The 285,220-nt window shown below is 50.1% G+C and overlaps 2 protein-coding genes across 4 annotated transcripts; one reads left to right on the top strand and one right to left on the bottom strand.

Annotated features, from left to right (window-relative positions):
* Positions 1-70,746: 70,746 nt before the first annotated feature.
* Positions 70,747-193,498, top strand: CPXM2 (carboxypeptidase X, M14 family member 2; the record flags this gene model as incomplete). Of its 2 annotated transcripts, XM_082721649.1 has the most annotated exons (14): positions 70,747-71,177; positions 81,217-81,315; positions 102,515-102,624; positions 121,545-121,684; positions 154,108-154,192; positions 155,156-155,306; positions 165,814-165,902; positions 171,988-172,111; positions 173,280-173,476; positions 174,466-174,645; positions 180,171-180,468; positions 184,771-184,910; positions 186,826-186,925; positions 192,155-193,498. In XM_082721649.1, 14 exons carry the CDS (start codon positions 70,871-70,873, stop codon positions 192,406-192,408), a joined length of 2,274 nt encoding a protein of 757 aa, XP_082577775.1. In that variant the 3' UTR covers positions 192,409-193,498. The 2 variants fall into 2 exon arrangements, with proteins under 2 accessions (XP_082577775.1, XP_082577776.1); XM_082721650.1 differs by lacking the exons at positions 70,747-71,177; positions 81,217-81,315 and adding an exon at positions 91,457-91,547.
* A 35,481-nt stretch (positions 193,499-228,979) lies between these two features.
* On the bottom strand, positions 228,980-261,807 carry GPR26 (G protein-coupled receptor 26). 2 transcript variants are annotated; one of them, XM_082714516.1, is made up of 4 exons: positions 261,087-261,807; positions 251,487-251,600; positions 237,147-237,419; positions 228,980-230,041 (listed from the first exon to the last, which is right to left on the bottom strand). In XM_082714516.1, exons 1-3 carry the CDS (start codon positions 261,752-261,754, stop codon positions 237,188-237,190), a joined length of 1,014 nt encoding a protein of 337 aa, XP_082570642.1. In that variant the 5' UTR covers positions 261,755-261,807; the 3' UTR covers positions 228,980-230,041; positions 237,147-237,187. The 2 variants fall into 2 exon arrangements, with proteins under 2 accessions (XP_082570642.1, XP_082570641.1); XM_082714515.1 differs by having other exon boundaries at positions 228,980-237,419.
* Between the last annotated feature and the right edge of the window lie 23,413 nt (positions 261,808-285,220).

Genomic DNA, 285,220 nt, shown 5'->3' with positions numbered 1-285,220 from the left:
TTAATTCCATGGGGATCAGAGGACTGACTTCCGGTGAATGATACGAATCTCTTAAAAGGCGTTGATGTTTGCTTTATGACTCAACATACAGTTCACTTTATTAAATGTGCACTTAAAAAGGTGTTTTCTGTCATTGTTGGATATGGTGTTAATTAGGTCAAGCGAATTATGCTGTTCAGACTTCTCTCCTTACTGCTTTTCTATGTCTGTTGAGAGGACTGTGCTAATGTCTGCTAATATGATTGTGGGCTTGTCTCTTCATCCTTTTTGTTTGGTGCTTTTCTGGCATAATTCGGTGTTATTATCTTTTGCTCTTATTTGAGTCTCTTGTAACTAATTTATAGTCAGGTTCTTAAAAATCTGATAGGACAATTTTAGTCTTACTTGGAGTCCATTTACATTTCATGTGATCATCAATATAGTGGGATTTTTTTAAAGCTACACTTTTACTATTTATTTTCCATTTGTTGTACCTATTTCACGTTGCTTTTCCACACCTTTGTTTTCATGTTTTCTTTAAGGGTTAATAGTTTTATCAGCATGTTTTCCCTGTATAAACTGGGTGCCAAACTATACTTTTATTTGTATTTTCATAATTGTTCTGGATATTACAATACATATTTCCTACTTATTACTGTCTAATACAATTTAAGATTTTATCTCTTCCACACAATGTGAAGATCTTAGTACACTGTATTTTCCCCACCATTTTCTGTTATTGTGAAGCATTTTAACCCTACCTATGTTTTAAATTAGAATGCTGTGCACACAGTGGGGGGCCCTGAAAGTTTCAGGGCAAAGGGTGGGGGTACAGGAAAAATGAGGAAAGGGAGCGCTTGGTCTGTTTCAGGGATGAGAAGACGCATAAACTACCCAGTTAGCCAGGAGGGTGGACAAAGCAGAATTCATCTGCCTCTACCCAGCACAATGACCTGGAGACAATGAACTGATGGGACCCTTCTAATTCCATAAAACACTGTGACTGGGCTGCTGGTTCAGAAGGCCACCACATTCCAGGGGACAGGGTAATGTCACAAATTAAAGTTGGAAGGTGGCAAGTCCCTGGCTTGTAACTTCAAGCACAGTGGTCTAATGCTAAACAAAAAATTCCAAAAGTTGTGCAGAAATCTTTTCCGTCACGAACAGTACCGTCCCTTCCAGCTGAGACAAAGCCACATGGCCTGGAGCACAGCCTGAGTGAGGAACAGGGGCTCACGGACTGAGCGCTCCAGCTTCTCCAAATGCATCAGCCAAAGGGCTGAAAACGAAAGGGGGCAGCAGCATCCGAGCAGGCGTGTGGCACTCGGGAGAAGCACAGTTGAGAACTTGCCAAAACCCAGCAAGGCGGCTTGGGGCCACGGCTGTGCTCCACCATCTGTGGTGACCTTGCCCTTCAAGGTGCTGAACTGGCAAGGTGTCAGAAGCTGCCCTGGAGCCCGGCTGGCCCCCAAATTAGGAATTTATAAGCAACTCTGGGTTTACAAGAATCAAAAGCATATTCCTGCCCCCTCCCCCACAGAGTATGTCAAGATCCAGAAACAGCCGCAAAAGGAGAGAAGGAACTAAACAAAACCTCTGGGGAGTGGCCGTCAGGGTGACTAGAGGTGGGGCTCTCCGCACCAGGGTGACCCACTGGGACTTCTCTTGTTTCAGTGCTGAAAGTCTTGCTTTCTGGAACCCAGCAACCCCTTGGTCCTGGTCTTCCCAGTTGGCCAGGTGGGCTGGAATTGCAGGGTACGCCGGAAGGGAAGGCCCAAATTCTGTCCCTCTGCTGAGTTCTACTCACTTGGGCTGTGGGGTTGCGGGGGGTGAGGCCTCCGTGCAGACCCCACAGTTGGGGTCCCTTACAGTGTCTGCGGGCCAGCCTGGTCCCTGAGAAGTACAGGAGAGAGAGGTCCCCTTCTTGTTGCCCACCGTTTCCAGTCTGACACCTGGAGGAAAATCTGTGTGGCCCCAAGTAATACATCCAGAGGGACAGGAATGTCATGGGAAGCATCCGTAAACACAGAGCAGGGGGAGAGGGGCTGGGGGTGTGCAGCCAAGACCCCTTCCTGGGTGCAGCTGATGGGGGGGGACCCCGGCACAGCCACTGCACAAGGCCAGCCGCCCCACCCCCACCACTTTGGCTCCAGTGTGCCTGCATGGTGGATGGACTGGGGGGTGGTGGGGAAGACCCCTTCCTCTTGACTGCCCCTCGCCCACCCTGCTCCCTACACTGGGAATTGGAAGACATTTGCTAAAAATATTAAAATACCATACAAATGATCTGACCATCTCTACTGCACAGAGAAGATGAAGAAGGATGCTGTCCCCCAAGCTGGACGCCCTCAGCGGGAAACGGACCTCAGGGCTCTAGGAAGCAGCCAGCGGGTACACGGTGGCCGGGACCTCCAGGGAGGAGCTGAGGAGCCCGGAGCCTCTTCCCTGGGGAGTGCTCTTCCCCGGCAAGTGGGACTCCTGGGCCCGTGCCTCCTTCCCTGCCTGGCCAGGGGTTTGCCGTGAGGCCAAAACACTGAAACTTGGCACCCAGAGGTTGATTTGCCTTGCCACTGCGCCTTGTGGTACTTGGCGGCATTTTTCAGCCTTTTCCTGACAACCTGCGAGCTCAAGCTCCCTGGGATTGGCTCAGGAATCAGGACTCAAGCAAAGCGCTCACTTTCCCCTTATATCCCTTTGGAATGGTCCTGCTGCTTACAAGGAAGTCTCAGAGTCACTCCTCTCACAAATCACATTCATAATCAATACTTAATATACTGCAGGACATTTAAAAAAGTACACAGAGCCAGGCAGAGTTGGTTTTCCAGGCTTCCCTGGGCTCCCTGCCTAGAACTCTCAGCCAGGAACGAATGGGGGAGGTGGGAGGAGGAGGAGAGTCAAACCCTCGGTGCGCGTGCACGTGCGTGTGTGGATGTCTTGCACTCTGCAAGGTGCAGGAAGGATGTTCCTTTCCTGTACGGTCCCCTGGAACAGCAGAGAGCATCTGGGCCCCTGGCCCCCGGGGTCATGGGGCCCAGAATCCCCTTTGGAGTGTGTGGGCAGAAGGGCAGCAGAAGGGCGGCACGGGGCCCAGGGCGGAAGAGTCCCCTTGGGGGGCTGGTCAGCAGCATTCAGATCCTGAATGCCCATCAGGGCCTGACGGTTCTAGGGTTGGGAGCGTCGCCCGAGCAAGATGAGTGTCTGTCCTCAAGGAGCTCAGGGCACCTCCTGGAGAGGCTGGACACCACAGAACCAGTCCAGGTCCTTTCCGGGCCGGTCTGGGAGACAGAAAGCAGGAGACAGCGTAGTGCGGGGGTGTGGGGGTGTGGCTGGCAGGGTGCCACCTGGACAGGAAGCCAGGGCAGGAATGGCATGGCAGGGGTGGCCATGCTGAGGGCACGAGAGGAGGCCAAGGAACCCGAGGCCTGCCCCCACCTCAGCTCTCTCCTCTGGTCGGACTGCTGGGCCGAGCTGAGACTGTCACATCCAGCAGCCTATCTGCCTTTACTGCTAGGAGGTGCGGGGAGCCTTCCCACGCCCGAACTTGTGGAGCTTCCCCAGCTCTGGACACCTGCTGCCCACCTGCCCCCGGCCAGGGGCCGTCCTGGGCTCGGCTCTCTCACTGCACTCTGTTGACTGGGACTCTGCACATCGTCCGTCCACTAAATCCACCCTCTGACCGCCCTCAGCGCCTCTCCATGGCTGCTCTGCAAAAGCTCACCTCCCCCTCCTCCTGGCGGGTGGCTGGACGGTGGTGTCTGCACCCTCAGCCCTCACCCTAGGCTCCTTGTGGGCAGCAGCCAGAAGAGGCATTCTGAGTGTGAGTTGGAGGGCGCCACTCTGCTCAAACCCTGGCCAGACGCCCTCCCCGGCTCAGATGGACGCCAAGTCGCTCCCAAGGCCCTACATGGCCTGCTCTCATCCTCTGTGACCTGGCTCCTGCCATGTCCCCTCGCTCCCTCGTCCCAGCCCCATGTGACCCTCTCCGTTCCTCAAACCTGCCTGCCCCCACCTTGGGATCTCGCACTGGGAAGCTCCTGCCTGGGACGCTCCCATCACCTGGCAAGGAAACCAGCCTGACCCTCGCGCTCTTCTTCTTTTTCTCATTGTGCGTTTCATCTTCTGTACAGTTATCATTTACACTTGAAGTTGGCTTATTGTTTTCTCATCTCCCCCTAAATAGCTCCAGGGACATAGGGAGCTCTGACGTTTTGCTCCGTGATAATCTCCTACTGCAAGTTCCCAGATCAGTGCCTGGCCCGTAGTTCAGGCTCCACAGATGCTGCTGGATGTTGGGTGAACTTGAGCCCTAGAAGACCACGGAAGGAACTTGAATTTTTTTCCTGGCCACTGCAATCGGCAGCGGGAGGGTTTAAGTAGAGGTGATGCGAGCTGATTTATGCTTTAGGAAGAAGCCCCCGCCCCCGGCCTGCCATGTGGAAGATGGGCTGGAGTGGAGGTGGGACACCCAGGAGCAGGCAGGGATTCTGGTCTCTTTCACTCCTGGGTACGTCCTAGAGCGGCGCCGTCCCCACAGGGCTTTCTGTCAGGGTGGAGATGTTCTGTACCCGTGCTGTCCGGGACGGTGGCCACAGGCTGGCCACCTGTGGCCACTGAGCACTGCAACCTGGCTCTCGTGTGATTGAGGAACTGGATTTTACATTTCACTTTATTTTAATTCATTGAAATTCAAATTAGGACATGTGGCTAGACGCTCTGTGTGAACACTGCAGTTCTAGAATCGTGGGTAAGGGCAGGAACAGGGCAGTTGTTGGAGGAGGCCACACTTGGGCTGCATTCGGGAGAGGGACCCGAGAGACTGGGATTTCGCTGGAGGGAGAGAGGCTTTGGCCTGAGCATCAGACAGGGAGTGCTTAGCAAGGGGGTGTGGATGGGAATGGCCCTCTGTTCTCTTGCACGGGTCTGGGGCGCAGGGAGAGGGCTGATCTGCATGGAGAAATGGGAGTCTTTAATCCAGAGGCAAAGCCCAGACTGCAGGGAGCGGGTAGGTCTGGAGCCGAGAGGCTGGTCCTCCCTGACTCCTGCCCCCGGGGTCTGGATCCCACTTGTTGCTCTTAGGGGGCGGGGGGCTGCGTTCCCAAGGTATGTGTGGCGTTACAGAGCTAATGCTTATCCTGCCGCCTGGGTGGTGGCTTGTCCCATGCATCCTTGTTGCCGTTGGTGGCCCACGGAGCAGAGCCCTGAGGCCTGGCTGAGGGAGAGCCGAGCCCGACTCCTTCCTACAAAATACTCCAGGAGAACAGCCGAGGAGAAGCCAGTCGGACCGGAGGCTGGGATTTCATTGGTGATTACGTTGGGGTCACGGAGAGACACACATCGGCTGGATTTCTAAGCCTCCGTCACTGTCCTGTGGGATCTGAGAGCATGTCTGTGGCAGCCGATGAGAGCTCGGAAGGGGTCTAAGCCGACCAACACCGTGAGATGAGCAGAGGGGGAAACACCTCATTAAAACACCGTTTTTGTCGTGCAACTCTCTTCAGTGCCTTCTTAAAAGTCGAGGGTTTCCGATAAGCTGAGTCAAATGTTGTAGGCATTTTGATCTTGAATGGTGAGTTCCAAGTGGCCTCTGGGCTCTGACCCATGGCGCGTATCACAAGGTCCCTTGTTAAGGCCCTTCTGGCAGCCAGCTGGCCCAGAGGCTCTAACTCTGAACACAGAGCAGCGCTCGACCTACTGCGTACGTGTGAATGGCCCCTGGTGTGTGGGGATGGGGTGACCTGGAGCCCAGCCCTTTAACCCCCAGCCCTCCGCACCCTCTCCCTGCCCCTGGCTGGGAACATACATGCTACTCACACATGTGCACTTCAAGCTGCGATTTCATTGACAAGCAGGAAATAAACTCACCGTTCTCAGTCCCCGTAAGGTGGTACAGGGACTCGCGGTACCTGTGACTGACTTGGCGAATTGTCGCTCCCAGGTTAGGAGCAGGAACCTGAAAGGGACACCCAAGTCCCCAAGTTCCCAAAATGTGGACTCCACTTTCCGGTCCCTCGACAGGCCCAGCAGAGGGCAGGCTGGCCCTGGGAATGCGCTGGAGGCCAGGACAACCGGGAGGCTCCTGCTTCCCAAGCAAGAGCCGGGAAGCCTAGATTCGTGCCTTCCTCCAAAGGCTCTCCTCCCTGCTGGGCCCTGCTGGGACCCAGGTTGCACCCCATCAGAGAGGAGATCTCTGGGAGTCCCAGCCAGGTCCCTCTCCCTTCCTACAGGGCCCTGCCCTGATCCATCAATAGGAATGTCCTGGTTCACATGTCTCCTGAGGCTTGGAGTCGGGGTCCTGAGAGAGTGCCGGCTCTCTCTCTCCTTCCTGCTGCTTTTTTAGGGCCAGCGCACTTGCTGCCAGCTCTGGGCCTATTGAGCTCACACAGCAACCCTGGGCCGCTCTGCGGCCTGCCTCAGCCACCCCCCTTCTTGCCTGGACAGCCTGGCAGAGAAGTGAGGAGCCTGCACACCAGACGGGCCTGGGCTCTCCCAGGCCGTGCGAAGTGACCTTGTTTTCTCATCTCTAAAATGGGACTCAACGGGTTATAGCGGAGAACTGCTGAGCAGAGTGTGTGTGAGACCATCTGAGCTAGAGAGATTCCTGATAGCTAAGAGGGGACAGATGAGATGATAAACACGATTTTCTTGTGCCGTGGAACGCTTTGTTTTTCCACTTGAAACTTTCAGTGACCTCAGTGTCCTGAGGCCGGTGTCCACGGCCAAGCAGGGGCGTCCACTCCCCCGTCAGAAACCTGCTTGCCGCTGGGCTCGGTCAGCCCGTGGATCTCTCGGCTTCTGCATCCCACGCCTCCTCGTGCTCTATTGTCTTTGAAAGAGACGTGAGACTGCAAAGCGCTGTGGAAGAAAGGGGGATTGAGTTTTCCTACTCTATCTCTGAAATCCTTAGAGGCTGAGTTTCAGGGCCAGCCTGGAGAAGTAAGGAAACCCTGAAATTCTGTATGGGTCTGGATCATTCCAGAAGCCCCCAGAGACACGCAGGACTGTAGAGACCTACCTCGAGCTGTAAAGCCTTCTCATGGCCCTCCCTGGTGGCCTGGGCACAGGTGGCAGACACTGTGGGACCGGAGGAGGCCAGGGCGGGGATGGGAGGGGGGCACGGGGCAGAGGACACAGCACGGTCCAGGGCACACTCATGTCCCCAGTTTGGGTCCCAGCACAGGAGACTGGGCCCTGCATGAGGCCCCCGTATCTGGCTGAACCCCAGTTCTGAGTTTGCTCCCCAGTATCCCAGGCCCCTGCCCCACCTCAGCCCATCCCGCAGGCCAGACCTTCTGACAAAGTCCATGGGGGTGATGGTGTCTCTTCTCTGCTTCTCTGCATGGGCTGGTTTTGCGGCCTCTCCCTGTGGTTTAGAGTGTGTGCGTTGTGTGAATTCCCGTACAGAAGCTTTTTGGGTTCATCATGTTCACTTTGTCAGATTTCCTCTGACTCATGTAGTCAGTTGAAATGTTAATTCTGAAAATATGGCCAGAGCCATATCGACAGAGCTGGAGTCGAGTTGGTCTGGCTCCTTCATAAACAAGGAGGAAAAGGGTCCAAGGAGTGACTTGCCCTGGGTCTCCAACCCTGGCAGAATGGGAGGGTGGGGCCTTGAATCGGGTCTCCTGAGCCCCTTCCTTGGTCCTCAGGGCTGTCTTCTGTGCCGTTGTTGGCTCCGCTTGTATGTCCAGCACTCATTTCCCAGCAAGTAGCGAAGCACTAGAATGATCCGTGAACTCAGGGGCCCCCAGCAGGAGCTCAGGCCTTCTTGGAAAGGAGTTCTGGAGAGGCAGCGTAGCCACTGTTTGCTGAGGGTGTGGGACAAGGGGAGGGGCGTGGAGCTCTTCCTTTCCTGCTTCAGTCATTCATTGAGTGGGGAACCCAGGGCCCCTGACCCCCCGGGGGGATGGGTGACATCGGGGCTCGGCTGTCACAGAGGCTTCCCTCGGACCGTTGCTGGTGGCCGGTGCGCTCGGATAGAGGGACCACATTGGCCCATGCAGGACAGGGGACCAGGAAAGCAGCTGTCATGGATGTGTCCAGGGTCCTTGCGCAGATCAGAGCCTTGGTTTCTCCATCTGCACCCAGAAGCGGGGGCAATTCTACAGTTTGTTTCACAGTGTTGTGAGGATTCCAGGGAGTCTCTGGGAACCTTTACCAGCAAGAACGGTCCAAGAGGAGCCAGCGATGAATTCATCACGACCCGAGCCCACAGATCCTAGGGGTTTGGTTGGTGACAGTGGGAATGAAAGAGCCATGTCACCCGTGTTGAAGTATCAGACAGGGACGCTGTTGGCCTGGGCGGCTGTCGGTAAGCGAACCCGACCTAAAGCCTGAGTCAGGGCACTTGATCGGAGAAAGTGAAGCTTGAGAAGAGTGGATGGCGGACGACTAGCTTTCCCCCAGGAAGGCAGCCACTTAAGCTCTAGCCAGTCAAACACATTTCCTTGTTTTGCTCCGGCACCTTCTCTATAAAACATCTCCCACGAACATGCCTCAGTTTATCTTTTTCCCCACTAAGCTTGTTGCCCAGTGTGCCACGGTCAGCCTCCTCCAGTCCCGGTGGTGACAGCAGGTCTCCGGGCAGAGGGGTGCCCAGGCAGGTGGCTCAGGGACTGAGGTTTTCAGCCCCAGGGGCACTACGCTTCCAGAACCTACTCTTGCTCAGGGGCAGCTATGGCTGGCAGCGGGAGGGGCCCCTCCCACACCAGCGACCCTTCGGCAGCATGATGGGTGGGAAGTGGACAGGCCTGCCCCTTCCTCCCAAAATGAGTGAGGCCATTGCTTGTCACCGAGGGTCTGCAGGTCTAGCCGGGGAGGGGAATGCAAGTTAAAGAGGGCGGAGGCTTCTAGGTTCAGGGTAAACCGAGCCGGGCCACTGCTGAGGCACGGGGACAACAGGCTCAGCAGCACGTGGAGGCTCTGTGTCGTGAGAACGTGGGGATTTGGGCACCAGGTGGGAGCAGTGGCTGGTAAACACCCACAGCCTTTAGAAGGAGGCTGGCGTTAATCTTGGAGATGCAGCGTGTGGAGGGCCCAGCGGCGACACGTGACCCCTACATCTCAACACTGCGTTTCCTTCTGTCTGTTCAATCCCAGCCATGGAACGTCCGAGCGCCTGATCGTGGGTGGCCAGCCTCCCTTAATAGCCATGGCGCAGGTGGCGCATGTGTGCGCGCGCGCACACGCACGTGTGTGTGTTTGTGTGTGTGCGTGCGCGTGCATTTTAGGTGGCGATGTTTCCCAGACTGGGTTTGGAGCTCGTGGGACTGTTCCAAGTTTAGAAAGCAAATGTGTGAAGGATGAAGGGGGCGCCGCCAGAAGGTGTGGGCTGGAGCCTCTCCGTGCCTCTTCTGGAAATTAAGGAAGAAGAGTTCTAGTCCAAGTCTAATGCCGCCAGCTGTGTGGTCCCGGAGAGGCACTTCCCTCCTGGGGCGGCCACTTTCCATCTGCTATTGTTCATCATGACCACGGCAAAGGCTCTCCCAGGTGTGTGCTTTGGGGTGAGGAGGGTCCCCCATCTTCTTGGGGGTTGGAAGACGGCAGGGGGGACTCGGAGACCCAGGCTTGTTCTTCCAGGAGCACAGAGTGAAGGCGCCTCAGGCTGCAGGCTCCTGCCTACCTGTCGTCCACCCACCCACGGTGCTCCAGAAAATTTTCATTTGACAGAAGGATTCAGCAGTTCCATATCACTTGGATGTCTTTGCATCCAGAGCTCGAACATTTCGATGATTCTGCAGCAAGCCCTCCTTCTAGGTTACCAGCCATGTTGGTTTGCCCAGAACTGAGGTTTCGATACTGAAACCAGGAATGTTCTAGATAAGCTAGTCCAATTGGCCACCCTATCATGTCCTTACTGAAGCAGCTCATCTTTTGGGGAGGGAAAGACAAACCATTTAGAAGGCCTCCTTGATGCCCAGGTGCCAAGAAAAATGGGATCAGTAACCCAATCCAGTAGTAACACTGGATAGAATGGGAGGGAAGCTCACCCCATCTGTTTCTGAAAAAGAAGCTTTTATTTTAACTTGCAAAACAGAGCGAAGGCAACCGGAGCCAGGGTTGGTGTGACTGATGGGAGCGGAGGGGAAGAAGGGACTTGGAAAAAAGGAGAAGAATTTCACACTGAATCTCTTAATCTGTTTTACAAAGAGACTCATAAAACCTTAATATAGCCCTGGGACTGTCATATTTATAGGCTCGGTCACATTCGCCAGCACAGCAACCAGTGCTTGGAGCGGTCTAGAGAACCTACAGCCATGCACTTGGGGGTGGGGTGCAGCCCAAAGCAGCAGAGCCCCCTCTGGGGAGGGTACGGAGGGACAGCAGACCCCACACGAGGAGGCTGAGCTATGACCTCTCCTGAGTTTCCGGGTCTCTTACTCTCGTCTAACAGCTTGATCATATGCCCAGCCCTGGCCCAGTCCTCAGGGAGGAAGTGGAGCCCAGGTCCCCGGAAAGCCTGGAGCATCTTACCCTCCTAGGTGAAGGGAAGCCGCCGTATCTGTAGCAGAGCGTGAATTCATTAGCATGGGGGACACACTTGAGCCGTGATGGAGAACGGCTGGAGGTAGCTGAAAAGGAATGGGGGTGGCCAGGGGGACAGGGAGGCTCCTGTGTCTTCCTGGGGAGGGGCCCCAGGCTGGGATCCACAGCATCTGGGAAAGCAGGAGGGAGGGTACTGCAGGGAGCAGACGCTGGGCAAGTGGCCGCGGGGGCGAGGGACGAGGTGCTGGGACAGCAGGAAGGGGCTGGCACTCAAAGTTAGGATGAGACGTGAACTCTACCCTCGTCCTGGCCTTGGGGACAAGAAAAAGAAAACCAAAGCAAAGCCTGTCATTCCAAAGAGCTTGCCGTCTAGACTCCACCTGGGGGAGATGAGCTCAGAAGCAGGTGTGGGAGCAGTGCATGCTGGGACCACGGGCCAGTCCCAGCCAGGGGTGGCAGGATGCTCTCAACAGAACTGAGACGAGTCATGGCCACGGGCGCACCTTCCAGATCCTGTTCTCCGCTCTTCCCTCTCTCCTCTTATCACTGTGCCAGGAATCTGGGAATTTTGATCTCTTGCATGCTTTAAAGAAGTAACTTCCCATCAGTGGTCTCTGCGGGGACAATGAAGAATCAAGCGTTTCCCGCTTGAAGGCAGCAGGTGAAAAACAGAGCAAATGTAATGAGTTTTTCATAAAGCTGAGTTTTTTCAACGTACAGGTGCACCCTCTGCACGGTGAGTGCGCTGTTCCTACCTCTGCTGCTGTTCGATGGACATTTGTTAGTGGGCTTGTGGCAACGGGACGGTGCTCTGCGGGTTCTTGCTCTGCTTTGTATTGTTTGTTTGTTTGTTTTAAGCTGGAAACCCAGAAATAGTCTCTGCTGATTCAACTTAAAAGTGATTTCAGATTCCTGAAGTCCTCAAGGCTGGGGACCCCTGATTGGACCCCCGACTCTCTCCCTGGTTAGAATATATATCTGTGTAACTTGAAAGTTTGATGTAGGGGCATTAGGCACCAAGAAGACAGAGGTGTCTAGACCATCGGGGACCAACACCTAACTGTGCTGTAGAGCACGCTGTGTCCACGGAGAAGGGACCAATAGCAGGCGAACCCCACAGCTTCCCTCCTGTCTCTTTGGCTCTGTCCCTTGGAAGATGTGTGCTACTGTGGTCATGGAGGGTGGGGGAAAATTGGGAGAGGGTTTGAGTGCTCCTATAAGATTAGAGCCTACGCAATTTTTGCGAAGTTCATGAGGGGTTGAAGCAGGTATGGGAAGGGCAGGCTGCGGGACAGCTACTGTCACAAGCTCCAAGGAGAACTCTGGCAGATTAGGAAGATGATAGCATCAATGTATACAATTCATAGAGGAGCTGGAAGAAATTGGAGATAAAAAGCAAAACGGGAAATAAGGGAGACATGTAGAAAGTTAGAAAATCAAATTAGAAACTCTAATAGCTACAGAAGAGAACCAGAAAGAGCACCCAAAGAAAATTATTAAAGAAATAATTCTTAAATTCATCTGCTAATGTGTCATCTTTAGCTGGGTGAAAGGTAAGCGTGTTAGAGCCAGAACAGAGCTCTGAGACCTCCCGCACCCCACTCCCTGCTTGTAGCACACTCCCTGCTCCCCAGACAGGCCTCCCATGTTGTCCTACGTCAGTGAAGTTCATGGTCATGGGCTTGGGAGATGGAGCCTGGGGGAGGAGGCAACACCTGGCTTGCCATTTGGTCACCTGGGACCCTCTGTGCAAAGCAGCAAACCCCTGAAAACTTGAGTTTGACCCAATCGTGCAAAACAAACCTGCATGAACAAAGAAGCAGACGTGACTGTGGAGATGATCTGTGTGGAAGGCAAAGGACCAGCGGGCGCTTCTGAAGAGGAGAACAAAAGGAACAGAACAGAAGAGACGCTCAAGGGACTGACCAGAAGCAAACTTTCCAGAAGGATTTGAATCTTTAAGTCAACGAAGTACATTGCATCTCAGGAAAGAAAAAATGGGCAGAGTGATGAGTGTGGAGACATAACCACGTTTAGCTACCGAGTACCATGATGGAGGCAGAATCCTATATAGAACAAAGCCAAACAGGGACGCCTGGGTGTCTCAGTTGGTTAAGCATCTGCCCTTGGCTCAGGTCATGATCCCAGGGGCCTGGAATCAAGTCCCTCATCAGGCTCCCTGCTCAGCAAGGAGTCTGCTCTGCTTCTCCCTCTGCCTGCATCTCCTACTGCTTGTGCTATCTCTCTCTGACAAATAAATAAAATCTTAAAAAAAAAAAAGAACAAAGCCAAACAAACTGTAACAAGACAAAAATCCCCCCATGACATCCCAGTGTCTGCGGATGGTGGCCAAAGTCTACAGAGTGTGGACAGCAGGGGAGTGTGACCCCGCATCCCTGGGACTCAAAAGGCAGCATCGGTGGACAGTTCTGAAAAGCTGTTTTATGAAGGAACCCTGAGAAATCAGACAGCAGATCTCAGAAACCAGGCACCCTCCTCCTAGAAGGGTTGATGGTGAGCATAGAGTCTGTTCTGTTCTGGAATTAAGAGACTCTATAACTCTTGGAATGAAGGTATAGGACAGGATGTTGGTGTCGCAGTGTGAGTAATGATTCCAGGAACCAAACTGGCGGGCTAGGAGGGCGAGAGGCAGTATTTCCCTCATCGTCCACAGCCGGAAGTCCAACTTGAACACACAGTCATCTCAAAATATAATAACCCCACGTTCTTATTATTTTTATACTCTTTCCCTCCCTTAACTTTGAAGAGATCTTTTGGTCCTTTTTATGTTGCTTGCATTTTTTTTTTTTTTAATGAGCATGATTTTTTAAAAAAGGTCATTATCCTGAAAACATTTCTTTTTGAGTTTTCTCTTTTCCATCTGGTTTGCTTCATTAAAAAAAAAAAAAAAAAAAAAAAAAGGAAAAAAAAGAAGAAGAAAGAATTTCCGTGCCTTTGAAAGGCAGCTGTCCTGATTCGACATCCCCAGGGCAAGGAAGGAGCTGAGAGCTGCAGGCCAGAGCTTGGGGAGGGTAGGTGCGGTCTCCCTGCTTCCTGCTGAGTGGCACCAGGCTGAGAGGCTCTGGGAGCCCCTGGCTCTTGGAGAAAGTGTCGGTAGCCAGTGGGGGCCTGAGGGGGTGCCCTGTGTTGGGTATGGGACTTGCTTTGTAGGGCAGAACCCTGGGATGTAGGCAAAGAATACGATTGCCCAAAGCCATTCTGGAAGGAGATTACTGGGGGCTCCCCGTCTCCCCGCCACCATCTCTGTCTCTGGGATTTGGGAGTCAGACTTTCCCAGAAGAGCAATCTTGCCTGCTGCTTTGTCTTTCTCCAGTTGTGAACTCTGCCCCCTCCCAAGCTGCAGCTCAAGCAGAGAGAAACTGGGTATTACGTGGTGGGGAGAGCACCATTCACGCATCCCTGAGTTTGTGCCCTGAGGGCCTCTCCCTGCAGGCTCATATGATGTCTGGGTACACAGAGGTGGTCTGACACTCTCAGGCCTCTTGGTGTCTCAGTCCAGTGTGAGCAGACCATGGGCGGAATGAGCCCAGAAGGCTCAGGGCCCTAAGGGCATTGGTGGGGGCCAGACTGTGTGCCAGGCACCACCCAAAAAGTGGGCACCATGTTGGTTCCAGGTTGGGAAGAGGGTTCTTCTTGGAGGAAGGTCTTCTCTGCTGGGCGTCAGGGGGTGACAGTGGAGTGGCTCCATTGAGGGGTCCTCCTGGCTCTTCTCTGGCAGAAGCTCCCCTCTCCTTTGATGCCCGTGTCTTCTGGCCTCCGGGCCTTGCTGATTGATCCAGCCTGGGTGCCCCTGACCTGTTTGGCCCAATCAGAACGAAATAGCCCCAGATCGCTTGCTTCAGATCCCAGCTCCTTGACTGCTGGGTTGGCTGAGCCGGCACCTGCTCTGTGCCTCTGCCTCTCAACAGGGAGGGGGGCCGAGCCCACCCACCATACCGGGTTGTGGGATCGTCCAGTGAGAAGCATGTGGCTCTGTGCCTGGTGCCTAGGAGGTGATGGCATTGACACACCCAGATGATGGAAGGTATCCCAGGTCTCCAAGGGCACAACTGGCCCTGGTTCTGGTCCTTCCAAAAGGCTGACTCTCCTCTCATTCTTGGAGTTCATAATCCAACCTGTGTTTTTATGACTGATTAATTCTCCTTCTTGCCAGCCTGGTAGTGATGGCGGCGGTGGTGGTGTTCTGTTTCTTGCAATGGCGTTCCAGAGAGGGGGACAGGGATGTGCCAATGGGACGGGCTAGGGGATGCCTCCCAGGGCCTGATGGGCTCACGCCATTCACCTGGAGCACAGAGCCTTGGAAGGGGCAACATCAGTGAAGCAGGAGGGTGACCTGGGACCAGGATATGAGGGATCTAGGCAGCAGCCAGGATGCTGAGTGGGGGCCTCAGCACATCATGGGTTCTCAACAGCAATTCGCTTTCACCTCCCCGCTGCCTGACGCCGGCGAGCCACGCGCCCCTTGCCATCCCCACCCCACCCCCCACCCGGGGGGGGGATGTGGTGGTTGAACTAGAGCCTCTCCAAGACCCCTTCCAGCCCAAGAAGCTGAGTTCTCTGGGCTACGTGATGTGATGCACTTTGTACATGCAATGTGCGAAATGTAATAATACAGCTTTTGCCGATGTAGGCACTCCCCCAGACCCCCGCGCCGTGCAACCCTCACATCCTCGGCTAGACAGGCACATCAAGGCTGGAGAGGTGCTTACCTGCCAAACAGTAAGTGGCCGAGATGCTTGTTCCTGGCTTTTCTGACTCCAGATCCCCTTGTGTTTAATCAGTACATTTTTCTGCGTATTGGTGACCTGTTTAAATAATGATTTTCCCCCCTTCTAACTGGGAGTAACAAAATACCTAAAGGGTATTTTGGGAAACTAGTCAGTGTACACAGAAAGGACAGTGGGCAGGGAAGGAAGGAATAAAGGGCCGTCAGGGAAGAGCTCTGCCAGAGCCGTTTTCCCTTAATTGAGAAAGTGTTTGGAAAATACTCACTTTCCTGCATAATGAAAGACTGTAGAAACCAGCTATTTTAAGGTACCCAAGCTAATGCATATGTGTGTGAGCACTGCGGCACAAGCCTGGGTTCTGTCTGCCTTCTCATTTGTTTTCTCCGGATGTGTCTGCATTTGATATACATAACAGAATGCCTCCATCGTGGTCTGTTTCTCCTTTAAAGAAAAAAAAAAAAAAGCCCAAGATTTAGAACCGCAGTATAGAACCAAAAGCTTTTAACTCATCAGCTTCATTAAAAAACAAAACGAAACAAAATAAAATAAAACAAGGCCCCTGGCTTCCTCAAAAAAAGATTTTGCGAAGGTCCCACAGGCTGCCTCCAACCCAATGGGTTGTTACCAATCATCCCACCGAGCCTCCATGGCCTCAGCTTCCAAGGAGGTATTTGCTCTGTGGACACAGAAGCAAAGCTTTAGAGAGAATCCAATTATCTGACCTTTTGTATCAAAGACCCATCTGGAGAATTTTAATCATTCTAGCAGAATGGAAGATTCCAGTGGCTCCGGGCTGATCTCTGTGACTGCATTTTAATCTCTGTGATTATGCAGTGTCATTATCTCTTTAGGTAAACAAGGATGCTCTTGGAGATGCTCACTGCCAGGGCATGTGGGCCAAGAGCCCTGTGGTCTTAGGAGGGGATATCGTGCCTCCAGCTGAGATGGGTTCTGTGTCGTATTTTAAGGGGTTAAATTGCATACATCCCCTTGGTTCCTTGGGCCCTGTCAGTATTGCTGAGTTTGTTGGCTCAGATCTTAGGCGGCACTGTCTCCCACTGGCAGTGGTACTGCGTGCTTTGACCCCCTCCCCAGGCATGTTCACTGGGCTGAATTAACAGGTGTCTTGCCATCCCTGGGGTGAGCAGGGGATGGTGGCCATGGTCCAGCAAAGGCCTGGAGGGAAAGGAGAGGTGTGGTGGGGAAGGGACGTGGTCAGGGAGTATTTCCAACAACGACCAGCTGTCTTTCCTCTGGTTCTCCAGTGCTTTAGGTTCGCCTAACCCAGGACCCTCTATTTGGCCTCATTTTCCCTCTGGCTTCTCTCAGCATTTTCCTCTTGGCCCTTCTCCATAGAACCATCTGTGACTCCACTACCGGTGCCACCAGGGACAGCCTGAACCTACTCTCACATCTCTCGACACTATGCTATCCTCAGGGAGCACACGGAACGGTCACCACCCAGTCACCCATGAGTGTCAGAGACAACAGCAGCCTTGGCGCCCCATGGGGCACAGAGGACTGAGTGTGGAGGACAGAGGCAGTCTTCTGGAGGACGTGATGTTGAACTGAACTTTGAACGGACAATGGGAAATACCTGGTGAGGAAGGGGGTGAGAGGAGTTCTGGTCAGAAGGAACAGTGCACAGAATGGTTTGGAAGCACACAATCCTACAACCGGGGATTCTAGTTAGACAAAAGGTGCCTGTCAAAGAGAGGCACAGGTGAGACCAGAGAGATTTGGGGGCCCGAAGACCTTCAAGATCTCTCGATGTTAGACTCAAGGCCACAGGGTATGGTTGTGTAGGTTGTGGACTGTTCTATTCGAGGAGCACCCCTAAACCTGTGCAGGGCACAATCAGAATAACAGAACAGGGTGATGCTCTACTAAGGGAAATGAGCTTTATTCTACTGGCAGTGGGAAGGTTTCAAAGGGTTGTGAGCAGGAGGGCTCGTGATGATAAATGTGGCTGTGGGTTGGCGTGGGTTGGCAGAGAAAGGAGGGGAGGCAGGAGAGCAGCTGGAGGTGATGGGGCTGCCCTAAGGCTGTGCTGGGGAGAAAGGTGAGGAAGATGTGTTGTGTGTTGGGGGAGAAGGGGTGCATTCTGCAGGGCTTGGAGCCGGACAGCATCAGTGCACTAAATACAGAAAATGCCCAAGCCATTATAAACACCTTCAATGAGTAACGACAGGCTTGTAAAATTAGCTTCCATTTGTCATTGCTTATGCCGGAGAAACTTTCCAGGATTTTTTTCTCCTCCACAGTTTCAGTGATGCTTGAAAAATTATTTTGCTCGTTGCAGATAATATGCACACCCAAAGGCATTTCATTATTTCACTCTCTCTTCCATGCTGAAGTTCAACACCTTTTCTCTCTCTCTTTTTTGGAGAGAGAGATAGAGAGAGGGTGCATGCATGTGCATATGGGTGGTGGGGTAGGGAGGGGGAGAGGGAGAGAGAGATTCCCAAGCAGACTCCACACTCGATGTGGAGCCTGATGCAGGGCTAGATCCCATGATCCTGAGATCATGACCTGGGCCAAAACCAAGAGTGGGGCCCTTAACTGACTGTGCCACCCAGGCACCCCAACACCTTCTCCCTTTTATGACTTAAAGAATGACCTTGACTCATCCAGCTCTCACACCACCTGAGTTCCAGATAAGTGGAAGAACCTGGAAGCCTGAGATGGAAAACCAGCAGTGCGTCCTGCCCCATGTCTGCACATGCTCCGTCTCCAGTCAGTGCTGGAGGCGATGTGGCCTCAGCCCTGGCTGCGCACCCCCAGCAGAGTTTGCTAAGGCTGATCCGACACCATGGCTCGGCCCCTTGCCCTCAACACTGAAAGACTGCAATATCCTCACCTCCTTTCTGCCCCCACCACTACCCTGAAAACAATCCATCCTGCTCTGTTGTGTCCCTGCCGTGCTCGGCGTCATAGAGAATCTGAGTTCCTCGAGGTAGAGGTGAGGCCGAGGGAGGAAGGATGAAGGGGAAGAGAGGACCCAGGGACACGTGGGGGAAGATGAGAGAGTTTCTGGGGGAAGAAAGAGCTCTGGTGGCGGCGTGGCCAGAGACCCAGAACCCGGTTCAGCGGGAACTCTGCACAAATTCGTGTGAGCCAGCAAACCCCACCCAAGTCGCTTTCCGACCAGGCCGTTCACTTCTTGCTCTCAGAACAGCCTGGGGCGGGGCGGGGCGGGGGTGTGTGTGGGGGGCACTCCTCCAGGGTCGCTCGGGGACCAGGGCCCCTCTGCCCCTCTCCGTCGTCGTCCGCATCCGCCAGCGGGAAGCGAGGGAGCCCAGAGTGGGCCACGCGTGGGGCTCTGACAGATCAGCCCTGGAAACGGCGCCCTCACTAACTTCCCTGCGGGATACTTTACCCACCACGAAAAGTGCCCGTTTCACGTGCACAATCAGCGCTTGTTAGTGACTTCAGGACGTTTTCATCGCCCCTCCCCCCGCAGGACTCCGTGCGCCCCTTTACCGATTCTGCTCCAGGGTCATTCCCAATTTACTTTTCATCTCTCCTGTTCGCCGAGTCTGAGCACATCCTGTGAGTAAAATCACACAACACGTGGTCTCTTGAGCCTGGCTTCTTTCCCTGAGCCACTGTGTTTGAGGTCGAGGTCCAGCCTGACATAGGTTGGGTCCGTCATTGGTTCCTTTTCAGTGCTGAGGAGTAGTCCCTTGTCTTTGCGGACGGTGCTACGTTCCTTTCTGCTCCCCTTCCATTGGCCAGAACTCAAGTCACATGGCCAAACCCAGGCGCAAGGGGTGTTGGGAAATGTAGTCCGCGTGCCCGAAGGAAGACAACCTGTTGTGAATGGATTTGGAGCACTGAGCACTCCCTCGATGCCTCCAGTGACCCCGTTAAAAACCTATACACATGCAAATGCCACACATGAGTGGTGTGTGTGTGTGTGTGTGTGTGTGTGTGTGCGCGCGCGCGCACGCAAGTCCAGGTCTCCGTGGGCTCCATGAGCAAGAACACAACGGTGTGCATGGGAGGAGGTGGGCGGGGACACAAACCATACCTTGAGGGCCAGAGGGCATCCTTGGGACCGGATCGTAATTCCTCCCCTGCTCTGCCAGACTGTGGACTTCCTCGGACCTTGGAGGAAGGGTCTTGCAGGTCTTAGCCAGCAATTCCAAGGCAGGGACACACGTGCGTCACAATTAATGGAATCCTTTCAAATGCACTTGAAACACTTCTTGGAAGGGACCTTGGCACGCAGGGTGTGTGTGGGGCGTGGGGTGGGGGGATGGTGGTGGTTCTGAAGACATCTCTTTTGTGCTTTTCCATTTCCATGGGGGCAGCTTCTTGTTGACTCTGCTTAGCTGCTGATGATTATACATCAGCCCCAGCCCAGAGTCCAGGCGCATAATTTTAGAAGGAATATCAACTCTTCTTAAACTTGGAATAGTCATCAAGGGGGAAATGGCTTTCAGAAGAAGCTATGTCTTTGTAGGGGAAGGAAAGAAATTGCACCCCTGGGCCCTTCCTGAATTGATGTTGCTGTTAGAAACTGGGGGGCGGGTAGGGGTGGGGGGGGGTGGGGAGGAAGCTACTGGAAGTGCAGCCTGAGAGTTATTTCAGGACATGTCTCACCCTGGCTCCCTTTGATTCCCAGCAATGTTTTTCCCTTAACAGTAATCATTTGGCCAGAACGGGGAGGCTAATTCCTTCATGGACCACGAAAGCTTTCCAGGCCAGAGAATTTCATCACCTTCCGTAACAGGCCCAGCTGCCCACGCTGACCTGCGGGTGGCCTGCTCCTCCGGTCCCTGAGTCCCTACACCTGCTCTGTGGAGCTCGCACACTGACACGGGAGCCAGGCATCTCAGTGACAGAAGTCCTGCCGTTTCTTCCCTTCCCAGGCGGGTTGTTGGAAATGTGGCAGAGATCCTGTTTTCCAGAGGGTGCGGGCTTGGGGCTTATAGAAAACCCTGCAAATCACTCTGAGGAGTCATCCGCAGATTTTCTGCCCATCCAGGAATTCTCGTCCTGCCACAAAGCGTCCATCTGAGGACAGTCAAGAGGAAGAGAGAGTGCAGTGGCGTTTTGCCAAAACTTTGCAGTCACTTCTTAGGAAAGCAGCTCCGTTTTCTCAAGTCCTGCAAAATGGCAATGTGGAATGTCTGCTTTTCATACCTGGTTCAGTCCCCTTATTTTAAGACCAGGAGAACAGGAATGAGTGAGTCTGTGTCAAAGCTGGAAGGAAAACCCCACAGATCTTGTTTCGTGCTTCAAGAGCCTACATCAGAACCCCGGTTTCCACTGCACATGAAGGAACAGATGGGCGGCCAGTATTTGGATAGACTGCTCTGTACCGGCGGCTGTTTTCAGCATGTTTCCTATGTTCTCCGGTAATCCCCCCAACCCACTAGGGGCACACTGTAGTTATCCTCTTTATATGGACCGAGGAAAACAGAATTGAGTACCTCTCTGGAGGTCACACAGCAGGCACGAAGGAGAGTCTGAATTTGAACCAGGTCTGCCTCATGCCTAAGCCTGGGTTCTTTGCCGCACACCATGGATGAAGGGTTCCTGACATTCTAACCCTACAGGGCTCCCATATCCTGTGCCAAGCTGTGGAGTGTTGCAGGATGGCCCCGGGTGGAAACAGCTGCAGGTGACTAAAATGAGGGGCTTTATTATTATTTTTTTAAGATTTATTTATTTTAGAGAACATGTGCGAGCCTGTGCAAGCAGGGAGAGGGGCAGAGGCAGAGGGAGAGAGAGAATCCTCAAGCTGACTCCCTGCTAAGCATAGAGACCAACATGGGGCCCCATCCCAGGAACCTGAGACCACACCTGAGCTGAAATCAAGAGTCAGCTATCCATTCACCATCTGATTCACCCTGGCACCCCATGGTGGGCTTCTTTAATCAGAATTTCACAAAGGATCTGCCCCAGCCCCAGCTCTGGAGTCAGAAACACTTTCATAGGGTCACTGAGGGCAGAGACCCTTCTCCTCCATGGAGCCGCTGGAGCTCAGTCTCCTCCTGCTCCCTCCAGGACCCAGGCAGGCTGTGTTTGTCGAGGTGGGTGGAGTAACCACAGTGAACAGCCCCACCTCGGCCTTGGCCCTGGACCTCCACTCGCTGGGGCTGTCAGCAATGTCTCGGCAACCTGGCCTCAGCCCATTGGCACACATGTGCCCTGACATACAGCCAGCGGTGACGTTTTTATGATCCTGCTTGTTATTTTTCTCTGCTCTCTGTGGATCTGAGATTCAGCCCAAGGGAGCGTCAGGCCTTCCGTGCAGCCCACTGGCCACCAGAAGATCTGCCTCTTGCTGATCGTTCTGGGAGGATGGTCGAGCCCACAGGGATCCCTGGAATCACGTCCTGATACGACTGTGATCGTTGTCACCATCATTTGTGACCATATGTCGCTCCACTTTCCAGGAACTCATGCATTCAAATGCTTTACTGTTAAAGAGATCATTTAATAAATGTTAACATCACGGGTCTCAGAGAAATATGAAGTGAATACAGGCAAGTTTAAGTCACCATTTCATGAGGAAACCAATAGTATGTCACCATCAGTTCGAAGGAAATGTCAAAGAACACACAAATACAGAGGCGATCTGGAATGCCGAAGTGGATGTAGAAAGAGATGCAAAACCGACCAGCATTCCCGGGACAATAGTCAATTGCATTCTTACAGACAAAACTCATTTGTACTTCTGGGGATAGGCACCATTTGTATTGTTCTACATTTTCTGTAACTTGCAGAGTAGTCACCTGGCTCAGACAATGAGAGGTGGAGACCCCTAGAAAATCAGATTACCCTGGCGGGGTGCATTAGGCAGAGCACGGTAACCCTTTCTCTCTAATTCAAATTCTTGCAAATTTCCCTGATGCCTTATAAGGGTCTACACACACGTCTGCTTGTGAGCCATCACAACCGCTGCTTCAAGGTTTGCATATTTGGGTTCCCTCATCCTTCTCTCAAATGACACTCAGGGAGGGTAAGCGGCCTGCCCAAGGAAAGGGCTCTTTCCCCCACGCACCCCCAAAGGCAGAGGAGGGTGAAGGACATCTGGGGACCTGCCTATTGTAGGTGCAAAAGTCTTCTTTATAGTGTACATGGATTTTGTGTTTTATTCCCTCATTTATCCATGTTGGGTTAAACAGTAAAGTGATGTTTTAAAATTACTCAGTTATGGGTTGGAGTATGACCTTGGAAAGATATGCTGGGGTCCTGACCCCTATTGGTATAGGAAAGATGTTAGGGTTTGAAGACAATGGCCAAGAAGGAATTCTTGAGACGCCTTTGGTGCCAACAAGTGGTTTTATTAAAGCATGGGGACAGGACCCGTGGGCAGAAAGTGCAGCGCTGGGGTCGTGAGGAGTGGCCTGTTATAAACTTTCAAGTTGGGAAGGGTTAGGGATAGCGTAGGTCTCTAAGGAATTTGGATGTAAGGTTTCAGGACTTTGAGGGGCCTAGCTGTTGTTGGGAAAATGTCATTTATTACCGTCTAATAAAATCTGAGTCATGAGACCCTTCAGATGTATTATGGTGGGTCATATGCTTGGGGGATGATTGCCAACATATATCTTGGGGGGGTAGTGAAAGGAAGTGTCCAGAGGAATTTCTATATGTTAAAGTAGACTTACAGGATCCTGGGGGTCAGGCTAAGATTATGTTTTGCCTTTGCAAAGTATTAACATCAAGACAGCAGAGGTCCTAGAGGAATGTTGCTCTGCCTGTTTCAAGAATTGTCAGCGGGCTGTAGGTAGTAAGGACATTTAATTTTTCTTTTTGCCTTTGTTTCCCACAACAAAACTCCCTCAGAATGTGATGTAATTTAAAATAAATTTTGATGGAGTCCTGCTGGAGTCGGGTGGGCCCTTGCAAATCTGACATGACTGGCATCCTTAGGATTAGGGGGCAGAAACACCGAGTCGCAGACAGGAGGGAAGAACCCCCTGCGACAGTGGGGGCAGGGATCTCAGAGGGCTCCCACTGCCAGCCACATGACACTGACAATTGCTAGCGACCGCCGGAGGCTGGAACAGGCAAGGAGATGCTTTTCCAGAGCCTCCCGAGGGAGCGGGGCTGCCGGCACCTCCGTACTAGACTCCTGTCCTCTGGATCTGGGACACAGGTCTGTCTGTCCTTTGAGTACCCCTAATTTGAGGGACTTTGTTATGGGAGCCCCGGGAGATGAGGCCCCCACTGTGGAGACCATAGATGCTTCTGGAAGAAGGGTGGGCTCTTCTGTCCCTTGGCTTCCAGCTCCATGGCGCACTCAGGTCCGGGAAAGACATGGGCTGCGGCTTCCCACCCCGCTTCCAGAAATCCTGTGTGGGCTTTAAAGCTGGAAGAGGAGAGAGAAAAGCTGCTGTACAAGTATTTCTTAGGTAGACGCGGAGGGATCCCCACGGACTTGGCAATGAGGGCACGCCCATGTGAATACCAGCCCCGCAGCCTCCAGATCAGAGATGCGCACAGCGGCCAGGGAGGGATCCCCGGGCTTGGAGGTCTTTCATGGGGCTGGTTCCTGGGAATCTCTGAGAAGGTCAGGAGGAGGGCTTGTATGTCAGCCACCAGCTGGTGTGAGAAGAGGCACCGAAGTGAGTGTAGGTGACACCTCCCAGGGAAGGAGGCAGACAGGTGGCACCAGGGCTGTGCTGTCCGTGTGAGCGGCACCGCAGGGAGCCTTATAGTCAGGACACTGGGAGGACGATGTCCCCAGTCAGCTCTGCCTGTCGGGGGGGAAGGCGTGCCGGTCAACCTGCAGCTCCGGTCTCAGTGTGTGTGGTGGAGAGTGGGTCCCGGCTCCCGGACCCCAGCCGGGCTTCCGGGGGGAGCACTGATCGTGCACACTGGAGCGTTCCGTCTCTGGGACAGGCGTTCTCGTGGACGGACGCTCTGGGCTTCCATGTTTACTCTCGTTTGCTTTTGTGCCAGTTGGAATGAGGCTGCCCATTCGGGCCGGATGAAGTCACATCCGGATGACCTCTCTATGGACTGGTGTCACACCTCCCCAGGTGCAGGTTCTTGGTGACTGTGCCCAGGCACTGGGCCCAGACACACATGTGCATGGTCTCATTTTTTAAATTTTTTTCTTAATTTTTAATTTTTTTATTTTTTATAAACATATAATGTATTTTTATCCCCAGGGGTACAGGTCTGTGAATCGCCAGGTTTACACACTTCACAGCACTTACCATAGCACATACCCTCCCCAATGTCCATAACCCCACCACCCTCTCCCAACCCCCCTCCCCCCAGCAACCCTCAGTTTGTTTTATGAAATTAAGAGTCTCTTATGGTTTGTCTCCCTCCCAATCCCATCTTGTTTCATTGATTCTTCTCCTACCCCCTTTACCCCCCCCCCCATGTTGCATCTCCACTTCCTCATATCAGGGAGATCATATGGTAGTTGTCTTTCTCTGATTGATTTATTTCGCTCGCGGTCTCCTCTTATCCCAACAATTCTGTATAACAGGGACAATGCCTTGCTCCTCCCCCATTTTAAGATGGAGAAATCAAGGCCAAGACAGATCAGTAACTTGCCCAAGACCACACATGGGTCATGGGCCAAGCAGGATAGGAAGCAGGTTTGACTCCAGCAGCGGAACCCTGGGACTTTGCCTCACGAAGAGCCGTCACATAACCCAGCAGGTCCAAGTCCACTGGGGTGCCCAGAGGGGAGACTTCCTGCCCCCGCCGGGCCTCTGCCTACAGGGACTTGCTCCGTGCTGCTGCATGGCTTTGGCTTGAATACATGGGTCCTGTTTCCAACCTTACCGGAGGCAGGCCCAGGTAGAAAACATCACCATGGTAACCCTTGTTTGGAGGGGCAGTAAGTTGCTTCTGGAAAACATGACACCCTGGTTCCCAGCACTCAGTGCTCTGCGGGTCTGCAGGGCGAGCTGAATTGGCATCGCTCACAGTTGGCTCAGTGGATATGCTTCTTAGCTCCCTGTCCACGACGCGGTATCCAGGAGACCAAGAGACGTGGTGTGTTTGCTCCTAGAGAAAAGGGAGCAGGGGAGCCGGGTGTGTCGTCTGCATTGGCTCCAGGCTGTCTGATGAGACGGGCTGGCAGCGCTGGTGCTCTGGCCGGGCTATGGGGACACGGGCTGGGCCCCACCTGTGTCCCTGATGAGGGTTGCCTCCCATTGTCACCACCTGTTCCATGTTGAAACCTGGCATGACCTCTCCCCCCCCCCAGTTTCCACTGGCCCTCGGCAGACAGAGAAGAGGGGTGCTGTGGATTGCTCGAAAGACGGCTACGGCCGACATTGCTTGTCTGCCAGCAGCAGTGATTCCCCTTTCTTGCTTTCTGGAAGCGTCTGTCATGATAACCACTTTCCCTGTTGCCAGATGCTCGTTCTCCCAGACCCCCTTGCAGCCCAGGTGGCCACGAGACAGAGGGCTGGCCCGTGAGATATGTGGGGACATCTCCTAGGAGCCTCTGAGGCAATTATTCTCTTCCTAGAGAAGGAAAAGACCCTAGACAAGAGTGCTGTTCGGCCTCCTGTCAAGTATCACTCATGCGAGGACAGGCCACTTGCAGCCATCTTGGGATCAGGAGGAGGAGAGCAGACGCAGCTTATGGACATGACTGGGCTGCAAACTGCCCTGCATCTTTCCGTTTCAGGCCTCTTGCTTGGTGACATAATGAGGTACTTTGTATGGTCTGAGACCTTGCTGCTCAAAGTGTGATCCTAGAGCAGCTTTGGGATGACTTGGGAGTGTGTTAGAGATACAGACGCGCAGGCCTGGCCCCAGACCTACTGAATCAGAATGTACTTTTAAAAAAGATCTCCAGGGGATTTGTGTGTACGTGAATGAGTGAGAAACACGGACCTCAGAGTTGGAGGGGGGGTGGCAGATCCCTTGAAAGAACTAAGATTTTTTGGGAGGTTAATTTTCTTGGTGATATTTTTGTGTTTATGACCCTTTCAGCTAGGAACAATGAAATCTTAACTCTATTAAAATGAAGACAAGGCATCCCTGCCCCCTCAGCACCTCCTCTCCATCCAGGTGCAGAAATGCAAGAGGGCGGGCCGGGCTCCCAGGTCCATGATTGATGGAGGTGGGCAAAGGGCCGCTTTGAACTTGGCTCGTTGCTCTCAGGGTTCCATCATCCCTCATCTTTTCTGAAGTCTGAGCTGTACATTTAGAAAGATTAAAATCTGCGTATTCAAAACAGAGCCCTGAGAAGTAAAAAGTGTTGCCTGAGGCTTTTTCTTTTAAAAAGCTTGTTTCTCTGCTCAGACAAGCAGTCAGGATGCTTGCAGGAAGAAAAACTTGGTGTGGACTTCAGCTTCAAGAAACAGTCAGGAGACTTTGTGGAAAAGTGGAGTTCCTCCGTAAGGAAGGGTATTTGGTTCCTGGAAGTACACATGGAGAGCTCAGGTCCCACGGGGTTTTTCTCCGCAACATCACGATTTTAATGTTTGATTTTGCCCTTGTAACAGGGCTCAATGCAGGAGAAGTGGACTGACTAATGCGGGGGGGATGGAGGGACCAAAAATTTGTAGAACATTAGAGGGGATGCTCAGTAGCATCATGAGAAGGGACGCATCTCAGCTTTCTAGTTCAGAGCCTTCCCCCGCCCCCACACCTCTCCCCTCCCCTCATTGCAGGGGGAGGTCGGAGGCCGTGAGAGAACGAGGACTTTCCAGAGTGTAAATTTGGGCCTAGAACCCAAGGCCATGTTAGCACTGCACCCCCCCACCACTACCCCATGCCTGAGTTACCAGAAGAGGAACTTGGGGGCCAGCTAGACACTCCTGCAATTTGTTTGGGAGGCCAAGGTCCAGAGAGGGGGCATTGCTGGTGCATCAAATTCGGAAGAGGTTCCAACTCTGCTCCTTCTAGCTGTCTTTGAGTCTCCATTCCCTCCTCCGGTTGAGATGACAAGAGATGTGATGTTCATAACCTACCCCACCCGCCTCCCAGGGAGGAGCCTCGGCGTATAGCACTTGCTGCCTGCTCTTCTGCTGGTGAATGAGGTGAAGGGTCCAGAAGTTGCAGAAGAAGCCAAGGGAAGGGAACTGATGAATTCTTGCAGAGGAAGAGAAAAGATCAGGTCGTGACCCAAGAGCCAAGGAGTGGGAGTATGAGGAGAAAGAGGAGGGAAACAGAACCCCTGCACTTGCCTGAGGCTCCCACACTGTAGGAAGCTGGTGTGCAGCCAAGAAGAGCCACAGACGTTTCTGGAATCTTCTGAGTAATCATCAGTTTCTGACCCATCTGCTCCTGTAGTTAGTAATGGATCTTCAGATGGTGGTAAGGCATAATGGTTCAGACCATATGCTCTGGAGTCAGGCAAATATGGCTTCAAGTTCTGGATGACTCCTCACTGCCTGGTCAATTTTAGAAAAGTTGATTAGCTGCCTTCGAGCCTTGGTTTCCTCATCTGTAAAATGGGGATGATAAAGCTGACCTCACAGTTTTGCTTTGAGGATTAAATGAAATCATAGGTATAAAGGACAGTGCCTAATCCTTGGTAAAAAATTCAGTAATCATTGATGATGCTGATGGTGGTGATGCTGATGATATTTGTTTCTCTGGCCAGATCTTTGCTCAGAGTATCTTCCTGGCCCTCTGCTCACCTCGACTCCTTTTTCTCCCAACTGCCTTCCAGGCCTGGACTGCCATGCCCAACACCAGCTTGAAAGTGTCTGGCATTTCACTTACCAGCCATAGTGGGAAGAGCAGTTAGGCCATGAGCTAGGGTGAGGGGATCCTTTCTCTCTCTGCAAGAGCTGTTGAAGCTGGCCATGGTCTCTTTCCTCAGTTTCTGGGCCTTTCTGACCAGGGCAGAGTTGTCCCAGCAGCCTCACCCCACCAGTGTGGGGCTTTGAGTGACAGATGCTCTTGAACCCTGAGCTCCCCAGGCTGAGCTGGAATGGGCAGATGCTGCCTGATCCCTGGAGCCTAGCCTGATGGTTCCCTCCTGGAAAGGCTTTTTTGGGGCATAGCCCCTCAGTTTCCTGTTCCTGACCAGAGGGCTGCTGCCTCTGCTTGAGGCCTCCTGGCAACTGGAAATGGCACCATTTCAAGTCTTTATTCATTTAGGATACAGCTCTCCCTGAGACAGGCCAGGCTGTAAGCCCGGCACATTAAACCTTTGTGAATTCTGGCCATTGTGTTCGTTCTCACTCTGATAGCTCACAGTTTCCAGGAAAGAGCACGCTCGGTGCATCAGGCCCGGTGACAGGTTGCTTGCCCTGTACCTGCCCCTGCCTTTAGAGAGAAAGAGACAGAGGACGAGAAGCTAAGTAACTGGCCGATAGCTGCTGGAACCTGGGCCCAGACGGGAAAACAGAGAGAATGGAACAACCGAGAACTTTCTAGCTGGATTGTGTCTGCCTCACAGTTTTGCCTCAAGTTTGGCTGCTGCTCCTAATTTCAGGTGGTGAGGTGCTCACCTCACTGCAGCCTGGCAGAACGTGGAGCCTCAGCATTGGGATCAAGGGGAACAGGAAGCCAGGCCCCCGTGACCCTGGGCGGACAGGAGGCACGGCTGCCATCCTCGTGCACAGAGTTAGGTTTACGCGGTAGATCCAGACACGGTGGGGGGCAGAGGATGGGCCCTGCCATCTTCTCACTCCACGTGGGTGGGGGCAGGCAGGGAGGAGAGAACCCAACGCTGTGTTCCTAGGACACACCTCCATAGGAGAAAGAAGAACCATGCCCCCTTTTTGTTTTCTGCAAGACGGTCCCGACTAGAAGCCAGGTGTGCTCTGGGTGGGTTGAATAGTGATCCTCCCAAAACTCATGTTCATCTGGAAACTGCAAATGATACTTTATCTGGAAATAGAGTCTTTGCATGTTTAATCAAGTCAAGATGAGGTCAGATTAGATTGGGTCGGGGGGACCCTGAATCCAGTATGCCTGGTGTCCTTCAAAGAGTGAGAGTCTCTGGCTCAGGGACACAGACACGCAGGGGAGAAGGTCAGCAGAGACAGAGGCGGAGACCAGAATGATTCATCTACGAGCCGAGGGATGCCGAGGATGGCCAGCCACCCCTGGAAGCTGGAAGAGGCAAGGAAGGGTCTTCCTCTAGAGTCTCCGGGGGGCGCAGGGCCCAGGTGACACTGTCATTTTGGACTTCTGGCCCCCAGAACCAGGAGAGAATACACGTCTCTTGTTTTCAGCCACCGGTCTGCGGTCGTTGGTAGCTGCAGCTCTGGGACACCCAACACAGTGCTCTTGTGTCGTGTCTTCCAGGGGACAGGAGCCCTGCTGGTGGTTTGCCAGCATGTTTCTTCTTTCCTCCTTTGCCAACAGATCGTTACGTTTGCTCAGTGTATTACCCCCGATCCCTGCTCCAACATGAGCAGAGTGAAGGTGACTTGCCCTGTCCCCAGAAGAGCCCCAGTTCCTCTGACTCAGGCCTGGGCCTGTCGCCCAGTGTCCCCGGCTGTGCCTGGATTTGGAGCCATGAGACAGGAGGGGAGTTGGTGGGGTGGGGGTGGGAGGGGGAGGGTTGGTTTCTGGGAAGAAAGATTTCCTCTCACTCAGGAAGGAGCCTCCAAGGAAGAAGACAGCCTCTTCCTCCTGCTCGCCTGGCATCTTGCTGAGGGTGTCACCGCCTTTCATGGCCTGCGACGTAGGTGGAGGGTAAGGGGGTCCCGAGGGGGAGGTGCCAGCACAGGCCAGGTTGGAGCTCCATGTTGTGAGACAGTGAATCATTATTGTTGAAGGCAGTTTGAGTTGGGGGTTTCTGTTTTGCTGCCCAAGGTGTCCTGACAGACCCCCAGGCCAGGATGCAGAGGAAGGCAGGTAAGAGCAGACCCTGTGGCCAAGTAGGGGAAAGAGAAATGGTGGTTAGGCCCGCGGCCCACACAGCTGCTGCCCAGATTTGGGTGTGCCTCCTTCTCTATCTCCTGAAGTACGAACTCAGTGACATCACTCTTTGGCTTCCTCCTTGATCCCTCTAACAGCACGTCCGTATGGAACCCCCCCCCCCCGCCCCAACCCTTGCAGAATCGGAGCATCTGGGATTTATTTAAGCCAAAGGCAACCAGCCTGGGGAGCCGGACATGAGGTGGTCCGTGTAGGACTGTTGCCACTTGATGCCACATGCTGTTGCTGTTGGAGACTGGCCCAGCTCGTCTGCCCCCATGACGTCCTCGCTGTCCGCTCCCTGCACAAGGCCACAGGCAAGGTGGCTGTGAATTTACACCTCCTTGGTCAGCTGTTGTGCTTGCTAATGTATGATTGCTGCACCAGACTGGTCTGGTCTTGAGAACTTCTTGTCTCTGCCATAGGTCTCAGCTCCAGGGGACACAGGCCACTATATTTTGGGGATGTGCTCGAGGGGTCCTGTTCTTAGAGCTCACAGTGCTTTATGGACCTACCCTTCCCATGCTGGCCCAGTGCCCTGTGCACCGCCTCCCTCCTGTGCATTCCTTACAGGGACACTTGGTATGTTTCGTCCATGCCATGCTAGGAAAGCACCTTCGCTGACTCCAGCTCTTTTTTTCCCATGATTTTTAAAATTTATTTATTTGAGAGAGAGAGCACAAGCAGGTGGGCGGGAGATGCAGAGGGAGAGAGGGAAGCAGAGCACAGAGCCCAAAATGGGGCTCCTTCCCAGGACCCTGGGATCGTGACCTGAACCCCAGGCAGATGCTTAACTCACTGAGACACCCAGACGCCCTTGATACCAACTCTTTCAGGTCCCCAGACCCAATTCCAGTGTGGGGTTCTCTCCAGAACACCAAACCATTCTCAGACACCAGCCAGGGTGGGGGGTGTCCAACAATGCAGCTCAGTTTTGGTGCTGTCCACCCAGAGGCGGCATCGGAGCCCATGGGCTAAGGGCTCAGTCCTACACAACTGCCCCCACCCCTCACTCCAGATACCAGGTGCAAGCCCCAGGCTCTTACCCGCGCCTCTACCCAACCAGTACAGATTGGAAGTTTCAACGATCTCCTTACGCTAGATTAATTTGCTAGAACGGATGAGGACTCAGGAAAACACTGACGCTTACCAGTCAATTAAAGGGTATAATAAAGGATGTAAATCAATAGCCAGAAGAAGGAATACATAAGATGAAGTCCTGAACACAGTCGTGGGGCTCTGGGCCTGGCTTGGCGGCATGAGGAAGCCTTCCAGTTCCCCAAGCAAGGAAGCTCTTTAAAGAAAAAGGGCCCAAAGCTGTCGTCTTGGGTTTTGATGGAGGCTTCTCTATGTGGTCATGATTGGCTAAGTCACTGGCTATTGGCCGATTCACACTCCAGCCCCCCTCCCCACTCCCCTCCCTGGAGGTGGGGGGCACTGTTCATTCCAAACCTTGAATCACATGGTTGGTCTCCTTCAACCAGCCCCACCCTTGGGTGGGGTCCAACAGCCACCTCCATTAATAAGAAATCACCAATTTCCCCTTTCTGGCTCAGAAGCGTTTTCAGGAACTGTGCATGACAACCAAACATAGCTGAGAAATAAGTATTTGGCCATCTGAGTGATCGCCCATGAATCAGTCTTGTCTCGGCATCTCTTTGTTTACCCGCACATTTCCCACCCTTGGAGCTCTGGGTCCAGGCATCAGAGTGCTCAGCCCTCCTGCCCCAGAGGCTCTTGGGTTCCTGGCCCATTGGTTCACTGTGTACCCGGAGCCTTGCATCAAGGAAGAGAAGCAAACTGAAGCAGAGTCTGTCTTAGCACTGTGGGGAATGAGGTCACGAGGAGCAGAGTGGGCGTCGGGGGAGCACCCAGGAAGATGGAGGCTCTGCACAAAGGTGCGCGTTGACTTGGCCACTGCGAAAGGCAGCTAGTTAGTTGCCCAGTCTTGCAGACTTTCTGGGTGTTCTAAGGAATGTATTTTGGAACTGGCCCACACAACAACGTGGGAGATACTCTTCTAGCACCTGCCCCGTGGGATTTTAACCAGCAAGTTGAGGGCCAGGACTTTCAGGTTAGCTGAGAGCCATCTGGAGGGTGGCCAAGAGCAGTGGGGTACCCCACCCACCCCCATCACAAGAGAATGCTTGGCCTCTTGACCTTGCATGGTGTCTGGACAATGCTCCGAACAAAGATGATGGGCTTCTCTGTGCCCACCATCTGTGCCTGGAGAGGTCACGGGCATGATCTTTCTGCAGTTTCACCAGTACCTGCCTAAGATGTACATGCTTTAATTTAACTGATACCCTGTTGCCCTGTTTAAAAACAAAACAAAAAAGCCACCTCAGACTTGTCTTCTGTATACAGTCCCTAATTCTCATTTTTCAACTTACCAGTGCAACAGAAGTAGTTCTCAGAGGTGCCTGCTGTACCCAGCATGGCCCACAGTTTGGGAACGCCGAGCTACTCCAACCCCCCACGGGGGGTGTCCTTCTGCAGAACTTGTCTTCTCTCCCATTTAATTGGTGGACAATGACTATCCTACTCCTTTTTAAAAAAAAGATTTTATTCATTTATTAGAGAGAGAGAGAGAGAGCATGCACACACAGGAGGAGGGGCAGAGGGAGAGAGACTCTCCGGCAGACTCCCTGCTGAGCACAGCGTGAGACAGGGATCTTGATGGCGCCACCCTGAGATCCTGACCTGAGCCACAATCAAGAGAGTTGGACGCTTAACTGACTGAGCTCCTCCAGGTATCCCCTATCTTACTTCTGTTTGCTTTGGATTAGGGTAGCTGGAGGTGTTGATAAGCGTGGTCATCCCTTTCTGGTGAAGCTCAGTTTACCGGTTAGGCAAGTGCTGCTGGGTGATGAGTTGGGGAGCTTGCCTTCCCCCTCCCACAACGATCCCAGAGACCCTTGGGTTGGACAGTTGCCCAGAAGAACCACAGAATACACCGAAAGCGATTACACTCATGGTTGTGGTTTATTATGGGGAAAGGACACAGATTAAAACCGGCCAAGGGAGGAGGATGTGGGGCAGAGTCCAGGACCGTTCCAGGCACAAAGATCGTCCGCATGTTCTCTCCCAGTGAAGTCGTGGGCTTTTCCTGGCAGCAACGGGAATAACGCACCAGAGTTTGCCGACCCGGGAAGCTCACCTGAGCCTTGGTGCCCAGTGCTTTTATAGGGTCCGGGAAAGGCATACTTGGATGGTTGCCCACCGCTGAGTTCAGTCCACCGTCTCTCTGGAGGCCGAGCTGATCATGCAGGGCTTGAAGACAGTGCCCACCATGAATCCCTGGGTCAGATTATCTGCTGTGGCCCAGGGCCTCCAGATAAACATACTTTTTTTTTTTTTTATTTCTTTTCAGCGTAACAGTATTCCTTGTTTTTGCACCACACCCAGTGCTCCATGCAATCCATGTCCTCTCTAATACCCACCACCTGGTTCCCCCAACCTCCCACCCCCCGCCCCTTCAAAACCCTCAGATTGTTTTTCAGAGTCCATAGTCTCTCATGGTTCATCTCCCCTTTTAATTTCCCTCAACTCCCTTCTCCTCTCTAACTCCCCATGTCCTCCATGCTATTTGTTATGCTCCATAAATAAGTGAAACCATATGATAATTGACTCTCTCTGCTTGACTTATTTCACTCAGCATAATCTCTTTCAGTCCCGTCCATGTTGCTACAAAAGTTGGGTATTCATCCTTTCTGATGGAGGCATAATACTCCATAGTGTACATGGACCACATATTCCTTATCCATTCATCTGTTGAAGGGCATCTTGGTTCTTTCCACAGTTTGGCAACCGTGGCCATTGCTGCTATAAACATTGGGGTAGAGATGGCCCTTCTTTTCACTACATCTGTATCTTTGGGGTAAATACCCAGTAGTGCAATGGCAGGGTCATAGAGAAGCTCTATTTTTAATTTCTTGAGGAATCTCCACACTGTTCTCCAAAGAGGCTGTACCAACTTGCATTCCCACCAACAGTGTAAGAGGGTTCCCCTTTCTCCACATCCCCTCCAACACATGTTGTTTTCTGTCTTGCTAATTTTGGCCATTCTAACTGGTGTAAGGTGATATCTCAATGTGGTTTTAATTTGAATCTCCTTGATGGCTAGTGATAATGAACATTTTTTCATGTGCTTAATAGCCATTTGTATGTCTTCATTGGAGAAGTGTCTGTTCATATCTTTTGCCCATTTTTTAATATGATTGTCTATTTTGTGTGTGTTGAGTTTGAGGAGTTCTTTATAGATCCTGGATATCAACCTTTTGTCTGTACTTTCATTTGCAAATATCTTCTCCCATTCTTTGGGTTGCCTCTCTGTTTTGTTGACTGTTTCCTTTGCTGTGCAGAAGCTTTTGATCTTGATGAAGTCCCAAAAGTTCATCTTCACTTTTATCAGGCAGGACAGTTTAAGGGTCTGGAGGTCACCTCCAAGGAGCCAAGGGCAAAGGCCAGATCTCTCCTCCGGCAAGGTTAATTCCTAAATACACAGCACCTGAGTCCACGCGAGACCACGAACATACACGTCTATGCACAGCCATCCAGGAATGCAAGTTCCATTAGTCTGGGGTTGTTCAAGGAGTCGTTTCCCAAAAAGTTCCCCTCGGCTCCCTTTCCCCTTTGTTAAGTAGCAAACAGATACCCCGAGGCTCTCCGCTATGACCCCCTCCTTCCCACTGGTGGCCAGTCCCTACCCTGCATTTTGGGGGCCCTCCTTGCCTGGTACCTTAGTCAGTGTGGGCTACTAAACAAAGTGCCACCCACGGGATGGCCTATGAGCAGCTGAAATTTATTTCGCACCGAGGTGGAGGCCGAGAGTCTGCAATCTGTCGGGTTCTGGCAAGCGTCCTCTCCTCGCATCCGCACAAAGGGAGGCAGGGAGCGGGCAGGCTGGTGGCTCTTACAAGGGTGCTCATCCCATTCACGGAGGCTCCACCATGACCTCACCAGGTCCACTTGACCTCCAAGGCCCCACCTCCTCGGACCATCACCCCGAGAGGGTTGGAGTTCGGTGGTGCTCAAACATTTGGCCCATAGCCACTGGGGGAGCCTCCATGGTCCGCGCTCTCTGTTGAGATTACCAAGGTCAAGTTGTCCTCACGGATATGGCTGGAGACTCAAGCCTGGGCCATAAACCAGGACATCGTGGCAAACCCAGTGTGGGTAAGTTCCTCCCCTGCCTGCGCTCAGATCTGCTGCTTTGGGGACACGGGATTTATGAGCTCATTACCCAGTGCTGGCGACTTCCTGGGCCGCCTGTGTTCTGCAGCTGTGAAAGGGCTATGATCACCAAACATTAAACTACCCAATTAAAATTAACACCAGGAAATGCCATTGCAAATTGTTTGGGGAGCTTTCTTCTAGTGACTTGTTGGATCCACTCTTTGAATGTCTTTTTTCCCTGCTTTTACCGTAACAGGGAAATTAAAAGCACATGGCAGCTCGCAGGCCTGTTTTGAATTTGCAGATCCCGGTTCCCCAGATGGAGGTTTGAGGGGCCAGTTAGCTCTCAGTTGTGTGCACTTTGAGGCCCCGATGGCAGTGGAAGGCCAGGTTGCCGGGTCAGCCGGCTCTGAGGCGTGAGCGCCAGGCGGCCAGTGTGGGGCCCAGCAAGACACACGCTCTCGTGCCTGCTCCGCCCAGCCGGTCCCTCCCTGTCCGAGGGAGGACCACGTTCCTCTGGAAGGCTTCAGGCCCAAGATAAACTAAAGTCTGAGCCACGGGGCTGCTGGAAGCCACAGAACCCAGTTTGTTCTTACTCTACAGACAGCGCTCTCCCTCCAGCCCCGACGGCGCGGCCTCTCATTGGGAAACTGATGGCAGGGCTGGGAGGCCAGCAAGAGGCTCCAGGGAGAGTCTGGGCTTCCCTTGCCAGTCCCCTATGTGAGCCTGGGTGCAGATTTTCCCAAGCAAGGCAGTCAGGCCATCAGGGTGTTTTGTGTTGAGCCGTCCTTTCCGTGTGTATCGTCTATGTGGGGGACAAGGGGCCAGCACACGTGTGTCCAGCCACTTCTGCAGGGGGTCGAGGCAAACCCAGGAGGCCCTGGACCTAGGGGAGTAGGACCTGGCGGTGGGGAATGTGTTTCTGATGCTTTGCCCCTTCCTGCAGATTATGGGCGGGGTATTGAAACGTGAGGGTGGGCTGGCTGGGGGCAGGCTATGTCTAGGGGCGTGATGTATACTCGCCCCACAGGGAGGGCTGCCTGCCTCCCTGTTGTCAAAGCAGAAGCTCGTGGGTGACAGGTCACGTGGAGGTAGCTGTTTTAAGATAAGGCCTATAGAAGGCCGAGGAACATTGCCCTCCATGAGCAGAGGCGGGGCTGAGAGCAGCCATGGCTAGGGCTTTGGCTAGAGCACCCACTTCAATGCGGGATCTAAAGGGAAGTGAAACATCTGGTGCAGGGGCAAAGGAGGCTTCCTCTAGGGTGACCTCCTGGCTTTCTTCCTCCTAGACCCATGGTCTGCTTGGTGCTCAGTGTCACTGATCTTTGCTCAGGTGCAGTTGCTATTCTACAATTTTTCTTTTGACAGGGACCCTGTAGACTACACCCCATAAAGCCACCAAGGGGGCCAACCAGGAAGGCCCTAGCTCCGTAAAGTTCAGCCAGCCTCGTTCCCTCCAGGGGATGATCTGCTGATGCCCCAGCCCATTGCCTTCTCAGAGCCCTCGCTGTGCCCATCCCAGTCACAGTCCAGCTTGCATTCTGAGGCATCACCTGTCCTGGGACTGCCTGCCTCTCCCCCATCACCCGTGATGGCTCCCTTTCTCAGGTCCTCTGACAAGGACCTCAAGGTGTCTTCTGGCTTCGAGTCTGCTGGCTTCTTGAGGATTCTTTGGCCCAGCCTCCTGTCCAACAGAGGGATCAGCTGCAGGCTGCCTGCGAGAGTGTCCCCTGTGCCACACAGAACCACCAGTGGCTTCCCAGGCACCCACAGGGGCAGCCACATATCCTAGTTACTACTGTAATGTAACCGACCAACCCGAACTTAGTGGCATATAGCATCTACCTTAAAAAAAAAATTAATTAATTTGACAGACAGAGATCACAAGTAGGCAGAGAGGTAGGCAGAGAGAGAGAAGGGGGGGAAGCAGGCTCCCCACTGATCAGAAAGCCCGATGCGAGACTTGATCCCAGGACCCGGGGATCATGACCTGAGCGGAAGGCAGAGGCTTTAACCCACTGAGCCAGCCAGGCGCCCCAGCATCTACCTTTTTATGCTTCCAGATTCTGTGGGTCAGGTGTCTGGAAAGAAGTCTATTGGGATGACTCATCTCTATTTTTGGATGTCTGAGAAGATTCAAAGTCTGTGATCCCTTGGGCAAGGTGCTTCACCTCTCTGTCCCTCAGTACCCCCACCCCATCAAGTGAAGGTGATATTAGTATTCATGGGATCACAGAGAGGAGTAAAGGAATTACTGCATGTAAGGGCTTAGAATTGGGTGTGACACGTGATAGGTGCTGTGTCAGCCTCTGCTGTTCTGACAATTTGTGAGAATCGGCTGATCCATTTCTCACAACAACTCTTCAAGGCAGATACTGTTAGCAGGCCCATTTTATGGATGAGGACATTGAGGCAGAGAGGGCATTTTGTCTGTCTAGTATCACTGGAGGATAGGGCACAGGAAGCTGCCAGGGAATGTTCCTCGAGGAGGCCTTATGGGAGATAAGCAGAGAGAAAGTGCTTCTTGTTAAGGGAGCAGCATATGCAAAGGCCCTGGGGTGAGCCAGAGGGCACCATGTGTGCAGTGTGGAGTATGGCCAAAATTGGAAATCAGGAGAGGGAAGTGATGACAATGAGCTGAGAAATTTGGCAGAGGTTAGCAGGGCCCGCTAGCCACACATGAGCATTTTCTGGGATCTTATTAGGTGCTCGACCTTGTACTTCATCTGAGAGGCTCTGTCGGTTAGGGTGCATTTGGCTGGGACTCAGGAAACCAGACCGGCAATGACTGAAGGCAGTAAAGGAAGTTTCTTCATGTCACAATATACCTGGAGCCATGCAGTACGGAACTGATGCAGCAGCTCAGAAGTCAATGGGGGTCTCCATTCTCTTCTCATCTTTTTGCTATGCCTTATAGTTTTAGTCCATAAGGTTGTAGTCCTCATGGTTTCAGTATAGCTGCTGCATCTCCAGACATCACATCATGCTCCAGGATCTCTCATGTTTGTGTGCACCCCACCCCAAGGCAAAGAATAAAGGGCAAAACCAAGAGGGAATCAGGCTAGCTGAGTCTATCTCCTTCCAGAAAGCTTTACAGTAAGCCAGGCCATGTTGTGGAACACGCAGCCTACTTGCAAGAGAATCAACCAAGGAAGGGGAATAATTTTATCAGGACCCACAGCCATTTTGTCTACTGCCCTGTACAAAAATGGTGTTCTCTAAGTTCTGAAGGAGAAGAGAATGGATGTTGGGGTGTTCAGGTAGAGGGAGAGAGAAGAACATGTGAGCAAATGATTCCAATAAAACCGGTCAGTGGATGATAGAGGTAAGCTGAGGTCCCTGGGGGCCCAAGGAGGGCTTCTCAGAGAAGGCAGTGTCTGGGTTAAATCTTAGGGACAGAAGGAGGGAGCAGAGACTGTAAGACCGGTCCTTGAAAGACGGGGTTAACGTGCCTAGGTCCTCACTGCTTCCCAGTGACTTACTTCAGCCAGTGGAACACTGCGAATGTGGCACAGGCACTGCTGACCTTGCCCTCTGGCCCTCCTGTGAACCACCATGGGAAGGGCAGATCCTGGGTAGCTTCTAAAGTGCTGACCTTGGGGTATATGACCTCCGAGACTCTTTTGGACCTGCAATTCTGCCACGCTTTCAAAGCATTATATGCACATATCGGTTACTGGGATTTCATTTCTATTTCTACTTCATTTCATTCCTATTTCTACTTTCAGTAGAAAGTATTTTCTTTCTAACATGTAGATCTTGGAGGCTAATTTTGATTGTATTAAGTTATTGCAACTTGTTATAAGTATATCTTTAAAATCCATAAATTTGGTTCACTACCACATCTCCGCTTTCCAGAACCAAGCCTTGACACATAGTAGGAGGTCAATAAGTATTTGATGAATGAATGAATGAATGAACAAATGAATCTTACAGTCTAGAGGAGGAGCTCACAGGTACACAAAAGATAAAAACCTTGTGGCAAGAGTGGGGGGTTGGAAGGCCAGTGTTGCAGGAGCCCGGAGCTCTACCTTGCAATACAAAGAGAGGGATTTGGGAGTTGCCAGTTTTTCTGGATGTACAGAACTTACAAATATAGGCATAGATTGCCAAGAGGATGTTTACGAATTAGAATGTTTTTGAAATTTATGCATTTCCATTAAATTCACTCTATTATGTGAAATGGCTGTTGAAGCCACTATTTCTCTCTATACGCTAATTAGCAATCAAAATGCCAATGTGTTTCGCAGATTTAACAAAGCCTGGCAACGATGATCTTTGATTCACTGGAAAAAAATTAATAAGCGTGTGGATGCTTTCTAATAATCTCCGCTACTTAATGAGCTCTGGAAACTCGCCGAAGAACTAGGCAAGGATTCAAGCCTGACTTCCTGGATTGTTTTAAAGTGGTACAATTTTTACATATTAGAGATTATGCTGAATTGAGAGAAATAGCCAAGGGGTAGGAAACCCCTCCCCCAATCACTTGTTGCTGAAACTTTATAGGTGAAGCGGTGGAAATAGCACCAGATCTGGGGCTAACTTGGTTCCTTTGGCCTCATCTTCCTCCCCGTCTCTGTGGCTGGTGGGCTTCTTAAGGTCAGCTGGAATTGCTGAATTATATAGAGCAAGTGCTCACTGTCATAGCTGAACGGACACATTAATGAATTGCTATGGGAACAGGAACCCCTAATCCTTAATAACATTTGTCAAATTCACAGAATGTATGCTTCACCTAGATTCATTTAAACATTTTGCCATATTTGATTGCTCTCTCTGTAGGACCGTATCTATATCTGTTTCCTGACTGTAAATATATACTGAACACACACACACACACACACACACACACATTTGGAAGTAAGTTCTAGTATGACATCTCACACCTAAATTCTATTTCTTTTGAGAACAAAGACCCTTTCTTGTATCAACCAATATTTTTGCTACACTAAAAATAATTATTTTTGCTATCTGATATTCAGTCTAAGTTCGTATTTCCTCAACCTGTCCTAAGAATGTGTTTCACGGGTATTAAAAAAAAAAAAACCAAAAACAGTCTCCAGTTCAGCCACACACGTTGCCTTTGGTGTTCTAGCCTCTCAGTCTTTTTAATTCAGAATGGTTTCTCCACTTTTTCTTTTTTCCACAACACGAGTTTTTTGGAGAATGCAGACCACTTACCTTCTAGAATGCCCCAAGTTTTCAATTTGTCTTTTTGTCTCCTTGTGGCTTTTGCATGTTCTTCTGTCCGCCACATTTACTTTGAGTTGGGAGGGAGAGCTAGAAACTTCATTAGATTTCTTGGGTGAAATACCGTGTTGTAGGGTGGCGGGCGGGGCGTGCGGCACTGTAGCTGTCGGCAGGCCCTGCAGTGCCAGGCTGAGCCACTGCCCGGGATCCCATCACTTGGTTAAGGGAGCAACCATGAGAGGTCTCCACATTAAAGCGACTCTTTTCTCTTTGTAGTTCGTCTTCTGTGGGATGACGAGCTGTCACCATGGGAATGTCTTGCTTCCCCCCTATTTTTCACCCATGTTTCCAGCCTGAGTTCCTTATTGCATTGGGTTTGCAAAATGGAGCTCTTTTTTCTCCCCTTTCGCTGAAGCTGGGGACATTCCATCGAGATTTCCCTCCTCCCCAGCCCTACCCACTGGGGAAAGTTCTCTCACTTCTCTGAGCCTCCTTCTCTTTGGGGAGGTTTATCTCTTTCTTTGGGGAGAATAATCTCAACTCTCAGCAATACTGTGGAGCTCTGTGAGGTCAAGTACAGTTTCTAAACTGCAAAGTTCTGTGGTCTCTGTGACCACCAGGGAGGTGGTCACAGAGGTGAGCTGACCTGGCCAGCTGCCGCCGGGCGAGGAGACTTGCACACGCAGCAGTAATGAGCGTGGTTTGAGTGGCTCAATGAGCACCGCGAGCGCAGGAGGACTAGGAGGAATATTCGGGTGGAGCAGCACTGAATTAACATGGTGTCATCTCCAGACAACATGGTATCACCTCCCCCGACAATGTTTTACCCTTTTTCAAATTAGAAAAACAAACCTTGAACTTGATATTTTTGGCCCTTATTCTTTTGGGCTCTGCCGGCCTCTGTGACCATTCTAGTTAAGACAAGTGGACACACCTCCAGCTCTTCCGAAATCACTACCCATGAAGTTTCTAAAATGTTCTAGTTGACTTTGCTCCCTGGGGGATATTTGGCAACATCTGGAGACTTTTTTTTTTTAAGATTTTATTTATTTATTTCAAGACAGAGATCACAAGTAGGCCGAGAAGCAGGCAGAGAGAGAGGAAGCAGGCTCCCGGCTGAGCAGAGAGCCTGATGCAGGACTCGATCCCAAGACCCTGGGATCCTGACCTGAGCTGAAGGCAGAGGCTTTAACCCACTGAGCCACCCAGGTGCCCCTGAAGATGTTTTTGGTCGTCAGCCCTGTGGGGGTGGGTGCTTCTGGCCTCCAGGGGCTACAGGCTAGGGGGGATGTGGGACATCCTACTGTGCAGAGGACCGCCCCAAACAATGGATAAAAGGATGCCCCCAAAGCTGACCGTGTTTAGCTTGAGAAATCTTTTTTTTTTTTTAATTTCATGGTTTGTCCATACAAAAGGGGCATTTTATTTATTTTTTTAAAATTTTTTCAATTTATTTATTTTCAGAAAAAGAGTATTCATTATTTTTTCACCATACCCAGTGTTCCATGCAAGCCGTGAGGGTATTATAGCTTGAGAAATCTTGAAATAGACAAGAGCCATTCTCAGTTCGAGGGGAAGAATGCAAAGGGCAGTGAAGGAAAGATGGGGTAGGGTGGGAGCCCGCCTTCTCTTGGCAGAAAAGCCCTGTACAAAAGGGAAGGCTTCCGCCAGCCAGCACACGCCACAAGCCTCAGACCTCAGTTTCCCTTCTTGGCTCCTGGAAGAGGTAGAAGACGGGTCTTGGTTTTCCTCCCCCAAGCCGGGAGCTGTAGGGGAATGGCCAACCTATGCTCTGCATGGCCACATCTCCAGGATTCTTCCCAGCTTCCTACATGCCTGTCTTTCTCTTCCTGATAAAGGCCCATCGGGGCACAGGAGGCTACCTCCAGGACCGCCCTGCACTCCCCTGAGTGACTCTGGTTTTGCCTCTGAGTGTCTCAGCTTGTCCCTGGTCTGGAGGCTGACCTCACGCCCCTCAGAGGGTTGTTTCCACCCAGTTGTCTCCAGAGGCTGGTGGCCTGCTCCTGGTCTCGTCTCCTGTGCCAGCATCTCTTAAGCTCTTAAACCCCCGTTGGCCATTTGTGGCTAGCTGGTTTTTGTTCTTTTGGGTTTTTTGTTTTGTTATGTTTTGCTTTGGGCTTTGTTCCTTTCAATGGATGATGCTATCAATTGTAGAGCAATGATCACCATTAGCATCCTGGAGACTCTTTTCCATAAAGACCTTGTTTCCCACATAAACACATAAACAGAATTCAGAATTTGGGGCAGGCTTTAATAATAATGATCAACGATACTGAACTCTAGGTTTTTGCTGGTTTGTTTGTTTGTTTGTTTTGATACCGGTTCTCTTAAATAACTAGAACCTCATGACAATGGGTGAAAGTTAAGTTTGCCATATTCTTCATGGGGTGGGCACTCTACCACACTCCTGCTTTCTAACAAGAAACTGATATGATAAGCATGTTATGTTTTTTTGTACCCAAACTGAGACAGGGACTTTGCCTTTTTTCCAAACTAACCAGTGATTTAGAAGGAATTATTTTAACATTATAATGATAGTTGATCACCTACTGAAATTTTGGGGAAAAAAAATAAATGAAGAGCAAAATTACCAATAGTTCTTTTTACCAAAAGAAGTCACTAATAACACTATTTTCCTCACATCCAGCCTCACTCTATGAAGAAGTACATTGCCGTCATGCTGTTGGACATAACTGTAATCATATGTTTTTTTTCAGTCTGTATCATGCGGTTTTAAAACATAAGGTCATAGGAACTTTAAAAGTTTTACCAACCCTTTATAAAATAATTCTGTAGTGTTCTGACTTACACAGTTTATTTTGTAATGTATCTACTGCCGGCAATAAATTCTCTTGGGTTTTATGTCTTTACTTCACTTTCATTCCTACACAATATTTGGGCTACATGGAGGATTCTGGCTTGATGTTTCTTGCTTTTAAGAACTTTAAAAATAATTCAACTGTCTTCTGGGCTCCAAGGTTCTGATAAGAAATCTACCATCGTTCAAATTGGTATTTCGCTATGTGTAATGCATCATTTCTCAGACTGATTTCAGGAATTTTTCTTTATCTTTGGTTTCCAGCAGTTTCGTGATGATGTATCTTTTTTTTTTTTTTTTAAAGATTTTATTTATTTATTTGACAGAGAGAGATCACAAGTAGGCAGAGAGGCAGGCAGAGAGAGAGGAGGAAGCAGGCTCCCTGCTGAGCAGAGAGCCCGATGCGGGACTCGATCCCAGGACCCTGAGATCATGACCTGAGCCGAAGGCAGCGGCTTAACCCACTGAGCCACCCAGGTGCCCCCGTGATGATGTATCTTAACTTGGGTTTAGTTAAGCTTATTTTGCCTGAGTTTTGCTGAGTTTCTTGAGTCTGTAAATTTATGTCTTTTACCAAATTTGAGAATTTAAAAACATTTTTTATTTTCTTTCTTTCTTTCTTTCTTTCTTTCTTTCTTTCTTTCTTTCTTTTTAAAATATCACTCTCTCTCTGGGCCTCCAATGTCATGGATACTAGACCTTGTGGTGTTGTCCCAAAAGATTCTGAGATGTTACTCCATTCCATTGTGCTCCTCTAGTGATTAAAAAAATATATATTTTTTTAGCTATTGTATTTTTCAATTTTTTTAAAAGATTTTATTTATTTATTTGACAGAGAGAAATTACAAGTACACTGAGAGGCAGGCAGAGAGAGAGAGAGAGAAGGAAGCAGGCTCCCTGCTGAGCAGAGAGCCCGATGTGGGACTCGATCCCAGGACCCTGAGATCATGACCTGAGCCGAAGGCAGCGGCTTAACCCACTGAGCCACCCAGGCGCCCCATGTATTTTTCAATTTTAAAATCTCTACTTGGTTCTCTTTCTTTGATGTAAACTTTTAACTTTTTATTTGTTTCAACAGTGTTCTTTCCTAGTTTGTAGAGCATGTTTGTCTTACTTATTTTAACTCTTTTGTCTGATTGTGCCACCAGCTGGGACATCTTGTGGTTGGCTTGCTCTGATTGTCTTTTGCCTTGAGAGTTTGTTGGGATTTCCCTGATTCTTAGTCTGCTGAGTGATTTCAGATCATATTTTGGATAGCTTGAATACTATGTCATGAGACTCTTGTGTACTATAAAAAGCCTCTGATAAATGTTGTTTTTTGTTTGTTCGTTTTAGTGGACAACCATCCTGCTTAGGGTGGACAAGTCCTTACCTATCTTCTGTGGGCTGTGGTTTCAATGTCAGCTTACTTTTCAAGGCCTTTGCTGCACTATTCAGATGCGTTCCGCACATCTGAATAGGACACACTATTCAGATGTGTTCCCTATGTGGGGTCCAGCTCGGCATCTGGACTGTGCTTGTACTGCAGTTAAGTTCTTGAAAACTTGTTTTTCCTGTTTTGTGTCAATTCTGCACACACACACGTGGTTCAGAGATGATCCTGGGGCTTCATACACAGATCCAAGGGATCTCTTTCTCCAGCTTCCTCCATACATTCCAGCTCCCATGGCCCCCTCTCCTGGTGCCCTGACTGGAAAGCTGGGGCTTTTAGCTTCCTTATATTCTCACACATACCCTGTTCCTGGTGTGCCTTGGGGACAAAGCAGCTTGAAAAAGAAAAGAAAGAGAAAGTCACAGGCATTCTTTGTGCCTCTCTTCAAGACCTAGGGACCCCTCTTCCAGGTTCCTCTAGTCAGAGAAAATAGTTTTCTCAGAATTTTCAGTGCTTGCGTGACTGCCATGCCCATGGATGCTAATGGGGGCAGCTTCCTGACTGGGGCTCGCTCAGGGCGGGGCTGGGGAGGAAAAGGAAAAAGACTGGAAAATGAATTGGGGATTCTCCTCACACTCTGTATTGCAGGGGCTGCCCTGCCGGTTCTCTGGCCAGAAAGGAAGGAATCCTCTTGGAATTTATTTTGTCTACATCTGCTGCATGATTTCGGGATTTGACTGCCTTTGGGTCTAAGCCAGAAAGCATAGGAGGGAACCCCAAGATGCTCACTCCCATATTTGTATTTTTTCAAGTTCTGATTTCTCTCCACTCTGCTTTTTCTTATTTATTTTTTAGGGTACTCTGATAGTCATTTCATAGAGTTTCAAGATTTTTAGTTGTAGGCATGGGAAGAATGGAGTGGATGTACCTCCCAGCCAGAATCAAAGCCTGTAAGATTATTTTTCATGGTTGCATAATATTTCATTGAAATATTGTGTTGTGTTCCTTGAAATTTTCCCCTATGGGATTTAGGTCATTTTCATTTGTTTCCATTGTTATGAATAAGCCACAGAAAACACCTTTTTTCTGTGTTAAGAATTCTTATCTTACAACAGATATTCAGGAGTAAAATTACTGAGCCCAATAAGGTAAACATTTTTAGACCTTGTGTTACCATCTGTCTGGAATGCTCTGCCCCATTTCTTTCTGCAAATGGGTATTTCTTGTCATTCATCTCTCAATTTAAGTTACCTCCCCAGGAGGCCCCTGACTCCTCTGTCACCCTCCATATACTCTTGATTACGACATACTGTTTTAATTTCTTCCTGGATCGTTTCTCTGTATATAATTGTCATCACTTCCCTGGTGAGTGTCCCTACTATAATGTCATCTAGTACAGGGAACTCTCTCTCTCATTCCCTGCTACTTCCTGGCACCCAGCACGGTGTCTGGCACATAGTAGGTGCTCAGTAAATGTTTATCGAACAGATGATGTAGCATAGTGTTTAAGCCTATGTCTATGTGTTCTTAGACTGCCTACATTTGAATGTTTGCTCAGATCTCCAGAATTGTGGGGGGTCAGGAGGGTAACATACGAGAAGCTTGGTGCCCAGGGTACAGCGAGCATTCAGGGACCGTCTGCACTTACTGTGTGCTGGACTCAGGTTATTCCTTCTGTAAAATGGGGCTACGAATCCTTCTCCCCTCTTCAGTGTGCAAAATGGGAATGTTAGTGGGAGCACATTTGCCCATTAGGTAAGAACAGGCCATTAAAATCTGAGGCATTATGGCTACTATGAGTATGAAATAGTAAGATTTCAATGTGTTGTGAAGCCCATTACATCTGGCTGCATAGGACGGCGGTTGAACTGGAGGTTCTGTCCACGGGCTCTCTCCAACTCCCCAGTGTCTTTGCAGTATTTCATTTTGAAGGAAAGTATTGACAAAAGTCCATGCTGGGTGTAAGAAATGACTATGTCGTTTAATTATTTTAATGACATTAAAAATGTTAGTCACTGTAACTTTCCTTCCTGTGACTCGGTACCTCAAAATGGATCCTTAATTAGAAATGGAATGAAGGATCTTTCCTATGGGCTTCTCTAGAGAGATGTTCCAGGGACACTCATGATATTCTGAATATTTTGGCATCTGGTGATCATATAGATCTATTTTCATCGCCCACTCCCTGCCTCACTGCCTCAAGCTCTTTCTGTCTGTCTGTGTTCCCACCCAACCTCACTCCATTTCCAGAAAAGCTGGGCTCAGCCTCCCCTGCCCACCCTCCCTCTCCTTGCTCCCTCCTGGCTTCTCTATTTCCAGCTGTCCTTCTTCCCACCCGCTTCCTCCCCTTCTCCCTCCCTGCCCCAGGGCAAGTGGGAGGCAGCTTGAGCTGGAGCTGGAAGGGACCCTTGGGATAATGTAGGCAGATCAAACCACGGAACGTGAATTTGATGTGCATTGTATGCTGCGGGCTCTGAGTCTGAGTTGAGTGTGGTTGAGATCTGAGGTTCCTGCCCTGGAGGAGCTTCTGAGTTAATGAGATTAAACCCATGCGTTCTTGCACGCTTGTGCACACTTGGGCACACACACAGGAAAGTTTAACAGGGCTTAAGGCAGTTGGAGAAAAATGGCAAGCTTCTGTGACGAGGAGGAGCGGTCCGTCATACCTAGCTGGTGTCGGGGGTGTTGCAGGGGCCGTTGAACTGGGTGGCTTGGTGGCTTGGCTGTCTCAGGCTCACAGACCTGGACTGAGAAGCCCAGAATATTTGGGAGCTTTGCACAATTTGTGGCTTGTCAGGAGCCTGGCCCTTACCTCATGGGTCCCTTCTCCTCTTCACCCTTCGCCCACACACCCTGTCACACAAATCGTGGGGTTTTGCCCCACCCCTGGGATGCAATTCCAGCTCAGTGGTGGCCAGCGTGTTGCTCCCAGGGCTGGAGTGAGTGCTGGTTGAGATGGTCTCCCTCCTGCGGGAACTGGAACTTGCACCCGCCTTCAAGCCTGAGAGCAAAACAAGTCTTATGCCAAGTGTCCTGAAATCCACAAGCTGCCAGAGCTGGAGGTTGGCTCCCCAGAGGGCATGGAGAGGGGCTCTGGTGTGGGCACTAGAGAGGACTCCGGTTGCAGTAACAGAAAGCTAATCAACCCCAGAAGGGAGCTTGGCTGGAAGATTCCGGAGGTCTTCAGGGGAACTCCAGGGCTGGGGCTGCGCACCGGCTTCCAGAGCAACCAGAACTAGAACAGGAACACCTAGAGGACACTCTCTCAGTCTCCTGTAGTCTGCTTAGCTTTCAGAGTAACCAGGACCGAACATTGACTCAGGACCAATTCTGAACAGTGACAGTAAGTCAGACACAGTGCCTGTCCTCAAGGAGCTACAGAGTAGCAAGGAAGATTGACATTACACAAGGCAACAAGCTAATAAAAGATGACCAGCATTCTAAGTCCTAGGAAGGAAGGAAGGAGCTGGCGGGGATAGAGAACAGTAGGCGGGGCTTGTTTTGGAGAGCAGGAGGGAGGAAGTGCACAGGGATGAGGAAGGGCGGGGCGAAGAACAGTGCGGCAGAGAGTGAGTGGTGCGAAGTCTTGGAGGCAGGAAAGACCCCACATTTTGGAGAAAGTACAAAAAGTTGGTTGGAGGGAAGGATGGGGAAGGAGCCAGGGAGGCTGTTGGTGGGAACAGGTCCAATCTCAAATGCCTGAGAAAGGAGTTAGCCTTTGATTTTTAATGTGATGCGGGTCATTAAAGCAGAGGGATGACTGGATCCAATTCTGGTTTTAAACCGATCCCATGCAAACCGAACCGGGGGGCCGGGGGGGCAAGAGCGGGCATTGGGACTGGTTAGAAGGCCCTTGAGCAAACTCAGGCTGAAGACAGTGGTGGCCAGGACGGGAGTCGGGATTCTAGAGAATCAGGGGGAAAGGGGACTCCGTTCGTTTTGGAAGTTGAGTGGACTGCAGTGGCGTGCTGATGGCCGTGTGCTGGGGATGTGGAAATGAAGCGGAGTGCCAGGGTTCTGGTTTAAGTCACTCTCCGGGAATCGGATGGTGTCATCTACTGAGAGGAGAAAACAAGTTTGGGGGAGCCAATCAAGAATTCACTTTGGATTTCCGTCAGGATGTTGATGCAATGTCTAAGTGGAGAGGTCCAGCAGGCTGTGGATATACTGACCTGGAGTTCGGAGAGCTGCTGGGGCTTGGGGTCTACTTGGGACCCATCTGCATGAGGGGTATTTAAACCCACAGGAAAGTTGGAGAGCCCCCAGAGAGAGAAGCGGGAGAACAGAAGAACAAGGGCCCCATGTGAGATACCGGGACTGTCTGAGGTCTGGGCGAAGGATGAGGAGGCAGAGCCGGCCTGGTCAGGACAGTGGGAGGACAGCCAAGGAAGTCAGGCATTCATCATCCAAGATGGGGGAGTGTTTGGGAAGCAAGCCACAGTCCATGGGGTCCAACGTTGCCGAGAGATCAAGGAAGAAGAGGACAAGTCGTACTTGGCCACAGGGAGTCCACAGCCAACCTTGGCAAAAGCTGCATTGACCTTCAGTTTGAGCCACCAGCCAACACAATTGCCCCCCCCTCGGGTGGAACCCAGATCCCCAAGGGCGGGGGTGTGCCGCGGTCACCCCGGGGCCAGCAGGTGCAGCCGGGGCCGAGGGCAGCTCCCAGCCTCCGGGATGCGGGAGGCTGCTGCCTTCTGGGCTGGAAGGAGGCCCACTGTGTGTGGTGAGACCACGGGTCCCCAGCACCTTCCCAGAACAGAGCATCAGAGCCTTGGTCTCCATGGTTACCATGGAAACAGAAGCTTTGTTCACCGCTTCCCCTTCTCGCTCCTCCTCCCCCGGCCAGTCTTCCCCTTCCTCCCTGTCCTGCACAGCTGCTCCTCTCCCCTCTCCGTTCCCTTCCTCTATTTTCCTTCCTCATTTTCTAATTCACCTGCCCTGATTTTCTCATTTATTATTCTATTATCCTATTATGTGAGGCTTTGCTAGTCACCTTGAATTCCCTCTGTGGGCTTACGGCGGTGCATACACAGCTGTGTTCGTTTAGACATGTGTGCGTCCCCATCTACACGCACGAGCATGTTCGTGATTTGAGAATGCTGGCGCCCTTTGACCGTGCCTGTGCTAGCCGAACAATTATTAGAAAAAGGATCAAGGCGGGGAATGTGTGTCCTAGCCTTGCCATTCACCAAATGCTGCTCGGAGTACAGGATCTTCTTTTGGATTCTCCTGAGACCCCGCATTTAGACAAGACAGCTTCTTTGGCATATCCGTGAACAAGTTAAAATAGCCAGGGCTTGACTGCTCCTATCCGAACAAGCATAGCTATTAGTCATGCTCAGCTCAAAACACCCACAGTGCATCTTTTATTTTCTGTACACACACAACCAATCCAGGTTCTTCCAAGAATGCAGCTGCCAAAGTCTATCCACATTAATCAAATCAAGGCTGAAAGCCCGACAGCCAACTCCAGGGAGAATTGTGCAGATCCAGAGCTCTCGCCTCTCCAGAGCAGAGCCTGGGCGCCCGCTCCATCGGGAGGGTGGTCCCCCCGCACGGCAGGAGTTCCCGGTGGCCAGGGAGCTCCCCAGCAGGGTTGCCGCATTGCGTGTGTGGCACCCCACCGGGGGGGGGGTGCGGCGAGAGGACCAGTGCTGGTACTTTCTTCCACGCCTGCAAAGCCAGTTGGCACATGAAACAGCAACAAAACAATTGACCCATGAGCTGGCTTCAGAGAGACAAAAATAACTCCATGGTCAACTGTACTGGGAATTTCTTTTCTTTTCTTTTCCTTTTTTTCTTTTCTTTTCTTTTTTTCTATTTTTTAATGGAAAGTCATGAGAGTCAAAATGGCAGGAGTGGATGGTTTACCAGGGTCCAGGACAAAAACGAGTTTATTGCCCTTCACCAGTGGGCTGGGTGGGGTTGGGTGTGCTGGGGGTCCTGCTTGTGAGCCCCAGGCAAGTGCCTCAGAGGATGCTAAAAATGAAAACAGACTACCCATGGCCATCAGCTCACTCTCTCCTTCCCCCTTAAGGACCGTCTCTTGACGGCCAGTGTGCAGATGTGGCTGGGGCCTGGGCTTGGGAGCAGAGTCCCGGAGTCCAGCCATCACTGCCCCTCACGTGAGCTGGGAGATGGGCCTGTTTCCTCAACCATGCAGTGGACCTGAGAACCCCTCCCTGGCAGGGTTGCTGTGGGGCACCGGTGCAGATACGGGCCCAGAAGCTGGCTCCCAGGGGCGCTCTGTGATGCCTTGGACTTCACGGTGACCTGACAGGTGCCTCATGTGACCTCTAGACACCTCTCTGTTCCAGCGGTGCTGACTCTCCCAGGTCCTAACAGCTCGACACATCTCTTTTCTGGGCTCTTGGAACTCCCTCTGCCCTGGACCTCACTGCCTGGGTAGCTCGGACTCAGCTGCGGTCCTCAGCTCTGTCACCATCCCCTCCTGTCTGAGAAGTGCCTGGATGCCGAAAACCGGGCGAGAAGCCCCACCAGGGAGAGGGGCTGCCATGCCCCTGAGGGCTCCAGCTCGGCATGATGTCACAGTCATCTCTATTCACTTGTCCCCTGGCCAGTAAGGCTTTGAGGCCAGGAATCCCTACACTTAGCGCAGGGGCCCAGAACACAATAGGACCTAAGTAAATGTTTGCTGAATGACTTAGCAAGTGAAAGAGTCAGCACACTAGATACAGTAAGGGAAACATAATCCAGGTTCATTCGGGGCTGAATTGTGTCCCCACAAAAAAGACATGTTGAAGCCCTACCCTCCAGTAGGGTGACCTTATTTGGAAATAGGGTCTTGGCAGAAATAACCACATTAAGATGAGGTCATCAGGGTGGGCCTTAACCCAGTGCGTGGCTGTCCCTATAGAAAGCAGGAGATTCGGACAGACACTTGGACATGCAGGGAGAACACCACATGACAGCAGACAGGGACAGTCAGAGGGAAGACGGCAGTGTGAGGCTGGTGGCAGAGACTGGAGTGATGTGGCGCCACATGGGTCCCCAGAAGATGAAACAGGCAGAAGGGACCCTCCCTTAGAGCCTCTGGAGGGAGCAGCTCGGCGCACACCTTGGGCTGGGACTTCCAACCCCTGGAGCACCTGGAGGACAGCTCTGTGTTCTTTGAAAGCACCCAGGTTGTGGCGTTTGGGGGCAGTAGCGCTGGGAGCCTGATGCAGAGTCAGCGGGGAGTCAGAGATGAGGTGCGGTTGGCCGAGAAACTCTTGCCTCCTCCATCCTCTGTTACAATCTGGCCGTCACATTTGACTCATGCTGCAATGGCATTGGAAGGCCTCTGCTGGGTAGGGCACATGGTCTTGGGCATTCACTTGAAGAAGAACCCACAGCCAAGGCCATGGAGGCACAGAGAGGGAAGGAGTGAAAGAGCCCAGCCAGGTGTCTCCTGCGTGGGACCATCCCCGGGCGTGGCGGAAGTTCTGGGCGCTCCCTGCCATTGTCCAAGAACATGATGGGAGAGAAGCGAGTATACAGTTATCCACTCCTCCCTCGCCTTCTTGGCTGATTTTAAATGAAAGCGGAGCAACTTGTTGAAAGCCGTTCCTGAGGGAGCTTTTACTGGCTTTCCATTCGAGTCATGCTTTAGATGTTGAGCACTGACTACCAACCTCTGCACGCGGGTGTGTGTGTCGCAGAGACTCACTGACATGCAACAGAAAGAGAAAACTCTGGGGCTGTTGACTAGCCCAGCAAGTCAGCACCACTGGGTACCAGCAGGTCTGGACAAAGGCATTTAGAACCAAGTGACTGGCTGGGGAAGGTAACTCACAGCAGGCACACAGGCTCGATTTGTTACACATGACTGTATAGAACATAAATTATAGGGCTGCTTTCTGGGAAGGCACCAGTGAATTACTTTATTCAACCCAGATTCGTATTTTGGCAAAAGATGTTCTTATAAAAGAGTTAAGCCTGGTGTGGACAGCAGTTGGAATTTATAGAGACAGAATCTGGGAGGTGGAAGGACCTTGTCAGGGGCAAGTCATCCCCACAGGTCTTTGCAGGTGGGATGTGGGTTAGTGGGACGTTCCCTGGAAGCCCTTCTTAGATGTAGAACCTCAAGGCAGATGGAAAGCAAGTGTCTTGTGATAGACAAGATCCTGCTTTCTGGTGAGTGTTTCTTTAAAAAAAATTATTTACTTATTTGTTTATTTACTAGAGTCAGGGGAGAGCAGAGGGGGGGAGAGAGAGAGAGAGACCAGATGTCCTGCTGAGTGGGAAGCCCAACTCAGAGCTCCATCCCAGGATCCTGGGATCATGACCTGAGCCAAAAGCAGACTCTTACCCAACTGAGCCACCCAGGTGCCCTTGGTGTTTTAAATCCTTTTTTTTTTTGTTTGTTTGTTTTTTGGTAAACAAAAGTAAGGTTGTGTACTCTGTATACTATAACAAGGGAGACAAGGCATTTCTACGTTCATCCAAACCTCTTAGAATGCACAGATCTGGGGTGAACCCGAGTGTGAACAACAGACTGTGGGTGAGAGTGATGCATCAGGGTCCGCTGGATTCACCAACTGTAACAAACGTTCCATTCTGCTGGGGGTTGTTGATAGTGGGGAAGGCTGAGTGTGTGTGTGGAGGGGCTGAGGGTATATGGGAATCTCTGTTCCTTCCTCTAAGTGTTACTGGGAGCCTGAAACTGCTCTTAAAGAGTCAAAGTCTTTCACTGAAAGGAAGTTAAGGCATCATTTAATGGTGGTAAAATGCACACGTAGTGAAATAAGTGTACAGTGAGCGGAGTTTCAGCAAATGGAGAACCAGCACCCAAATCAGGATGCAGAGCATTTCCATCACGGCGGGAAGTTCCGGGCACCTCGCAGCAGTCAGTAATCCCACAGCTGTTTAAACTCGCAGCTTGGAGCATGTCAGGCTCTGCCAGCTCCAGATGCTCTGGAGGACTCCACTTGGTTGCCTGGCCCCCGTGCGGCTGTCCCCAGTACCTTAGGCAGATGGGCCAGGTGGCCCTTGAGACTTCCTCATTGAGGGCTTCCCCACCCAATGTTTCCTCAAAGAGGAACCCCCTTTCTCTTGGCCACAGCCCCCTGCCTCCCTCCCCCTGCTTCCCTGTCCCCCCACCTCCTGCCTCCCTGCCCGTTCCTCCCTCCCTCTTGTCTCCCTGCCTCCCTCCCCTTGCTTTCTTGCCTCCCAGCTCCCTGCTTCCCTCAACCCCCAACTCCTCGTCTTACTCCTCCCTTTGCCCCTCGGTGCCTCCCTCCTCTATTCCTTGCCCCTCCCTGCCTACCTCTCTCACTTTCTCTCTTGCTTCCTTTTTCTTTTTGAAGTATTTATACAAAGTTATATGTTTTACTGATCCCCTGGCTTATTTCCCTGTCACCTCCCTCTCTCTAGAGTATAAGCTCCCTGGGGGCCATGCAGAGGCCTCCCGTGCACACCCATGCGTCCCAGGCCTTCAGGGTCACGTCCCTCTCTTGGCACCCAGCAGACGCTCACTGACTGTTTCTGAATGCATGGGGCGGGCTTTTTTCTGAACCTAGGGGAGGGGCTCTGTGATTCTAGGACAGGAACAGTGGAAGAAACATTTAAAAAATGACTCTGGGTGGGCCAGTGCCCTCAGGAACCCTTAGCTGGTTCCTAGGAGAAAAGTCCACAGGGACGGTTTTGAGTCCCCTGCTGAGATCTTCTGCAGGTCAGGGTGGGCTGTGGAGTGGCGGCAGGGAGCCTGGGGGAGCGGGGCTCTCCTCCCTCTGCTGCATGGGGGGTGCCCTGCTCGGCTCAGCCCAGCCATGCTGCTTGCTTTGCGTGGGGTATGTTCCAAGTAGACGTATTTTCATGATAACATCAAATAAAGCACAGACATTTGAGGGAAAAAGCTCTGGCTTGAAGAATAGTCTCTCCTAATTACAGAAAGCTGTGTGATTTGAAAGGGAAAGAGTTTTCCATTAGGAGGCCCCTAAAAATAGTCATGGTGATTTGAACCACCTTCTTCAGTTTCAGCTGGAATGTTAATTACGCTAGCAAATCATTCTGGCAGCTGGAACAGGTAGCCCCACCATCCGCAGCAGCCTCGCGGAAACACACCATGCTGATGGGAGCCCTCTGGAAACGCAGCTCTTTAGGACACACACACACACACACACACACACTCTCTCTCTCTCTCTCTCTCCCAGCCCCTTCTGGCACTTCTCACAGGTGTCTCCCAGTGTGAAGTTCATTGTGCTGAGCTCGTAGGAGCAGAAACTTATAAATCCTTGAGGTGAGCTCCAGATGTGTTGTAGACCTCCATCAGGCAGCTGCTGGGCAGCTGGAAGTTTCAGTGGTAGAAGAAGACGGGGCTGGTTATGGCAGGGGAGGCAGCCGCCTGGAAAGCAGGGCAGGCATCCTCCCTAAGCTCTCCCCCTGGCACCTCGTAGGGGTCACTTTTCCATCTTTCTCGCCCATGGTGGCTTGGGATCCCGCTTCTCTCTCGCCTTCTAGAAAATGTAGGGGAACGATGTGAATCCCGAGGAAATGGGAGAGGTTTCCTGCACCGATTTCTTATCTTTGGAAGGTCCCCAGGTCTTATGGAGCCAAGTTTGGGAAAATTCAGTGCCTCTGAGGGAAAATGTCATGTTTATTTATTATTATTATTATTATTTTGGTTTGGCATTTCAGGGCAGGGAATTCGAAGTGTGGGTTTTATGAAGGGTTACGGCTTCTGGATTCAATTTCAACTTTATTCTGATATTGTACACACATGGCCAGAGGTTCCGAGACAGCTGAGTGGGGCTGACGTGATCTATGGCAGGGGTTGCTGGGGAGCAGCAATCCAGCAGCCCCTCAAGACCCCATGGTCTTGGGCACATCCACTGAAGTGGAGGCTGCCCATGGGCAGGAGGAGAAGCCAGCCTTTGTTTAGCATCAGCCTGACCTTCGTGGGGGGTTTCCTGTTTGGGAATCATCTTCGATCCCATCTCCTTTCTGAGCTTGGTCAACATTAGTTTCCCATTTTGTAGATGAGGAGGCTGAGGCTCGGTAAGGTGAAATGATGAGGTAGCAGGTGGTCTGCCCGTATCTCCCTTTCTCACATGTTTCTAAGGAGGCTTCAGGAAAGAAGTTCAGAGACATGGGCGTCTGGAATGGGAGCAGGTGGAGGAACTGGCGGGGGAGGCTTCCTGCAGCCGGGTGTGGGCGAGCTGGAGTGCGCGGGAGCCACGTGATGCTGTGACTTCGCTTCCCGCCGGGCCAGCACTGGGAGAGAGGCAGGAAGAGGAGCGCTGGGGGCAGGGAGCTTGGCCAGTGCATGTAGACCAGGGGTCTGCTCGTCACCTTCCAGAGAGCAGGGAAGCACCAAAGGGTTGGACTTGTGCACTAACACAGGTGGCGGAGAGGGCTGACTTTTAGGGTGAGGAGTCTCAGAGCAGGACACGGGATGCAGCGGGGTGGGTTTGGGGGGAGGGCAGGCAGGGAAGCAGTGAGATAAGAGAAGTCGCTGGCAGAGGAGTCTATGACTCTGCTGACTGGGCGACCTGACCCCAGGGTACAAAGAGCCAGAGAAGGGGTGGCCGGGTGGGAAGAAGGAGGAGGTATGAATGGGCAAGGCAAACATGACGCAGGTTGGGTCCTGGGGCCACAAGGAGGTCTGCAGCCCCATGTGGTGAGGGATTTCTGGGTCATCGGCATCCTCTGTCCTGGACCAAAAGCTTCAGGGGAGCAATCGCGGTGCCTCAGAAGGTCAGGGACTGCCGGAGGAGGAGCCTCTGGGGACACTTGCCAAACCCCTTAGTTTGCAGATGGGGCGACCAAGGCTCTGAAAGACCAAGGTACAGAGAGTGGCGTCCCTAGAACCAAAGTGACTCGGGTCTGGTGCCTTCCCTCTAGACTGCTGTCTCTGGGACTGTGGCTTCAGCCTCCAGGTCACACCATCTGGAAAGCGGGAGCCACGTGGCTGCAAAGCCCCACTGCCAGGCTGCTGTGTCCAGCATCATTTTGTCTTGTTCCCTCTTTGAGGTCGTTGGAAGACCGTGTCACTGCACACGCCGCTAGAAGTAGCCTCGCCGAGGGCAGCACAGGGCATCTGAATGCAAGCTCCTCAGAGGAAAGCTGCAAAGCCCTGCTCTGTCCTGGTCTCAGGGTCACTCCCCTGCACATCTGCCACCTGCCTGGCTGTGAGCATGGGCGCTGGACACGCTCTCAGGGACTCTGGTTTCCCAGGGTCAGCAGGGCGGTGTCTCCCCAAGGAAGAAGGAACGGGGCTGTGCTTGGTGCCCTAGTGGGTGGGCGAGCTGGGGAAACGGGAGAGGGGTGACAGAACAGGAAGCAAGGATGGGGCAGGTGGTGGAGGAGGGGGCAGCCCTGTTGGGGGGGTGCAGGGGAGCCTGATGTATGGATGCAGAAGAAACACTCAGTTTGACCAGAGAAGGGCTTCGTGAATAAAAGGTAGGGGTGAATTTGGAAACACAGGTTAAGGCCAGAGTCAGGGAAAGTCTGTGCCAACCTTCATGGACCCCTGACCCCACACCAGAAATTGAGCTTGGTGTGGTCACGCCTCAGCAAAGAAGACATATGAAGTTAACAGTGGGGATGGTGATCATTTTTTTTTTAAAGATTTTATTTATTTATTTGATAGACAGAGATCACAAGTGGGCAGAGAGGCAGGCAGAGACAGAGAGAGGGGGAAGCAGGCTCCTCGCTAAGCAGAGAGCCCAATGCGGGGCTCGATCCCAGGACCCTGGGATCATGACCTGAGCCGAAGGCAGAGGCTTGAACCCACTGAGCCACCCAGGCGCCCCGGAGGGTGATTATTTAATTGAATCCTTCCCAGGCTCTGTTCTCAGCACCTCACACACATTAACTGCTTCACCAACCCCCACCAGTCTGTGAGGTGCAGACTCTGATTGTCCCCATTTTCCAGAAGGGGACACTGAGGCACAGAGCGCTGAGGGACCTGCTCCAGGACACAGCTGGTGAGTGACTGAGCCAGGATCTGAACTCGGGCGTTGCCCTGGGCTCGCTCCCTCAGCTACTGAACCCACCGGTCTCTTTGCTCCTTAAGCCTCCTCGGGGCTATGGGGAGAGAATGTCCAGGTGCGGCGGGTGCCGTGAAGAAAATGCACAGGATGCAGAGCTGGGAAATGAGGGGAGAAGGGGGAGTCCTTGCTGAAGTTGAACTTTCCAGAAAGGGATCTTTAGGGAGGGACATCTAAACTGAGCCCCGAAAGGGGCGCCTGGCTGCCTCCGTCGGCAGAGTGTGCGACTCCTGATCTCGGGGCCGTGAGTTCCAGGCCTGTGTCCGGTGTGGAGGTGACTTAAGAAAACGAAGCCAACAGAAAGCCGAGTCCTGAAGGACGAAAGGGACAGCACTTATTTCAAAAGTACTATCCCGGGGAAGGCTTCGTTTGAAAAAGACATACTGCATATTGATTTTAATGGTGGTTGCTATTCTTACTTCATCTCATCAGCCTTTTGTTTATTTACTTATTTAAATTTATTAATTTATTTGACAGACAGAGATCACAAGTAGGCAGAGGGACAGGCAGAGAGAGAGAGGAGGAAGCAGGCTCCCCGCCGAGCAGAGGGCTGGATGGGGGGCTCAATCCCAGGACCCTGTGATCATGACCCGAGCTTTAACCCACTGAGTCACCCAGGCGCCCCCAGCCTTTTATTTATATATATATTTGTCTCCAAAGCGGGAGCTAAGCAGTCTGCTAGCTGGAGCGGAGTAAACTCAGGAAGCCCGACGGGGCCGCCGCGGGTCCTGACCAGGCTGACCCACGCGGGAGGCTGAGGACTTCCCAGAAGGGCTCCTAGTTTTGTCAGGCTGTATTTATGCCGTGTTTAATTTGGATCTCTGGGGTGTTTAAAAAATTAATTGGTTTGGCTCCAGCATTCCTCCTTTGAGAACAAGACCGTTGTAGAATTTAGGTGGCGATGCCAACTGGGGAGTGTTCTCTGCACCTTGGGAGGAGGTTCCTCTCCCCAGCTGGGGGTGGGGAGGGTGGGGACGCTGCCCCTGGAGAAGGAAGACTGGGCCCTGGGCTCAGGGGAGGAGCGGGGTCTTCTTCCTCACGTGCACCCCTCCCTGGGGTGGGGGGAGGGGACTTGAGGACTGGGCTGTGCTGCGGGTGGTGGGGTGGGGTGGCATAGGAGGGTGTCCCAGATCTGCCGAGGCCCACTGCAGGGGCCTCTTGGATGAGGTGGATGTGGACTCTGAAAGTCAGTTTCAATGCAAGACCCTTTGTTGAGCACCTACTGTGAGCCAGCCACTGGGATAGACCCTGGAAGGGACACACAGAAAAATCAGGCACTGGACCCTGCCCCCAAGTTCTTTTCGTGCAGCCAGCATTTACTCAGCACCTTCTGCATGCAGGAGAGATGCCAACTGCATTCCAGTGTTTTCTCCCTTGGAGGAGATCCCTAGGTAGTGAGGAGATCAGTGTTGTGCCTACGTGCAATGTCCTGAGGGCTGTGGGGACCTTGTGCAGGATGCTATGGGAGCCCGGTGGGGCAGGGAAGGGGGTGGTAGGAAGAGAGGACCTACCCCCTGCAGGGAGGAGGGCTTCCCCAGGAGTGGGACCTCAGAGGCTGAGCAGCAGTTTGTCAGAAAAGGAAGGGCCAGGGAGAAGCCAGGTAGTGGAACAGCGTGCACAAGAGAGGGGTGATGGAGAGAGGCTGATGGGCGTGATGTGGAGGTCTCTTTCCTCCATTAGGCAGTAACAAGCAGGAGCCTTGCTCCGAAAGGGCAAGAAAACAGCAAGTAACAGCTGCATACCATGTGCCCAGCTTTATGCTAAGTGGCTGTGTGCATCATATTACTAGCATCTCACCACCGTTCTCTGCTAGGGCAGCACGATTTCTCCCACTTCACAGATGCACAGACTGAGGCAAGGCTGGTGTGGTCCATCCCTGCCCCAAGCTGACAGCTAGTGAAAGGCTGGGTCTGGATGAGAGGTCCTCCTGTCCATGTCGGTCCGACTCGGGGGCCTGACCTGTCTCTGCTCTGGGCGGCACCGGCCCAGATGGACCACTCCTTGTTCGGAAACCCTAGTTTCCGAACTAGGGTTGCAAGCAGTTTATGTATTAAAATAGACCGAGTAAACACTTCGGTATTTTACACGCCTCACTCCCCGCTCCCCGATGAAGAATGGAAACAAGAACAAGCCTACTTTCTCTTCCATCCATTGAGCTGTGGAAGCTCGGGTTTAAAAAAAGATTTATGAATTTGATCCAGATCCTTCCAGTGGCTGCCAACTTTGGTTGGAAACACAGAGCTCGGATTTTTGGCCTTGAAAGTTAACCTTCTTAGAAATAGAAATGGATTCTTTTTTTTTTTTTTTTAAAGATTTTATTTATTTATTTGTCAGAGAGAGAGAGAGTGAGAGCGAGCACAGGCAGACAGAGTGGAAGGCAGAGGCAGAGGGAGAAGCAGGCTCCCTGCGGAGCAAGGAGCCCGATGTGGGACTCAATCCCAGGACGCTGGGATCATGACCTGAGCCGAAGGCAGCTGCTTAACCAACTGAGCCACCCAGGCGTCCCAGAAATGGATTCTTAGTATAAACTTTATAACTGAATGTGACAACTTAGCTTCCTCAGCACATGGAAGAGAAAGGGGAGGTGAGAGGGAGGGAGTGTTTGCTATTCCCAAGAGCTCCCCATCTTTTATGCCTGAGCCCCTCCAAAGCTGCATTTTATTGTGTGATTTATGACTTGGAGGGAGCCGGCAGCGAAGCCCAGGTGTGAAGGAAAGATGCCAGCTCTTCTAAAAAATGTGCTTCCTGATTGTGCCCCTAAGGGGAGATGTCATTAAGCCGAATTTTGAAAACCACTACGCCTCTCTTTTTGGTTTATGCTCAGTGTTATGATCTTAATCGGATAATTGTAGCTTGAGAGCAAGGATCTATTTTCCTCCCCGTATGGGGATATTTATATAACTTAGTCCCCAGATGGCAAAAGGGCATATTACAAATGATTTTCATATACGGCGTTTGCTTACCTGTGCTGACAGCGTTTGCTCCCTAGAAGGAATGAGAAAGGTAAGGAAGAATAAAAAGGTCATTCCACGTTACCAAATAATTAATTAAATTTGGGCTGACTCTAGAAGGTAGTGCCATAAAATTGATTGGTTTATTTAATTCAGTGGAAGGAAACGAAGAACAAAAATCAGCTCAGTCTGATCAGCATCAGTTTTCTGATGGCGATGAAGAAATTACCGAGTGTGCATCCTGGGTTAATATGCTGTCCTCTATGGGTACAATCATTTTAGCAGGAAAAAAACTGCTTCTCAGCTCCATTTTTCTTTTCCGTTGGGTTCGTCTTTTTTCCTTAAGCAAATAACGGGCATTCAAGGCTGGTGGCCATGTGTACATTTGGAATGCATCAGGGCACATAAGTCTAGTCTGCTTTTCAGGTTGGTGTCACCTGTCTCTGTGCCCCCCTTAGTGCTTGAGGGTTCCTGTGACCCACCCCTGTCACCAACACTTGACATGACCCAGCTTTCTCATTTCTATCCATCTGATAGTTGCCATCATTTAAATTTAGAATTTAAATTTAGAATTTCCCCAATTACTAAGGACTATGCATTTCTTCATATATCATTAGCCTTTTGAGTTTTCTCTTCTGTCAGTAGCCTGTTCGTATTCTTGGGTGTTTTTTTACGAGGGCTTAGCTTTTTTCCTTCCTTACGTATCATGGATATGATTTTTGGGTCCGATCGAGACGTTGGGGCATCACCTCCTAACGTGTTAGCTTCCTGCGCCTTCTGTCCAGTGTGTCCTTTGCGGAATAAAAATTGTGTTTCTTAATAGAAGCAAGTTCACCAATTATTCCTGTTCTTATTTTTTTCCTGGTGGTTTGTACTTTTGAGGTTTTATATAAGAAGTTTGTTCCATCTCTAGGGTCAAAGGTATTTCCATTATCTTTATGATCTCACTTTTTACATTTAGTTCATTCATGCGTTCGAAGACTTCTTTCTTCCACATATATTTTAAAATAAGCTTGTTGAATTTCTCAAAAAATCCAAGTGGATTTTTCTTGCATATAACTTATTTATAATTATTTTATTTCTAGATTAATATGTGTGTGTAGTAGTGTGTGGGGGAGAATTGAATCTTTGTAGATGCCAAGTTGACCATGAAAGAGTATGGAGTATCTTGCCATTTGCTCAGGACATTCTCCATGTACTTTACTAGATTTCAAGACTGTTTCCTTGCAGAGCTCCTGTATTCTTGGATGGACCAATCCCAAGAGAGTTCCAGCCATCATTAGCTAATACTGTGAATTTATCTTATCTTGTATTATGTTTTCTGGTTTGTTACTGTTGGTGTAGAGAAATGTTACTGATTTTTTAAAAAAATTATCTTTTATCAACTTACCTTGTAAAACTATGTTTTGTTTTGTCTGATGATTCTAATGGTCTTTCCTGGAGACATGATCAGATTATTAATCTCTAATAATAAAGAATTTTTTTCTCTTTCCTTCTTAAATTTACATACTTTCTGTCCCTTTCTTTCCCTGTAGCATTGCCTACAGCTTCTAGGACTTTAGGAAGCAATTATAATGGTGGTGGACACCTGGCCTTGAATCCAGTCTTTTTTTTTTTTTTAATTGAGACTCTTTAAACTGCTTTATTTTTAAAAGCATAAAAATTACAACTGTCACAAATGTGTTGTTTGAGCATTAAATTTTGGTAAAGTATCTAGGAGAGTACATAATAAACAGTTAAACAAACAGTAGTTTGTTTTCCCCATGGTCACTATGGCTTAACACCTTAGAATTTTAGAATCATCTTAGAATTTTCCTTTTATATTTCCATTTCCCTCCATCCAACAATACAACCGTTTATATAGTCTATTTCTGCCAGTTTTTCCATTGTTCCCCTTTTTATTCTCACTGTCACCACTCAGCTTCTCTCTATACACTATATGGAGAGTATCTGAACTGTTTGTTAGATAGTCTCTCTGTATCCACACTATATCCTGAAAGACAAAACTTCTAAAAGATTGTCAGCCACAACCAAAGAAGGCTGGAAGGGCATATGACCTATTCACAGAACACTATGCTAAGAAGGACCAAGCTTTAATGTTTTGCTATCATGCTCTTGAAATTCTTAATTTATAAACAAAGAGTTACACATATTTTTTTTTTTCACCAGACTCCACAGATTATGTAGACAGTCTTGACCATGTGCTCCCTTGTTTGGAAAATGAACAGTACATTTTAATTGTCTATTTAATCCAATGATACCCATTCTAGACCAGCATTCAAGGTCTTTCACAACTTGGCCCCCATGTGCTTCTCCAGACATGGCAACCACAGCACAGTTCAATAGATCTTTATTCTTTCATTTCCTCATCCATTCAACAAATCTTTATAAAATATTATGATGCCCTACATAGATTTGCAGAGTATACTTCTGCCTGCTTCTCCAACTGTATCTCATAAATCTCTCCCTTACCTAACTGCTTTAGCCAAACAGCCCAATATTCATCTCCTATAACCTCCCTTAAAATGTTCTGCCTGTGGCATTTACACCTCCATTCTTTCTGTTGAATTACTCTTTTCCCCCACTATTTGCATGGCTTGGCTTCTTATCTTGCATCAAGTTCATAGATACCATTTTAGCAGAAAAACTTTTCTTACCTCCTGTATTTAAAGTTGATAATTCTTGTGATTTTTTTATAATAAATTTCGTTTACTTACTTCTCAATAATATTTTTATTTTTATTATTTTTTTATTTATTTTTTAAAAAAGATTTCATTTATTTATTTGACAGAGAGAGAGATCACAAGTAGGCAGAGAGACAAGCAGAGAGAGAGAGAGAGAGGGAAGCAGGCTCCCCGCTGAGCAGAGAGCCTGATGCGGGACTCGATTCCAGGACCCTGAGATCACGACCTGAGCCGAAGGCAGCGGCTTAACCCACTGAGCCACCCAGGTGCCCCTCAATAATATATTTTTTAAATTTTTTATTTTTTATAAACATATATTTTTATCCCCAGGGGTACAGGTCTGTGAATCGCCAGGTTTACACACTTCACAGCACTCACCAAAGCACATACCCTCCCCAATGTCCATAACCCCACCCCCTTCTCCCAAACCCCCTCCCCCCAGCAACCCTCAGTTTGTTTTGTGAGATTAAGAGTAACTTATGGTTTGTCTCCCTCCCAATTCCATCTTGTTTCATTGATTCTTCTCCTATGAATCCAATCTTAAAGAGAATACATTAAGTTGACTCCATTACTTATCATGCTTGCTGTGGATTTTTGATGTATAACCTTTATCATGATAAGAAGGTTCCCTTTCATTTGTTGTTTGTTAAGGGTTTCTCCCTGAAATAGGTGTTGAATTTTAAGAAATGCTTTTCTGATCCAGATAATTCATTGACAAGTCATTGATTGACATAATTATATAATTTTTGTCTTTTAGTCTGTTGATTTGATAAATTACATAATTTTTTTTTCCTGTTGAACTATCCTTGCATTCCTACAAGACGGTCTTCCTTATACCATATATAAAAATAAACTACTAGATTCAGTTAGCTCACATTTGACTTAGGATCTTTTACATCTCTGTTCATCAAGAAATGATCCCATTATAGTCTTATGTTGCCATTCTCTGGTTTTAGAATCAAGATCACATTAGCCACATAAAATGATCTAAGCTTTCCCTTTTATGTTTCCCAGAATAAAGCTTTTGTAAGATGAGAATTTGGGCTTTTAAAAAAAATTGGTAAATTCATTTGTAAAGCCATTGGAACTACTTTATAAAGACTAGTTGACTCCTATTTTAACTTTGGGTTCTCTCTTGTTTGGGTTTTCTCTTGTGTCAACTTTGGCATTTTTTTTTCCTAGGAATTTATTAATTTTTTTAATTTTTTAGGTTTACATTGCTTTCTTATTATAGTTTCAGTTTCTATGCTATTAAGCTCAGGGATGTGGGGAGATGTGGGGATGTTCTCCTGTAGAAACTGCGGTGAGACTCCTGATTTTGGGTTTGGTTGCCTGAGAATGGGCTAGAGGTATGGGTTGACTTTTCTGTCCCTGGGGCCTCCATGAGTCTGTAGACCAACTGCATTTGGCATTGGTGTTTTAGACAGCCCTGCACCCTGACAGGGGGGAGAGAGACAGGGTCTTCCAAGCCCTTTCTTCTGATTTTGGGACAAAGTGTGGCAGCCCAATGAGCATGGATGGTGGTAGCTCGTTGTGGGATGGGACAGCATCTTCCTAGGATTAGTTTCTTGGCCTTTTGCATTGAGTTTCTCTTCACGCGAATGAAAAGATTGTGTTCCTTCTCTTCACGCATTAAGTGACCACAGGAGCAGCTCCAGAATTTCTGAATTTGAGAAACTTAGATCTTAAGCCATCCCATTGGAAGGAAGGGCTAGAAATTTCCCCAGACCCCCTCATGACCACCACTGGGGCTACACCCTTGCTCTGCACTTAGTCTGAGTGCATCTTGGACCATGGGATGGGCCAGAATTCCCTTTGCCCTGAGATGGTGAAGAGCATGGGTGGAGGCCAAGGTTTTGGAGACAGACAGCTGGAGCTTCAATTCCTGATTCAATCACATGTTAAGTGGGTGACTATCGGCAAGTGATTGAACTGTTTCCATTTCCCTCTGCTACAGGATGGGGGAGAATACTGAGGCACCAGAGACTAGAGACATCGGGCTTAAACCTGCAGGAAGTCATTACTGCTATGAATATTAATAAAGTGATCCCCCCTACAATGGAGTCAGGGGCTGGCAGGAGGAGTGCTCACACCCCACCACTTGTCCTCAACTGCAAATCCAAAAGGAAGAGACAGACTTTGCCAAGTGGTTACTATTTTGTTACCCAGCAGAAGAAAGTTTCTCCTTCTTCCTTGGCAACAGCCCAGCCAATAAGAGTTGGCCACAAATCAGCCAATGAAAGGCCACCATACTTCAAAACTCCAATGGACTTTTCATTTCTTTTATTTTTTAAAAGATTTTATTTATTTATTTGACAGAGATCACAAGTAGGCAGAGACAGACAGAGAGAGAGGGGGAGGCAGGCTCCCTGCTGAGCAGAGAGCCCGATGTGGGGCTCGAACCTAGGACCCTGGGATCATGACCTGAGCCGAAGGCAGAGGCTTTAACCTACTGAGCCACCCAGGCACCCCTGGACTTTTCATTTCTAACAGTTCTTCCAACATTCCCTTTCCTCTATAAAAGAGCATTCTTCTCCTTTGCTCTCTGGACTTCACTGTGCTTTTGCTATAGCTTGTTCCACATTGCAATTCTCTGCTACTCCTGAATAAACTGATGTTTTGCTGCCAGTACCTCCCATTGACCATACCCAGTTAGAAACCAGAAGTCAGGGATACTCAGCCTCTCAAAGTCAAGCTCCAGGATGCAGAGGGCTGAGAGGGATGGGGATTGGACGGAGTACAAACAGACAAAAACCAGCATAAAGCTTAGATCAGTCATATCTTCAAGTTCTCTTGCACACAGTAGGTGACCAGGAAATGCTGACTTTCCAGGGCTGGTGAGCAGCCTCTGGCTGTTCTGAGTCTGGTGTCTCCCTAGGTGTCCGTGAGCAGGGTTTCTTAACAGTTTCACTACCAAGTCTTATGTTTACAAATGGAATCTTTTAAGCCAGAGCCAGTTTTCCCAGGTCAAAATGAAAATGAAGGGATCTGGGTGGCAGGGGGACCCATAAACTAAGAATAAGGCTTTATCAGCAGATGCCAAATCTACAGAGCATAGAAGTAAGAACAAACATGTTGAAAATTAAATACGAAATGGGTAATTATGTAGTAATGAGACTGAGGACATTACAAAGGGCGCTGTCATTTAAACCACCACATCTCAACACAGTAATGAACGGGAAAAACCCTCCAGCTTCGTAATTATAATCATAGTTGCCATAACAACTTAGTATCTCTCTCTGTGAGCATCTATCTCAAGACTATATTTTTAGCAACAACTGTGCCTGAGCATGTATTTTTCTTTATATAGCAGCTAATTTTTCAAATTACTGATCTTGAAAAAACAAAAAAAACCCCACAATTCCATCTTCATTCTCTCTGAGTGTAAAAGTCTCGGGGATAATTAGGGAAATGAGCAGGTGTGAAGAGTTTGTTATGAAAAATGCTATAAAAGTATTGATGTCTTGACAACATTTGTTTCAACAGAATGTTCTCTGGACCTGTACACTCTATTGTTCCTTGTCAAGCAGCTTAACATAAATCTTTGCCGTGCGACTCATAAATATTGGAAAAATTATTAGCTCTGTAAGGTGTTTGAGGATTATTTGACAAGTAGAGATTTATGTTGTGTAACAGAGATTGGCTTAATGGAATCCTGAGTCTCAGGAAAGAATGAAGGAGTAAATAAACACGTGCTTACCTTCCTTAACAGAAATGTCCATAACAGATTCTCAACTGAAGCAAACAATGGGTTGACTTTAAAGGGCACCATTTTAAAAACTCAGAAAAACCAGGAGGGATTCTGAGCTGCCATTTTGGTTTCTAAGTTGTCTGCAGCGCTAGACCCTGCTGGAAGTTTTGGTTTTATAGCATGGCAAGCATCCAGTAAAAGTTAGCACTTAACCAAGCCCCACTTACACTCTTGGGAGATGCCAACAGCCTTTTGTTAGGATCCCAGACTTAAGCTAAGTAAGCAAATTATTAGGTTGAGAACAAAAAGATCTCACTTCAAAAAGAAGCACTCTTTGACAATGCTACAAAAAACGCTTAACCAAGATGAGACATGCAACAAGAATTTATTGAGAAGTTTCTGTCTTTCTTAAACTTTCTTGTTTCTGTGGAGGATGTAAAATTAGCAGGTTAGAATAATTGCTGTTTTATAAAGAGCTAATAAGCACCGTGTAAGGGGAAATGAAGAGGATGCCTTATTGTTTGGGGCCGTGGGTGACCCAGGAGGGTCAAGTGTGGGTGAGCAGGCGAACCTGAATCCTATGTGGCAGGATTGCGTGGGATTGGTAAGCTCTCTGGTCCTCAGTAGGACAGTAGCAGCATAAGTGAGCTTATGCTTAGGGAGCTTCTCCATAGCTTCTCCTTTGGGGTAGACAGCAAGTCAGAGAGGCCAGAGGCAAGGGGGCCTGCTGCGCATGTGTTCCAACCATCTGGCTGGCAGCTCTGAACAATGGGAAAGTTGGAGGGACGGAGGAAGAGGCGAGTTCAAGAACACGGCTGCGAGAAGCACTAGGAGTTCCTGAGCTGTCAGATGCAGTAGAAAGTAGAGCATAAATGGGGCAAAGTCCTGATCTGGGGATGCTGAAGGGTGAGCGGAGTCTCTGGGCCAGATGATGGCCGGGTTGAGAAGCAGGGCGAGGCTGGGGGATGAAGAGCGGGAGTAAGCTTGGCCATCATGGCTTCCTACACTTCCTGAACGCTGCCTGTGCCCAGCCCATTTCCAGGTGAGCAGCCCCAGAAGGAGAGAAGCAGCTCCAGGAACCCAGCAGGAGGCTGCTAATGTGTCGGGAGAATTGGCAGTCGATGCAATCAATTCTTGTTCTCTTTGTTCTGCTTGCTTTAATTATGTGTCTCTCTGTGCAAAACAAACAAGCCAGCCATCCCAGGGAGAGCAGTGATTAGCGGGATCTGTTTCCTGATTTTAGGGACGTGTCGAGGCTCACGTTGGAGCAGGGGCTTTCTCTGAACGTTAGTTTCAGTGTCTGAACCCAGACACCGCAGAGTAGGTGTGTGTTACTTTATTTGGCTAAGAGGTGCCAGGAGAGTAAAATGTTTTTAGAACTTATGTGTTTGGGGTTACCAAGATTCATACTGCCTGACTTCAATTATTGGATAAAGGTTAGTCTTGGCTATAGTTTGCTATGTGTCCCCGGGTGAGTCCTGGCTTCAGTTTCCTCCTCTGTAAAATGGGAGAGAGAAGGTCAGTCTCAGATTTTAACTGTATCAGAATGATTGGAGGAGATTCCCGGACACGCCCATGTTCAAGTCCACCTCTCAGTAGATTGGGGCGGGGCCTGGGCCCCTGCAAGGTTAGCCAGCTCTGGGGTCTCAGATGGAGGTGGTGCGCCTTGCCGCCCTGTCTGGAGGGGCTCTAGGCCCCTTCTGGAGAATTCGAGATGATCCCCTTGGTTATGCTTCATAGAGCTAGCTGTAACTTCTGAGGGCCTCACCTGCTCAGGCTTTGCCACTGAAGCCCTGTTTTGTTGTTGGGAGGGCGTGGCTTCAGATAAAAGAGTCCCACGTGGGTGAGCCCTGGGGATATATCATGGGCGAAGGTGGGCAGGGATCCACAGGGGGTCCTGAACCGGGCCCAGACCAGGCCTACGTGGAGAGCCGAGAGGAGGAAAAGGGCCATTCTGCTCTGTCATTTTGGAGGTCTGTGCTGGTTCTGGATTCCAGAATTTTCTGCAGGTGTGAAGCCTGTTGATAGGCTTCCTGGCCCTTGGAAACAGGGCAGGGCCCTGCCTCAGTCTGTAGCCTCCTATCCTCACTCTGGCCATTCTCTTTGGTCCGCAGCCTGGAACCCCAGATCTGCACTAAAGGATGGCCTGGTTAAGCGGCCTGTGTGAAGACAATGAGAGAAGACAATGAGAGAAGTGGCGAATGGAGAGGCGAGTGGTAGAAGACGGCCAATGGCCCGGCCCAAGCCCCGCCCACTGTGTGGGCTCAGAAGTGAGACTCCAGGGAGATGGGGAGGCTGCCCGGATGCCCTGACTCAGCTCAGCGGTATCCTGGGATGTCAGGGCCCCAAGGACTGGGAAGGTGATAGCCCGAACTAGGGTGGAGGCTCAGTCTGTCCCTGGGGAAGGCAGAATGGCCCTCAAAGGCCTCCCCAGCCAATTGCTAGCTAGGTTATGGGGCAAAATGGATTGCACAGATGTGACTCAAGTTCCCTAAACGGGATTATCCTGGATGATCTGGGTGGGCCTGACTTATCACTGCAGCCCTTCCTCCAACCCGAGGAGGCAAGATGGGACAGAAGGGGAGGTCAGAGAGGTTTGAAGCCTTGGGGCGGGGTAGGGAACGACGCTCAGCATGCCAGCGCTGGCTCTGAGGTGTCAGGCCCACACACAGGGACCAGGGAGAAGCGGCTAGAACTCCTCATGGAAAGCGTCAGGAGGAATACAGACAGGCAGGCGGAGTCGAGAGTGGGGTGCTGACCGCCGGCAAGTTCTCAGGACCTGACTGCTCCCACCTGGTGGAAGGGAACTGGGCCAGCACCCAGTGGGAGTCTGGAAGCAGGTTCTGCCCCGGAGGCTCCCCTGGGAAACGCAGCCTGCTGATTTTAGCCCAGTGACATGGCTCACACTTCTAACCCGCATTGCTGTGAAGGTAATACATAGCGGTTGTTTTAAACCACTAAGTGTGCCGGACTTCGTTACAGCAGCAAGAGGAAACCAATGCAGGCTTCGTTTCCCCCATCCCAGCCTGAAGGACCGAAACAAAGTGGTCCAGGGGAGAAGGTGCTTTCTCAAAAGTGGCTGAGCTCCCGCCCGCTCAACTAGAAAACCCTCCCGCGGGAGTCTGCGCTTTGGATGTAACCCAAGACCTTGGTGACTCTGAGTTCAGCAGCCCTAGGGTAACTGCGGCTTCTCTCTCTTGTACAACAGACTCCCCCTCTCAGGGGCTGGGGCCCTCCAGGGTCACCAGGGCCCCGCCCGCACGGAAACATTACTCCTTGGAGCCCTGCGGATCCCGGGGCTCAGGAATTCCTTATTCACAGTTCCTGAAATGAGATCACGGTCAAGTTGAGCGAAAGGTATGCATGGTCAGTGGAGAACCGTGTCTGGTAGGGAACCAGGTGCGGAGCCGGGGTCGGAGCTGCGGTCGGGAGAGCTGGAAGCTAGGCATCTGCCCTTAACTGGCTTTAGGACAAGGGCAGTTCCTTTCTCCTGGTGGGTCGCGCTTCTCCAACCTGGGAACCGGCTCGAGTTTCCTCCTGGACAGAAATTCCTTTGAGACTCTGCGGAAGTAAGCGCCTAGCCGGGCAGCTCACCGGTCGGCGTCGGGGCAGCAGAAGCAGACGAGGCTTGGAGACCTCTGATGGGATGAAGGGGTCTCCGACACCTGCCTCCAGGGCCGGCTTCGGCGGGGTCAGCGCGGGGAGGGAGGGCAGACGGAAGGGCGGGGCCGGCCCCCTGCGCCCGCCCCCGGCCCGGCCCAGCCCAGCCCGGCCCAGCCCCGCCGGCCGGTCAAACGCGCTGCCGGCCCGCTGCCTCCCGTGCCCCGTGCGCCTCGCTGCCATCCCGGCGCCCCTGCCCCGCGCCGCCGCCCGCGCCCGCCGCCCACCCGGCGCTCCCGGCGCCCGTGACCCTTCTCGGGGCGCGGGGCGAAGCGGGCATGGCCCGCCGGGGGGCCGCCGCGCTGGCACTGGCCCTCGCGCTGCTGGCGGTGGTCCTGGCCGGGGTGGGCGCCCAGGGCGCAGCCCTCCAGGTCCCGGACTACTACGTGCAGGAGACCTGGAGCCGGGAGCCCTACTACGCGCGCCGGGAGCCGAAACCCGAGCCCTTCTCGCCGCCGCTGCCCGCGGGGACTCGGGACGGGGAGCGGGAGCCGCGCCTGCCTGAGCCCAGGCCGCCCAAGAAGGCGACCAAGCTCAAGAAAGCTCCCAAGAGGGACAAGTTGGCCCCGGAGACGCCTCCACCAGGTAAGTAACTTTGTGCGCGGGGCGGCCCGAGGGGGCGCCGGTGACTGCGCGCCTCCCCCAGCGGCTGCCCGCTTGCGGGTGGGGACAGCTGGCTTCCAGGCCCGTGTGTGTCGGCGATGCCAGAGCCCGCGCACCCACCCCTCGCGTCCCTCCCTCCACCCCGGGGCTGAGTCGCGCATCCCTCGGGCTGCTTGGAGCTTCCCGGACCGACCCCGGAAGGCATCCCTCGCAGGTGGAGGAGGAGCTGTGCGGTAGGGAAGCTGCCCGCGGAGCTGGTGGCCCAGGTCTGAAGTGGGCTGGCAGAGGCTCTTTCCGCCGGACGCCCCTTCAGGTCTTACCACAGGGCGTTTTCTTGGGAGTGAATTTACAGTGTGGCCGAGTGAAGGGCCGGCTGGCTTTGGCACAACCGCCTTCTGGGGGAAAGCCCAGCAGTGGGCCTTTACCCAGCCAGCACCCCCTCTCAGCTCCCTCCCTCCCGCGTTCAGTGGGTCCCCGGAATCTCTGCCCAGTTGGGGCAGGATGGCAGAGCCTCTGCTGGGGACGTTCCTGTGCCAGATGGAGGGAAAGCCCCGGGGCGCCTGGCAGCGGCGGCGCCCGCCTTCCATCCATCCACACACCCTTCTCCCAACCGCGTCTCTGCCAGCCCTGTCTTGGCAAATGACTTCCATTCCGTTTCACTCCTTGTGAAGGGGGAACTTTTTCTCTTGTTTCAGATGTTCTTTGCTCAAATCGCAGGAGGCCCTGGTCCTAGTATTTCAGGGTTGGGGAGTGAGCAGGATTGTAGCCAAATTCTCTGGCCTTGTAATGGCCTTCCTTGAAAGGAGATACAATGCTGGTGGCACCATTGCGTGGCTCCTGGCATGGGAGGAATTGCTTTTGTTTGGTTAAACTCTTCAGAAAGGCAGCAGGAGGCAGCGGGAGAGGGGAGGAGGTGGGGACACAGATCTCTTGAATGTGTGGACCCATCTCAGCAGCCTCTGCACATGTGTGGGGGGGGGAGGTGTCCTGCCATGCCCCAGTGTGTGAGCGACCCTGCCAACGGGCAGGCACTTCTACGAGTTGTGTAACCCCGCACAGAACCGTCCAGAATTTCCAGTATCTTCTGGGGGAATTATGGGAATGAAGATGTGTAAAACCACAGTGGTTGAATAGCAGGAGGGAAGAGACAGTCACATTTGTGGAACATCTGTTGGGACTCTGTTAGGAGCTTTATGTACAATTGTCTGGGCTGATTCTTTCAGTGGTGCGGAGAGCTGGGTGTTTTATTTTACAGATGAGGGACGGTAGGCGCTGACAGTTGAAGTAACTCAGTGTCCCTTGCTGGCTTGGAAGATTGGAAAGCCCTTCTGTGCCTATTTTTAACTCAAGGCCTTCCTTGCTTGGTAGTTTGAATCAGATTTTTGTGTGTTTTTGGTTTTTAGTGTCTGCTGTGTGATTAGTGCGTGCTGGGTGGGAGACACGTATTCGGGGTTCTGGTGCTTGCTCGGGGGAAGGCAGGGGCAGTGTGGAAGGAGCCCAGGCTGAGTCCGAAGATCACATGTCTTATCCAGGTCTGGGGGCTCAGCACTTGGTGTCTTCGTCGGCAAAGGACGAAGGCCTGCGCCTGTCACCTCTTTTTACTTGGTACTTGCTTTAGAAGCTTTTCCACAAAAGCTTCTAGTGTGTCAGCTTGTCCACCTCTGAGCCCTTCATTCGTTCAGCAGGTGGTTACCAAGAACCTGTTCAATGCCAGGTGCTGGGTGAGGTCCTGGGGGTCTGGCGCACAGGTCATCCCCTGCCCCTGTAGCCCGCACAGAAGTTGGGGGGCTTTGGAAAAGGGATCCCCGTTGTGCTGAGGGCCGCATCGCTCATCCCCAAATGGGAAAAGGTCCTTGGAAATTCCAGACACTCAGCTTTGAGGCTTCCTGGGAGAGCTGCCGCCCCAGGCCCGCCACTCTTTTTAATGACTTGTGTGGGTTTTTAAGAGCCCACCAACGAAGACAAGCAAAGTGGGACATTTATTCCCACTCAAACTCCTGTCCTCTTCCTCCTCCCCCCGCCCATTTTTTGGGGTGTTTGGCCAATGAAACCTTCTACCCTAGACTCTTAAGTGGAGGAGACTGGTTTAACAATGACTCGATCAGGGGACTCGGTGGTGGTTGTGTTCAGGGACACCATGCTGAGAAGATCCATCGCGGCATCAGACTGTCTCCCAGGTGCCATCAGGTCGTGGGGAGGCATAGATGGAGGAAGGAACCTTGTACAGCAGCCTGGGGTGTGTAGCGTGGGCTTCCGGAACTGGCTTCGCGGGGTGGGTGTGCGTGTGCCGTGCATCAGACTCTGTAGGACTAACCTGGGAGTGAGGGCGTGGATTTAAAGATGGATAAGAAGGTAAATGTGTCTATAACTACTTTAAAATCAGTCACGTGCTTTGTCACCATAGGCGGTAACATCTTTTTTGAATAGCTCTTGTCTTGCATAAGGCAGGCTCTGGAAGGAGTGTTGTCTTAATCCCAGAGGAAGGTCTGCTTAAGGAAACTAGGACACTGGGGACTTGATCTTGGTGTGAATTTGGCCCTGACCTGTGGCTCTTCTTTAATGCCAACACATTAAAGATGTGCAGCGGATGGCTCATGTTGACATTATCCTGGAGGTGGCTTGGGCAGCTGGGTCCTTGGGTTAGTTGAGACCATTGCATTTTTCCATGAAGGTCCAACAGATTCCTTGAGAAGTAGAGCTCTGATATGCTCAACAGAGTGGGATCTTTAAAGAAGTTGCCAATGCTTTGATTTTGAAATAATTATAAAGTCACAGGCAATTGCAGACATAGTACAGTGAGGTCCTGTGTACCCCAGTGATGATGCTTTCTGGAAACATAGGACAGGATTTCTGTACCTTGGCAGTATGGGCATTTTGTGCCAATTGTGTATGCTGTGGGGCTGGCACGGAGGGGCTGTCCTGTGCACTGTAGGATGTTTGGCAGCTTCCCTGGTCTCAACCCCCTGGCCTCCAGTAGCAACCTCCTCTTAGTTGGGACAATTGAAAATGTCTCTAGATATTGGCAGGTGTCCCTAGTGGGCTGAGGATTGATGCTCTATGCAGTCTCAAAACAGAAAGTTGACATTGGTACAACACTATGAACTAGATTACATACTAAACATTTCAGCAGTTTTTATGTGCACGTGTGTGTATGTGTTCTCTGTGGTTTTATCACATGTATAGGTTCCTAGAGCCACTCTTAGCATTGGGATCCAGACCTGACGACCTCTTATTTATTTATTTAAATTAGAGAGAGAGGGAAAGAGCACTAGAGAGAGAATAAGCACGGGTGGGGGGCAGAGGGAGAGAGAGAAGCAGGCTCCTCGCTGGGCAGAGAGCCCGATGTGGGGCTCGATCCCAGGACCCTGGGAACATGACCTGAACCAAAGACAGATGCTTAACCAACTGAGCCACCCAGTCACCTCTGAGGACCTCTTGTATTGAGGTTCAGTGGGACTCACTCTTGGACAATTTCTGAGATCCTCACTGTGAACATCAGTTAATCCTAGGATTTCAGAACTTGAAGGAAACCACGTGGTCATTGCACGCAAGTTCTTGTTCACTGCAGGGTTCCAACACTGGACTGCGCAGTCTCAGCTCACACACTTCCACCGATGAGCTCTTCCTACCACGTTCGTTGGATGAGCAGTACTGATTGCTAGAGTGTTCTTCCTTGTTCGAGACCTGACTACCTGCTTTTTTCTAATCCCCTTTATTTGGCTATTGCCGGCCAAATTCAGTAGTTTCTAGGTCTTTGCAGCTGGAATACTTTGGGAGCCAGAGACGGAGTCCCAGGTCTCCGCTTTCCATTAGCCCAGCGTGGGGAACAGGATGGGGAGCACATTTGTGGCATGGGGGTGGATGTGGGGTGTACTTACCTTTGTATGTCATCTCCAAATTGATGGGCTTGGTTTGTGGCCATGTTCTTGGTAGAAAGTAAAATGGAACAGAGAGGTGAACCATAATTAATGTAAATCATTTGTCTATTCCCCCCAAGGGGTAGTAAGAAACAAACAGTCCAGTGACCGACACTCTGAGTAGGTGATCTGAAGATTTTTTTCTTCCTCCTATTGCTTTTGGGTTCCTGCTTGTTTGTTTGTTTGTTGCTTTCTTCCAGGACGGGCAAGAATGCACCACTGTTTTGGGTATGGGCACGCCCACGTCACACCCGCAGGCCTGGTCCACAGTCCCGAGCCCGTGGAATTTGCAGAGTGGGCGGCGAGCTGTGTTTGTTTGGATGTCTGTGCCCAGAAGCAGCGAGTTTGCGTTTTGTACTGTGTTGTGCCCCAGCCGCTCGGTGAAATAACCCAAGACTTGTTATTGGAGCATATGTGGTTGTAAACAAAGCCCTTTCTGTTGGGAGCTGACGGCCAGTTGTGGGAAGGGGCCTCGCTTTCAAGTTTTGGCCGGTCACTCTTCAGAGTGTCTTGCTGCGGGTGGCCTTCGGAGGGAAGCGTCTTCTCTCGGCCCAGCCGGAGCATGAAGATCCGGGGAATGTGCTTGTCAGGACTTCGCTGTGTATTTTACAAGCGGTCCCGGCGCCATCAGCACACGTGAACAAACAGCAAGAACTCTTTACATCGGGATATTATACGCTCGCTTGAAGAGTTATATCCAAAGTGTTTGTCCAGATAAACTCCCTACAGAGTCCTGGGGGAAAGGACATTTAATTTAAAAAGATTGTTTGAGGGGTCCTTGCAGGGCTTAGTAGGTGAAGCATCTACTTTTTGGCTCAGGTCATGATCCTGGGGTCCTGGGATGGAGTCCAGCATCGGGCTCCCTGCTCAGCGGGGGGTCTGCTTCTCCTTCTGCCTCTTTCCTGGCTCGTGCTCACCTTGTCTCTTTCTCTTTCAAATAAATAAATAAAATCTAAAAGAAAAAAAATGGTTGCTTGATGTACATCGGCAAGCAGCTTTCTAAGACACCACCTCTCTTTCCAAGATGCTTTCCAAAGTCAACTATTCATGCTGGCAGTCCCTGGTCTGTGCCCGTAGTTCCAGAAGCCAGCATCTGTGCGTGGGCCTGAAGACACTCCCTACAGCTGGGCTGGATGCTCTGGTTCTTAAAACCAGCCATCATGTTCTCCAGGGGCCTCAGGTGACCATGGCTGCCAGATCTCATAGCAGAGGGGGCCCTCAGTGCCAGGACAAGGGCAGCTGGGGCCCCAGAGGCGGGAGTGTGGGGATGAGGCTCTCCTTTGGGTATCCCTAGTGGGGCCAGGAAGCCTGAGCACTCGGGCTTGGCATCTCCAGCCGTGGCTCGGCCCGCTGTGGCCTTTCAAGGTCCCCCACCATAGCTGCCACTCTGGGATCACGGAACCCATGAAATTAGGGTATCTTTGGATGGCCCGGGGGAAGGGCTAGCTAGTGTCCATAACCAGCTGGCATCCAGTTGGCTACGTGTCCAGGCATCATAGAATGGTCGAAGGGGCACAAAACAACTCCAGAGTGTTAATGTAAGACTGCAGCATCCCAGATTTTTATGGAATGCTTGAACATGCAAACCACGTGTGGTTATTTGGCAGCTTGTTCAGGATTCAGAGAGAGCGGAGACTAGAATCTGGTTCTGCCCCTCATGGGCATGGGTGACTTCTCCAGGCCTCGGCTTCCTCGCCGTGACATGGGAGGGATGAAAAAGCCATGCTCCCAGAGATGTGATGGGTCGGCTTCCAGTCTCCTGTGCTCAGAGACATGGTTTGGGGGCACCTTCCACTGTCTTCCCCAGAGACCCCAGCTGGGCCAAGTCCTTGTGGGTCCTGCTCTGCACGTGGCTTGCGTTACTGGAGTTTCCTTCTCTGGGTCTTTTTTCCTTCATTTCTTTACTTGAACTTCACGAAATCCCTTCCCAGATACACAGCAGCACCCAAGGCTGCATCTCGGGCTCTTTCCAGATGGAGGCCAGACTGAGACAGGCCAGTGCCCACGGTGCCCTGCCCAGACCCCTGCATGTCTGCACTTGCTGCTCTTCCTGTGCTGGTTCTAGAAAAGCAAAGGGCTTCTCATTTGGTTGCAAGTCAGGAAGGTGTCTGCTGGTGCATTAGAGGTTGGGAGTGGCGGGCCCTCCCTGGGCCCTTGAGGGAGACTCAAGTTGCACAAAAGGCTGGCCCAGAGGAGCAGAGGATGACCAGCGAGTTTCCCAGGGAAGACACAGCTGAGCAGGGAGGGGAAAGCTTTAGACTGATTGGTTGACTGGTTGATTTTGGTCTGGCCCTGGTAAAAAAGTACTCGTGCCCCCGTCTCCACCCCAGACCTTCAAGGTCACCGATGAAGAGAGGCAAACGTCTCATTCAACCTGCCTTTCAGGATCTACCCACTCCCTTGATTCCTGCTTCCGCCAGCCCCTTGACTTTCTCAGAACCAGATGAGACACAGCCTGTTCCCTCCTGGTGTCATGGCCCTTGGCCTGCGCACAGCCACATGGAGCGCACATTTCTAACCCCTGCCCCTGAGGCTTTCCCGTCCACCTGCGCCGTCCCACGGGCCATCTCTCGAAAGGGTTCTCTGCGGATGTGCCTGTGTCGTGGGGCTTTAGAAAGCCCTGACTGCTGTCTGGCCTGAGAGACCGCATTTCTGGGCAGCTCCTGAGAACCTGCCCTGTGTTCAGGCAAGGCCGTTCTTCTCTTGCAGGTTCCTTAGCAAGAGGCAGCAGAGGAGCCTCGGGCCCTGGACGGACTCCTGCACAAGAGAGAGTGCAGACGCCGAGGGGCTGGAATTTCCTGGGGAAAATGCAAATATGCAGCAAAAAATTTTTTCGGTTCCTGTGGGGGGGGGGGTGCTACTGTAAGCTCCTTGTATAGAGAGGGGGAAAAATAGTTTCCTATCAACCCAGAAGCATGATGTTTACCACCATGGACCAGAATAGAACATGTGGCCCGCATCAGCACTTTGCTGGCTACTTTTAAGGAATTCAGTTTTGTCACGCAGCCCAGACGGTGTTGTTGATGTCCTTCTCGGCAGGCTTCTTCCACTGGACGGTCTTCTCTCATCTCTGCCGACTGTCTGTGGCCTTTCTTGCGGTGAGAGAGGATGGGTCTGGGGAGGGCCTCGCCCTGAAGTCCGCTTCCGCTCTGTCCCCATCTGTAAAGGCACGTTCATTGCACGCTTCCTGCCATCAGTGGCAAGTGGCCGAGGTCCAGTATTGTAATCCCGGTGAGGAGGCCGCCTTGCAGGCTGGGAATCAGGCTCCACGTGTGAGCTGTGTTTCTGTAGCCGCTGGGATGGCGCTCTGTGATGCGCGGGGGCTCGATGCCTAGTCCCCGACGGAAGGACAGACAGTGGCTTCTGTTTGGAGGTTGCTGCACGCTCGACACAGCCCCGAGTGTTTGATGGATATTGTTTCCCCCCCCCAAAGCGCCCACGGAAGCAGGTACTTGTCTTGTTGATGAGGGAACGTGGCTCCTCGAGAGGAGAGGTGACGTGGGTCTTTCGAGGACAGGTCCTGGTCCGTGCAGTGGCAGAGTCCAGCCACTGGACCTGACGGCCCTCCATGAGCTGGAAGTGCGCCTCCTAGAGGAGGTGGCAGGGCCTCTACCTGTGGTCTCTGCCCCTTTGCCATCACCTCCGGGCTTCTGTTCCCCACATGTCAGACCCCTGGGGAGTTAGACTCTCAGAGTTTTAACATCTGCCTTGTGTCCAGAGCTGCTTGGGGACATGTGTCAAGGGCGTGGATCTGGCCCACGGTGGCGGTGGGGGTGTGTGTGTGTGCAGTGAGGCTGAGGGTGTTACCAGGCCATGGTCCGTGGTCTTTGACTCTCGCTTCCGTGTTGGGATAGAGGCTCTCCCTGGGAGACAGAAGGCTTGTAGCCAATGGCTGACTTCTGCGGAGGGTTGGGATGGAACATTCTTTTCCAGAACTTTGGCTTTTTCCTCACATATTTTGTAAAACTTCATTCCCCCTTTAACATCTATCTTATCTTTCTGCCAAATCAGGCACCACATTCTTAAAAGTGATGGCACCAGTTTTTCTGAGCAATCCAGATCTTTACAGACCCGTAGTCAGGCCCCTTCATAAGGGGCCATCTTTGGAGGTCACCGGCCATGACATTCTGACCCACAGAAACGGAACAGGTGCTGAGGTGACATCAGGCTGATGTCAGATGCTTTTGGGTCCTCTGGGTCTTCCTCTGGCCTTTCTGAGCATTTTGATGTTTTGACTTTCTGGACCTGAGGGGAACACGTACATGAAAAATGAATGATACTCCCAGCAGGCATCGCCCCAGAAGATGATGGAGAGAGTAGTACTCTTGGCTGAACCCAATGTGGCCTTTGGATTGTTTGAAGATTAAAGGTTTTCTTGATAAGTATCTTTTTTGGGGGGGAGGAAGACCGTAGAACAGTCTGAAATGATTCATTAATTGGCACTCAGTCCACTAAATGTTTTTTGTATTTCAGCTTGCTTTTTAAAGTCCAAACTAAGTATCCTTCCCCTGTCCCTTCTCTAATTTTTGTCTGTTTGTCATTCAGTAACTCATTAGTATGTCCATTCACTCATTCATCATGGCTTATTCTGCACCAAACTCCAGAGACAGAGCAGGAAGCAAAACTAGACATAGTTCCTGCCCTCGCTAATAGACCAACATATGTTACCTGCTCGTGGTGCTGCACAGCACAGGTGTGTGGACTGACTGTAGGGGCTGCCCGTGCCCCGCCCAGGCCCTCTTCCTGCAAGTACACCCATCTCCCAGCTGTAGGGTTCTTGACTGCGATGGCTCATAGCTGATGCCTTCTCTGGAACATTGCTCCTGGAAGCCTGGTTCTCACACCCTAGTTGGTCCATATGTAGCCAGCGGCTAACCAGCAAAAAAAAGGTGGCTTCTTTTCCCAAGGTGGGGACAATGATGTGTGTAGTTCCCGCTGCAGAGCTCCCTATGGGATCAGACTGAGCCAGTCTCTGGCTAAGCGGGAGGACAGCCTCACTTAGCTCCTTCCTCTGCCCTATCCTGCTTCTCCCTCTGCTTTCCCTTTAGAGCCCTCCCCCAGTATATCATGTGCATCTGAACCCCTGCATCAAGCTCTGCTTAGAGGCAACTTGACCGAAGATGGGTGTTATCAGAGCCCACCAAAGGAGGCATTGATTTAGGTGGGGAGTTCAGGAGAGCCAAAAGAGGAGATGCCAGAGCTGATATTTGTAAGATTAGTGGGAGTTAATGAGACAGAGATGAATGGAAGGGTACTCCAGGAGGAGGGAACAGCACATGAGCTGAAGGCGGCAAAGAGGCTGGTGTTTCAGGAGTAGAGAGAGGGAGCTCAGTGTGAGAAGAAGCTGAAGGGGCCAGAGGCATGAGCGGGTAGCCTTCCTAGGCACTGGTAAGGATCTCTGCAGTTGGTTAGGAGCGCCACCCCCGACTCCCACCCCCTAGGTACCCAGCCAGGGCCCTTGGAGAGAATTGGAAGGAGGAGCCCAGCATGGTGGGAAATGCTAACTCTGGGGTCAGGAGTCCAGAGTTCCTGCTCTGTTTTATCAGTTAGGTGTGCTGTCGCTCTCTGGGCCCCAGAGTGGGTGAAAGTACTACCACGGTATTTTTGCATTCTTAGAATAGTGTTGACTGACAGGTGTTCATTGTCTTTATTAAGAGTATTTCTTTCTTTCTTTCAATTTAATTTATTTAATTTTAGTTAATTAACATATCATGTATTATGGGTTTCAGAGGTATAGTTCAGTAATTCAGTAATCAGTTGCATATAACACCCAATGCTCATTACGTCTTGTGCTCTCCTTAGTACCCATCACCCAGCTACCCCATCCCCCCACACACCTCCGTTTCCTTGACCCTCAGTTTGTGTCCTATGGTTAAGAGTCTTTTAGGTTTGTCTCCCCATCTGAAGGAGAGTTCATTTCCCCGGGTGTTCACAATAACACGCTTCCTCTCCTGTAATCTCCAGCAAGCACCTCAGAGTCCAGAGTGCCATCCCTGGGGACAGGGGATGCAGAGGGGGCAGATGCTGCTTTGCAGAAGATGGTTGAGCTCTCCCCATGTGACATATGTGGAAGTAAAGGCATTTCTCTCTCTCCTTCTTTTTAGGTAAAAATAGCAACAGAAAAGGCGTGAGAACCAAGAGCTCTGAGAAGGCTGCCAATGATGATCACAGCGTTCCCGTGGCCCGTGACGATGTCAGAGAGAGTGAGTGACGCTCTGTAGAGAAGCTCCTGCTGGTTCCACCCAGGGAGGGCGGTGGCCCCTGGAACAGCTGGCAGCTGCAGATCTTCCCTGGGGCTGCCTGGGGTGGCTGGCAGCCTCTCTGGCCTCTCCTTTTGCCATTACCATTTGGGGGGTGCAGACGTTCCCAGCCGCCCTGTCCTCTGCAGCCACAATCATCCACATCTTTTCCCCATTGGCTCAATTGAAGTCATTTCTGAATCTCCTGGAGCCCTGGGTTGCCTTCCTGGACCCTTCCACTTCCCCTACTCCAACCCCAAACAATCTCATTTCCTTTCTTGTGGGGCCTCAGAGCTGCCCATGTATATTGCATGTACATTTCTTATCTTCCAACCAGACAGGGCCTCTGGAGTCAGAGTAAGTTTTCCATTTACAAGCCCCATGATGCTGGTCTTGGGGTCTTAGTCTTTTAATTATTTACTTTAGGATGGTCGAAGTCATTACTCCTAGACTCCTGGGCCAACTCTGGCCCATTTGCAATAGCTCTTACTAGACTGACTACTAGCATTATGATTATTGTTTGTGACGCTCTGGTATCCAGGATCACAAGTCTGCAAACGCTGACAGTGTTTGTAAAATGCTTCTGCTCTCTGTAGCTTCAGGCCAGGCAAGGGGGCTCACCTTTGGTATCGACCCATGCCTCTCTGTGTGGTGGGCATTCCTGGTGTCATCATCAACACTGTGCATCTGTTACGGATAAGGAGGACGAGACTTGGTAGTGTGTGCCCTTTGCCTGTGGTTATGCAGCCTCTAAGTGGCAAAACGGGGATTTGAACCCAAGATTTTCTAGTTCTAGGCTTTCGGCTCAGGAGGACAGCAGCTTAAATAAACACAGCATTTCACAAATTTGCATTTCTGGAGGAGGGTCCATGGTCAGCTGCCGTGTGAGCCCGTGCACTATGTCACAGCCTCGACTGTCCTAAAGGGAATGCTCTGTTCCCTTAGGCAGTGGTTGGGGGTCTATGTTTCTAACCAAAAGCTCACCATCAGAGCCATCAAAGGTATGATTAAGAGTGCGTCCTAAAATAAACATGGAAATTCAGCAACAGTCACATTCTGCCGTCACTTAACAACCGAGCATTATATTCTGTCTTAAAGTCTCAGGACTGTAGGGCACCCGTGGGTATCGGGAGGGCCCAGCGTTTTGGGCGGGGTGGGTGGCGATGTTGAAGACACATGTGATGTGGCGCTGTGTTTCTGCTTATTCACCTGGTGAACCCTGGTGACCTTTGGGGTCTCAACAGATGGGCGGTAATAAAACTCCCACCTCCCTTGGGCCTTGGGCACGACTTCCATGCCCTTGTCCCAGCAGGCTGACCGGAAGATCAGCTGTTCCTCCAGGACCCCAGATGCCCCAGGGCAGGGCAGCTCCCAGTGCCGGCCTCTGTTCTCTGGCTCTCACTCCAATCCTACTTGGGCCTCAGAGTCCCTTATTGTCTTGTTAATATTTACATGCTTTAAACATTGGAAAAATATTCTATCTAGTTTTTTTTTTTTTAGTTTCAGCACAAGGGTTGGTTTGAATTATTTTAGTTATTACCAGACTTGGAAGTTATTAATATTTGGGGAAGCATTTTCAAAAAGAGTTTTCAAGGCCCATTTATTGACACACACACGCGAACACACACATGCTACCTCACGCGCAATTGCTTCCCGGGCCTTGGCCTCAGAGCTCTTTCTGAAGGGGCTGGGGTCCCTGGTCTCCGGGGTAGCCACTGTGGCTCTGATTCACTGAGCGCTCGATGAGTGACTCTGGTCTATGGAATTTGTTTACATGGCTCTTTTGTTAAAACAAGCTTGAAAAATCGGATAACACAGGAGGGCAGAGATGCCATGGGGGCTGTGAAATGCAATACAAAAGGGACAAAGAGGACTGTGGCTGGGGAGACAGGCAGCACAGCAGTTAGGAACGCTGGCTCGGGTGAGGCAGGGGCGCCTGGGGCGTGGTGCTGGGTGGAACAGGACCTCAGATCCATAGCCGGTTGCTCTCAGGACCCTGTGCTCAGCCTCCTCTGTGTCTCTGCTCTGGTCTCCCTTGGGGGTTTGCTGGAGAGGTGGCAGCATGAAGGGGTTGGGTGGCCAGTGGAACGGACATCCCCTATATTGTGCCCAAGGTGGCAGATGGAGATGTGACCCGCTTCATTTTCAAGGTGGTGGGTCGCACAGATATTAACACCCCCCCTCCCACTCACACACTGGTTATGTGAGCAGATAACATTGTGAGTTTGCATCAGATGCAGACTCTCCCCTTACGAACTTCCGCTTTGAGGGCGAGAACACATAACCGGCTGAAGAGCACCGTCCGGTTGGGCAGGTTCTGAAATGCACCTTGGATGTCCCAAAGTCACTGGTGCAGCTGACTTATTGCTCTAGCTCTTCCCCTCTCCTTGGGTCCAGCCCTTTGCCATGTGACTCTTCCATGCCCTCGCTAAAAGGTCAGGGTCCCTTGGCTCCGGGTCGTGTCTGCAGGAGTGCGGGGCCGTTCCCAGGGGCCCGTTGTGAGTGAGCTGAGGACCTGGGAGAACTTGCTTGTTTCTACTCGCTTCTCATTTTTGGCCTCTGCCTCCTTACCCCCGAGCCAGATGGGCTAGTTTCTTGTACCGTGTCCCATGCTGAAGCCCATGGTTCACACATTTGCTCCAAAGGGACCTGAAGGCGTGTCTAAGCGGATGGCAGAGAGGACGGCTTTTGTGCGACCCCAGACAAGTTCCTCTGTTCTCTGGGACTCCCTTTCCTCCTCCACAAGAGTGGGGAGAGATGCCTTTAGAGGGCTATTTTGAAGACTCAGGATTGTCTGAAGGGTACAACACACAGCCCACAGCAAGCCCTCAGTGAGAATTAGCGATGGCTTTTATTTGCCATCTGTGTGGTTTTTTTTTTTTTTTTTGTGCCTCAGTTAGAGGACTTGGCAGATATTTTTAAAGGATCAGATCATAAATACATGGTTTATTGGCCAAGAAGCAAAATTGAGGATATTATGTCATTACTTAAATAACCATTTAAAATGTGATCATTAAAAAAATACAAAACAGGCATCTGGGTGGCTCAGTGGGTTAAAGCCTCTGCCTTTGGCTCTGGTCATGATCCCAGGGTCCTGGGATTGAGCCCCACATCAGGCTCTCTGCTCAGCAGGGAGCCTGCTTCCCTTCCTCTCTCTCTTTCTGCCTCTCTGCCTACTTGTGATCTCTGTCAAATAAATAAATAATAAAAATCTTAAAAAAACAAACAAACTATTCTTACCTCTTGGGCCATACAGACACAGGTGATGGCTTAGACCTGGCCATCCCAGGGGCTGAGGCTTGCCCACCGTGTCTCAGAACTTCACTTTTCTGCAAACGCTGCCTCCAGGAAGACTGCCCTGATCACCTCTCTTTCATTTCCCTATACCTCCTCCTCAGGGTCCCAGTCCCTTCCTGTCTCACGTCCTCATGATCCCTGCAGGCAGCTCTTCTCTGTGAGGCTGAGTAGCCGAGAGCTTAGTCTCCCCTGCCTCTTCTCAGGAGACATCTGGACTTGGAGCAGCACTCGACAACACTGGCAGGCTCGTTTGTTGAACACCTGCCCTGTGTTGCACTAGTGTTTTGGGCTCCAGAGCAGGTGTTGAACGTATGTTCCAGTGACTTCTTCACAACCCAGAAGGGCAGGGCTGGCCTCCACAGGAAAAGCTCTTGGATCTGTAGGAGAGGAACGTGATTTCCCGCCATCACAGAAGTAGAATGGTTTTCCCAAAGTGATGCACGACGTTGGTGAAGGGGAGCTTCCTCGTGCCTGGGCTGGGTGAGATTCGAGGCGTCAGCCAGGTAGTATGCTTGGGGATTGGCCCCCTTAGTGTGTGTGTGTGTGTGTGTGTGTGTGTGTGTGTATGTGTGTGACACTTGAGAGTTTTTCACTGTAGCAGAGACAGTTTGGTTTTTCATCCATGCCCATGTTGTGAGCCTTTCCCCGGTGTTGCCTGGCCTGGTGCCTTTTGGGGGCTCAGCTCTGGTCTCCCCCAGACATCTGGCACAGCTGTTGAGGGCAGGGGAGGGAGTCCTGGCTGACCTGGAAGATGCTATGATACAAGGTCACATCTCCTTGTATGTGGGGGTATTTCACACCCTTCTGGAAGTGCGAGGGGAAGCAAGGGGCCAGAACTGAGACAGGGTCACATCCCTCTTGGACCCGCCTCTCTTGGGAATTCTGATAGATGTGGGCATTTGGGACTCCAGGGACTCCTCCACGCCTGGCTAGCTTCCCCCACTTTCCACTGTGTCTCAAACATGCCTAGAAAGTTATTCAGTCTCTAATGTGAAACGTGTCTCGTGAGGATTTTCTGGCCTGCCTTTGGAGAGAGGTTTCTTTTGTTCTTCCAATGGTTTTGTGGCAGGGCCTTCACTGGGTTCGATGAGGGGTCCTGGCCTGGCTGCTGCCTGCGAGTGTAAAGTGAGCTCTGTTAATGCCGTGTGGGCAGTGTGGTGTCTGTAGAAGCTTTGGTTCGGAACCCAGGCCACAGTGGATTTGCTGCGTTAGAAATACCTCCCAGATAAGGGATCAGAGGCCAGAGCTCTGATGTGCTCAGGAGCACCTGTGGGCTCCACTCACTTCCATCACCCAGGTGACTCCGGGGTGGGGGTTTCTGGGCGACCAAGGTCACAGGAGTCCATTAACAGAGTAGAAATTCTAGCTGCACCTCTTCTGAGTCCATGTCGCTGAGGCCAGCAAACGTGCTTCTTGTTGCTGGTGGGACTTTGCTCCTGTGACAGTCTGCCTGTCTTTCCATCTTCTCAGCCCTTCTGTGATGAGATCCTCTTCGTTACGTCTGGGTTGCTGACTCAGGATGGAGTTAGCAGAAAACCGAATTCGCCATGTCATACCCTAAAACTGAAAAAAAAAAAAAAAATTAGAAACTTAACTCATAAAGTGGAAGCTATTCTAAAATAGATTTCTTTCCTGGCTTACGAGACGTTTTGACTATGAAAGTCGTGGATGCACTTTGTAGAAAATGTGGAAGATATATAAAAACAAAGAAGGGAATAAAACAAACCCATAGTCTTATCTTCCAGGGGTAATCACAGTCACCGTCTGGAGTCTGTCTCTCCAATCTCGTCTCTCCGTGTGTGTGTGTGTGTGTGTGTGTGTGTGTGTGTGTGCATGCGCGCGCATATGCATGCATCAGGAACAAAATTCCAGGTATGTGTGTAGATGACACGCACACTTTCTACAAAACTGAACTAGTCTTGCTTTGTAACCTCTAGTCTCAGTTCATGTGCTACTGTTATGTTCTTAGGTCATCAAATACCCTTTTAGGGCAGTGGTTTTCCATTTTATGGTGGAGTCATAACTGACCATTCTTCCCAGGCTGTGAACATTTCCACACTCCTCATTCTCGCCCCTTGCTTCGGTCATGCTTCCTGGAAGAGGAACCACATAGAGTCATCACTGCTCTCTTGAAAGGTTTATGCCAACTTCTACAGCCTCTTGCCCATATTCTCCTTGTGTGTATGTGTTGTGTTATAAGCACTCCTTATAGGTGAAGGACAAGGGGCTCTCTCTTTATACGTTGCAGGGTAGGGTGGTTAAGAACTCTGGAACCGTACTAAATGGAGCTCAAAGCCCAGTGCTTTGTTGACTAGCTGTGTGGTCTTGAGCACGTTATTTAATCTCTTTGTGCCTCAATTTTCTCAAATACAAAATGGGGGTAATAATTGGACATAAGATTGGGGTAAGTATTTAATAAGGTAACTTGGATAAACAGTGACTTGACCAGTGGGTTCCGTTGTAGAAACTTTGTATCGGTCATTCATTTGGGCAACTAAGCTTGACACATTTTTTAAAAGCCTGGAACAGTGCCGGAACACAGACTGATCTATTCCTTGAAAGTCTGAAAGAACGGGACTGTGAATTCATTGAAACTAGGCATTTTCCATTCAAGAAGTTCCTTGATATATCTCCTTTCTTTCATGATAATTGGTCTAGCAGATTTTCTTTTCTTTTAGTTAATTTTGATAAGGTTTTTGGAACACATTGTCACTCTGTTGATATATTTTCTTTTTGCCATTTATGTACTTAGATTTTGTTAATATGTCAACTAATTTACTTATTTTAGAGAAGTTTTTAATTTTGGATTTAGAAAAAAAATAAAGAGAGAATACAGAAAGTTCCTATATATCTCTGCTCCTCCTCTTGGTTTCCTTATTATCAACTTCTTGGGAATCTTGACCTGTTCTTTGTAACCGAAGTCCGTGGTTTACGTGCGAGTTCACTGTGTTGTACGTTCTACGGATTTTGATGAATGTATAATGACACATAGATCCTGTTGTAATACCATCAGAATGGTTTCACTGCCCTAGAAATCCTTAAATAAGTAGGTCCTTTGCCTACTTATTTCTGTTTCCTTTTCCAGATCCTCTGGCAAACCACTGATCTTTTTACCGTCTTCCGAGTTTTGCCTTTTCCATAATCTCGTGTGGTTGGAATCATGAAACATCCAGCTTTCTCATTTCTTTCACTCAGTCATATGCACGTCAAGTTCCTCCATGCCTTTTCATGGCTGATGGCTCATTTCTTTTTATCACTGAATAATATTCCATTGTCTGGATATAGTGCATACGTTTGTTTATCCACTCATCCATGCAAGGACATCTTGGTTGCTTCCAACTTTTGGCAATTATGAATAAAGCTGTTATAAATATTCATGGGCAGGTTTTTGTGTGGCCACGTTTTTAACTCATTTGGGCAAATACCAGGGAGCACAATTACTAGATCATATGGTAAGAGTATTTTAAGTTGCATAAGGAATTTTGTCTCTTTTATAGGACCTCCGCTAACAAAAAAATTGGTGGTACTATTTGTCCCTTTTTTTTTTGTCCTTTCAGTATGCATTCCAAAATCTTGACAAATTTGTTACCACATCACTGATGTGATTTTCTGTGTAATATATCCACTCTTACTGCTTCGTGTAGGCTATTTCCTACTTCTATTTTGAAATAAAGCAGACATAGAAAAATTACGTAATGATATATATGTTCTTCTAGCAAATATGTATAAAGCCAGTCCCTGTGCCACCATCACCAAAGTCAAGAAGGAGAGACTTATCAATCTTCTCGATCACATCTGTATCCCTTCCACTATAGAGATGACCTCTACCCTAATTTTAACAGCTTTTCTTCATAATTTTACCACTTATGTTTTATCTTTAAGTTAGTTTGGCCTGATTTTGAAATTTATAGAAATAGAATTATGCTGTGTATTCAATCATACATACCTTATAATTTTCTATTAACGTTCTATAATTGTTGAGTGCCTTCATTTTCCTCAGTGGGTGGGATTCCATCGTAAGGCTACACAACAATTTTTTATCCGTTTCAGTGCTGATGGATGCTTGACTTATTTCCAGTTCCTGTATTTTATGAAAAGTGCTTCCATGAAAACTTCTGTGCATACAGCCTAACCCCCATGGGCTTAAGTTTCTCTAAGTATATATACATTTAGATGTGCAATGGCTGGGTTTAGCTTCACTTTGAACAGAAGCTCAATTGTTTCCCCCCGTGGGGCAGGGGGCACAACCATTCTCACTTCCTGTCAGCATTGTGTGGGCTCTAGGCTTCACATTCCAAATAACTGTTCTATGAGCAGACTTTAGGATTTGCCAATCTGGCAGGTGTATGATGGTGACTCACTGTGATTTCATTTGCATTTTCTAATTATTAATGAGGTTCAGCATCTTCTCATAGATTTGTCATTTGAATATCTTTTCTGGTGACATTTCTGTTCTACTTTTTTCTTTATTGATTTACCCATTCTGAGTTTGAATTTTGATTTCATAATATTGGTAGCAAATACTGTTTTTTGCTTTTCATTCTTGTGGGATCTTAATGAACAGAAGTTCTTAATTATCATGTAGCCAAATATATTGATTTTTTTTCTTTTAGGTTGCTACTATTTGTGACTTGTGTAAGAAATATCTTCTTATTCCAAAGTCATGAAGATATTTTATACTGCCTTCTAAAGCATTCTTTCTGTTTTTATTTTCCACAGTTAGGTCTTCAAACACCTGGATGGGCTTTGTTTATTTATGATATGAAGTCAGAATTCAATTTTATTTTTTCCTTGTTTCCATGCTTTTTTGCAAAGCTACCTCTGTCTGTTGGGGATTAAGAGTCCATATGTGTATGACTTTGTTTTCAGTCTTGCTGTTCTTTATCACAAATTCATTTTTCTACCGATACATGGGTATGGCTAGAAATACCTTACTCTTCTAACTACTACAGCATTTTAACATATCATGATACCCAGTAAAGCAGGACCTAGTTTTTCTTCAAAAGTTGTGGTATTCTTGACTCATTTTATGGACATACATGTGCACATGTGTGTGAGCACACACGTATATTTACACCACCCAGTCAGGATCTTCCAATACCTTTCCAAAAACTTTTGGAATTTTGATGACAGTCTCATAGATTCCATAAATCAGTTTGGGAAGAATTAATGTATTTACAACATTAAGTCTTCTAATCCATGAACATGGTATATTTCCCCACTTGCTAAATCTTTTTACATATCTCCCAATAAATGGATCTTGCCCATCTTTACTAGATTTGTTCTTAGATATTTGCTATGTTGTGACGCTTTTAATTTCAGTTTTCTAACTCTTTATTGCCAGTATACGGGAAGGCGGTTGATTTTTTTCTATGCTGATTTATACCCAGCCACATTACTAAACTCTTACTAAAAACAATTATTTGCATATTTACTTGGATTTGAGTACCAAATCATAATGTAGGCTAAATGATAGCAATTTTGTTTTTTTCTTTCCATTTGTTAAACTTTTCCACTTATTTTTCTTTACTTCATTGGCAGAGATCCCAGGTTAAAAATAATGGCTTTTTGCATAGGTTTTAATTCTGCCTTTGGGTTTGTAGTTTTCTTAATATTTGGCCTTGTTTTCTTTTATTTTAGAGAGAGGGAAGGAGAGAGAGGAGGGGTAGAGGGAGAGGGAGAGGGAGAGAATCTCAAGCAGACTCCCTGCTGAGTGTGGAGCCTGATGTGGGTTTCAATCCTACAACCCTGGGACCATGACCTAAGCCCAAATCAAGAGTTGGACGCCTAACTAACTGAGTCACCCAGGTGCTCCTGGCCTTATTTTAAATACCTTTTCTATACTTAGAATGAACAATTTCTAGGAAAAATATTTTCCCCATTACTGCATGAAATCACTTTCAAAGGTACATGATTGCTTGAAGTCTTTTGGGAGCTATAGCTCATGTTCTTTTTTGTGGAATTTTGTCCTTCACAGATGGCACATCGGTGTTTGTGCTTCACTCATCTTTCAGTGAGGCAAAATGCAGCCAGATTTCCTCCACTGAGGGGGCAGTTGCAGCTCTCTCTCATATCTACAGGTTTTGACTGGGTCGGCATGCAAACGCCCAGTACAGTTTTCAGTTTCAAGCAGATCTTTATCTTCTACATATTTTTGCTTCCCTGAGGTGCTGATTTCTTTCCTGGCTGCAGTTCTTAGATCCTTTTTTCTGATGGGATACGTAGGAGAACAGTAATTACCTTCCTATGCTCTCGTCAGTGTTCTTGTCTTTGCCCCACACTGTCCTTCTGTGTGACAGTTGTCCCTCCTTCCTGTCCAGTTTCTGAGAGTTTCTGATCCAAGCAGTTGTGGAAAGCTTATGGGGGTCGGGGAGGAGAGGCAAGCACCTGGCCACTGCAGAAAGCCAGATCTAAACTAGAGATGGTGTCCAATTTTCAGTTTTCTCGTTGTTGCAGACCCTGGACTTCAAAATGGAGGCACGCAAGAGGGATGTCCCTCCTCTGGACATCTCCATTTTGTCTCTAGCTGTCTCCATCTGACTCAGCTGTGGGGAATAATCTTGCACATCTGGCACTAGAAGCATTGGAAGAATTGTTGAGACTCTTTCCTTTTGAGAATCTTTGTAGGTTTTTAGGATATGTTTGGGAGATGTTGCAAAAGTTTAAACTAGAATTCCCTTTAGTTTGTGATACTTCTGTACAACTGGTGATTTTATAAGATATGTTAAATAACCTGGACATGTTGTGAGAAAGTTTTTTTTTTTTTTAAGGAATCTTAAAAAAGCAAAACAAAAACTTTCATTTTGAAATGACTAGAGATCCTCGGGAAGTTGCAAACAGACGGATCCTATGTACCCTTTACTCTGCCTCCTCTGGTGCTGACCTTTTGCATAACTGCAGTGCAATAACAAAATTCATAAAACGTATTTCAATTCCACACATTCTCTGTGTGTGTGTATGCATATGTGCGTATAGTCCTGCGTCATTGTACCACATCCGTCATTTCATGGGAACACCATCGCAGAGAGAGACAGGCCTTGCCTTCACTGTGTGGCTTCCTTGTGACATGCCTTCCTAGCCCCATACCCTGTCCCATAGTCCTTAACTCCTCACAACCTCTGGGCCGATCTCCATCTCTACAATTTTGCGTTTTCAAAAATGTTAGATGAAGTAAACCTTATGGTATGTAACTTTTGAGATTGGCTTTTTTAACTCAGCATAATTCTCTTCTCCTCTTTAAAAATTGGACAAATAGACTTAGTTGGTATTAGTGTGCTGTAGCAGTCAGAAAAAGCAAAGTCTTTTTATTATTACTATTATTGTTGTTTTTGAAGTGTAACACACACAGAAAAGTCTGGAAATCTTAAGAGCATAACACATTGGATTGTCATATGCTCCACTCATGGTTAATGTTAATGCACTATATTAACTATCATTTAGATAAGAAGTAGGTGACCAGACCAATGAGGCTCCCCTCATTCCTTCCCCCAGTTAGTCACTAGCCCTGTTCCCTCTCAAGGATAATCACCATCAGAGATTCCTTTTGCCTGTTTTTGAACTTAATATTCATGGAATCGTACACTGTGTCTGATTGCTCTCACTTAATAGTATGTTTATGAGATTCCTTCATGTTATCATATACGGTTATGATCCATGTATTTTCAAGGATTTATAGTATTCTGTGGCATAGGTATTCTCCCATTTACTTATTCATTCTCCTGTTAGTGGATGTTGGGGTTGTCTTCAGTTTTCGGCTCTCATAAATAGTGCTTCTGGGATCATTCCTGCATGTAAGTCTTCTGGTGTATGTGAGTGAGATTCTGCTGGGTGTCAGCACAGTGGTGGAGTTGCTGGGTCACAGGGCCTGTGCATTTATATCTTGAGTAGATTCCCCTGGAGAGTTTTCCACATGGGTTGTCCCCGCTAACACCTCTCTACCCGTATTGTTGCTTTGTGTCCTTGCCAACATTTGATTGGTCTTTTTAATTGCACTGATATTGGTGTGTGGGTCCCGACATTTCATTGTGGTCTTGACTGGCATTTTCCTGAAGACAGATGACCAATGCCCATTCGCCATCAGCATATCTTCTTTTGGGAATGCCTGCGCAGATCTTTTGGCTCATTGTTTTTCTTATTGATTTATAGGAGGGTATTTTGTATGTTTGCCTTTTTTTTTTTTTAAGATTTTATTTATTTATTTATTTATTTATTTATTTATCAGAGTGAGAGAGAGAGAGTGAGCACAAGCAGGGAGAGCAGCAGGCAGAGGGAAAGGGGAAAGCAGGCTCCCCGCCGAGGAGGGAGCCAGACTTGGGATTCCATCCCAGAACCCTGGGATCATGACCTGAGCCAAAGACAGACACCCAACTGCCTGAGTCACTCAGGTGCCCTTGTATGTTTGCTTTTCTTAAAAATTCTGTGGATGGGAGCACCTGGGTGGCTCAGTAGTTAAGTGTCTGCCTTTGGCTCAGGTCATGATCCCAGGGTCCTGGGGTCGAGCCCGGCATGGGGCTCCCTGCTCAGCGGGAAGCCTGCTTCTCCCTCTCTCCTCCCCCTGCTTGGGTTCCCACTCTCACTGTCTCTCTCTCTGTCAAATAAATAAATAAAATCTTTAAAAAGAAACCCTGTGGCTGTGAGTCCTTTGTCAGACGTACACACAGCAATATCTTCTTGCGCTTCCTGGTTCACCCTTCACCTCCGATAACCAAGTCTTTTGAATAACAGATGTTCTTAATTTAAGACAGACAAATCATCAGTATTTTCCTTTAGTGTTTTTTGTTACATGTTTAAATTTCTTTCGCCTACTGCAAGATTGTGAAGACATTTCCCTCTGTTGTCTTCTAGAGAAAGACTTTTTTTTGCAGTCACTTATTTCCATTAAAATTCTTGATTTAAATAAAAATACAAAGGAAGAGTGCAGGTGGTCCTTGGATATGGAAAAATTCACAGGGATAATCAGCAGGTGATTGAATTTTGAAAAAATAATTCCTCCTTTTTTGGCCTGATGAGCCACATAGAAAGAACAAAATATTGGTTTTCCGCAGCGTGCCGGCTAAGGATCTGTTGGATCTGTTGGATCATGAAACACGTTCACTCATTGACTTGGGAAATACTGATGGCTTTGGGGCTTCAGGGATGGACACTCGCAGTTGCTGCTCCCCAGGAAGAGAACAGGAGGCTTTGTGTCTTTGTTAACCAGGGGTGGGGTGGGTAGGATGAGAGGGTTGGGTGTCAGGAGCAAGTCTTGGAGGCTTTTCAGTGAGCAGTCACCAGATCAGAAGTCAGAGCTGCTGTGATACAGGTGCCCTGGGCACCATCTGAGCAGGAGGCTTCAGCCCGAGGATACTGCTCCCTGAGGATTTCCTGTGCCTGAGCCACAGGGCCAGCACAATGCGAGCTCCCAGCCTCTGTAGCTTTAAGGGAGGAGACACCAGCCAGATTCTGAGGGTCTCACAATCACCTGGGAGCCGCAGAGACCAGGGCCCCTCTGCCGTCCTGTTCCTTAGGGTCTCTGGGGAGGGCTCTGAATAGCAGTGTTTTGTTTTAGTTTTTAAGATTTTATTTATTTATTTGACAGAGAGCGACAGCTGGAGAGAGAACACAAGCAGGGGGAGTGGGAGAGGGAGAAGCAGGCTTTCCGAGGAGCAGGGACACCCGACGCGGGACTTGATCCCGGGACCCTGAGATCATCACCTGAGCTGAAGGCAGACGCTTAATAAGGGAGCCACCCAGGAGACCCTAAACCGCAGTTTTTTTTAAAGCCTCCCCAGGAGGTTCTGATTCTGGTGTTGGCCACGGTGAGAACGCTGGGGGAGGGAGGCCTGCGGCGAGGGAGGTGCTTTCCGGGGGTGGCTGGACAGGGCTGACGTGAACTCCTTTTCCCAAGACCCTGAGTCTGGGAAGCTGGGCGTGTCTGAGACCCGCCAGGAGCCATCGCAGACCCGCCCCCCAGCACAGCAGGGCTGCCTCCACCTTCACCCACTGAAGGGCATGTCAGCTCCAGAAAGGTGAGGGACAGAACGTCCTACGTCAGAGCTCTTCGATTCATGGCAACAGTAGGCCTGTGCACTTGTCCCTGCCAGCGCTCTCGAGGTCTTGGAGAATTCTTCACTCTGCTTTGAGCTGATGATCACAGAAGGCCCACTGGCCTGGGCCTCTGAGCCCTGCTCGGCCAGCTGGGGATGCCCGGCCCGGCCCCACTGCCTTTCTCCATCGTGACCCCAAACACCACCACGAAACTTGGATTTGCCTCCCTCTCTTGCCTCTTCAAGTCAAGCAGGTGGCGTCCCAGCCGTGCCTGGGCTCGAACGGCGTTATATATTATAACCGTTATATATTATAACCCGCATACTTAGCTGCTTAACTCTGCGGAAGCTTCCTCCGGTCTTGTTTGTGTACGTGTGAAATGGGGGTGAGGACGCTCTTCTCTCCCTGTCCCCGGGGAGATGAGATCACAAGATGCCTTCAGAGCATCGGGCTCAGGGAGGTTGCCTGCACCTTTGCCCTATCGCGCCCCACATCGTTAGCCTTTTAAAATACTTCTCGTGACTTGTCTGTCGTGACGGCTGCCCCCCAGACAGATCGGCGTTTTGGGGGAGGGATGTTGGGGTTGGTGCCCCAGACCCAGAATTCTAACTTGCACTCTTCATTTGGACCTCACCCTGAACTCTGGGCCACTGGGGCCTCCACTGGGAGACCGGTGTGTTGTGCCTGCCCACAGCTGTTTTGGGAGGTGGCCCCAACGCCGAGAATTTAAGCTTGGGTCACACTGAATGAAGTCTGTGTGTGTGTGTGTGTGTGTGTGTGTGTGCGCGTGCTTGTCAGAGGGGGGAGGTAGAACAGGCCCCAGGCCTGGTGGACGGTGCCCGCTGGACACAGGGCCTTCTCATAGACTCGCACCGCCTTTAGGAGCCATGTGGAGTCATCTTTGATGACTGTCACCCTCTTTCCTTCCGGTTATGACACATCTCTTATCTCTAATATTCTCCCAAAGTCTTTTTTCCCCCACCCATTTTCACGTTCTCCTCCCCCATCTGCTTCTGAGGATTACTCTTTGTCCTTTTAGAAATAATAAGAACTTGATCATATAGGAGTTTTTGTGGATTTGTTCTGTAGGAGGAGCAGGGAGCAGTGCTGCGGCAGGTTCTGTGGCTGCCGTGGGGTCCCTGCGGGATCCCTGGCCCGCAGCTTCCGTGCAGCCCGGCCGGGGCTGGGCCGGGGGACTGGGGGTGCTCAGCTTCCCCGAGGCTCCCCAGCTCTCTGTGAGCCTGGCAGTGATCTCCACTGTCATTACGGTCTTGGTTGTAACACGAGCATATTTTGGTTCTGGCTTCTGGCCTTTTGACTTTCTGATCGTGGCCATTTACGCTGAGCTTGGAAGCACTTGTTTCTTCTCTGTTTTACTCGCTCATTGGGGCAGCACTTCCGGCCCCTCCGTGCAGTGTCCTGGTGGGTGCAGATGAGCCCTCCGTGGTGGGGGGAGGTATGGTGGCTGACAGCTCCTCGGACAGGGCAGGCTGTTTCTCTGAGAATTTAAACCAAAGGAATTCTCACTTCTTGTTCTAGCCTTGTTCTAACCTCACAATGCTGGAGTGCTTTGGTTGGAGAGTTCTCTTGGCTTCTTTTAGAGGAAGTAAGTGCCGCATAGAGTACTCGACTCTTCGCACCTGCTGTGTGTGTCTGTGGGTCTCTCTGTCTCTGGCTCCTTATTCCAGAAGTTCTTTCAGCTAAAGTGTCTGGTTCTGGTAGGAAGGGGTACATGTTCTAAGTATTAGATTTCTGAAAATGCCCTTAGTTACCTGGACTGTTGACTGGTAGCAGATTCTAGATTCTGACTTGTTTTTCCTGAGCCCTACGGTGCACAGACGGCCAGTGAGAAGTCTTGTGTTGGTCTGAGTCTCACTGTCTTGCTCCTCTCCAGTAGTCGGACAAGCCAGGGACCAGAGCTGGGCTCATGGTTTGTCTCCTTTCTACCCTGTCTGCCTCTCCCCGAGTTCCGATTTTGAAGAAGCGGAGGCTGATTCATCCTGTGGATTCTGTCTGGCTGCTTTCTGCCCCTGGGGTTATAATGTTAGCAGCAGTCCTCTGTTGTGTCCCAAACCGGGGATCAGCTAAGTCACTGAAGTTCTCCAGATGTCACCTCAAAGAGTAGGAGGCGGTCTGGAGCTTTGGCCCGAGGTCGTGGAGCCTGGTGGCCAGATGTGGTCAGCCTGCCATTTCTGGCTCCTTTTCTTTGTATGACTCTTCGGTCTTTGATAGCTTGGAGTGCATCTGGAGGAAGGAATTGTCCCCGGGACCTTCTGTAGGCCTCTGCAGCATGGGGGACCTGATGGAGTTTTAGTGCAGTAGCAACAGTGGAGACAAGCCTCACCTTACTGGGTCTGAGGCCTCTGGACTGTTCTGTATGTTTTCGATTTCCTACTTGCACCTTTCTCCCGAGCGGCTGAGTGTGCTTGGCAGTGATTTCTTAATTGTCCTCTGTAGTATTCTTTTTAATGCAGTATTGTTCTGCTTTGCTGGCAGAGGGGCAGCTCATTTTGCTCATTGTGGACCTTAACCAGACCTGCCAAGAGGCTTAAGGATGATGTTCGCAGGGTAGGAAGAAGAGGGGATGAATGAATCAGGTGGAAATATGCTGAAATTCTTCTGAGTTAAGTATTTAATATGGACATTGCAGTGCTCTGTATTTTGAATTAACTTAGGAGCTCTAAATCAAACTTATTTGAGCTGTCCTCCATTGTCCCGTCCTTCAGAATAGGAAAACCCTTCATTTTCCTAAATGTGGAGATCCCTGTGTCAGACTTTCAACATAAATCATTACGATAGGCCTAGGAACTTGTTGTCCACAATAACGTGGTTTTGACCTAGGATTTTTGCCTTGTCGACCCTTGCTCAAGACAGGTAGGATAAAGAGGTTGTGCTAAATACACTACTTTATGTGTAAACACTGTATTAATTAAAAAAAAAAAAAAGTTGTAAACGTGATTCCCGGGAGGCAGGGAGCCCCCAGCTGGGGTAGCGTGTGTCTGTGTCGAGCTGAGCGGGCGTGGTGGTGCCCCAGCCCTGCGGGGGGGCGATGTGGTAATGCGTGCTGAGCCACATTTCACTGATGGTCACGGGAATCGAGGCAAAGCCCTCGTCAAGCAGACACGTCGTGGCAGGAAGGGAACGGAAGAACTGAGGAAGGAGAAGGTCCGGCGGGGTGGCAGAGAGACAGAGGGGTTATTCCACAGGTAAAGACAGCATAAGCATCTCCGTGACCCCTCCCCGGGATTCTGCCATCTGAGTGTGCAGGGACAGTCTGCTGGAGGAGGAGAAAGTCACCGCAGCCTTGGAGAGCTTCTTCAGCAGTGGGCTGTGGAAGGCGGTGGGGACACGTCCGTGATGACAGTCACCTCCAGAGCGGGACGGCCTTCTGCTGCCAAGCAGGCCTCCCATATGGAAGGCGGTGGAACGGTCTGGTCTTCGGAGACACTCACGGGAGGGTCCTGAGTTGCAACCTCAAATGGGCGACTTGACTGCTGCTGGCGGAGGTGGTGTCTGTCATTGTGTGGATGCAGCTGGGGTACCCTTGTGACCTGCTCAGGGGCAAGGGAAGGATGACGCTCTGGGAGCCGGAGGGTGACAACCCTGAGCTGCAGGGGAGGAAAAGTCTCCCTGAACCAGGAAGAAGGAAGGAGAGAAACAGAAATATCATTGCTGGGGCCTGAATATCTGGGACCCCCTGACACCCAGAATTCCTAGGGGCTTTGGCTTCTGTCCTGAGGGTGGAGCCCTCATGAGCGGGGTTAGTGCCCTCCTGAGAGGGACCCCAGAGAGCCACCATGTGTGGTTGGGTGACAAGGGACGGTTTAGAACCAGGCAGCACCCTCCCCCCGCCCCAGCAGAGGGCAGCCGCGCTGATGCCTTCATCCTGGGCGTTCCAGCCTCCAGACAGGCGAGCGATAAACTTCTGTGTCTAAGCCTCCTGCCCATGAGGCTTCGTTACAGCAGCCCGAGCCGACTAAGACTTACTCTGCAGCAACCCTGGGTCGGGAGTAGCCAAGAGGGAGTGGACTAGGGGAGGGAGAGAAGGTCACCGAAGGATGAGAGCCACCGTGCCTGGGGACCAAAGCCGGAGTGCAGAATGCAAAATCCAAAAGAGGGGAGGGGGACGTGGGGCTGGAGAACTCATCTCACCGGGGGGTGGGGGGTGGGGAGCGGGGGCGGTGTGGGACCCCCCACCCCTGCAGGGCTGCACAGGCTCCAGATGCCCCCCTCCAACTCATGCGCAGCGGGGAGCTGGAGACTGGCACCCACCCCCTGCCGACAGCACCTGACTTTGCTGGGCAGACTGGTGATGGGGGGACCAGGCCCTCTCTGGGAGGAGGGGTGTGATGTTAGGTGCAGCCACTGAGGCGGGGTGGTGTGGCCGGCAGTGCTGTCGGGATTTGTCTGGTCCTCCAGGGGCACATGGTCCGTGCTTTCTGCGGGCTGGGTGACAGGGCTCTTGGGGCTTCCCCTGCACCTGTCCTGTGTCCCTGCCTTGGCCCCTTCTGGGAGCTTCCTCCTATGCCTCCAGCAATCTCCATTCCTGCTTACATTAACCACTGTTGGTTTCTAACAGCCAGAGATGCCCCAGCGACCTCCGTGCGTCAGTGACTTTGCTGTGGCCTTTCTCAGTGTGGGGCTGCCTTGTGTCTTTAGTAATGGCATGGGCGACCGACAAGGCTTCCAAACAAAACCAAATTCTCTGAAGATGGTGTCTTCTGATAAGGAAAAAAAAAACCATCCTTATTAGGATTCAGGGAAGCCAGTGTTTGAGTACAGTCTGGGTATGTGTGTGTATTTATCTGGGCTCCTCACCAAAGACGTCATCAGCTGTGCTGTGGACCGAAGGAGTGACTTTTCTGGCCTACACTGTCACATCATACAAGAGTGGGCAAGAGTGGACGTTTGTCAGATGGGGCAGCTGACAGCGGTGCTGACTCTGGGTCCACACTTGCTTTGTGGGCCTGATGCTTGGGCCCCTTGAGAGGGCCGGCATTGAGCTTTTGGGTTGATATTAGACGTGCAGTCGATAAACACCCCTCTTCTGGGCACTTTCTTCCCCACCTTGTGTATCCTGGTGAGAGGATGTGTGGAGCTTCCACTTATCAATGTAAGAGTGATCTTGGTCAATAGGCAATCTTATTCAGTTCCTTTTTAAATTAAAGTATGCATGTGCATATGAGATGCTCTCTTTTCCTGGAAGAAATGCTTTGGGTAACAGTTATTCTTTGTTATTTGACTAATAAATAATATGTAGTCTGTGTTGTGTACCCGACTACCTAAATGAGTAATAGGAGGGTTCGCCCGATGGAGTACCTGAAATTCAGCACCTGCTGTGTTTTCTGCTAAGAGGGAGGGACCAGGGGATGTGAACACGTTGGACAGCGCTGTGAGAGAGTCTCACTGAAATGGCAGTGAGTCCTTTCTGAATTCCTGATGCTCATGTGAGAAGACCGGGCTTCGGAACGGAGCCCCAGGACATGGGGGGGGACAGGCCCGTGCCCTGTTCTCTGTCTGGGTCTGAAACCAAAGCTGGTGTATCTGGCAGAATCGAGATGCAGAGGCCACTCCCAGGACACAGGGAATCGTCCAGCAGAAGCACTGACCAGCCAGTGAGGTGTCAGGGCCCAGGCCTGTGGGTTTCCCTGCGGATGCTGATGTGTCTGAAGCAGGGTGGGCTGGGACTAGGTGACAAGGAGGAGAGGGGAACAGTAGGAGAGTGGTAAGAACTGGGGACAGTGGGCAGCATCTCTAGCTGAGGAAGCCCTGAACCTGGGTGAGGGTCAGGGCTGAGAGGCAGGTTGAAGAACATTCTGGAATCTAACCTCCCAGAGAGGTTAGATAGTGATCCTGACCCTCAGTTCTTGCCCTGAATCTTGACCAGGGCCTCAGGTGCCTACCAATGACCACTGAGTTCTGAGAGGCTGGAGGGATATGGCCCAGAGAGGCGAGCAGCATGCAAAGAAGGTGCTGTCCATCCTGAGGCACTGTGGGACGGCGTGGGGGCTCAGGCTCTGGATCTCACAGCCTGAGCCCAGGGGCTGAGCCCCAGAGGGGCAGGTGTGGCTACTGCTAGGTCAGCATGAACAGGTTCCATGACCAAGCACAACTGGTGGAGGCAGGCCATGTAGATTTCTGAGAAATATCTTTGCTCAGTGCTCTGACACTTGGTCAGTTTCCAGTAGGCATGATGGAGAATTACTCTCTTAGCGTTGGGACCAAGGAAATTCCACCCATGTGCGCCAGAGGCTGGGAAAGTGCCCAGGACAGATCGTAGTGAGGGAAGGAGGTTATGATAACTAGAATACCCTCTGTGAGGTCAGCCTTGGGCGCTCAGGCTTGCTTGCTGCCTAGATCCCCTGGGCCATATCCCACCCTGGCTGCATGCCCTCCGCATTCATTCTGTGGTCCCCACCGGATCCACACTCTCGTCCCCCATTCACTGCATGGTCCCTGCTCCCCTGGCCCCCCACTTGAGGTGCGCCCCCCAGGCAGAATCCAGCAGGTGCACCATTGCTCAAAGTGCCACCTGAAGCCTCCTGGGGTCTCCTGCTGTGTCAGTGGGCAACAGGGGCACCGTTACTCCCCTCTTGGTGCTGCTCAGCACTCTGGGCCCTGGTACCTCTGCCCCCTCCTCCTAGCAGAGATGGCTGGTGCATGTGAACCAACCCAGGCAGCCACATGGCAGATGTGGCAGGATCAGGACGCAGCCTGGAGCCAAGAATCTGGAGGCCAGCATCCAAGGTCCAGCTCTGCTGCTGGAAGGGATGCCTGGGAAGGCTCACCTGAGACTCTGGGCCTCGCCTTCCTCCTTGAGGACTCAAGGAGAGGACTAGAAAGTGTCTCGGGGCCTGGCGGGTCTGAATCCCTCTGACAGCAGCCCTCCCAGGCCGACTTTTGTCCCCAGAGGCCTGCAGAGCACCAGTCGCAGCTCCTGTCTTGCCAATCTCCTCCAGCATCCGGAGGCCAGAGGGCTTTTGTTCCCTGCCAGGGCTTGTCATGGATGGACAGATACCCACGCTGGCTCAGGTCCCTGGGGACACACCCATCTCAGCAGTGAGCTGCACAGATTTTTCAAACGTGCCTCTCACAGGAGGGATTTCTCATGCTTCTAGTAGAAATAGATTTTGCTTCTCCCCCAGAGTTGGTATTTTTTTTAACCAGGGTCAGATTGTAGGAGACAGGTAGCATCACTCGGAGACTTCCAGCCCCAAGGTGGGCTGCGCCGTGAGAACAACAGCTTGGGGGTCCAGAGGCCATGGGATCAGGCCCCGAGCTATTGTTAAAGCTCTCAGCTGCAGGGACGAGTCTGGGGAGTCTGGCCAGGGGTCTGCCCACGTGCCAGCGTCTTATTCCAGGAGCACCTTGGACCACACTGTAGCTCGTAGCTATTCTCAAAACTGCCAGTTTTGCCAAGAATGGAAAACAATAGATTTTTTTTTTCCTATTTATATGGCCTTGCTCATTAGCATGCACAATACAAAGGCCAGAGTTGCTGAAGCAAAATCAACACGTTCTGATTAATCTGCAGAACTCAACCACGGGATTGCTCCGAAATTTCTGACCAATAGCGCTCCCTGGCTGAGTCGTTAATTGGAAACAGCCTCAAACAGTAGCAGGGACAGCAACAGAGAGAAGGAGTATCAGAGCACAGACAGCCCGAGAGGAAGTGCCGACAAGAAAGGTGGAGTGGAGCGCATCTGTCTGGACAAGCGGGACATGCCCCGGGGCGGGGGGCGGTGCAGGGGCAAATGGGAAAAGGGGAGGCTAGATTTAGAAAACCAGAAACTTGCCTTTGAACTCTGTCTTTGTTTTTAACAAGCACTGTCCTTTCTAGGTTGCCCACCTCTCGGTCTGGAAACCTTAAAAATCACAGACTTCCAGCTTCACGCCTCTACCTCCAAGCGCTACGGCCTCGGGGCACACCGAGGGAGACTCAACATCCAGGTACCAGTGGCACAGGAGGGTTCTGGTGGCTTTGGTTGTTGTTCTGGCCGGAGATGCAGCCCGTGATTCGTTGAGCTTGGGTCGCATGGTGTTGCAACATTAGCCCCACGTGTCCCACCGGGAAGCGCGATGCCTCAGATGCTCATCCTAGAGAGAGAGCCTGACAGGAGACTCACTCAGGCTATGTGTCTTCTGCAAAAAGCCCTTAGTGCAAAGGCTGCTGGTACCCGGAGCCGGGTCGGCCTGCCTCCACCTGTTGGGCTCTGCCCCTTCATGTCATCTGTCTGGATTGGGCAGGAGGAGGGCGCCGACCCCCAGCCACATCAGCAGCCACTGGCTTTTGTCCTTTTCCCCTCTACCAGTGCTTCTCACCAGCACCTACACCCCTTCCAGGATGTTCTGTGGCTCTCCCCAGGTCAGACCTTTCTTGGCTCTCTTGGGCCCAGCACCTCATGTCTTGGCCTCCTTCTCTGAGGCTCAAGGGTCACGCGACCTTGGCCTTCACTATTGTGACGGTCCTGCTCCAGGCAGGCGAGCTCCTCCCTGCACAGCTGATACACCGCGCAGTTCTTGGCTTCTTGCCTTTCCTCCGGTAGGTCCCCCTGCCGGCCACCCCTTGCCCTTCATCGTGCCAGGCTGCGTAAGTCCTGCAGGATCCGTGAGGATCGACTCCTCGTGCTGCTGTCACATCGTATCATAAATGCAGCCACATCGTATCATAAATGCAGCCACATCGCATCATAAACACAGCCACGTGGGCCACTTGCACTCTTACTCTCTTCCGGTTCTGGAGGGCAGAAGCCCCTGGGACTAAATCACGGTGTGGGCAGGGCTGTGCTCCTTCTGGAGCTGGAGGGGAGGGTCTGGGTCTTTGTCATTTCCAGCTTCTAGAGGTGCCTGCATTCTTCCTAAGCCTCTGGGTCCTTCTTCTGCTTCCCTCTTCCACTTTTAAGGAGCTCGTGATGACACTGGGCCCTCGTGGATGCTCCAGGATCACCTCCCATCTCAAGCAACCTTAATTCCATCTGCAAGCTTCGTTTCCTTTTACCAGATAGCCCAAGTGTTTCCGGGTCCCAGGGTTAGGGAGTTGGCGTCTCTGTTGGGGAGGGGCGCTGTAGCACCGGCCCATGCAGGGGGCCTTTTGCCTCCTGCTCAGCTCCTGCTGTTCTCTCCCTTCCCAGTTCAGCATTTGGTCACCCTCTTTCCTGTGTGTGTCTCGGTATTTCAGCATCTCTCCCGGCTGCTCTGTAATTCCGTGCGCTCCAAACCCTGTCTGCGCATGCGCCGTCTCCTCCAGCTTCCCGGGAGGGACGTGGTCCTTCATCCCTGAGACCTGGGCCGCCTGAGCTCCACGCCAACACCTCATGCTCTCGGCGGTCCCCGAAAGCATGCTGCAGGCGGCTGCTGCGCCGCTGGGGACCCGCAAGGGCGGGTGAGGCCTCTGACCAGGAGCTCGTGGGCTCAGGGGTGTGTGATCCGGGCCCTGGCTCGCTGCGCCCGCTCTTCTGTCCTCCGTCCACACTCAGCCCCAGCCACGGAGCCTGAAGCCGCTCAACCGGTTGCACTTTGCAGGCTAGGATTCCGGCAGCATGTTTCTAGAACCAACATTAGCGAAGTCCCAAGTTTGGTTTGTGTAAGTAGGGCTGTTCTTTAATGACAGCTGATAAGAAACTTTGGGCTGTGCACAACTGGACGTTGTGTTTCTCAAGAGGATAAAGTCTCCAGGTTCCACAAGAATGACTCATAGGGACATGAGCGCCTGCGGCTTGGTGAACAGGGTCCCGGCTTCCGTGGAAGCTAAGTGAAGGCTCGGGGGGCTGCGTCCCAATGGCTGTGGGCCTGTTTTCCTGCAGCAGTGAGACTTGCTCTCAGCTAACGCCTTGAATGTTCTCTCTGTAAGTGCAGTTATCTTTGTTAAAGAGGAAGTGTTCACAGTTACCCGTGCTTTCAGTCAAAATTTGGAAGGCCCTGTTAGTCCTGAATTTGTTGGTGGGGATGGGGGTGGGGTCATGTTGTTCCAGTTGGGAATTTGACTCCTGGAGTGGGCGGATGGAGCATGGGGGAAGGGTGTCATAGTGTGGGGGTCCTAGGCACGTGGAGTTCAGACCTTGGCCTTGACACTTCTGGATTTTGGGGCCTTGGAACTATTATCTTATGGCTCCAAGCTGTCACCGCCTCACCAGAGAAGGAGTCCTAAGAACTCATAGGATTTGTCGAGCAGTGAAGTTAGGTGATTTATAATTTTAAAACATTTGCTGGATCATTTCACTTTTCTGTTTGTAGCTTCTAGGTTCTCTTGGAAACTCCCAGCCAGGCTTGTGTGACTATCCACTGTCCCCTCTTAATTCTTATGGGGTGCTGTCCCTCCCTGAATGTGGGTGACTCATTTCCTTGGGTGTTATTTGCCTGCCCCTCCTTGAGCAGAATCCCCAGGTTAGAAGGGGCTTGGCCTCTCTTCTCCCCTCCTCCCAGCCCAGAACGTTGCTCGGCACCCAGGACGTGCCCAGAGGGGTTCAGGTGAAGACCTGCCTTGCCTTTCCTGTGCCCCACAGGGCGTCCCCTTGACGTCATCAGCAGGGAGCAGCTGGCTGGGCTGTCCTTTGGTCCTTTGGTCCTTGTCATCTTTCCCGACTACTTCATCCTTTGCCCCAAGGAGGCACAGCCCAGGGAGAAGGCAGGCACCCTGAGCCCAAGTGTGGACAGACCCACCCTCCTGACTTCAGGCAAGAGGAAGTCGGAGAGTCCTTGAAAACCTCTTTAGGGCTGTTTGTCCTTATGCGGATTTATTATTTTTCTCCAGGGCCCTACCATTTCCCCAAATGCCCTGAGAACAAAATCTCTGCACGTGCTCTTACAATGTGAGGTAGCTGCTTTGACAGGCCAGCCACTGCCCCCCAACCCTTGGGTGTCCCCCACCCCTGTGGGTGAGGTGGGGTTAACCGCAGAGAGCGGAGTGTTGCCTGTAAGCTGTGTGAGGGCCTTCAGCACGGCCCCCACGGGGACATAATGACTAGGTCGGGGCTCCTGTTGTGGTTCTAACTTCCCGAATCAGCCCCCATGAAGCCTGATTTTGTAGCCAACAGGTGTTCTAAAACACACCTTCCCACACATGCTGTTTGAAGTGCAGGTTAAAAATATCCTCTCTTCTGGCTTCAGGAGTATTTTGTAGGTGTGTCCCGCTAATGGGATTTGATGTGCAAGAAACGTCAAGGTGTCAGAATTAGAAACTGTTCAGCTGCCGCAGTTCAGGACGTGAGCGGGGTGGCCCAGCCCCGCAGGCTCCTCCGCGGTCCCCGCGCGCCCGGGGCAGGCTTTGCCGCGTGTCCCGGTTCCGCCCACGATCAGCCCAGTGGCTCTAGGCAGGAGGCCCCCTTGTCTGAGGCTTGGTGTCTGCATCAGCGAATCGAGGCCCCGCCACTGGCACTGCCACCTTCTCACAACGTGAGGATCCCCCAGAGTGAAGAAAGAATTGTCTTCAGCGATTTCCAAATGCCGAGTTTGCACCCGTCTGCACCCGAGGGGGCTCGTGTGCGCTATTTCTGGGTGCTTGTGGCTTGATTCCTTTCCCCGCTCGCCCTTGTCCCCACGGCTTGGCTGCTTCCTCGTTCCTCCCACCCCCTTCCAGCGTGCTGCTTCACTTGCAGTTTCTTTCTTTTTCTAAGTCCAGTCCTATCACTGTGGCTGTATTCCATTGTTTTAAGCAGCTCATGTTTGTTCTTAAGTGTGCCATGGTTTTTTAGGATTTTTTTTTTTTAATCTTCCGATTCCATAGATTTTGAGTATTCTGGCTCGAACTCTTAATCTTCCTGTGACCTCGTTTTTCAGAGTGCCCGGACGGAGTTTTCCGGAATTGTGTTTGCCGCGTTACAGCAGACATTCTTTTCTTTGCCTTCGTCCTCTTGAGCGGCTCTAACCATCTCCCATCTCCAGGGCTTGTACACTACACAGGCTTCTTTCTCATGGGTCTGGAGGCTGGGAAGTCCGAGGTCAAGATGCTGGTGGACTGGGTGTCTGGAGAGGACCTGGCTTCCTGGTTCGTAGATGACCAGCTCCTTCACCTTCTTCTGTGTTCCCAGGTGGTGGAAGGAACTAGGGGCTCCGGAGCCCTCCTTTATAAGGGCTCTAATCCCACTCACAAAGTCTCTACCCTCATGACCTTGTCCCTTCCCTGAGACCCTGCCTCCTAAAACCATCGCCTTAGGGCTTGGTTTCAACAGACGAACTTGGAGGGAACAAGCACAGTCAGTCTGTGGCACTCTTTTTTCCTCATTTTAAGCAGAAGAGTTTGGAAGAATAAAAGCACCTTATAACTCCACTTATAACCTCTTTTTTTTAACAAGTAGAATTTTCCTGATGTTTATTTAATAATATAAGTTTAGAGGAAAAAAAAAAAACACAACACGGTTCACATTTCTTCATGCCGAGGGAAGATAGATCTTTCAGGAATTCCAGGAAGAGATCCAGTTCCGCAGGAGGGCAAAGGCTTGTCTTCACTTGTGACTGTCCTTCCAGCCTACCTGGAATCCTCTAACACCGACCCACTTGGGAGCGCGCGCTCTCATCTGGAAACAACCGCGGGCTTCTGCTCTAGGAGCATCCACAGGCAGAGCAGAACCGAACACCTGAAGTCTCAAGGAGAACATTTCAGCGGTGAGCTCTACCGTCACTCTTGGATCATCGTTCGCCTCTAGTCGGTCTGAGGAGGTGGCTCTCCACCCAGATGGGTCATTTAATGACAGATTGTCACATGTCCTCTCCTTGCAGAATCTTCTGAAGACCCCACAAGATTTCCCATGGCTCATAAACTGAACAAAGTGGAGTCCAAGACCGTGCCACTCCCTGAGTGATCCCCCCCCCCCCCGCCCCGTCCCATTGGTATGTTGGCTGCCTTCATTGCTGCAAATCCTTGAGCAAATTAGAGCAGCACTTGCCACTTCAGACCACTGGGTTTCGATTTCCTTCTCAAGACTCTACAGCTGTGGTTGGTGAGTAGGAGCCCGACATGGACCCGAAGGGCGTGGCTGGAACTCAGGATGTCACCTCGATTTCCTTCCTGGAGCCGGGACTACGAGATAGTCGATGCAGATCAGAGTTTTGATGAAAGAGTTGACATTTTGAGGTCACAAGAAAAAACTTGCCACCCTATACCCACAGATGTCTCTGTGGTGCCTGCTCATGGTCCTGTGGCATTCTGTGGCCCATGTCTTGTCTCACTGGAGTTTGACCCCTGAGAGAAGTTCACAGCTGGTCCGTCTCTCAGTAAGAAATGTTTGGTTATAATGACAGCCTCTGTCCGAGCCATTTCTCAGTGCTGCTGTGAAACCAGCCGCAGCTCCTCTTGGTAGTCCTTACCCTCAAGGAATTCTCTGGAACACCTGGATTCTGATACTAAGATCCACTTCCAACGTTCAGATGATCTTCTTGTACCTGAAATGAGGTGGAAGCCTTGAAGATAGCCGATGCCTGTGGCTTCAGATGCACCCCTCCCCTCCCCTGCCCTGCCCCGCCCCGCCCCAGGAAGGCCTGAAGTTGGTTATGGGACATTGAACCAGGTTTCATTCTGGTGTCCAAGCGGATGTGTGCGGGCCGGTCCTATTGTCTGTCTCTCTGTCACCTTTGGCCCTGAGACACCTGGTGCCCTATTTTGTCCAAATGTGAGGGCCACCTGGGGTAGCACTGTTTTCTCCGGTGTCATCCCGTGTCTACCCAACTCCTGCTTATCACTGGAGTCCTCTGCACCCAGAGTCCTCTGGCCCCACAGCCTGTCTGTCGCACCCAGCCATCCGACTTCTCTGGGCGCTCGGCCTCCAGGCTGTTCTTGGCTCACAATGCTGCTCTAACTCTCCAGGGCCTGGCGGGGAGCTGGGAGTGTGCGAGGTGCACCAGAGGCAGAAGGAATCCTAGTAGGGGTGGCTTCCAAACTGAGGAATGTCCTGCTTTCTCTGATAAAGGGATTTTCTGCTCTGTGTGGCTTTAAGAAGCAGTCTGGAAGACAGTGTTTAGAGGCCAGGATGCTGGAATTTTGGATGTTTGGATTTTTATAGGAATAACAGGACCAAACATTCTAAATCATGAGTCTCTTGGAAAATTGAAAAGGGGAATTTACCAGAATGGTGATAACGCACGGTTCTTATTCTCCAGAAGCTTGTGTCATAAACACCCGAGTGGGAGAAGGGCAAAGAGTAGGAGAACAGGGAAACGAAAGGAAGGGGCCCTTTGGGGCTCCCTGGCCTGGGCACCATAGATTATTAAGGAGCCACAGGCCTTTCTGGTTCAGATGTGGATCTTGTTACTTGCTTTTGTGAATTTTCTTGACTATTTTACGAAATCTCATGAAATTGATATTTTATTTCATCTTCAATATACCCGGAGGGAAACTCTGTTTTGGAGATAAGGGAATTGAAATCAGAGGTTAAATGGCCTGCCCTAGCCCCACAGCTAATGAGAGCTGAGCAGAGACTCCCCTTCAAGGTTTCTGGCCGCATTTTCACCCTTGGTTATCTCCGGTACCCACGAGAAGGTTCAGTGTGTTCTCCTGCTTGTGGCCTCAGCTGGCATCATCCTGGAACTCATTGCCCTAACCACCGGCTTGAGTACCGTCTAGTACCTTCACTGTGGCAGGGCCCAGAGGGGCCCGAGGGTCGCCAGCAGTCACGGGTGGGGGCCTCATATCCATTCACCTGACAGGAGCCAACTGGGCCTCCGCAGATACTGACTCATGGGCACGGGCCCTCTGGGTGGTCTGTCCCGCCCCGCGCAGGCCGGCCTGGCTGTCTTGGGGATGTGGACGGGGTGGGGGGCATTCGGTGTTCTAGGCCTCCTAACAGTGCTAACAGGTGGAGAAGCCTGCGTGAGGAGGGGGTGGTAGAGAGGGACGGAGAGAGGAGAAGAGAGAAGAGAAAGATCAGAGCAGACACTTCCATGGACCAGGGGACACGTCGACTGATTGATTTCACGAACACAAACCACCTCCGGTGGGAGCAAGAATAGAAACGGTCCTCATAGTTGAGCAAATATTTAGGGAGGACCTGCCATGAGCTGGGCCTTGTCTAGGTGCTCGGGATACTTCAGAGACCCAGCGGACACAGATCCTTGCCTTCCGAGAGCTTCTGTGCTAGTGGGGGAGGCACATGAAAGCAGGGAATGTAATAAAATAGAGCTTTTCTAGCAGCAGAAGGTGGTGAGTGTTATGGAGAGAAAACACACCAAATTCAGAGCTGGCAGTGGGGGTCAGGAGGGCAGGCTCTGGGGAGGGGATGGGCTGTCGTTAAAGGCATGCATGGGTGGCTTCATTGAGGAGTCGGTACTGAGGCTGAGTTGGCTTAAAGGAGGTCATCAGGGAGTCAGGCAGCTGTGGGAGGAGACCTCCAGGCAGTGGGAATGTCTTGAGCAAAGGTCCTGTGGTGACTGCCTGTGTGGCGCTCCCCTGGAGGAGCAGGAGGCTGCTGTGGCTAGAGCAGGGTGAGCCTTGCCGGCGGGGAGCAGTAGAAGGACTTTGCCTTTGACTTTTGTTCTTAGGTCAGTCGGGGGAGCCTGGCAAGTTGCTGGGTGCAGGAATGACAGGCCTTGATTTCCGGGTGAGCAGGACAAACCCAGTTGCTCTGTTGACTTAGGGGATCAGTGTGGAAGCAGGGAGGCCTGTTGGGGCGTGGCTTCGGCACCCCAGATGGCGGCGGTGGTAGGAGGTGGTTGTACTTCGGCTGTTTTGAAAGCAGGATGAGGCCGGATGATGTCTGGATGAGGGGTGCGAGAGATAAGAAAGGGAGTCAAGGATGCCTCTGGTGTTTTTTTGGCCTCTCATAATCGAATGGGGGAAGTGAGACTATTAAAAAGAAAGATTACCAGGGAGGGTGGGACTAAGCCTGGGCTAAGCGCTCAGAAGGAAGCCCCGCATATTCGTTTCCTTGGCAACTGCAAAAGCTCTGCACACTCGGCAGCTTAAAACAACAGGGATTTATTCTGTCACGATTCTGGAGGCTGGAAGGCCAACCTCCACGTGGTAGCAGGGCTGCTCTCCCTCCAGGGCCTCTGGGAATGAGGCCAGGCTCCTTCTGTGCCTCCTCCAGCCTTGGTGGCCTGGCTATCCCATTGGGGTCCCTGGGCTGATAGTTGAACCATCCACATCTCAATCTCCAGGGTCACAGGGGGGTCCCCCCACCATCTTCCCTCTGTGTGTGTCTGTCTCTGTCCAGATTTCCCCTCCTTGTAAGGACATCCGTCATCAGATTTAGGGCCCAGCCTACTCCAGTCTGACCTCCTCTGCACTGATTTGATCCTCCTTGACCCCTTTCCCAAAGAAGGTCACACTCTGAAGATGCAGGGGTTCGGATTTGTATATATCATTTTGGAGGATGTGATCTTTTTGGAGGCACAACACTGCAGTTCTCCAACCCACTGAACCTGCCTCAGACTGTAGATCGAGGAGACTTCCCCTTGGGTGGGTACTTGGGCTAACACTTGAAGCAGGATGAGAAGCCAAGAGGTTATCAGACAAAGGATTGCTGGAGGGGGAAGAAGAATCCCAGGTCGAAGGGAATGGTATGTACAAAGGCCCTGTGGTTTTAGGGAACAAGACAAGGTGTTCTCTTTTATTAGTCATCGAGAAAATACAAAACATGCAATGAGATATGACACATGGGCACCAGAATGGCTTTAAGGAAAAGGGACAGTATGAAGTGTCGGCAAAGAAGTGGGACAATAGACACTTGTAAACAGTGCTAAAAATGTAAAATAGCACAGGTTTGGAAATGTTTTTGGGATATCTATTTATGTTCCACTCTCTAATACCTGTTCATCTAATTCACTCTTATGCCTGAAAGAAGTGCATTTGCGTGCACATGATAAGGCAGAGACAGGTAGGTTCGTGGCACCACCATTCATGACGGCCCCAAATGGTAATAAGACACATACCCATTGACATATGATGAATAAGTCACTCTGTGTGCACACGATGGACTATTACACACCAGCAAAAAAGAGTACGTTATTGCTACCTGTGAAAATATGGATTGATCTCACAGATAGAACACTGAGCAAAAGAAGCCAGTAGAAGAGAGTAGTTATGGTAAGATTCATTTACATGGAATTTAAAAACAGAAAAGCCAATCTGGAAGTCAGAGTAGAGGTTATCATTGGGGGGCAGGTGACACTGAGAGGTGGCCAAAGGGGGGCTGTGGCAAGCTGGTCGTGTTCTATGTCTTGATCTGGGTGTGGACACATGAGTGAGTATGCAGTAAAATTTATTGAACTTAGGACTTGGGCATTGTTTTGGGATATATCTTATTTTCAAGTTTTATTATTTATTTATTTTTATTTTATTTTATTTATCATTATTATTTATTATCTTATTTATTTTTAAGTTTTACTGAAACTTGAGATAAACAATCAAATCATGTATCTGTTCTCCTGCTTTACCATCATATTTCAGATATGAAAATATCCTTCTCTTCGATTCTTAATAATTTTAATTCTGGCAAAGGGATACCTCTTGGATATTGTGGGTTTGGTTTTAGGCCACCTCAATAAAGTGAATATTTCCATGAAGGGAGTCAAATGAACTTTTTGGCTTCCCAGTATATATAGGTTATGTTTACCCTATACCTTAGTCTCATAAGTGGGCAGCAGCACTTAAAAGTAAGGTATATACCTGGGGCACCTGGCTGGCTCAGTTGGTTAAGCAGCTGCCTTCAGCTCAGGTCATGATCCCAGCGTCCTGGGATTGAGTCCCACATCGGGCTCCTTGCTCGGCAGGGAGCCTGCTTCTCCCTCTGCCTCTGCCTGCCATTCTGTCTGCCTATGCTCACTCTCATCCCCCTTCTCTCTCTGATAAATAAATAAAATCTTTAAAAAAAAAAAAGTAAAGTATATACCTTACTTAAAAGTATAAAGTATATACCTTACTTAAAAAATACTTTATTACTAAAAAATGCTGACTGTCATCTGAGCTTTCAGGGAGTCATAATCACTGGTCAGAGACCACTGTAACTAATGTGATAATAATGAAATCTGAAATACTGTGAGAATTACCAAAATGTGACACAGAGACATGAAATAACCAAATGCTGTTGGAAAAATGGCACCAATAGATTTGCTTGATATATAGAATAAGCATATTGCACAAATGTATTCTTTTTTTATGTTCAGTTAACCACTGTATAGTGCATAGTTAGTTTTTGATGTAGTGTTCAGGGATTCATTAGTTAAGTACAACACCCAGTTCTCATCACAGCACGTGCCCTCCTCAACACCCATCACCATGTTACCCCCTCTCTCCCACCTTCCTTCCCTCTGAAACCGTCAGATTGTGTCCCAGAGTCCATAGTCTCTCATGGTTCATCTCCCGCTCTGATTTCTCCCCCTTCAGTTTTCCCTCCCTTCCCCTATGGTCCTCCATGCTATTGCTTTTTCTCCACATATGAGTGAAACCATATGATAATTGACTTTCTCTGCCTGACTTATTTCTCTCAGCATAATCCCCTCCAGTTCCATCAATGTTGATGCAAATGATAGGTATTCATCCTTTCTGAAGGCTGAGTAATATTCCATTGTATATGTGCAGCACATTGTCTTCATCCTGGTCTGCTGAAGGGCATCTCAGCTCCTTCCATCGTTTGGCTATTGTGGACCTTGCTGCTATGGACATTGGGGTACATGTGTTCCTTCTTTTCACTACATCTGTATCTTTGGAGTAAATACCCAGTAGTGCAATTGCTTGGTTTTAGCACAAAGGTATGTTAGGTAAGTTATATAGTTACTAAATTAACCACTGAAACAAAGATGCACCTTTAAAAAAGGATAAGAAATGAAAGTGATGGGCGCCAGGGTAGCTCAGTGTGTTAAGTCACTGCCTTTGGCTCAGGTCATGATCCCAGGGTCCTGGGATCAAGTCCCACATCGGGCTCTCTGCTCAGCAAGGAGCCTGCTTCTCCTTCTCCCTCTGCCTCTCTCCCTGCTCTCTCTCTCAAATAAGTAAAATCTTAAAAATAAATAAATAAATAAATGAAACGGATAAACATGGGGGAATAAAAGAGAGGCAAACCAGGAAACAGACTCTTAACTAGAAAGAACAAATTGAGGGTTTCTGGAGGGGAAGTGGGCGAGGGGGTGGATGAAATGGGCAACGGGGATTAAGGAGGGCACTTGGGATGAGCACAGTGGGGGGAGGGGTGGGGGGACCTAGGGAAGTATTGAATCACCAAATTCTACATCTGCTACTAATACCACACTGTATGTTAACTAACCGGAATTTAAATAAAAACTTGAAGGGACAACCACAGAAAAACCAAAAACAAACAATCCCCCAAAAGAGTACATAGAGAAAGAATAAAAGGCTCTTATAGTTCCAATAAAAAATAATTATTTCAGAGGAGGCGTGGCCTGAAAGCCAAGAAAACAGCTCAGTAGTCAAACATGAAGCACCAACAAAAGAAATAGGAAAAATACAGTATCTGAGAAAAGCTGATGACTCATGACCACAAAGAACATTTGTCAATGGGCTAAGCTGACCACTCAGTTGTTAGTGGAAGAAACATTAGGTTGTATCATAGAGGGAATTCAACCACAGGTCTCAGTGATACGAACCTGAAACAAAGTGAGTTTTTTGTTTTTTTTTTTTTAAACAAGTGGCTTATAGTATATGAACCACTTACATATAGAATTTACTTTAAATGTTTACTTTTTACTTTTAATGTTTACTTTAAAATATTTTAAATTTCAAGCTCTAGGTATTTATTGTTTTTCTTGACCAGCATAAGGAACTATTTAAGACTTTGATTTTGGGGTTTAGCAATCGCTTCAAAAACAATGAATATTTCTTTTCAACCAGCAATCCTGATGACTGAGGTCTGAAGTGGGGCACGATACTCTGCTGATTTGCAGAAGGATCAGATTTGTCCCTGGGCAGTTCTATGAGTTTACCAAAGGACTATCACAGAGGTTCCTGAAGGAGATATTCTGGCCAGATGATGGCCCTTACTTATATGGGAGATTAACTCTACTAATCATATGTCACATCTAACATTTTTAGGTACCCCCCCCCCATGGAGGTACCTTGTTAGTAACATGTAAGATTTCAGCCAATGCTTCTAAGATTTTCTCCAAGAGATTTTAAAATAACTGCCACATTATTCTGTTTTTGTCCAGATAGTCCTGGGCTCTGTCTGCACAGTGGCAGCTGTAAGTCAATTATCCTGGAATTGCTAAATAGTTATATTCAGTTGAATATAACTTTTTAATTCATTCCAGATGCTTCTGTACAGAGGCAGCCCATGATTATGAATTACAGTGCAGATCAGTGATTTTACAACAGCATAGTAATTTTGAGATTCATTGTTTCCTATAGATGCCTAAGGCAGAGCACTTTTCATGATGCCTAGCATGTAGCAGGAGCTCTGTAGACACCTGGAAAATGGAAGAGTAAACAAACCAGACTTTATGCCACTTGCCCTCTATTCCCTTCACTTTTTAAAATTAAAATATGTATTTATCAGTTTTGTAAGCAAGTCATTTGAGAAATCAGAGTGTTAAAGGATGATTTAAAAAAAAAAAAAAGAAACAAGAGAGGGGCACCTGGGTGGCTCAGTCGTTGGGCGTCTGCTTTCTCCTTGGGTCGTGATCCCAGCCCTGCACTGGGCTCCCTGCTCAGAGGGAAGCCGCTTCTCTTTCTCCCACTCCCACTTCCCTGTGTGTGCTCCCTCTCTCACAGTCTCTCCTTATCAAATAAATAAATAAAATCTTTAAAACAAACAAACAAAAAAAACAAAAAACCAAGAGAATGGTGGTTACCAGGGACTGGGGTGGGCAAGGTGGGGAGCTATGAGACAAAGGGGACTGACTTTCAATTATAAGGGGAGCAAGGTCAGAGGATCTAATGCACAACAGGGTGACTGTGGTTAATAGTATGGTACCGTACACTCGAAAGTTGCTGAGAGCCCATCTTAGGCAGTCTCAGCACATGAAGAGTTAACGCGGAGGTGATGGATGTGTTAATTACCCATCTTGGTAATCATTCCACAATGTATATGTACACTGTACACTTTAAGTAGAGCAAATATTTATGCCTGATATAGTCATGTAATATATTAAATATGTAATTATATTTGTCAGTTATTCCTCAATAAAATTGGAAAAAACAAAAAACAAAGATGCCTTGCCAGTTCTCTCTCACACCCACCCACCCCCTGAAGCCATCACATGCTGTGAACGAGGCAACTGCTCCAAACTCCTTTTAATTCTTCCTTGGGAATTTAAGTCTGTCTTTCTTTCTTTTTATTTTTCTTTTTTTTTTTAGTGGTAGGTGGGCATAGGGGCAGAGGCAGAGGGAGAGGGAGAATCTCAAGTAGTCTCCATGCCCAGTGTAGAGCCCATTGCAGGGTTCAGTCTCATGACCCATACATAGATCATGACCTGAGTTGGAACCAAGAGTTGGATGCTTAACCGACTGAGCCACCCAGGTGCCCCAAATATTTATTTCTAAATAATATGCACATATTGATAAGTATTGGTTTGTACATTTATGGCTTTTTATTCAGAATTCATATTATAGAGGATGAAAATTTCAGCTCATTTTTATGATCTCTTCACCTTAACCTCTTTAATCCTTCCAGTAAAATTGTATCTCAAATTTTGGTAAATCTACATTAAAGGTTTTCATTAGTAGGACTGTGTCAATAGTGCTTGATACTTGAGCCAAGAAATAGTGTGCAGTTTGAGCCAAGGGAGACACACTCTGTATCCTTTCTTGACAACTTCTTGTTTTCCTAGAGCTGTTTGTATGTTTAAAAAACATTTCCCATACCCTGTAATAGGTCTGTGTCTCTAAAATAGCCTTTAATAACAATTTTCTACAAGGTCAAAGCTGCTCAGTTGTTTCACCATTGTTTTTTATGTTTCTGTAAGACATTCCTTCAGAAGCCCTTGACCTGCTATGTTGTGAATGGCTTGCTTTCTGGGTTTTATACAGTTGCTCTCCTGGGACTACCTCCTCCCTCATTCTGGAAATTCTTTCCTATATGGGCACCCTTGATTTCTGGATCTCATCTCTCCTTTTTGGTGTTCTGCCTCATTTTGGTGGAGTGCGTTCATTTTACAGCTTTATGGAATTGGTGCATGAGAAATTTTTTGAGGATCTGTGAATCCGAAATGTCTTCATTTTACCATCGCAATGGACAGTTTGGCCGAGTGTAAAACTCATGGGTTGAAAAGTCTTTTCCTTCCTTTTCCTTTGAAGTCATTATGCCTCCAGTCTTTGAGCTTCCGATGTTGTTACCAGGAATTTTGATACCGTGCTGATTCCTTTGGCTTGGATTTAAATATTTGCTTTATTTTTTGTTCTCTCTTTGGAAGCTTCTACCATCTTCTCTTTATGTGTGATGTTTTGAAGTTTTATAAAGATATGTCTGGGTGTGGGTCTTATTCATCATAGTGGATTCTTAGCATTTGGGAGACTTCGACCTTACAGATCTGGGACATTATTCGCTTGTAGTTGTTTTTTTTTTTTTTTTTTTTTTTTGTAATTTCCTCCTCCACTCTTCTTATTTTTCTTTGATTGCCCATTGTTTCTGGGGTTTTCACATTGCAAGAGCTCCTTTTTCCTTTCTAAGAATATCCTTCTTTTGTTTTATGCCAACAAGAGCTTCTTTGTCAAGGAATAGTCATTATAATTTCTTTGAGATTTTCTTCTGTTCCCCATTACATTTTCAGTTTATTTAATTTCTGTTTGTTGGAAGCCTGGCTGCCTTGTGTCCTGGAGCTGGAAGGAGGAGGGGGGCCAGGGCATCTTACTTTTCAATTTGCCGCTACCCACTGACCAAGTTCCCTGTTTGTAGCTATCATATCACACCTTCTTCCTGAGTCTGGAGCCCCCAAATCCAGAGCCTCCAGGATTGCTTGTTGTTGCTGTTGTTGTTTGTTTGTTTGTTTTTTTAAGAGAAGAATTTCAGGTCTTCTGTGGGGTGGGGAGATCTGTAGAAAGAGCTCTGTGGGAATCCGGTTTTTTTTTATACATGTTTTGAATCAGTTACCTGTTTTCAGCCCTGCCTCGCCTTTCCAGGTACCTAGGAGTCTAGTTTCTGAGCTTTTTAAATGAAAGCCCTGGGTGGCTTGCTTCTCCTCTTGCTGAGTCATTCGGGACTCCTCCATCTGATTTCTGTCTTCATATATTGTAATTTGGAGATTATAAATGTTTTCTAGTTTTGTTGGAGACCAAGGTTGTATTTCTTTATCTTGTTTTCTTTGGAGGGAATTTTTGAGAAAAGTGCACAGAAATCAACATTTACTCTATCATCTTGAAACAGACAAATCCCATTTGTTTTTTGTTTTGTTTTAGAGAGAGAGAGATTGGGGGAGGGTCAGAAGGAGAGGAAGAGAGAATCTTAAGCAGGCTTTATACTCAGCACAGAGCCTGACTGGGGCTCGATCTCACCACCCCAAGATCTCAAACTGAGCCAAAATCAAGAGTCATCACTTAACCGACTGAGCCACCCAGGCAGCTCAGAAAAATCCCATTTGATCTTAAAAGGATAGTATCAGATTTTCTGTTTGTTTTGGATATAGTGATTTCCACATTTATCTTAAGCAAAATTTAGTCTGTTAGATGCATTGTTGTTGTTGTTTTTAAGGTAAAGAAATGATGAATATGACTTAATTGCCTAGAGAGAATTACATTAATTCTTAATTTATTGAGCCCCATAGTACAAAGTATCATTCCACGTTAGTAGTGTTTTCAAGACTAATTTGTACTCTAAGGAATCTCACTTTTTATTACAACAACTTCTGATAGAAATTTCTCCAACATTTATGAAGTCTTTCCTGCATTTTCGAACAGAAAAGGATGAGTGTACCCTTCTCTTGGTCTCTCAGACGTCGTACTGACGTCACGGATTGCGCTGTGCTGAAATTTTGTGGCACTTCGGGGACTGGCCCCTCCTCTCTCACTGAATCCTTCCAGGCGCTTGCTTTTTACATTCATAATTGATTTTGCAGAGGTGGCTGTCACTTCCCTGTGAGTCAGCTTTGGAAAGGGCCTTCCAATCCCCTGACACCTTACTGCATTTAATTGAATGTCTGGTGTGCTCGGGAAGAGCTGAGATTGGCAGCAGAAGCAAAATACCCAGGCTGGCAAAACCAGAAGCCCAAAATTTAATTCCAAGTCTGAGTCAAGTAGACGGTGGTCGAATAGCAGGGGGGTACCTCCTCCACATTCTGTGATTCTCTCGGGGTGAAAATCCCAGGCTCTGTGGCATCTCTGTTCTTTTCTGCTTAGCATGCGACCAGATAATCTCAATCTTGGCACAGCTGACATGTTGGATGAGGCACATCTTCTTTTTAAAATTTTTTTTAAAAAGCTTTTATTGATTTAAGAGAGAGAAAGAGCGAGAGTGCCTACGTGGAGGGGAGGGACAGAAGGAGAGGGAAAAGCAGGCTCCGTGCTGAGCAAGAAGCCCGATGGGGGGCTCAATCCTCAGATCCCGGAATCATGACCTGAGCCAAAGGCTGACGCCTAACTGACTGAGCCACCCAGGTGCCCCGAGGCACTTCTTTCTGATACGGTGGTATTGTCCTGTGTGTTGCAGCACAGTTAGCAGCATCGCTGGTCTCTGTCCATCCGTTGTCAGTGGCACACGCATCTTCCAGTTGGGACAGCCAAAAATGTCTGCAGTCACCACCACCCGCCTTCTCGGGGGGCAACATGGGTTCCTGTTGAGAGCTTTAGGCTGGGAATCTCCTCTTTCTTCAGACTTTGTAACTCTGTTCTGGATATTTGAAGTTGTAGAAAATGTGGCAGCAAATGCCCAGAATAGTATTGGAATTCCTTAAAATTTTGTAGAATGTGGGATAATTCATAAAGCACCCATATTTTCATAATGTGCCAGATAGTCATTGTTTTAAATATACTGATAACTAACATTTATCCAGCACTCAGTTTGGTTTTGAGCCCCCACAGTGTGCCGGGGCCTGTTGTAAGCACTGTCAATACCCTAAGGGAGAAAAGAGCATTGCTGCCATTTTGGAAGGCGGGGAAACTGAGGCACAGAGCGTTTAGGCAAATTGCCTGACTTTATACAGGGTGGAAGTGGCAGGACTGGGATTCACACCGAAGCAGGAGGACTTCAGAGCACACACTTTTAACCAGCACTTTATGCGGTGGTTGGTTTAAAGGTTCCGAGACCAAAACGCGAGCAGCATGTGTGGACTTTCGCCCGTCTGTCCATTCTGAGCACCAAGAGGGCGGGACTGAACACATTTTCCATCTTTCCATTCCTCTTACCCGGGCCAGTATCTGGAGAGATCGTAGCGGCACGGTGAAGGTTAGCTTTCATAAATGAAGTAAACACCAGTCTCACGGCTGTTGATGTGTAAATAGGAGCCCTTTTCAGACTAAGGGTTCCGGTTCCTCGGAAGAAGCTAAATGGCCGTATTGTAAGCATTGCTGTGCGCTACAGGTCTCTGCCATTGGGAGGAGGCCTGCCGTGGGTGAGGACGTGTGGGGATGGTGCCAGTAAAGTCTCCAGCCCAGGGCAGTGGTCTTCTTATTGGCTCGGCAGCTTGGGGACATGAGAGGTAGCATGTCAGAGTCACCCTCATGAACAAAACCCACCAAAGCACAGGTGAGGACTGGTAAGATACACTTGTATGATTTAGTCTTTCTTTGATGGTTCTAGAAGGCAGAGCCTGGTAGCACTCTCGGGTTCTGATCACCGAGGTGATCGTGGGATGCCATGAGACCCCACGGTGCTGGTTACTTGAGTGCTCAAGTTTCTGGAGAATGTTGACCATTGGATGTTGCTAGTCACCTTCACTTGAGATAGTAGTGCTTTCAGAAGACCAACATATGTGAGTGTTCTGACATCTGCCCTCTTTCCAGATTGTTCCAGGAGGGGGTGGGAGTCACATACTGTGGTTTGGTCCTGATACAAGGCTGCTGTCAGCTGGCACAGAGATGGTAGGGCACCACTCCTGGAACCCTTGACCACATTGTTTGTCTGCTGTAGTGGACTGTGAATTTCACATTGCTGTTGCCCATTGGAAGTAAGGCTGCCCCAGAATTTGAGCTGAAAGCTGCTCAGAGGGAGAAAAGATGGGCTGGCCTGTCTTTCAAATATCACTTAGACTTTTTCTCTGATTCTGTATTTGTGAAATAGCTGTGGGAATAGCTATTCATGCAGAAAGGGTCTTAGTAAATTAGGAAGCTTCACTTAATTCAAATATTCTCCCCCCCCCTTTTTTTCCTTTCCTTCCTTCCTTCCTTCAAATGGTGATAATATAGGGAAAATTCTAGAATAGAAACATCACAGACCTTGTAAAGTCAGATCAAAAGACTCTTTGGTAGCAATAGTAGCCCAGACTCAACACATCAAGTGACTTATGTGGCAGTAAGTAAATATTCACTAGATAGACTTACCCTTTAACACCCAGCTCAGAGCTCCTCTAGGCCGGTCTCCTCCCCAGCCAAGTTAGCCCCTACCCTTAAATGCTCCTCCAGCAATTTGCTCTGGTTCCCAAAATAACACAGGCCGCATTGTGTCTCGAATTCATCCGTTTTCGTGTCTTTCTTCCTGCCTGGATGGTGAGGTTCTGGAAGGGAACGATTCACCTTTGTATCCCCAGCACCTGGCGTGTGTAGGCTGGTACGTAGGAGACGGTCTGTGCCTTCTGGATGCATGAGTAATAGGGGAGCTCATTAAATTTCATCTTCCGCCCTGGGCAAGAAGAGGACATATCATATTGAAACATTTCCAACTTGTTAATAACAAGCCACTCCGTTTTATGATTTAGGATAAGGAGTGTTCAGGGCACACTGCTTGCTTTTCCTTGTCCCCTGCTCATTTCCTTCTACCGACCCCTCCCCCAAAGCCTGCAAGTGTCATGAAAGTATTCATTGATTCTGGATCTTCCTGAAGAACATCTCTCTTTCTTTCCAGGCAGGTATTAATGAAAATGATTTCTATGATGGGGCATGGTGTGCAGGAAGGAAGGACCTCCGTCAGTGGATTGAAGTGGACGCGAGACGTCTGACCAAATTCACGGGTGTCATCACTCAAGGAAGGAACTCACTTTGGCTGTAAGTGCGGGTGGACCTGTGCTTTTCTAGCCTCCATGCGTTGGGTCTCATGTTCTAGGGTTTGAACAGAGACAGGAAAGATACAGAAAAGTTCTGGTGAGAAGCAGTAGAAGGAAGAAAATCGGGATGTGGACAGGACGCTGAGCTTGCTGTAGACACAAGCACCTCTTGAAAGGATGTTTTCCCCTGTACGAGAGTAGAGAGAAGGATCCACCTGGCAGGTTGGGCTGGGTAGATACAGGTGTTGTTAAAACAATGCAGTTTAGGCAGGTGGCTGCCATCTTGGATCTGTGGTGCGTTACTGGTACCCCGACTGGTAGACTGAACATAGCCCGAGGTGGGAACTCCAGACAAGCCTGGAGGAGACGGTATGATCCTTTAGAATCTGAGGACTGGAAGCCTAGAGACATTCCCCAATAAAGGATTTCTAGGGAAGTAGCAGAAGGGTGAGCCAGTGTGAGGCCCGAGAACAAGATGAAGCCCATTTCTCAGAACTGACCTTGGGCCCAGGGTCAATAACCAGAGGACCCAATAGTAATCCTAAGAACTGTAGGCTGCCCATCCTGTGGTAGATGCATACAAGAGGATATTATTCAGCCTTCGAAGGGGGGGGGCATTGTGACACCTGCTATAGCATGGATGAGCCTTGAGGACATTATGCTAAGTGGAACAAACAGTCACAAAGGAACAAACACTGTGTGGTCCCACTTACGTGAGAGACCTGGGGGAGGGGAGCAGGGGGGTATTTGTTGAATGGGTGCTGAGTATCAGTTTGAGGTGATGGAAAGTTCTGGAGGGAGATGGAGGTGATGGTTGCACAAAGGTGTGAATGCACTGAATGCCTCTAAATTGTACAGTTAAAAATGGCCAGAACAATACATTTTATGTTGCACATCTTTACTACACTAATGACAAATTATCTGTGCTAAAACAATACGCCCAAAAAAACCCCCATCCAATCTCCCCACCTTAACCCAGGGCTGGTTGTGGAGACGGAAGCTGGGCTGCATCTGTGGGGTCTCCCTGGGACTCTGGCTTTGTGGACAGCAGGCCTGCGGAGACAGGGTGCTCGGCAAGGCCTAGAAGGGCCCACAGGACCTTGGGTGCTTTCTGAACTTCAGCAAGAATTTTCCAGTTCCTCTAACATCTGATGACAACTGAGAAGCCAAGGGCACAAGTGCCTCCCACGCTGACATCAGGAAACTGGCCCAGTTAGCTAAGACCCCTCCTGCCCTGCCCGCCTCCCCTTCCTGTCTGTGCCACACTCTCGAATGTCATTTCAGTATTTGCTCATTACCTCTTGGCAGTCACGCAAAATCTGTCTGTAATTTGTTGATTTGATTAATTTTTAATTCTTGGAAAGGTCAACATTAATAAATAAACCAGGATAAAGGAGGGGAAACTGACATCTGTGCTCACATTTAACTGCCTGTCATTGTCACTATACAGGGGACTTTCTTCCATCGTGACAATTGTCAGGCAATGACTCATCCCCTATTTTCCTCTGAGCTTTTTTATCATAAAGACAATATTATAACTTCTTGCAACAGTTAAAAACATTACCCAGGATTCCACTGTCTTTAGGCAAACGTAGTTTTTTGGGGGGACGTATTTGTAATCCTGTTCATAGGCAATCATGTTATTTTAACTTCAGAACATATCAAAGCATTTTCCATGCAGTTGCTGAGACTTCCTAACGATCGTTTTTAATAGCCTGTGATTGACTCAGCCGTGGCTCTGCTACCTTCTCGGTTTTCTCCTATCACATGTCATTTTGTAAGGAAGCATTTTCACACTTTTTTCTTCCTTTGAATTATGTCCTTCAAATACATTTCTGGAGCTGGGATGATTTGTGCGTTTTGACAACATTTGGTTATGCATTTATGCTGTTGTGTGTAGCGCTTTTTTTTGTCACTTTGCTTTTCAGCAGCCCGTGTATTGCTCGTCATGATGAGTTTGCTCCGCTGTGTGCATTGGGCTCTAATCAGCTTATTCCCATGACAATGGTTTTCACTGTTTAGGTTCTGAAAGGCAAGAATTTGGGGGAAGAAAATGTTGACTTGCTCAAGGGGAAGGGAAACTCGGACAGAAAGCCTGATCTGAGATTATCCATAGGGAGGAATGGAGGGATTTTACCTTACTGCTTGGATATTAATGCGTCTAACCACAGTCATTAGAGAGCCAGTGGTCAAGTTATTATTGGATTAGAAAGACCTGGCAGGGTAGGAATAACACTCACATTCCATTTCATCTAGAACACAAGAGCATTTTAGGTGAATAAGAAATTGCAGCAAAACAGTATCTTTCTTTGAAAGATCTTAGAAGGCAAGGGACAGAATTGCTTTTAAGAGTCAGGTTGATTTTTTTTTTCTAAATGTATTTCAAGTCAAATTCTCCTTGGAGGACAATGGAAAGAAATTCGATGAGTTTCAGTTTGTCTTACCTCCTGGAATAGGACTGTCTCCACCAAAGACTGAAGAGGGAATAGGACAAGGATTTTGGTATCCGAACCTTTTTTTTCCCAGAGGCATGAATAGTGCTAGAAGCCTTGGGATCTGTAACAATCAAATACGAATAGAAGGCAGCGAGTGTCTCTCTTTCCCTCTCCCCATGACCTTGGTCCCCATGCTGTTCCCAGGACAGACGTCTATGGTACCGTTTTTAATATTCCTTTTTACTGGCTTCTGTATTTTCTCCCTGCTGGTCTGGGAGTACTTTTATGATCGACGTAATGCCTGGTTGCCATGCCCTGTACCAGGCATCTATTAGGACGCTCAAGTAATGATTTTTTAATGAACGAATATTGTTAGGAAGTAACAAATTGACAAAGGTTCGTTCACACAGAATGGTAATGAGCTCATTAATCTGTGAGTGTCAGTGACTGAGCGCAAGCTTGCACCGGGAGTCGGGGAGGAGAGGGGCCGTGGCAGATTGAGGAGTGACGGTTGCTGGTGATGAATGGCACAGACCACAGAGTGCCTTTGGAGTCATATCATGGCTCTTGGCTCTTGCTGGTTATGAGACTTCCCTTCTTGGAACCTCAGTTTGCTGCCTGAAATAAGAGAACTGTTCTCTACGGGGTCAAGATGTGGTATAAGTCAAATGTTATAATGTTTTAAAATTACTCAGCACAAAGTAAGTGCTCAGTAAATGTTAGTTTCTTCCTTCTGCCCCTCTTTGGATTTATTTAAAACAATGGCTTGGAAGCTTTATATTTAGCCACAGTAACCTTTGGAGGATAAAGGGAGGTGAGTCTGTGCGACTCTAGGAGGCAGAGGGGAGCTTTGCCTGCCTGGCCCTCCGTCCCTCCTCAGCCGAACAGCTTTGGAGGGTGCCTTCGTCCAGGTGGCTCTGGAGACAAGCACACTGGACAGCCTGCAGGCCCTCCATGCAGGTTACAACCGGCTAGCTCCTCCAAAGTCCTGTGGCTGCTTTCTGAATCCTGCTGGTTAAATGGAAAAATGTGGCATTCAAACCAAGACAAGCAAAGGCAGGGCAGGAATTAGAGCTTGATTTTTCTAGGGAAACAGGCAGAACCTACCCTCATGTCAGAGGGTTGCATTTTGGCTGGGAATGCTCTAGGAACAGAAGGCAAGGGGGTGCTGGCCTTTTGAGGTCAGGGCCAGATGGATATTGCTGTTTAGAAAGGTTTCTGTCTGGGTGTTAGCATTCGGGAGCACTTTGGAGTTACAGTGCATGTATATTTAAGGATGTTATTACTACTTTCCATCTCGGGACTTTCACAGCTGGTATTTTTAAGTGAACGTCCATAATCTTACTTGTTTCTGACCTTCTCTCTGTGTGTTTCTGGGTTTATTCACCTGTCACTGAGCCCTCTGTACTAAGCACCAGCGATCCGAGGTGAGCAAGGAGGGGCCTGCCTGCAGGAAGCTTTCAGTCTGGTGGAAGCATCCAGTATGTTAACGGATGCACCTATATTCGCAAAGTGCCTGTCAGTGAGGGATGGGGATAGACCTGTTACCAGATTTGGGATATAGGCATGAAGGACCATACGACAGGTCACAAGGCTTAGCCCAGGCCTGTGACTAGTTCATAATCCAGTCGACGACAAACTATAATTCTCGTTTTAATAATTTTTCTATTTGAACGCAATAAAGTCTAATTATTTTCATGATACTGAATAATTTGTATTTTTCACCAGGAGAAATTATCCTTCTCCACTGCGCTGCAATTTAGTGAAATGTTAGTTTACTAATAAAAGCCAATCTTTAATTTCCTTAATTTCAGAAAGTATATCAGAGCTATGGGTGTTACAGTTATAACCAGTGTGATGATTGAAAAGTTAATTATTCTGCTGGAGGTAAGTAGATGCTGTAATGATGTAGGCAAGATAGAGGCGATTAAAAAAATAACCAAATGTTTTAAATTTTAATTCTTTAATAAACAAAACGATCCTCAGTCTCCTGAGAGTCTGTAAATGTGAGGTAGCAGTTTGAGTGATGAGTGTGTGAGGTGAGGACAAGGAGGCTTTGGCTGGCTGGCTGCATTTTTAAAAAGCCGTCAGGCTCATTAGAGCCAGATGAGTGGGGCCCCGGCTGCGAACCAGGCTTGTGACCGAGGACACAGGGATGGAGGACCTGGCTTTCTGTTTGTCCGTGGGATGTTCTAGCCGAGGTTCTCAGCGTGGGCCTCCCGGAACACAGTTCTGACAGTGACGGAAAAGCTCGTCTCCCCCTTCTGCCCTGGAGACAGCTGTGTTCACAGGAGGGGCTGGTGGCCGACAGGGCAGATCGCTGAGGGGCTCCGGGGTGGCTGGGAGGAGGGGGACTGACACTGGTGGAGGAGCTCACCCTGGAAAGGAGGAGGGTCTCCTTGTCCCTTGGGATGCTGAAGGTTGGGGAGAATCCCAGAGGGGGATTCACAGCCTTCGCACCAGGGGCTTGATTTTACATTCTTGCTGAAGCAGGAGGCGGGATCCTCTGCAGACAGTGCAGGGGGTGGACGCCTTAGAGCAAGAGGACAGGGAGAGCTGCAGAGCGCTCAGCGGGTGTCCAGAGCTCCTGGAATTGGGATGGTCCCCTTGGCACTGCTGGCACGCTCTCCACTAGGGGGCGGTAGAGTCGGCGGCCATTTCCCTGGAGGAGGTCCCGGGACAAGGGCATTTTGGAACCGGGTAGGGCACAGAGCACGTTTGGAAGGAAGGGTGCGAGGTTCAGCTCCAGGGCTGGTGGGAGAGGAATCAGAGGCAGAGGCCGATTCCTTGGAAGTGAAGGGCAAGTTCAAGGAGCCACTGGGGGAGATGATAGGGAGTGTGAAGACTCCAGAGGGTCAGTAGAGGTGATGATCTGGGGTTTCGGGGTGGGGGATGTGAGCAGAGAGGCAGAGAGGAGCAGACGTCTGGAAATCTTGAGGCTGCAGGGTTGGCCTTCTGCGCTGTCCCTGTTGGGAGCATCTGCAGGACACGCCGGACCCCAACTCCAGAGACGGTGGGGTCTGTTATAAGGTAGTAAGAAGAGGCCGAGGCAAACAGAGCCACGGCTAGAGGGTGCTCCTCCAGAGATGGCGCTGCACGGGACCTTCCTAGCACCTGCCTGGCCTGACGTTTGGCCGGACGACTGGAGCTCCGGTTCCCCAGTGGGGAGTGTTCACCCGGGCCCTCCCTTTCTCTTCAGTTCATCTGGTTTTGTGCCTTCATGGCTCTATCACTGACACCACCACCACCCCCTGCACATCCCAGAACGCACAGCGGCAGCCCCCCGGGCGCAGAGGGAAGGGGCGCCGGGGCTCGCGCCAGGAGCTCGGGGGGCGCCCAGCGGTCCCTGCAGCAGAGTGTGCAGGGAGGCCAGCCGGCCCGTCGTCACTCGTCCCCTGCTGAGTGTGTGTGTGTGTTTTCAGAAGGCGCAGTGCTGCGTCTCCTCACTTACTGGCAACGGGATATGTTTACCACCTTGGGCGGGGCGGGGTGGTGGTGGCGGGGACAGCTGGGAAGACAGAAGCTTCCAAACTCCTTTCTAACTGCTTTGAAAACTGACAGTCTTTGACTCGCTGAGTTTGGCGTGAAATGGAGGGGTTTTCGTGAAAACCTCTGCAAGCTCAAGTGGAAGGCCAGGCATGCGGTCCGTTCCCCATGTTGTTTCCACAGTGCAGGGAGACTTGTTTGTTTGAAACTAAATGAAACTCTCACTTATGCCTGCGTGGCTCATACTTGGTTTCCTGGGTGCCAGTGACTAAGAAAGAAGCTCTCAGAAAGCAAAATCAAATGGAAACAACTCCAGAGCTCCTTCCTGGGGATGGAACTTTCTCCCTGCTTGATTCAAAGGTCCTCGTTCCCTGGCTGTGACTCCCCAGGAACCCCTCCAGAAGGTTGCTGGGTACACCCCATTTTTTCTCTCATCTGTTTCCTGGTGGGGGGAGCTCTGCCTACAGCGAGTTCCCTCCCCTGCGTAGCTCCCATCGTGTTTCCACCCCTGGACCCACGTAGCCTTTGTGGATTGGCTCCAACTCTCTGACCTATTCCATTTGCTCACTGCACCCCTACCAGGAGCCTCCTCTTTGTTCCACAGGTAAACAAGCATACTCCTGCCTCAGGGCCTTTGCACTTGCCATTCTGTCTGAAGGCTCCACTCTCTTGCATTCAGAGGCTTTTTTTCTGACCATTCTTTTGAAACCCACTCTTAGCGGCTCTGGGTCCTCACTTGGCTTTATTTGATGACCTGTATATTTGTTGGTACTTGCACTGATCTCACTCCTAGGCAGCAGGCAGGACCTGGCTCTTGTTTGCCGTTGAACCCCCCAGTGCTGGATATCGCCCTCCAGAGGGAAAGGCTCAGTGACTGCCCCCCTCCCTGCCTGCACCATTCAAAACTGTTCAGATCATGCCCCAACTCTCTCCTATCCAGCGGCCGGACAGCCGCCCCCTGCCCAGAATGCACCCAGAATAGGGGGGCTCTTTAGGGCACAGACCACGGAGAGGGAACTTGTCACAGCCTCTGGGGGTACAGCTGTCCCATGCCCTCACTGTCCTTCCCTCTCCGATGACCAGGTCCTCGGCTGGTGTGGGAGGGCAGCCAGGGGCACAGATTCCAGGGTGAGACGGGGATTTCAGACTTCCTTGTTGGTGTGGCCCTGGCTATGTTTCTGAGCCTTTCTCTGCCTCAGTTTCTTTATCTATAAAATGACAACAAGAGTACCTGCCACAAAGGATGGCCGACGGCAATGAATGAGCTAACTAGCGCACAGGCAGTTAAGACAGTCCTTGGCACGCAGTGAGCGCCCTGTGGCCACTCATCTCTTGGTATTTCTTCGGGACTTTGGTGGAGGGTTTTGCTCATGCACCAGCCCCTGTGTCAGCCTGTCCTTCTCCCCAGCCAGCCCTCTTCGGGCCCTTGGACCATGTCCTCTCCCCTTTCTGGTGGCCCTTGTTCCCTCTGTGTGGTCTTCAAGTCTTAACCCTGGGGGGCAGCTGCCACCAGCCCACAAAGGCGGGTGGTCTGGGTGGGCTCCCAGCCCTTTCCAGCCTCTGTTTCCTGGTGTGTAGGGAGAAGTGACGACTCCCTCTCCCAGCACGTTGACACAGATGGAAGCCGTGACACATTTGGGACACTGCAGAGACTCCGTGTGGACCGTGGCTGTCGGGATTCTCAAAGTGGCCTCCCCTCCTTCTCCTACGATGCCCCCTCCCCTAGCCATTCACAGCTTGAACCTTCAGTGCCCCCTCGCCCCCAGAGGGCACCCAGGAAGACTAGCCCTGGGTCAGTCCCATTGCAGTGAAGAGGTGGAGCCTGACGTTTTGTGAAAACGTTGCTGTGACACATCTGTATTTTGCTGGCATGAATTTGGCCAGCAGAAATTTCTGTAAATTAAATCACATTGGTTCCCTCTTTCACGGGGCTGAGCACTGTGCCTGACCGTACAAGGTGCTCTTGGTAACTCTGCCGGGAAGAGCCCTTTCTTGTCCCCACTGTGTGGAAGAAACGGAGGTTTGGAGAACACAAGTAACTTGGTTCTCGTCCTCTGCCTCAGAGTGAATGTACATGGGCTTTCTCTGCCCCCACCTTGCCTCCCACTTTTGCTCACGATTTTCTGCTCTGCCTTGAGGCCTCAGCCCTGCAAGTGGACTTGTGTGGGCTTCTGCTTGCAGAACCTGGGGCCGAAGGGCATTTCTGGCTGCACCCTGGGCCCACTTACCCAGTGGACCCAGCAGGCAGGGTGCCAGGGGCCTTGTGACCTTTAGGGCTCGTGACTATGTTTAATCTCTTTGACAACCTGAATAAAATAAATGAGCTTTTATGGTAGGAAAGGTTTTAATAGATAATATCTATATAGTCATCTTTATACTCATGTGGTCAAAAAAATGCTTCAAAAAAGTTTTTTAGGGGGGAAGGGCCCTGTGCTCTGAATAACAGTGGCCAGTGCCCAGGTGTTTATGTCCTAGTCCCAAGAATCTGTGAACGGGCTAGGTTTCATGGCAGAGGGCCTCCAGGTTGCACACGGAATTAAGATCATTAATCAGCTGACCTAAAAATAGAGAGATGACCCTGGGTTATCTGGGTGGACTCAGGGTAGACACGGGGTTCTTAAAAGTGGAGGGGCGTGGCGCAGAAGGACAGCTAATGGGATGGCAGCCGTTGCTGCCTTTGGGGCTGGAGGAAGGGGCCCTGAGCAGGGAATGTGGGAAGCCTCTAGAAGCTTCCAGAAGATGCATAACACTACTGACACCTTGATTTCGGGAACTCTCATCTCCAGAACTGTAAGATCATACATGTGCACCATTTAAACCACAAATCCTAAAGTGATTTTATGGTATCCATTAGAAACTCATAGCACCCACAAAGGCAGAAGTTTCTAGAGCCCTCACAAGTCCTCCTATGGCCTGGCTGTCCCACAGCGTTGCTCTGTGATGCAAGGTCGTGCCATGCCAGAGACATCCAGCTGCAGCCAGGGCCGGCCAGGGAGCTCCATGCTTGACACGCGTTTTAACTGAATGGAATCGGGGCCAATTCTCTTCTTTTTTTTTAGGATTCTTGTGAGCCATTTCTTTGGTTCCTTTTGTCCTGGTCTCTTGAGTGATTCTTCCAGATTTAAAGGGCTTTAAATATCTTATTTTTACTTTAACTTCTCTGCAGTGGAGCTCCTTAACTAGGAGCTGCCTCATCTTTTACCCAAATTTATTGGACTTGGCCCCCAAAGTGGTATTTTTACCCTCTTTCCCTGGTAGGCATTTTTTTACTGGAGTAATGGAAACTGGATAATATTTCTAAGTTTATAACATTCCCTCCTATGGTCTGCATTTTCAAAAGGCCATGGTAACTGGTCCAAAGTGAAAAATCTAATAAATCAGTGGGCTGAGTTTTCAGTGCCTAACGTTTGTCCGTACCGAGATTATAGCAGACCCATTTAACTGCGTGACTGATTCCAGCAGAGAGAGGAGGCAGCACGGAGGGAGAGAATAAGTAGGATGCATTTTGTGTTCTTGAGTGCTAGGGTACCATGTCTATTGTAGACAAAAGGCAGCCCCTCCCCCACCATGTTGTTTCAAGATGCTACAAAAGGCAAGTTTAGACCTCTGGGGAACAGTGGTCTTGCCAGTATGGCTTGGCCACAGCAAGGAGGTGATGGACAGGAAGAGACAGCTATCAGCCTCCTCATGGTTCCAACAGAAAATTGGCCTGAACCCTGGAAGAGATTGTAGGGCCCTTCATTCTCTGACTGAAAAGAGATTGAATAGTGCTTTCTCTGAGTGTAGGAGAAAGTGGACAACACTTGGAGCTGCTTACAGCTGGGCTTGTGTCTTATTCATGGTCCTTTTAGTTGATGGACTTTGTTCATTTGCCATAGCTGGTGGTATTTGCCGGATGGTGGTGGTTGGCAAGGATATGGGGAGATTCTCTCCTGTGAGGTGGAGGGAGAGAAGAATCTGACCAACAAGACCAAGTGGCATGAAATTTCACTGTGATAGAACGCACTGGGCGCCTCGGATCTTACCCCGTGTCCACCCAAAATTACATCTTTGTGATTTGAGCTACTCTTGTTTTCCCCAGTTATTCCCTTTCTTGTCATTTTGCCTTTTGCTGTACAAAAACTTTGAATTTTTATGTTGCTAATATAATCAGTCTCTGAAGGACTGTGTCGTAGTTGGAAAGACATTGTCCCTTCTGAGAATGTAAATAGTTTCCCTCACATTTTCTTCAAGCACTTTTATGATTTCAACTTCTACATTGAAGTCTTTGAACTGCCGTATTTTGGAACGTGTGTTCGTGTAGCTGTGATAGATCAAAGTCATTCTCCAATGGCCACTAGGATGTCCCAACATTATTTTTTTCCCCCATATTTTCTCTAACTGCTATGGCCTGAATGTTCACATCCTTTCAAAGTTTGTATGTTAAATCCTAATACCTGATGTGGTAGTGTTTGTGGATAGAGCCATTAGGAAGCGATTAGGTTATGAGATCGCAGGCCCCTATGATTGGGATCATAAAAGAGGCCCCACCAAGCTCCCTCACGCCTTCTGCCATGGGAGGTTGTGAGGATAGTCTGTAACCGCCTGGTACCCTATGACCGTCTTGGATGTCCCAGCCTCCAGAACTGTGAGAAATGAGTTGCTTTTATGACCCACCCAATCTGTGGTGTTTGATTACAGCAGCCCCTGGGGACTGAGACTCCAAATGAAGGGCCTCCTGCTTGGTATTCTGAATTCCTGTCTGTCATGGGGTTTACAAATTCTAGATATGTCTCTTGTCAGATTTATGATTTAGAAATATTTTCTCCCAGTCTGTGGCTTATTTTTTAATCTTTTCCACACTGACTTCACATGTTAACCTCTCAGAGGACAAGGCTTTAATTTCAGTCAAGTCTGCTTTGTTGATTTTTTTCCCCCTTTATGGGTTGTGTTTTGGGGGTCAGGTCTAAGAACTTCTTACTAAGTTCTAGATCCCAAAGACTTTCTGGTGTATTATCTTCTAAGGTTTTATAGTTTTATGTTTTACATTTAAATGTATGATCCATCTTGAGTTGATTTCTATATAATGGGATTTAATGATGTATCTCATTAAACCTAATGCTGTATAATTGTGTATAGATATATAATATATTTACTTCCTCACCAAAGTTGAACAGACTATCTCTCCACCATATAATTGATTTTGCATCCTGTCAGTTGGCCAAGGGTCAGGCAGGCTCAGGCAGTAAAACATGCGATTCTTGATCTTGCGGTTGTGGGTTGGAGCCCCACATTGGGCATAGAGATAAACATAAAATCTTTAATAAAAGAAAAAGTTGGCCATACTTGTGTGGGTTTATTTCTGGGTTCCCTGCTCTGTTCCACAGATCTGTGTGTCTGTCCCTCATATCTGTGTGTGTGCCCCCCCCCCCGTACCGCCTTGTCTTTATTAGTGTAGCTGTGTAATGTCTTAGAGCACAGTAGATGGATTTCTCTCACTTTATTCTTTTTCAGAATTGTTTTAGCGATTCTAGTTCCTTTGCCTTCCTATATTAATTTTAGAATAATATCGTTTATATCTATAAAAAAATCTTGGGATTTAATAGGAATTGCATTAAGCCTGTCTGTCAACTGAGGGAGAATTGACAGCTTCACCATCCTGCATCTGCTAGTCCACAAACAGGAGATCGTTTCTCATTTATTTAGAATTCTCTGGGCTCCCCCACCAGTGTTTTAGGGTTTTGAGTAAACAAATCCAGTACATGTCTTGTCAGATTGACACTGAAGAATTTCCTCTCTTTTGAACATATGGGCATGGTATTGTTTGCTAATATTTTATTTGGGAGTTTTGCATCAATATTTGTATGTGACATTAAGTTATAGTTTCCTTTCTCGGAGCAATCTGTTGATTTTTAGTATGGGATCCTCCAAGTGAGGGACGGAAGATCTTGCTTTTCTATGCTTTGAGTATGTCCAGCCCCGAGCTTTCAGCGGGGTGGGGGTGAGGCAGGGGAGCTCTTGTTTAACTGCTTTGGCTCTGGGGCTCAGGTTTAGATTTTCTGTCTCTTTAGTCAGTTTTGTTAAATTCTATTGTCCTGCACAATTTGCGCTTTGAAATATATTCATATTTGATTCAGCAATTGTTTAAGGATTCATTTCTTCTGGTCAGTGATTATTTTCTCATGATTTTGAAGTATTTGTACATTTCCTTCTTTCACCTCCCTGGAATATCTAATGCATTGTCTATCTTACCATTTTCCCCTCTTATATTTATTTATTTTAAATTAATTTTTTAAAAGATTTTATTTATTTGACCACGTGCACGAGAGAGAGAGAGAGAGAGAGAGAGAGAGCAAGCATACATGCCAGGGAGAAGCAGAGGGAGAGGGAGAATCAGGCTCCCCACTGAGCAGGGAGCCCTGTGTGGGGCTTGATCCCAGAACCCCAAGATCATGACCAGAGCTGAAGGCAGACACTTAACAGCTTAACCAACTGAGCCACCCAGGCGCCCCCCTTTTAAAAAAGGACATTTATTTTAGAAAGAGAGCGCACATGAGTGGGAGGAGGGGCAGAGGGAGATAATCCAAGCAGACTCCCCTTGGAGCATGGAGCCCCATGAGGGGCTCAATCTCATGACCATGAGGTCACGACCTGAGCAGAAGCCATAAGTTGGAGGCTCAGCTGACTGAGCCACCCAGGCACCCCTTTCCCTTCGTCTTTTAAGAACAGCATTCCTTGGAATTATTTATTCTGCTATTTTTGTTTTTGAATTCATTAATTTCTTTAGATCGATTCTTTCCTTTTGCTTTGTTTAGATTAATTATTCCACTAACTTTCCGAGTTGGACTCTTCATTCATTCCTGTATTTTTCTCCCTCTTATTTAGTGATGTCTGTTTGTAAGACCGAGAAGCCTCTGCTAAGTGCTGCTTCCCTCTGTCCTAGTGGTGCCGATGTGTGATGTTTTATTAGTGCTGTTTTCTGGATGCTCTTAAGTTTCAGTTTGGGTTTTCTCTTGGATCCAACATTGTTTAGGAGACTGATTTACATTTCCTGGGGCAAGAGTGTTTTGGAGTTTTAATTTCATACAGGGCTCACTGTATCAGAGAACATTGTCTCTACTTTCTAATTTCTTGGTATTTGGGAAGTTTCTTTTGAGATCTAAAATAGAAAAACTGTGTTTGCTTTTGGACAACAGAACACATGTATGCCATTAGATTTACCTTATTAATTATGGGGTTTAATCTCCTTCGTGCTGATCCATCCTGGCCAAAGGAGACTGCCTTTCTCTGTCCTGTGTCTCCTGTAATTTGTGTCATTAATGTTGGTGCTGTTTTAGTGCATAGAGATTCATAATTGCTTAATGCCTTATTGTGAGCTCTATCCTTTGGAATCACGTAGTGCCATTCTTGGGCTTAATGCATCCCCCTCCCCGAATTCAGCACGCAGTTTTTAGAATTGCAGTCTTGGCTTTCTCTGTGTTTGCGTTTGCTGATACCCATGCGCCCCTACTTCTGTTTCATCATTTCTGACTCACTCTGTGTGTTTCTTGTGCATATCCATAGAACTGTGCTTCGTCTGATGGTTAGGAATGTCTGTAATGTAGTTCTTGTGGTTCTTTTCCTGACTGCAAATTTCTATAATTCCCCTAATGCAGTATTTCATGAGACTCTACTGATGAAACCCTATTATGAACGAATGATTAAACTGTGTAATTCTCTTTTGTATCCTCCCCTCTCCCTCTACTCCTTCTGATTTCAGCTGACTTGTTACCTTGCTTACTGTTTACCTCTGCATGGTAAATGTTCCTAAAACCCCACTACCTAATTTATTGTTTTTAATATGTTTTCATTGCTCTTCTCTTTCTGTAGTTATTTGGGGCAGATTAAAAAACACCAGGATACCTGGGTTTGGGGTCTCATTCCACCTCTGAGTGAACTGGGAAAGCTTCTTGAACTTTCTATGACCAGTAGCACCATCTCCCGAGGAGGCAATTCATCCCACCAGGTGCCGCCTTCTGTGCGCGGGACAGCGGTGAATTGTCCATCCTGGGTGTGGTCCTGAGTGAGTGACTGGACTTCATTGCTTCTGTTTCCTTCTGCAAAATGGGAATAATGACAGTACTGACCCCACAGTGTTGATTAAATGAAATAAAATGAGTCACAGAGCTAGGACTGTGGCTGGCACATAGTTCCCAGCCAGTAGGTGTTCCTGATTATACCCGATGATCATGGTTCCTGGAACCAGGAGAAGTTGCACTAGAAAGGGCATCCCAGGAGATGTCTACATGGGGTGTGCTTGAGGGCTGTAAGGAAAACTGTGGAGCCCCCCTCCTCCAGAGAGCCCTTTCTGCAGCAGAGACAGTACACTAGAAATAATGGAGCTTTTATGGGCAAACTTCACGAAACCCAAGCAGCATGGAACCAGAACACAACGAAAACTGACAACAGTCTTGATACAAACACCGGCATCAGCACGTCCCATCCTGTGTTCAAGTGCGTGAAGGGCGCTGCTCTGGACAGAGGCTGAAGTTAGCTTGGAAAAACCGAGGCTGCTGTGTGGTGCCTGGGAGACAGGGTAGACTGGACATTGTCGTCAGAAGGTGGGGTGGAGGTCGGCAGCAGCAGACCCCGGACAGCCAGATGTTGTGGGAACAGAGGGGAAAACTCTGGCTCATTACCTTTTGCTTGTTTCTTTTGCGTAAAGATAGTTATTGACTATCTGTGTGACGAATCCTTCCAAGCTAGAGCTCATGGCCAAACTGAGTGGAGCAGAAGAAGGAGGATGGGTGTTGTGTTGGGATCGTCAGTGGCCTCTTACCAGCTGAGTTAGGGTGGCTTGTGCTTGGCTCCTGTGACTCAGTGGTACAGACATTAACACGCTGGGAATCCATCATGTACGGGCCACAGTGAGTTCTGCCTCCTTCTGGCGTTGCTCCGCTCTTCGTTGACAAGCACTCACATACACGCTCACCCTCACACTGAGCATCTGTGTCTGACACGTGGTGTGAGAGCCTCTCTGAAACTAGCCCGTGGATTTTGTCTTAGGAAGTCCATTCTGAACCGTGGTCTCAAGCCACAGCTGGTCCAGAAAATGAGTGCTTTCCCCTCATAGTCCTCAACCCAGAAGCTTCTGGTCTTTCTGGAATTTCTGGTAGGTGTCCAACCATCTCAGCAGAAATTTCCAAACCATGTTTGGTGATTCTGCTCTGGGAGAAAAGAGACTTTCAAACAGAAAACGACCCGACTCGCCGGGGTCCGTGTCCCCCCGCCTGGGCTTGGCCGCCTCCATCTGTGCTGGCAAAATGGCAGTCTGGGCTGTGCCTGGGTGTCAGTCTGCACTCGGAGCTGACCTGTCTCATTACAGAACAGTCGCGATGAAAATAACAACCACATGGTGAGCTACTTCAGTAGTAAGGACGTCGTATGTGCTCACTTTGTGCCTTACCACGGCCCCTGGAAGTCAGAATTCACCAATTCACTCCTGCAGAGAACTTCAGGCGGTTAGTACAAGGCACAGTGGCTCTCAGGTCACCATCTGCCACAAGAGACACTCCAGCTGGGTCTGGGAACGTCTCCCTCTTCTGGGGGGTGTGGATTTTTCTCCCTTGACACCATCTTTCATGCCTGGTAGAAAGTTTCCTAGTTTTTGTTAGAAAGACAGACTTTGATGGTGGAGAGACTTCCACACGGTTCTAGCTTCCGTCCAGGTAGAGGCTGTGGTCAAGCCCGTGTTTTTTTCTAAGCATTTTTAAAAGTTAATATCTTAGCTAAGTTTCAGAAAGCCACTATTTTTCTTCTTTTTAAATAAGTTTCTGATCTCCCATGTTTCTTTAAAGTCTATTTAAAAAAATAACATCAGCGCGGCCAACAGACCAGTCAGTTGGCAATACATTTAGAACACAAGGCGGGCAATAGGAAGTGAAAAGCAAAATGCTTTCCAGTTTTACTCATATAAAATTCCGCTGACTTTCTCTCTGGACTCACATAGTAAAATGTGAACTCTTAAAAGAAAAATAAAAAAGAATCCTTGTTTTTTAATCCTGCTTTGGATTTATGGCTGGGATGTGAATTGGCCTCCATTCTTGCATGCGTTGATGAAAATAATCCTGACCTGGGTTGGGAAATTGAGAAAGCGCCAGAGCACAGCAGACCCAAGAAAGAGGTATGGGCATCAATTTTTTAATTAAAAAGTCATGGGTGTAGTTTTAAAAGTCTAATAGCCCTACTTACAACTAAAAATAGTAGTCTCCAGGGGCACCTCAGTGGCTTAGTCGGTTAAGTGTCCAATTCTTGATCTCAGCTCAAGTCTTGATCTCAGGGTCATGAGTTCAAGCCCCGAGTTGGGCTCCATGCTGAGTGTGGCACCTACTTTAAAAAAAAATATGGTAGCCTCTGTTCCAGACCCTTGGTCTTGACTCTTGCCCAAGGCAACTACTACTATAAACCCTTCTCTTCTTTTTTAATTTTCTATTATATATTCCATTATTATATTCTATTTTGTTTATCTTAATACCTGTATTTCTGGGGCACCTGGGTGTCTCAGTGGGTTAAGCCTCTGCCTTCGGCTCAGGTCATGATCTCAGGGTCTTGAGATCGAGCCCCACTTTGGGCTCTCTGCTCAGCAGGGGGCCTGCTTCCCCCTCCCCCTCTGCCTACTTGTGGTCTCTCTCTCTCTCTGTCAAATAAATAAATAAAATCTTTAAAAAAACACCCCTGTATTTCTGAACAAATGCTTTTAGTACCCTTGCATGATTGTTTTATTTTATATTTTAGTTTTTAAAAAGATTTTATATAATTATTTTAGAGAGCAAGAGAGTGAGCAGGAGGAGGAGCTGGGAGGGAGGGGGACGGGTCCCGGCTGAGCATGAAGCCAGACTTGGGGCTCGACCTCACGACCCTGAGAGCGTGGCCTGAGCCGAAATCAAGAGTCAGGTACTTTGCCAACTGAGCCACCCATGCGCCCCAAGAATGTCTTCTATTGACCTACCTCCAGCATGCAGGTACACACACACACACACACACACACATGCACGCACGCTTCCTCTCTCCGACCCTGTGTCCCTCCCATTCTCCCAGAAGAGTTCCGTTATCAGCTTTAGCTAAATCAGTATTTAATGTTGGCCTCAACGGTCGCTGTTGAACTGTTAGTTATAGCTGGGTCATCTGATAACAGTACAACTATACTAACTTTCCTCTGTAGCTTTTTTGCTTTTCCTGGAAGTAATAATCACTTCTTTTTAATGGTTCCTTGGTTTTCGGTGCCTATTGCCAGCCCATTCCATTGCTTCCTGAGAGACCTGAAAATCTTCCCTGAATACATCTATAATATCAGCAATCAGGTCTTTTCTTTTCTCCCCGGAGATCCCCCTCCTGGAGTCATGGCGCCTCTGCTGGCGTCTGGTCTGCAGGCCTGTGGCCGAGCTCTGGCCCGCCAGTGTTCCTGCTGGAATTCTCTTCACCTGTCTCCTGAGTTGTATTCTGTGTTTCTTAGATCCCATGTCTTGGTTTTTCCATTTCTTTTGGTGGCATCTGTCTTCTGGGAATGGAGCGTAGGAGGTAAAATTCTGGATTCCTTGAACGTCAGCATAAGCATTCCTGTTGACCTTGCCCTTGATGGGTAGTTTGGAAATAATTTTCCCTAACAGTTTTCAACAGCTTTATTGAGATAATAGCTCCCATAAAATATAATTCACCCATATCACATGTACAGTTCACTCTTTTTCCTTTTTTAAAAGATTTTATTTATTTATTTGACAGAGAGAGATCACAGGTAGGCAGAGAGGCAGGCAGAGAGAGGAAGGGAAACAGGCTTCCTGGTGAGCAGAGAGCCTGATGCGGGGCTCGAACCCAGGACCCTGGGATCATGACCTGAGCTGAGGGCAGAGGCTTAACCCACTGAACCACCCAGGGCCCCCAGTTCACTCTTTAATGTATTCATGGAGTTGGGGTATCACCACGATCGCCATTTTGAGAGCATTCTCATCATCTTGAAAAGAAAGCCCTTACTTGTTACCCCTCAAAACTTGGGAACATCTTCCATTGCCTCTTTACCTTCAGAGTTATAATATAGGCATCTGAGGATATTCATACTTGTAAATTTTAAAATTATTTTTTCAATAAAATTTTAGGGATTTTTTTCTATGTTCCTCGTGCTAAAAACTACCCAGTATGTGCCGTATAACTGGCACTTGATGTGACCAGGAAATAAGGAAAATTGTATTGTTTGGCTTGGGAAATTCTCATTTTTCTTCTTCCTCTTCCTCCCCCTCTTCCTCCTCCTTTCCTCCTGCCAATTTTTTTTTGGAAATGACTACTATTTCCATGTTGAATCTCTTGCATTAATTTTTTCTTTCTGCCTTAAAATGCTAACCAGTCTTCACCTTGTTACCTCCTTTCATCCCCTGTGTTTCAGCTCACACACCGCCTCCCAGAAACTTCCCGACGCAGCCCCAGACTCAGTCAGCCCGGCCCCACCCCCCACGCCTACCATGTATCAGCTGTCCCTGTTTCCCTCTGAATAATGTCACGGTGGCAGTTCAGTAATTGACTGTATAATTAGTTATGCGATCCCTGTCTTCCCCACCAGACAAAGCTCCCCGACGCCGGGAGCCAGGTCTGCGTGGGGATCCCCTCTGCCCCGGCGCCCCGCACACCCTCCCTCTACCTGCTGCGGACGCATGTTTGGTGCGCGCGGGAGCCAAGGTGGCATCCATCCTGGGAGGGACAAGGTTGGAGCTGAGGTGGGCACAATTTATAAAGATGAGTTTCAGTACGCAGAAAAACAGTGAACACTGTCCAGAACGTTTGGGAGAAAGCCAGGTTCTGTTCACTGAACAGCTAGTTATCCCACGAGGCTGTCAGGCGGCTGAGCGGTGTTCCGTGAGGTCGCTGCGGTCCCCACCTTCTCCATGGGTCGTGTGTGTGTGTTTCCAAGTCCTTCCCGTTATTTAGGCAAATCAACAGGAGCAGATGGGAGGAAGCTTGTATCCTGTGATACCCATCCTGACAGGTAAACTGTCATAAGCCCCTGAAAACTCTGTGCCTCAGTTTCCTCACTAATTAATTGTCAGTGACGCTTATCCCTTCCTTAAAATGGGTTTGAACAAAGAAAGTGGAGAATTGCCATGTTGATTTTGAATTGTCAGGTTGGGGTTTCTAAGCTTCGGTACTGATAGCACCTTGGGCTGGAGCTCTCGTAGCTAGGGAGTTTGTCCTGTGCATTTTAGGACAGTCTGCGACATTCGTGGCCTCTGCCCACTAGAGGGCCCCCTGGTAGCACCCTGCTTGGCACCCTAACCCCCCAGTTGTAACAGTCAGAAATGTCTCTAAAGGTTGCCACAGGTCCCCTGGAGGCCAAAATCACCCCCTAGTTGAGAAACATTGTGATACACAGGGACCTGGGGTCTTTCTCCAGTCAAGTATGATAGTGCCCAGGGCCAATGGCACTCCCCAGTGCCGAGGAGACACACTCCTACGGTGTCTAGAGTGTTCAAAAGAACATATTGAACATTGGGCTCAATTTGGAAGAGTTTCAGAAGTCTCCCGTGGCCAGCACAATGACCCACTTGTTCTTGCCTGTTGGCCTCATGAAGGTTACAAAACAGAGTGAACCTCTTTCTGGAAGTGTTTCTGACATTGTGTTGGAGAGGCCAAATGTTTTAAGAAACTTAAACTGTGGTGAGGGGAGTGTGACGTCAAACATTGATTTGCCAGATTGGAAGGAATTTCCTTAGTATGTTTTTGAACTCTACGGCCCATTCTGGGAGAGAGATTGGTGTGTTGGGGTGGATAGTGACTTCGATTTCTGTGGCTGCCATTTTCTGGCCAAGCCGTAAGCTTCCCATTCACTGCCTAGAATTAGGTAACTATTGTTTTATCCTGCGGGAACCAAAGGGGTAGGACATGTTGGGACCCACAAGCTTAGGGAAGGGTCTGGAAGGAGTCTAAGGATGGAGCTAGAATCAGAGCGGGGTTCTGAAAGTTGTTTTAGTGACCATACAACACCCTATGTTTGTATTTGCAGAAAATGAGATTATTTGCAAGTATTGAGAAATCCTGTAGGTAGAGCCGAGGGTAAAAGAGGAGGAGATGAAGGGAGGTAGGAACATCCAGTTTCGGAGAAACAGGAATACGCGTGATCTGACCCTTCCCTCCTAACCTCGTTCACAGCCACATCCTGCCTGAGAAACTTGGCTCGTTCTTAGATGGAGTAAGACCCTGCGCGCAGAGGCATTTTGTAAACCGAAGTGCCATATGAACTCTGAATGGAAAATGCTAGTACAGTTGCTCTCTCAAGAAAGGAAAAATTGTGTATTTACATGAAATCACAAGGGCAAAGATTTTACTTTTTTTCTTAGAATCTGTCTTTTAAGATATGAATGTGCCATCTTCACACACATCCCTTCACAGAGAAGCTTGTGACATTTTCCTGTGCAGAAGCCTGTTACACAGCAAGAGATAAATGTTTTAGCTTTCTCAGGATGTGATATTGGATAGATACAAAAGAACTGACGTAATATAGGTAAATGTAAGGTATTAGCATTACTGTGAAACCCACACTCCTGAACCCGTTTACGCCCATAACGCAGAAATTAACCCTGTGCTCTTTCCTGATCCCATATGTGCTCCTTCCCGGGAGTGGACCCATTCTCCTCCTGAGGGGTTCATCATTCCCCTGCCTCTTTTTTTTTTTTTTTTTTTAAGATTTTATTTATTTATTTGACAGAGAGAAATCACAAGTAGATGGAGAGGCAGGCAGAGAGAGAGAGAGGGAAGCAGGCTCCCTGCTGAGCAGAGAGCCCGATGCGGGACTCGATCCCAGCACCCTGAGATCATGACCTGAGCCGAAGGCAGTGGCTTAACCCACTGAACTACCCAGGCGCCCCCATTCCCCTGCCTCTTAAAAACAGCCTTATCGCTGTGTATCCCACAGGCCAAAAAATTCCCTTTCTTGTTTTGACCTTTACAAAGATGATTTTATACTTTAGGTGGCTTTCAGAACTTTGCTTTTTTTTTTTTTTTTTTTTTTTTTTTTTCCCAATCTTATGCTTCAAAGCTTGACCATGTTGTTGCCCGTGGTTGTGATTCATCCATCCGCATTGTTCAACCCTGGGATTGCGCCATTTATCCACTCTTCCTTGGTGAAGACTGTATTTCTCCCTTTTCAACTTTCCATTGTTTTATTTTATTATGTTATTGTTTTATTTTATTTTATTTTCACTTTTTTGCTCTTAAAAATAATGTTGCTCCTTCCATTCTTGTATCTGTCTCCTGGAGCACATGTACAAGGAGATCTCCATGATCTGTATTTAGGAGTGGAATGTCTGAGTTGGAAAGTATGCAGATGTGGAGCTTGACAGGAAAGCGACAAATTGTCTTCCAGAGTGGCTGTCCGAGTACCCTCACTTTCTCGAGTGTTTTAGAGTTGCTTGACATCCTCACCAACTTCCTCCTTCATTATCGATATAAAGAGTATAAAGCCGTGCCTTTCATCATAGACCTAACTGGCATTTCCCTACCACTAATAGCGATGAGCTTCTTTTCCTCTGTTTACTTGCATGTGTGTTACCTTTACTATGAAATACCTGTCGTGTTTCTCCCCATTTATATTGTGTTTTTTTTTCTTTGTCTCATTGATTTATGGAAGTTACAAAACATATTCTGAGTATTCATACGTTAGCTAAATGGGGTCAAAATATTTTCTCCCAGGTTCAAGTTTCTCTCACTGGTTTCTTTATGATGTCTTTTGAAAAGTAAAAGTTTTTAATTTTTTTTTTTTTTGGTTTGATTTTGTTTTTTAGAGAGAGAAAGAGTGTGTACATGAGCTTGCAAGTGGTGGAGAGGGGCAGAGAGAGAGGAGAAAGAGAATCTTAAGCAGGCTCTGAACTTGGCACAGAACCCCCTACAGGGTTCCATCTGAGATCATGACCTGAGCCAAAATCAAGAGTCAGAAGCTTAACTGACTGAACCACCCAGGTATTCCAAGAAGTTTTAAATTTTAACGCAGCTCAATTTATTTATCTTTTATGGCTAGACGGATTGTGTTTTACATATGAGATCCTTCCATACCTCATGGTTCTGAGGTAATTCTCCTATATATTCTTTAGTTTTTATAAGTTTTTAAAATAGTAAATCAATTCAGTAATGATTTTTATGAAAGATGTGAAACACAAGGTCCAATTTCAGTTTCTTTTAATATAGATAACCAGTTGCCTTGAGACCATCTAGTTAATAGTTCATTTATTTTCTGCTGATATGTGAGACATCTCTATCAAGTTTATATATGAGCTTGGGTTTATTTCTGGGCTCTCAGTTTTGTTCAGGTTATAAATATATGTCCACAATTATCACAATATCTTAATTACTAAAGCTCTTTAAAGTAAGTTCTAATATCTTGATAGGACAGTTCCCTCCACTGTTTCCTCTTTTCATAAAGTATCTTGATTAATTTCCTCCATATAAATTTTAGGATCAGTTTGCCAAATTTCTTTAATATGCTCTGGGATTTTTGGTGAGAATTGACATGTTTACAGTATTTTTCTATCCACAAACATGGTATAGATCTCCAGTTCTTTATAGCCTTTAAAACGTCTTTGAATGAAGTTTTCTCCATAAATGTCTTACACGTCTTTTGTTCATTTTATCTCTGAGTGCCTATTTTTGGCTGCTAGTGTCTAGAACTGTAAAGAGTTTTGTATAGTTGCCCTATATCCAGTCACCTTGCTGAACTATCTCAGCAAGTATAATAATTTTTCAAATTTCTTTTGAGTTTTCCTTGTAGACAGTTAAGTTCTTCAGGATTTAATTTTGTTGCTGTTTCTTTCTCATGGAGAATGGTCATGTGTTTCATGGTTTTTAAAAATTGTGAGCCACCATGGGGTTGAATTTGGCAGAACCTCTGAGAGCTTCAATGGAAGACTCTTCTTGAGAAAGGATTTGTGTTTGGTTCTTTGGGGGAGCCAAGCAGATGCTATGGTTCTGATACCATTTCAGTCCCCACTGAGGGTCCAGGGAAAAGTCCCTGGTTCAGCTTCTCTTACTTTTGTTGTCCCGGTTTGATCCCAGTACTGTTCTGTGCCTGTGCATTTCCCCCTAAGGCAACCCCTCCCCCCCAGCTCTTTTCTTTCCCTTGGAGATTTCCTTTACTTGCTTGCAAGCCCACTGATGGCTTAAAACATTCCTTTGTTTTGTGTGTAACCAGGATCCAGCTGCATTGTAGCAGACGGCTTGGCAAGCATTTAGTCTGCCATTTTGTTGGTGGCAGGCGTTCTCGGTTTTTATTTAAAACAAAGCAATGTCAGGTAGTAAAATATCTGAACGTGTCCCAATTTTTTTTTATAGCAAACCCCCGCGCCCCGTCTTCTCTATTTTCCTGATCTGAAGATGGGCTGAATTGGTATGGAGTGTAGTAATCTCATACAAGATTAGGGTTTTTGCTTTTTGTTTTGTTTTGGTATTTATTTATTTATATGTTTGTTTGTTTGTTTGTTTGTTTGAAGTGAGGGAGCTGGCTGGTGCCCAGAGGAACATCTCCTCCCTCTTTCTGCAGTCAGGAAGTCTTTGACACAAATGCTTCTTTACTTGGGCTGCATTGCTTTGAGTTGAAATCTCCAGTCACAGAGAATTAAATGTCAAGGTGGTTTTGTGAGGTGGAAGAATCTCTCTGAGGCAAGTGGAAAAAAGCCACAAAGTGCTGCGGATTTCAAACCTTCCCCAAGGATTGAGAGAGCAGGAAACATGGCCATTACAGCTCCAAGAGCTTCGAAGAGGGCTCTGTAATAACAGTGGATGCGGTTGTAACAAAATAAAATACACAGCTTTTGTGTCAGTGGGGGGGTGGGCAGCACTCGCTAGCCTGCCCCCCTCCTTCATTCCTCTGAGCCGCACACCCTTCCGCTCTACCCCCTGCCAGTGGCCTCATCATCATGCTTCATCATATTCTTTTCGAAATTTGCAGCTTACCTCCCCATCTCCTCATTAACCTCTACAGCTCTTGAGTAAAGAGATCATCTATAATTTACCTTTTTTTTTTTTTTTTTTTCCGAGGCTTGCGTGCTATCTGTCCTACAGGAGCTGCGGGGCGAGGAGCAGGACTTAACACATTCCATGTTTTCGTGTGGATAGAACTTTCTGGCAAAACTCAGTCCTCCTACAGCAGTACTGATTGGCACAAATACCTTTTCTGTCATCCTGGATTATCAACTTTTTTAATTTTAATTAAGATATGATTCTTAATTTATTTATGGCTGTGTCAGATGGTTACCATTACTGACTGGGGTACAAAGGGTTAAGCTGGAGGCGTGGTCACTTCCTGGAAGCCTCTGGAGGAGCACCTGAATTTGTTCATGTTCAGCTGCAGTCCTGTATGTTGTATAGCGCTGGATATTGTCTTCACTGGGATAGTGTCCTTCTTCTTAAGAGCGTAGGTGTGCAGATCAATTACAGTGTTCCAGCACTCTGCTCAGACCGCACATGCGTTACCTCATTCACGTCTGGATTTACTGTACAACGACATAAAGTTGGTGTCTTGTCCCACAGCTGGAGCTTGGGGTCATGCAGCCCTCATACAAGTCACAGCCAGTAAGTGGAAGAGCTAGGATTGTACTTTGGACTTCTTGGCCTCAAAGCCTGGGGTTTTAACCACTATACGAGTACAACTCTCAATCTATAAATTAACATGTAACCTCCTTGTAGATATCCTTATTATTTTCAGAAGGTTTGGCAGTTTGTCAGTTGTTTTGTTTTTGTTTTTTAAGATTTTATTTATTTGACACAGAGAGAGAGCGAGATCACAAGTAGGCAGAGAGGCAGGCAGAGAGAGGGGGAAGCAGGCTCCCCGCTGAGCAGAGAGCCCGATGCAGGACTTTATCCCAGGACCCTGAGTTCGTGACCTGAGCTGAAGGCAGAGGCTTAACCCACTGAGCCACCCAGGCGTCTCCTACTATTAACGTTTTAAATGAGTACAGTCTGGTTGCTATGATTAATAAAATAGTTTTGAAACATGATTATTAACTAAAGTGCCTGGTTCACTTATTATTAACCAGCACCTGCTTAATGTTACTCACTAAAATGCCAGATTTCCCTAATGCCTTTTTTTCTTTTCCAAAACCCCATCCAGGACAACACATTTTAAAAAAAGGTTTTATTTATTTATTTGAGAGAGAGAGAGAGAGATTGAGCACAAGCAGGGGGAGCAGCAGGCATAGGGAGAAGCAGTCTCCCTGCTGAGCAGAGAGCCCAATGCAGGACTTGATCCCAGGACCCTGAGATCATGACCTGAACTGAAGGCAGAGTCTCAACCCATTGAGCCTCACAGGCACCCCAGTTTGTCAGTTTTATAGAGTTAGTCGGTGACAAAGTGGGATTTGAGCTACAATGCTTAGCACCCATGTCTCTGCTCATACTCTTATTGTACATTTACCAAGTGCCATGACAGTAGCTTCCAGGTGTGTGTGTGTAAATGAAAAAATGCCTCAGAAGCCTGTCTAGTCAAATGTTTCATGTTCTGAAAGAAAAGAAATGTCAACCTAGAATTGTCAGCAAAAATATCATTCAGAAATGAAGATGAAACAAAGCCATGTTCAGACAGTAAGGACTGCAAACATTTATTGCCAACGTACCTGATTTAAAATAAGTATCTAAGGGAGTTCTTCAAGCAGAAAGAAAATGATCCAGATGGAAATATGGAAATGCAAAAATAAATGAGGAATACCAGAAAGGGTGGGGTGCCTGTGTGGCTCAGTCAGTTAAACTTCAGACTGTCGGTTTCAGCTCAGGTCATGATCTCAGGGTTGTGGGTTTGAGCCCCACACTGGGCTCCGTGCTTGGCATGGATTCTGCTCCAGATTCTTTCTCCCTCTCCATCTCCCCAAATAAATAAAATCTTAAAACAAAGGGTACCAGAAATGATAAATAAGTAGACTAAATGAAATAACAGTAATTTTTTAAAGACTTTATTTATTTATTTGAGCTAGAGAGAGCTCGAGAGAACACAAGCAGGAGGTGGGGTGGAGAGGGAGAAGCAGACCCCCCACTGAGCAGGGAGCCCAATGCGGGGCTTGATCTCAGGACCCTGGAATCATGTCCTAAGCTGAAGGCAGACACTTAGCTGACTGCGCCACCCAGACGCTCTTGAAATGATAGTAATTTGTTACAAAATTTAAAAAATATATAGAATAAAAATGAATTAAGTATTAACTATAGGTATAATTAATATAAATATTAACATTAAGATATATAGAGAATTAAAAATTAAAATTGAGTTCCAAAATAATGCAAAAGATAGAGAGATAAATGGACATAAAGTGTTAGATGGTTCTAATATTACCATGGCAGTGGTAAAATTATAATTTGAGTAAGACTAGTGACTTAAGGTTGCATATTGAAATATTTAAGGTAATTATGAAAAGAATAATGCGAGTATAAAGCTATTAAGTTAATAAGGAGAAAATAGAAAAATAAGAATATTAATATAATATTACCAAATAAAAATGCAAAAAAAAAAAAAGGGAAATGTAACAGATGGGTCTAAAAGAAAACAAATCGTAAGATGGTAGATATAAATCCAAATATAACATTACCTCTAAATGAACTACAATCTCCAGGAGAGGAATAATATGATCACATTGTACTTAAAGAAGAAACCTCATAAAACTGAGCTACATGCTGTTTACAGGAGACATAGTTTAAATTTAAGGAGACAGAATATTAAATGTAAAGGAATGGAAAGAAATACATATACCCTCACCAGAAATAAAACAGGTAGCTCTCCTAATAGTAGACAAAGTTGACTTTAAGGCAAGAAACACTGACAGAAATAAAAAAGGGAAATTTTTTTAATCATAAAAGAGTCAATCTATTAGTACAATGTGACAGTCTTAAATCTGTATGCACTCAATGGCATAGCTTAATTTTTTATATATTTATGGGAAAGGTTTAGAGAACTAGAAGGAGAAACAGATAAATTCACGGTAAGATTGATATTCTTTTATGCACCTCTTTCCATAACCAATAGAATAAGCAGACACAGACACAGTAAGTATACAGAAGATGTGAATAACACGATTAGTACATCTGATCAAAATTTTATATGTGGAACACTGCACACCATAATTACAGAAATGACATTTGTTTTAAGTGCATATGGGACATTTGCCCAAACTGACCATATGCTAGGCCATAAAGATGTCTCAGCAAATGTCAAATGATTGACATGATTCAAAGTTTGTTCTCTGTCCATGAAGGAGTTAAACTAGATATCAGTAATTAAAAGATAACTGGAAAAGTCCCACACCTGGAAATTAAATTATACTCCTAAATAGTCCATGGTTAAAGGAGAAATCACAACTGGAATTAATATTTTGAACTAAATGATAATGAAGATATGACATATAAAAATTATGGCATGTAGCTAAAGCAGTGGCCAGAAAGAACTCTAACCTTAAATACATATATTAGGATTTAAGATGGAAAATTAATCGTCTCAAGGAACTATACAAAGTGAACAGCAAATCAAACCTAAAGAATGTGCCAAGAAGAAAACAGTAAAGAGTAGAAATTAATAAAATACTAGTTTATACCTTAGGAAATTGCTAGTTGTCAACTACTTTGATTTGTAAAAATGATAGTTTCACATGGGTCATATGGTTCCTAACAGGAGACACATATGGTTTTATATGTTTTCTATAGGAAACAAATAATAGAGAGGGTAAACAAAGCCAAAAGTTGACTCTTTGAAAAGGTTAATAAAATGGCAAACTCTTAGCTGATTATGAAAATAGAAAAAAAAATCAACTATCAATATCAAAATTGTAAAAGGGAACATCACTAAAAATACTGCAGACATTAGCAAGACAATAAAGTAATACTGAGAATAGATTTATGTCAGTAACATTGAAAATAGTCAAAATGTGATAATTCTTCAAAAAGCTCAAGTTACTAAAACTGACAGAAGAAGAAATAGAATATCAGGGTAGTCTAATATCTACTAAAAATATCAGTTCATTCATAAATATTGTCCCCCCAAAACCTGAATTTCAAAAAGTTTGATTGAATTCTTCCAAACATTTAAGAAAGAAATGGCATTTAAAAAAAAAAAAAAAAAACAGAGGATGGAAACAGAGAGTCATTTCCCAGCTATGGGGTTGCATAACCTTGATATCAAAATCTGATGAAAACATTACAAAAAGCAAAATTATGGAAAATTTTTTTCATGAGCATAGATACAAGAAATGCTAAGCAATCTATCACTAAACTGAGTCCAGCAGTATGTAAGAAAGATTATGTCTCACCACAAAATGGGATTTATTCCAGAAATAGAAGGGTGGTTTAGCCACAATTGTAACTAACCACTGTAATTCACAACTTAAACAGGACCGAAGAGAAAAATCACAAGAACACTCTAATACATGCAGAAAAGGCATCTCAGAAAATTCTGTAGTCATTTTTGTTTAAAAGAAAAAAAATTCTTTTAAACTAGGAATAAATAATGCCTTCCTTAATCTGCAAAAAAATCTGTAAAAGAAAAAAACAAAACTATGGTATAGTATAGCCAGGCCCCTTGCAGTGAGGGGCCCCAGGGCATATGCTATAGCATCCGCTTGGAGCTTCCGCAGTGGGTCCAAAGTTTGTGTGCACGGACTCATTTCAAGAACTATAAGTTTTTATAATGTGAGAAAAAAAGCCCCAAACAACAGGAATTGCACATTGTCGTTACATCACTAGAGGGTAGTTTGATAGAAATCAAAAGACTTTATCCAGTGACTTCTGAATATGGACATGATAATGGGGCTGCAGCAACTATATTGCAACCCAAAGACAGTAAGTGTGAAAAATGAGTAGATGTTCATGTGTTTTGAGAACTCTGAGACAAGTATGAGGATGTCTTCTTAGAACTCTGAAACAGTGACTATGGAAAAATGAGTGTACACTGAGCCCTTTTGCAACAGCAATGAGAATGAAATAAATCGGGGTGCCTGGGTGGCTCAATCATTAATCGTCTACCTTTGGCTCAGGTCCCGGGATCGAGTCCCGTGTTGGGCTCCCTCCTCTGTGGGAAGCCTGCTTCTCCCTCTCCCACTCCCCCTGCTTATATTCCCTCTGTGGCTGTCTCTCTCCCTCCATCAAATAAATAAAATCGCTTTTAAAAAAAGTGAAAAAATTATAATATGGGCAATAGTATGAATTACCAAAGACAAACTAAGCCTGAGTCAAAATGAACAAAGGCTGTTTATCCGTAAGCCCAGGGCACAGGGACCTCTGCCCTCACTTTCATTTCAGCGGGAGCAGGAGAAAGGGGTTAGAAAGGAGTCAGATTCATACAGGAAATGGGAAACACCAAGGTCTTCTCTAGTTTCTAAATGTTCTGTTAAGGTAGAAATTTTGGAAATGGAGGAGACTTTCTAATTGGTCTTGAGGTACTTTTGACATGGACTACAATAGGTCCAGCCCCATATTGCTTGGCAGAGGAGTTTCCACCCTCCCCAAATGGTCTGCAAAGCCCACCCAGCCCCGTTTGTCCTTCACTCTGCCCTCCAGGAATGCCAGCTTCCTTCTGCATCCTCCAAAGTATGATGATCTCTTCTTCCTCCAACTATGAGATGTTTATACTCCAGTGGGAGATAAACACACTATCAGATAATTCTAGAAAGGGGTATAAAATTATAAGTGGAATTAAACTATGAAAGGAAGGAACATATAAGATAAGAAATTGGCCAGATTGGAGAATTAAGCCTGCCTTATCTGATAAGGTTTGAGGGCTGAATGATTTAGAGGCAGACAGTAAGGGTGAGGGGGAAGATGAAAATAGTATATGCAAAGGCCCTGAGGCAAGAAAGTATAATCATTATCAGGAATGGAAAGAGAGAGCCCAGAAAACAAAAGGTATAAGCAAGAGTCTTATATACTGTGATGAGGATTTTGGTCTTACTACCAGAGAAGGGTGGTATTTCAGGCAGGTGGTGACATGGTAATAGTTCAGTAGAAAACCAGTGTTTACCTGCAGGATAGATTGGGAGGCAGCTTAAATGCCAGGAGACCAATCAGAGGGAGCTGCTGCAGTCCTGGCTAGAGAGAATGGGCTATGAAAATGGAGAGAGTTGGGTAGATTCCAGAAATATGTGAGAGGTGACATTGACAAAATTTGATGATGGAGGCATGGGGGGGTGCGGGGAAATTGGGGTACCATAGAAGACCCTTGGATTTTGGTTTCCCTGGGGGGATGCTAGTAGTTCTTTTGAGGCAGGAGCTCGGCCTGGCCCAGGTCAGACTGCAGAGCAGGAGCCATGCACCCATCCACTGGGGTGGGGTAAATCTGAGATGTTGCTGCGACCCGAGAAGTGGTGAGAGGTCAGGCAGGCAGAGCAAGGAGCAGGGGTCTGCAGTCCAGAGGGGAGGTCAGAACCACATAAAAAATTACTTGCCCTTCAAACCTAAGTAGTAGATTTGCCCACATTTGTTTTAAGTTTGAGAAATTATTTGGTTTTCATTTCTTCGTTGTTTTTTTCCTCCCCCTTTCTTTGGACTGCTTATTTTATTTTTCCTTCCTGCCCCTCTCTTACTGTGTGTGTGTTTTTCTTGACGGAGAGGCTTCTCAAGGCCATTGCCTCCATCTCTATAGGTGGGACGTGCCTCTCGCCTCGGCAGCCTTCCCAGATCACTCTGGGGCGTTAGCAGCAGACAGACAGACAGACTGCAAAAGGGACTGCGTTTGCAAGGTCTTTAGAGATTATTTGAATGTGGGACCCAGGTTGGTATTTGGGGTGAGCATATTCACCGTGCAGAGGACACGCACTGTGCCTGGGTCCCTTGCATAAGACATGCCTGCTGCCTGTCGGTCTGCAGGCATGGGCTCCGTCTTCACCCTCCCCCGGGGAGCCCGCTGTTCCACCGCTTCCAGCATCTGGCGGGTCTTCAGACAGAGCTGGTGGGGAGGAGAGAAGGGAGAAGCCTCGAGGGGAGGGTTTGTTTCCAAGCACCTGTAGAAGCACCTAGGAGGAATTTTCACAAGTCCGTCAGATGAGCCCGCGTGAAGACAAGCAGCCCATCTTCCTAAGTGAAACTTACTAGGCTGTGCTGATTCAGAAACCCAGAACCGCATGGGGTAGATCTGCATCCAGAATCCAAGGAAATGTCACAGTAGGAAAAGGACTCCAAGTGCTTCAGCTGGCAGAATGTTCTAAGGATTGCTGAATTGGTGTTTCGTTCCAGTGTTTTAAAAATTTAAAAAAGAAAAAATGATGCTCTGAGAAAATCTATATTTGCTACCAGTTAATGTTATACACAGCTGAGTCTGAGGGACAAAAATGTGTCTTCCGCATGAAGGTGGTTTTGGGGCGTGGCCTAGCAGATTGACCCCCCACCCTGGGAAGCCCACTCTGGCTGTTGTCACCTCTGATTTCTGTGCAGTGGAACTTGATGGCGGGTCTGGCGTTGGGCCCAGCGAGCACTGGCTTATCGCCGGGGGTGGGGGGATTGTCTTCCCGGCTGTGACAGCCGAGGAGGAGCCCAGTGTCTCTCAGACAGTCAAGCTGTTATTTTTGTGGTTGGTGCCATCGAGTTTGTTATGTTCCCAAATCATTTTCCCAAGGAAATTTCTAGACCAACTTGCAATTTTTACCGAGGTTAGTTTTCCACGTGGAACTCTTCTACCGCATGAGAGGTAGATGCTCAGGAGAAAGAAATACACCAACGTCCATGGGTCTCTGTGTGACCAGCATGCAGGGCTGGCTTGGGACCATGCACTGTCCGAGGGGTTTAGGAATATTGAACCGTCAAGGGCTCACGTTAATCTTCTGAGCTCGGTGCTTTTAGGGTCCTCCTCTTAATGGTGAGTCAGCAGTGGCATACATAGGTCAGTCAAGTGGCCGGGGCCATGGGGAGACTGAGCAGTGGGGCCAGGCTGTGACCCAGTGTTTTCCCCTGCTGGGCCGACTGTTGAGCCTTGAACAATGCAGGGGTTAGGGGTGCCGACACCCTATACGGTTGGAAATCTGTGTCTAACTTTTGACTCTCCAAAAAAACAGTTACCAGTAGCCTCCTGCTGGCCAGAAGGGAGCCTTACTGTTAGCACAACGGTCCATGAATACACATTTTACATGTGTATTCTGTACTGTGTTCTTACAGCAAAGTAAGTAGAGAAAAGAAAATGTGAGAAAATCTTAAGGAGAGAAAATACGCTGACAGTACTGGCCTGTATTTATCAAAGAAAATACATGTATGCGCGGACCCGTGTGGTTCAGGGTTCCACTGGATCTTCCTTATTGCTGCACCTCTGCGTAGAAGAGGGGAACATTGTAAAGATTTATTTATTTATTTATATTTTTGAGGTGGGGGCTGGGGACAGGATGGGTGGGAGAGAGAGAGTCTTAAGCAGATTCTGCACTGAGCGTGGCTTGATCCCGTGACCCCAAGATCCTGACCTGACCCAAAACCAAGAGTCAGATCCTCAACTGACAGCCCCACCCAGGCTCCCCAGAGCTGAATATTTTAAAATATGTAGTTCCAGTGATGTTTTATTTTCTCGTAGGAGTGACTGGGTGACCTCTTTCAAGGTCATGGTGAGCAATGACAGCCATACGTGGGTCACTGTTAAGAACGGATCTGGAGACATGGTGAGTTTCATGTTCCCTCTGTCCATGCCCTTGGTGTGGGGCTGCACAGGTCTCTGCAAAGAGAGGTGATGTGTGCCCCCCTCCGTATCTGCTGATACTGTGTCAACTCAAACCGACGATGGATAATGTGCTCATCCCTTGCCCACCTCCCCCCCCCCGCCTCCCGGCTTCCGTGCCCTGAAGTTCAGTGCCCAAGTGGCCCATGTAGCGCTCATGTGAAATTCTGAGCTGCTGGGATGCAGCTTCTTCCACAATCCACAGGTCATGTGGGGGACATGCAGCACAGCCAGTGTGCCTGCGCCCCTCATAGCTGCTCGGTTGCAAGAGTTTTCCAGCTTTCTTTAATAATCCATCTTTCCACTTCATGATTTGCTCCAGATTAGCCGGTTCTGATCACGTCAGCCTCTGGTTCAGGTTCTCAAGCACATCCATCCTCCTGTGGCATCCGGAGTCTTCCCTAATCTGACGGCACCTTCGGTTTCAACCTTCTTTCTCTCTTACCCCCTGCACACATTCCTCCTGCATCCCAGAAGTGTGGGCCTGCTGCTCTGCTCTTTCTGAAGCCCACCTCTGGGCTTCTCCAGTCATTCCCTCTGCTTTTCTCTAGAATCCCCCACCCCACAGGTCTATAAAGGCCAGTTCAAACGCCACCTGCTCCCTGAAGGTCTGCCTCGTCCTTTCCTTCTTCGGAAATCCCAAAGCTCCGTGGCCGTCCCAGGACACTCGTAGATTTCACCCAGATTATCAAAATATTCCCTCCTCCTCCTCTCTCCACTACCCCAGAAGATGGGGGCTTCCTGAGGGCAGGGTCCATGCCTGATCCATTTCTCTTCACCACCCCGAATGCGCCCCCAACACTGGGGGTTCCTTAGTGAAACCTTATGGAATGAGTGAATTTCCCTTTTGTCCCTTGATAATCGAGCTCTAAGAGATTTGGCTTTCCCCCCCCCTTGTGCATAGTAGATATTTGAAGGAAACAGTGAGAAGGAGATCCCTGTCCTCAACGAGCTGCCCGTCCCCATGGTGGCCCGCTACATCCGCGTCAATCCGCAGTCCTGGTTCGACAACGGGAGCATCTGTATGAGGCTGGAGGTCCTCGGCTGCCCCCTGCCGGGTGAGCCTGCCCTTCCCGACTTGCTGCTGGGGTGGGGTGGGGGGTTGCTGATGGAGAACAGGTGCCTAGCCAAGGTGACCGGAAACAAACCAAGCAATATTATTCTCATGTTAAAAAAAAAAAATACTAAGTCTATTGCAGAATATTTTGAAAACCTAGCTAAGCAGAAGGAAAATAAATAAAAATCTCCCCTCATCCCACCCAGAAACGCCATGCTTATTTGGGGAGTAGCAAAGTGATGTGCCAGCTGTGCTTGTGTCTGCCGGGAATGGTGCACGTTTCATGGCTGAAAATTCACTCAACACTACCACTCCGAAGCAAGCAAAGAAAAAAAAATTAGAGAAAATTTTTCATAGCATATTTAATTGTCCCTGAGTGCTCCCACTACTTGGAGTAGAGGAGGTAGCCAAAATTAATTTTAAATGTGACCATGTACACAGTCTCTCTCTAAGTCGCTTTGCTTGGGTGCCTGTGTCTTTGGGTAAATGCCTCTTTATCTCCCGCGGCCTATTTTCACTTGATGCTATCTGGGTGTGATCTCAGGGTGCCAGGAAGAAGGGGACTTGAAGTCGCAGGTGTGTCCTCTGGAGCCCTGCTGGTATTTTCTCTGGACAGGCTGATGTGGCCTGGCTCATGGCTGCCTTGGTCTAGCCTTTCAGAGCTTGGGAGTTTGTGCCCATATGGAGCCTGTAGATGACCCCCGCCATCTGCAGGGCAGGAAGCTAGCTCCTAGCACATTCCTAAGCCTCTTCATTAAGGCCTATAGGAATTCCTCCATCCCTGTGCACCTGAGGTCTGTCCCTAGGGAACAAGCAACACAACTTCGGGTTATATGGTTTTCCTTACTGCCCTCGTCTAGTGGGAGAGGGAGGCTTTGCTACTTCTGGGGTTTGCCCAGACTTGGGGAGGGTTATCATCGGCTCTGATGCTCTCAGGAGCCAAGATAGCCAACAGCTATTTCTGTAGCCCTTCAGCCCCCCTCCCCCACTGTGGACTTATATTTATTGATTTTCAAAGCATGTTTAATGTCGTTTATTGCTTTTCTCTCAATCCCATAATATCCAAGTTCTTGCTTTGCCAAGTACGAATTTTTAGAACGCAAACTCTGTATTGGTGAGAAAGATGGGTCTATCTGCCTACCTACTCACACTCACACAAGACAGATTCTTTGTTATATATTTGGACTTACTATCTTACAAAACTTTTTTTTAATGTCATTAAAACTATTAGAGACCATCTGTCTTGTGGATGCATTTATCTAGTCTATAGACAAAAATCCTGTTTGTAATTGCCTTACCGTGGGAAGTTCAGTTGTTTCCAATATTTTGGTTCAATAAAGAACCACACGAGGAACGTCTTTGTTTCCGTGTCGCCGTGTGAGTCCATAATTACTGTGTGAATTGTAGGATTATTCAAGCACAGGATGAGTACTTACGTGAGATTATGATAAATAGGGTCGCTGGTGCAAAGGACATGTGTGTTTCAAGGCCGAGCCTGAGAGGCTGTTGTAAGCCAGCCTGATCTAGGACCCGGGCCTCCTTTTGTGGCTGGTTGGTCCTGCAGTGGTCACTCAGGTCCCACCTGCTGCCACCCAGGGCCCGCTGGGCTTTCCAGACGTGGAGAATCTGCAGACTGAGACACAGGCGGGTGTCTGAGAGGCCCGCTTTGTGCCAGGCCAGGAGGCCTGGATTCCTGTATCGCTCATCACAGCCTCCGTCTGCTTGCTTGAAAGAGCAGCGCTGTGGTTTCTCTCTGCAGCAGGAACTCATCCATTGTTGGTAAAGGGCAAAGGGCAGCCTGTGACAGAGTCTCATGAAACAAATATTTCCCTGTGAAGTTATTCTTGGTTGTGTGTGTGTGTGTTTGAAGATAGGTCCTTGGGGGTAATTAAACACAAAGGCAGAGTTACAGCATTAATTCTAGGTGGGTGGCAAGGACAGACTTGGACTGGCTTTATTTCCAACACCAAACATTTAGGGCCATCTCTCTTCTAGAAGTTACATAGCAGTCTGCCTAGAGGGGAGCTGGCCTTTGTCCGTGCCTCCTGGTGGCAGTCACATCTGAGGGACTGGGGCAGCCCAGGGGCCCCCACGTCCATGTGGGTAAGTGAACCTTGCTCATCGCCCTGCTGAGGGCACAGGCCCTTTGTGGGAGGTAATGAGGCCAAAGACAGAGATGACCCAGCCAACTCAGCCGCTCAATCCTAAGGTGACCTTGTGGTCTAAATGCAATCTCCCAGAGTCTGTTTTTCCGGGAACTCTTGTTTATGAAAAATTCATTTACCTTTGCTTCTGCTCTCTTTGTTCCGTGCCTCCCATCTTCCTGAGAACTCTCCGGTCAGGGCAGAGGAAGGTGCTGAGTCTTTTCAAGCTTTTGTGAGTAATGTGTCCAGAAATGTTTGAACTGGAAAACGAATTACCGCATGCCATTGTCTATTAATAGGATTTTTAAAGCTCAAAAGGAAAAGAAAATGGAGAGTTGTTTATGGTTACAGTTTCAGTTTGCAAGATGAGAAGGTTCTAGAGATCTGTCTCACGACAATGTGGATATACTTAACACTAGTCAACTGTACTCATAAAGTTAGGATGGTAAATCAGACATGTATCGGACCACAATTAAAATTTTTTTAATTCAAAAATTATTTTATTATTCTTTTTATCCCCCTCAATTTGTCTATTGGAGCATAGTTGATACACAATGTTACATGAGTTTCAGGCATACAGCATGGTGATTACGCTGTGCTCACCCCTAGTGTCGCTCCCGTCTGTCACCGTAAATGTGGTTACAGGATCAGACACTGTCTTCCCTGTGCTGTGCTTTTCATTCCCGTGACTTAGTCATTCCATAATCGTAAGCCTGGACCTCCCGCTCCCCTTCGTCCACGTTTGCCCCACCCCCAGTCCCCGCACTGTCCCCGCACTGTCCCTGCACGCGGGCAACCCCCAGTTTGTTCTCTGTACTTACAGATCTGATTCTGCTTTTCATTTGCTTGTTTATACATTTGTTTTTTCGAAATTCCACATGGGAGTGAAATCATATAGTACTTGTCTTTCTCAGTCTGACTTATTTCACTTAACATAATACCTTCTTGGTTGTTCATTATTTAAAAGTAAAAAAGAAGAAGAAGAAGAAGAAGAAGAAGAAGAAGGAAGAAGGAAGAAGGAAGAAGGAAGAAGAAGAAGAAGAAGAAGAAAGAAGGAAGAAGAAGAAGAAGAAAGAAGGAAGAAGAAAGAAGGAAGAAGAAGAAGAAGAAAGAAGGAAGAAGAAGAAGAAGAAAGAAGGAAGAAGAAGAAGAAGAAGAAAGAAGAAGAAGAAAGAAGAAGAAGAAGAAGAAGAAGAAGAAGAAGAAGAAGAAGAAGAAGAAGAAGAAAGAAGAGAAGAATTCATGTCCCGTTCAGGGAAGCTGGGTGGACAGAAAGGGCATGCGTTCCTGGTGCGGTCAGGTTCACGGCCTGCGATCACCCCCGCACCTGTGGTCTTGTGCCGCTTGTGGGAGAACTCCACGCCTCGCTTTTCTCACGTCTGAAGCGGAGACATGAGCTTCCCTGTGGAACCGGGACCACGTCCTTCCGCTCCTGCATTGCCCCTTCCTAAAGCATCCCGGTGAGATGACCCAAGCCCTCCCCGTGTACCTATGGAAGGACCTGAGTCTCCCTGCCTCACCTGCCCCCCGGTTCTTCTGGGGCTAGCCGGAGGGGTCTCCTGCCCTTGCCAGGGAGTTGCCTTCTGCCTCCTGCTTCCCGGGCCTTCTCTCAGTGCTGCTCCTGGTCAGCTCACGCCATCATCCCCCTCCCCCCTGGATTCGAGAGCAGCAGCCTCCTCAGATGCTGATCCACGTGAGGGCTCCCTGCTGAGGTTTGGGGATAAAAATGGGGCTTTGCTGCATGTAACATGGAACCACACAGACCTGACTGTCAGCATTTCTGTCCCTAAGGCTCCTGGTCATCCCAGCAAAGGGGATCTGCGGACTGCTGCCATGCTGCCCAGACCGCGCCCTCTCGGCCTAGACCTCTCCTCGGCTTCCCACTTCCTGTCCGGCTCCGTGTTCCTCTGACTTCCTGCCCCTTGGGCTTCCGGGTTGGGGGAGGGGAATGAGTGGGATTGACACACCTGTTTCTTTTCTCTTTTTCTTTTTTCTATTTATTTATTTCTGTTAATCACCACACAGTACATCATTAGTTTTTGATATAGTGTTCCATGATTCATTGTTTGCGTATAACACCCAGTTCTCCTTGCAACACATGCCCTGCTTAATACCCATCACTGGGCTCACCTCCCTCTGCTCCAAAACCCTCAGTTTGTTTCCTGGAGTCTATAGTCTCTCATGGTTCGTCTCCCGCTCTGAGTACCCCCCTTCATTGTTCCCTTCCTCCTTCTAATGTCCTCCATGCTTTTCCTTATGCTCCACAGATAAGTGAAACCATATGATAATTGTCTTTCTCTGCTTCACTTATTTTACAACATAATCTCCTCCAGTCCCATCCATGTTGGTGCAAATGGTGGGTGTTCATCCTTTCTGCTGGCTGAGTAATATTCCATTGTATATATGGACCACATCTTCTTTATCCGTTCATCTGCTGAAGGGCATCTCAGCTCCTTCCACAGTTTGGCTACTGTGGATGTTGCTGCTATGAACATTGGGGTGTATTTTCCCCATCTTTTCACTACATCTGTATCTCTGGGTAAATACCCTAGTGTAATTGCTGGGTCGTAGGGTAGCTCTATTTTTAACTGTTTGAGGAATCTCTGCCCTGTTTTCCAAAGTGGCTGCTCCAGCTTGCATTCCCACCAACAGTGTAAGAGGGTTCCCCTTTCTCCACATCCTCTCTAACACTTGTTTCTTGCCTTGTCAGTTTTTGCCATTCTAACTGGTATAAGGTGCTATCTCAATGTGCTTTTGATTTGAATTTCCCTGATGGCTAATGATGATGAACATTTTTTCATGTGTCTGTTAGCCATTTGTATGTCTTCTTTGGAGAAGTGTCTGTTCATGTGTTCTGCCCATTCTTTGCTTTGAACATCTGTTTCTTTTTTAGATAGAGACCAGGAACTCTGTGCTCTTCTCCCATCCCGGCTAGATGGAGTCTGCTCTTGCAGAGCCATGAGTTCCACGAGAAGGACTCTGTTGCTCCCTGGAAGGCATGCAGGCTGCTCTCCTTCCCTGCCATTGTTCACCGGCTCTTCTGTTCCTGATGCACAGACCCCTCCCCCCACCGAAGACAGCAAGAGCCATTTGCAGAGTGCCCTCACACAGTGTGGAACGAATGTCATTTCTCCCACTTTCCCCTCCTTTCTTCTTCTACTGCCCTTGCTTAGACCATTTGGTATGTTTGTAAGGTCAGCAGCCCCCATGGATGGTGGGAAGTTGAGAGAGAAGATGTCTCCTTTTTGTCCTGGTTTAGTTTTGTCCTCTGTGTGTGCTGCTCTTAGGACCTGCTGATGGGGATAAACCTCTACTTTTCGAGAAACCAGAAGGCCTCCCTTGACCGGGCTGTCTATCCACCCATCCACCCCTTCACTCATTCCTCACTCGTGCATTCCTGCATCAAACCCATAGGATGTGCCTATTCTGAGGCAGGGCCCAGGGATTTGGAGACAGGACAGATGCCTTCGCTGGCCCAGGAGCTCTTGCAGTGCAACTAGGGAAGCGTGTCGGGCATCCTTACCCCCAGGGAAGCCCGCTCACTTCGGGGGGATCCAGCCTTGCTAATGGCCACTGTCCTCCCTGCGACTGAGGGCAGTGTGCCCTTATTGAGTTTCAATAAGCCTCGGTTTCTCTTCTTGGTGCAAGTGCCCCATGTTGACTGCTGGGGAACTGTAGAAACATCAGCACTCTGGAAAAAGTCTCTTCTGAGGGTTCCTCCTGTCACTCAGGCTGCACATTGGCCCCGGGACTGTCTGGAGAAGTGGCGTCAGCCGAGCGAGCAGAGGGCTTGCGGGTTTCGGTGTGCAGCCCAGCAGAGCATTTGTGTGGGGAGATTATAGGAAATGGGGGTGAAAGGAAAATAGCCCGAGTGATGTGCTGCTGCCCCTTCGGAACCACCTGCAGTGCTGGGTTTGACGGCTCCAGGGACGGTAATGACCCGCCAGCAACACGGGCTCTGCTGGGGCTTCCTGGCCCTCCCCTGGCTCCTCTTGGCATGACCTTGTCATAAGAACAGTCCGGTGGGCTGTGGGCGGAGGTGACTTGTTTTCATCGAGGGGCCAGCTCGTTGGTTCTCGGGCTGCATTTGGTCCCAGGCCGTCTGCACTCAGGCGTATGTGCAGGGGGTGTCGGGGCTGAGGTCACAGGGACACAGTGGCGGGCACTTCCTTGGGGCGAGGCTGGCCTTGAGGCAGGTACAGGAAGATCTGCTGTGGCAATGAGCGTCCGGTGGCCTCCTCGTCCTCAAAGAGTGCTATGAGGCAGGCAGCCCTTTTTTTTTTTTTTTAAATAAGGTGATTCTCATGTAATGTCCATTGAACCACTTTAAAGATACGGGTCAGTGGTATTTAGCATACTCACGACGTGTTGCAAGCACCAGCTCTGTCCAGTTTCTGAATTTCCTCGTGGACCCATAAACCCACCCAGGGCCCATCGAGTCGTCACTTCCCGATCCCCTCCGCCATCCCTGTGACCTCTAGTCTCTGCCTCTATGGATCTCCTGCCCTGGAGAGGAATGGCAGAGGCATCGTGAGCCCAGCGATTCCAGCTTGCATGGGATTCTCCTTTATATTAAAGATAGCCTCTCCGCTCCCTACTGAGCGCCCGCTCCTGTCAGGCAAGGTCCCCAAAGCAAGCAAACAGCAAAGCACAACAGTCTGAGAACCTTGATCCCGCTACCCTGGATTTCCAGGAATGCGTTTTGGCCTGGAATTATCACTGTTGTCATGAAAAGAGCCCCATGGAGTGAGCTGGCGTGTGTGGGGGGATGGGAAGAGCAGGTGTCCGCAGCGGTGAGGAGGTAGGAATGTCCTGGCTATTAGCAGTCTCCTCGGGCTGCCGTAAAGACTGCCCAGACCTAGGTGGTTTGGAATAATAGAGAGTTACTGTCTCGGTCCTGGAGGCCAGAAGTCCTACCTAGATCAAGGCGTCAGCAGGGCCGGTCCTTCGGAGGCTGGGAGGGGGAACCTGCCGCCGTCCCTACGCCAGCTTCTGGGGAGTCATCTAGCAGTCTTTGGGTTCCCTATCTTGTAGACGCCTCACTCCATCTGTGCCCTCAGTCCCACAGAACCTTCTCCCCACGTGCCTACCCCTGTGTCTGCACCCCCCTTGCTAGAGACACCAGGCAAATGGGTCAGGGCCCACTTGAATCACCCCATTTTAACTTGCTGACCTCTGTAAAACCCTCTCTCCAAATAAGGCCCCATCTGGTAGGGCTATGGGTTAGCACTCCAATGTATCTTTTGGGGGGGCATTATTCAACCCCCAAAAGGCATAATCTGTAGGCAAGTTCGGGGTGAGCAGGACTTTAAGTAGCTGAATAAGAGAAGAAAAGTCAGGGGGATGGTTTTAGGCTTCACACACCCTGTTGGGAGTTCGTCCACATTGCTAAGGTGTTCCAGAAGGAATGAGCTGGTGTTCAGCCCATATGACGTGTGAAACCACACTCAAAGGGAAGTAGGAGACTGATTCTCCCAAGCTCCATCTGTGAGGATAAAGGCCTCACAGACTGAATCAGGACTTAGGTTTCCAATGCCAGCAGCCCTACTCTGATTAGCTTACGGGGGGAGGGATTTGGGTTCACTTACATGAAAATTCCCGGGGTGGCTTGGACTCTGACTCTGGCTTCAGGCAAGAATAGGTCGCCTGTGTCGAGATCCTCCCAGGGGGTCAGGGCTCCCCTCGTGTCTGTCTCATGGACAGAAAGATCAATACTCCAGATTCATCCCACCGTCCAAGGAGCTCCAACAGGAGACTCTCCCCCTACAGCTCTGGGAGGAAAGTCTTCTGATTCCTTCCCAGCTTGGCTCCTAGGATCTTGGGATCACCTCTGAGCCAACGACAGTGGACAGAGGACACGTGTTTTATGGCTGGACCCTGGTCACAACGGTGCAAAATGGTGCATGCTGGGCACGGCAATTTTATCGAAACATCTGGAATGGATTCCCCACAGGAAAGGGGGATCTTTTGCCCACAGAAAGAAGAAGGTGCCAGTAGTTTGACTAACTGGCTGGAACTGCAGACTTGGGACCCCAAGAGGGCCAGACTTGGGTCTTAGTCCTCGCTTTACCTATTCTCTTCACCGCTAGTACTGAGCTTTTAATAGGTTCTCAGTAAAACTTTATCCAATCAGAATCCATTGACAAACAACTACTTGCTCAAAATGTGGGACAATGGGAAGTTGGGAGGAGAATTGATCCGTGGTTTCAAGACCGCTCCGGAACTTGTACCCTTGTCCTGAGGCAAACTGACTAGTCTTAAGGAAGGCGGAAACGTTGCCAAACGTGGACCTCCTTTGTTCTTAAAATTCTGAGTTCTACTTCAATCCTTTTGGAGAACCTTGAAGGTATAACTTGTGTTTGAAGACAAAGGGGCTTTAAAGAGTTTTGGAAAGAGGCTGCTGGGGCTTGGGGAGTGTTGCGTAGCTCTTAGAAAACATCATATGGGTAAATGAAGTATAAATTAATGGGAAAACTATGCTTTGCTTTGCTTTGAAACATACAGGTTTGGAAACCCAGGGAACTGCGGCTTGCGTGTGGTCAGCTCACACTCCCCCAGAAGGAAAGTGCTAGAAAGCTGCTGGGGGGCCTGTGCGAAACCTGACCCCTGACCGGCTTCCGCTCTTTCCTGGGCCGAGGGGCAGCCTCTGCCTCACACTCACTCCCTTCAGGCCCAGTCCTTGTCTCCCATGGCATTATTGGCAGGTGATACTTTTGCGGATGTTAAAATCTGGGTTTTGGCATCTGGGTGTCTGTGTGATTTTGAGCTCATTACAGGGGCCTCGGTTCTCAAGGTGAGAATGGGCGAACCCTGGCAAGGTCGGCTGTGGCGGCCACAGCCCGGAGCCCGGTTGGTGGCGCCGGCGTGCAGGGTGTATCCTGGGCTTCGCTCCTGCTGCAGCGTGCTCAGCACTTTAACATGGTGCCCCTTGGACTCCCAGCCTGGGGACTCAGTAGAGATTGTTTTTGCTGTGGATTCGGATTCTGGAGGTCTGGGCTGGTCTCACAGGCAGCTGGTCTGAGGAGTACCTTTGGTGGCAGAAATCGGGACCCGCGGCTCCCGATACCACTTGGAGCACACGCTCATCGCTGAGCCACCAGCATGCCGCCACTGCCTCTGGACACCCCCCCCCCGCTTTGAGCCTCTTGAACCAAACCCACAGCTGCTGTGGCTCCAGCCTTGCCTACAGGATGCCTGGGTGAGGAGAGCCCCCTGTGTCTAAAGCAGCATGTTCTTGGGCAAGGATTTCTGGCTTCATTGTCCAGATGGAGATGCCATGGGGCTGGGTACGGGTCGGGTCCAGGGAAAGACCTCCAGATCCACTGAGGGCTCCTCCCCTTTATCCTCCTACTCCCTCCTCTTCCCCAGCCTGTCCTTTCTCCTGAGCATCCTTTGTTCTCGTAATTATATAAACAACAGGGCTTACTTACATGTATTAAAGGAAAAGGTCAATTTATATGGGAAAGAGAATCAAGTCAAGAGCAGACCTCTCGTCCTAGACCCCCGAATCCCAGTCACCATAGGTGATCAGTGTTTTCAGAGCCTGATCATGCCCGTTGGGGTCTCCGACTCCAACAACAGAAACCCCAGCCCCCCCAAGTTTGGTGAGTAAGGGAATTCGACAAGTCCCGTGAATGGAAGTAGGTCCTGATGCTGGCGGGGTTCTCTCTGTCCTCTACTCGGGAGAGATTCTCAGTCACTCCTCAGTGCCATCGAAGTCCTCCCCTTCCATCTGGACCAGGAAGAGTCACCAGGCTGTGCTGGCCTCTGCTTGATTGACGTGAGTCCTGCAGGCTTCCTGAGCTGGGATGCGAGGTCTGTCTCCTGGAAGCACTGGGGTGATTCCCAAACCACACAGGGTTTCTGTTAGGAAGGATGAAAGTGGACTGAATGCTGGATGAGTAACTCGTAGTAAGCACCATACTTCCAGAAGTTTCCGTTTATGTATGTATACCGTTGTGATACTTGTTCACTCATTCATTCATTCATTCATTCAGGGCCAACAGTTTGCCCGGCACATAGATCATTCCAGCTAATACCAACCATGAACCAATGAGGGAAGTACCTTTCTTCCCTGTTTCCGGTGAAGAAACTGAGGCAGAGACTGCTGCAGGGACTTACCCAAGGTCACACAGCACTTCATAGAAGAGTGGAGATTTGAACCAGGCATTCTGGCTCCAGGTCCATCTCCACCACTGGCTAATTCTGAGTCCTAAGATGTTTCTCGAAAATTGACTCTCACCTCTGTGCCCTTGTTAGAAGCTGGAGATTGGGTCGTGTCTCCATGCGAATCAGGCAACTAACAGAGCCACCGCAAGCCACTGAATTACCCGAGTGAATTCCAAACCGTATTTCTGTCCCCAGATCCAAACAACTATTATCACCGAAGGAATGAAATGACCACCACCGACGACCTGGATTTTAAGCACCACAGCCACAAGGAAATGCGCCAGGTAAGTTCTGGATTTCTCAGGGCTGTTATTACCTGTACCCAGAAGAACAGTGTTGTTTGTTTTCCCTCTAGAGATTAGGGTGATGTGTTTGGGATAGAGGAATCCGAATGATTGTTTTGGTTCTCTGAAACCACCCTGAATGCTTGTAGTCTCTACGTTGAGAAGGCCTCACAGGGCTTCCGGTGACCAGACGAGGTCTCCCTCTCCAGCAAGTGGTTGGAACAGAATCTGGACCCAGACTTTTCTGATTTGATAATAGTTCTTAAGACTCACTGTGTGTTTGAGTGATAATTCACTTAGTCATAGGCAGAGTTAAAGAAGAAAAAGGATCTAGAACACCACTGATATAAGTAACAGCCAGAAGCCTTCACGTAGGACCCACGTTAATTTACTGTGTTAGCAGTTGACCTGCAACAATGTGGTCAGCCCTCCGCACAGGCCCCGGAGGGCAGGGACTGTTTCCTGACCTTACTGATGGGGAAGCCTGGTCACTGAGGAAAGCTAGAGCTCTGCCCCCTAGTTATTCACTCTCTGATTCTCCGTCTTGGTTCTATCACGGAATCACCTGGGGAAATTTGGAAAAACACCTGTGCTTGAACCCCACCTCAAGCCACTTTTTAAAAAGAATCCTTAGGACAAGGGCCCAGTGGTCTAAATATTTAACAGGTCTCCTTGTTTCTAATGTACGGCCAGTCTTCGGAGCTGCGGCCCCATACCTTTACGGAGCTCAGAGCCTTCGCGCCATTCAGAGCAAAAGTCCATCCCAGCTGAGATTATCCCCAGATTTGGTTCCAGAAACCAAGTAATTCCGAGCCGTGGACGGTGTTTGCATGCTGGGCCCAGAAGGGAGAAGGGACCAGCCGTTAATTAGGACAAGATGAAAGAGCAGGCAGGGCCCTTGCTGAGTGCTTTGCCTCTGGAACCCTGTCCGGCCTTTGCCCCCGGCATGGTGCTAGGAAAGATCAAGGGAGGCTGACGAATGAGAAATCCTGGGATACCTGAGAATCTGTTTGAAGAGACAGAACGGGGACATATCCTCATGAATACATTTACAGAACAGGGATTCACCAATGGCAAATTAGCGAGGCTCAAAGCAAGGGCTGGTGGGTGCCGAGAGAAGGAGCCTGCCGCCCGGTCCAAGTCGCACCGTCCTGAGGTCGGAGCAATGAGCCCAGAGGCCTCTCCGCCTCACCCCAGGGAATCGACAAACCCAGTCTGTCTCAATGGCATTGAATTTGAGACACTCACCCAGAGCTTCCAGACGCCTGCCAGCCTAGATTTAGAGGTGGGACCCGCAAAAGATATGGTCTTGCTGTCTTGCTCTTCAGAAGTTGGGACACTGTGTGTGGCCCTGAGGTCTGTGAATCACCGGCATTCGCAAGACTCTGCCCACCCTGCCACGGCGCGGAGCACTTGCGGGTTAACACAGCTTTGCTCACTGCACGTGTCAGGGTTTCTTTGCGAGCCCAGAAACTAGGCAAATATCCACTCCGCTGGTGCAATTAATGTCAGAAGCAATGAATCTACATGCATTTAAAATGAGCTACTGCACCGAGACTCTGGGTAGCCAGTATCTGTAAAGAGTTGCTCCAGGTAGAAAATCAGGATCCTTCCAGAAGAGGAGAGCTAGTGGAATGTACTTCGTGCCCGTGGGCAGCCGTGCTGACCATCACCTGGTCATGGAGAGCCAAGGGGACGCTTGGAATGGTCAGTGAGGCTCCTGCGGGTGATGGATGGTGGGTGACCCCAGGGCTCCACAGCCCTCAGCTGGAAACCACTCTGGGGAACATCTCTCAGTCCTGAAGGGTGTTCAAGCCGGAATTGATTCGCCATTTGGATTCCTGGCTCCTGGGGATGAAAAAGAAGCCAGCATTTTTAGCAATTCCCCGTATGGAGTCTGCTGGGTTACTATAGAAATCTTTCTACTTCAGAAAAAAAAAAATGTTAGTTTATCCTAGTATTGAGAGAGACATTTCCAACAAACAAAAAAAAAAAAAAAAAAAAGAGAGAGAGAGAGAGAGAAACAGCAGCGGAGCAGGAAGAGAAGAGAGAAAATAGACAAACATATTGCATGGGAAGTGCTGAGGATATGTGCAGGAAGTATTTCTAGAGCGCTGACTTTGAAGGCGCAGGGAAGGGGAGGGGAGGGGAGGGCAATGAGTAGGTTGCACAACACTGGTGTTGCTCGCAGGCAGAGGGAGGCCGCCCCTCCAGGAATGCCCCTGCCTCCGTGGCAAGTGTCCCTGTTTCTTAATGCCGTGTCACCTCTTTGTCTATATACATCTCCTTCCTTTGGGACCCTGGAGGCAGAGGCTGTGTTGCTCTGTAGTGTGTACTAGACACATATGTACATCGGAGGTCCTGCCAGGGAGGCAGCTGGGGGAGAGGAAGAAGGAGTGACTGACCCGGTTGGCTTGGTGGGGAAGGGCTTGGGTTGCAGATGGGGTCGGCTATGGTCCGGGGCCTTTGGCCAGCCTTGGACAGGCGGAGACAGAAGGGAGGGCACCCCAGGCAGCCAGAGCAGAGGGCTGGAGGTAGGCGCCGAGCGGCAGGCTTCTGCATCAGTCTGCCAGGAGAGGGGGCTTGCCTGAGTGCTGGGAGAGGCTTTTGTAGAGCATCTTAGAACCAGAGGAGGATTTTATGTGGCAGAGCAGTGTTTTGGGGGGATCCATCTGGAAGGCATGTGGGGAGCAGACTGGTGGGGATGAACATGGTCCCCAAGAGAGGGGCCAGCAGGCCTGAAGAGGGATGAGACACAGGCAGCTCTGGGGAGGACTGGCTAGTCCTAGGTCTCCTGTTGGAATGAGTTTGGAGAAAGGGAGGGGTCTGGCAGGCTTCTGAGGAGGGTGGGGTACTGTCCGCAAAGGGAGGAAGATAAGTGATTTGAGGAAAAGGTTCACGATTTCACCTTGGTGTTGGGCGTGTGCCGTCAGGGAGAAATGCTCGGCCAGTCCAGCTTGGCTGGCCACGAAGCGGGCTGTGATGCAGACGTGGGTTGAAGGCAGCCAGCGAGGGCCACTGATTTCCAGGTCAGTGAAGGTGGGTCAGGGGCTGTGGCTGAGCCTGCCCGTGAGCGTGGTCGATGGTGGCAAGAAGCCAGGGCAGGGCAGGGCAGCCCGCCGGTGGACCTGGATAAGCCCACCTCCACACCCCGGGAGTGCCTCCTACCACCATTCTCCCTCCCGCCCTCTGGGACTCCTCTTCCACGGGACCAGATACAGTGCCTGTTTCCCAAGCAGATGACTAAAAGGGGACTTTTTTTTTCTTCTCCCCACCCTTTTTAAAAACCTTTTAATTCATTGGAGAAACAATATTGTGCCAACAGCAAATGCAAAAACCCAAAATCTAAGGTCCATCTTCCCTGAGCCCACCACCCTCAAGAATCATCCATTTGTATTTTCCCTCATTCCGGTCCAGGGTTTGTCTCGGCATTTGCAGAATTCATTCAGTTTTGATGAGAGGATGGGGCTAATTTTGCCCTGCGTTCTTCAGTTAATATTGGATCACGAGCCATTTTCTATGCTGTTCCATAGTTGTGATCGTGCTGCTGCAGAATGTTCCAGGGAGTGGTTGGAGTATGCTCTTCCCCGCTGCTTTCTTGCCCTGGAGCGCTGGGACATCTCTGGGCTCTGTGCTCCCGGGGAGAGGGTGAAGCACCACAGCAAGGGCCGTCATGCCTGTCATCATAGCATCCTTTATGCAGGATGTATATTACTGGAAACTGAATCGCTAGAGAAGAGGGCTCTGTTTCTCTCTCCTGCAGAAGGGCAGGGAAGCAACAGAACCGAGGGTTCAGTAGACACGAGGTTGGCAAAGTGTATTCCTGTCTCCAGGATGGGGAATCAGAGTCTCCATGGGGCTCAGACCCTGCAAACCCAGGTGCTCTCTGGGTGATCATTCTCACCTGGTTCCATTATCACCCCGTCCCCCCAGGAGGCTTTTTAGACACTTTCTTAATTCTTATCATTTTTAACCCATTATATTAAATATCAACAATTAATTAATAATTGTTAATTATTTATTAATAAATTAATACATTCTTATAATTTCTTAACCCATTATATTAAATATTAACGAGTAAGATTTTATTGGGTAGGGCTGAGCTTTGGAGGGCCACAAAGCATTGTGATGTATGAGACCTTTAGCCCCAGACAACCAGTTCTCACCTCTGAGGGGGTGATGTTGCCCCCCCACCCCCGGCAGAGAATGCATGCTCTGAGGCCAGGAAGAAGTTCTAGTCTTTACTGTCACTTTAACCATCAAGACCGCAACTCCAGTAAAATGTCTTAGGCTCCTTTCAGGAATAAGCAAGGTGGATCACCAGCCAGGTCTTTGATGGGGCTGGTGGCCCCTGGGGAAACCCTTCCTGGCATTTCAGAGAGGATCTCTCTCTGTGCAGGGAGAACTGTAAAGAACCTTCATAACCGAGACCCCTCAAATGCTTGTGTCATTCTCATGTGTAAAGGTGCTCATGACACCACAGCACGAAGAGGTAATGTGGCCAGGAGGGAAATGCTAGGGTGGCTGGGGTATGAGGAGGGGACTGTGTGTCATGGCTGAGGCCGTCCCATACAGAGAGATGTCTCCATGGCTAAGTGTGCATCCGACAGAAGGCGGAGCTTGTTCTCCAGTGTCAACATCCTGATCTCGAAGAACACAGGTGGTGTGTTGCTCCGACAGCTGACTGGGGGAAGGGGGAGGTGGGTATCAAGGGACAGTCAGGCTGTGTGCAGGACAGTTGTGTTTATTGCCTAGTTAAAGATGACTCGAGCGATGGTGTCTATAGAACTGGTCATTGATCCCAGCCAAGGCAGTGGGCCCTCTGGTGAGGCTGATGCTGGGAGGTGATGATGGCTGGAGTTTGTAGGGACTAGTATGCGGGACCCCAAGGCAGAGGGTGAGTGCGCTGCGGCCATCTTCAGAATGGTCATGGCGTGCCGCTGACGGAACAGGCAGCCAAGATGGGCTGGTGTTCGTTGCTTTGCCACACCTGCAGGGTCAGAGAAGATCCCTGAGTCCAAAGCACCTGGTACCCGCTGGGTGACCCTGGGTAAATCCCTCAGTGTGTTCTCTGAGCCTCTGTCTCCATATCTGTAGAATGGGGGCAATACTCTGCCTTACCTACGTCACCTGGCAGTCATGACAGAGAAAGTCAGGGAAGAAATAGACTGTGTGGCTAATGCGATTGTTGACATTATTAGTGACATTGTCACTGTGTCCCTTGGGAAGTTGTGGTGCGAGGCACGAGGTCCCACTTCAACCCTGCAGCATGTGCGTGTCCCCCTCGGTGATGGGTACAGAAGCCACGTTTCCCTCGCATGCTGTCTCCCCAGTGATGGCGGGTTTCTGCTTGGGCCCTGCTGTGGATGACCGGCCCTTGTAGTCAGCTGCCCCTTCCTCTCAAGGGCAGCCTGTGCTCCTGTGACTAGCAGTGCCCCCCTTGCCCCCTCTGGCAGCTTGTCTCACCCCCTCAGACTGAGGCTCTCTGTCTAGCAAGCTCTACTTTAAACGCAAAATTCAGGAAATGACACACATCTAATTTTTCTTCGTCATCAAAGCCTGTTTTCTCCACCTTTTCACCACGCGACCTGCTGTTACCATGGCTTCCCTGTACCCGTTACTTAGCGTCCGTGGATTGGGCCATCCAGTGACTCCCGTTTGTTGCAGCTCTGTGAGCTCCAGCAGGACGGGAGCCATGCCTTCCCTCAGCCTGACACATCATAGATGCTCACCAAATGATGAGAAAAAAATGGATATTCAGTAATAAATGTTTATTTAGGCAGGGTTATAGGGATCGAAGGCTCAGTGTGTCCTTTAAAGGATCTGTAGTCTAGTGAGGAGACAAAAAAAAAGAAAAAAAAAAAGCAAGAAACCCCAGTACAAAGGTGAGACCACAGCCAAGGGAGGTGAGAGTTACAACCTGAGGAGAACATTCCAGGCAGAGGGGATGGCGCTGGTGTTTGGGGAGGGTGAGGGCATGCAGGGAGGCTGTGGGAGGGGAACCGCAGGTAGCGGTCTGGGGAGCTCGGCTCCTTTAGCATCTAGTCACCACTGCTCAGAGCCCTAACTCTGTTTTGTTTTTCAGCTGATGAAGGCCGTGAACGAAATGTGCCCCAACATCACCAGAATTTACAACATTGGCAAGAGCCACCAGGGGCTGAAGCTGTATGCCGTGGAGATCACAGATCACCCTGGCGAGCATGAAGTTGGTGAGGTTGCCCCACTGTGACGCCCCTGTCCCTCCATGTCTGTTTGCTTCTTAAAGGACCAGGAGATGGCTCACCTCCATGAGGACATTCACGAAACAGGCTGGGAGCCGTCCACATGCCACTCTCACACAAAGAGTCTGCAAATTTGGGTTCTGTTTTAGAGGCTGTTGACTCATTTAAGGGAGTCATACCTTCCTTTTCTGTTCTCCAGCTCTGAGGCCGGTCACACTGACCAAAGGAAAAAGTGGCCAAAGGTGGTTAGGACTGAATCCTTTTATAGAAGAAAATTCTGGACTTACGTTATTAATGACTTAAATTAGAGGGAGGTCCCTTAATTTTTTATTTTAATTTAATTCCACTTTTGAGCATTTCCTGTCTTCAGGCATTTCTCCTTCAGTCACTCTGGAACCTGGATTCTCTGGGTCAGAGGGGCTTCTCCAGTTTTCTTTTGGGTAAATCTGCAAGTTCTTTAGAAATTCCCCTCTACTTAAGTCTGAGGTTTGCCTGCTTCATTTGGCTCTAAATTCATCAGTATTTCAGGAGTTCCTCTTAGGAGTTCCTTCGGAAGTATAAGGACTGGATCTGCAGATAAAATTACATTTCCTTAAAAGTAGTTGCTTTGCCAGTGAGAGAACAAGTATTGTCTGCCTATGCTGGGCTCTGATAAGCCCCCACATTGGAGAAAGTGAGCTAAGAAATGAGGAACTCAAAGGCAGCCCCCTTACAAAATTGCGTCAGTGCCGATGTCCCCGGCTGGTCTGTTTTCTGCTTCTGTTTATCCATCTCTACCTCCTTTATGATTTAATAGAATCTTCTTTGGAGAAGAACGATTACCTCCCCAAAGAGAAAAATGATCGCCCTGTCTTGTGTTTAATTTGTGAATTTTCAACCTTACGCACTGTATCATTTTCTCCGTTCTCGCTAAATAAGAATAAACATGATTACCCAGGGGCTGGTATCATCTATGAGTTTTCTACACATTTTCCTACGTACCTATTGGGGAATTCTAAAAAATGTAGTGATAGAACTTGGGGGGCCCATTTGTAAGACGAGATGGGGTAAAACTGTAAGTTGCTATTACTCAGAGATCTTTTTAATCCTAAATGGTAAGGGCTGTTCTGCTAGAAGCGCCGATATGGACTGTATTTTTTCCCGTCCTCGAGTAAAGGCGAGCCGGAGTTCCACTACATCGCAGGGGCCCACGGCAATGAGGTGCTGGGCCGGGAGCTGACGCTGTTGCTCATGCAGTTCCTGTGCCAGGAGTACTTGGCTGGCAACGCACGCATCGTCCGCCTGGTGGAGGAGACCCGGATTCACATCCTCCCGTCCCTCAACCCCGATGGCTACGAGAAGGCCTACGAAGGGGTAATGATGCCGCCCCCTGTTGGCCGGGGCAGCCGCTAGGTCCCCACCACAGAGCCCGCTGGGCCATGAGTCAGTTTCCCTTCCGTGTCCTGGCTTCCCTTTCAGTGTCTCTCCGCGGGGACAGGGAAACTCCTGGGGTTCCCGAAAGGGGCAAAGCAGGAATTGGCAATCATGGGCACCTGAGAGGTAGACAGGCCAACACCCTGGAAAAAGTGAACATGAGGGAATAATTCAGTAGAAGAGAATAAAAAGAATGCTGAACCTGGAGGAAGCACCATCAAGGCAGATCCTCTGTACATCTGTGGCCTGTCGTGCTCTCGGTGCTCTGAGGAGAGCTGTTTCTGTTATTCTGAGAGATCGTTTACATTTCATGTTCTAGTGGCGTAGACTTTGTGCAGGTTACATTGTGGATGGACTATTATTAGTATTATCTGGGAATAAAGTGTAAGACTGCACTTGGTACCTGTCACATGTATGCCTGATAATACAGAATTGGGGTTGTGTTTATGGGCACTGAGTTGGTTAGGGAGTTTTGGTGCCTGATTTGTAAGGTCCACTGGTCAAGGGTTTGCAAGCCAGACTTGTGGGCACGGCCGGGAGACTGTGTTAACGCGGTGGTGGTTGATTTTGCAGTGTTAGACTCTTGGATTCATTCCTACTTCAGGGTTTTATCTGACCAGTCTAGAAGTTCTAAGGGGGTGAGAGGGTTGGGGGTAAGGGTTGTAATACTTCTTGAACATTGCCATGTGGCTGCAGTGAGGCTCTGCCTTCCTTCTTAGGGTGATTTGGCAGTATTACCCCCCACCTACTAGAAGTGGTAGTACTAGAGGGTGCTTCATTGTTCTCTCTTGGGGGCTGTCTTTGGGCCGGAGGACCTGTGATGCTTAGAGACACACCCACGTGGGGATGGTGGGTCTGGAGACAGGGACATCTTGTGTGGGAGAAGTCTGGAAGCCTGTGGGTCCTTCATGCTTGGAATTGTCTCCCAGGGCTCGGAGCTGGGTGGCTGGTCCCTGGGGCGCTGGACCCACGATGGCATCGACATCAACAACAACTTCCCCGACTTAAACACACTGCTCTGGGAGGCAGAGGACCGACAGAACATTCCAAGGAAAGTTCCCAATCACTATATTGCAATCCCAGAGTGGTTTCTGTCTGAAAATGCCACGGTGAGTAAAAATACCCCATCATTTGCAGAGCAGTGGAAGGCCAAAGTTAACACCCGCTGGTATTTGCGGAAGATCTGACATTTAAGAACAAGACAAAACCATTTTTTTTCCCTTTCATGTTTTCTCCCAAAGCGGGGAAGTGTGCTAGATAATAACTACCTTTAAAGTTGATATTTGCAGATATTCTTCATAAAAGAGAAATCATTGAATTAGGTCTCTTTACAACCACACAAGGCTTTAAAAACAACAACAACAAAGAAAAGCCAAAAACCCTGCCATATGACTGTCCATATTACTCTCAGCTTCAGCCATGCTATGGAATTGCTATGAAATTGTCCTTAGACCTTACTGATTGCTTGAGAGACCTTAATTTTATTTCAGTAAGTCCTCATGGATCATTACACGTCATGCTTCTTTGGAAAGAAAAGAAATGCATTGAGACAGAAATGCTTCTTTCAAAATTCCAGTCTTCTTTTCCAAAGAGTGTGTTGTGGGAGAAAGAATTTTCACAAAATTTTGCATACCTTCTATGTTCTTCCCTTACCTTTGTCATCTATCTCTTTACCCCTGACCTCTGATTGTATATGTCCTTCAGGAGGGCTGCCTTGATTGCTTATATGAGTTAGGGTTAGATTCAGTGGGAACAATGGAAAAATCCAAAATGACAGCAGCTTAATGAGGGACAAGTTTGTTTACTTATTTATTTTCACATAGAAGGACCCTAAAGGCAGAGGATAGAAGCCCGGCCAGACAGAAGCCCTGTGAACATCAGGAATCAAAGACTCATCTGTCTTTCTGCTTCCACCATGTTAGTGTATGACTTCCACTCTCAAGATCTAAATCCAAGATGGCGGTGGGTGCTCCAGCTATCATGGCTGTGAAGGAAGAGGGGAGCCAGAGTTAAGATACAAAAAAACAAAAAATGGCGTTAAGAAACAGCAAAAAAGAAAAAAGAATACAGAAGATCCTCCTCTTAGACAATTCAGTTAATTTTAAGAATCATTCCTTGATTTCCTCCATCATACTTAGGCTTCAATCTCATTGGCAAGAATTTAATCAAAACATGCTCTCAACCCACTGTGGCTTCCTGAAAGCTGGAAAATGCTATATTTTAGGCAAGCACATTGCAAGCTCAAGAAAACAAAAATAAAAATAACTAGCTTCTGTCCCTGAGGAACTAAGGGAGAAATGATGAATGGATAGAAGGCAGCTCTCCTGCTCTGCCCTGGGGCTCTAGTCCACCCCATGGGCAGGCACCACCTACTGGAGGAAGGCCAGCATGGTTGCCTCATTTAGGAAGGCATAGGATGTTGTTATCCAGGCCCTCCGGAAGCAACCAGTCAAGTGATGTAGACAGACAGTGGCAGAGTCTGTGGTGTGGCTAGGGAACCCATAGGTAGCTTATGGGGTAAAAAGGGTTTAGGGCCTCTGAGTTTTCTGTATTCTCTCTCATTTCCCAGTTCCATCCTATACAATCCTCCCCACCCCCATACACACTTTTCTCTCAAACAAACGTACTGATGACGTCTGGTAAGGCTGAGAATTCAAGTGATGTTATCATTTGGGAACTCTTGGACCAGAATTGGAATATGGTAGCCAACGTTCTTGGCCCCGAGGCTAAGAGAAATAAGGAATTCTTCAGCTTAGAGAAAGTCCTTGGATATCAGTCTTTGCTTTAAGACTAGAACTTAGCTTTCTGAGCTTGTCATCTTTGGGAAACACATGGGGAATTACACAGATCCTCTACCACCAACACTTTTTCCAGTTGTGGTGATGTTAGATAAGAAGTCAGCAAAGATAAAGACTTGAAAAGCAGTCAACAACTTGACATAGGGATCTATAAGAAGTCTACAACCACTAGGTAGATAATAATATATTTTCCTGAATATTCCCTGTAACATTTTCTTTTTTTTTTTTTTTCTAAAGATTTTATTTATTTATTTGACAGACAAAGACCACAAGCAGGCAGAGAGGCAGGCAGAGAGAGGGGGAAGCAGGCTCCCTGCCGAGCAGAGAGCCCAATGTGGGGCTTGATTCCAAGACCCTGGGATCATGACCTGAGCCGAAGGCAGAGGCTTTAACCCACTGAGCCACCCAGGTGCCCCCCACCCCCTGGAACATTTTCAAAAATTGACATGCTCTGGGCTCTAAGGGAAATCTCAGCCAGTTCCAGAGAATAAGAGTCAGACCATGATGCTCTCACCAACATACAAATCAACAAGAAGACAGTAAATAGGCTAATGAAAATATCACCACCTCTTTAGAAAATTAAAGAAAAATACTTCTAAATAATAAGTCAAAGAAAAAGACTGTACTAGCAACTGAAAAATAATTAGAACCCAACAGTAATGAAAACATTATGTATCAAAATCAAAATTGGACCACAAAAACTCCTGTACTTTTAGGAATTTTATACCTTTCAATGATTATATTCCAAAGAAGAAAGGCTAAAAATTAGCTAAAGAAACTAGCAATTGAATACCAGAAGAACCCCCCAAAATATATAAAGATTATGATCAAAAAGTAAGAGCAGAAATAAGAGAAAAACCAAGAAATAATTTAAAGGGATTTGTCTGTTGAAAGAATCATTTGATAGGATTTAATCATCACTCCCAGGAAAATCTCTTAGTGAAACTTTATAATACAGATAGCTAGTTTCAGGGAGAAGGCTATTTTAAATGACATTAATCATAAAATAAAAGATTAATAAACTCAACTAGTAACCAACATAAGAAAGCTTGCTCATCAAAATTTTAAAACCATAAGAGAGAAGCTAAAAACCAAGAGAAATTATTTGCAAATTAGGAAATTGGAAAAGAATTAAAACTTTCAAATATATAAAGAATAACAAGAAAAAATAAACGGCTCAATAGAAAAATGGGTAAAAGAATATGAAGAGGCAATTCGTGGAAGAGGAAACATGGTTAATAAACATGAAAATATGTTCAGCCTTACTAGTACTAAGGAATGCAAATAAGAGAACATTTTACACCCACTAGTTGGCGAATTAAGAAGTCTGACAGTAGCTGAGCGTTGGAGAGGATATGGGGCCAGTGGCTGTCTCATGCATTGTGGGTGCGAGTGTAAATTAGCACCGTGACTTCAGAGAATAATTTGATTATCTTGTAAAGTGGAATATGTGTATTTCTTATGACTCTGCAGTCCCACTTCTGGTGATTTATGCAGGATAAATTTCAGCACATGTATACCAAAAGAAAGCTCAAAAAAAAAAAAAAACCACTGTTCAGTACAGTAAAAAATTGAGAATTACCTCTATGCCCCCATCACGAGGACAGTTAAACGATGACATCCTCATACCCAAGTGGAAAGGATTGAGCTACAGCTTTTATGCAACAATACAGCTACGCCTTGGAAACATGAATTGAGGGAAAAAATTGGAGACAACAATCAGTATGGTTCCCCCCCTTCTTTTTAAGAGCAAAAACAAGTAAAACCAAATAATGTATTTTTAAGCATACACACTTACGGTAAAACAAAAAGAACGCAAATCGTATGATTGAGGATACAGTGCTTACCTCCGAGTGTAAGACAGGAGGATGGGACAGAGGAAATCCCATATTACACAGAAATTGTCCTTAAGATCTGGTTTTGGGCACAGATGGCGGGTTAATGGGTGTTCATTGTATCAACATAGAGCAGAGGACAAGCAGGGACCAGCAGTGATACTGTGGAATGAGCCAAGTTCCACAACAGTAGAACAGTAGGGCCCATCCAGGGCCCCTGATGTGTTTAGGAAGAAAAACACAACTTAATGAACCCTAAGTCAATTTTGTTCCTCAACCAACTTTCTGTACGGCGCAGCCAAGCCATGTCCAGTCTTTATTTCTTTCCCATTATCAAATGGTATTCTGCTGGAATTCTCTTCATAGGAATCAGTAACTTAGGATAAATAACTGGATTCATGTCGAGATTGACCATATCAGGCTTTCTAATTTGGGCTTCGAGCATTGTGGGTTCCTTGCTTCCCACTCCCTTTTTTGCTCTCTCTTTTCCTGCTTTCCTTTCTTTGTTCATTTGTTCCCTCCTTTCTTTCTTCCTTTCAACTTTTTATCATAAAACAATGCCAACAGTACGGAACTGGAGCGAAAGCTTTCAGGGCCCTGGTGTTCCCACCTCAGCCTCAATATCTGTGCCTTCTCACCCGTCTAACGTCTGCACCCGCTTCCTCCTCCTCCCCAGAATTACTGGGGCAAGTCCCTGGAGTGGCATCATTTCATGTGCAGATATTTCGGTAAGTATCTCTAAAAGCTCAGAGTCTCTTTTAAAACCATGAGCAATTACCATTATCCTATCAAAATCAATTATTTCTAGTATTATGAAATATCCAGGCAGGGTTCACATTTGCCCTATTATCATTCTCTCTCAAAGATTTTATTTTTAAGGTTTATTTATTTGTTTATTTGTTAAATTTATTTATTTGTTTATTTATTGGGGCAGAGGGAACGAGAAAATCTCAAGCAGATTCCCCCACTGAACATGAAGCCCTATGCCGGGCTTGATCTCGCGACCCAGGAGATGATGACCTGAGACCAAATCAGGAGTGGGCCTCTTACCCGACCGAGACACCCGGGCGCCCCTCTTGTAGCTGAAGTCAGGAGCCAGTGAAGCTCCCTCATTGTGGTCAGGAGCACAGGCTTTCCAGTCTCCTTTAACTTGCTTCTGTTTCGCTTCCTGCCTTTTTTCCTTGCAATCTTGCTGTTTTTCAGCTCATTGCTTATCTCGTAACAACTAAGGTACCAGCAACCAGATTAGATCGTTTTGACACATTTTCCACTGTCTGGGTGCTGCCAGCTGTATCCTTTCCGTGTCATGTAACCTCTGCTTCTGTGTTTCCTGTGCGCTGGCCGTGAGCTGTCGACCAGACTAGGCTCCGTGGAGCAGGGGCCGGCAAGCTGCAGCCTGTAGGCGGGCTACTTCCCGCCCAGGCTTGTTGGTGTACATGGTGTCTTATCGGAACCCAGCCCTGTTCATCTGCGTGTTGTTTCTGGCGCTTCCCCTGCTACAAGGACAGAGTTGGGTAGTTGGGACAGAGACCACAGGGCCATCAAAACCTAAAGTATTTCCCATCTGGTCCTTTGCAGAAAGAGGCTACCAGGCTCTGGATTAGAGGCTGGTCATATTCTGGGTTGATATTTTCCTTGGGTGTGTATGCTCTTCCCTGGGAAGACTATTCTGTTGGTTTTCTCTCTTTCTCTGCTCTTTGGAGCCGGAGATAGACACGCCTGGCCCCTTGATTCACTGGATTTGAGAAGTGTTGATGCGCTAACTCCGTCTTTTCCCGCGGGCATGAACTGGGATATTCCTACAGAAAATATTCCTATCCGTGATTTGCAAAAAAATCTAGCTTGCTTCAGCCCAATTTTGAAATTCTACATTTTTTGCTACAAGTATTCCACAAAATGGTTGTTCTTTCAACCATGTCCCTGTTTGGGAAGTAGGGAGAGGACGCACTTTCCTTCCGGTCTTTATTTCTCAAAGCCTGTTTAAACGTGCCGTGTTCACAGGTGGCAGTGGAGACCAGGGCTGTCATAGCCTGGATGGAGAAAATCCCCTTTGTCCTGGGCGGCAACCTGCAGGGGGGCGAGCTGGTGGTGGCTTACCCCTACGACATGGTGCGGTCCCTGTGGAAGACGCAGGAGCCCAGCCCCACGCCTGACGACCACGTGTTCCGCTGGCTGGCCTACTCCTACGCCTCCACACACCGCCTCATGACGGACGCCAGGCGGAGGGTGTGCCACACAGAGGACTTCCAGAAAGAGGACGGGACAGTCAATGGGGCCTCCTGGCACACTGTCGCCGGAAGTAAGTCTCTGGTGGCCTTGCTGTCATTGTAGAGCCAAATGGTAAGCGTTGGCTGGGACAGGGAGGGACCCAGACATCCCTTACCTTTGGCATGGGGGTAGTCATGACTGTAGTCTGCCTTTGACTGTAGTCCGCCAACGCTCTATACAGACTCCTCCTTCGTCCTTCTGATAGTCTTGGGGGGTGTGGCTACTCCCCGTTTTATGAATGAGTTCACCAGGGCTTGGAATCTGAAGGGATCTCTCCAAGCAAGAAAGGGGGCAGAGCCACACCTGTTTGGCTCTGCGATCTGTTCTTAGCCCCGAGCTATTCGGGTTCTGCAGGGTCAGAGATGGGTAGATGTAGACTTGGAAGGAAGTATCAGATCGAAAAGTGAAACCAGCAGAGGAGCAGAGAGCATGCGTGTGCTGGTGCTGGGGCCAGAGGGTGTTTACCCAGAACTGTGCCCATCATGGGCGTGTCCCGTGCTGTAGGTCCCCAGAAGGTCCGGGCATCGACCCCACACTCAGGTGTGAAGTGACTTCAAGCTGCAGGTGTGTCCTGAGGCCCAGCGTGTGACAAACACCATTTCACACACCTCCCGTCCGCTGGGAGGTCAGACCAAGGCATTCGGTCGAAGCTTGCCTATGTGTGATGTGGGGAGTGTACGGTTTCACTCCTAGCATCCACATGGGATCAGATGGGCCTCCAGCAGGGACTTCGGGAATTCCTTTGCAGCAGCCACAGAGGACCCTGGGCTCCCATTTCCAGATAAGCTTTCCTTGCTGAATCCAAGCTGAGCTGGCCCAGGGCTCCCAGCCAAGGAGGGAAGAGGATATCCCATTCCCTAAGGTGCCTCAGCTTTGGGATGGCAAGACCCCACGCAGAATGCTGTTGCTCTTTTTCTCGGCTTTGTGGGGGTTGTCGAACTGCGGTTGAACTTGAGAAATATTCCAGGTCAACTGGACCTAGACTCACTCTGGCTCATCCCCCAGATGCCGTAGGGCCCCAGGGGAGTTCCTGGACCTCTCTGAACCCTGTATTTTCCATCTGTGAAATGGGCACATTGGTAACAATGAAGATGGTGGACCTTCAGGACTGTCATGAGGTTCACATGGTGGCAGGTGTGGGGCGTCCTCTGTCCAGCTTACCAGAGAAGCATGCCACGGGGACCCGTCCCCTGTCTGCCTCCCCCCTCTCCCGTGGTATTTGTTCACCATCACACCTCCTGCTCTCTGTTTCCCTAATTAACCATCATCTGATTTCCCTTTGCTAGATTCAGCCTTCACATGCTTTTCAGGTATGTGTCCGTGCTTGGGAAAAGAAAACTGAAAAGCAAATATCTTTGTTCCCGTGACCATGTTTTAACATGTACAGAAAGCTTGCCCATTTCTTCTGGGTTGCCTACCCCGCAGCGGTGTTTTGTTTATTTACTATCATAGTTTGGCCCTGCACAAAATTTAAAAAAAAAAAAATGGCAAATCCCTGTTGATTCAGAGAATTTTCTAATGGCCCCAAATCATTCTCGCTTTTCCATCTCAGCCCTGAGAACCGGCGACAGCCTTAACGTGAACGTTCTGTTTCCCTTTCCCGGCTGCCGCGACCACGTCGGGTACGGACCCAGCCAGAGTCACCGGCACCGGGGAGAGTGGCCGGCGCTGGGTCCGTCGCCACGTGTGGCAGAGCTGGCTGCCACGTAGTCACACGCGCAGCGTTTGATTTTTTCCTATCAATTATATTTTCCATTATTGCGGGGGCTTTCGTGGCAGGGCCGTGCGGCAGCTCGAGCCTTCTTAATCATCCTCCCTCCCGGCGGCGTGAGGAAGTGCGGGGACGCCTCTCTCTGTGGATTAATGAGATGTGACTTCCATTTCCTCCCCTCCCCCAACCCTCCGCTCCCTTTTCTTGTTCGGGTCTTGCTCATTAGCCGTGACCGACAGGCAGCGGTTAACGGAGATGGGGCTCTGGGGAGCCCGCTTCGGGAGAGCTCAAAACACACGTTGTTCGTAGTGTGTGTGTGTCACCTCCAGAGTGACGCCAGGCCCTCTTGGTCCCCGGGCTGCCACCCCACGTTCTCTGGCCCCCGTGACAAAGTGCACGTTGAGCTGGAGATGGGCGCCCGGGCCTCGAGGAAGGTGCAGCTCCGTGCTCCTTGCAGAAGCCACGGCAGTGGGATTCTAGGCCAGGAGAGCACAGGAACGTCTGGCTGGTCCCGCTGGGACCCGGGGTGTGTGGGGGTCTGTCTGGGTCATGCCGCAGGTCCTTGCCCACATATCACGCTTTCAAAGCCATTCCTGACCCAGGATTCTCGACTCATGCCATTTGCCGCCGGGCCTGAAGTCAGCAGCGTTAGCCCAGGTGAAGCTTTTCCACCCTGGCTTCCCAGCACGTCACCGAGTCCTCCGGTACTTCTAGTGCTTCAAAGACACAAGGCAGGGTGGCAGACCCCCTCAGAGTTGCACGGGTAACACTGATTTGTTTCTGTGCCAGCAAGGCCTGGAAGGTTGGGAGATGAAAATCCTCTGTGCACAGAGGCCCCTGGTGCGCTCAGCGTGTCCTGCCCTTGCTAACTAGTGGCCATGGCGTCTGAGGCCCCCCTCTGCCCTCTCATAATGCCACATGTGGGTTCAAGTGGATACGTTGACATGGCATTTTGACCAAGCTCCTCCAGCCAGACCAGGCCCCTTTGAAGGAGGTGCCCTTAACGTGCGTGACAGGGTTCCCTCTCCCATCCCACAGCTCTCTGCCTCCGTCTTATCACAGATGTGGTCAAAGGTCCGTCTGCCGACACGGGAGTGGTTGAAATCTGGAATCCGCCCGAGAGAGTGGCTGTGTGTTTTGTACCATTTTGCCTGTGACTGTAGCGATCGGGCTGTTGTGGAATTTCTCTGGATACCCCAAGCCATGAGTCCTAATCAGGTGTTTCTACTGGGCAGTACGCCGCTGAGCATGATGGCGAGGTAGGCAAGGAGGGTAGATGCAGGGTGAGGACAGAGGCCGCTTGTGCAGGAGGACCTGCTCCTTTGATGAGTCACCACACAGAAACCCAGCACTTCCCGCTCTGCTCTCTTAGCCCTGACCCTAAAAACCCAAGGACGGCTCGTGGAGGGGCCTCCTGCGTCCTGTGGATGCTTCCTGTGGTCACGCACAGCATAGCTGCCGTGTGTTCTTGCTGATCTGATCACCCTGTTGCTCAAAACCAGAAATGTCTGGAAGAACTTTATGCCACCTACCATTCATTTCTTCGCTTCACAAATACTGGGAGCCGTACTAGGTTAAATTAAGGGTCTTGGGATGTGATTATCCCGAGTTACCTAGATGGGTCCTAAAATCATTGACAAATGTCCTTATAAATGACAGAGGAGAAGTCACGTGAAGCCAGAGGCAAAGGTAAGAGCAATGCAGCCACAAAACAAGGGACGCTGGGGGCGACCCCATAACGGAAGCGGGAAGAGGCGAGAAAGTTTCCTCCCTTAGAGCCTCTGCAGTGAGCACAGCCCTGCCAGCACCTGGATCTCAGACCCCCAGCCTCTAGAACTACGGGAGGATACATTTCTGCTGTTTTAAGTCCCCCAGTTTGTGGTCATTTGTAACCGCAGCCCTGGAAGTTTAACGCGGGGCCCAACTCCAGGCCAGGCTGCGCGTTTCATGTCCTGTTGCAACAGTGTCAGGATGTTCGAGATCTGTCTGCTGCCAGGCGCGGGGGGTGAGTGCGTCCACCCAGCGGACCCCAGGCAGCCCAGCCCTGGAGAAAAGAGCAAGGCCTTGGTGTCACACACACTGAGGTTCAAATCCTGACTCTGGCTCTTTCCAGACACGTGGTTCTGGATACAGTTCTTGGCTGTTCTCTATCTCCATTGTCTTCCTTGTGACCCTGGGCTCTGCTGCCTAAGTCTCTGTTGAATTTGTGGTCAGTGGAAGCAGAGCACTAAGGACAGGTCCTGGCTCATGGGTGGCACATGGGTAACCATAGAGAAAAGCTCCATCCACCACTTCGAGTCCATACTGCTCATTCATGGTGGCTTTATTTTTAAAAATGGTGTGTTAAACTGGGTTTACTGAGCAGAATTTTATCAGTCTTCCTTTTGCCAGCGATGTTCCCAGACGCACCTGTCTTCCCCAGAAATCATTCTGGCTGCATCCCTGCTCTCTCCCCCGCGCCTCCCCTCATCTTTGCTGTCATTCCTTCGCAGTCTGCAGCAGGTACTGGACACCTCCTTGTTCCAGTGAGGTCGTCCGAATCCCGTTCTTGAACGTTCTTGCTGTCTCCCTCCTGCCCTGGGAGCACGGTTTGGTGACAGCGTTGTCCGGTTGGCTCGGCAGGTCTCAACGATTTCAGCTACCTTCACACAAACTGCTTCGAGCTGTCCATCTACGTGGGCTGTGACAAGTTTCCGCACGAGAGCGAGCTGCCCGAGGAGTGGGAGAATAATCGAGAATCCTTAATCGTGTTCATGGAGCAGGTACGGCACCAGCACATGCCGGGGTGGGGGCCGTAAGGGAAGGGGCCGGTCAGGGGACTGAAAGCCTGAGACTGAGTCCAGTTAGTGCTTCAGATCTGGCCGTCGCGCTGGGCCAGCCCCAGACGGTGCCGGAAGAGCCAGCATCTGTCCACACCTGATTCGGCCCCCGGAGTGAGCTGTAAAGCCTCACTGATCACTCACACTGGGTTATGGTGAGTGTGACCGGATGCCACCCTGTGGGGAAGGGGTGACGTGTCTGAGCCAGCATGCCCAGGCCCCTGTGCTAGTCTGCTAGGGTTGCATAAAAACATAGGCCCCCCGGCGGGGGGGGGGCTCAAGCAAAAGAAATTGAGTTTTGGAGGCTGAAGTCCAAGATCAAGATGTTGGCAGGTTGGTTTCATTTGGAAGAGCCTCCTTGGCTGGCAGATGTCTGTCTCCTCCCCGTGTCCTCACATGGTCTTTCCTCTGTGCACACATGCTCCTGATGTCTCTGTGGGTCCACAGTCCTCTTATAAGGGATTCAGATTGGATCTGAGCCCACCTGAATGACCTCATTTTAATTTCATCACCGCTTTGAAGACACGGTATCCAGATATAGTCACGTTCTAAGATCCCGGAAACAAGGACTTCACCATGGGGATTGTTGGAGGATACTGGGGTGTCCATCATGGCTGTGAGGCTGAGAGGCCCTGCCGTGGGTGTGTGAGGCTCCTGGGAGTGGGTCTCCTGAGCCCCTCCCAGGCTTCTGATTACAGTTGGTGAGAAAGCCCTGCTGGGACCCCCAGAACCCTCCGTCGCCTTCCCTTCCTCCTGCTCGCAAGGACCCACCCATCCTGTAGCATCCCGTAAACCAGTCTAGTTCGGTGCTACAATCAATCCAGTAATATCCACGCCCCACTAAGGAACAAACAAACTGGAAACCAAAGGAATAAACAAAAGGGCCACTTCCGTGACTCCCATCCATTAGGAAGCGTGACCCTGAGGCTCACAGGATCAGGCACGGAGGCCGCCCCTTCCATGAGTTGTTGTAGATGAAGCACAAGACAATTTCAGGCCATGGCTCAGCTGCCAGCTTCCTGGTTCTTACACCTCCCACTCCACTGATCTTGGCAGAGGTCATCCCTGGCACCTAGTGTCCCAGTCTGCCCCACAAGGATCCCCGGAGACTCTGTGCAATCCCCAGTACACTTGCCGGCACAGCATGTGTGAACCTGTTCTTCCCTCTTGGGCAGATGCAAGCGCGCTGTCTGTCCGCACCCTGGAATTTTGCGAGGAAAGGCACTTTTTCATTTTCTCTATGAAAAGAGAGAAGGCTCTGATCATCCTAAAGGAATCCTGTGTCCCGTGCTGTGGATAAAGGGCCCGGGCACAGTAATACATACAATGTCATTGGAAATGATGGTGTACCACCGGGAATGTCACATTGTTCTACAGATAGGGAAACTGAGGCACAAGGTTCAGAGTGATGTGGGTCTTGTGACGCAACCAATTAGCGGAAGGGCCCTATGGACTGAGTTGTCATTTTTAAGAACGCCTTTGACTCTTTTCTCTCTGATTCTTAAGTCGTTGGGTTGACATGTTTGGTCCGTGGAGTTCAGGAAAGTCAAATGCACTAGAAAAAATTAAATTCTGTTTTTACTGGGTGTGCTTGACATGCACCATCTCAGATCCTAATATTTTTTACGCCTCTAGAATAGCTGAACTCCAGGGGAAGACTTCCCAGTGCACGGACCCAAGGGGAACACAGAAATTTACACACCAAATCCGGGTGCAGCCAGGGAGTTTTTGAGCTAGATAAGGCTTTGAGAGGGTTCTTGGCGGCCCTGGGGTGGCATTTGGCTTACAGCCGTCACTGCGCACACGGGGTCGGGTGCGTTGTGAGCTCACCCGGTTCCTTGTCCCGTGTGCTGAGCAGGTCCATCGCGGCATTAAAGGCGTGGTGAGAGACTCCCATGGAAGAGGAATTCCGAATGTCATTATCTCCGTGGAAGGCATTAACCACGACATCCGAACAGGTAACTGCAAGCCTAGACGACCTGTCTCTCAGGAGGGAATGTCTGTTTTCTCAAAGCATTTTGTTTGGGTTAAAAATCACACGTCAAGTGCTGGAAACGTCTTATGGAGAGCCGAATTCTTGTCTCCTTCCTTGGATTCCCCGTGGAGACCCTGGAAAGCAAGGTTCTGAGCCTGTACTTTCTGGCTTCTCCCTTATTCAGGTGAAAACCAGAAGTGCAGGGAGGGGTGAGGAGACGCTGGTGGCTTAAGACGCGGCTGGGAGTGGGTTCGGGGGTCGGACTCCCAGCGCCGGCATGCCCCTGCCGCTCAGGGCTTCCCCGCTGCTGGGAGACCCTTGTAGTTTTCCCTTGTGCCCAGGACCGTTGTCACCATGATAGTGCTCAGTGTGTATGGTGGGACATGAGGAAACAGTGACCTTGACTGTGACAGGGACGTGTGCAGCCTGATGTGACAGGTGCACAGGGAAGAGAATTGTCTAGAAGCCCCCAGCAGGTTGTCTGCAGGCATTCTGGAGGAGATGGTGTGTCCAGGGCCTTGTACACCCACGCACAGAGGTTTTCGGCCACCGAGAGACTCTGCGGAGCGCCACGTCATTGCCCACATCATTGGGCAGGTGGCTTTGCTTTGGTTTCAGCTGAAGTGAGCGGGACATTGGGTCCTGTGCTGGTTTCCAGTGGGTGTCATGACAAATGACCATGGACTTAAAAAGTCAGAAATGTATTCTCTCACCGTTACGGAGCCCAGAGGTGTGAAACCCTGGTGTCAGCAGGGCGGTGCTCCCTCCAGAGCCCCCGGGAAGGACCCTTCCTCAGCTTTGGCAACTTCCTTGGCCACATCACTCCACTTCTGCCTCCATCTCCATGGCCTCCTCCTCTCTACCTCTTACAAAGACACCTGTCATTGGATTTAGGGTCCACCCAGGCCATACAGGATGATCTCATCGGGGGATCCTTAATTATACCTGCAAAGATCCTTTTCCCAAATAAGGTTCCATTCATAGAGTCTCGGTATGTGGGCTTCCGAGGACCATGATTCAACCTACTCCAGGTCCCCCCGCCCTGGGCACAGAGCACAGACTCAGAAGCAAGAGAAGGGAAATGGTGACTGCCACGAGGCAGACCTGTTCAGCCCTCGGACACACTCGAACAACTGGGAGAAATAGGATATGAGGCCACTTGGCAAGTGTTTAATGCAGCCTGAACTTGACCTGTTGGTTCAAGAGCTGACCCTGGATGGCGCGGCCAGTGGCCCAGGACAGACAGAGTTCCCAGAATATGTGACTGTCAGATTTAAAACAAGGGCGTTCCCAGGGAAACGAGGCCACGTCCTGTACAGCCACGGGTACAGCCTGTGACGGCTGGAGGGGTCCCCAAGGTGTCGAGAAGCTCAGCCTCGGTTCGGCCCTGCCCCACCCCGTCAGGCAGCCCGTGGTTGCAGAGTCGATGCCTACTCAGCACCTCCTCGGCTGCTGGCTAGTCTCAGCCCCAGCCGCTGCGGGGTCACTGTGGTACCCTCAAAAGGCCATGTGAGATTGGGCTCTGGGGTACCTCCCGAAGCTCTTCTTCTGGGATGACCAGCTCTCTCGGTTTGCCCAGGACTGGCCTCATTTGAAAACTGAAAATCACGAGTCCCACTTTTGGTCAAATAGGAACAATCACTCCCCTGTGCTGCCTCGCCCGGTGCCCCTGCAGGCTCCCTCCTGGAGGCCTGAGGCCACGTGTCAGGGTCCTCGCTCTAGCAGGATCGCCTTCGCTCTGCCTCCTGAACCTCCTTCCTTCGAGAATCCCTTAGTCCCTTCCTTGCTTTCAGGTCTTTGTTCAGATGTCACTAGGTCCACAGAGCCAACCACGGTGACCACCTTTTCTAACACGCGAATGAATGAATACACATGGCATGATGTTTCTGGGAGTACACAGAGGGGCTGAGCTGGGATCTGAGCCAGGGGCTAGGAACTGTGAATGCCGTGCCCCAGCCCTTGTCCCCATGCTGTCCCTCCTAAGGGGACAGGAGCCTCTTCTCCAGACTGTTCACATGCACTAATAGACCTGGTCCTTCTGACAAGCGATCTCATTTGACCTTTGAGGAAACGGAGCCTCTGGGACTGAAGAAGGGGCTAGGCTGGGCTTCAGACTTGCCCTGCTGTCCTTCAGTGCCAGGCTAACCTGAGAGCCTGCTGGCATGCCTGCTACAGAAGGACAAGGATTGATCCCATGGGTGGATTGTAGCCGACACGCCGCAGAGCAGTAGACCGCTGTGTAATGCTGTGATACTCCTCGCTGTCCTCACCTGTCTACTCTTTGTCCTTGAGGACCTGGTAGCCGCTGCCTGTGAGCTTTCCCACCACGCAGCGTGGCGTTCGGTACAGGCCGCCCTTCACCGGTGTACCCCAGGCCGCGCGTTCATTCCCGGACTCATTCACTCGTTCTTCTGTTCACTGACAGGTTCTGAACTTGAGATGCGTGGGATTGCCGCGGGGTGCGGCCATCATTACGACAGAAGGGGCTGCTGTATCTGGGCCCGCATCGGACTTACATTTTAAACATTGCTAACAAGCTCCTGTAAAAGAAGAATTCACAAAAATTCCTAGAACATTCTTGGGATGATTAGCACTTTGTATACATGTGAGAAAACAGGAGGGTTTTAAACGGGGTGGGAGAGAGAGAGTCCGCTGAGCCCCACAGGCCAGAAGACAGTGCTGTGCCCCATGAGCTTGGAACCACAAGGCTCTTGTGATCACAGAGGTGGTTTGGATGAGCCGATGAGAGCCGCCTCCCCCTCTCCCTTTATTTCCTTCCTGAAATAATTTCCCAGTGTATTCTCATGATAGATGAGCTCCGCACTTTGCATGTGGTTCCTTATCATATTTATTTCAGCGTCTTAGTGCTCAACATTTGCTCTGAATTTTCCTTGATCTCTCTCCGAGGTGTCTGTGATCTGACAAGTTTTCTTTCTGGAGGAATTTTGCACAAAATCAACAGGGGGATTGAAGTCCCAGGAGAGAGAAGCTAGTCAGAGTGTTTCTAAATGCATGCAAGAATGTTGGCCAAATGCCTGGCTCAGAATGCCCCTGGACTGTCCTCTGTGTGGCAGACACAAACCTGCCCTCCGACCAAATGGACATGTGACAGTATCTGGGTCGTCCCTCCGTCCACCATGCTGCACGACACCAGCCACGTCCCCATCCCTCCCCTCCTACAGCTCCTAGAACATTCACCCTTGAATACAGATCTGGTCACCCCGTGGGCTAGCAACCAACTATGCTGACCCCTGAATTCCATGAAGTGGATGATTCTAGACTTTACTGGTCATTGGGGGAAGAAGCTGAGATTATAAGAGCCTTGGGGAGAATTGCGAGGAAAGCCTAACCAAGAATATCTGGGGGAAAGGGTGCCGTGCGGGCAAAGGAGAGAGTCTGTGTTTCAGAAGCGGAAACTTGCAAATTACAGAGCTGACGCCCCTCGTTCAGATTCTGCGACCCTAAACACACTCCTGATAGTTTTACTCATTCTTTGAATGTATCTATGGAGCCCGCCCCGTGCGCCAGCCTGGAGATGCTGTGGTGGAGGAGACGGATGCGGCCTCTATTCTAGCGGGGGAATCTGCGAACAGTTACAAGGGGAAACATAAAAGGTAACTGCAGACTATGGTGCACGCCGTGGAGGAGAGAGTTTGGATGATGTACAGGAACTGGGGGTCGGCCAGGGAAATTTCCATCTTCGAAAGCTGGATTGCATTATGAGGCTCAGGCTGGCTGACTTCAAGACAAGACTCAGCGGGCTCCTGCCTTCTGGAAAGCATGAGGTAGCACTTTATTTCATTGAGAAGCTCGCATTTTTACCGAAGGAAGATGCAGGGCACAGCGCTGAGGACTGGGGAGCGGCTGTCGGGGCCATGTGGACCCCGAGCCCCACACTGAGGCGTGTTCACCAGTGAGCGGCCATCGGGCTGCCCGTGGGGTTCCTTCCCCACACGCGCTTGTGAGCGGGCAGGGCAGATGAATAAAGATGGAACTTGGACCTGATGCTTCATCCTCCGTGTGTTTGGGGGAGACAGTCACACCCACATGCAGCGCTGCTCCTGTCCCTTAGAAGATCTCAGCCTGTGGTCGACAAAGGAGCCTGGCCCGGGGCCTCCTTACCCCTTTGCCTTTTCTCTTTGGGCACCAAAGCCTCAGACCAGGCAGGACACCCAGGTGGATGCGAGAGAGGAGAGAGAGAGAGAGCAAGCACTGGGTGAGTCTGGCGCTGGGGGCCAGCTGGGGACTGGCCGTGTGACCTCGTGCTGTCCTCTCACATGGAAAGGGGACTTGTCATACAACCCGCCTCAGACGCTCGCTGGAGATTCAGCGGAACAGCACCCGCCTTGACCTTCTGGTCGCCACGTCCTCCACGGTGGCGGGTGGGGTGGGGTGGGCATCGCCAGTGACCCCGTCTTTGCCTCAAAGCCTCTTTTCAGGTCAGGGGCCTAAGTGTCCTCAGCAGGTTGTAGGCTCCTGGGAGGAGCGTCCTGGCCTGGAAGCCTCTGCCACAGAGACGGGGCCCAGCGCTAAGGGTGGCCCAGGGCCCCTGGTGGGTTTGTTGGGTGACTGAGCAGCGTGTCGCCGGGGAGGTGGGAAGCCTGCCCAGCAGCACTGGCCGGTGTGTCCCTGCTCCTGCAACTTCGCGTTTCTCTTGCCCACCCTGCCCCCAACCCCGGGACCGGCAGAGGCAAATTCCAGGCCTCCTCCCAGATCATTTGGCCCTGGTCCCTGGAATCTTTTATTTCTCTTTTCAGAAGTAAGAGACCCACCTCTTAAAAGAACTACTATTCGTATTTATCACCAGGCCGAGGGAGGCCAGGAAGCCAGGCGCTGATGGCTTTTCAAGGTGGCATTTTGTGGCCAGGGCACAGCATTTGGAGGCTCAGGTTGATAATGAATGGCGTGTATTGTCACGGGGGAAGGAGCATGGTGATCATTCCTCCATCTCCACTCATGTGTATGAACACGGCGGGGAGCCTACACCCCAGCCCTCTGCCTGGTAAAACCATTAAGGTGGCTTCCAAGGAAGAAAACATTCAAAATGCCATAAGAATCTGAAAAAAAAATTTTTGCTTCTGCAGAGGCTCAAATTCCACGAGGCCAGTCTCTGAGTCTCTCTCTGGCTGGGAGGCTGGTTCTGGAACAGCAGGGCTGGTGGTATCTGCCTTAGAAGGGAATAGCCCTGAATTCCCTTCCTTTCTCTTCGCAGCCAGCGATGGGGATTACTGGCGCCTCCTGAACCCCGGCGAGTACGTGGTCACTGCCAAGGCGGAAGGATTCGCCTCGTCCACCAAGAACTGCATGGTCGGCTATGACATGGGTGCCACGCAGTGTGACTTCACCCTCAGCAAAACCAACCTGGCCAGGATCAGGGAGATCATGGAAAAGTTCGGGAAGCAGCCCATCAGCCTGCCAGCCAGGCGGCTGAAGCTGAGGGGGCGGAAGAGACGGCAGCGCGGGTGACCTCCCAACACTTGAGACCGGTCCCGGACCCCTGCAAATTAAACCACCCCCAGTTGTAGCTCTGTAGAGGACTCGCTCCCTATTGTTTTCTCTGTAATTCAAGAAGGCCTGGGAGAATGTGTGTGTTGCAAGGCTGGTCCCAAGGGGGAGGGCCGAAAGCTTGGAATAGATCTGTTGTGTTTGTTCCATTTATCAAGAGACCTCTGACAGATGAGCAGAGAAAGGCTGGTAGGAGTGAGAATTCAGCAACTCAACCTGGGAATTGGAGACAGGGAGGGGGTTTGCCAGTTCAGGGCCTCCTGGTTGCACAGGAAAGGAAGCCGGTGCTCCCCTGCCATTTGCTTGCCTGACAGCAAGAGTTCCTGGTACATTTGCATTTTGCGAGGCTCTAATTGTAGCACTCCTTGGGTCCTGTGGTCCCAGAAGTTACCGTTTGAGATGCTCAGGGGTCTTCTGAGAGAATCCACCCTCTCTGGCCCCAGGGACATTTCCCAGCTGCTACAGATTTATCGCTCCTCTGTCAACAATAGAGACATTACCAAGTGAGTGTCAGTCAGCCTCTTGAATCAGTGTAGTTCCTCTTTCCATGAAGGGCTGTGTTCATACAAGGAGAAAAATGCTGAGCGAGTTTACCAGGGATTGGAGGGCAGCAGGAGCGCAGGGCCCACAGAGAACCCCCAGACTCCCTGCCGGTCCAGGAGCCCTGAGAACTGCCTGGACTGGGAAAAGCAGGAAGAGTCGCCCTTCCCAAGGAAGTCGATCACTCAGCCTGGCTCTCCTTTTTGACCTGCAGGAACTTGAGAAGGGCCAGAAGGGTCTGACTTGCAACCCTCTCTCTGCTCAGGCTGTCCCTCCTTTCATAGAAGCGAGTGCTCCTAAGTTGGCCTAACATCACCAAGGGAGTTATTTTTGATGTGTGGGTTGCCAGACCTTCCACTTATACTGAATGTGATGAAAAGCTCTTAGAATTATCTGTGGAATATGCTGGTTTGGGAGGGGTGATACCAGAAAACTGTTCGACTTCTTTTTATTAAAGTTGTTGCCTCAGTGACCTGGGGAGAGTGAGAAAAATAAAGCAATTTCATGGTGAGATCGCTCCAGCGTGTGATTTTCCTGGGCAGGCTCGCAGTCACCCAAATGTCGTGCCCTACTGCCTCTTCCTGAGGTCAGTCCCTCCAGAGGCAGGTCCGGCCTGGGGAGGGGTGTCCTGTGCCCCCACCCAGCTTGGCGCTTCTGCTGACAGCTGTGTGTCCCCTGCCTCCTCCCCGGGAGAGCCGTGTGCCCAGGTAAAATCATCCTGCCGCTGGGGGTCCCCCGGTGACTGCTGGGGATGCCAGCCAGCATCTTTCCAGAAAAGATTCTCATGCAGCTTTCTGGCTGTCTACACCAGAGATGGCAACCTTGCCTTATAAAGGATCAGATGGTAAAGATTGCAGGCTTTGAGCAAGCGTGGCTGTGTTTCAATAAAACTTTATTTACAAAAACACGTGGTAGTTGGAGTTGAAGGCCCCACTGGGACACAGCTCGCTGACCCCTGCTCCAAATCGGCACCATGCAATAGAACTTTTTCCACGATGATGGAAATGTTCCATTCCGTGCCATCTAGTGCCGACGTCGCTGTTGCACGTGGCTAGCAAATGCTGGAAACATGCCTCGTGCACCTGGGGGCCAGTGTCTCTGGTGTTACATAGTTTCCATTAATTTGATTGTAAGAGCCACGTCAGCCAGCACAGCTCTCCACGCAGCCCACATGGTGGGAAGAACCTGGTGTAGTCAGAGCGGGTAGGTGGGGTTGTCCATAGCACCCTCGCGGTGATGACCCCGCACTACTGTTCAGAAACGCTGTAGCTGTTCCAAGCGCCTCGGTCACTCAGTAACCGAGTGGTCAGGGCCTCACCCTTGGTGCCAGGGTGACTCAACCTTACTGCTGGTGAGTAGCACTGGCCCCTTCGGACGACGGTACGCAGTCTGTGTGTCCGTGCTGGGCTCTGCTGTCGGCAGGCCTGCCGTGGGCCCTGGCTCACTGACAGGCATCCTGGGCTTGAAGCCTGGGGCTGTGGGCTCTGGGCTTGTGCCGCTCCCAGTGCGTGGCTTTGGACCTGGCAGCCTCTCTACTCTCCCGTCTGTTCCCACAAAGTAAAGCCATGGTCTTGATGGGCCCCAGAGGCCAGGCTGGCTGTGCTGTCCCCTGATTTCTGGTGGAGGACGGCCCCAGTTTACTCACGCTCTGCTCTGTCGGAGCAGTTTCCCTACCCAGCCCTTCCAGTGGGCACACCAGCAGCTCCGAGGTACAGCAGCTCTTCCTCGCCAGGCCCACAAGCCCCGAACACCTTCCCCTACTTTGCTCCTGGAGCTTCTCTGCTATGTGACTTCTACCTGCTTTCAGCCTGAATTACTTCTCGGCGTGGGCCTCTGCCTGTCTCTCCCCAGAATGAAAACCCTTCCACGGCTGTCCTGAGACCCATCTGAAATGCCTCCTCCTAGAGGAAGCCTTCCCCTCTCTCCTGACCTGGACATGTTAGAATAAGTCTGCAGAGCCCTCAGAGCCTCAGAGGGACAACTCCGCATGCCTTTCCACCAAAACTTTTCTTGCTTCTGGTCCTCTCCGCCTTTGGACCCAAAGCTCCCAGTGGGCAAGAAAGGTGCTCCGGGTACCTGCTCCCCCAGGTCTGGCTTGGCTCCACCCTCCCTGCAGGTGCTCCACAAACACGTATGGAATTGAATTGACCTTGTGCCATGTAGTGCTTTGCTTTTAGAATTCCCTTATAAGCTCAGACAATGTGACTTCGGAAATTGAAAACTTGCCACTTGAGTTTTGTGTCTTCACCTTGTCAGTAAAGTCTGGTGTTCAGCTGAGCAGAACAGCATGTCTAAAAAACGTGGGGGCTTTGCTCTCTGGATGTTTTTCAACAGTATAAAATCAACACAAAACCTCTGGTCCTGGCAGAGACTCCTCCGTCTGTTTCCCTGTCCTCCTACTCAAGGCCGAGGAGGTCACAGCAGCAGCGCTCTGACGCTGGCTGTGTTCTGTGCTGAAGGGCACTTAAGGAGCTGCCCCGAGTCTTCTCCAGCCATCACAGCTCACTTGCTGTGACTGTAACAGGAAAGCTCAAGATTTCTTCAGTCTTTGTGTCGCAAAGACCTTGGGAACCACTTGAAAATGATACCATGCTTTTCACGGATAAACCAGCCAGGCAGTAGCAGGACGCTGTATTGACATGGGGTTCCGGGTGGCCCGGCCAGAAGTGTCTCAAGTGCGTAGGTTCTGGCTTGCCCCTAGCGGTCACCCCCCTGCCTAGAGGAGCTCACTTTTCCACGCCTTTCTGTGTTGGCACCTTTCTACCAGTGCTTGGAGTAGCCACCATCTTCAAAGCCACCCTCTGCAAGACAGCCCCAAAAGCTGCAGAGACAGAGTCCCCTGGGCCCGATTCTACAGCTGAGCTCTGAGTACAGCACAACTGCTCCCAAGGCTCTGGGAGCTCTTCCTCCTGTTGAGTAAACACAGCCCCAACTTCCCAGCCAAGGCACAAGGAGTCCAGGGAAACCTAGACAAAAGGGACGAGGGGACAAACCTCAGACGAGAATGACAGGCCTTTAGACCTGAGGGATGCCTCGAGATGAATGTGTCCAAGAGCGGCAACCAGGTTTCCTCTTGTAAGGCAAGAAAAACTCCGACTTATCATCGGCTTGGAGCCCTGTGTTAAGAAGGATTCTGAGGCAGAGTCCTGGCTCAGTGGGATCAAATGGGGCAACGTCTCTGGGCGTGGGAAGGGCTGACAGCCCTGTGTGTTTCCATCCCCAGACCAGTTCCGGGCCTCCTGGGATTAGACGGAGGAAAACTGAGGCCCGGGGGGAGGCCCCCAGTGTCCGGCGCCGTGTCTCAGTTTGTGGCAGAGGTGGGACTCAGGGCAGTGTTCCTTCCTGTGTCCCAGGAGAAAACTCGAGTTTGTTTCTGGAGCAGCGAGCCCCAAGACTGTGCCTCTTGGCCGACTTTCTTAGGAGCAGATCAAGCTCCCAGCAGTGATGGAAGCCTCGGGAGCCACAGGTGCATTTGAGAAATCAGAGGACAAAAGCCCGGAGCCCTTGCTTAATCATCTTACCCTGAGACGGTTAGCAAGGAGCTCGGGACCTGTGTGCTGAGGTTCTGAGCGCACCCACACACCCCTTCTGAAGGCCTTTTTTTTTTTTTTTTTTTTTTTAACCTCACAGTGCCCTGCCCTCTTCAGATGACCTAATAGCTAGGCGATGTCCTGACTCCTACCCGAGTTCAGTTTTGGGTTGGAGAGGCTCATCGGGGTGCAGCTTCCGTGTCCTGGCAGCCTGGCCAGTGTTCTGAGCAGCAGGAGAGCAGCGCCGCGCTGTGTTTCCAGTTATCTCTCAGGAGAGCAAGCCCCGCAGAGGAAGCGGATGGGCCTCTGCCCACGCTCGGGAGCGCCGCCGTTAATGGGCTCTGTCCTCACCTCACCTGCTGGTCAACCCTGCAGGAGGGCCTCTTGGGCGACCCCAGGCTGTCTCTGGAGCCCGGCCGAGGGTGAGGGTGAGCTGAGCTGAGCTGTCTGTCCGTCTGTCCGTCCGTCCGCAGCCAGCGGTCAGCCCCGCCTGACTCAGCTCCGGGCTGGTACACAGCCATGTGGGCAAGAGCCTCGTCTTTGGAGTCAGGAAGGTTGAGTCATAGTCCCAGACCTGCGTCTGACTCCCTGCGTGGCTTCTCACCTCCGAGCCTCGGTCTTCTTCTCTGCAGAGTGGGTCTAACAGCCGCGCTGCACACATGTCTGTGGCGAGGGTCCCACCGTGGGCGGTTAGACCCGCAGCTGGCACGCTGCCGGCACCGATGCAGAGGCGCCATCGAAGAGAGCAGAGCCGGGTGCCGTGCTCCCAGCGCGAGCACTACGACACTTCATGCTCCCAGCTGCTTTAGAGGTAAGTCTATTTATTTTTCAAATGGAGAAACTAAAGCCTAGGGCATTGCTTTTGAGTTAATTGCTCTGATGGAAGCTGCCATGTGCATCGACTCCTTGATCTGCCCTCGAGACCTGCAGTGGGAGCCGAGGAGATGGGTGAGCCCCGAGCTGCAGAAGAGACCTCTCAGCTGTGCAGCGCACTTACACTCTTGCGTCGGGCTCCCTAGATGGGCCGGGGGGGTCACTGCAAAGGCGGCTGTCCTCTGGACATCAGCCCCTTCCAGCTCTGGCAAGTCCAGAGCCTCTAAGACGCCAGGATCCGGCTCTGCGTCTCTGCTGCTTCATATAAAACACACAGCACAGGGTCTGGGGGATTTGCCGGGGCAAGAAGAGGAAGGAGAAGTTTCCATGGCATCCCTAGGCCTGGGGAGGAGGGGAGGGCACACCAATCACTCACATCCTGGGGGGTCAGTGGGAGCCAGAAGGGACAGACAGGGCTTTGGGATCAAGTGGACTTAAGTCTGTCCCAGGGCTGCCTCTTACCATCTGAGTGACATTCATTGAACAAGTAGCCTCATCTCTAAGGTGGGTTTAGTAATCCCTGCCTCACTGGGTTGTTGTGGAGATTCAATCAACACTAACATATGTCCAGTGCTTGGAAACTTTGGCATGGAAAAGATCTAGAAATAAAAATGGGAAATCTTTAGAGAAAAGTACAGCCACTTCCAAAAAGAGTCTAGCAGTTTTTCAGAATGTTCAACATGCTGTTACCCCACCATCCGGCCATTCTACTCGAGGTCCCCAGCCAAGAGAAGTGAAAACTTAGGTCCGCAGAGAACTGGTCTGGGACTGTCCACAGCAGCACCCCTCACAGTAGCCAAAAGGTCAAGATAATCCAGATGTCCATCCCCTTACCAACATGTCAATGAGACATAACAGAGCCACACAATGGAATATTACTCAGCCTAAAAAAGGACTGAGGATGTTACAACATGGATGAGCTTGGAAAACATGGCGCCAAGTGATAAAAGCTGGTATCAAAAGACCACACCTTGCGTGATTCCGTTTATGCAAACTGTCCTGAGGAAGCAGATCCAAAGAGACAGACCATGGTTGCCCAGGGCTGGGGGGATCAGGAGACTGGCATGGTGTAGTGGCTAAAGGGTATGGGTTTCTTTTTGGGGTGATAAGATGTTCTAAAACTGATTGGTGCACAACTCTGAACAACTACTGAGTTGTATACTTTGAATGAGTAAACTGTCCGCTGTGGATTGTATCTCATTAAAGCTCCTTTTTTTCAGAAAACATGGCCATACCGAATCAATAAACATCATTCTCAAATGTGACATTCTAGGCAAGACCTTCATTGCATAACCAACTTTTCCAGTTATATCCTAATAACAAGGAGGACGGGTTCCTATTGAGCCTGTACAAGGCCCACAAAGTTAGGGTACTCCGTCAGCATTTCTGAATTCAGGTATTAAAAACCAAACCAGATAAAAATTCCAAGTTTGTCTTTCCGTAGTGCCTTCGTGTTCTGGAATTCACAGACACATTACTTGAGGACAGCCATCAGGGTTCTTCAAGGCAGGACTGGCTTATTAATGCTAAGATGTTACTAACATGCAATGCATTCTCTCTTCTCTTCAATTGTATCTGTAAACAAGCGTTTGAAAAAGTCTCCATTTCTGTTTCCCATACAGAAAACATTCATGGTTCTAACCATTAAGTCAAGCACTCTTTGGGATTTTTCATAAGTATGAGGTAAAGGTAACTGGAGACAAAAAAAAAAAACAACTCTGAGAAATCTTGCTTCAGGACAAAACTGTTTTCCCTGAAAAAAAGAAGTGTGTATACAATTGCTTTTCTCCATCACTGGTGCCAAAGGAACTTCCTTTTCATAGAGCAAACTGGAGGACGGTTGTCTGAGACTTGCTACCACACACTGTATCTTAGCAAACAGACAGAACTCACGAATCCCCAGAACATTCTATTCTAGCCACATCTCTCCCTTAAAGAATCTCTGAAAGTAGCAAAAATGTCCATGTTCATTAATATGCCTCAATGTACTTAAAAATATGAAGCAAAGGTCTATGAATTTGTAATTATGCTTAGTAACCAATGTTTCGCTCTTCACCCTGCCTTAGAAATGATCCCGGCATTGAAAGATTATCCACTGATTATTGCTGTATCTTGGAAATGCTTAGATCTTGGAAATTATCTTCAAGCTGACACCCTACAAAACATAATTACTGTTGAAATGGAGTTTTTCAGAATGATTCAATTTAGTGAAACACAAATCTCAGGGTCATGAGTTCAAGCCCCAGATTGGGCTCCACGCTATGCATGGGCCCTACTTAAATATTCTGGAAACCAGTATGGAGGTTCTTCAAAAAGTTAAAAATAGAGCCACTTTATAACGCAGCAATTGCATTACTAGGTATTTACCCAAATGATAAAAATGTAGTGAGCCAAAGAGACACCTACACCCAAATGTCTATAGCAGCAAAGTCCACAATAGCCAGACTGTGGATAGAGCCCAGATGTCCATCCACAGGTGAATGGATAAAGAAGATGCGGCATATGTCTACAATGGAATATTACTCCCTCATCAAAAAGGATGAAATCTTACCATTTGTAACAATGTGGATGGAACTGGAGGATATTGTGCTGAGTAAAATAACTCAGTCAGAGGAAGACAATTGTCATAGGCTTTCACTCATATGTGGAATTTAAGAAACAAAACAGAGGATCACAGGGGAAGAAAGGGGAAAATAAAAGAAAGTGAAATCAGAGAGGGAGGCCAACCGTAAGAGACTCTTAACTACAGGAAACAAACAAGGGTTGCTGTGGGGGGAGGGGATAGGGCGGCTGGGGGATGGGCATGAAGGTGGGCACGTGATGGGATGAGCACTGGGTGTTCGATGCAACTGGTGAACCCCTGACCTCTGTATCCGGAACTAGTGATTCGCTGTACATTAACTAATTGAATTTAAATGAATAAGTTAAAAATAAATAAATGACTCAGAAAAGACATTGCATTTTTAGTAAATCAAAATGATTAAACGAGTCTCATTTGCCAAAGACTTCCCTTAGTTACATGGGTTCCTCAAATGCTTTCAAGTTAGTTTGAGTAACATAGTAGAAGTATTAGACATTTAATGTTCTTGTTTTCTAACAATTATAGGGAATAATCTCTGTACGTGTTTATCTCTGTAAGCCAACCAGATCCTCACTCCTTTAATTTAAGAGACTTTGCGATTTAATTTATGAATACCGTCTGGAGATAGGAAAACATCATATATGCAAGGACCGTAGAGTTCTTTCTGCACTACAGACACACAGACACCAATGTCCCTAGAGGAGGACCTACAGCTTCAACTCTGCTGTTTTAACCATCATTTATAAAAACTCACAGATCCAAATATCAAAGATATTTTGGTTTTCTTTCCTAGTAGGCACACGATTCTTAGTGGATATGACCTGAAAATAGCCAAATAGAGAACAAAATACTGCTTATAGGTGAGTTCCTACTTTCGACTGGCAGCAGTGGCCTTTCTAAGTGTGGGGCTGCCCTCAGATTTTGGGGTTCTCTTTGCTTGTCCTTGTGGAGCCAGAGCGTCTGGGAACACACCCCCCTTGGAACATCCCCTCCTCACTGAGTGAGGGGTGTGAGCATGTAAATACTCCGGTTCCTTTGATTCTGATCAGGACTTTCCTGAGTGGACCCTACACTGTCCCAGAGCTCTCGGTGGGACTGGTCAACGTTTCCCTTGGTGGGAAGCAGCTTAACCTCACAGCCTACCTTAGATTCTTTTCCTGATCCAAGGTCTCTATGCCCCTGCCAGGATTTCCTGGACTCATATAAACCTCCCTTCTATACAAATTCTCTTCTCGGAAGTGACAACTGGAGCGCCCACCCTCAAGGTGTACCTAATATGTGCCTCATGTTTAGTAGCTGAACCCTGAGTACATGCAGGGGTTAATTTATATGGACAAGAGAAAGCCTCCATTTCTAAACTGTCCTTGTGGGAAGGGGTGGCACCCTGCTAGAAAAAGGTTCTGAATAATGAGGTGTGAAAAGTCTAAGAAGTGAGAAGGAAGTCATGCCTTTTTTGCTCCTTTCTCCTTCTGTCAGGCTGGAAGAGAGGCATGAAGGCTGGCACCCCAGCAGCCATCTCTGATGCTGACTTTGAAGATAAGACACCTAGAACTGAGAATAGCAGAGCCCAGAGCTGGAGGTACCCAAGTGCCACCCTATCAGTCCCCAGCTATCTCCCTCTAGATGTTTCCAACCTAATTTCAGCCAGATGCAGCAGGTCTCCATCCTAACTGACGCAAGGCTCAAATTCAGGTCCCTCTGATGCAAAAGTTAGCATCTCCAACCCAGAAGCAATGCGGAACTCAGGAACATTTTTGCATATATTTTTCTAATTTAGTCTGTCTCAGAACTTTAGAAACCAAAAGCCAAAATGCTAAACTGTGACTAAAAAGAAGAACCGTGTTGCTGGGGTATTTTCGGCTTGTGTTCAGATGTTCCGTTGTGCAGGGAGGTCTTTTATGAATATCCCCACTGAGTCGCCTGCTATTTCTAATGTTCCTCAAGCTGTCGCTGGGCACCACCTCCTAATGCAGCATGACTGTTACGGATTATAAAGTGAGAATGTGATGCTTCGGCACGCTGACCTCGGTGGAGAATGCCACGGCATTCACACATTTGAGTGGGAACTTGGAGCACGGGGAATCCTTAGTCGTGGGCCTCGGGTCATTTGGCACGCACAGAGAATATAAGTGCAATGTTTCAAAACTTTGCTTCACACCTTCTAGCTGATCAATAAATAAAGAACTTTTCAAGATACTTCTTTTCTTCAAGAGTTTATTTATTTATTTGGCAGAGAGAGAAAGCACATACAAGCAGGGGTTGCTGCAGAGGGAGAGGGAGAAACGGGCTCCCCACTGAGCAGGGAGCCCGACACGGGGCTCGGTCCCAGGACCCCGGGATCATGACCTGAGCCGAAGGCAGACGCTTACCTGACTGAGCCATCCAGGGCCCCCTCGAGATACTTGTTTTGGTTAACAGAAAGTCGTGAGCTGCCAAGGGCGTTTGCTTGAATGTTCACTTGGTTTATTGGGGATCAAATTGCCTGTGTTCTCTTAAAACCCCAGGAAAGAAATGTGTCCTGTTTTGTAGGCCATAACTTTTGACTCAGGTGGTGGAAGGGAATGAGACAGTGAATGTACGTGTGGACGACGCCAGACCAGATACAAAGGTAGAATTCTGACCCATGATCTTCAGAATCCGGCCCAGGAAACCAGACTGCTGTCTGCGAGTCAGACTTGTAGGAAGCTAGACTTCCATCTCTTGTAGTCACACAGGAAGACAAACATTAACCCCCGAAGCAATCAGCGTAAGGTGGCCGGGACGTGATCAATAACCCACGCCTTCCCGAGTTTCTGTCCCTTTTCCCAAGTCAGGACCTGCCAGAGACGGTCCAGTACGCTCCCGCAGCCACCCACATAGGTCACCCTACTCCTTGTTAGCCAGCCTCCAGTCGCCCTGGTCCACCAGCCTCCAATCCGAGCTCACTGGAAACCTTCCCTTTTCCTGCTATGCAACTTTCCCGCTCTTCTGCCTACATCGGAGTCTCTGCCAAAATGTAAGAGATGGTAGCTCACTGCCTCCTACAACAGGCTCTGAATAGATAGCCCTCACTTTGGGAGAGAAATGGGTTTGACTTCAGACTGCTGCTCACTGCCCGTATGACTCCTGGCAAGGCACTTGACCTGTTCATACTGAGTGTCCTCACCTACGAAATGGGCCAGCAAAGGTGACCATGCGGCATCTCCTTAATGATCTGTAAGGAGGCGGTGACACAGATCGTCCCCCCTGGTGATGGCACAGAACAGGCTTGCAGGCAGTGAGGGATCCTTCTGCATTGCTAAAGTCACTTCCTACAAATCAATTCTGTTACTTTCAGACTTTTTTCCTTTCTTTTCTTTTCTTTCTTTCTTTTTAAGGAACACTGGGTAAATAATTATGTTCCCCATTTACACGGCAGTTTGCAGTTTACAAAGGATTTGCCGGTCCGTTATTTTATCTGTCCCTCTCAGCAACCCGCTGAATTCTGATCAGCCGTGACATAGTTGGGGACACGAGGCTGGAGCAGGCACTGGTTGACCCGTTGCCTCACTAGTAAGGGCTGTGAAGGCAAAGTCAGGCAAGGGTGGGGGCTCTTACCTACCTTGTCCTGTTAGCACAAACATGCAAACCAAACATGTTTGCTTAGCACCTGGGAGTATGTGTCTAGGATTTGCAGCCTTCCAGTATGGAATGTGGACATTGATTCAGAGTAGACCTTCCTTCCATGATGCTGTCAATTCCTGGGCGTTCCCCAAGTGCAGACTCAGGTTGGTTCTCGGGGCCGATTTCTAGTTCTAGAAAGGTCTGTTGTGCTAACACTCCCTTACCAATGCAACAGGAACCATTTGAGATGGAAATGGGATGTTGGTCCTCTTGAGGATCTTAGACCAGAGGGACAGAGATGTCCGGGTCCTTCTCTTTCAGTCACCTCTTTCCTGTCCTTAGAGGCTGCATGCAAGGGAATGCAATAGTGCCATGGGGGTCAAGGCCACTTTTTCAAGATCTGAGCTCCTGTGGTCACAAACCAAGCCCTACCCCACCCCCAGGGGCAGTGCTAAACCAGTGATTTCAGCAGAGCTCAGTGCCCTGTTCAGTGAATGGGGAACCCAAGTGAGGGCCTGCCTAGGTCTGAGTCGGGGCTCAAGAGGGAAAGAGAATAGAGGTTTGTGACTTTAAAAGTGTAAGCGTATCCAGTGCAAAAACACAGACCCATGATTATCATGGGTTCTGGCCAAGCGACAACCAGCTCAGCCCTCAGAAGAAACCAGGGAACAAGGAAAGGGGAAAGTTTGGGGCACGCTTTGAACTGAAAGAGACCAAAATATCTGCTGTAACTTCGGGGATGCATTACAGCTAAGATGTAAAGGCATCCTACGCAGAAATGCAACCCTGCCCTTCGAACCACCCCATGGATTGCCTTACCTTCTTCTCCAAAAAAACTCTATGTCTTGCCTGAAGCAATATATTGTGGACTCCCTTGAAATGAAGGTTTGTCCTAAGATGAACTTTGTCATCAAAAGCCTTTATGGAGTGTCTGCTGTGGGGCCCTCATGAGAGGCCCTATGGCCTTGGGATGGAAAAGCCCCCAGGCTTGCTGTTGGAACGCAGACAAACACGGGGCTGCTAATACCCTTTGATGGCCATCCTAGAGACTGGCCGGTTCTCTCTGATGACTTGGGGTGGTGCTGGGCAGGGAAGGTTGACCTTCAGCTGCGTTTGGAAGATAAACTACAGACCAGGAGAGGAAGAGCAGGAGTCTCTGGGAAGAGAGGACAGTCTGCAGTGGCATAAAGACACACAAATTATATTGTATTTGAGGTATTGCGAGAGGACCCACGTTAGGGAAGGCGGATCCTGACCAAGAGGGGAACAGGGGCAGAGGATGGTGCCAGGCTCAGGTGCTGGATTAGGTTTTAAGCAGGGCACTGTGGGTGCCCAGGGAGGACTCACCAAAGGGCACAACCCCAATTCCAAGATATACAAGACAGCAGGAACGTAGCTTCTCCCTGAGAACTAACAGGACCATTTCTGTGAGTGGTTACTTCAGTCTAAAAATATCCCTATTAAAAACCTTTGGTTTAAGGGTGCCTGAGTGGCTCAGTGGGTTAAGCCTCTGCCTTTGGCTCAGGTCATGATCCAAGGTTCCTGGGATCAAGCCCCACATCAGGCTCTCTGCTCAGCAGGGAGCCTACTTCTCTCCCCCTCTCTGCCTGCCTCTCTGCCTACTTGTGATCTCTCTCTGTCAAATAAATAAAATCTTTTTTTTAAAAAAACCTTTCTTTAAATAAATGGAATGGAAAAATTGTTCAGTTTTTAAGAAAGAAGGATAAATAGGCTTTTTTTTTTTTTTTTTTTAAATCAAGAAACCAAGGGTGCCTGGGTTGCTCAGTTGGTTAAGCGACTGCCTTCATCTCAGGTCATGATCCTGGAGTCCTGGGATCGAGTCCCACATCAGGCTCCCTGCTCCACAGGGAGTCGGCTTCTCCCTCTGACCTTCTCCTCTCTCATGCTCTCTCTCAAATAAATACATGAAATCTTTAAAAAAAAATCAAGAAACCGCAGGATTTCATTGCAGACCCGAGTTTGGCAAACCTAGTACCTTTGCACCCACTTCTCACACAGTAGCCTGCCCCAGGCCGTCTGCCAGGATGCGGGGGATATTAGGAAAGATGGGTGTGATTATTGTCGTTTTATCGATGGAGAAATGAGGCCCAGGCATGGTCAGGAACTTGCCTTAGCTCTTTTCAGTTTATCAAAAAGCAGAAATTTTGAGAGGACAGACTTTGGTAGAATGATGGATGCTTGAAAGTTTTGTGCAATGGGAACTTGGGGCAGAAAACGTTCACAATGGGGTATTTTGTCTAACCGTATGCCATGGTTTGGGGTTCTGTGGAGGTGAAGTCTGGGATGAACATCTGGATGCAGGAAGCTTATTTGGGGGGTGACCCCAGGAAGCAGGAGAGAAGCAGGCAGGAAAGGGTCTCCGGGAAGAAGCCAAGATGAGGCCACCGCTGTAGGCAATGGTGGCCCGCACCGCCAGGGACTCCCGCTCGTGTGTGCCTGTGGGACAGGAAGCTGGAGCTGGCGTGAGGCCCGGTGGGCCCCTGGGTGTCCGAGGAGCGCCCGGGTGTGAGAAACAAGCGGGGCGGAGCCTGAGGGGGGCACTTCCAGCAGGAGGCGCGTGTGAAGCTGCCCAGCCTGTGGAGCTGAGGGTTTGGGTGCCGGCTGCCAAAGGCATGTGACCCCAGAAAGGCCCGTGGGACAAGCGGATCCAAGAAACTGACCCAAGCACGTGATGACTGAGTGGAAGACGCCCTGAGTTCATACCTCAGTGCCCGGACTAGGGAAGACCCGGGTGACCTCTCTCCTCATCCCCCTGAGACACTGTCGGTTACAAGGAGTCGAAACAACTGGTACCTGGAGGGCAGGCAATGCAGGGGAAGCCCGGCTGAACGCTTCTCTCCGTTGCCTCCCTCACATAACCAGGGTTCGCCGAAGCCTGTTGTCTACCAGGCGCGGTGCTGGGGCTCAGGGGTACAGCAGAAGGAAGGAGCTTTCCTTGAAGATCCCCGCTCTCACAGTGTCCTGGTGTTTCAACCCCTGTGGGCTCGCTGTGGATACAGAGAAGACAGGACACGAACTCCCGGGGGGAGGGAATCAGGTGAGGAGGCTCCTTGTCAAGTGTAGTGATGTTCCTGGCTACTTGGCAGGTAGAAGTCATCCAGGGAAAAGGTGTGGGAAAAGGTCTGCAGGATGTGGATTTCTGGAGGGAGATATGAGGCTGGGAGTAAATCTCAGGGCTTCCTGATGGGGTCGGGAGGTGGAGGGATTAGGAGACGAGGCCATTTCACTACAGGGGAATAAGATGCTCTGGGGGAAAAATACACCCTCCGGCCCTATGAGGTCCACCTAAGCTGACGGATCCGGTGTCCAGGTCTTCCCACGTGTGGTTGAGCGACACTGAATGCTGCTGTGGATCCAGGATGAGCGGTCTTTCTCCGATGCTCTGGCTCCGTATTTTAGGAAGGAAGCTTTGACGGCAGCTGGAAGAAAGGCGTCGGCGAGGGGGGTGAGGGAAAGACCGGGAGGAGGAGGAGCCAGTCGGAAGCTTCTCTGCCAGTGCCCTTGAGAGGTGACAAAGGCCTGGAGCAGGGCAGCTGCCACGGCAGGAAGTGACATCACACTTCAGACATTCCAGGGCTTTCCCAGAGGGATTCTCTACTTTAGGTTCCAGTGGAAATGTCAAGCCTTGAGTCCACCGTGTCTAACTCTCCCGATCAATATGTTGAAGCTCGGCGTGGCCTCTGGTGTTTCCCAGCCAATGCCTCTTCCCCCCATCAGATAGGACTGATGACAAAGCCGTGACTCCCCAAGGGCTGGGGACCAGCCAGGCCGCCCTCGGTCATCCCCATCCATCCCACTCATGTCCAGGCCACACAGTCCTTTGAGTTGAGCTGATGAAATCCACTGGTTTTAGCCAAAAACAAACAAACAAACAAACAAACAAAAAACAGGAGGCTGTTACCACATTTTAAAAGCTGTCTTCAGGCAGATTCTCTTCCACTCTTAAAAATCTTGAGCAAAATCCACTCTCCCTCCCCTTTGTGTTAATGGGAAGAAAACGTGAATCATCATTTTCTCAGAAGAGGAGCAGAGGCTACCGTTTTATTAATTGGCTGTACTTTCTGGCGATGAAAGCATGGTATTCTTCTGTATGTCGGGGACGGATTTAAAAGCGTGCCAGGTTTTCCAGCTTCGGTACAGTGGATTGGTCCCATGTGGTGAAGCCAACAAGAGGCTCTAATGAGCATTCTAGTCCTTGCCTGTTCGAAGGTCCCTCCATCCTGTGCGTCATGTAGTGTTTCCCACACAAAACAACTAATATCCTTCTGAAAAGGAAATGTGTCTTCTGTGGAAAGGAAAACGCTGCTGACAGTAGCTGTGTCCTAAAAGAACTGATGTGTTCTCCCGGGGATACGTCAAGCTCCTGAGAAATTAGCGGTATCAGCTCACACATTTACGTTACGAACTACCCATCATCCCACTCAGCATAAATGCCAGAGGCTGATTTACATTCTGTTCCTGACGTGCGTTCTGGTCTTAACACTTAATTAGGCGATTGAAAAATGATGGTAGGCGAGAGAAATGTGAGGTTCTTTCTAGGGCTGTCCTTCTGTGGGCACACTTGCCAATTCCCAGCCTCCACACCATGAGGAGTGGCCTTCCCAAAGCCCGAAACTCCTGGAGGAAGAAGTGTTCGTCGGAGTGGTTTCCACATATCCCCATGACCTCCCCAAAAGGCAAGTTGCTGTTTGCCCGGAGGCTCCTGGGCCAGGCAGTGGTTGTGAGAGGAGACCTCAAGGTGCTTTCATTTAAGCTGAGACTCGGGACAGGGGTGGCAGTCCAGTGAGTCCGGCCGAGAAGAGTTGGGTCTGTCGCAGGGTGCCCAGACTAGAATCACTGAGCACCTCGTACAAAGGCAGCTCTGTGTGACCTGATCTGCTGACTTCTTGAGAAAAGCTGGAAATCGGGATTTTTGTGGAATGCCTCTGTTGGTCACAAATTCACATAAAAGTAATGTCTGGGTCCAGATTTGGCTTATGGGCATGAGTTTGTGACTTTGAATTAGAAACAACTCTGTTAATATTTCCTTTTCACAGAGCATGTGAACTAAGCCTCTAAAATCATATTATAACCCTAGGAAACAAGGGCATCTTTGTTTGAACTTTTAGGGTCGGATTTAATCTTTACAAAGCATTTAACTCAATTACGACTTAAGCCAGTCCCAAAAACATCATTGTCGGAGATATGAACCCTTAGAGGACATGAGGTTACCATGATTATTGGGGGGCTTTTTAAAAATTAACTTTTAGGGGAACAAGTCACCTTTGTCTCCAAGCAATTCAAATAAAGGATCTTCTGTGTTCAAACCTGTTTATTACCTCCACTATCTGCTGATCCTTAATAGGAAGAGCTGTATTCTGCATTTCTTGGAACTTTTTTTTTTCTTTTCCTGACCTAGAAAAGCTCAATAAAAAGCTACATATTACTTTTGTCTGATTTTTCCTGCTGGGCAGGAGGAAAGTGAGGGGGGTCCCTGGGGGCAGGAAAGGAAGTAGGAGAGAGGCCTCTCCCAGAACTGTGGTTCTTGGCACCAAAAATGATTCTGAGGGAAAGGGATGGGGGTGGGGATGTCTACCCCAAATAGGCCGGCAATTGAGAAAGATCTGGGATATGGGTATGGAGGTGGGTACAGTGGAGTGGGGGAAGGAGTGCTGCTTATGGGGGGTGGAGAAGAGAACTACCCGCTGAGAGTGGTCTGAGTGTACGTGGAAGACAAGTACAGTGAGCGGAAGGGATCTGATTTGTTCCGTGACTTTGCTTGCCAAGAGTGGCTCTTCTAGAAATGAGTACAGAAGGTCATCTTTATTATAGAGGTTAGGGCTCTTTCAGTTGCCAGAGACAGAAAAGCACCCGAAGTAGGCTTTGGATACAAAAGAATTCATTAACTATAGCAAATGAAACTTTAGAAGTATGTGGACATCAGGCATGGCTATATCTGGGCACAGATGAGATCATGGGTTACCTCTGTCCAAGTTTTGTGTCTGGTTTCCTCTGAAGTTGTTTCCTGGTGAGAGGATTCTCAACATGTATTGTTAGAGATAAATCTTAGTAGTGCCAGACTTCCAGTCCACCAGCTTAACAACACCAGGAGAGGAGAACACTTCTTCACTAATAATCCTGGGAAAGTTTTCAGATTGACCAGATTCTCTAAACTTGGGTTGAGTCTAGAGAAAAAAAAGTGCAGTTTTCTTTTAGCCCCACACTAAATATTTCTGAAACCAGATATATGTTTTTTTTCCACACCAACCAATTCTCCAACACCAGCTGGGGGGCCTATAATCCAATTTGGTTCTAACACTATCTACCTGGAGTTAGACCAATTGGCTATAAATTGAGGTTCCCATGACTTCCTCCTTGGGTTTGATATTTTGCTAGAATGGCTCTCAGAATGCACAGAATGCAGAGAAACACTTACTGACATTTAGTGACTTATGACATGATCCAGGAAGGAGATCAACAGTCAGATGAAGAGTTACGTGGTTGGGGGGGGGGCGTCCAGGAGGGTTCTGAGTGCGGGAACTTCTGTCCCCACAGAGCTGGGATGCAGTACTCTCCCAGTACTTGAACACCATCACCTACCTAGAAGCCCCCCAAAACCTATGCTGCTGAGACTTTTGTGGCTTCATCAAGAAGACGCGACCAATCATTAACTCCATTTCCAGCCCCTATCCCACTCCCAAGAATGGCTGGTGGTGCTGGAAATTCCCAGCTTCTAATCACGGTGGGAATGGCCTTTTGGTCAAAGCCATATCCGGGAGCTCCTCCAGAGTCACCACATCAGAACAAAAGACACGCTATCACCCAGCAAACTCAGGGATTTAGGACCCCTGTGTCAGGATCTGGGGTTAAAAACCAAATACCAGTAGGAACTGGGGACAGAGACCAAGATAGATGGTTTTAAAAAGATGTTTGATCTTTTTTCATTGAAGTCAGCGTTACATTAGTTTCAGGTGTGCAACAGAATGATGCAAGAGTTCTCTGCATTCCTCCGCTCACCCGCTAAGTGTGCTCACCGTCTGTCCCGGGACAACGTTCTTATGATTATTGACTACGCTCCTTCTGCAGCACGTCTCATCTTCGTGACTTCATTATTTTGTAGCTGGAAGTTTGTGCCTCTGCTTCTCCCATCCCCCCCTCTGGCAACCTCATTTGTCCTCCGTCCGTAAGAGTCTGCATTTTTGATTGTTTCTTTGTTCATTGGTTTTGGTTTTTCAGATTCCACATTGTAAGTGAAATCGTGTGGGGTCTTTCTCTGTCTGACGTCTTTCACTTAGCGTAATACCCTCTAGGTCCAACCACACTCTTTGTTTTTTATTACGTTGCGGATCACGTGCCCGTCTCTGAATCAGTTTCTTTGGGACCGGGGATGTGGTGCTCCAGGGGCCATGCCTGGGTCATATGTCCACTACCTGGGCTGGGAATGGGGATCACACCTATCCTAAGAGCATGATGGGACAATGGGGGAGAGGGTTGCTGTACAAAGGAAAACAGAGGTGATCTTCTCAGAAAAGGGCGATCGCCCGGCTGCAAAAGCAACATATTAGCTCTGTGAAGACAGGAACTCTCACTGTTTTCTTGACTAATGTGTCACTGGTGCCGTCTGTCCACTCTGTCCTAGACACTTGACTGAGAGTGGGATCTTGGTGATCTGGTCCTTGCTGCAAGTTCTTCTAAGTGATTGTACAAAACCAGGCTTCTCTGCTCCCTTCAAGCCCAAAGTCTGATTAATAAGATTCCACAAGCCTTCTAGGGAAATGTATCTCCCTCCGTGCTGGGTGTACCCCACACCTGTATCCCATATGTGTGGGGGGTACATTACTGAGCCCCAAGTTAACCACACTCTCTAAAGTAGCCTAGCCCCCGTGTGGGGTGTACGGATGACGCCAACCCTGACATTTGCTCTCTGCTTGCCCTCCTGTGCCCTGGGGAAGGCTCTTTCCCTTTGACATTTAATGGTCCTGAAGGATTTGCCATATTGTGGGAGAGGCAGCAGGAACACGGGTGTCCTGGGTGTGGATGGAGCAAGGACAGAGGACACATTTCTTTGGTTCTGGTCGTGCTCGCAACCTCAACTCACAGATGCATTTAATGGTTGTATTTTCCACATCCCATCAATCTGTTCCTCTGCCTTTGCATCACGGATTCAAAGTCCTTCCTGAGTTTGTGTCTGAGAAAATGAGAAGAAACCCTTGAACCTGTAATAGTACCTTTCTGCCAGCCAAACTCGGGCTGCAGGCTTTCTTTTTTAACTAAGAATTTCTCTCTAAAACTGTATTTTGTGATGTCAAGATGACTCTAACTTTGAGGTGGGGTATAGAAGGGCCTGAACAAGGACTTTCTTTGATGCTCCAGTAAAGGATAAAAGCACAGTTGTGAGTGGAAATGTAGGTCATTCTGTCCTCCTGGATCTACCTGCTGATTTCTCATCTCCCGACCGTGAACCTGACCCAGAGCAGAGTCAGGCTTAGGAACTGGGAACATGGCTTTGCCCAGCCCCTATGGAAATGTCTTGGCAGCATTAAGGAGCACCGGGAGTCAGATAATCTGGGGCAGGGAAATCAGGTGTTGCCCCTGCTTTGGAACTAGCTGATCCCCAGGGGAGCCCGGAGCTCAGGCAGATTAGGTTCCTGAGGACAGTGTGGGCGCCATGTCTGTTTTCAATAAAAAGCCACGGTCCAGGAAGGCTGGAGAGAAGACACCTGCAGTGACAGCGTCCTGGGCCAGAGTTCCCGGGAGCACATGAGCCTAACTTGAGGCTCCTGTGTAGATTCTGACTGCTGCTGAGCATCCAAAGGTCACCTGCCCCTTGCTATGTCCTTGACTGGCTTGAAATGGCTGTCATGTCCCCCACCTGCTCCCTCCACTCCTGCCTTCCTGCCTAGGCACCCCCCCAACCCCACTCTAGTGCTAATGAGGGCTGTGCTGGCATGACCCTCAGGGGCACTTGGTTTATACCAGTATCTTCTCTTCCACTGATGACACAGACCTCCCTGGGGTACAGGGGAATGGTTGCATTTAAATCCGGATTCACCACTTAGAAGTCTGAGACCCTAACCTGTCCAGGCTGAACTGCTCTCATCTTTTGAATGGGGATCCATCATAATAGCAGCATTACTGGGCATTGAAAGATTGAATACGATAATGTTTATCAAGTGCTTGACACATACAAAATAGTTCTTTTTTTTTTTTTTAAGATTTATTTGACAGAGAGAAATCACAAGTAGACAGAGAGGCAGCCAGAGAGAGAGAGAGAGAGAGAGAGGGAAGCAAGCTCCCTGCTGAGTAGAAAGCCCGATGCGGGACTCGATCCCAGGACCCTGAGATCACGACCCGAGCCGAAGGCAGCGGCTTAATCCACTGAGCCACCCAGGCACCCCCAAAATAGTTCTTAATATCTATGAGTTCTTCCCCAAGAAACATTTACCTACAAAAACCCCTCAATGTTGGTGTCGTACTGATCAAAATGTTGGTGTCTATCAAGACCTCATAGCTGATGGCTCCCTCACTCCTCACCTCCTGTCGTGTTTATCCACAATGCCTCCTAACACCGCCGGACTAAGGGAGCTGCTCACTCTTCCCGTCCCTTCTACGAGCGCCTTCCGGGAGTGCTCCACCGGAGCCTTCCTTGTCCTCTCAGAGTGGCCCTGATGTTCATTCGAACCATGGTTCTTGTGTGTAGGAGCTGTGTGGAGAGGGCTTCGGTGGCCAAGATGCCATCACGGGTCCCAGCCAAGCCCTACCTGGCAGCTCTCGTGGCCCCGACTTGAGACCCGGTCTTCTCCGCCGGCCAACGTGTGAGGACGCTAAGCACCGGGCAAAGGAAGGACCAACTCTGGAGGCTTCGCTGGAAACGACTTTTCTAACACGAAGTTCACCCTCTCCTCCTGGGAGGCGGAAAGTGTTATCATTTGATATGTTCTGGAGGACAGAACGTTGAAGCTGTTGATGGAGTTCTAAAGTGTTGTTGTTGTTGTTGTTTTAATCTTCTTTCCCCCAAACGTGTGTATCTCCTTTTTCCTTCTCTTTATGGACTTTAAAAAGGTTTCAGAGAGTTTCACCCTCTCTGAGTTACTGAAAAGTGCTTCAAAGGGTTGGTCCCATTGTCTGAAGAGGAAATTGAAGTGCTGTACGTTCCAAGGGAACACTGCAGGGAAACGGTTTAAGAGTGTGCCGTTTGGAGGGCACCAGAGTGGCTCAGTAGGTTGTGTGGCTTCAGCTCAGGTCATAATCTCAAGAGTCCTGGGATCAAGCCCCATGTTGGGATCCCCACTCAGCAGGGAGTCTGCTTCCCCTTCTCCCCTTGTTCTTCTCCCTGCTCATACTCTCTCTCTTTGTCCCTCAAATAAATAAATAAAATCTTTAAAAGGAAAAAAGAGTATGCAGTTTCGAATGCCCCACACTCAGGTTCGGGTCTGGATCCTCATGTCCTGGAGGAGTAACCTTACCCACCATACTCACCTTTAAAAGCTAATAAAGGTAGCTTCAACCTTTTTATTCTCTTTAACATGTCTTTTTGAAAAGCAGTTTTTAATTTTATGAATTCTGGCTTGTCTATTTGCTGTTTGATGGATCATGCCTTTGATTTTGTATTAAAAAAAAGTATGTGCCTAACCTGAGCTCACAAATACTTTTTCCTCTGTCTTTTTCTGTAAGTTTTACGATTTTAGATTTTATGTTTAGGTCTGTGACCCATTCCTGGGAGAAAAATCTTTGAAAATTTTTTATCCAACAAAGAATATGTATTCCAAATATATTTTAAAAGCCCCTCAAAACTCAATAAGAAATAGACCTAAATAGCCCAATTAAAGAAATAGGTTAAAAAGTTGAACAAACTTTATCAAAGAATATAGAGGGAGGGCAAATCAACATCATTAGCCACCAGGGAAACTCAAATCAAAACCATATATAATGAACATCATAGGCATTAGAGAAATGCAAATTGAAACCACAATAAGAAACCACATCTATGAGAATGATCAAAATAAAAAAACTAACCATACTAAGTATTAGTGAGAATGTGGAGGACATAGAATTCTTATACACTTCTCAGGGGAACATAAAATGATGGAATTACTTTGGAGATAGTTTGAACATTTATTCATTTATTTTGTTATGTTATGTTATGTTATGTTATGTTTTATGTTATGTTATGTTATGTTATGTTATGTTACATTATGTTATGTCACCATAAAATACATGATCAGGTTTTGATGTAGAGTTCCATGATTCATTTTTGCATATAACACCCAGTGCTCCATGCGATCTGTGCCTTCCTTAATACCCACCACCAGTCTCATCCATGCCCCCAACTCCCTCCCCTCTGAAACCCTCAGTTTGTTTCTTGAGTCCATAGTCTCTCATGGTTTCTGACTCTCCCCCTTCATTTTTCCTTTCCTTCTCCTAATGTCCTCCATGCTATTCCTTATGTGCCATAAATATGTGGAGCCATATGATAATTGTCTTTCTCTGCTTGATTTATTTCACTTAGCATAATCCCCTCCCTGGGGATTGCAAAAGTTAGGTATTCATCCTTTCTGATGGCTGAGTAATTTTCCATTGCATATATGGACCACATCTTTTTTTTTAATCTTTTTTTTTTAAGATTTTATTTATTTGACAGAGAGGCAGAGATCACAAGTAGGCAGAGAGGCAGGTAGAGAGAGAGAGAGAGGAGGGAAGCAGGCTCCATTTCAGGGCCCTGGTATCAAGACCTGAGCCCCAGGCAGAGGCTTTAACCCACTGAGCCACCCAGGCACCCCTGGACCACATCTTCTTTATCCATTCGTCTGCTGAAGGGCATCTCCTCTCCTTCCACAGTTTGGCTATTATGGACATAGCTACTATGAACATTGGGGTACAGATGGCCCTTCTTTTCACTATATCTGTATCTCTGGGTCGTAGGGTAGCTCTATTTTTAACTTTTGAGGAACCTTCACACTGTTTTCCAAAGGGGCTGCACCAACTTGCATTCCCACCAACAGTGTAAGAGGGCTCCCCTTTCTCTGTATCCTCTCCAACGTTTGTTGTTCCCTGCCTTGTCAATTTTGGCCATTCTAACTAATGCAAGGTGGTATCTCAATGTCATTTGGATTTGAATTTCCCCAATGGCTAATGATGATGAACATTTCTTCATGTGTCTTTTAGTTATTTGTATGTCTTCTTTGGAAAAGTGTCTGTTCAGGTCTTCCTCCCATTTTTTGACTTGATTATTTGTTTTTTAGGTGTTGAGTTTGAGAAGTTCTTTGTAGATCTTGGATACCAGCCATTTATCAATAGTGTCATTTGCAAACCCATTCTGTGTGTTGCCTCTTTGTTTTGTTGACTGTTTCCTTTGCTGTGCAGAAACTTTTGATCTTGACGAACTCCCAAAAGTTCATTTTTGCTTTTGTTTCCCTTTTTTGGAGACATGCCTTGAAAGAAGTTACTGTGCCAATGTCAAAGAGGTTTGCTGCCTATATTCTCCACTAGGATTTTGATGGATTCCTGTCTTACATTGAGGTCTTTCATTCATTTAGCGTTTATCTCTGTGTATGGTGTAAGGGAATGGTTGATGCTTCTGTATATTGCTGTACAATTTTCCCAGCACCATTTATTGAAGAGAATGGTCTATACTCTAGAACTACAGAACACCTATGAAAGAAATTGAAGAAGACACAAAATGATGGAAAAACATTCTGTGCTCATGAATCAGAAGAATAAACATTGTTAAAATGTCCATGCTGCCTAGAGCAATCTATACTTTCAACACCAACCCGATCAAAATACCAATGACATTTTTCAAAGTGCTGGAACAAACAATCCTAAAATTTGTATGGTAACAGAAAAGACCTCCAAATTGCCAAGAAAATGTTAAAAAAGAAAAACAAAGTTGGGCCATCACATTGCCTGACGTCAAGCTGTATTACAAAGCTGTGATCACCAAGACGGCATGGTACAGGCACAAAAACAGACACATAGACCAATGGAACAGAATAGGGAACCCAGATATGGACCCTCAAATCTATGGCCAACTAATCTTTGACAAAGCAGGAAAAAATATCCAATGGAGGAGAGAAAGTTTGGTTGTTTCTTGAGAAATTACACTTAGTCTTACTAATGAATCCAGCAGTTCCACTCATAGTTATTCACCCAGGAGAAATGAAATCATATGTTCATACAAAGATGCATAGATAAATGTTCATCTCATCTTTGTTTGTAATAGCCCCAAACTGGAAACAACCTAAATGCCCATTAGCAAGTGAATGGATAAAAAAGACTATGGTACATCCATGCATGGAATACTACTTGATAATAAAAAGGAACAAACTATTAGTAATACACAATGAACTTGGTTGAACCTTGAGATCCTTATGTGAGTGGAAAAAAACCAATCTCAAAAGTTACATACAGTACGATCTTGCCTATATGCCAACCATGAAATGACAAGCAGAGACGTGATAGACACTTGCCCACCAGGGCTTCTCCTCTTGGAACACTTGTTCTTGGAGCTCGTTCACCACTCTGTGAAGCCCGGACCACATGAAGCGGCGACATGAAAGATAACAGAGACCCTCCACTCAACAGACCCAGTAGAGCTCCTGGCCAACAACCAGGATCAATTGCCATCTTGGATATTCCAGCCCAGTAGAACCCCTGGAAGGCTGCAACCCAACCATCATCATAGGTGGAGAAGAACTTCCCCTTTGATCCCAGGCAAATCAACAAATTGTGAGAGATAATGATATGGTTGGTCCCTTAAGCCACTAAGTTTTGGGATGGTTTGTTGTATAGCAATAGATGACTCAAATGGGGCCCTACATCCTATTAGCTTAGTGACTCTGGTCTCAAACCGGTTTTTTAGCATTTCTTGTGAATGTCCTGGAGTCACCCTTCACAGGATTGACTTGAGCCAGTGTCTGTCCATGAACAAGAACGACCACAGCCAAGGAAAGTGCAGGTCAGCTGGACCCAGGTCATATGTCCGGCCCTGGATCTGGGGTGGTACCAGCTCTCAGTGTCACCCAGGCAGAGAGCAAGGAAGACCCTTTCTCCAGGGACAACAAAGTATGGTTCCTAGAAGAAGGGCACTGGGCATGGGCAGAGAGGACCAAAGCAGACCACAGAGGACTCCCAGGAGAGGGAGGACACGAATGAATTTGGGGATCTGAGAGAGTTGACATAACCACAGGAAGATTCATCTTTGTGTGGATCACAGGAGGTAATTTTAGGTAAAATATTTCACCCAATATCTGGCACGGAGTAAGTGCTCAACTCTTTTTTATTTAAAGATTTTATTTATTTATTTGTCAGAGAGAGAGAGAGAGAAAGAGTGAGAACAAGCAGGCAGAGAGGCAGGCAGAGGCAGAGAGAGAAGTAGACTCCCTGCTGAGCAAGGAGCCCTATGTGGGACTCGATCCCAGGACCCTGGGATCATGACCTGGGTAGAAGGCAGCGGCTTAACCCACTGAGCCACGAAGATGTCCCAGTGCTCAACTCTTGATAGCTTTTTAAAAAATATCTGTTATTACCACTACACAGTAGCTGTAAATTATTAAGGCATCCCTTCTTCTGCAGACGTTAGCCCATATTTGGTCCCAGTACTGGCCATATTTACATAGAAGTACATTTGGCTTTATTTGAAGGACTGTCCCCAGACTATGAGGCCCCAGTAATCAGAGGCAGAGAAGTGTTGTGCTTGTCTATTTGAAAAGCTGTTGTCTTATTAACTCTTAGCCCCAGGGACTGGACTCTGTGGTAGCTCCTAATTTAGGAGACAGATAACTCAGCCTGGCCTAGTCTTGTCTGGTATCGAGGTTTCCATGGAGACCGGGATGGAGACAGAAGTAGCTTTGGAGGCTCAGACACGTTCTCGTGCCGCCAAGAGCCCAGCAGTCCTGGGGGCTCTTTGGTGAGATCAGAGATGGGTCAAAAGGGGGTGTGTGTGCGTGTGCACGTGTGTGCATGCGTGTGCATGTGTGCACGAGTGTGTGGAAGTTAGAGACTTGGCCTTATGTATCCGCATGTGCACAGGGGGTCCTCGCTTATGAGAGGCAAAGTAGTCCTGGAAAACCCAGCGGGACCCACCTGGGCCCCGGACGAGGCAGGAGAAGTCTCCAGGCCGGCTGCCCCCACATCTTCCCACGAAGGAGCCTTGCTGCTGAAGATTAGTCGGCTCCTTGGCCCCCAGCATTTGTTAACCTTCAAGATCAGAGGTTGGACGGCAACCCCGTTCCAGCTATTGGAGTGTCTCCGGCTCGGGAGCCCGTCCTTGGTCTGCTGCAGAGGGGACGGTGGGAGCTGTGACCTCCGTCTCGCGGAGCCTGGACTGCTTGCTGTCACAGGCAGCACGTGGTTTGGGAGAGAAGATGAAGAGGAGGAGGAACCCGAGGGTCTGGCTTACACGTCTCGTGTGGGAATCGGTGTCTCTGGTTTGAATCTGTGTCTCTGGTTTCACGGCAAAACTTGTATCGAGCGCCTACGGCTCTCCTGGCCCTGTTCTGCCCGCTGCTGAATCAGATGCAGCCCTTTTCCTTAAGAAGCACACAGTCCACGTGGGGAGGTGGACACACAAACCAGGCGCTGGAGCCCATGGGCTGCGGACTGCTGGGGAGCCCCCAAACGGAGCCACCACTGTGATCCCCGGGGACCACCGCTTCCAGAGACCTGCTTAGCTCCTTTCTGCTGAGACGGGGCCCTCGAAGCACCCAGGGAATGGTATACGCACCTTCTCACAGACCCCACCCACTGTCGGAGGCAGTGACCATGTGATCTGCTAGGCTCGGCTGGCACCTCTCCCCCCACTTAGGGTTTGCTGACTCAAGACAGTAACCCCCCAACAACACACGCTTTTTCTAACCTAGACTGAGTTTGTTTCCTGATACCTTGCAGCCTCCCCAAATTCAACTCACCCAGAACATGACCTGTGACCTGGTTCCTAAATAAGGTGGCCCTTGTCATTTGGTGAAACGGTGACGAGCTCTTCCAAGAGGAGAGCAGAGAGGAGGACAGGATGGAGGCGTCTGGCCAGGGATGCCGAGGGTGACCAGGTGGGATGTCCGGGCGGGCTGGGGGGTGGGGGGTGGGTTACTGCTGGACTCTAGAGCCTTGTAATCAGCCGGAAAATAGGGGTTCACAGGTGTCTGTCAAGACGACATCTGTAGAAGCTCTCAGAATTATTTTATTTATTTGACAGAGAAAGAGAGAGGGAGGGAGACAGAGAGAGCACAGGCAGGGGGAGTGGCAGGCGGAGGGAGATACAGGCTTCCTGTTGAGCAGAGAGCCCAACCCAGGGCTGGATCCCAGGACCCTGGGATCATGAGCTGAGCTGAAGGCAGACGCTTAACCGACTGAGCCACCCAGGTGCCCCTCTGAATTGTTGCATCACGTGCTTATTGTTGTGAATGTGTCGGTGGCAGGACTCAGATTTCAGACTCCTTCTCTAACGAGACCCAGACTCACGACCCTGGAAGTCCAAACAACCCGACGCCCCACTGAGATGCTGCTTCGCCATCTCGTGCTCAGCAAGCTGAGCCCCTGACCTCGCCCCACCCAGCCTCTTCCCCTGCCACACAAAGTTGGTGGGAACTCCATCCTGCTCGCCCTGGGTGAACACCCTGGAGTCCTTCAACTTGACTCCCTCCTTCTCGCACACCCCCGGCCGACTCCTCAGTCCGTCGCGTTGGGGCTACTCTCCAAATACTTCTGGACGGGTCCAGTAAACGTCACTTTGCTTCTAACAGTGACACTGTTCCCGTTGGCTCTCTCCTGTCGGGACGAAGAGCATCTTTCCAGGGTGGCCACGTGGGTGTCCCAGAGCATATCACTTCTACTGTGAGACTAGAAGGGCAGGGCTCAAGGGGGATCTGCTGGAGCTGATGATCACTGACGTTAAAGGGAGGGAGGAAAAAACCAGCAAGCGGGCGCGCTGGACCAATTTAGTCTTGTTAAATGCACCATAAGAACGGAGTGTGGGAGGGAGCATTTCATCAGCTCCCCGACTGTTTGTCATTGAAAAGGCGCCTGCTTGCTAACACGTCGTGGAGAAAGTCACTTCGGGAGTACAACTGTTGGATAAATAAGAAGATGTTTCTTTGAATCTTATAGGCCACGTGGGGGGAGTTTTGATGAAGCCAAAAATCATCTAAAATAGTGGAATTGCAGCTTTTTCTGTTTTTTTTTTTCATGACTTATTGAGGGGCCATCGGAGGTCCCCAAGTTCTCCTCCTTCCATTTCCCAATGCTTTATTAAAGGGAAATGATATAGATCAGGAGCGGTCACGGTATGCATCGCGGCGGCTGGGCCAGCGCAGTCAGCAACTTAACTCAACGCTTGTCTGAGGCTGGTGGTCGAGGTGTTTCGTGGCCGCACTAACATCTCAATCAACTGACCGCCAATAAAGAAGATCATTGCCCTCAGTAATGCGGGGCTTGGGGTGAAGGGTGGGGGGCTGATCCAGTCAGCTGAAGGCCTTGAGAGCAAAAATTGAGGTCCCCAGAAAAGAAATGCTGTCAGAAGACAGCCCGAGTCTCCAGCCTGCCAGCCCTATGAATTTCAGACCCGCTAACCCCCTAATCATGTGAGCTAATTCCTTAAAATAAGTCCCTTACTATAGTTAGTCCTATTTCCCTTAGAGAATCCTGACTGACATGCTTCCAAAAAAAGGTTTTTTTCCTTTTAAGTAGTTTTAAGACAAGAATCTGAAAGCGAAGTGACTTACACACAACCTGTACCGCACCCTCCCCAATCTGTGAGGGTTGGAAGACGAGGTCTCCCGGTGAGTAAGGACTGGGAACCTGGGGCGTTAGCCTTTCTTTGGTTGAGCCAAGCTGAGTTCGGGTGCAGAGGGAGCAACCTCTTCTCGCGCTCCTGTGCAGGAGTCCCTGCCCCAGCCCCCACTCCTGGCCCCGTCTTCCATGCTCTGGCTTTCGCCTCTAGCCTGCTCCCCAAACCACACCGGCCCCGTTTCCACAGACCCCTCCCTCCTCTGGTCAAGGTGATGGAGATGGCCAGGTCTTTCTGGCCCTTTCTGCTCTGCCACATTTCTCTCTTTCTCGAAACTTCTCCCGGCTTGGTCTCTGTGGCACCGCCAGCTACCCTCCTCCTCTCCCCGTCTGCCCTGGGTCCCACGTCCTGTGGCTCCGCCGGGGGCTTCTCTGGAAGAGCCGGCTCTCTCCCACTGAGCACACAGCTGCTGAGTGATCCCTTTTTACATACGGTGTCAACCACCACCTGGATCTGATGTCTCCCAATTCTCGTCCCCGACCGAGAACCCTCTCTGCTTCTTCTAAGCCATCTGGCTGGCTTTGCCCTGGACGCCCCCACTGGGCTACCCCCAGCACCTCAGACTCAACATTTTGCCAGCAGACCCATCCACCCACCCTGCACTCCTGATCTCGGTGGGCAGGAGTTCCCTCCTCCAGCTCCCGAGCCAGGCTCTGTCTCCCTGACCACAAGTCAGTCACCTTTGTTCATGTCCGGTCTCCTTATGAGCAATACAGAGGCTTCCACATTATTTGGGCGAGTGAGATTGGATTACCCCGAGGCCCGAGGTGTCTGATTTCTGTAACGGCATAATTGGCTGCCGCTGCCCCCAGATAGCACTTGAAGGAAGCATGGGTGCACCTGTGTTTTTAATCAAAGAGCAGAATAATAACCAGGGGCAGTCGAGAAGCGCAGTACTTCTGCCCAGGCCCCCGCCGCAGGCAGCTGGAACGCGTCCCGGTGAGCGAGAGGGACAGGATGAGTTTGGGGAGAGCCACAGAGGACAAAACTCAGGGGGACTTCAGGCCTTGAGGAGGACAGTCTGTGTCCTGCGTACAGTGGGAGGGGCTGGGGGATGCTCAGGGGATGTTTCTGATGGTCGCTCCAAGCTGCAGATGGGGCAGGACGAGAAGGGTCGGCCTGGAGCCCAGATTCCTTCCGGGGGTTCGGCTGGTCTGCGGCGGAGCTCCCCGAGAAAGAGCCGCAGCCTCCACCGTGGCAGCCCCGCAGCGGGACGGAGCTCCCCGAGAAAGAGCCGCAGCCTCCGCCGTGGCAGCCCCGCAGCGGGACATCGCTCTCCCCGCAGGGGCGCCTGGCTGCCCTTGGGGCGGCTCTGATGGCGGAGCGCAGCCCGGTGAGGAGATTCCCGGAGGTCACCCCTCCTCCTTGGGCTCCAAAGCCACCACACTTTGTGCTCCAGCAGCCCCGCTAATGTCATGCGTCCCGCCCACGCAGCTTCTGCGATGCGTTTCCTCTGTGGGTTTCCAGAACTGCCCGTTCCCCTACACTACGGATTTGGGTCCCAAGGAGCCTTTCTGTCGAGCAGCTTATAGAGTCTGTTCCCAGAGCTCACAACGGCCTCATGAACTGAACTGGGCAAGCCCAGGGCAAAGGCTCTGAATCCTCTCGTCAGCCCCCTGGGGAGACCCAGAGATGGGGGATGGAGGTCACGGCCAAGGTCGCAGGAGACTCAAACCCATAGGGCTCCTCCCAGAGAGGCTGCCTTGGAGGGCTAGAAATTTCGGATACCGGGAAGAGTCTGCCCTTTGCTCCAGAAAATGCACGGAGTTTCTCAGACGTTGGAGACGAAGGGCATTACCTTAAGTGACGCACCCACTGTGCTCCAACGCTTCCCAGCAAGAGCTGGCTCAGTCCTCCTGACGCTTCAGGTACCACGATCACTGTTTTACTGGTGGTGTCTCTGCAGTTCATGGCTTCTGTACCAGGTCGTTCTGATTCCAAAACCCATGTTTGTTTCTCCCATGCATGCTGGAGGAGAAGCGAAGCAGGATTCCAGGTTACAAAAACGATCTACACCCGCTCTGTGGCAGTCCAGTGTTAGGGGACCCCCAGTGCCCTGGTTAGGTCTGCAGCTGGTCGGATTATAGCGGGTGCAGCTGGTGAGAGAAGCAGGGAGGGAATGTGCAAGCCAGCTGTCCCTGGCTGGCGTCCAGGGACCTGCAGCCCTGGGGGCAGGTGCCAGAACCCTGCCCTGACCAAGGGGAGAGAGGAGGTCCTCATAGGGGAGTCAGGAGTCAGGGAAGGACACCAGCATCAGTGCCAGGTAAGGTCAGCAACCAAAGAGCTGGAGGCTTGTCCAGAAACATTCCTTGCCTTGCTTCGATCACCATTTGCCTGAGCCGGTCTTCGTTTCCGTGTTTCCTCCCATTTCGACCCCATCTGCTGCTCTGTTTGCCTGAGCCCATCACTAGAGACGCACACGCAATTATCCAACTCCCACGCACTTTTCTTGTTCTCTTTCTCTTTGGGTTTAATTTCCATGCGAGGCTCTGCCTTGAGCTGACTCAGAAACCCGCAATTAGGAGGAGGCACCTAATGAGACCCGGAGCCGGTTTCTGCACTGGGCAGCTAGTTGTTTTAAAAGAATGAGATGAATAGAGGAACGTGTCGAAGGGGATCTCCGCACCGCTCCAGTGACAACGGGTGCATGTGGGGGGATTGTGACCCTAGCTCCTTAGGCTTCTTTATTTGCTTGCTTTTTAAAATTTATTTTAGAGAGAGAGAGAGAGCGGGGGGGAGGGGCAGAGGGAGAGAGAGTCCCAAGCAGACTCCCCCCTAAGTGCAGAGCCCGAAGTGGGGTTGGATCTCATGAGCCTGAGATCACAACCTCAGCTGAAAACAAGAATCAGTCGTTTAACTGACTGAGCCACCCAGGGGCTCCAGTCCTTGGGCTTTCTGACCTTGCCGGAGATGCGTGACTCGATCTGGTCTAGCTGGAGACGCACTGGCCAGTGCTCCCAGGCCTACAGTCCCTCCTGGTCATGGTCAACAGACAAGTACCGAAAAGGCCACCAGGTGTCATGGCAGAGCTCCGACCCGGCTAGGACAAGGCTGCCTTTCTAAGAGAGGTTTGTTCTCCCGTCCAAGCTCGTGATGGGGTGATGACTGGAACTGTGGAAATGCCGAGCAGCATGGGTCCTGATGACTAGTCTGACTTGAAATCCAGAATTCTCAGCAATTCCTAACATCTGCAGAAGTCAGGAGGCAGCAGAAGAATGTCATGGAAGTGCCCCTCACACAGTGTTGCTAATAACGGAAATTCAATTACAGAGACATTTATTTAGTACCTTCTGTGTACCTAGCTCTGTGCTGAGCACCTGGTATACAGACATAGGCAAGATCCAGCCTCTTCCTTTAAATCTCATGGAGAGAATCAGAGAATAGGATAATGGTGGATACAGTGAACACCCCTCACCATTCTCCTGAGGTTTAGATTAAACCAACAAAATAAAGAGGGGGTTGATCAAGGCTGTGGTTTTTCTTGAACGAACACATATTTCTGTGTTTTCCTCCCCAGGGGTGATGCTCTTCAGGCCCTGCCCTGGGCTCTGCGCTCCGTGGGGAGTCTGCTCAAGATTCTCTCTCTCCCTCCCCACCCCAATAAATAAATCTTTAAAAAAAAAAAGAAAGAAAATTGCCATCTTCGTTTTCACTAACCTCTGGCTGAAATTCAGCAGCACCTTCAATTATAAATGTGCACAGGGTGTTTGCTGCCTGTGACTTTGTCACCAGTGGAAAGCACAGGCATCTTCCTATCACTTTTCTGTTGTTGCTGATACTCGAAACATTGTTGAGGTTCATCTTTTAAGATGAAAGTAATTCCTAGATTGCCATGAGATCTTATCATTCAATCTATTAACAAGAAAGCACACACATAACTATATCGCAAACATCTATTTTAAAAAGTTTGGAAACTACGCTTTAATAAAAATTTGTTTACTTTGAAGTCTTCTGTATTTTACTTCCTCCTTTTAAAAAACTTGTTAGAATTTGTAGGAGGGGCCCCCAAAGTTCACAGACTGCCAATAAGTCCGTGGCATATAAAGGAAGACTTGGTAGGGATGAATTTCCTCTTATTAGGAGAATTTTGGGCAGTGTGCAGAAGCAAAGAGTTTTTGGTAATAGTAAAAACAGACATTTTGTGTATTGATCAAGATTTCTAGGAGCTGGGGGTGCCTCGGTGGCTGAGTCGGTTAAGTGTCCACCTTCGGCTCCTGTCGTAATCCCAGGGTCCTGGGATCGAGCTGCACACAAGGCTCCCTGTTCAGCAGAGAGTCTGCTTCTCCCTCTCTCTCTGCCCTCCCCCGCTCATGCTTTCTCCCTCTCTCTCACTCTCTCTCTCTCTCTCATATATAAATAGATAAAATCTTCAAAAAAAAATTTCCAGGAGCTGGAGGGAAACTTAGAGATTTACAGCTTTCCTTGTTGTTGAATTAACTTTATTCAGCTTAAATGTATACCTAATAAAACACACCCATTTTTTCAGTGTGCTTATTTTTATAAAATTGTGGCCAAAAAATACATCAATTTTACCATTTAACCAATTTTTTTTTTTTTGGAGAGAAAGAGAGAGCAAGCCTGTGAGCAAGGCTGGGGGGTGGGGCAGAGGGAGAGGGAGAGAGAGAGAGACTCCCACGCAGGCTTCAGGCAGAGTGCAGAGCCCAACGCGGGGCTCATCTCACAACCCTCACAACATGCGATCATGACCTGAGTCGAAATCAACAGTCAGACATCAAACCACGCTGAGCCACCACTGAACCATTTTCAAGTGTGCGCAGTTCAGCTGTGCTAAGGATGTCCACGCCATCGTCAAACGTGCCCATCTGAAGCGCGGTAGTTGCAGGAGTTCTGACAACTGTGACCTCTCGCGGAGCCATTGGTACAACAAAATACACAGTATTTCTATCACTCCCAATGTGCCTTCGTGCCTCTTCAAAAGCCCCCCTACCCCAAACCCAGCTCACCCAGTCACTGCAGACTAGTTTTGTCTTTTTATGTGTGTGTGGGGGGGGGCGGGGAGGACCATTTCATATCCGTGGAATCCTACAGAACATTCCAGTTATTTATTCACGTGTTGATGGATGTTCGAGTTGTTTCCAGTGTGGAGGTTGTGACGAATGACGTTTCTACGAGCACGTGGGCACAGCTCTTTCTGCAGACACGTGTTTTCATTTCTCCTGGGCAGTTGGAGGGGTGGAGTGCTGGCTCCTGTCCTAAGTGTAAGTCCACCTTTATAAGAAAGTGCCAGACTGCTCTCCGAAGTGGTCATGGTGCATTCCTGCCAACAGTGGAGGGGACTTCCTGCTGCTCCAGTCCTCCCAACACTCAGCATGGCTAAGCTTTAATTTCAGCCATCCCCCCTGGGGGGTGCGATCTCACCTGGTTTTCATTTGCACTTTCTGTGTGCTTGTTGGCTCTTCTCTGGAAGGGTCTATCTGAAAGTGCCCCCTCCCCTTGTTATTGGGTTGTCTTCTTATATATTCTGGATATAATTCTTTTGCTAGACACGTGTGTTGCAAATATTCTCCTCATTCTGTAGCCTGTTTTTTCACTTTCTTACCATTTACCATGATGAGATCTAATTCATTGACTTTTTGCCATCCTGCTTTTTGCATCAAAGACACCTTGGCCTGCCCCAAAGTTGCTAGGCTCTTCTCCTGTGTTTTCTTCTGGAAGCTGTATGGTCTTAGTCTTTACGACATTTGGGTATAGGATACATGTCAAGGCAAGCCTAGAGCACGGGCTGAGGGGTGGGTCAGGTTTATTATTTCTTCCTGCATGTGAATATCCGACACTCCAGTATGATCTGCTGCAAAGATTATCCTTCTTCTACTGAACTGCTTTAGCAATTGTGTCAGAATCCATCGACCATCTATATGTGGGTCTATTTCCAGACTCCCTATTCTTCTCCATTTATTTCTATGCCTGATTTACACCACAACTTTATTTCTGAAGATGAGAAGTCCGGATCCGAGAGAGGGAAGAGGTTTGCGTGATCAAACCAAGTAACATGCCTCTTGTTCACACTCATCACTGACTCCTGCTGAAAGTCAACAACGAAGGAAGTAGTAAATAGTCACGTGGTTATTGATGCTGAAGGATAATGCTTGCCTGAGAGCCCACCGGCCGGACTGTGGGGACCCAGCGGAAGTGAGGGACCGGTGGGGCTGGAGGGGGCTCCCCGCACGGCAGCCATGGGACCTTTCATGAGCTGTTCCAACCCGGTAGGTTCCTGTGTCAGTCAGGGTTCTCTACAGAAACAGAACCAGCAGGATAGATACACACACACACACACACACACACACGCACACACACACGCACATCAATTTATTCTAGGAACTGACTCATGCAGTTATGGAGGCTGAGAAGTCCTCTGATCAGCCGTTGTAAGCAGGAGACCCAGGAGAGCCAGCAGTGCAATTTGCTCCAAGTCCAAGAGCTGGAGAACCAGAGTAGCCAAGGGCGGGAGCAGACCAATATCCTGGATCAAACAGTCTGGACAGAAGGGGCAGATTCTTCCTTGCTCCTCCTTTTTGTTCTATGAGGACCTTGTGGGACAGAGTGGGACCCGCCCTCCCTGGGAAGATCCGTTGTCTTATGGGGCCCCACTGACTCTAGTGCTCATTTCAGCTGGAAACTCCTTCACAGACACCCCCAGAAATAAGGTTCAGCCACATACCTGGGCACCCCAGGATCCAGGCAAGGACCAATGAAATTAACCGAAACAATTCCTCAACTGGAAAATGATTATGAGAAAGAAAACCGACCCCGTGGGAGTGTTAGGGCATTGAAGAAGGTGATATTCTGGTAGGACTTAGCTCAGCATCTGGAACACAGAGGTTCCGAGAGGTTCTCAGGACCTGAAACTCTTCCCACCCTTAGTCAGCATAAGGGTGTCCTGTAGCCAGCCCCGGAGATGTCCCCTGGTGGTGACGAGGCTCCTGTCGGCTGATTGCTGGGACATTCCAATTCGCTCCTCTTTCTTGCTCCCTGAGGGCTGGCCTGGGACTCACATGCCACGCCCCTGAGGCCACCGCAGCCCTCCTCGAGGCTGCTGGGTGCTCAGCTCTGCTCCGTAGGACCCAAAGAGGCCCAGTCTGAGCAGTGGCCTGGACCCCACCCCTTGAGAGGCTGTCTGCGGGACCCACCCTAAGCTCACTTAGGAAAAGGATGCCTCCTGCACTGTGGCCATTCTGGAGGCATCCATGGGCCCAGAGAGGTCCGGGCAGGGACTGTGGTCCTTGAGGGGTGTTGGGGAAACCTAACACCAGACCATACCTGGTCACCGTCAGCCAAGCCTAAGGAATTGGGCCCAGAGTGGCAAAGCTGAATAGTATTTGGTATCCCAGGGTCAGGCAGTCGGCTCCCGGGCACATGTGTTTGAAGAAGTGTAACTGCTGTGGGTTTGGGTGAGTCAAGAGATCATCCCAAAGGAGGCAGACCTACCCCAGAAGGTTGTGTGAGGGCCCAGGCATCTATAGAGCAGAGACGAGAGAGAAAATAGAACACGATGCAGGAAGATAGGCAAGAAAAGACATAGGTACTTATGTCCCACCGTGAAGCATCGTAAAGCCAACATTTCTGACAACTAACTTGTATTGTACATGATAAAAATGTGCTCATACCAGGACATCAAAGTGTGGACAAGATTTTATAACAGGAGGCTTTATTGGACAGAATCACAATATATACTTCCTCCCTCCCCTCCCCTCCCCCCGTATTAACTATCGATTCTATCATAAAAATATATTACAACATTTGATATGTTTTCACAAAACACAAGCCATTGTAAACAGAGCAGGCAACATTGGCCTTGGATTCAAAATTCTTGATTCCTGTTGCAACAGAAAAACAGTGTTGGCAAGTGTATTACATGAAAGGTAATATTGTCACATTGGGGGGCTTCTAATAATGTGTGTGTGTGTGTGTGTGTGTGTGCACGTGTATAATGGAGCTATATTTCTGTTTAATAAATTAGGAGAAAATAAAGTTAAAGCTACAATACAAAGTTAAACATTAGAGGCTGCTAAAATTTTGTTTCCTTTTTTTTTTTTTTTTTACTCCATATGCGGCTGTTTGAGTCTGTGAACACTGACCCATACGCATATACTCATGGGCACACGGAAGCACGACACACGTGTTCATGGGCACATTTGTTCCAACAGAAACATCTCCATTTTCCTATGGGTCTGACGTTAGGGATAGAACATGGTACAGGAGCCAGATCACTTTGTCTCCGGGAATGAAATCTTTTATTTTTCTAAATCCTGGTTTCCGAAAGTATTTTTCAAGTGTCCATATACAACGTACATTTCCATGTGGAATGCTAAACGAGGTGGCGCATACTTAGGTTTCCTTAAGGTGGGCTCCCTTTTGTCATCCATTGGTCTGTTCTCTGGATGCCCCAAGCTACAGACAGCATAAGTCCCCCTCCCCACTTTGCACAGACACTAACAAATAATGAAACCTATGATAACTCAAGGTCAGCTGAGAATTTGACTTTGGTGCTCTCGAGCTGGGCACTGAGCAGGGCAAAGCCTCTGGGTGGGAGACAGGCGTGCTCCATGAGGGAAGATGAATAGGGAGGTTGGCCTCCACCGGACACCTCAACAGAGCAACAGATTCATGTCCTCCTAGGAGCTGTCTCACCAAAATGGTAACACACGTCCAAGCGGCAAGGGCTTCAATCTCTTCTCCCAAATGAGCCTACAAATGTAAAGACAGGCTTATTCCAATACCTAGAAAAATGCCCTGTGTGGTAATGAGGGGAGGACAAGACTTCTTTATGATGTGTCCCTGGGCTGCCAATGCTGTATGTGACCCGCAATTAACCAGGTTTCCCCTGGGGACACCTTGATGGGCTTGGCGAGACACCATCCTCATTAAATGTCCCTCGAATGTTCCAGAGGAGGTCCTATTTACATGCTTGTTGTAAAACAGGATTGTTGAGGTTTGGAATGATTTCAGTTTTCAGGGGAACTTGGCATTTAAAGGTTTTTAGAGCATAGGGTTAGGTTGCAAGTAATTCAAGCAAGGATTTGGTATTAAAAGACTTGGAGGCAAGGCAATGGCAGGCTGAGCCTTTAGGGGCTGGGGCTTTGGTATCTGGTCATCAGGAAATGGACCGACTCAGATGAAGCTAACCGAGGTGTGCCATCGTGATGGCATCTGATTCTCTCCCAAACACATTCCCTCTGGACAGGATGGGGTGATATCAAGGCCAGGACCTTGATGGGGATGATCAGAGTGGGTTTCCATGTCCAAATACAGATCTTGGGTTCTTTGAAACTATTGAAACATGGACCTGAGGTTCTCTTGAATATGTGCAACAACCCTTTGCATCAGGGGAGAAATAAGATCCCAACTCTAGAGTCACCAGCCCATGGAAGAAAGGACTCAGGAAATGCTACGATGGTCTTCCTAGGAGCACACGCATTCCCAAAGGTGAGCACAGTCCTTTGAGTCCACAATCTAAATTATTTTAAAAATCCTTAAATATGGCCATTCCAGCCCTGCTAAGACTGAGTGGATTCATAACGACTGACCTTGAAAGGCTAGAGACATCTTTACATGACGTTGTGCGAGCCAATGGTACAAGCCCAGTGGCGGTGTGGGTGTGAACGCAGTGTGGCTGAGCTGCCACACGATACGAGAGCGGCTTTCGCCAACGTGGCTGCTCGGGGTGTGCGAATTCCTCCAGTCGTCCCCGGGGGTGCGTGGCAGTGGCCGTCAGGACCCTGCAGTGACAGAGCCTATGCACCCTCACTACTGAAGACACACCTTTGTGCCCCTCGTGCATATTGTCAGGGAGGTGCCCTGGTCAACATGGTTGGTTTATGAACAATGAAATATGCCCTCCTGCCACTCACTGTTAAATGCAGATGTCCCTTAAAATAAATGCAGTTCCTTCTGGCCCTTCCTTCCTTCTGTCCATCTGTCCTTCCGTCCTTCCTTCCCTCTTGCCTTCCTTCGTTCTTCTGTTCCTTTTCTTTTTAGTAGCTAGGTGCATGTCGATTTCCCTCCGCGTTCTCTCTAAGAGACCTCATTTCAGTATCCTAACTCCAAAACTTGGATCATCTCTCATGGTCCACAGATCAGTCACTCTCCCAGGAGGCACTTTTTCTCCTCTGGACTCACCCGACACCAATCCTGGGCACGCACCAAGCTCTGAGCCCATGAGCCTCCTTCCCAGGCACTTTCACCTCTCCTCTGTGTCTTGTCTGTTTTCCCTACTACATGTTCTGGGCCACTGTCCTCACCTCTAAAAAGCCTCCCAGAACCCTCCTTCCCCACTGGTCAAGTGCTTCAGCGCCCCCCCCTGCACCCCCGAGCAGTGTGCTCAACCCCTCCTGGGCAGCCCTGTCTCCCGCAGAGGCCGATACAGCGTGGGGCTGGGCACAGAGAAGGTGCTCAGGAAACATCCAAGGAGGGACAGGCACGTTCTGGGCTGCAGTTCTGGGCTGGAGCCTGCAGCTGCCCCATGTCCCTCCCTCCCTGGCTCCGGACTCTGCTTTCCTGCCCCCCACCCCAACCAATACCACCGCATGTGCCATGCTATCTAGGCCAGGCTGCCCAAAGCCACATGTCCCAGCCACTTCCCTGTCCCGATACAGATTCCCCAGGAAGATGAGCAAGTCCATGGCCCGTTTTTATGGAAGGAGGCACGAGGAGGCCTTTGACGTCATGGCTCTGTCCAAATTGGAGATGCCACAGCAAGCCTGAGCGTCCTGCTTCTCCTCCCTCGGCCCGGGCCAAGGCTTCTGCCAGCAGCAGGACAAAGGCAGCTGGCCAAGGGTTGGACTAGCTCTTTGGGGGCGAAAAGGGCAAGTGGTCTGGAGAGAAAGTGGGAGACTGTTGGGAACGTGGAGAGGCTTACAAGCCACACCGCCTCAGCCACGGTTCTCCTCCGAACTCCAAAAAGCAAACTGGGGAGGACACCTCCATCCAACCTCTACTTATGGCCAGCTCAGCCTGGGGTCCGAAGCCAACACCAGGGTCTTCCACGGGAACCTGTCTGGCTTCAGGACACTGCTGTGTTGTTCTGATATCCTAAGGGCAACTGGCCCAGAGTTTCGGGAAAATGCAGGTTAACAGTGAGTCCTCAAACACCTAAGACATCTCGTCAGATAGATTTCTTGGAGGTGAAAAGGGCCTAGGAAGCATAAATCCCAGGTACAGAAGCGGCTGCTCAGTCCTTCCCCCACCTCACCGAATTCTCCTAGAGAAAGAGAAGTCTAGAGGGGTCCTTCCCAAGCAAGGGGCGGCCGTGTGCTGGGAGGGGCTCCAGGGCCCGGCTGGGGGGTGAGGGCATTAGCACCGAAGCTGGGAGCAAGGGGTTCTCTGCTGGGATGGAAAGACGCCTGCTGTGCCTGCAGCTGCCCCAGCTGGGTGCGGCTGCGACGTCCTGTCGGCACTGGCCTGCCCTTCTGGAGCCCACGGCCTGTTTTATGTTGCCCCTCACACATCTCTAACTGCTACCCCAGGACTTACAGACCTTCCCAGCAGTCTGAAAAGGAGATGCCAGTCCCTACGTCCTAGGGTCATGGTGATGACCCATGGAAATATGGCCCGAAAGCACTCAGCACAGCACTGGCTTGTAAGTTTCCCTCAGTACCCATGAGCTGTTAGGGCTACGGACCACGGTCACTATAAGGAGCGGCTCCCGGGGGGCCCAGACTGGGTCAGCCTTGCTGGATGAAGTGGGGAACCAAAAACAGACCCACACTCAGGGGTTGGCATTCAGCACTGTCTCCCTCTGGCCTGACCTTGGCCTGGCTCCACTCCCGGGGAGTGAGGCTGGGTGGGAAGGGCGTTGGGCTAGCTGTGCTTGGCAGCAGAGGACCCAGAGGCCATCGGCTCCCACAGCCGGGCTGCCCAGGCAGAGGTGGAGAGGAGACCCAAGCACGTGTCCCCACGGGCCCCTCTAAGAGCCAGCTTCCTGCTCTCTAACAAAGTGTCCCGGCCCCCAGCCAGCCGGTGCTGCTATATTCTGCCGACCCCACCGCGGACACCCGCACTTCTGACCAGGGAGCCCCTGGGAATGGAATGAGGTTGCTTTGCAAATACCTCTGGAGGGGAGGGTGGCAGCTCTTCCACCAGAGTCTCTGAAGACGGGTTTTTAGAATTTCAGAATTTCACGGAGTGAGCGCATTGTCGCTCTGAGAGCAAAATGACTCAGCCCTTAAATGAGGCTGAAGATTGAACTGTCTGGAGATTTGGGGAAAGCTACAGGACAAACAGAGATATTTAGGAAGGCCCAGCTTTCCACGGAGTGTGTCCACGTGTCCCAGATCCCCTTCTCAGGGGAGAGCTGGGGGGCCCCCGGCCGCAGTGGCCGGGGCATGGAGGTTCGACAGTGCAGAATCCCAGGCTGCCTCGGGCCAATCTCTGAGGAGAGGGTACCGGAATCTGCATCTTAAACACGCTCCCTTGGTGTTTCCTGTGGATAATGAAGTTCACAAGCCAAAAGCTGTTCCAGGTGCTTTAGACCTTCCAGAAAGGAAGGGGGGGGGGAGGCACAAATATATCCCGGACCTCACTCTCTCCTGGGGTGCTCATGGTCCAAAGGAAAGGAGCCAATGCAAGGAATTTCTGGCACCTGATAAAATATCCTCATTAAGACCATGGGCCATCTGAGTTATCCTGCATTTGGGTTACATTCTAGAAATGCACGGCCATAGGCCATACCCCAGACATCGTCTCCCTGCCTGCGCATGGGCATGGCCTGTCCTGTCTGTCTTCTCTCAGAGAGAAGAGCACCATGAGAAAGAAAACTAATTTCAGTGACACGAGAGAGGTTTATTGCTCAGGGTGACAGGAGACTGAGCTGAACCCCAGAAGGCATGGGCTGTTGGTATCAGGGGGCTCGAGTCAACTTCCCTCATGACCCAGCCGCTTTCTAAGTAAAAACAGGCTGGCCCTTAGCGACATCGCTCCCGGAGGTCAGCTGACCATGAGACACACAAACCCCAGATGCCAGGACCCTCACCTGAGCTGGTGGTCCCTCAGGTAGGGTCCTAGGGCTCTGGTGTCTTCTCCTTCTAGAGGAAGTGCAAGAAAAAGCTGGAGTAGTTGCAGGGTGACTGAAAAAGCCTCCCAGGGCAGGAATTAAATCTACATTTCTGCTTGTGTAGGGCTAGAGACAGAGCCCTGGTGGGGGGGAGGGGCAGGAATCAGACCCCGGCCCTCACCCAGGCCAGGCTTCAGTTCTAAGCTTCCTGAAGCTCTTTCCCACCTGATCCAGCGTCCACCAGAGTCTGGGCCTTACACATCGAGCCTGATGCTAGACTGAAGTCAAGTAAGTGTTCCCAGACCCGCTGATCTCGCTGTTTCTGAGTGTTTTACCTGAGAAACCCATGGTGTGTTTGATAAATTAAATTAGCAAATGAGGTAGATAATTCACCCGGGAATAACGAAGCCAGGGGAGAATTTGATAGACTGGGTATCGATGAACACCAACACTCATCTAAAGGTAATTACAGCTGAGCTGGTCGGTGCTGACCGCTAATGCTTTCTCCTTGCTTCTCCTTGACTCTTAATGCCTGTCCAGACAATAGTGAAAACACCCCTTCGGCTGACTTCTTTGGTCTTTGGTCTATATAATGCCAACACAACTGGTTTTATGGTGTGTGTTTTCACTTTAGCAGTCCTAGGAGCTTGGCAAAAATTATGATATGTATCTTTCTAAGATTCGTGGTATTGTGGGTGAGAGATCTTTTGGTTTTTGCTTGTTTGTTTGTTTTTTAGCTCAGGAAGAGGTGAAAGAGATCCATTTGCCTCTGGGAGTATAACAGGTCGCATACACAGGACAAGAAGAAAGAGAATTTGACATAGTCATTCCCCAACTCGGATAAAAACAAGGTTGTTGCTTGAACTTGACTGTCTATTAGCCTCACCTACTAGGTCACTACTCCTCTGTCGCCCAATTTGGAGAATATTTGCACCGAAAGGGAGATTGTAGGATTCAATCGTGCCTACCTTCTTGGCTCCATTCTTGTTTGCAACCTCATCGGTACTTTTGGGGTTGGGACCGTGGGGTGGGCGTGAACAGCTGCTTGTCACTAGGAAAGTTCCACTAAAATGAATGTCTGCTGTGATTCAAAATTGATTCAAACGAACGTGCTGTGAATCAGAGCACAAAGTCATGTCTGGGCAGGGGTGTGCTGGGGGACGCCGGACCACCGGCTCTCAGGGCGGAAGTCCTGGTTTTAGACTTTGCTGATTTTCTTGGCATAAGTATTTCCATCATGGCTGATTTCAAGCTACCAACGTGATGTCCCTCAACACGGAGCTGGGGAGGGATGTGCCCCACGGGCTCCTCCAGGCAGTGTGAGCACACCTCCAACTAGAACTGACAGGCGCCAAGGCCTGGGAGGCCATGTCTGTCCCATGAAAACCTGGAAAGTAGGCAAGACTAGGCTGGGCTCAGCTATCTCTTTTCTAAATGGGGAGCTAAGGTAATTTCCACAACATCTTTTCAAGGAAATGTGCACAGCACTTCTCTGTCTTTCCATACTGGGGCCCTCGGCAGTAAAAAATGTTAGACTCTTGCCACTTGGTCTGTGCTGGACAGTGTCTTCCCCCTGTACTTCCAAAGCTAGGACACAGAGAGCTGGAGAGACGAGCCATCAGAGTCTGTGGCTCCCCGTCCTTTCTACCCCAGAGGCATCAGAACAGAGGACGGAGAAATAACCCTCTTGGCATTCACATATCATCCGAAATGATACACAAAGACAGATGGGCAGAGAGCACGGCCCACTCACCTTGGCTTTCCGTAAATCAAGATGGAGCTGCTAATGGTTTGGCAGAGATATCAAAGCGATCATTTTCCATAAAAATGTTACCCTCCCTTCACTAGCACAGGGCACATTCTTGATCACCTGGAACAGCCTCCACTTTCTGCTGATAGACTCACAGAGACCAGATGCGTAGCCACTGGGATCATGGAGCCCAGGGCCTTACAACCAATATCAAACCCATCGAACCCCTGCTCGGGTCAGTTCTTGTAGGGGCCTCTCACAGGACCAGCTGGAGGTGAAAAGCCTCCTGCAAATTCAGGTCACAACCAGGGGTGGGGGCACCAGGCAGCCTCCTTCCTCTTGCCTCTCCTTGGCTCCAGCGGTTAGGACGGGTGAATCAGAAGAAGGTGACTGCCTGTTTAAACCATTTTCAGGCTAAGATTGTCTACACACACAAATGTTAGCTCTTGTGGACACATGGGGGACCAGAGTTCAACCCAACAGAACCATTTCTAAGACCATGGCTCAGCCACAATGGGGCAGCAGCAAGTCGTTCAACATTTTCCCCTGGGACTCAGGGTCCTGAGTCCCAGCTGAGCACAATTTGGTGACTACCATCTGGATGAGATTTGGGTTAAAGCCGCCACCACGACCACGTGGAGAAGAGCAGCCATGCTAGAGGTAAGGCCGAAAGGCCGCTGCCAACCTCACGTTCAGCATGACTCACATCCCATGGAGACCACCACCACGCTTCAGCGTGGAGCCCAACGCCCAGCGGTTAGGGAGCAGGTGGACGCCATGCTTCCCCACCTGCCACCAGCGCTCCGTGTCCTTGATAGTGATCAGACTTGGCGTCACTCCTGGGGAGTCTCTGGTTGAGTCCAGGAGCTCAAAGGAGCTCCTCTGAAAGGAAAGCCCAGAGCGAGTAACCACGGTCATCCTTTGGTGCAAAACAGGGACGGTCCAACCTCTGCCCTTGAGGAACCAGGGAGCAGGCATCGCTGGGCCGGCCAGGGGGGTGGCAGCTGGAGGAGTCCGCCCAGGACCCCGAGCCCTCCCTTCCCGCTTCTCACCAACTGTCTCATTCCTCCGTCTCCAGCAAGAGCGGCGTCCTTCACTCGGAGACCGGCAGAATGTTCTGGCTGTGGGAGTCGCCCGTGAGGCCCGAGGAGTGGAGGGAGCGTCTGTGGAGGATCCTGTTCAGGATCTCTTTGCAGCTTTTGCGGTACTGGTGTCGCAGTAAGGAGTACACGAAGGGGTCCGACGCGGCCTTGCTGTAGGCCAAGCACTTGGACAGCACCCCCCAGTGGGAGCCGATGGGCACCGAGGAAGACAGCTCCACCAGCCTGCGGAGACACGGGAGCCCGTTACTGAGAGCACAGCCTCTTGGCCAAGCCTCAGGCTCTCTGCTGTAGTTGCCTCCTCCACGGCAACTTACGGCAGCAACAGGAAGGGGTGGTGGGCCTCCACGGGCTCTGAGTTCATTCCAGCTCCTGAGTAACAGCGCACTGTACACGTGTGACTCCGTGGGCCCCGGGGAGAGGTGACTAGCTCCACGTAAGGCAATAGATAGACAAGGAGGTTAAGGAATTTGCCTAAGGTCACGCAGCCTGTAAACTGTAAAGGCAGGATTTGAACCCCAGTCTGCCTGACTCTGGAACCCAGGCATACCTAAGTAATAGACTAGTGGCTAATAGTGACCTGGCCCCTGGCTCCAACTTTCCTCCTGTCCTGCTAGGGGACCCTGGGCAAGTCATTTCCCCTCCTGGGGCCTGTTGGTTTGCTATGGAAAAGGAGGCAGCCGAATAAGGTCACCTCTTCAACTAGAAGACACTGGTGCTTTGCTTCAAACCCAGCTCTGGCCTCCTAAGAAGATTGCCTGGGAGGAGGGCTGAGAGCAACTTTGCAACCGTTCTGCAAAGCTCAGCGTACGTCCTACATCAGGAAGAATCCACAGGTGACAAAGGCCTCTTCCCAGGGTTTTGATTCTGGTGGTCCTGGGCCACGGCCATAGTCAGGGTCCCCTCAAGTGACCTCATGATACAGGGGAGTTACAGCCCATGTCTCAAAGGGGCCTTTTTCTGGAAGTCTCCTGGTGCCCATCAGACAACTCCACTCAGGGGTCCTAGTACCAGGTTGTGAGGAAGTGAAAGCCTTCCTCTGTGTAAACGGAATCCCCCCAACCCCATCCCAGATCAAGCCACTTACTCTCAAGTGTCTCCAGCACCAGTGGCCCCATTTGGACCTTATCCAGCACGGATATAAGGTAGAAAAGGCCATGGCTGGGAGATCCCAAGTTACCCTCTCCCTGCCCACTGCCAAATGAGGAAACTGAGGCCCAGAGAAGAGAAGGGGTCGCCTAGGGCCACCCAGCAGGAAGTCAGAGAGGAAGGTCTGGCACCTGCTCGCTCCCCTGGTTCTGGCCCCTGTCCTCCCCCCGGGGCAGAGGGGTGTGTGTGCGACGGCAGGCAGCCAGGCAGCCGCGGTTCTCACGGTGGGGGGCTGCCCAGGGGAGTCCCCAGAAGAGATTGAACTCGGGCCATTACTGTGCGGCCAACCGGAGTGCTTTCCCTGGCGTTCTTTGGGCCGATGTGGTAAGGACAAGCCCATGAAGGGAAGGAAGGGAAAGGTGGTAGAGTTCAAGCCTCCATTGTCATAACGACCCCCACCTTTTAAAAAAGATTTTATTTGTTTGCCACAGAGAGAAAGAGAGAGAGAGTGCACGCACAAACGGGGGAGCAGCAGGCAGAGGGAGAAGCAGACTCCCCGCTGGGCAGGGAGCCTGAAGCAGGACTCGATCCCAGGACCCCGGGATCATGTCCTGAGCTGAAGGTAGATGCAAACTGATTGAGTCACCCAGGGCTCCCACAATGCCCCTTTTTTGACCCTTAATGAACCCCCCTATTTGGCTTCCTATTTCCAGAAACACCGGCTACGCTTGCCCTCTGACCTCGTGGGAAAATGTGACCTCATTTCTGCTCATGTCCTCGTTAGCCCGAATGGGGGAATGGAGCTGTTAGCATCTGGGAAAGCTGTACTTTTAAGAAACCTATTTTGGGAAGTGATGACTTTAAGGGGACAAAAACCCTGAATTTAGAATTCACACCTAATAATAACAATGAAAGAGCTGAACGCCAGCACGTTGTTGCTATGTGATGCCAAATGGCTTTACCAAAATGTCTGCTCTCCTCCGTGTCGCTAAATTCAGTCTTAGCATTCTTGGCCTTCCCAAGAGGACTTATTAAAGAGCCAAATATCATTAGACCATCCGGCAAGATGAACATTACTATTTTCAGGTTCTGTAGATGTCACAGAATACAATGATTCGGGACAATGTAAAATTTTACCACTAGATAATTAATAGATAAAATCTATTTTGTTTGCTTCTCAGAGATTTAATGTAAAGTCTCAATTCTCCGCCAGGGTCAGTAATAATTCCCGGTCTCCGTTGGGTAAATTACTCGATGAACAATTCTCCTGGAGAGCCGGTGTCATTCCCAGTTCCAGGCTCAGCGAGCCGGCGGCTCCTCCACAGAAACCAGGTTCCACCGAATGCAGCCCGAGTGCCGGGGCTCAGATCCCACACCGCAGATGAGACAAGATTAGTTCTCCATGTCTCCCAGCCTGAGAAGCCCTTCTCCACAGTCCTGTGCTGCCTGGGGACTTTGGCACCAGCCGCCGGCCACAGTACACACGAGGACTCCTGCTCTGAAAAGCCGGTGTGTGGCCTCCAGCAGGGCCTCAGGCAAAGACAGACTCTGGGTCAGCACAAGCCTGGACGCTGCTCTGTGGGGGCTGCTGGGCCAGGCTGCTGGGGCGCCGCCCCCTTTTGTGCTCAGACGTGGCTGGCAGACCCACTTCCGGCACCTCCTGAGCGCGTGGACCCCTGCTCCACGCTGTGCACCTGTTGTGACTGGCTTTGCGCCGACCCAGCTCTCCCAGCTCAAGGGGACCGAGAAGGCACTGGGATGTCCACATTGCCGCAACTGCTTCTTTCTCCTTCTAGATCTGGGCAGGGATACCACATGGCCCCTTACAGATAACCCTGTAATAGGGAACCTCCAGCTCCTCTTATGCCAGGTCTAGCTCTGCTCAGGCCCCCGAGTGCCTTCCCCTCCGGGAAAGGGGAGCTCCTGTTCTGATCAGTCTTACTCTCCGCCTGGGCAAGGTCACTGCGTGTTGAAAGGTTCCTGCCATGCTGTGCCTCTTTCCTCTTTACTGAAAGGGAAAAGCACATGGTGGACAAATGAACTCCCCGCTCCTGCCCCGGAAGGCTGACCCAAGTGCCCCGAGTTTAGGGATTCTTGGGCGTAGGTGTTCAGAATGTGGTACTTTGTTTCCCTTTGGTGTGTCACCTGCTGTGGGTTGAACAGTCTCCCTGAAATTCATGTGTGGAAGTCCTAACCCCCAGGACCTCAGATCGTGATCTTACTTGGAAGTAGGGTTATTACAAATGTCATCAGTTAGGATGGACTCAGCCTGGAGATGGGTGGCCCCAACCCAACATGACCAGTGTCCCTATCAAAGGGGTAAATTTGGCCACAGATGCACACATAGAGAAGGCCAGGCAGAGCCAAAGGCAGAGACTGGGGGATGCTTCCATAAACCAAGGAATGCCAAAGGCTGACAGCAGACCCCAGAAGCCAGGGGAGAGCCCTGGAACAAATTCTCCCTCATCCCCGGCTTCAGAAGAAGTCAACCTTGCCATCACCTCGATCTTGGACTTGCAGCCTCTGGAGCGGAGTCAATACACCTCTGTGGCTTCAGCCGCTCAGTTAGCGGTAGCTGGCTCCGACGGCTCTGGGGCACTAACACACACCCAGTGAGGAAGCCGCTAGGGAGGCAGGGGTGGGTTAGGCAGGGCCAGTTGTCTGTGGCCGAAAAAACACAGCAGAGCACCAAGTCCCCGCCCCGTTCCTACAGCCCTGTGTGCAGCGAGCCGGACAGAGCCCAGGGTTTGAAGCTGCGGCACTGGGCACTGAGTCGTCTTGGACCTCTGAAAAGCAGAGCTCCCTGCCCCCCATCCCTGACTTCCATCAGGCACCAAAGTGACTCTCCATGTATTTACTGCCTGGGATACGAACCAGGAAAACCTCTGCCAGCGGGCTCTACTCCGGGGAAAACGTTTATGCTTCTGCGCTCACAACACACACAAGCCTGCCCCTGCCCCCGACCGCCCTGACACAGCTCCCTGCTCCAACACCCTGCAGTGAGAGCCCGCACTCTGGGTCCGCAGGGCAGCCTGGAGAGAGGGGGGAAAGGGGCAGGAGCCTGCTTTCCTGCATTCCAGATGCTTCTGCAGCAGGTCCTTCAGGCAGGCCCTGCAAGTACCCGGGGGCGGGGGGGGTGGATCCAAACACTGCCAGCGTGGGGGGAGCCATGAAATGCTGCTGGCTGGGGTCTGCTCATAGATAGGGAGCAGAGCCCGGTAACAGATTCTCGTTCCCCAGGGTGACACACAGGAGATGCCCGCAGATGCCCTCCCTGCATCTCACTGCACCCGTCCGAGGGGCCTGGCCCACCTCTGCGTCCCTGTGCCCTGTATTTGTTGCGGTGGGGGGAGCCACGCTCCTCTCTCTCGGCAGGAGGCCCTCAGATCAGGGTCACTGGCAGGTCCCTGTGCTGACTGTCACCGCAGAGGGCGGATGAGGCCGGGAAGCCCCCACCCCCTCGCCCTTCACCCCTAGGTCTCACCCTCACCCCGCAGCCTGGCGGTCCTGGTCCCCGGAGGGAGGATGGGGTACCTTTGCCAGAACTGCAAGACGTTCTCTGAAACTCCAGGGAGAGGGAGACCTGTGTCTCCATTCTGCTCGACAGTGGGAATCTTGAAGGAAACTAAATTCTGGGGTGAGGACAGGACCAGTAAGAGCAGCAGCTGCAGACCCAGTTCCCCTTTCAGGTCCCCCGGGGCTCAAGGCTTTGATGGCAGCTTCCCAAACATTGTTTCAACCCCCTGATAGAGGCCCTGTACAGAGGAGACACCACGGTGTGGTGATGTGCCACGCCCACACGGCCTGGGAAAATCCAGGATCAGAAACCTGGGCTGTGGGCACCGGCGGCCATGAGCCTGCCTGGCACCAGGATGCCCGTCCCAGCTCCTCGGCCCGGTTTCAGGGTCCAAAGACCTTCACCTCTCCTCCCCATGCTGCCATGCACACGCACGCATGTACACACCACACACACACACACACACACACACACACACACTCACACTGTACACCCAAGGCAATGTGGGCCACAGAACAGTCTTTGGGAAGACAGCCTGATGTCTTTCCAAGACTCCTGGAGAATGCATGTATTTGAAGACCTGTAAGTCATAAGCTGACACTTTATCTTTTCATGAGACATTAGAATGGAAGGCATTTTATTAAAATACTAACGCCGGACAACTTCCTGCATATTAAACCCCTCTGCCATCTACATAATTCCATGACTTTGAAAAGCCATAACAATGGTGCTGTCAGACCCACTAGCGCTTCCAAGCCACACTCCGGTGATTTGGTACAACCGTAATTATTCGGAAGCATATGTCGCTGCAGAGATAATGGCCTTACACATGCTTCTAGACATGTGGATTTTAACTCAGAAAAATTTAATTAGCGCTTTTGGATGAGAATCTGTGTGGATCTTCAGACCCTGCTCAAATACTTGGAAAAAGTCACATGGGAGCCAGTGTGAATGCGATAGAAGGTAGCGACTCCCAGTAAGAGTGAAGGGAGAGAATTGTGAATGTTTTCCAGGGTCCTCTGACATGCCCCACGGTGCAGCACAAGTGGCTCCTTGGTTGGGACCGTCAGTGGAACCATCTTTCTGCAAAGTATTTGCTGCATAGTCCGCACTTGCCAACCAATTCTACTGATGGGTCCAGCTGCCAGAGCTGATGGCCACTGGGCCCTACTCCAGGTCTACCCAAGCTGCTATCAGCCAAGTGGTCAGAGATGATCCCTACTACTTCTACCTGCCTTTATCTATAGGCATCAGGGTGCTATGTCGGGGTTCACACTGAGATGCTTGGGCACAGGGAGTAGGCTGGGCCTCCACCCTGTAGATGGGCATGTCTATATTTCCAGTTGCCTGGTTCCTAGGCTTTGGAGATACAGCAAGGCTGCAAGGTTAAATTATGGCCAACAGGCTTCACACTGACCCTTAACCCTTAATTCTGCCAGTTGTTACTGCTGTGACCTTAGGTAACTCATCTCCCCTCTGAAGCTCTGCACTTAGCTTGCAGGAGAGCTGTACTAGATGCAATCGGTGTGTACTGGTAACTCCTAGGTGCATTACAGGTGTCCAGTGATAGGTGACAGGTGCAGTTATCAAGACTTTGTGTTCTCTAAGAGGAGCTAGAGGATCTATCTGAAGACCTGAATGGTTCTTGACCCAAGAATGATGCTTTCTCAATCTAAGAAAGTTATCAGGCAGATAGGAAGAGTTGGGGAACCCCTCTCCCAGCCAGCCAGATCTTCCTGCTCAACTCAAAAATGTGGCAGAGGTCACAGCAGAAGCCCGTTCTCCAACATTCCAGTTCTGCCAGCTCCCAGCGTTCACCATGGCAGTCTAGATTGGGACCTGGCCCCTTGCACACGCTCCTGTTTATAAGGCTGGAATGGAAGCAAGCGGCAAAACAGGCCAAGTGGATACTCAGCCGCTGCAGAGTGGGGGCAAAGATTAGCTTCCCAGCTGGCAGCTCAGTGATGGGTTTAAGTGACACCTGGACAGCTGGTTCCCGGTCATCCCCCAAACAGCAGCTTTCTGGTTCTGAGTGGGTCACAGCACCCACTTCCTTCCGGGAGGAGAGCGGGAACCCCTGTGCTCTCAGGGGAGAAGCAGAGCAGTGCAGCGCAGGGGGGGGGGCGGCGTGCATGGGCTTTGGTTCCAGGCAGATCTGAGCTCGAGCCCTGGCTGGGCCAATGACTGGATGGGACAAGGCTAGAGCCTGTCTGAGCCTCAGTGTCCACATCTCGAAACGAGGATGTCACGTAGGCATCCCCGTGGCGCTGTTTGGGCGCAGAGGCGGGGCTCCACAGGATCGTTTCGGGGCCGGAGCTGCTTCTTAGCTTTTTGTCTCTGAATTCCACAGCGCTGTCCCGTTGCTGCCGCGGTGGTCTTGACCGTCACTGCCACACACGGGACCGAGGCAGGGAACAAGGAGCTGGTGCTGCACCCGGAGAGTCCCCGGGCCCGCTCCGTGGCTGTCCGAGGCTGGGCTCAGGTGTCCCGCTCCCTGTGCCTTGTGAGCCAACTGACCTTTGCAATTCCTTCCCTCTCTGTGCCTCAGTTCCCCCGTCTGCAGAGTGCAGTGCCCACGGCTTGCCCAGCCCACCCCTTGGGAGCACAGCAGGGTCCGGGAGGATAACATGAAAGTGCCCAGAAAGCACAGCTATGTCAGGTCCAGGCAACCCGGTGCCAGAACTTAACTCCTGGTTCCCACGGGCCAACCTCTGCCCAACATGCTGCCTCCTGATGGTCACCCTGGTGAAGCTGGGAGCCTTCCAAGCCTCAGGAAACTCACCCCTGGCACGGGGCACACCTGTCTCATATTCTGGTTGCTTCTTTAGGGCCCAGATGGTTGCTGAGCTCAATTCATTTAACCATCATCAACCAAGGTTGGAGAGACACAGATGCCTACTGCCCCCAGGAGAACCTGTATTGTGTGACCAAGAAGGCGACATCCTTCATTGAGGGCTCTGGAGCTCTCCAGGGCCCACCCCTGCCCTTTTCCCAGGGTTTCTGCCTATCCCAGGGCCGGGTGGCTCTCCACAAGGTCTGCTGAGGGGCAGCTGGCCGGCCTGAGCCCAGGAGTACCTGTGTGATGGTTAAGGTCACGTGTCAGCTTCACTGGCCACAGGAGCCTAGATTAAACATTCTGGCTAAATCTGTGGGGGTGTTTCCAAATGTGCTCAGCCTTTGAATCAGTGGACTCCGTGAAGCAGATTTGCCCTCCCCAGCTGGGTGGGCGCCAGCCAATCCGCTGAGGCCTCTAACAGCACCAGAGTTCTTGCCTCCCTGGTGGGACGTTTCATCTCAGCTTCTCCAGCCCTTGGGCCACGACTTAAACCTTCTGCTCTCCCAGGTGGCTGGGGCTTTGGATTGAAGCTGAGTCCCACACAGGCGTTCCAGAGTTTCCAGCTTCTAGAGGACAGACTGGGGGACGTCCCATGCTCTCTCTACTCTCTCTCTATAGACCTATGTGTCTGTCCTGCTTGTCTGTTTCTCTGCAGAATCCCAGTGCAACATGGTCATCTGACGAGGTGGTCTACCCCCGTGGGTAAGAGAGTCTTGGGGAAGGGAATCAGGGAGCCATGTCTGCACGCCAGACACTTGAATGCCACAGCCAAAGACGTGAGTGAGAAAGCAGGGAAGAGGCGGCCTCTGCAAAGACCCCTGGAGTGTTCCGAGAGTCTGAAGAGCGGGTAGACAGCCCGCTGAGGTTGGAAGCTCAGCTCCCACGGACTCAGTGTGAGACTGTAGGCAACTCAACGGCCCCTACAAGCCAGGCTTGTTTCTTCATCAGTGAAGTGAAGTGTGTGTGTGTGTGTGTGTGTGTGTGTGTGTCTGGGGCTGTAGTTCTCAAGACCACTCAGGATTCGAATCCCCTGGGAGATTTTAAAACCACCAATGCCAGGTGTCCCGCCTGGGTTGCTCATTTAACTGGTCCCGGGGTGGGGGGGGGGGTCTGGCTAGGGTTTGGGGATTTGAGCTTTCCAAGCAGAGCTAATCCAAAGCCAAGATGGCCAATAGCAGCCGATCAGGACGTGAAAACCACACAGCCTGTGCCTGCTCCCCTCAGGCAGGGGAGCCCTTCACCCCTGCTCCCGGCCTGGCTGCTCAGTACCTCCCGACAGGCGCTCAGCTGGACCCTGGCTGTGGCTTCGGCTTGGGCCATGAGGCCTAGCAACTCACGCTCCCTGGATGAGACACCCAAGAAAGGACCTTCCGCTTCCATCCCAGAGCTCCAGGTTCTCCGTAAGAGTCACTTCCCGCAAGAGGTCAAATCCTCAGCTATGCTTCCAGAGCGGGGTCTGTCCTTAGCTTTTTCTGAGGTAGGAGCCCGAGGGTGCACGTGGAAACCAAGTCGAGGAGAGCAGGAGAATCAGTCACCCCAGACGCGACCTGCCTTCCAAGTTGGTGGCAATGGCCGGAGCCGAGCGCCGCGCCTGGCGTACCCGATGGGCTGACGCACTCGGTGGGAGGTACCCGGCCGGGACTCTAAGCAGGACAGGAGAGGTGGCGGCAGGGTCTCTGGAGGTGAGTGTGAGAGCAAATCCTGCCCCACCCCACCCCATCTGGCGGTGTGGACGCCCCGGTCGTGGAAGTGTGGTTCTGCTGGGACCCGGGGACCTGCCCAACACACGGCCGGAGCCCACAGAACTCCCGTCTCCCTGGGGTGGGCCTGGGGCCGCCCATCACCAAGCACGGTGCACCTCATCAGCATCTCTTCTCCCCCAGTCGCAGGAGGGGTGTGGACAGAGCAGGTGGTGCCAAGAGGGGTCTAATTTCAGTCTAATTTCGGTCTAATTTCACTAACTAGGTGTCAGCCTCAAACTTCCTTCCTTGCCGCCCTTGTTGGGGCCTCTGTTCCCCCATTCAGGCTGTCCAAGAGCCCCCGCCTGGTGCACCTGATGTGGGGGAGGCAGACAGTGAGTTGGCCACTCCATGTGCGCTCCCCGGTAAACTCTGACATCGAGCAGGACACTGGACAGGGAAGGAAGTGAGGCGGAGAGCCCTCATCACTCTTACAACTCAGCAGGAACAGGGGTCCCAGGGGAGTGAAGGACAGATGATATGAGCAGCTAGAGGTCAAGGGCAAGAGGGTGCTGGCAGGAAGGGCATCAGCACACCTCATACCCCAGACCTCTCTGACTACAGACCAGCACTGTTAATTAGGAAGAACAGGGAAGCCACAGGTGTAGCAAGACAGGTGAAATTAATTTTAATCGTATAGTTTATTTAATCCAAGATATCACCATTCCCTGTGGAATCAATATAAAAAGTATGTGTGAGGGATGCCTGGGTGGTTCAGCTGGTTAAGCGACTGCCTTCAGCTCAGGTCATGACCCTGGAGTCCTGGGATCGAGTCCCATATCAGGCTCCCTGCTCAGCAGGGAGTCTGCTTCTCCCTCTGACCCTCCCACTTCTCACGCTCATTCTCTCTCTCACACTTTCTTTCTCAAATAAATAAATAAAATCTTTTAAAAAAAGAAATAAAATTTAAAAAGTGTATGTGTGTACACACACACACACATATATAGTCATGCTAAGCCACAGAAACCCAATGTGCATTTTATACCTACAGTGCGTTTCAAATCAGACAGGCCATGTTCAAGAGCTCTAAATAAACCCATGATTGGTGAACCCCACACAGGGCTCTAAATCTGGCTCATGCTGTCCCTTCTGCTTGGATCGTCCTCTAGCATAGTCAAACCCACTTCACAAGGCTGGTCCAGAAAGCTTCAGGCAGGAGAGCTCGCTCCTGCCTCAGAACCACTGGACCCTGTCCCTATCGGATGACATGACACAGTGTTCTGTCTGGGTGCGAGGGCCATATCTATGAGGTCAGTGTCCCCGCAGACTGGGTCTCCTGCAGGACCTCACCAACCCAGGCCTCGTCTACAGGGTGTTTTTCATGCTTTGCACAGACGGTAATGGAGAAATGTGTGCTGAAATGAAATGAGGGTATGTTTGCATATTTTGTGAGGTTTGCTTAGGATGGTTCTTTTGTTCACACAAGAAACCCAAGACAGGAGCCTGATGGCTGATGGCAGTCAGAGAAGGAAAGTCTCTTCAATAAAGGGTGTTGGGAAAACCGGATGGTCATATGCAAAAGAATGAAACTGAAACACTTTCTTACACCGCCCACAAAAATAAACTCAAAATGGATTACAGACCTAAATGTCAGACCTGAAGCCATGAAACTTCTAAAAGAAAACATAGGCAGTAATTCCTCTGACATCAGCCGTAAAAACACTTTTCTAGATCTATCTCCTCAGGCAAGGGAAACAAAAGCAAAATTAAACTATTGGAACTACACCAAAGTAAAAAGCTTCTGCACAGCGAAGGAAACCATCAACAAAGTGACAAGGCAACCTACGGAACGGGAGAAGATATTCGTAAATGACATATCCGAAAAGGGGTTCATCTTCAAAATATGTAAAGAACTTATGCAACTCAACACAAAAAGAACAAATAGTCCAATTGAAAGATGGGCAGAGGACCTGAATAGGCATTTCTCCAAAGAAGATGGACAGATGGGCCACAGACATACCAGAAGATGCTCGACATCACTCATCACCAGGGAAATACAAATCAAAACTCCAGTGAGATAACACCCCACACCAGTCAGAACAGCCAGAATTAAAACCACAGGGAGTAACGAGTGCCAGCAAGGATGTGGAGTAACGGGACCCCTCGTGCTCCATCGGTAGGAATGCAAATTGGTACAGCCGGGATGGAAAACAGTGTGGAGGTTCCTCAAAAAATTAAAACTAGAATTACTGTGTGATCCAGTAATTGCACTACTGGGGATATATCCCAAAGAAAATGAAAACACTAATCTGGAAAGCTATATGAACACTTCTGTTTATAGCAGCATTATTTATAACGCCAAGATACGGAAGCAGCCCAAGGGTCCACTGACAGATGATGAATGGATACAGATGTGGTTTCTCTCCACACACACACACAGTGGAATATTACTGAGCAGAATGAAATCTCATCATTAGCAACAACATGGTTGGAGCCAGAGGGTATAATGCTAAGTGAAACAAGTCAGAGAGGGGAAGACAAATACCATATGATTTCACTCGTATGTGGAATTGAAGAAACAAGACAAAGGAAGACACAAAGAAAGAAACACAACAACAACAAAAACCAGACTCTTAAACACAGAGAACAAAGTGGTGGTCGCGAGTCGGGAGCACTGGGTGGGGGATGGGTGAAATAAAGGTGATCAAGACTACACTTGTCTCCATGAGCCCTGAGTAATGCATAGAATTGTTCAATCACTACATTATACACCTGAAACTAATAGCATGCTGTATGTTGATTTTATTTAAAAAAAATTAAAAATTACCACCACCACCGCTGCCCCCAAAAAGAAAGTCAAGACAGGAGCTGGGTGAGCAGTGGTGGCGGGGCTTCACCAGAGCCGTATTTGTGTGTATGAGGTTTGTCGGGCATAGCTTTTTCTCCCTAGTAAGTTGCCATTCATCCCCTTAACAGAGGAGCAGTTCAGTGAGTATTTTTAAAAACCCCAAATGCATCAAATCCATTTGGAGGAACATATTGCATTGTGAATCTACCATCAATTTTACTGAAACATTATTTTCTGGGCACCATTAGAGGAACCAAGCTATAATCAGAAAAAAAAAAAAAGGAAAATTTTGTTGGGAAATGAGATTAAGCCAGAGAAAAATCCAATAGTTTAAATCTGGAGCCACATTACCTATTCTCCACTGAGGGTTCAAGTTCCCATCATCAGACCCACAGGTCCCCTTTCCGGTGGGATCTAAGAGGAGAGCCGTCTGCCTGCCCTCCCCACCCACTGTCTCTTTCCTCGCTGGATTTATTCCCCTCACTGCACACACCAGCCTGTCCAAGTAGGAGGGAGGGAGGGCCAACCACAGACGTCATCCATGCCAGGCCTGTGCTGCCCATGATCTCCATGCTCAAAGCCTTTCAGTCCTCAAAATAAGCCTAAGTGGCAGGCACTGCTCATTTTGATGGGAGATGGAGGCTCAGAGAGGTGGCATCACTGGCCCAGGGTCACACAGCAGGAAGAAGTGTTGCTGTGGTTTGAACCGACATGGCCACGTTCCAGAGCCCGTGCTGGTCACCACCCTGCGGCCCTGCCCTTGGACAGCCCTTGGACTTGCTTCGGCCTAGGCTTCGTGTCCCCTGGAAAACCTGATCTCTGTGAGCTTTAGCGTCCTGCCTGGATGTCGCACATCTAGACCAAGTGTTCTCCCCAGGGGTGATGCTGATCCCCAGGGCAGTGTCTGAAGACATTTCTAGCTGTGAACACTGGGGTGCAGCAGGGAAGTAGTGGTGAGACATAGGTAGAAGAAACAGGGCTGCTAACAGGTTCCAATGCACAGAGCAGCCCCACCACAAAAGGGATCCCATGCAAAACGTCAGTAGTGGGGAGATCTAGTCAACAGTTCGAGAAGGAGGAGCCAACGACTCTGTTATGCCCACCTCAGACCTACCCAGAGACCAGCAGACCCTCCCAGGTCCTACACACAAAGTGAGATTTCCCCCAAAATAAGCAGCTGTGAAGAGACAGTAGAAGACACTCCAAGAGGAGCAAAGATGGGGATGCCATGGGGGAGCAGAGCCCCTAGCGGAGGGGGGACAGATGTTCTCCTGGGCCAAAGAGAGCGGGTGGAACTCCAGGAAACAGATGTCAGCTCAGGGTAAGGATGAATGGGAGGAACAGGGAGCTCTGGCTACAGTGGGCTCCTCCTCCCAGAGCATGCGAGCTCACCGGAGGGGACAGGGGGCAGGGGGTCCCTTCCCCTCGCCAGCTGCAGATGCTGTGGGATGCTGGGATGCTGGGATGCTGGGCTGTGTCTGCTTTCATTCTCTCTCTCTCACACACACACACACACACACACACGCACCGCACACTTGCACACCCTATGCATATCTACATCCCAGGCTCAACATCCCCTTCCTAATAAAACATCAAAGTCCCTTTTTATTATCAACTTCCCAAATAGTGAAGCTATTCTGGAAACAGGGTTGTGGTTTTTCTTCCCCTCCAGTGTGTAAGACTGATGGGATGATACTTATCTGTCTGGTTAAAGCATAAGAGAGAAATCCGGCACCTAGAGCAGCCTGGCTTTTGGAATGCAGGGCCCTGTGGCCAGCAAACTGCGCCTCGGAGCACGGGGCTGGTGGGCGGGAGCGCAGGGGGCCAGCTCACAGCGCCTGCCCCGTGGGAGGTCCCCAGAGTGCCTGGATAAGCAGGTCCCTCCAGATGCGCTCGGACCGTGCTCCCCACCCCCTGTGCTGACGACATGTGCTGCCTGCTGTTGACCGGGGTGTCCAGGTGGAGGATGCCTGGGCGGCGGGGCCACACTGTGTTCAGGGGAAGGTAGGAATCCAACGAAGCCAAGATGTCTTCCTCTGTCCATTCTCCCCTTTCCTTTCCTTTCCTTTCGGGGCTCTTGGGGCTACAGGGTTAGGTGGCGTGGTCTGGGAATCAAGGGGAGATTCTTTTCCATCCCTTCTGGTTCTGAAGGCTGAAACGAAAAAGCCTGTGCCCTCCTTCTCACCAAACCTGTCACGCTCACTGTCACCTCCGACGCACCACCCTCTGGAAACATGTGTCCGACAGAGAGGCCGGTGACTGCTCCAGGTCACAGGGGCCCTGCTTTGCTCCCCAAAGCCCCAGTCCCGCCGGTCAGGCTTACCTGGTGATCACGTAGGGTGCGAAGCATACGAGGAAGGTCCCTATGAAGGTGCTGATCTTCTTGGTGGCACGCTGACGCCTCCTTTTCTGCTCCTCCAGACAGCGCTCCCGCACACTGCACGTGAGAGAGGGGAAGAGGACTTGTTATTAATGGACACAGGCAGGGCCTTGAGTGCAGGGGCTCAGGGAGGGGCCAGAGAGACCTGAGGTCAAGTCCCGGCCATAGGTGTGTGACCTCGGACATGTCATGACCTTGGACACATGCATGACATCTCTAAGCCTCAAGATCATCATCTGTGAAATGTGCATTGTAATAAAATGCCGTCAAGGGCTCTTTGGAGAATTAAATGCAAAAAGCACAGAGACATATGAAATGCCTTCAATGCATAAAACACATAAAACAATTAACATGATGCCCAAGTGCAAAGAAATATCAATTCTCATTATGACTACTTGTGAAATTCACTGATCACCTGACCTAAGCCAGCGCTAGAGTCTACGTTCTCTGAGTAGTTTCTCTCATTCTTGTCTTTACTGATATTTACTGATATTCAGGTGTGTTTGACCTGCCTCGTGGGTTTTACTGGCCCTGGTTTTACAGTGAAGATTATGAGTTCAGGTTTGCTCAGCTGATAAATGGAGACAGGACTGGAACCCTTGTCTGGGTTTCTCAAAGCTGGTCCTTTATATCCGGGCTGACCTGGACCTTTCCTTTCCTCCATGCTTTCGGTCCTGGGTCTTCCGTCCCAAAGCCTCAGCCCTGCCTGGAGTTATAGACACTACCTTAGGGGGTCACAGGGAGAAGTCACTTATTTCCTTCAGGGACCAAGCTCAATGAAGCTAAGATACTAAGACTCTGGGAAGTTGGGGACACAGCTCTGAGGATGGAATCAGGAGCTTGCTGCCTAAGCTTCTAACCACACCCTGGTCCTGACTCCACCGGCCCCAGGGATGTCCGAGAACAGACATCTCATGTCAACTGAGAGAAGTAGTCTGTGCAACCCGTTTCCTGTAGCCACAGAGTAGTTCTTGAGCACCAGCGAGCTGTCCGTTATCGCCATCAGAGAGCCCAAGGGCCAGTCCGGTTCTATTCCATGAGATTCCATGTGAGCAGGCGTTTCTACTATTTATTTTATTTTTATTTTTTTAAAGATTTTATTTATTTATTTGACAGAGAGAGTGAGAGAGCATAAGCAAGGGTAACAGCAGAGGGAGAGGGAGAAGCAGGCTCCCCCCTGAGCAGGGCGCCTGATGCGGGACTCAATCCCAGGACTCTGAGATATGACCTGCCTGGAGCTAGGGACGCTGCCTTAGGGGGTCACAGGGAGAAGTCTGAAGGCGGACGCTTAACGCACAAGGCCACCCAGACACCTTATCTACTGTTTATTTATATTTGTATTTATTTGTATTTATTTAATATAATTTAATTTTTTAAATGTCCCCCCTCGGAAAAAAAAATTTTTTTTATTATGTTTTGTTCGTTATCCCACAGCACGTCATTCGTCTTTGATGCCATGTTCCATGATTCATTGTCTGCATATAACACCCAGAGCTCCACGCAACCCGTGCCCTCCTCAACACCTGTCACCGGGCCGACCCCCCCCCACCCCTCCCCCCACCCCTCCCCTCTGAAACCCTCAGTTTGTTTCCCGGAGTCCAAAGACTACTGTTGATTTTTTAAATAAATCACATCACTCCAAAAATGAACAAGGAGGAAGACCGCAGACAGAGCTGCCCAGGAAGTGGAGATAATCTGGCTGAATTCGGCCCTGGCTGTAGAGCCCCTGCTCCAGCATTAAGCCAGTTTGTACAGGGAAAGCAAGGAGCAGAGGGAAGTACTTAAGGCAGGACCACAAGCAGCCTGAATGCCAGTGCGACCTCCCCCTTCCTTCCACAAGGACCATCGTTTTAACACTGGATTGAAACTCTCCATCACCGTATTTCCAATCTCAGAAGGACAATTCCACGTTAGCCTGGACAGAAGACCCCTGAAATTCTTGTAGGACTTTAGCCCCTGCCTTGGAATGTAGAGTTGGGAACTGGAGTTTGGTTTGGTACAAATAGGCTTCACAGTGGCTGAAGAAGTATGACTATTAAATCACGTTACTAATTAATTTCTAATAACTAATCATAATAACAGTCCACATCCCATTTTAGATGCCTTGATGGAGGTTCATGTGCATTAGTTATCTGATGCTCACAACGTCTCCATACACTGAGGACTGATACAACTATTATCTTTTTTTCTTTTTTTTCAGATAAGCAGATGAGGCATAGAGGGGTTAAGTAACTTGCTCAAGATCACACAGCTGGTGAATAGTGGTGATAAGATGACCAACTTGCCCTGAGGAGCCAGGACTGTCCTGATTTTAGCATGGAAAGTCTTGCATCCTGGATGCTTTGCATGGAAACCCCTCCACCCAGAGCAAACGAGGACACTGGGTCTCCCCAGGTGATGGCAGGATATGAACCCAGGCCATGTGATGGCAGGATATGAACCCAGGCCATCTGACTCTGGAGGCTTGAGCTCGTCTTCCAACTGGTGGACGTCTACACCAACCCCGTGGGAGGCAGCAGGGCATCATTTTATCCAGAAAACCTGAAGAATACAGCCGCTGGGGCAGGAGGACTGGGGGACTTCAGCTGAGGTCATCCAGCAAGACTCAGTCTTAATCTTGTGGCTCCCCATTATACTTGGGTCTCTGCAGAGTCTTCTACCAACATCCTCTGGCTCTTCTAACATGTGCACAATATGGGTGGGTGTGGAGAGAAGGCACCGGGCCCCACCCAGAGGGTCTGGGCGCCTTGAGGAAGCTGATTCATCTTGGTCTTCCTGAGACTGTCCTGGTTTTAAAACCCGGAGTCCTGCGTCCTCGGAGAGCCCCGTCTGTACTCGGCAAACCAGGACAATGGTCACCCTAGCGCGCAGTGGGTTTGGTATCTTCCCCATAACACCGGCACTTTTGTCTTAATATTGAACTATTTCCCCCAAACATTCATGCAATTGACTTGAGAATTGCTGGAGATTTGGGACACGAGCTGGGTCATCATGTGCACTCACCCATGAAGGCGTACAGCATTCTAGGCATCCCCTAAAAATTCTAAAAAAAAAAAAAATTCTAGGCATCCCCTAAACCATGAGCACCACCACTGATGTCGGCCCTGGGGCAGGCCTTCCTCCCATCTGTGACCTTGACGATATTGTCCCTTTCTCAGATGCTTCAGAATAACCCCAGTGAATGAAAGAGCTCTGAGAGAGATGTCCTAGTCCCAGCTCTGCCCTCATTGCTGTGTGGCCCCGGGGAAGTCACTAAACCTCTCTGAATCTGGGAATTTCATGATAGCTGTAATTAGAGCTACCATTTAGCAGGCACAGAAATGACTCAACAGCTAGCAAGCTCTTGAGGAGTGAGAAGCTCCCTCCGGCACCCCCAAGAGGGACTATACTCACTGCTGAGGGGCTGAGGACCCAGTTGTCTCCTCTATACCTGGAGCACCCAATAGTCCTTCCTTAATGACATGAGGAACACTTAAAAACAGATATTGGTAAAAGCTTTGGAGGTCTTTGGAAAGGTAAACAAACATATTTCAGTGACCTCAAAGGAAGAAAATTGGACACTGTCCAGGCTAGAAGGACCAACGTCACCACTGGACACTGTCAAAACCTATGGGAAATAATTCTCTCTGTTCTTGCAAAGCTTTGTCCAGCAGAAAACATCACATCACAAGCACTCCGCAGATACGTTATTTCTGTGGGTGCCTGTGGTTCAGACCTCAGCATCTGACATCCAGAAAACACCTGATCACTCTATGTGGTGTGAAGTGATGAACCCTTAAAAAAAGTCTTAGAAAATTAAGTCTCAATCATTTTTTTAAAGTGACCCCCTCAAAAAGAGATGATGGGAGAAACCTGTTCTGAAACAGATTTTTTTTTTTTTTTTGAGTGAGCCTTAGAGTTCTTGAGCAACCGGACAATGAAAGGCTGTGAAAGCTTCCACTAACCCCTGGAGTCCTTTCTTGTGAATAGTGTGGTAGAAAGCATGTGGCCCCAGAGCCCAGTGTCTGGGTTCCAATCCAGGCTTCACCACTTAATTGCTGTGTGGTCTTAAGCAAGTTACCCAACCTCTCTGTTCATCAGCCTCCTCATCTCAGAGTACCTACCTCCCAGGGTCTTACTGAGATTAACATCCAAAAAGTACCTAGGACAGTGTGTGACTCAGTAAAGCTTCAGTAACCATAATTATTATCTATTCGGCTGTTCCAGCATCCTCTGGAACTCCAAAACCACAGGATTCCCACCCACCACAAAAGTTTTCTTTCTGCCCTGTGCATGTAGGAGAGACAGACAGACAGAGAGACAGAAAGAGCTACAACCAGAGGCCGTGCCAGAGGAGGTCTGAGCTGACTCCTGACTCCAGTGCTAACCCCGTGACACTCTCTGGCCTCCAGCAACCCAGTGGAAACTGTCTCAATGGCCCCTGGCCTCCCACAGGGGTCCAAGGTGGACGCCATGTCTGGGTCACATCCACATGGGTCTAGTCATTCCTCTTTTCTGAGACACACTGCCTAGACCTCACATAGTCATGCACAGTACGGGAAACCCCCTCATCCACCTAGCCCAGCTCACAGATGGAGAAAATGAGGATCCGAGAAGAGAGGAACTCACCGCTCTCCCGAGAGTGAGATGCTGGCCGAGCTAGCCCCCAGTTACTGAGTGCCGGTCTGGCGCTCCTGGTCAGGAAGCACATGGATGCTTCCCTGAACTCCTGCAAGAGGAGGGCGTCTTCCCCGCCCAGAGCTCCCCGGATTTCCAGGTAAGGCCAGGGGGGATGGCAGGAGGAGGCCCACGCAGCCATGCAACCTTCTTGCTTATCGTTATTGTGAAGCACGGTATGAGAGCAGCGTGCCTGTACCCAGAACAACAGAATAAAACCACCCTCCACTTGCTCTCATTTTTTCCCCACCATAGCTTTGCAAAACAGAGCTCCTTGAAGTCTTATAGCCCTGGGAGTTGCTGTTTTATTTATTTGCAGATGAGGACACAGGGGGACAGCCACGTTTGTGCTGCCCCCAGGGTCCCACAGTGAGCTTAGGACAGAACCAGGACTCCTGGCTCCAGGATCTGGGGTGTTTCCCCCAAATCCCACTGCCCTTCCCAGGACCACAGAGAAAAGCAAGCTGCATCCAACCGCACAGATGCATTCTCCAGATATGGCACAGGGGTAGCAGCTGGACTCCTCAGGCTTATAGGCTGACTCTGGAGTGCAGGGGTGAGGGTCCCCCAATTTCCTGGCCAGCAACGTCCTCCCAGAGTACAAGCTGATGCATCGGCCTGGGGCTTGCCGAGAACTGCCATAGGACACAGCTTCCTTGTGATAGAGATGGGCTTTCCAGCGCCATGACATGTGGGGCCAAAGAGATGTCCCCCAGTGGACACCAATAAATGGCAGAATGAACAGAGAAGGCCAGAAATATCTGAAGTGAGTAAATGAGGCAATCACAGCCAAAACCATCTAGTCCCAGACACTGCCGTGCCCAGCACAATGGTCTGGGCCCTGAATGGTCCCCAGATGACCGCAATCGGTCTTGAGCGCATGCTCCAAGTACTCCCAGGGTAATCCAGATTGTTTTCTGTCTTTTAAAATAACAAAACAAAAGGCAAGGGAACAGGCTGATGGATGGTAAAGCAGACCTTGAGTCTGGGGTCAGGATGTTAGTGTGAAAAGTCGTGTCCTCAGATCTCACAAGAGGGGGCCCTGTCCTGGGTCCTGAACAGTGAGGGGACTACGTCCCTCTCCATGAAATGAAGACTTCATGTGCCCACCCAGAGCCCACACCATCCATTCCAGATCAAGCTCCAAGTATCCGGAACACTGGATTCCCTGCCCAGATGCCGTGATCCTGCTTCCAGGACGTGAGCAGGCGTCCTCCCCAGGCCCATCCTCCTGGGGGTGACAATGCCACAGGTGTGCTTGGCTTGGAACCTGAGGGGTGGAGGCTCCTCGGGGTGCTGGGGAGAGCCGGGGTGGAGATCAGAGGCAGGGGCTGTGTGCTTGGAGGCGGCTCAGCTCTCCCCACCACGGACGAGGCTGAACTCCAAGGAGCCCGAGAATTCTAAATTTGAACCCAGCCTTGCAGAGTGTTATAAATGTATGCTTGTCAAGGTAGGAGGATAGAACATATTTCATTTAACAGTTTGTAAGCTTAATTTAGAACTTCTAAATATTTATATAAATGGTTTGTGAGCCTCTATTTGCACTTTTGTCCCGTCTAGAAATCTCAGGGGCAGAACTGGGCACAAGTTTTGGCTCAAGCCACATCCTGGATCTCTTAAATTAGGCAAATGACCTTGGCCTCCTTCCCTGGGTCTCCCAATTTCCTCACCTGTAGAACCAAGGGCACAGTGAGTGTATCTCCTGGGTCCTTCCAACTCCTACACCAAAGCTTGGATGCCCTCCAGGGTTGGCCCTTTAGCCAGCACTCTGCAGACGGCCATCAGAGGGATGAGTGTACTTCACCATCCCGTGGGGAAGCCCCTGACCCAATCCAGGCGAGCAGTGACCCTCAGCTGGACTGGGGGAGCAGGGATGCCACGTCGGAGCCCCAGCACCCGCCTTAGGTCCCACTTCGGGTGAAAGCCCACGTCTCTGGCAACGGTGGGGAGAGGACCTGCCATCACTCGTCCGGAGCTGTGGTTTGGGAAAATAGAACCGAGCAAGCTGAGCGGTCGGAGGGCCAGCTGGGTAATAAATATCAGGAGTTCCTAATTGCTTTACGAATGTCACAACTTGAAAAACCACCACAGGAAGACAGGAGCGGGGAACGCCTCTCAGGACAGACTAAACTGAAAACACAGGGTCTTTTGGCAGCGTCGCAACAAAGCAGTCCAGCCTGCCACTCACAGCGTTAAACACTCTGTGGGAAGAGCAGGCCCCAGCAGGGAGCTTTCTGACAAACGTCACCCTGGGCCTCAGGGAACTCAAAACAGGTCCCTCCTAATTAAGTCCCAGGAGGCCATAGTGTGGTGGCTGTCAACGAAAACTTCCAGGGAGCCAAGACTCCCCCCCGCTGCCCCGGCTGTCCACATAAGGAAGCCTGGCTTCTGCTCATCCCCAGGGGCCCCTGGCTGTCAGCACCAAACCCGCCCAGGAGGCTTGTTTGATCTTTCCGGAACCTTCGTGCCTAGAGCTTGAGTGTTCGAGGGGCAGCCCTTCTCTGTCAGACAGAGCTGGCTCTGTGGTTTCTCTGTGCAGAGAAAGAGTTTGGAGCAGCCAGGAAAGAAGCTGCAGATCAGCTGCAAGGAAGCTGGAGCCCTCCTGTGTGGCCCGTCTCCCACACTCTCACTCTGGGGGCCCGTCTCCACACTGACGGCATGTGGGCTTCACTGAAGGGACAGTCCTCTCCCATCTGCCTGCTATTCCATAACCTCAGGCTGGCCCTTGGCCAGTGGGGCCTGTCTGAACTGGCCGAGGGCCATTCTTCCCCAGAAGCCCTTCCTCTTCCCAGCGCAGACTAGTGCTATCCCTTGGCCCAGCAGGACCCCATGGCACTGGGTGTCGGGGCTCCAGAAAGCATCCCAGGCCTTCGAAGAGGTCAAGGCTCACCCAGAAGGGAATAGAAGGAGCATGCCAACCTGGAGTCAGTGACAGATTCGCAAGAGTGGAGATGGGCCCATATCCCAAAGGGGTTAAAAAGGAGCCATGGCTCCTCCTGTTCTGGAACTTGGAAGGGCAGCAGGAATGGGATTTGTACTGGTTTGAGTAAGAAGGGATTCCTATCCTGGCTCAATGCCTTCTCTGCTTAGACTCACGGTGGGAGGGCCCGGGATAGGAGTCGTTCCAGTGTCAGTTGTTCAACAGCAGTCCCTCAGCTTCTGAAACAGCCCCAGTCACGTCCTAGGGATGCACCTTCCGGAGTGAGGTCCTCCCGCCCCGGGAGAGGGCAAGGGGACGAGCTCAGCAACTGTGGCTGGGGGAGATTTCCCGGAGCGACACTGAACCACGACACGTGCCGTGAGTCAGCCCAGGCCACTGTGGTCAGTGTGCACGCGTGTCACCGGTGACAGGCGCACGTGCGGCCACCGGTCTGTTAGATATGCAGTTTACACACGAGCATGTGCAACTGTGTGCGTGTGGCTCATACATTCACAGGCACGGATTCACAGGCCCTGGGGTCTTTGTGCTCTCGGTCATTCTGGTGTGAATACTGCACGTGATTCCATTGGGAAGACTCTGTGGCTGGAAGCTTTGGCCCAGCCCGGAAGGAGGAAGGGCCATCCTGAGGAGAAACAACGCCCACGCACATGCACGCCCTTGCCTGTGCAGACGCAGTGGAGTTTAAGGTTCTCCTTTCTATTGCTCGTGGGCAGAAACAGCTCACATTGAAGGAGCCCTTGCTCCAACAGACGCCTGCGGTCTGCACCCCTCAGCCACGAGCTTGCATCTCCTTTGGGGGGGGGGGCATTCATACCCCAAAGACCCAGCTTCCTCACTGCCCCCAGCTGCCCCCCTTAGGAGCGCTCTATCTACCTCACTTTCTGCGCCATCTGGAAGCCAAAGCCCCCTGATTTAGGGTCCTGGGTGACAGAAGGGAAGCCTGCCCTTCCCGGGGGATGAAGAGATATAAAACAGCAAAGTCCTCAGAAACACCACCGGCTGTTCCCTTCCTTGGGGTCCTATTCTCATAAAGGAAGCCAAGTGAGCTCAGGACACCTCAGCTAAGAGTTTCCTCCTTCCTTCCCTGAGATGCTCCAAGGGATGGCAGGACTTCCTAACGGGTAGCTGCCCCTGAACTGCCCCCGTCGCCCGACCTGACTTTCTGAGACAGTGGCCAGTTGAGGGGGAAGGCGGTGTGGACAGGTTTTTCCCAGGAGCCTTGTGGGTGACACTCTCCCTCTGCAGGGGTCCCTGGTCTCCAAGTCTGGGAGACACGGGACAGTGCTGTTTGCAAGAGCAGTGCTCCAGTTCCCTCAGAGCCCTTCAGATGCTCCTTTAAGGATCCACACAGGAAGGTACAACCCGAGGACTCACACGCGCGCACACACACAGAGAATCTGGAGACAGAGGCAGCACCAGACACCAGAGGAAGGGAAGACCCAGAAGAGCAGCACGCTCCTATCTGGAGAGCTTTTGCGGGGCTCCCCCAGCATCTAAGCCACAGTCTCAGGGCCTGATTAGAACCTCTTAATGAGCTCAAACAGTGAACACAGATCCCCGCCTTCCCGCCGGGCTGTTAACAGTGAAATCCACAAACATCTCAAAGAAACATCCATCCAACAAAGTTCTGACTCTTTGTACCCGGAGACTTCAAAACACGTACATACTGTGTCACCCACGTTTTTGGTGGCCCTGCTTTGTGGTTTTCTAAGCACCTGCCTCGAGACGGAGACAGGCTGCCCTGGTCCCTCCCCACAACCTGAGTTTTCCAAAGAAAAGAAGGGAGGCTCCGGGGCAAAGGGGCCTGCCTGAGGCCGCACGCTGGGAGTCATGGGGTGGGGGGAGGACACAAGGACCCCCTCCCTCCCACCAAGAGCCCTCCCCCCCACCAAGAGCCCTCCCAGCCGCGGCCCTCCCCCTGCGCCCCTGCCCCTGCGCCCCCTCACCTGGGGTGGATGTCCACGAGCAGCACGAGCGTCTGCATGGTGATCACGTCGATGCGCTTGCAGTGGAAGCGAGCCACCTTGAGCACCTTGAGGTACGTGCAGCAGAGCACGACGAAGGACAGCAGGAAGCTGAGCGCGTGGAAGGCGCCCGTGAAGACGGCGAAGCGCAGGCGCTCGTCCGGCCGCCGGCTGCACAGCGTGCACGACGCGTACAGCTGGTGGAAGCCGAGCCAGGACAGGGCGAGCGCGGCGGCGGGGAAGGCGAGCGCGTGCAGCCACGTGTAGGCCACCATGAGCGCGGCGTCGCGGAGGCGCATCTTGGCGCGGTAGCTCAGCGGGAAGACCACGGCCACCCAGCGGTCGATGCTGAGCGCCGCCATGCTGAGCATGGAGTTGGTGGCCAGGAAGGTGTCGAGGAAGGCGGCCAGGCGGCACAGGCGGTCCCCGGCGGGCTGCCGCTGCGCCACGACGCCGGCCAGCGTGAGCGGCATGTTGAGCACGGTGCACAGCAGGTTGCCGCACGTGAGGTTGAGGGTGAAGAGCGCCGGCGCCTGGCGGCGGATGTCGGCGCTGTGCAGCAGGCACAGCAGCACCAGCGCGTTGGACAGCAGCGAGACGCCCATCGTGCCCACCAGCAGCCCCGCCAGGCCCGCGTCCCACGAGTTCATGGTGCGCGCCCGCCGCGGCGCTCAGGGCCCGCCACCCGGCGCCGCCATGGCGCCCCCGCCGCCGCCGCCGCCGCCCCGCGCCCCCCCGGCCCCCGCCGCCATGGGCTCCCCCCCGCGCCCGCGCCCCGGAGCTGGCTGCCCGGCGCCCGCCCGCGGCCGGCTCGGCCTCCGCTCCCCGCGGCCCTCACCCCATCCCTCCAGCCGCGCTCTGCCTCCGCCGCCGCCGCGCCCGCCGGCTCCCCGGCTCGCTCTCGCTCTCGCTCTCGGTCGTCCTGCCCGCTCCGCGCGCGCTCTCCCTTTCCGCTCTCCCCTCCACTTTCTCGCTCGCTCCCGCCCGCGGCCGCTCCCGCTCCCTCCCGCTCTCTCCTGGCTGCGCTTCTCTTCCCTCTCTCCCACTGCTGTTCTCTCCGTCTGTCTCTCCCACCCCCAATTCTCTCCTCCCCTCCGCTTCTTCCCCCTCCTCTTCTCTCCCTCTCCGGAATCCGGCTGCTTCTATCGCAGAAATCCCCGCCGGGGCGCGCACTCTCTCTGACGGCTCCGGTGCGGGGTGATTGGCTCCTTGCAGCCCCCCCGCCCCTCCAGCCCTCCCCTGCGTGCGCCCCAGACAGGCCGAGTCCAGGAAGTCTGTCTGAGAGAAGGGACGGATGCCTGGGCACCTCCACGCCTCAGTGCCACCTGCCCCAGCCTGAGCACCAGCCCCGTCAGACCTCCACACGGAGGTCCTGCCCACCAGTGCCCGAGATGCTTCCCGGGGCCCGTGTGCTCCTCCCTCTGCAGGCTGAGCTGGGGGAACTCAGGGAGGCTCCTTTGGCTGAGAGCCGAAGCAACCCACATTTCTCCGGCCTGCGTGACCAGTGCACCTGCTGTGCTCCTGGGGGTGCTCAGTTTGCCAGGTCCCCTCCCCATCGCCTTAGCCAGAGCTTCTCAAGTCTGCTGAGGGGATGCTGCAACTCACTGTGACAACCTCTGGGCATCGCCCTCAGCCAGGAGAGGCCTTTATTTGACCCTGAGCCCTCACAGTGGGCCAGCTTGTCTGTCCACAGGCAGCCCCAGTAGAGCCGTGGTGTGGCTCAGCATCTCCAGCCTGAGATCCAGCTGCCGCCATCTGTCAGCCACACACACCATCTGCCCTGGGTCTGGTGAGACAGCAAGTTCCAGTTCATGAAGGACCTGGATGGCATAATGTGCCGAAGCTCTTCAGAGAAGGGGGAGGGCGGTGGGTGGCCTGCCTTGGTGGCAGCCTCAGGGACTCTGGGCATGCAAGGTATAAGCCTACCCTCAGGATGGTGGCCCTTCTGTCCTTTTACCAAGGCCCTGCTGGGAAGGTGTGTGGATCCGAGCTCCCCGCCCCCACCCTGAGAGGCTAACTGAACACTGACCAGCGCACCACTGCCATCCCAGGACCCTGTGCAAGTCACTGAACTTTGTCAAGCCTCGGTTTCCTTCTTTACCTTTTGGAGCTCTGGTGAACATTAACTACCGTGGTGTGTGTGCAGAGCCTTGCCTCCCCGGGGAAGAAACCCACCTAGTGGCAGCAGTCTCCACATTGCTTGGCCCCCTCGCAGGGCCAACAGAATTCAGGGTTGGATACATGACTTCATTAGATTCTTGGTGTGGGACATCAGAGTGAGATGTTTACCTGTGCGTCTCCCCTGCTCCCAAAGACTGTCCCCACCCACAGCCTCTGGCATGAGATGGGTGTGTGCGCAGTGCTGGAGAGTAAATGTGTCATGGAATACATTTCTGGGGGGCACAATTGGGTCCCTGATTCTCACATGTTGATGATTCTCAGACTCACCTGATAAACTTGGGGCACTGGTTAAAAATTGAGATTCCTGGGTTATACTTGAGGTTTCCAAACCAGCAGGTCTGGGCCCTGCATGGTCTGCGGGCTCCTTCGGTAACTCCAAGGAGGGTGAACTGAGAGGACGCCCGAGGAACACGCTCAATGAGAAGTGGGCGCGAGGCCGGCTGGAGGTTCGCCTGGAGCTCTGCTCAGCACCCTGGACACAGTCTCCAACAATGGCTTGACGTTCTGGCCTGGAGGCACACGCTGAAGGATCACTAGTGGGGGTAGGGAGCACAAGGTCAAGGGCTAACTAAACCCTCATAGCACTTCGGCATTTACAAAACACAGCCACACATTATCACACTGTATTTAATCCCTGCAACAATGACAAGAAAAGGACACTGAAGTTCAAAGAGCATGCATGGGCGAGTTGGTAAGGGAGGAAGCAGGTGTCAGTAGCTCCCTAGATTGGCCCTTTCTGTACACTCCAAAAGGCTTCCGTCACCTTCTCAAGCAGGAGTCCTTGGTCGGGAACTTGAAAGTATCTCAACTTAGCAACATTAAAATGATGTCAGTGACCATGTGACCAGGTCTAAAAGCAAAAAGCCAATGAATGTGCACACATGTGCACATGCACACACACACACGTGTGTACACACACACACACCATATATACTCATAATCAGAGGTGGTCCTTTCCATGGTTATCTTTAAAAAGAGGTGAAAGATTTATATAAACTGAACAGAAACTGCAATGTCACCAAGTGCTCGGAGAGAGGCCTCATTGAAGGCCATGGCCACAGAGAACCCTTCTCTTTAGGGAATCAGAGGATTCTGGATTTTTGCAAGTAGAGGAGGGCCCAGCAGCTGAGAGGAGGATGCTACCTGAGCAAGCGCCTAGAGGCCAAGTCTGGTGCATATTTGTGGTTCTGAAGAGAAGATGGGCCTATAGAATGGATGGAAAGAAAGGTGGTGGCAAACCCTGGATGTGAGCCCAATGCCAGGCTGAGGACAGAAAGGTCCGTCCCTTTCAGATAATGACTTCCAGGACCTGGAGCATCCAGCCATCCTGGGGATACTTCCCTGCCAGCTTCCCACCTGCGCCCGCCGGCAGATCTCCATCTTCAAACCAGTTCCATACCTGCTAATTCACGTGACCTATAGAACCTTGGGGATTCTAAGAGATAAGGAACAGATAAGGAAATAAATCCTAGAGGTGACATTCCTTGCTTAGGAACATGTGGCTGGTAAGTGGCAGACCAGGGCTTGGAACCCCAGATCCTGATTGACTATCGAGAGGCCTCTCAGCTGCCAGCCTCTGCCCAATCCCAGAGTGGTACCTCTGTGGTGATACCTTTCCAGGCAGGCTGCTTATGCATACTTTCTGGTCCAGGCCTTCAAACTGGTTAAGCAGAAACAATTGAACAGGTTTTCCAACAGGACCATCAGGGCTCTGGCTTACTTGCCTATTAGCCGGCAGGAGAGGTACTGGCTGTTTGGACAGGGTCTTTGCTGCTCCTGGATGTGCATGGCTGTCCCAGGCCCCCACAGACCAGGCATAGAAGGAAGTGGGCTCAGCAGCAAGAAGAGGAAGCTTGCTGCCTGGCAGTTTTAGCTGGTGGTCTCCTGGGAGAGATGGGCTACCTCTGTCTGATGGGACTCATGATGCTAAGAACATTTATCAAAGTTGGTGATGATCCAGACATTCTGCCTACTTTTGATCATTCTGACTACCTTTGATCTTCACAGTAACCCTATCTGAGAGAAGCTATAGTTACCACCATTATACAGATGAGGAAACTGAGGCTTAAAAAGCTTATCAATGTACCCAAGGTGTCAGTTAAGGAGGAAAGGGATGTGGACCCTGTTCATATCATCATTGAGACTCTTCTATGCTGTGCAGATTTGGTCTCTTCTGATGAGGCTCATCAGCCATCACTCCCATCCTGCCAGCCTCTGCCTTCCTTCCCAAGATGGATATTTGAGCTGAACATCAGCTGGGTAGCGTAACAAGTCAGTGTGTGACACATGTAAGCTTGAAAGCTCCTTGTTGGTCAGGCTTCTGCTGAGTCCTTTACATTCATTTCCTAACTTAGAGCTCATAGGATAGGAATTGACATCCCACTTGTGGGTGAGATGATAGGGTCTTGCAGCTATGCAACTTGCCCAAGGTCTTACAGACACCGTGGTAAGTCTGAGATTGCAATACTGATCTTCTCTCTGCCCCCCGCCCCTGCCCAGAGCTCTGCCCCTACACCAGAGTTCCCCACAGCTGGGCAGGCAGAAGGAGCTACTGTCCAGCTAGAGTCTGCCTGGCCAAAATATAGGGCCATCCCTCTGCCCTAGAACTTACTATACCCACACAGCCAGCCAATGAGGTTTGCACTTTGTCTTGAAAATCCATTAAACCTGCTCACGGAAGCAGCAGCTCCTTTATTTGCAACCTGTACTGGATCCAGGAGGGCAGAAGTGTGTGATTGATCTTCCTGAGTGTTAGACTGTGAGGCACTGAACCGGTCTGTGAACAATGGCTTTTCTGAGTTTGGACTGACTTCTAAGGATGTCTGGCTTCTGTTCATTTCCTCTCTCTGAGCTCCAGTGGAGCAGCAGAGCTCGTCTTATATCCCCAGAACTAGAATCTTCAGCAAGGGTTATTTCTCCAAGTTTCTTGTCCCACTTCTGTCCCTACTCCTCCACAATTGCTGCCTGGGGTTTAACAGGGGTCCTGAGCAGTGGGAAGGCTCTGGGCTCCTGCCCAGAATTGAGTTCTGGACTGATCAGCACTGAGACGGTGGACAGCTCCTCCCCTCCCAGTGGCTTCTGCTCTCTGCTCATTTTCAAGAATCACTGGCTGTGGAAGCCCAGAGCTGACCTCCTGGTACTGTCTTTTGAGTTCCTAAACCAGGTCTTTAAAACAAGCCAGGCTCAACTACCGTTTATTGAGCAGATTCTAGACTGTTTTAGGCTCGGCCACACATCTAGTGAGGGGCAACATTCAGGTCTGTTGGATTCCAAAGCTCATGCTTTTAACACTGAACTATACTGCTCTATCATTTTGGTAGGTGGACCGTTTGGAAACAATGTCTTCCACTTTCTTTGTCTGTCAGCAGCTCCCGTAACATTTACAACACTGAACACATGCCAGGCTGCTCCCTGTCCTGTGGGTGGCCTGATTTGACCTGACTCCATTAAGTTTCCTGAGGACTGTCCCATGATCTATACCTCTTTAGTCTACATTCCCAGGGGTCTGAAAGGGAGGTATACTTTACTGGTGATTCTGAAGTTCTCCCAGTCTTGTCCCCACTCCAGGACTGAGGCCAAAGTCACATGATATCCTCAGCAAACCATGGTAGGAGCCCCTGGTCTAAGTACCACTTTCCAATAGTTTCCAGTGGGAATAAGCCCACTTCTCTGATGGGAAAGAGACCTTGGGTTGACAGTGTCATGCTGTAGATAGTACCCTGCACTGGAAGACAGGTCTAGTCTTCCAGTGTCTAGTCACTGGACACTAGATAAATCTGGTCACCGCCCTAACTGACCATATGCCTTTGGACAGCTTTTTCCACTCTCGTAGCTCAGATACTCTCCATCTGTGAAATGAAGTGGGTGGATGAGGCAATCTCACTTGCAAATTTAGGCTGCGTAAAGATGCCACAGCAGGGATTTGATACAGGGAGAAGGAGCAAGAAAGAGGGGGGCAGAGACAGACATTGTGGGGCCTTCCTTCCCCATCTATCTGGATTTCAACCCCTTCCACTACAGTGGCAGTGAATGTCCACGCACGACTTCAGCTTAAAAGGTCTGTATGGGGGCATGTGTGTGTGGGAGGATTCATTCCCCTCCCACTGTGCACTGGTCAGAACAATCATGGGGCTCATCTTTCTGCCCTCATCACACCTAAGGGGATTGTGTGTGCATATCAGGCCCTATTCTGTATATGATTCAGGAAGAGAACCTGCCCTTGGCTCTGCTGAGAACACAGGTGTGTGTGTGTGTGTGTGTGTGTGTGTGTGTGTGTGTGTGTGTGAGAGAGAGAGAGAGAGAGAGAGAGAATAAGGGAAAGAAGGGGAAGAAAGAAAGTTGGAGAGGGAATGTGGCAGACTTATTAGTGACATGAAGATGATCTTTTCTCATAGTTTGGGAACAAAAGAAACTGAGGCAGACATAAATCTCCTACTAAATGACTCAACTTTGGGGGGGGGTCTTTAGCAAGGTTTAGAAAGCAGGAAAAAAGTCATTTATTTTGCATGGATACTAAAGGGCACATTTTGGAAAACCAAACTATTTGTTTAAGGCGGAGCGATAAGGGGGTGTTACAGAAAGGAGTGTGCCTCTCTGGACCCAAGGCTGATGACTTGTTAACATCAGAAGTCACTGTCCCAACCAGATGTTGTTGCTTTGGTGCTTAGGGATCCTACCAAAAGGTGTCATACTGGCTTGGCTCAACCAGATGGGAATGGAAGGCTTCACCCCTTCTTTCACTCCCCCACCGGGGAGGCAGTTCAGATGCCAATCTGATTGCGGAAGTCATTCTGGTCTTTGTGCTCTAACTCTGATATTGGAAGCTTCTTTTCTCCTGTGCAGATTTTTTTTTTTTTTCTTTACTGAGGTTTGATCTACATAGTGAAAGAGACAAGACATGCCATGGATGAGTTCTGCACCATCCATGAAATTTACACACTCATTATGATTCAGAATATTTTTACCACCCTAGAAAGTTCCTTCATGCTCCTTTCCAGTCAACTTAGCCTGATCCCGCTAACTAGTGTCCTGTTTTCTATCATATTAGGTTAATTTTGCAAAGAGCTAGAACTTCATATGAATGAAAATATACATATGTGCTCTTTTATGTCTTATATTTTGTCTTATTTCTCTCAGTGTAATATTTTTTAGGTTTATCCCTGCTGGCATGTATTTAAGTAGTTCATTCCTTTGTGCTGTTGGATAGAAATGGATTGTAGGAATGTACAACAGTTTGTTTAGTTATTCTCCTATTAATGGACATTTGTTTTATATACGATTGGTGGATATTCTGAATAAAACTACTATGGACATTCTTGCACTCATTTTTTCTTAGTATGCATATGTTTTAGTTCTCTTTAGTAAATACCTACGTTTATATTTAACTTTTATGAGAAAGTGCCAAACAGTTTGCCAAAGTGTCTGTACAATTTTGCAACGCAACCAACATTAAAATAGGTTGTTTGTCTCTTTCCTATTGAGTCGTAGGAGTTTTAAAATCTATTTTGGATATAAGTTATTTATTAGATTTATCTGTTGCAGCAACTCTCCTAATCTGCCACTTGTCTACCTCTTTTCTTAACACTGTCCTTGATGACACATACATTTTAGAATTGGCTTGCCAACTTATTATTTTTTTAAAATGCTAGACTTTTCTCTGGGATGGCAGTGAGTCCCTAGATAGTTTGGGGGGAAATGTCATCCTTTGTATTTTCTCCTTTATAATGTTAATCAAGTGAAATGCATTAACTCTGTAATGTAAACCAACTCCATATTCCCAGTTGACCCTTCTTTTTCCTAAGATTTCAAGGGTTTTTGCATCTGGGGTTTTGAGGAATAATCCGCCTATGGTTTTATTTTCCTCTGCTGGCTTTTTCTGGTTTTGATATCAGGGTTATGCTTCCTCATGGAAAGACCTGTGAAATGTTCCCTTTATAAAAAGCTGTCACACTGTTTTGCAAAATGGCTATGAAATTTTTACATTGTTACCTGAAATACATGAGAGCTTGAGTTTCTCTGCATGCCTCCTAGCTCTTGGAATTGCCGGTTTCAAAAAGAATCCATTCTAATAGTGCGTGGAGGTATCTCACTGCGGTTTTAATCACACGTCCACATTCAGTAATCATACTGACTATCTTTTCATTCCTTATTTACCTTTGACAAAGTGTTTCTGATTGTTGCGTTTTGAGACTGTTTTATAAATTTCAGGTACAAGTCCTCTGTTAAATATGTGGTTTACAAGTATTTTCCAATCTGTGGCTCATCTCTTAGTCAATGTGTTCCGTAGAGAAAATATATTTAACTTTGATAAAGTACAAATTCTCATTTTTTTTCTCTTATGGATAGTGCATTTATTGTTCTAAGAACTCTTTGTCTTGCCTGAAGTCAGAGCCTTTCCTCATATGTTGTAAAGTTGTAAAGGTTTATGTTTTATGTTAGGTACATAATTCATTTTAGCTAATTTTTTTATGAGATGTGAGGGATTGGGCAAGATTCATTCTTTCGGGTATGGATACCCTACTGCTCCAGCACCCATGTGTTCGAAAGACCATCCTCTCTTCATTGAACTGCCTTTACAATTCAGTGTGTTCTCATTTATCTGCGGGTCCTATTTGGGACCCTATTCTCTTTCACCGATCCCTGTATCTGTCCTTTCACCAGTACCCCCACAGGTCAATTCCTGTCGCTTTATTATGAGTCTTGGACTAAACCACGGTGACTCTCCTTTGTTGTTCTTGCTTCTCTGAATTGTTCAAACTAATCCCTTTACTTTCCTTCCCCTACAGATTTGGGTATTGGCTTGTTGATATCTACAAAACAATCCTATTCGGCTTTTGTTTGGGAATGTGTTGAATCTACAGAACATTCAGGGAGAATAAGTATCCTAGCAATACTGAGTCTTCTAATTCATAAACATGGTATGTCTCTCTATTTAGATCTTCTCTGATTTCCTTCATTAGTGCTATTGAGCTTTCAGATACAGGTACTGAAAATATTTTGCCTCTGAGAAACAAATTGACGGTTTTGGGTGGGCGGGGGTGAGCCTGGTGGTGGTGGCTATGAAGGAGGCACGGATTGCGGATTGCACGGAGCACTGGGTGTGGTGCATAAACAATGAATCTTGGAACACTGAAAAAATAAAATTAAATTTAAAAAAATTGTTATATTTTTCCTAAATTCATTTATACCTAAGTTCATATTTTGATGCAGTGTACATTGTGCCAGATTTCTATTTTAATTCCACATTGTTCATTGATTTTAGATAGATAGATATCAAGAGAGAGAGATTGAGAGAGAGAGAGCTCATTTTGTATCTTGACTTTGAGAACTTGCTTAATTCCTTTATTGTTTCCAGGAGATGTTCTGCAGATTCCATGGTATTTCCTATGCAAGCAATCATGCCGTCCATGGCACCATGCCTTTTGTTTACTTTCGGCTGTCTTATCTCATTGGTTTGGACTTACACTAGGTGAGGAGTGGCAGAAGTGAGTACTCTCCACCTACTCCCAGTCTGAGGTGGAAATATTTATTTAGTCTTTTACCATCCATTGCGTTTAGCTGTGTGTAGTGTGTAGATGTCGTATCTCAGGCTAAAGGGGTTCCTTTTTATTTCTAGTTTACCAGTGGTGTGGATCATGAATACACGTTGAATTTTGTCAAATCTTATGGCTACATCTATGGAAATTATCATGTAGGGTTTTTTCCTTTTAATCTCAATATAGTGAATTATATTTATTTTCAAATGCTGAACTGGCTTTGCTTTCCTAGAAAAAAAAAACATTCTGTTTTGATATGCTTTCCCTTTTATATACTGTTGAATTCCTTTTGCTCATGCTTTGTTGGGGATTTTTGTATCTATATTCGGGAAGGGTACTGGCCTACATTTTTTTCCCCTGTAATGTCTGTCCAGTTTTGGTACCAGGATATACTAGCTTCAGAATATCAGTTGGGAGGTGTTCCTTCTCTTTTAACTTCTGAAAGGTCATGTATAGAATGAATACTATTTACTTCTTAAATGGGAGAATTCACCAAGGAAACTCTCTGGGCATGTGGTTTTCCTTGTTGGAAGGTTTTAAAGTATGGATTCAATTTTTTAATAGAAAGAGGATGACTCGGGTGTTTTGCATATGTCATCTCAGGAACCTCTCCCAGTGCTCCATGAAGGGGTGGGGGAGAGGCAGCCTGGGAGGGCAGAGGGAACAGGGAAGAAAGCAGCAGGATTAGTGTTTCTAGAACTTGTGGATGGGAGGCGTTTATGCGGCTCAGCACATACACTGCATTGGTAAGTTAAACCCTCTATGAAAACTAGATGCAGAAAGTGTCTGTCCGCACTCCGGGGGCTACAGTGTGGGGAAGCTGGGCTGCACTGACCAGAGAGGACCACCACGATAGCAAAAATTGAGAATGAAAGAGAAGAACTTGGGGGCCAAACACAGCAGGTGGGGCCAGGCATTCCTCATGCCAGGCTGAAATAACTTGGAATTCATATTGCTAAGCAGTCCTGGACCCCAGAAGAAAGGCTCAGGGCTGAGGCGTCCTGCTTGATAAGGAGGCAGGTGGGCCGCACAGGCTGGCATTGACCCCTATGTCACACTCAGAAGATTTTCCAAATAGGGACCTAGTTACTGCATTCTCTGTAACATTCAATATTACTAAGACCATACCAAGTGTGGCTTTCATCTCAATTGCCTAGCAAAAGGTTTTAAAGAGAGTTGGGCATTGTTATACCCATTCTGTAGATGCCCTGGGATGTGAACATCCATCTCTCTTCCCACCCTGCTGTCATCACCTCCTGAGAGAGTTTGATCTAAAGCGCCTCCAGCAACAACTGATCTGGGGGGATGCAGGTGTATCAGCCAGGTTTGGGGGTGGAGACCAGCCTGGGAAGCGGGCCTCAGGAGAGAGCGGGGCTCTTGGCAAAGCCTGTTCATGCTCTTAGAGAAGACTTGTGAGCCTTTGCCAACACTGAGTCTTCTGGCCAAGCCAGCACAGAGCGCCAATTGACGATTTCTATTTTGTCAATAAAACCTCTTTTTGTTTGTTTTTTAACAGAACACTTTTGTTGGGGTTTTATGTACCAAAAACCTTCTGGTTATTGTTGGCAACTCACTGTCTTTCTTTGAGTGCAGGGTCCTGTAGTTTCATGTCCAAAGTGCTGGGGAGATGAGCCTGGATTTTGAATGACCCGATGCTCCTGAGACATCTCCAGCCCCATCCCCTTCACACTAATCACATTCAAGTCCTTCATGAGGCAAGCCTGGTTCATCAGAGTCATGGTCATTGAGTGCTTACAGGACCCTGAGAATAGTCTATAGTCTATGGCACCCCCCAAATTTTACAGATGGAATTGAGAACCTAGAGAAAGTTACATAGCCCTTGCACCTAGAACACAGACTCCCTAACCCTGCCCCCCAGACAAAAATGTATCTCTCCTTATTTCCATTTTATAAAAGAAAAGACAGAACACAGGGTGAATTGATTCCCCAAACTCCATCCTAGCCCCACAACCCCCAGGAGATTTGGAGTAAGAGCCCTATTTCCCATGTAGATAGTACAACTTACTTACCCTCCAAAGGACACTCTCAGGAGTGCTGAGACGGTGCGATGTGCATCAGAGTGGCTGCCAATCAGAAGTCCAACAAACAGGGACCCTCAAAGGCTAACAGTGGTGGATGAAGAGGGAGAGCCTTAGCCAGGAAGCGCCTGGGTCCGGGTGAGCCTTCTCTTCCTTCCGAGTCCCTGTCCTCCTGGGTGCTTCACCTCAGGCCACGTTAGCAGCAGTGAAGGACTCTTTCAGGAATGGACAAGGTGTCTGCAGACACAGGCCAGAAGGGCCAGTCCCCTCCATGGGACCCCGGAGGTAACCAGGAAGTGATGTTGTCCTGGCTGAGATGGTCCCAGGCCCCGAGAACAACTCACCTCACTTCAGCCCAGGAAAATTGGCCTTGAGACAGGTACTGTCTTCTTGTGGATACCCAACCTCCTGTGTCCCTTGCCAGACTCTCTCTCCTTCCTATTTGCTCTGCATCCAGCACTCAGACTCCCCAGCACCTGCATTGGTGATTCTGTTATTTGGTCCTTCCGCTCCATAGTGCACCTTTATCCGCATCTCACAGACAGAGTTTGGGAGAACTGGTCCAAGTTTTCCTGTAAGAACTGGCAGGTCCAGCATTAGGAACACGGTCTATTTCACTCCAAAACCCACATTCTTGGGGCACCTGGGGGTTCAGCTGGTTGAGTGTCTGACTCTTGGTTTCGGCACCACTGCCAAGTGCTCTGTGGCCCCAAAGTCTGCTGAGCACCGGAACCGTGCCTATCCTGGGAAGCAAGGCTCAGGGTGCAAGGCCAGGCGGGTTGGACATCTGGGGATGCAAAGGTCATCGAGTACCCACCACCCAGCTGGCCTAGAATTCAGAATCCATCCCAGGGTCCTGCTCAATGAGGGCTTGGGCCAGAGGGCTTGGAGTCATCAGTGGAGGCCAAGTCAAGGCAGGGAGATCAGTGGGCCCCTTCCACTTCTTTCTCCCTCTGCTTGGTCTTCCTGATTGTTCCCTGGGACAGAGGTCCAGCCTGTCCTTGGATAGAGCCCTGGCTTGAGTCGGTGGGTGGGAAGGAGGACAGGGAAGGTTCGGGGTTGAGTTAGGGTTTTGGGTTAGGGTGAGGGTTATAAGTTAGGGTTAGGGTTAGGGTCAGGTTCAGGGTCAGGCTCAGGGTCAGGGTCAGGGTAAGTTTTAGGGTTACGGTCAGAGTTAGGGTCAGGGTCAGGGCCAGGGTTAGGGATAGGGTCAGGGTTAGCTTTAGGGACTGGCTCAAGTTCAGGGTCAGGGTCAGGGTTCAGGTCAGGGCCAGGGTTAGGGTAAGGGTCAAAGTCAGGGTTCAGTTTAGGTGCCAGTTTAGGGTAAGGTCAGGGTTAGGGTTAGGTTCAGGGTCAGGGTAGGGTCAGGTTTAGGGTTTGGGGTTAGGGTTAGGGTTAGTGTTAGGGTTGTGGTTAGGATAGGGTTAGACAGGTTTAGGGTCAGGCTTAGGGTTAGGGTTTGGGGATGGGGTTAGGGTTAGAATCAGGGTTAGGTTTAGGGTCAGGGTCCTTATTAGGGTCAGGGTCAGGTTTAGGGTTAGGGTTAGGGTCAGAGTCGTGGTCTGTGTTACGGTCAGGGTAAAGGTGAGGGTCAGTGTTAGTGTTAGCGTCTGGGCCAGTTTCAGGGTTAGGGTAAGTTTTAGGGTTAGGGTTAAGTTTAGCTTTAGTGTTAGGGTCAGTGCCAAGGTCAGGGTTAGGGTTAGGGTTAGGGGTTAGGGTTAGGGTTAGGGTTAGGGTTTGTTTCTTGGATAGGGTCACGGTCAGCTTCAGGGTATGGTTAGGGTTAGGGTCCGGCTCTCAGTCAGGGTCATGGTCAGGGTTAGGAGTTAGGGTTAGGTTCAGGGTTAGGGTTAGGGTCCGGGTTAGGGCTTGTGGTTAGGATTGAGTTTACTGTTAGGTTTGGGTTAGGTAGGGTTAGACAGGGTTAGGGTCAGGGTTAGGGCTAGTGTAGGGGTTAGGGTTAGGTTTAGAATCAGGGTTAGGTTTAGGGTCAGGGTCCGTGTTAGGGTCAGGGTTAGGGTTAGGTTTAGGGTCAGCGTCATTTGTGTTACGGTCAGGGTTAGGGTCAGGCTCATGTCAGGGTCAGGGTCAGTGTTAGGGTCAGGGTCAGCTTCATGGTATGGTTAGGTTTAGGGTCAGGCTCACAGTCAGGGTCTTGGTCAGGGTTAGGCGTTCCTATTTGGGTTAGGGTTAGGGTTCGGGTTCGGGTTCAGGTTTAGGATTTGAGGTTAGGGTTTGGGTTCGCGTTGAGGTTCGGTGTTAGGGTTATGGTTTAGGGTTCGGGTTCCGGTTCAGATTCGGCTTAGTATTAGGGTTCTGGTTCGGGTTAGGATTAGGCCCTGCATGGTGGCCCGGGGCTGGTCCATCTGTCCTCCCAGTGCTCACCTTCCTTCCCCTTGGCCCTCTGTCATCCTGGATCCTCTCTACGTCCTCCTTAAACTATTATGAATGTCCCCAGGAGCGGGGTGGCAGGAGTGGGGTCTCCAAGGGGCTGCCTCGATCCTGTGCCTCAGACAACACTGAGAAAAGAGCCCCAGGACATTGTGTCAGGAGGACGGGGATGAGGATCCCCTCCACCTCCTTGGGCATGAACACTGTTCCATTCCCTGCTGTCTCACCACTGCTGTGCCCAATCCTACTGAAAACACATCCGTGGCCAATCGAGCCAGAGTTTCTGGGGGTGAGTCCCAGGCTGAGCCCTCCTAGGTGATAGGTGCACCTGTGGCCTGGGATGGGTGCCGCTCACGGTTGTCTCAGACAGGGGTGCCTGTCCGCCTTCTCTCCAGGGGCCCTGCATTGGACCTCTGCTTCCTCACGTTCTCCCCAGGGCTGCTGGTCCCCAGACCAGACACCTGCCAGTCTGAGGGTGACCAGCACTGCCTCCCCAGGGTTTCCTTTGCCTGAGTCCTTCCCCGGGAGCTCCTGCATCTCCTGACACATAGTGCCTGTGTGCCTCTCCTCCCCGTTGAACTTGCACGTGTCTAGTCTCTGTCCCTGTGGGACCCAGTGACTTGGAGCATGGCGTGGAGCAGACCCATGGGAGACCTGTCTCTGGCCTAGGGTTGTGAGCGATGCTTTTGCCCTCCGCGGTGTGTCTTCCAGCTTTCTGCATTTCCCTGGTTTCTGTGTGGGCCACAGGAGGAAACAGCCGTGTCCTGTCTGGGGACCGACTGTGGTGTCCCAGCAGGAACAGGGGCCTTGGCCCCGAGATTGTGCCCAGAATTCCTAAAGGGGTCCCTAGGATGACATCTCCTCTGTAATCCATTGGGCGTCTCAACAACCAAGAGGGGAAATTCTATGTCAAACAGAGAGAAGAAACAAAAACCAAACCAAACCAAACCAAACCAAACCAAACCCCAAACAAGGGCCCTTTGAAAATAGGTGCAGACACAAAGGCACCTATTGAGGGATTCCACTTCCAGAAACCTCCAGAACACGAGCAGGAACAGCTTAGGGCTTGCGAGGGGCCAGGCTGGGGGGAACAATGGGCAGGAGGGCTTGGGCTCAGGGTCCCCTCCTTTGGGGAAGGAGATAGCCTGCAACGATGTTCTGGGGCGTGGTGGCACAGCGTTGGAATGCTCTTGATGCTCATGACGTGTTCCAGGGAAAACAAGAACTTTTATTTAAAATAAATAATACACAGCATAGAGGAGATGGACGGCGACGAGAACGGTGACTCCATACAGGAGAGGAAGAACACAAGGAGGGGGGATGAAACATTCTGGGGGGGTGTCGGGGTCAGGGGATGGAACTGACGGCATTTTTCTGGGGAGATCTCCCCGCAGAGTTGTGGGCTCTGGATGCGGGTCTGGGAGTCCCGCAGGAGAAGGTGTAGGGCCAGGGGTTGGGCTAGAGGCAGGGACAGGGTCAGCAGTAGTGTCCGGTGCAGGATCCAGAGCAGGAGCTGGGTCAGAGGCAGGGACAGGAGCCCAGGCAAGGTCAGGGAAAGGAGCAGGAGCAAATGAGAAGGACTGGGTCAGGGGCGGGAACAGGGGCCTAGGCAGGGCCAGGGGAAGGGGCAGTGGTCCTGGCAGGGCCAGGGGAAGGGATGGCGGCAGTTGAAGGGGAAGAAGCAGGGGCAGGAGCAGGGTCTGGGGCAGGAACAGGGGTCCAGGCAGGGAAAGTGGAGGCCATCTTGGCAGGGCCAGGGGCAGGGGCAGGGCCAGCGGCAAGTCCAGGGGTAGGACCTGGGTCTGGGGCAGGTGCAGGGGCAGTGGCCCTGGCAGGGAAAGGAGAAAGGACAGGGGCAGGGGCAGGGGAAAGGGCAGGAGAAGGAGCAGGAGCAGGAGCAGGAACTGAGGCAAGTGCCTTGGTGATGACTGGTGCAGGGTCAAGGGCAGGAGCTGGGTCTGGGGCAGGAACAGGGGCACTGGCAGGGAAAGTGGAGGCCTTCCTGGCAGGGGCAGGGGCAGGAACAGGGTTAGGATTTGGGTCTGGGGCAGGTGTAGGGGCAGGTGCAGGGGCAGGACCTGGGTCTGGGGCACGAGCCGGGGCAGGTGCAGGGGCAGTGACCCTGTCAGGGAAAGAAGGGTTAGGAGCAGGGGAAGGGGCACGGGCAGGAGCTGGGGCAAGGGCAGGGGTGATGGCCTGGGCCAGGTCAAGGGCAGGAGCTGGGTCTGGGGCGGGAACAGGGGCCTAGGCAGGGCTAGGGGAAGGGGGAGTGTTCCTGGCAGGGCCAGGCGAAGGGATGGTCGCAGATGAAGGGGAAGACGCAGGGACAGGGACAGGGTCTGGGGCAGGAACAGGGGCACTGGCAGGGAAAGTGGAGGCCTTCCTGGCAGGGGCAGGGGCAGGGGCAGATGCAGGGGCAGGGGCAGGGCCAGCGGCAAGTCCAGGGGTAGGACCTGGGTCTGGGGCAGGTGCAGGGGCAGTGGCCCTGGCAGGGAAAGGAGAAAGGACAGGGGCAGGGGCAGGGGAAAGGGCAGGAGAAGGAGCAGGAGCAGGAGCAGGAGCAGGAGCAGGAACTGAGGCAAGTGCCTTGGTGATGACTGGTGCAGGGTCAAGGGCAGGAGCTGGGTCTGGGGCAGGAACAGGGGCACTGGCAGGGAAAGTGGAGGCCTTCCTGGCAGGGGCAGGGGCAAGAACAGGGTTAGGATTTGGGTCTGGGGCAGGTGTAGGGGCAGGTGCAGGGGCAGGACCTGGGTCTGGGGCACGAGCCGGGGCAGGTGCAGGGGCAGTGACCCTGTCAGGGAAAGAAGGGTTAGGAGCAGGGGAAGGGGCACGGGCAGGAGCTGGGGCAAGTGCAGGGGTGATGGCCGGTGCAGGGTCAAGGGCAAGAGCGGGGCATTGGGCAGGAACAGGGGCACAGGCAGGGGAAGGGGAGGCTGTCCTGGCAGGGGCACGGGAAGGGGCAAGGCAAGGGGCTGGAACAGGCGAAGGACCTGTGTCTGGGGCAGGTGGAAGGGCACGACCTGGGTCTGGGACAGGTGAAGGGGCAGGGGAAGGGGCCTTGGCCCTGTCAGGGAAAGGAGAAGGGATAGGAGCAGGGGAAGGGGCACGGGCAGGAGCTGGGGCAAGGGCAGGGGTGATGGCCTGGGCCAGGTCAAGGGCAGGAGCTGGGTCTGGGGCGGGAACAGGGGCCTAGGCAGGGCTAGGGGAAGGGGGAGTGTTCCTGGCAGGGCCAGGCGACGGGATGGTGGCAGTTGAAGGGGAAGACGCAGGGACAGGGCCTGGGTCTGGGGCAGGAATAGGGGCACTGGCAGGGAAAGTGGAGGCCTTCCTGGCAGGGGCAGGGGCAGGGGCAGGGGCAGATGCAGGGGCAGGGGCAGGGCCAGGGGCAAGAACAGGGGTAGGACCTGGGTCTGGGGCAAGTGCAGGGGCAGTGGCCCTGGCAGGGAAAAGAGAAAGGACAGGGGCAGGGGCAGGCGCAGGGGCAGGGGAAGGGGCAGGAGCAAGAGTAGGAACTGAGGCAAGTGCCTTGGTGATGACTGGTGCAGGGTCAAGGGCAGGAGCTGGGTCTGGGGCAGGAACAGGGGCACTGGCAGGGAAAGTGGAGGCCTTCCAGGCAGGGGCACAGGAAGGGGCAAGGGAAAGGGCAGGAACAGGGTGAGGACCTGGGTCTGGGGCCGGTGCAGGGGCAGGTGCCTGGACAGGGGCCCTGGCAGGGAAAGGTGAAGGGATAGGGGCGGGGGAAGTGGCAGGGGCAGGAGCTGGGGCAAGGGCAGGGGTGATGGCCTGGGCGAGGTCAAGGGCAGGAGCTGGGTCTGGGGCAGGAACAGCGGCCCAGGGAGGGGTCGGGGAAGGGGTGGGACCAAGGGAGGATCTGGGTCAAGGGCCAGAACAGGAGCACAGGCAGGGGCAGGGGAAGTGGGAGTCGCTCTGGCAGGGGCAGGGGCAGGGGGAGCAGCAGGAGCAGGGGTGGGGGCAGGAGCAGGAGCCAGCTCTCCCCGGACAGCATCAGCATCTTCGTGGGCAGGCGCCCCGGCACTTGTGGGCTCCCGGTCTCCCGCCGAAGGGACTCCAGACACCATGTGCCCCTCCGGAGTGGCTGAAGTTGGGAGAGGGTCTAGCTCCTTGGCTGGAGAAGCTGGGAGAGGAGAGAAGGTCACCCGCGGGCCTGCCTCTCCCTGTGGCTTTGCAGAGACAGAGCCCAGCCCGGGGCCTCCCGGAGAAGCCGCAGCCACGAAGGAACCCTCCCCGGGACGTCTCCCCGACTGCAGTCCACCCCCTGGGTGCTCCGAGCCAAGTCGAGGCTCCTGGCCCCACACCGGCCTGTGGGGGCTTCTCCCTGTGGGGCCCAGCACCGACCCCTCCCCACACAGCCACAGGCACCCCACCCCAGCCTTCTCACCCTCGGACTTGGCCTCCGTGGGCTCCGTGTCCAGGACCGCAGTGCAGTGGAGTACCGCGGGCAGTGGTCTGGGAGGTAGCGAGGGCCTTCCCAGGACCGGGGACTCCGGGGTCGGGGAGGGGTGCGTGTCTTCCCGCCTCCTTCCTAGTTCATCCGTGGCCTGCCAAGGCAGAGACGGGGAGTGTGCAAGAGGCGTCAGAGCCCTGCCCGGCCATACCCACCGTGCTCCTGCCCAGTGCCCCTGCTTCTCCCAGATCCCACGCAGACCTGTGCGTGCACAGCCCCGCACCTGGGTCAGTGACCCGTCCCTGCAGGGTCTCAGGATCAACCCTGGGCAGAAGGGTGCAGCCCCCACACTCCTTCCCACCTAGCCAGCCTTCACCTGGGGTGTGAACATGACCTGCCCACCAGGCATCTGACCCCTCATCAGCCGGCTCCTGCTCCTGGGGGCGTCTCCACCCCCCATGAGCTCTCTTTACACACACACACACACACACACACACACACACACACACACATCCACACACAGGGAGGAGACGTAGGCCTCCACGGGTCGGTCAGAAGGTGTGGGGCTGTCTGACTTGAGCCTCCCGGTGTCACCTTTTGATTCTTTTTGCCAAAGGGCCAGAGTCGTCGGGGAAGCCTGACACGACCTGCCCAGTGGGGGGACGTGTTTGGCGGGCGAGCTCTCCTCTGCCTGCATCCTCTGGGCTTCGGTAGGCAGCAGCAGAACATGTCGCTTCCTTCAGGATCTGCCCAGAAATGAGCTGGGCCGGGGGGTTTTGTCTGGAATGTGGGTGCCTGGATACGTGGGTTCCAATTCCGTTGGGCTGTGTCGTCAGGGAAGTGAGGTCACCACTGCCTGGGGGCTCCTTACCCGACTTCCTGCTCCCACCAGAGCTCCCTGAGAGGGCGCCCCTCCCCCAGCTGCTCAAGGCTCCCCCTCCACCCCATGCCCTGTCCATCCAGTGACCCCCACACAGCCTCCCCACAGCCTGTGTGCAGCAGGAGGCCTGGGTGCAGCAGTTGTCCCCGCTGGGAGGGCCCAGAGCTGGGTTCAGACGGGGCTCCTGCTCCTCCTGCCCAGGACTGTGTGCCCGCACACACCCTGTGGCTCTCAGGGCCTCCCCAGTCTCCCCGTCTGCACACTGGGGGTGTCCTGGCTTCTCCTGCTAGGGATGCCATCAGGGGTAGGACCCCTGCATACGTTCCATCCCCGCTCTCCCAGGAGGCTGGTGCACACACTTGGCCGGGCACGGGTGAGCCCGGGGCTGGGCGGGGGCATGGAACACGGCCCAGAGGGGCCTGGATCTGCTCTGGGATCCAGGCAAAGCCACCGTCCTCCTGCCTGTGTCCCATCCCCCGTGGCAAGGTTGCAGTGCATGGCTTCTGACCTTGGTGACACAGACTTCCCGGGGCTCCCATTAGGTGGAGGTCCAAGGGCCTCGTCTGCGCCCATGTGCCGGCCAGCCCCCACAGGGGACCCCGGGCATTCCCGAATCCGTCCTCCCAGGGTGGATGGCCCGTGGGACTGAGAAGGGGACACAATGTGTGGCTGTCCTTTCCCAGCCGATGGAGGAAAGTCTGGGACTTCTCCTGGTTCCCTCTCTCCTGGGTTCAGTGTCTGTGTCTGACTCTGTCTTTGTCTCTGTGCCTGCGTCTGTCTCTGTTCGTGGGTGTCTCCCAGGAGCCGGATCTGGGGCTCCAGGGCTGAGGGAGAAACCTCCGAAGTCTCCCTTGTCCCTGTTTCCCTCTCCTGGGCTGGTGCTTGGTTCCTTGCTAAGTAAAGCCTTCTCACCCCGAGCAGAGCTCTGACTCTGGAACCTCTTCCCAGTGGGGACCCTGAGGCTGCAACAAGGAGGGTCCTGCCCTGGGTCCCCAGACCAGGGGTCCAGTGCTCTGCCACATGCTTCAAGCCCACAAGGTCAGCCCCCCGAGCCCCCAGGTTGTCTTCTGCTCAGAAGGACCTCGAGGGAGTCCAAAGCATTTTCCCAAGACTGGGAGCACAGTGGGTCAGGGAGAGAGATTCAAGGCCAACAGGCTCTTCTACAAGCCTGTGGGAGACTAGGGACACCCTGTCTCTATGGCCCCACTGATAGAAGAGGAAGGGGAGGCCTTCGGTGCTGTAGCCCTGTCCACACTGGGGGGTACCTCTTTCTACTTCCAGTAGTCCAGGGTGGTGATGGACACCAGGCCCCAGACCCTGTCCCCACCCAGTGCCCTGGCAAAACCCCTGGGCCCCTTGGGGACCCCTTGACCATCAGCCTGTCCTGTCTCCTCTCCCCATGCTTTGGATCTCGGCCCTTGCCAGGAGTCCTGATGCCCCTGACCCCATGGCCCAGCTGTCTCCAACCTCTTTCTTCTTTCCCCCTAGTTACCCACCATTTTCCCAGGGTGTCTCCCCCTCTGACCCCTAGCTGGGCAGAGTGGTGTGTGTGTGTGTGTGTGTGTGTACGCACACACACACACACGCACGCTCAAACACATATGCCTCTAGCTGTCTGGGGATGCCCGAGGTCATGTCCCCTCATGGGATGGGGTGGGTAGCTCTCCCCAAGGATCTGAGGAGCTCTCACCCTCAAAGCAAACCTCATGGGAGGGTCAGGAATTGCCCAGGACTGGAGGGAAGCTCTGCTCCTTGGACTCTGTACCCGATTTTTGTCCTGGGCCAGTCACTGCCTCTCTTGAGCCCAGGTTCCCAACTGTCCCTGAGGGTTGGACATGGAAATGCTTGAACCTGGCCGATCCTCCAGGGGTAGGTGGAGGAAAGGTGCACCAGGCACACAGACCTCCATTCCGAGAGGGCCAGGTGTGCCCAGTAGACCTGCACACAGCACCTGTCCCATGACCCAGCCTTGTGGTGGATGCGGACCCACCATGGCGCTGTCCCCGACTGGTCCCCCATGTTCCCTCACCACTGCCAAGTCCTCTGTGGCCCCAAAGTCTGCTGAGCACCGGAACCGTGCCTATCCTGGGAAGCAAGGCTCAGGGTGCAAGGCCAGGCGGGTTGGACATCTGGGGATGCAAAGGTCATCGAGTACCCACCACCCAGCTGGCCTAGAATTCAGAATCCATCCCAGGGTCCTGCTCAATGAGGGCTTGGGCCAGAGGGCTTGGAGTCATCAGTGGAGGCCAAGTCAAGGCAGGGAGATCAGTGGGCCCCTTCCACTTCTCTCTCCCTCTGCTTGGTCTTCCTGATTGTTCCCTGGGACAGAGGTCCAGCCTGTCCTTGGATAGAGCCCTGGCTTGAGTCGGTGGGTGGGAAGGAGGACAGGGAAGGTTCGGGGTTGAGTTAGGGTTTTGGGTTAGGGTGAGGGTTATAAGTTAGGGTTAGGGTTAGGGTCAGGTTCAGGGTCAGGCTCAGGGTCAGGGTCAGGGTAAGTTTTAGGGTTACGGTCAGAGTTAGGGTCAGGGTCAGGGCCAGGGTTAGGGATAGGGTCAGGGTTAGCTTTAGGGACTGGCTCAAGTTCAGGGTCAGGGTCAGGGTTCAGGTCAGGGCCAGGGTTAGGGTAAGGGTCAAAGTCAGGGTTCAGTTTAGGTGCCAGTTTAGGGTAAGGTCAGGGTTAGGGTTAGGTTCAGGGTCAGGGTAGGGTCAGGTTTAGGGTTTGGGGTTAGGGTTAGGGTTAGTGTTAGGGTTGTGGTTAGGATAGGGTTAGACAGGTTTAGGGTCAGGCTTAGGGTTAGGGTTTGGGGATGGGGTTAGGGTTAGAATCAGGGTTAGGTTTAGGGTCAGGGTCCTTATTAGGGTCAGGGTCAGGTTTAGGGTTAGGGTTAGGGTCAGAGTCGTGGTCTGTGTTACGGTCAGGGTAAAGGTGAGGGTCAGTGTTAGTGTTAGCGTCTGGGCCAGTTTCAGGGTAAGGGTAAGTTTTAGGGTTAGGGTTAAGTTTAGCTTTAGTGTTAGGGTCAGTGCCAAGGTCAGGGTTAGGGTTAGGGGTTAGGGTTAGGGTTAGGGTTAGGGTTTGTTTCTTGGATAGGGTCACGGTCAGCTTCAGGGTATGGTTAGGGTTAGGGTCCGGCTCTCAGTCAGGGTCATGGTCAGGGTTAGGAGTTAGGGTTAGGTTCAGGGTTAGGGTTAGGGTCCGGGTTAGGGCTTGTGGTTAGGATTGAGTTTACTGTTAGGTTTGGGTTAGGTAGGGTTAGACAGGGTTAGGGTCAGGGTTAGGGCTAGTGTAGGGGTTAGGGTTAGGTTTAGAATCAGGGTTAGGTTTAGGGTCAGGGTCCGTGTTAGGGTCAGGGTTAGGGTTAGGTTTAGGGTCAGCGTCATTTGTGTTACGGTCAGGGTTAGGGTCAGGCTCATGTCAGGGTCAGGGTCAGTGTTAGGGTCAGGGTCAGCTTCATGGTATGGTTAGGTTTAGGGTCAGGCTCACAGTCAGGGTCTTGGTCAGGGTTAGGCGTTCCTATTTGGGTTAGGGTTAGGGTTCGGGTTCGGGTTCAGGTTTAGGATTTGAGGTTAGGGTTTGGGTTCGCGTTGAGGTTCGGTGTTAGGGTTATGGTTTAGGGTTCGGGTTCCGGTTCAGATTCGGCTTAGTATTAGGGTTCTGGTTCGGGTTAGGATTAGGCCCTGCATGGTGGCCCGGGGCTGGTCCATCTGTCCTCCCAGTGCTCACCTTCCTTCCCCTTGGCCCTCTGTCATCCTGGATCCTCTCTACGTCCTCCTTAAACTATTATGAATGTCCCCAGGAGCGGGGTGGCAGGAGTGGGGTCTCCAAGGGGCTGCCTCGATCCTGTGCCTCAGACAACACTGAGAAAAGAGCCCCAGGACATTGTGTCAGGAGGACGGGGATGAGGATCCCCTCCACCTCCTTGGGCATGAACACTGTTCCATTCCCTGCTGTCTCACCACTGCTGTGCCCAATCCTACTGAAAACACATCCGTGGCCAATCGAGCCAGAGTTTCTGGGGGTGAGTCCCAGGCTGAGCCCTCCTAGGTGATAGGTGCACCTGTGGCCTGGGATGGGTGCCGCTCACGGTTGTCTCAGACAGGGGTGCCTGTCCGCCTTCTCTCCAGGGGCCCTGCATTGGACCTCTGCTTCCTCACGTTCTCCCCAGGGCTGCTGGTCCCCAGACCAGACACCTGCCAGTCTGAGGGTGACCAGCACTGCCTCCCCAGGGTTTCCTTTGCCTGAGTCCTTCCCCGGGAGCTCCTGCATCTCCTGACACATAGTGCCTGTGTGCCTCTCCTCCCCGTTGAACTTGCACGTGTCTAGTCTCTGTCCCTGTGGGACCCAGTGACTTGGAGCATGGCGTGGAGCAGACCCATGGGAGACCTGTCTCTGGCCTAGGGTTGTGAGCGATGCTTTTGCCCTCCGCGGTGTGTCTTCCAGCTTTCTGCATTTCCCTGGTTTCTGTGTGGGCCACAGGAGGAAACAGCCGTGTCCTGTCTGGGGACCGACTGTGGTGTCCCAGCAGGAACAGGGGCCTTGGCCCCGAGATTGTGCCCAGAATTCCTAAAGGGGTCCCTAGGATGACATCTCCTCTGTAATCCATTGGGCGTCTCAACAACCAAGAGGGGAAATTCTATGTCAAACAGAGAGAAGAAACAAAAACCAAACCAAACCAAACCAAACCAAA

The sequence above is a fragment of the Mustela nivalis genome (assembly GCF_964662115.1).
Source record: "Mustela nivalis genome assembly, chromosome: 2".
NCBI classification, from domain to species: domain Eukaryota; kingdom Metazoa; phylum Chordata; class Mammalia; order Carnivora; family Mustelidae; genus Mustela; species Mustela nivalis.
The sequence above is the reverse complement of the archived record's forward strand: the minus strand, read 5'-3'. Positions and strand labels throughout refer to the sequence as shown.

What these genes read in the sequence shown, in the direction of transcription:
- GPR26 (XM_082714515.1), bottom strand. Translation starts at nt 261,754, where the DNA reads ATGAACTCGTGGGACGCGGGCCTGGCGGGGCTGCTGGTGGGCACGATG. An exon ending in CTCGTGGACATCCACCCCAG is followed by an intron (nt 251,601 to 261,086) that starts GTGAGGGGGCGC and finishes TCTCACGTGCAG; the next exon opens with TGTGCGGGAGCGCTGTCTGG. An exon ending in GCACCCTACGTGATCACCAG is followed by an intron (nt 237,420 to 251,486) that starts GTAAGCCTGACC and finishes GTGTCTCCGCAG; the next exon opens with GCTGGTGGAGCTGTCTTCCT.